Source organism: Vitis vinifera, chromosome 13 (assembly GCF_030704535.1).
Source record: "Vitis vinifera cultivar Pinot Noir 40024 chromosome 13, ASM3070453v1".
Classification (NCBI taxonomy): domain Eukaryota; kingdom Viridiplantae; phylum Streptophyta; class Magnoliopsida; order Vitales; family Vitaceae; genus Vitis; species Vitis vinifera.
In genome coordinates, this window is record NC_081817.1 from 2,670,788 (window position 1) to 2,927,167 (window position 256,380).

The 256,380-nt window shown below is 33.3% G+C and overlaps 25 protein-coding genes, 4 long non-coding RNA genes and 3 other non-coding genes across 42 annotated transcripts; 13 read left to right on the top strand and 19 right to left on the bottom strand.

Annotated features, from left to right (window-relative positions):
- Positions 1-534: 534 nt before the first annotated feature.
- Positions 535-16,096, bottom strand: LOC100253034 (uncharacterized). The gene is made up of 12 exons (XM_010660296.3): positions 15,730-16,096; positions 15,022-15,127; positions 13,148-14,152; positions 12,936-13,057; positions 12,397-12,549; positions 11,275-12,247; positions 9,927-10,451; positions 9,812-9,853; positions 9,519-9,697; positions 5,879-5,977; positions 5,653-5,778; positions 535-2,777 (listed from the first exon to the last, which is right to left on the bottom strand). The coding sequence occupies exons 1-12, from the start codon at positions 15,859-15,861 to the stop codon at positions 999-1,001; spliced, it is 5,241 nt and encodes a 1,746-aa protein (XP_010658598.1). The 5' UTR covers positions 15,862-16,096; the 3' UTR covers positions 535-998.
- On the top strand, positions 16,097-18,903 carry LOC100258168 (THO complex subunit 4B). The gene is made up of 3 exons (XM_002279188.5): positions 16,097-17,025; positions 18,490-18,558; positions 18,650-18,903. The coding sequence occupies exons 1-3, from the start codon at positions 16,894-16,896 to the stop codon at positions 18,767-18,769; spliced, it is 321 nt and encodes a 106-aa protein (XP_002279224.3). The 5' UTR covers positions 16,097-16,893; the 3' UTR covers positions 18,770-18,903.
- A 52-nt stretch (positions 18,904-18,955) lies between these two features.
- LOC132254849 (uncharacterized) lies at positions 18,956-20,343 on the top strand. The gene is made up of 2 exons (XR_009467284.1): positions 18,956-19,304; positions 19,882-20,343. It is a non-coding gene; the product is annotated as an uncharacterized LOC132254849 (long non-coding RNA).
- A 715-nt stretch (positions 20,344-21,058) lies between these two features.
- Positions 21,059-47,428, bottom strand: LOC100263302 (uncharacterized). Its single transcript, XM_002279165.5, has 18 exons — positions 46,979-47,428; positions 45,884-45,963; positions 43,397-43,447; positions 39,756-40,277; positions 39,368-39,625; positions 37,674-37,739; positions 36,707-36,886; positions 36,016-36,067; positions 35,649-35,933; positions 33,108-33,218; positions 32,586-32,777; positions 31,653-31,928; positions 28,989-29,606; positions 23,737-24,242; positions 23,560-23,620; positions 23,390-23,458; positions 21,929-22,616; positions 21,059-21,568 (listed from the first exon to the last, which is right to left on the bottom strand). Exons 1-17 carry the CDS (start codon positions 47,180-47,182, stop codon positions 22,530-22,532), a joined length of 3,618 nt encoding a protein of 1,205 aa, XP_002279201.2. The 5' UTR covers positions 47,183-47,428; the 3' UTR covers positions 21,059-21,568; positions 21,929-22,529.
- Positions 47,429-50,425: 2,997 nt separating this feature from the next.
- Positions 50,426-51,374, bottom strand: LOC100241037 (enoyl-CoA delta isomerase 1, peroxisomal). The gene has a single exon (XM_002279143.5). It carries the CDS (start codon positions 51,224-51,226, stop codon positions 50,504-50,506), a length of 723 nt encoding a protein of 240 aa, XP_002279179.1. The 5' UTR covers positions 51,227-51,374; the 3' UTR covers positions 50,426-50,503.
- Positions 51,375-56,149: 4,775 nt separating this feature from the next.
- LOC100246098 (enoyl-CoA delta isomerase 1, peroxisomal) lies at positions 56,150-57,125 on the bottom strand. Its single transcript, XM_002283901.4, has one exon. It carries the CDS (start codon positions 56,992-56,994, stop codon positions 56,269-56,271), a length of 726 nt encoding a protein of 241 aa, XP_002283937.1. The 5' UTR covers positions 56,995-57,125; the 3' UTR covers positions 56,150-56,268.
- A 1,623-nt stretch (positions 57,126-58,748) lies between these two features.
- LOC100251241 (zinc finger protein GIS2) lies at positions 58,749-62,107 on the bottom strand. 4 transcript variants are annotated; one of them, XM_010660293.3, is made up of 4 exons: positions 61,753-62,107; positions 60,572-60,687; positions 59,574-59,666; positions 58,749-59,379 (listed from the first exon to the last, which is right to left on the bottom strand). In XM_010660293.3, exons 2-4 carry the CDS (start codon positions 60,676-60,678, stop codon positions 58,863-58,865), a joined length of 717 nt encoding a protein of 238 aa, XP_010658595.1. In that variant the 5' UTR covers positions 60,679-60,687; positions 61,753-62,107; the 3' UTR covers positions 58,749-58,862. The 4 variants fall into 4 exon arrangements, with proteins under 4 accessions (XP_010658595.1, XP_010658596.1, XP_059597478.1 ...); XM_010660294.3 differs by having other exon boundaries at positions 60,572-60,793; XM_059741495.1 differs by lacking the exon at positions 59,574-59,666.
- Positions 62,108-62,219: 112 nt separating this feature from the next.
- LOC100256399 (ACT domain-containing protein ACR9) lies at positions 62,220-66,671 on the bottom strand. Its single transcript, XM_002283881.4, has 6 exons — positions 66,360-66,671; positions 65,369-65,584; positions 65,180-65,285; positions 63,229-63,559; positions 62,656-62,940; positions 62,220-62,572 (listed from the first exon to the last, which is right to left on the bottom strand). The coding sequence occupies exons 1-6, from the start codon at positions 66,511-66,513 to the stop codon at positions 62,426-62,428; spliced, it is 1,239 nt and encodes a 412-aa protein (XP_002283917.1). The 5' UTR covers positions 66,514-66,671; the 3' UTR covers positions 62,220-62,425.
- Positions 66,672-72,689: 6,018 nt separating this feature from the next.
- On the bottom strand, positions 72,690-80,532 carry LOC100244527 (uncharacterized). Its single transcript, XM_059741470.1, has 5 exons — positions 80,168-80,532; positions 80,064-80,111; positions 76,317-76,593; positions 75,826-76,048; positions 72,690-73,378 (listed from the first exon to the last, which is right to left on the bottom strand). The coding sequence occupies exons 1-5, from the start codon at positions 80,472-80,474 to the stop codon at positions 73,061-73,063; spliced, it is 1,173 nt and encodes a 390-aa protein (XP_059597453.1). The 5' UTR covers positions 80,475-80,532; the 3' UTR covers positions 72,690-73,060.
- On the bottom strand, positions 76,100-76,681 carry LOC100261486 (histone H4). The gene has a single exon (XM_019224644.2). It carries the CDS (start codon positions 76,613-76,615, stop codon positions 76,304-76,306), a length of 312 nt encoding a protein of 103 aa, XP_019080189.1. The 5' UTR covers positions 76,616-76,681; the 3' UTR covers positions 76,100-76,303.
- A 6,011-nt stretch (positions 80,533-86,543) lies between the features above and the next one.
- LOC100251286 (methionine--tRNA ligase, chloroplastic/mitochondrial) lies at positions 86,544-95,766 on the top strand. Its single transcript, XM_002279107.5, has 12 exons — positions 86,544-86,943; positions 87,663-87,806; positions 87,923-88,072; positions 88,672-88,839; positions 91,538-91,662; positions 92,374-92,467; positions 93,533-93,631; positions 94,014-94,194; positions 94,353-94,468; positions 94,836-94,991; positions 95,185-95,313; positions 95,422-95,766. The coding sequence occupies exons 1-12, from the start codon at positions 86,641-86,643 to the stop codon at positions 95,590-95,592; spliced, it is 1,836 nt and encodes a 611-aa protein (XP_002279143.2). The 5' UTR covers positions 86,544-86,640; the 3' UTR covers positions 95,593-95,766.
- Positions 95,767-96,164: 398 nt separating this feature from the next.
- On the bottom strand, positions 96,165-101,017 carry LOC100249678 (UDP-glucuronic acid decarboxylase 5). Of its 3 annotated transcripts, XM_019224414.2 has the most exons (14): positions 100,826-101,017; positions 100,676-100,729; positions 100,461-100,556; positions 99,828-99,914; positions 99,502-99,589; positions 98,584-98,675; positions 98,181-98,245; positions 98,005-98,093; positions 97,707-97,784; positions 97,427-97,520; positions 97,156-97,222; positions 96,973-97,036; positions 96,809-96,849; positions 96,165-96,611 (listed from the first exon to the last, which is right to left on the bottom strand). In XM_019224414.2, the coding sequence occupies exons 1-14, from the start codon at positions 101,000-101,002 to the stop codon at positions 96,429-96,431; spliced, it is 1,275 nt and encodes a 424-aa protein (XP_019079959.2). In that variant the 5' UTR covers positions 101,003-101,017; the 3' UTR covers positions 96,165-96,428. The 3 variants fall into 3 exon arrangements, with proteins under 3 accessions (XP_019079959.2, XP_010658590.2, XP_059598238.1); XM_010660288.3 differs by lacking the exon at positions 100,676-100,729; XM_059742255.1 differs by lacking the exon at positions 100,676-100,729 and having other exon boundaries at positions 100,461-100,566; positions 100,825-100,940.
- Positions 101,018-106,184: 5,167 nt separating this feature from the next.
- Positions 106,185-106,983, top strand: LOC100254799 (15.7 kDa heat shock protein, peroxisomal-like). Its single transcript, XM_002283824.4, has 2 exons — positions 106,185-106,518; positions 106,610-106,983. The coding sequence occupies exons 1-2, from the start codon at positions 106,380-106,382 to the stop codon at positions 106,897-106,899; spliced, it is 429 nt and encodes a 142-aa protein (XP_002283860.1). The 5' UTR covers positions 106,185-106,379; the 3' UTR covers positions 106,900-106,983.
- Positions 106,984-107,171: 188 nt separating this feature from the next.
- Positions 107,172-107,243, top strand: TRNAH-GUG (transfer RNA histidin (anticodon GUG)). Its single transcript has one exon. It is a non-coding gene; the product is annotated as a tRNA-His (tRNA).
- Positions 107,244-108,042: 799 nt separating this feature from the next.
- TRNAR-CCG (transfer RNA arginine (anticodon CCG)) lies at positions 108,043-108,115 on the top strand. Its single transcript has one exon. It is a non-coding gene; the product is annotated as a tRNA-Arg (tRNA).
- Positions 108,116-111,139: 3,024 nt separating this feature from the next.
- Positions 111,140-112,561, bottom strand: LOC100265096 (CASP-like protein 4C1). The gene is made up of 3 exons (XM_002283805.3): positions 112,026-112,561; positions 111,746-111,881; positions 111,140-111,661 (listed from the first exon to the last, which is right to left on the bottom strand). Exons 1-3 carry the CDS (start codon positions 112,253-112,255, stop codon positions 111,440-111,442), a joined length of 588 nt encoding a protein of 195 aa, XP_002283841.1. The 5' UTR covers positions 112,256-112,561; the 3' UTR covers positions 111,140-111,439.
- A 2,930-nt stretch (positions 112,562-115,491) lies between these two features.
- LOC100242812 (ubiquitin-conjugating enzyme E2 7) lies at positions 115,492-121,566 on the bottom strand. 2 transcript variants are annotated; one of them, XM_002283787.4, is made up of 6 exons: positions 121,430-121,566; positions 121,228-121,330; positions 119,975-120,072; positions 119,792-119,892; positions 117,562-117,639; positions 115,492-115,899 (listed from the first exon to the last, which is right to left on the bottom strand). In XM_002283787.4, exons 1-6 carry the CDS (start codon positions 121,476-121,478, stop codon positions 115,822-115,824), a joined length of 507 nt encoding a protein of 168 aa, XP_002283823.1. In that variant the 5' UTR covers positions 121,479-121,566; the 3' UTR covers positions 115,492-115,821. The 2 variants fall into 2 exon arrangements, with proteins under 2 accessions (XP_002283823.1, XP_059597645.1); XM_059741662.1 differs by lacking the exon at positions 115,492-115,899 and having other exon boundaries at positions 117,398-117,639; positions 121,430-121,559.
- An 8,790-nt stretch (positions 121,567-130,356) lies between these two features.
- Positions 130,357-130,428, bottom strand: TRNAP-AGG (transfer RNA proline (anticodon AGG)). Its single transcript has one exon. It is a non-coding gene; the product is annotated as a tRNA-Pro (tRNA).
- Positions 130,429-136,841: 6,413 nt separating this feature from the next.
- Positions 136,842-140,751, top strand: LOC100261526 (heat shock cognate 70 kDa protein). The gene is made up of 2 exons (XM_002279061.4): positions 136,842-137,384; positions 138,781-140,751. Exons 1-2 carry the CDS (start codon positions 137,171-137,173, stop codon positions 140,514-140,516), a joined length of 1,950 nt encoding a protein of 649 aa, XP_002279097.1. The 5' UTR covers positions 136,842-137,170; the 3' UTR covers positions 140,517-140,751.
- A 1,772-nt stretch (positions 140,752-142,523) lies between these two features.
- On the bottom strand, positions 142,524-145,531 carry LOC100247953 (uncharacterized). Of its 2 annotated transcripts, none has more exons than XM_002283737.5 (2): positions 145,266-145,531; positions 142,524-144,645 (listed from the first exon to the last, which is right to left on the bottom strand). In XM_002283737.5, exon 2 carries the CDS (start codon positions 144,359-144,361, stop codon positions 142,880-142,882), a length of 1,482 nt encoding a protein of 493 aa, XP_002283773.1. In that variant the 5' UTR covers positions 144,362-144,645; positions 145,266-145,531; the 3' UTR covers positions 142,524-142,879. The 2 variants fall into 2 exon arrangements, with proteins under 2 accessions (XP_002283773.1, XP_003633477.1); XM_003633429.4 differs by having other exon boundaries at positions 144,944-145,531.
- An 11,521-nt stretch (positions 145,532-157,052) lies between these two features.
- On the top strand, positions 157,053-157,918 carry LOC104881140 (RING-H2 finger protein ATL52-like). Its single transcript, XM_010660283.3, has one exon. It carries the CDS (start codon positions 157,354-157,356, stop codon positions 157,855-157,857), a length of 504 nt encoding a protein of 167 aa, XP_010658585.1. The 5' UTR covers positions 157,053-157,353; the 3' UTR covers positions 157,858-157,918.
- A 923-nt stretch (positions 157,919-158,841) lies between these two features.
- LOC104881167 (RING-H2 finger protein ATL52-like) lies at positions 158,842-159,294 on the top strand. Its single transcript, XM_010660371.1, has one exon. The coding sequence runs from the start codon at positions 158,842-158,844 to the stop codon at positions 159,292-159,294; it is 453 nt and encodes a 150-aa protein (XP_010658673.1).
- Positions 159,295-160,946: 1,652 nt separating this feature from the next.
- LOC132254953 (uncharacterized) lies at positions 160,947-164,069 on the top strand. Its single transcript, XR_009467426.1, has 2 exons — positions 160,947-161,325; positions 163,800-164,069. It is a non-coding gene; the product is annotated as an uncharacterized LOC132254953 (long non-coding RNA).
- A 1,539-nt stretch (positions 164,070-165,608) lies between these two features.
- Positions 165,609-166,483, bottom strand: LOC132254951 (uncharacterized). Its single transcript, XR_009467423.1, has 2 exons — positions 166,022-166,483; positions 165,609-165,935 (listed from the first exon to the last, which is right to left on the bottom strand). It is a non-coding gene; the product is annotated as an uncharacterized LOC132254951 (long non-coding RNA).
- A 1,679-nt stretch (positions 166,484-168,162) lies between these two features.
- On the top strand, positions 168,163-170,209 carry LOC100253074 (uncharacterized). The gene has a single exon (XM_002283742.5). The coding sequence runs from the start codon at positions 168,841-168,843 to the stop codon at positions 169,804-169,806; it is 966 nt and encodes a 321-aa protein (XP_002283778.1). The 5' UTR covers positions 168,163-168,840; the 3' UTR covers positions 169,807-170,209.
- Positions 170,210-175,595: 5,386 nt separating this feature from the next.
- On the bottom strand, positions 175,596-181,464 carry LOC100258210 (serine/arginine-rich SC35-like splicing factor SCL30). 2 transcript variants are annotated; one of them, XM_002283686.5, is made up of 8 exons: positions 181,340-181,464; positions 179,400-179,560; positions 179,213-179,290; positions 177,574-177,738; positions 177,445-177,485; positions 176,334-176,412; positions 176,061-176,246; positions 175,596-175,923 (listed from the first exon to the last, which is right to left on the bottom strand). In XM_002283686.5, exons 2-8 carry the CDS (start codon positions 179,552-179,554, stop codon positions 175,797-175,799), a joined length of 831 nt encoding a protein of 276 aa, XP_002283722.1. In that variant the 5' UTR covers positions 179,555-179,560; positions 181,340-181,464; the 3' UTR covers positions 175,596-175,796. The 2 variants fall into 2 exon arrangements, with proteins under 2 accessions (XP_002283722.1, XP_010658584.1); XM_010660282.3 differs by lacking the exon at positions 181,340-181,464 and adding an exon at positions 180,776-181,324.
- A 1,696-nt stretch (positions 181,465-183,160) lies between these two features.
- LOC100241081 (uncharacterized) lies at positions 183,161-188,075 on the bottom strand. The gene is made up of 10 exons (XM_002283689.5): positions 187,707-188,075; positions 187,369-187,444; positions 187,175-187,272; positions 186,244-186,345; positions 185,997-186,083; positions 185,533-185,649; positions 184,645-184,748; positions 184,201-184,340; positions 183,956-184,092; positions 183,161-183,844 (listed from the first exon to the last, which is right to left on the bottom strand). Exons 1-10 carry the CDS (start codon positions 187,890-187,892, stop codon positions 183,668-183,670), a joined length of 1,224 nt encoding a protein of 407 aa, XP_002283725.1. The 5' UTR covers positions 187,893-188,075; the 3' UTR covers positions 183,161-183,667.
- Positions 188,076-188,666: 591 nt separating this feature from the next.
- On the bottom strand, positions 188,667-192,021 carry LOC100246192 (receptor-like cytoplasmic kinase 176). Of its 2 annotated transcripts, XM_010660281.2 has the most exons (7): positions 191,453-191,987; positions 190,637-190,738; positions 190,410-190,540; positions 190,109-190,244; positions 189,844-189,986; positions 189,620-189,743; positions 188,667-189,538 (listed from the first exon to the last, which is right to left on the bottom strand). In XM_010660281.2, the coding sequence occupies exons 1-7, from the start codon at positions 191,502-191,504 to the stop codon at positions 189,108-189,110; spliced, it is 1,119 nt and encodes a 372-aa protein (XP_010658583.1). In that variant the 5' UTR covers positions 191,505-191,987; the 3' UTR covers positions 188,667-189,107. The 2 variants fall into 2 exon arrangements, with proteins under 2 accessions (XP_010658583.1, XP_002283701.1); XM_002283665.4 differs by having other exon boundaries at positions 190,410-190,738; positions 191,453-192,021.
- A 4,368-nt stretch (positions 192,022-196,389) lies between these two features.
- LOC100263345 (triosephosphate isomerase, cytosolic) lies at positions 196,390-201,337 on the bottom strand. Of its 2 annotated transcripts, XM_002283657.5 has the most exons (9): positions 200,939-201,337; positions 200,448-200,523; positions 200,223-200,346; positions 199,779-199,863; positions 199,501-199,633; positions 199,238-199,332; positions 198,463-198,541; positions 196,737-196,819; positions 196,390-196,636 (listed from the first exon to the last, which is right to left on the bottom strand). In XM_002283657.5, the coding sequence occupies exons 1-9, from the start codon at positions 200,975-200,977 to the stop codon at positions 196,586-196,588; spliced, it is 765 nt and encodes a 254-aa protein (XP_002283693.1). In that variant the 5' UTR covers positions 200,978-201,337; the 3' UTR covers positions 196,390-196,585. The 2 variants fall into 2 exon arrangements, with proteins under 2 accessions (XP_002283693.1, XP_059598222.1); XM_059742239.1 differs by having other exon boundaries at positions 196,390-196,819; positions 200,939-201,136.
- Positions 201,338-214,852: 13,515 nt separating this feature from the next.
- LOC100251328 (uncharacterized) lies at positions 214,853-218,021 on the top strand. Its single transcript, XM_002283651.4, has 3 exons — positions 214,853-215,492; positions 216,742-216,958; positions 217,067-218,021. The coding sequence occupies exons 1-3, from the start codon at positions 215,277-215,279 to the stop codon at positions 217,555-217,557; spliced, it is 924 nt and encodes a 307-aa protein (XP_002283687.1). The 5' UTR covers positions 214,853-215,276; the 3' UTR covers positions 217,558-218,021.
- A 1,513-nt stretch (positions 218,022-219,534) lies between these two features.
- LOC132254952 (uncharacterized) lies at positions 219,535-223,578 on the top strand. The gene is made up of 2 exons (XR_009467425.1): positions 219,535-219,738; positions 223,043-223,578. It is a non-coding gene; the product is annotated as an uncharacterized LOC132254952 (long non-coding RNA).
- On the bottom strand, positions 220,444-222,482 carry LOC100854071 (uncharacterized). Its single transcript, XM_003633428.4, has 2 exons — positions 222,366-222,482; positions 220,444-221,609 (listed from the first exon to the last, which is right to left on the bottom strand). Exon 2 carries the CDS (start codon positions 221,607-221,609, stop codon positions 220,626-220,628), a length of 984 nt encoding a protein of 327 aa, XP_003633476.1. The 5' UTR covers positions 222,366-222,482; the 3' UTR covers positions 220,444-220,625.
- Positions 223,579-256,380: the final 32,802 nt, after the last annotated feature.

Genomic DNA, 256,380 nt, shown 5'->3' on the forward strand with positions numbered 1-256,380 from the left:
GATTTAATCAGTAAAAAAAATGATAGATCAAAACCATATATTATGAGTCATAGTTTTATTATTTGTCCTATACACACAATTATAATTTTTTGAATTTTTTTATTTGGTAAATACACTACATAAATAGATTCTAAATTAAGTGAGAAATAATTGATAATTTTAATTTTTTTTAAATATTTTTATTTTTAAGACTAATTTGGAATTAAGAAAATTTATACAATTAATTACATATTAAATAAAAGTATTTCAAAATACTGTATTTATAATTAAATAATAAATGTGTGCCTATAATGAAAAACCTAATACATTTACATATTAAAAGATTAAATTTTAATCATTTTTAAAATTTATTTTAAATAAAATATTATTAACAATTATCATTTTTAAATTACTATTATTTAAAAATTAATTATGGTTTTCCTGAAATGTTAATGTCCATGTTTTTCTAACATATATTTTTCTAGGAAAGGATGGGCAATTTTTGAGAAGTGACCAGTAAACACCAATCAAGAAATACATATGCACAACGGAAGATTCAAGAACTAGAAAAATTGAACTCATCAAACTCTTTCCATCCGTATGGCACTAGTACAAAATCCTTACTAGTAATTACATTCTACCAAACGAATTGACAACAATGCTAAACCACTACATTTATTCAACACAAACAAGACGGAAAATGAATGACATTTACATGATGCCAAGTATCACGCCTGTGTACACTTTAAATTCCTCCGAGAAAGCTATTAACCTGTTAGATATACTCTGTATCCTGTGTATTTTTTGGGCTCCCTAGATTCATAACCCTCTGAATAGTGATTGCAACACCCATCACTTCACCAGTGAAGGATTCCTGATTTCATTTTAATTCGGCATATCAACTATTAATCAAAGGCCTTTCCCTTCTACTAATAAGCAGCACCAAACCCAAAATTGCCTTTAGTAGAAGGCTCTCTGATTCAACCAAACCTCTCACTCTTCCTACACTCAGAAAGATGTTAGTCAAGTTCAATACCCTTCTCTTTTGCTGCTGCTACAACTGAATCCATGTTTCCAGTAATCTTGGATAGCATGAGATATGATTTCCAAAGCCTAATGGAAAATGGATATAGTGAGAGAGCTCTCTTGTGAAAGTTCAAGGATAGCACCTGATTATCCATTAGATTGTCCAAAATACCTGCAGCTTCTACCCAAATAAACTCCGGTGCTACTGGGATTGCCTGAGAGATTGCATTAATCAAGAGTGAGCTCCCCCAGAATAATACACTAGCAGAAGCATCCCCAGAGCTGTGGCCTCTGCTTAACAGCTGCTTACACGCAGACATTGCCAACTGATAGTTGCAAGGTGAAATCTCCATAATGGCCTCAACAAAATCTACAAGATCCTTTAGCTTACTAGATTCCTGTGGTAAGAGAGATTGCCCATGCCATACTTCAAGAACCAAGTTCAGCAGAGAAAAATCAGATGACATAGGACTCAACATATTACTAATAAGCTGCTGGACTCTTGGCTTCTTGATGGTCTGAATGAATTTTCTTGATAATGGTTCAGAGACGGGGTAATTCTGGGAAACACTCAAATAGCCTTTCAGGATTTTCAACATACCATTGATAGATGCATCCTCCTTTAACTCTGACCCATCAGTAAGCATAAACATGGCATGCTCTCTTACACAATGCTTAAAGTACTCAGGAGCAGCAGTCTTCAATGACTTGTCAATTATCATGCGGGCTTCAGTAAGATCATTTTGGAATAATCTATAGAGGGAAAGATTTAGCAACCCAAACATTGCATCCATCTTGCTAGAACCTAAAACTGAAATGTCCAGATTTGATGCCAAAGCAGATTCCAAGGAGCAGCATGAATTATCGCCATCAGTGCCACTCAAACTATCATTTTGAGGACATTGAACTTTCCAAACAGAGTTATACCAACGAGACATGATTTCTTTTGCAACATCAAAGCTTCCATTCCGGAGGGCATATTCAGCATATTGACTCCAGATACATTGAATTCCAGGGGATTCTTTTGGCCAATTGCTTAAGGCGTCTTCAAACCCCCCAAAATTTAGACCCCCAAAATCATGCTTCTGTGTTTGTGCTGATATCAGAACTAGTTCTAAGCAGGATGGGTACAATTTTGTATATTTATCCAACAAGTTCCTACCACATTCTAAGCTCTCGACTGCCACTACACACCGAACATGGTTGAGAGCAAACAGCTGTGCTGATCTGAGAGTAGTTTCACTTTGAAGTGATTCATTATCGAAGTATGACTCAACAGAATTCACTGCTGTTCCCATCAGCTTTAGAGCCTGCTGCTTCTCATCAGCTCTCAAGCAAACAGAAGGCCATGATATTGCAAAGAATTCCTTCTCACATTCAAATCGCTGTACTATGTCATCAGGCAGTTTCCTGTAAATTACTAAGTACACACAGCAAACCCAGAAAATACATTTGTCAGTAATTGTTAAACATGTGAGGATATCAGAGAGCGACAAAGAATGAGGCTCATCAGAATTTGTTGCAGATGGAAGGAGTCCATAGATTCTCTGGATAGCCTTCCTAATGTTCCTGGACATGCACAAACAACCCATCATCTGCAAAAACAGGTCCAGGATGCATGCACTAGCATGCTTTGCATCCCTGTCAGAAGCAGATGCATGGCGGCAAAGTGCTGAGAGTGCAGTATCATATGCAACCAACCGTTCATCGAGCTGTGCCCGACTATTGATGAACATAAGCCAGAGTTCATAAGATCCTTCAGTGTGTTTGATCTGGAGAACAAGAAGAGAAAGTGTATCCGTACAGAAGCAATTCAGCTCTCCAGTGAAAACATGAAACAACATAAAAGAGATAAATGAACACTATGATTTCTATAAACATTAACAACACAAGAAAAAACATTAAATGAAAGACAACAGAAATTTCAATACAAAGAAAACTAAGTTATAGTTATTTCTTAAACACTACCAGATGGACAAACTTTAATGCACATGCACCCTACACCAACCCAGCTGGGAAGAAAAAGCTCATGAATACAATAAATTGCAGAAAGATCTATTTGAGAAACAATCTTTCTTATAAACCCTCCACACCAGCCTATCATTTCTCTCACCACAAATAACAGCAGTATGAATAAGCAACAAAACCAACTCAACAATATTTTTTTCAATCCTGAAAACTCCTCACAAATATTAGGCAACAGAGGCTCCTATTACTCTCCTCGTGCCACAAATCAGCCACCTAAGCCTTTTGTTTGCAATAATATTGAATTATAGTAGAAAACAATCTCCCGAAAGAGACTTCACACACCAAAAAACATGCCAAAACTTGATCCTAAAATCATTACCCTCTAAAAGACTAATTCGGGATTGGAAGTCATCCCAACCTGTTCTAATAGCTTTCTAAAGGTCCATTCCAAAAGCCTCCCTCCCTTCCCCAGAGCAAAAACGTCCTTCCTCCCTAAATTTACTGGATATAACCTTCCTCTACAAATTAGCACGCTCCACAACTACTTACCAAGCAGGGTTTCTTTGAGTATTATTGGGTTTCTGATACCCAACCCACCCAAGGCCCTATCGGAACAAAAGTTGATAAACCAGGGGGTCTTTTTATTTTTTTTAATAGGTATTAACCAAGGGGTCTATGATCTTTGCTTGTTTGAAGGGTCATGGGTTTTGCCTTGCACAAGAAAAAAAAGGTTAGTTAGCATGGCAGTTTCACTGGGAAGGCCAAGTAGATAGATGTCTCTATTGAGCTTATTCCGGTGTATGTTGAGAGAGCAATCAAAGCTGTTATCAAAAGATTATTTCCTCATATCTCTATTGGCTTGGTCGAGGGGGTCTCTTAATTGGAAAATTGTCCCTTTTTAGATTTTATCGACAGCTTGAGTAGGGCTGAACCCTGTGTTGTGCCTATTTGTTTTCATTCCTTTGTTTATTTTGCTTCAAGGTGCTACTTGTATACTCATTATGTACTTGAGTTGCACCTCCCTTTATTTGCTAGGTGCCTCTTAATAATCTTATTTGCCTACCAGAAAATATGTAGTTCTTTTTCTTGTGAACCTACAACCTTGAATTGGCTACAAAGGAGCTAAAGGACCACATTGAAATTAGATTCAAGTCTAGGCCTGTAAAGAAAACCAAGCTGCTTATGAGCAGCTAAAACTTGGAATTTTTCCCTTTTAGCATTGCTCAAAAATGCTGACATCAAATCACAAATAAAAGCTCTGGCATGTAGAGCAGCCTAAAGGCTCTTTCAAATAAAATTCTTCCATCACAATTCAAATTGGTTCTAGTACTATTTGAAAAATTACTCAAAGGAATGGTATTCAGTAATCTACTTTTCATCTCTTATCAAGCCAAGTGAAAGAGAGCAGTTATCCACTTCTGATTAAAGTGCAAGCTGAACAGGATCAAGCATCGGTTTAACCAATCAAACTTGAAGAAACCAGTAGTTAGGTAATTTGCAAAATCATGGTTCAACCTTGGTCTTTTAAATGCTGAAATCTATGTGGCAGGGGCTGACAGTATACTTTGCTAAGAAGCTTTGAAATAGATAGCAAGCACATTAAACTCATCTCTCAAAATTATCAATTACTGTAAACATTTATATTTTAAAGAATTAAAAAACACAGAAACAACAGTGCACAGTGATACCAGCAAATACCCTTTTCCTTCACCAATTTTTTAATATGCTTATATGTACAAACAAATCCCAAGTCCATTGCAAATTGAATTTTGAAAGAGCAACTTCATATTACTGATGAATAAAATCAACTAAATGAATACCCACAGAGCTAACAACCATGTCTAGGTAATTAGTGATAAATGGATTTAATCTTTAATTGGAATATAAAACAGCATAATATACGAATCTGAAATGAAATTCAAAATAAATAATACTAGATCTATATTGAACACAGACATGGCTTTGCTGTAACATTGCTAATGGTTATAAAGTCTAATAGTCAATCCACCAGAAGGTCTCTGCACAAATATTAGATAATGACAGAGTAGGATAAGAAGCCTATGCCTGAAGTAAAGACTGGTTTGCTTATGCATCCACATTGAGTTGAAGTGCCATGCCACTGTGGCCTTCTTTTTGCGGAATGGTAAGTTGCCAACCCCCCTTGATAATCTCTCACACCAAATCTCAGCCCACTCCAAGCATTACAAACAGTTCCCCATGCATTTTTGTACCCAAGTTACTTTAGCAGAAATATGCAAGCTTAAAAAGTCTGCAACTCCTACATTATCAATGTCTTTAATGCATAAAATTGGAGTAACTTTTGGTCTGGGGGCAATCAAAGGGAGAGAACAATACAAATTAAGAGAAAATAATAAAACTTCCATTTGGGAACTTTCCATGTTCCATTTATTAAAAGTCAACCATGATCAATCTCAGAGCAGAGCCATGGGCAACCAGGAAGTTCCAAAAGGTGAGGAGAACAGCAACTACCAATGACACCTTTGCATATAAGGGCGACTGACAGAACCAAATTGCAGCTAGGTTTCTCTAGAATTCTATTACATGTCATATAATACTGAAAGCAACACTTGTATAAGGGTGGTCTCTGCATGCGTGGAAACTCCCATAGTTTTCACAACACAACTCCATATAAGTTCAAGGCAAAAAATAACAACATACCGCATAAATGAACATGTCATCCTTTCCAATTGTCTTTTGACTGCTATAGTAAATAAGAAGATAAACAATCCAGAGGGCTACAGATGTTGGATCAGCCTCAAGAGCTCGTGACAGCACAGAGAGGGCCTGCAAATCTCAGAAACTTGAGATGAACAGAACAACAGGAGTTTCTAAACATAATTATACTGTTGAGAGTTAACATTTTAAGTACAATTCACAGAATTACCTTTTTCATGCCCTCTACTTTATTAACCTCCTGATTGAGAACAAGAAGAGCCATTTCCAGAGACTGGACATTATCAGCCAAACCTTGTTTAATTTGATTCTAGGTTATACACAATGAAGGAAGTTAGAATAGATAGAAGTGCAGTACAAACAATACAACGTGAAAACTATCCATCTGTAATATGATAATAGATCTTTAAGGACTAGAAGATATACAAACATAACCACATGGGCCTAGAGAAATATAACTACAAATCATTTTAGCCCTTGAGGCCTGGCTCAAGTAGTAAAGGGATGGGGAGGGTTTGTGGGAGGTTCTAGGTTCAAGTCCCAATGGAGACAAAAATTTACCTATTAAAATAAATTTGCAATAGCAAAAAGCATTCCCTCTTTATCAGAAGGGGAACAATCTATTTTCTTGATTAAGAGAATAAGGAACAGCAAAACAAAAGCACTTAAAGGGAAAGACGATGTAAATTTCCAAGAGCTGTCATTTCATAAAGACAATCATGATCATCAAGCAATCTTTTCACAAATTTTAAAGAAGAATTAAACAATAACAGGCGGAGAGTAAACAATACTTCAGTGACACTTGTATACTGTTGCATGCTCAAAAGAGAAGAAAAAAGATGTAACAAAATTTGGAAACTCCCTAGCATCAGAAACAGATCATACATTTAGAGCCACAATTGCAAATAATAAATAAATAAATAACAATAAAAGGTAAAATGTACAAAACGACCACAACTGGATATCCATATTTTATAGGAGATTTCAACATCCAAAGCAACTATTTTACTAACCCTAATTAGAAAACTATGACATGAATATACATATAACATATCAACAGCAAGGAAGGCAATTTCATCCAAGGCATGAGGATTATGACTAAACCTTTTTGATAGGTAAATAAGAGAATAGATTAAAGATTGCTAGCAAAAGGCACAGCCAAAGTACACACAGAGTACACAAAAAAGGCCTAAAGGCTAGCAAGAGAAGGAAGGGGAAAAGGAAATACAAACCACCCACACAACAAACAAACCCAAACCCCTAACAAAATAGCACAAAACCAAGACAATAAGCCCCCCGAAAGCCCATCTAAAGCCATAGATCAAAGTGAGAAAACTGGACCCCCATTGCTCCCCCCTTTTCCCTTGGCTGTGATAGCGGTGCCACTGTAATTCACCGAACATTCAAGCTTCCAGATTTCCCTCTCCAAATGAGAAGATGAAGATTTCCTACCACTCTTTGAAACCTTAACCCCATGACCTTTTCTTGCCTCAATTTTCTTCAACAAAGCAATGATTTCCTTCTCAAAACCCAACACTGACATTCCCTAAAAACTACTAAGCACAACAAATTTGCTAAGAATAATCGCAAAGCAAAACTCCTCCCCCTCCGACCGATTGCCTTCCTCCAAAGCCTTATTTACCTCCTCCCCCTCCATTTCCTCAGCCCTACTCACCACTTGCTTCCCCAAAGAACCCATCTCATCATTCCCCATGAGATCCAACAGCCTTCCATCCTGGAACAACGATCATAGCGACTGAAAACCCGAAGGAGACCCCAAGGGACGCCCCGTCCTTGTCAATCCAACTGCCCTACCGCCTAGAACTGAAAGCCCAATTGGAAAAGAAGAGAGCCCAAAGGAGTAATTACCTTGAAAGTCAGTCGCTTCATTTAAAAGGGCTTCATTTGCCCTCGAAATCCACTCCACCAGATCCTGAACCTCCATCTTTAAGAGAGGGTCATCGAAAAGCTCCAAAGAGAAAGCAGTAGCCCTAGGTTTCCTTTGCCTCCTTTCCCATGCACTTAAAACACAGGGAGTCCAAAGACGAGGGTCAGGGCACTAACGGACAAAACTAGCTTCCTTTAGATAAAAGGAGCTTTGGTCTGGCCCAAAGAGAGCCCATGGGCCACACCAGCAAAAGCTGGACTTCTGGTCCCCCTTTCCTCCAAAGGGCTGAAACTGAGACGCGACCCATTTGAAAGGCCCACAACCTCATTGAGGTTGTCCCACTAGGCCCAGTACCTACTGTGGTTTCCATCCTATCAGCCTTGGGAAGAGACACTACAAAGATGTCAGCTTTCATTCTTTCAACTGCAGAAACACTCCCTCTGCAGGGTTCCTCAAGTCTTCCAACGACATCTGGAAAGTTGCCTTTTCAGAGGACCTTCTTTCTACTCTCTCTATGGCACGTGACCCAACTTCACCTTCTTCTCCAGTCCCCCATCCATAACTCAGAGAAGGCCCCACCTCGCTCCACCAAGGAGGAACCTCCCATCACAACGGAATCGCAAAAATAGAGGTATCTACCACCACCTGCAACGAACTTGGAATCTTCTGCCCTTTAATCCTAACCAGAACTTTGGCCCACTGCAGATTCCTTCGCTTTGTCGTGTCTTCATCAACGGCCACAAAACTCCCACAAGCTTCTCTTAGTCTTTTAGGAAAGGCTTTCCCCCAAAGATGCAAGGGAAGACCCATGATTCTCACCCAAACTTCACTATCGTCCCTATCCTCCTTGAGACACCCAATCGAGGGGTTCCACCACTCCAAGAACAAACTTTTACCATTGAACCATTTCACACCCAAGTGAATAACCCTCTCAGATTCACCACCACCTTCAAACTCAAAAAGGATGAGAAGCCCTCCTAACAAAGCCAAATGGAGCTTCCCTGTACTTCCAGCAAGACTGTGCCCATTTTCTCAAGACACTACTAAGGTCTAGCCCCCCCCCCTCCTCCCCACCCAAATCTTCCTACAAGGCTTCTTTTAAGAAATTCCTTATTTTTGTCTAGCAACTCTTTTTCCACTTCAATCCATACGGTATTACAATGCTCAGCAAAACTACATGACCGCACCTCTGCTAACAAACCCTTTTTCCTTTTGTCGCCCTCACTAGGGACCAATACCTTCCTAGACGAAGCAAAAGGCTCCTCATCTCTCCGCAGGGCTGAGGAAACACTGAGATGAGACTTCTTAGCTTTCTGGACAAAATCTTCCATCCCCTTAGAAAACCTCTTCCTTCAGGAAACACCAAAGAAAACTTTTTTTCTTCCACAGACCACACAGAGCAAAACAAAAACCAGCCTGCTCTATTGCTGTGTAACTCTAACAAATAATGTCTACCCTCTTCCACCCAAACCTTTCTAAAGGGTTCCCCATCCTTAATAACGCAACAAGTCTCAACCCCTTCTCACAAATTTCCCCAAGCACCTTCCCTTTGACCTCCTCGATCAAAATCTCAAAGGTTTTTGAGTCAACACTGAACAAGCACTTACCACCAGGAGATTGGGTCTCAAGAGCAAAGTATTCTAATTAATTTTGTAAACATCTGCTGGAAGTTGCAAACAGGGCATAAAATATCAGAACTGATCCTCGTATCAAGGTTGTGACAATATGGAGATAAAGTCAACATCAGTTTAGAAAAATGGCAAAGAAAAAATAGCAATAAACCATGGATTTGGATAACAATTACATGATATGTATGTCAACACTTAGTAGATATTGGAGATATTGATGGAGATATCGGCATATCCAGGATAATTACGACCATGGTTGTAATGCACACAAAACATCATAGTCATAAAAGAGATCAGACCAATAAATGAACATAAAACAGAATCAGTAGACAAACCACTACGCCATTTCTAGGTTGGATATACAATGACTGCCTATTCCAACTTCCATGAACCTCCAGGCGGCCATCACTTCCATGATAGAGTGGCTGATCTACAGGAAAATCTTTTTGAAGCAAACTTGATACAGCTAAGATAGTACTGAAACACTTCTGTCCACATTGGGAAATACACCAAGCTGGAACAGATTCATATGAGTGCAAATCAGCATGAAGAATATCTAAGTAAACAAGATAAGTAGGTGCATCCAACACAATCCAACAAGCAAGAAACTAGGAAGGTTCTGTTGCACCTTCAAATTTTCCTTGATGTGATGACAATCCAAGATGCCAATCTGCACAAGAAGATTTAAAGAATGATATAAGCATGAAAAATGGATCTCTAAAATTTGTAGGGAATGTTCATACCAGCATTATCCGACTCATCATGCTGATTCATATTGTTGTTAGTATAGTCTTTCACATGTTGCCAAACACATTCTTCGTTGTTGCACTTTCCTCGAAGCTCATACATGCAAAGAGGCCAAAATGGGTCAACTGCAAGATTGCAGGTATAAGAGCCAGCTTCTCCAAAGCCATCTCTAACAGTATCCAATGTTGAACTTGCTGTCCAAACGCTAGGCAGGATTTTGTTGGATCTGACACTGACATCCTCTTCATTGTAAGCATTATCAATGCCATTCTGCTGATCCCTAGTATGTAATCCTAGAGAACTGATTAGGGATGTAACTTTCATGTGACCAAATGCACTTCTTAGAACAAAAGGGGGTGAAAAGGTAACAGAGGTTGTTGACTGGTGAACTTCTCTTTTAGAGAATTTATCCTTAGGATCATCAGTGGGCTGAAATTCATTGTTACCAGAAAACTTTTCATAGCACTGGCGGTCAATCTCAACAGGAATCTCAGAGATACTTGTTTCTGGCCTACCAGCACCTAAATAAATACATGAAGATGAAAAAAATATTATACATAAATTAAAAAAAAAAAATGTATATAATAAAACCACTTATTGAGTGATAGAAGATAGATTGAAACTGAATGGAAATATCAAAAAATGGATTATCACAGTTCAGGATATCAATACATAATTCTCACCTATGGCCACATGTTAAGCAAACAAGGAAATATAGTCATAACTTTTGAAGTCTATTAAACTTGGGGTAATATTATTGAGAAACAGAATCATTTTTACTTCAGAATATCAGATTAAGCACACAGCAAGGTAGCATGAGATTAGGTTGTCAATTATCGAAGCACCAGATCTCAAACCTTGCATTCAATCATGAGTGCATGAATGCAGGAACCAAATTCACTGTTTACAAAAGATCAAACCCATGTTTGCAAACCCTTGTCCTATTGTTCTTCAACTTGATCACATTAGATAATTAGTGAATGTCCTTAAGAAAAACTACAAAAGAGGGTTAAAAAAAGGTATTCCCCATAGAAGAGTACAAAGAACTGGTGATTGGCATAATGGACAGAAATGAAAATGAATGAAAAGGAAAAGGATAAAAGTAAAAATACACCCTAGGAGTCTGACAAACATGAATCATCAAATTTGTGTTCAAGATAACATAAATTTCAACTTTAATTTAATTTAACACATTGCATGCAGATCTCAAACAAAGAACCAAGAACAGAAACTTATAATCCAAAAGGACCAACAGTTGAGAAACCAAAATTAATTTAATCATCTTGAACGATCAATCAAGCTCTTACCAAAAGGCTGAACAAGATTTTCTTAAAAGTTAGTTACCTCCAAGATCCAACTGTTGGGTTTTCTCTGCATCGGAAAATGGTATGTTCCGCATCCTCATCTGAGTTTTGTCCCTTCCAACATTATCCTCAACCTCCCTATCAACTGCAGGTTCGATATCGTAATCATGTCCACTGTTCTTCGACAAAGTTCTCACTCCCAGCCGTGCAAATAGTTCAGACCTTAAAGTTGCTTCCAGGAGTAAAGAATCCTCAGGGCTATCAGTAGCAAATTTTGTGTTCAGCTCGTTTATTTCCTTTTCCCTTTCTTCTGAAACAGCCTCTTTTCTCCAAGACTCTGCATTGGGCTGAACAGACTCATGTTCAAATGGAAATGCGTCTTCATCTTCATCTGCAGAAATATTTGGATCATTGGATGGAGAGCACAATCTATTTGCAGCACTGCTACCCTTACGAGGCAATAACTCTGATGTACTAGCATCAGGTTCACTACATGGTTCAGACCCCAAATTTTGTCCATCAACATGCTGATAAGGCTTGGTGAATGGTACACCATCTACACTCTGGATGTTTGAATCATAACCTGGATTGTTAAAACCATCAAACTTAGTCTGAATCAGATTGCTCGACATGGGTATTTGAGCCAGGTCAAACTCAGACATGTTATTTGAGGAATTCAACCCGATTGCAGCATGTTCATGCTGCCTAGAGGTCCAAAATAAACTGGAATCCTCCATAGTTAAAGATCGAAACTGTGCTGAAAACATTTCCCTTTTGCGATAGAGATAAGTGCATCTAGCATTAGCCTCAATCAAGGCCCTTTGGGCTTTACGATAAGCTTTAAGGGCATTTCTTTCTTCAATTTCACACTTGCGCCTTTGCTCTTGAGCTTCCTCCAGCTCCTTGTCTTGCAATTCCTCAATTTCAACTAATGACTGTATGTCCATGTTATTATGTCCAGAAATGTTTATATCATTCAAACAATTCCAGAGATTTGCATTGTTAAGAGATGTCTAGCATAAAGGAAATAAAAAGAAATCAGTCATTATTGAAACAAAAAGACAGAACAATTCATTAAACGGTAAAAAAAAACCACAAATAAAACTTATAGATATACATTAGACGTCTCCAACTTGCTATCTGGAACCTGGAGCAAGCATACCTGACATATACTGTTAGACCTGGACTCCAGTTTCTTATTATTGGATATGGCCTCCCCATAACCATTGCTTCTCATTAAATTGTGTTGGCATGTCATTTTGTTTGGTGGATGATGTGCATCAACTCCACTAGGACAATTGAACCCAGCAACATTCTGCAAAGTTAGAAAATAGTACAATAAAATAACCCTTAAATTTTTTTTGAAACAATGAAGTTATTAAAATTCTGACATTTATGAGTTACACAAATTCATATTCGATTTCAGCATGGCAAGTTGCCATTTCTAAGGAACATGAAGCTTGATGCTCCAAACCAAAGAATCAGAACTCCCTCAAGTTTGTAGACAATCTTCACTGAAATTCAATCATAGAGTACTAATCAACATGCAAATGATTCTCACAAGTAGGCTGTGACAGAAAAAATGAGTTTATTATTGAAGCAGATAGGATAGGAAATCAAATAGGCCAAGCATACAGCTGTGGGAGATCAATGTCAGAAACATTAAGCAAGACTCATCAAGTTCTGGGACCATTAACTTACAGATCTCTTTGGGGAAGCATTGGAAGCCATATTTGCCAATGGTACAGTTTGGTTTAACACTACTAAACGATCCACCTGTCTAGCATTCCTGTCTGACTGGCTATCACCAATATTGTCAGCACCTGCAGAGCCATAATGAACCCTTTTTCTTAGGCACCTCAGAAGTGTGGTACAGGATGATATTTGGGAAAAAAAATAAACAAAATACCAACCATTTTTACGAAGATTTTCCAAAGAAACAGCTGGCCGCTTCTCATCTTGCTTTTTCCATTTAACAATGCTTGATTGTGTCCTGTTGGCAGGAACTTCTTTCTCACAATAGCTATGATCAATCTTGTCCCTATCCAGAAGGCCACTACTCTGTGATGCTGGCTCTTTTAATCCTAACAGGGATTTTGCAGCAGGTACATCGTGTCGGTCATCTAAATTTGAATTTATCTGTCTAGAATATGTTCCACTGACTTTTAAACGTTTACCATCAGGTTCTTTTGGTTCTAACTGTTGAATGTCAATAGAAGTAGATCTGCTTTTGCCAGTTGTACTATTGTTTAGGTTCATCGAGTTATTATCCTTACATGAACCTGAAACTGTTTCCTTATTTTGCTGTGAAACTATTTCCTTGTTCTGCTGGGCAGACTTAAGCTTCAGTTCACTCTCCCGAAGTGCTATCTGCTGTCGCAAGTCCTGAAGTTTACTATTATTCAGAAACACACCTTGTGTAACTTCACGGTCCCGCTTAGCTAAATTTTTGTTAAGGGCACTAAAATTTCCAACCCGAGATCCTTGCTCAATTAACAATGGTCCAGCATTCCTGGAATTGAATCCTTTGGCTTTTGTCGATTGGATGAATCTGCGACTTAAAGGAACTTTCTTAGGTACCATTTTAGTTTCAGTTCCAGTGGTCCGTTCTAACATTTCTGATTTTCTCACTGAGGAAGCAGGTGTTCTTTTATTGCCATCCACTCTGACTGTATCGCCTTTAGTTTCCAGAGTTGAAGCCTTCTCTTGTCCATACTCTTCAGAATCACTGCCACTGTCATTGTCTGAGAAGCTTATCACAAGGTTATTGTTGGACCCCGGAGGACCATACCATCCAGATGAACCAGATTTAAAAGGCACCCGATTTTTTTCAAAACCCTTATGATAGTTTGGTTGAATGGATGTTCTAGCTTGAATGTCAATAGATATTGCAGCATTATTCACAGAAACAGACTTCCCTGTGAAGTAAATATCAATCCATGAAAAAAAATGCTTCTACTGAGTACTGACAGGATAATAGTCATAAAATTAAATAGATGATGGACACCAAAACCAACACAAAAGAAATAACATAACACTTGGCAAAGCAATATGAAAATAACCTGGAAACAAGATTCTACATTAGGGTAAAATTAACTTGAATTATGATGGTCACAAGTGCAGCACTTCCAACTAAATGCCCATATCATGGAGCTAGAGAAGTGGGTGCATGGTGACAGGAGTGTCAGAGAAATCTAATTTAAAAACAATAAACCTCAAGAATCTGCAGAATGAGTACACAGGCTTCTGTATATTTTTATATACAAATGTATGAAGTACCCATAAGCAGATAGATATAGTGATTCCACTCTTTCCATGTCAATATGTTGCATGTATCTATGTAATAATTACAACATAAAAAATTTAATACGTCCAATTTCATCATCTGAAGATTGAGACAAAGACCAACTCCAGAAGCTTTAGAGGAAAGTCCAAAGAAGGTTTTTATCACAAGCTGCTCTTTTCTTTTTCACCATCTCTTCTTTCTTCGCTCCAATTTTTCCCTCTTTCAACTCAATTCACTGCAAATCACTAAATTATTCATGACAACAGCTGAGATACCAACCGGCCAATATATTTTATTTCCACCCATTACTAGTAATGCCCTATCCATCCAAAACCATCATCTCACAAAATATTATGAGAGAGAGCAAAGAAGGAACTGTGAAATGAACTTGGCGAAGTAACACTCCCCCAGAAAGGATCCGTACACCAAGGGACAGAAATAATAAAATTAAACAAATTAAAGAGTTCAAGTCTTCCCTGTGAAATGGCTAACGATACCTACCCGCCTTAGTGCCTTGGGTGTTTTTGTTCGAAGGAGCAACTAAGATGGGCTCCACTGGAGGGACTGTGGCACCAACAGATGGCGCCGGTGAGGAAGAGGGAAGTCCCTGCAGTATTGAGTAAAGTCATATAAGAACAAAATACATGTTTAGTAATAATATTTCTAAAATGCAGAAAGAAAAGATAGCCCAACAAAAATTCCAGGATTCTACTAAACTGGCTTAAGTAAAATTGCATAAAACGCAAATTCATCATACTGAATCAGAAATAATTGGCCATTACAAAGGAAACAAATGCAAAAACACACAAAATAAAGAAAATAACAGACTCTAATGCCACATAGTAGAAAACACACTAACAATCGAATGGACAGATTTGCCAATAAACCTTTTATTATCACATTAAATCACAATATCACTGAAATAATCGTTGCTAAGAGAATTCAAGAACAAAGAATAAAATAAAATCAAAATTCTGAACCTTGGGAACTTGAAAACCCAAAACACTCCACTCAAATATTCTCCTCAACTGATACGATTTTCTCTCATCAATTCCCTGCCCCTTTCCTCGTTTTCTCAGCAACCAAAAGGAGGGCAGAGGAGAGAAATCGACCGCATGTAAAATTCATCAAGAAAACACATCAAAAGTCAAAGAACAAAAAAAGAAAGAAGAAAAAAAAGGAGGGAACTAGGGTTTTGGGAGATGATACGTCGTCTTCTGACGAAGATAGCTCGCCTTCTTCTCTGTGTTTGGCGGATTTGTTGGAGAGGTCAGAGCTAGGGTTTGATGGTGCAGTAGCGGAGGCAGTGGGTTTGGGCCTCACCTCCAGGTTCGCCTCCATTTCCCTCTCTTCTTTCTTTCTTCCTTCCTTTTTTCTCTCCTCTAGAATTGGAATTTTGCGGGTAAGGCACAGTAGCTAAACGCAGAGGAAATTTTGGTCTCCGAAATCGAGAATCAAGAAAACGAATTTTGGGGCGGCCGTAATAGGAGCAATTACTGGAATGCCCTTGTCTTGATCCTGGTATCACGCACAGTGTCCTTTTTCTTGCGCCAGTCCACCCTTCAACGTTTGACAATCGCCACCGACCGTTGAATGCGTACATTTATATATATTGACGAAAATATATATTTTTGTTAATTAAAAAATTGGTTGGTTTTATAATAAAATAATAAATTCAACGATACTTGATTTTTGATACAAATAAATCCTATAATTCTGGGAGGACAGTGAAGCCAGGCTGGGGTGGTGGGTCAGACCGGCCATGCCACGCGTCCAATCCCTAGCCAGGTTTCACGAAACTCTGTGCCTCCAAAAGAAAATCCCCCACCAACGCCTGAATTCGAATGCGATTCTGCAAAACCCCTAACATCCCAACCTTTGTGTTTGATTGCCAGATTGCCAAAATGCCTGATCCGCTGGACATGTCTCTCGATGAAATCATCAGAAATAAGAAGAAATCCGCAGGAGTTAGCAGCAATGTCAGAGGCATAGGTTCCGGTCCCGGCCCCGGCCCAGCTCGCCGTTTCGGGAACCGCGAACTGCTCAGAACGACGCCGTATTCGGTTGCCCCGGTCAATTAGGGGGGGTTTTGTTGTTTTATTCTTTTGCATTTGATGAGACTACTTCCTGTTTGGTTTTGCTTCTGAAAAGCAGAAGCCTCGAATTAACTGACTTACTGTGTCGAGAGTCTTTACTGGGGGTCTTTGAATTTTTCGATTTATCTCATTTTCCTGCATTTCCTTTTTCTCAGAAGAAACGAAGGTGTCCTACGGCTTCTGTTTTCTGTTCTACTTGTTCTTTGCATTTTCTTTGTGTCCCTTTTTTGGTTGAGATAGACAACAAAAATGACAATGTGTTGTGTTACTGAGTGCAATGCAGGTTTTTCAAGTGCTGGAAGCAGCATGGAAGCAGGAAGTGTTTACAGGTGGAGTGTCTACAATGGAGACTGGTACCAAGCTGTATATTTCGAACTTAGAGTACGGTGTTTCTAATGATGACATTAAGGTATTTTTGTTGTTGTTGTTATTGATGTCCCTTAAATTTTGAATCGGTCCCAGTAGAAGTGTTCTTTATTGAGCGTGATTGTCTATTTATGAGTGAATATCTTTGGTAGATGAATGAACTATATGTGGGTCGGTTGGTTTATTTATGATTTGGCTGTTGGCTTCTTTGATATAGATTTTATGATTGACCATATGTGGTTTTTAATGCTTATTGTGTATTTCTTGGGTAGATTTGTAAGAAGGATGAATTCATTTACCTTTGTCTTATGATAAAATGGAGGAAGGAAAAGAAAAAGAAAAGGAAAAGGAAAACCAATGTAGTCTCAATTCCTTTTTGGGTTTTGTTGTTGTTCCTGAAAGTAAATTGAAAAACCAAACTCAACTATGCTAAATATTTGTATTTGGCTCGGTTTAATGGAGTCCTTCATTTTAACATTATAAATAATGAAAACTTAAGGAGTCAAAATTTTGATATTTTTCTTTTCCTACACTTAGCAATCAGATGAAGTGATATTGGGAAAACTTAAAGCAAGGGGAAAACTTAAAGCAAGACAGGTTTGTTAGACTAGTGGATGGAGCTAAACATGCCTAACAGCATCTGAGCGAGAGAATTCATGGGGGAGAATGGTGGTTTGACAATGGTCATGGTGGTTGGTGGATTGGATGCAATGTAGGAAAAGTGGATATGAGCTGCAATGGTGGAAGAGAAGTAGTGTCTCACAGAATGATGAAGTGGTGCGTCGTAGAGTGGTAATGTTGGTAAGATGGAAAAAGTGCATCCCATGGCAGTATTATTGCTGTTTGTTAATAATATCATTGAAAGGCTTAATAAAATGGAATAGGTCAAGTTTCAGGAGCAATGCTAGTTTTGCTGAAATACTTCTCTGAACAGATTATCCAACAAGACTCAAAACACAAATGCCCTTGAATTTTCAGATAGGCACATTACATGCCTCTAAATAACGCATTTCAAAAAATGATATATCATTTTCAAGTTGTTGATGCATTGCAACTTTGAGCTGGCTTCAGAGCTCTAGCACTGTACATAGTACAGATGCATGTTCACTTTCTTGTGGATTTAAATTTTCAGATAGGCACATCACATGCCTCTAAATAACGCATTTCAAAAAATAATTTATCATTTTCAAGTTGTTGATGCATTGCAGGAACCAAAACTGTGAGCTGGCTTCAGAGCTCTAGAACTGTACATAGTACAGATGCATGTTCACTTTCTTGTGGATTTAAATTCTTGTGATGATAATGACTTCAACATTGCTTGCCATCTCTTTATCAGTTTTCTAATGCAAACTTTATAATTTTGTTATGCCGTTTGGCTATTCTTTTGCAAGTCATATAACTTTTTCACTCAATATAAAGAGTTAAGATTGTATAATTACATCATTATCACCTATAAAAGATAATGACGTTAACAATGATTACACAACATTCACTCAGTTCTTTTCAGGAGCTCTTTTCCGAGGTTGGTGAACTGAAACAATACTCAATCCATTATGATAAGAGTGGAATATCAAAGGTATCTTGGGGGCTTTGGGTTAGCTTAGTCCTTTATTGTAGTAGCCTCTTTTTTTTCTCTGTAAGTGGCTTAGAAAGATTGTTTCTCATAGGGGACAGGCGAAGTTGTCTTTTTGCGTCAGACAGATGCTCTAGCAGCCATTAAGAGATACAACAATGTTCAGCTTGATGGTAAGCCACAGAAAATAGATCTTATAGGAGCAAATTTCTAGGCTCCTGCAGTTGTGCAGCCAACTACAAATGGCATAATGGGAAAACCAAAAGGCTTTTTCAGAAGGTATGCACTTTTCTGATCTTTACCACATTCATCTCTTGTTTCTTTGCATTATCTTTTTCTTTTTCTTTTTTTTTTTTTTTTTTTTTTTTTTTATAATCGAGGAACATGGCCAAACCCTTAGGACCCTCCATGGGGACCCAAACCTCAGGGTGCTGACTGCCTTACAACAACCAACGTCGAGTAAATTTAGGGTATCATCAATGGTACGATTCAAACCCAGGACCATGTCTGAGATCACACTTTCCAGTGTTCTCCCTGATCAACTAGGCTACCCTGGCAAGTTGTTTCTTTGCATTATCTTAAAATAACTCTTTGTATATTCTATTTAATCTGCAGTTAGATACTGCCCATAAATTGCTTAATATTTTGAGTCCTTATCCAGATGCCATGCTTTTTGATGCTTGAGGTCTTGCATTTGCAGATTAAGTTCCCTTCCACCAGGGAATAAAAGGCAAATTGAAAGGATGAATGTGAGTTTCTATGTGTGCTAATTTGAAGCCAGTGTCAAATGGTTCTTTTGGAAAACAACTATCTAAATTATTTTTATAACTACCAGGTTCATTGTGACAAGATAGATTTTGAAATCATGATGATATTATGCCCTTCCCTGTCTGTTGGTATTCTTAGAAATGTCATCTTTTTTCATGATGATATTATGGATCTGTCTCATCTCATTGTCTTAGAATGCTCTTTTCCCTGCTGCTATTATAATATAAAGACTCAGTTTCAATACACTCCTGAAGGTATTAATGTTGTGTCAGTGCCAACTATTCCATTAACAACCAACACTAGTAAGGTGGTTAGTGTAATAAATTGTTGTCTCCATTTGTAATCGAAGTAAAAAGGAAAGAATGTAGATGTTGAGGATAAATTTGTTAGCGCCTGTTTCACTGAGGATACCTCAACTTTCCAGTCTCTTGATTTTTTTTGCTCTCTGATATTGCCTCGTGAAGGAAAGCTTGCCTTGCTCATATCTGTCACTCGCTGCTTGAAATCTAGTTGAATTTTCTTCATCTTGACTAACATGTGATAATTGTCATTGGACAGTGTAGGAGACATGGGTGCTGCAAAGGGACGGGTTCTCGTTAGCAACAGTAAAGTAGGGTTGGAAGGTGGACGTGGGGGAGACCGGAGTGAGAAGATATCTGCTAAAGATTGCAAATAAATTGACGGCTTTCACAGTTTTTTGCACAATAGAAGATATCTGAGCATTGGGACAGCAGCCTCTAGGTTTTCCCTACCCTTTGCTTGCTTGGCCTGTTGTTTGCCAACCATACGTGCCTCTTTCTGTGAGCTGATCCTGTATTGATTGGTGCCAAGTCTTGGCTCTTCAACCTATGACAAATGGCCTTTCCTCTGTAAACACGTCATCCATTTAAAAAATAAGTCCTAAAAACGCTGTCAAGATTTGGTTATAACATGTGAAGCATCGATTTGGTCATAACGCTGGCATTGCATTTAGATCTATTGATTTTAAATCTCATCAGAGCCTGGTGATATTTCAATTTACTAGTTTGATCTATTGGTTATTTTTTTTTTAGTGAGAAGGGAGATGAATGAAAATAATAAATGAAAAGGATAGAGAAGGTATATGATGAAATTTCAAAACTATGGAGACTAGATGTATTTAATCGAAACCTCGTGTGAGGTAAACGAAATTAACCCAAAATATCATTGTTGCTTTCAGAGGATGCAAACACTCCCAACAATTGAGTGGGAAAACTAACCATTGATTGAATCGAACCACAATGTTGGAAGATGTATATTAGACATTATTTTTGCTTTCAACGATAATGACACTTTAAAAATTCAGGAAACAGAAAAACAAACATATTCATTTTTTTCCTCTTGAAAACCAAAAAGGAAGGGTTCACCAAACTGGGTAAAGCACCTAAAAAATCTCAGCTACTTTCCTCTTCTTATTCATGGTAAGCAGATTAAAGAAAAAACACGAGTACATTCATGCTCTGAATGGAAGTTAGCTCCCTCTTGGCCTTGGACTGTCGACTGTGTGACCATCCAAATCATAGGTACAGTATCAATTAAACATAATTTCAATTAAAATAAAACTTAAATGGAAATAGAATAGTGGTCCATGAATTCAGAAGCATAATTCCAGAAATGGATTGTCTGATTTGCTTCTAACAACCAACACAAAGGCTACTAATATGCAGTTCAAAAGGGGAAAAAGGAAAAATAGAATTAATAGTGCCCAAACCCAAAATAAGAACCAAAATTTTTCTATCATGAATTAAGCACTTAAAAAGTCGTACAGGAAGCAAACTTCTCAACAGCCATTTTACAACAACCGCAGGTGGGGGAGACAAAAATCACACATTTACAAGGTTAAAATAAATAATGAACAATGGATCAAAAAAACATACCAGGCACACTTTGGTGATGTCCCTAATAACAGACACCCTTTGCTGAAGCCCCTCAAAATGTAGTCAGAAGAGCCCTTGTGATCCAACCTACCCTTTAGCACCCTTTATGGCCTATCAACTAAATATACAGGATCTTGAGTCTTGTCTCATCATTATCAAGAAGACCAACCTCTACAAATTAACAAGCTTGAAATTTTATTATCCATTAATGCCTCTTTTAAAAAACGAGTACAATGTCATCCTCAGGAACTACTTAAAAACATGGCCACGAGGTATTTGATCCTGTACAAAGAAAGGATTCCCCCAGAGTTGCCCGAGTAGTCTTCTGATGAAATAGTGCACACCAATAACTGCTTCCACATGGAAAAAGAAAAACATTTTATTACAAACATATGTCAGCCAAATACCTCTTTCAAACATCTGAGAACAAAAATAATCCTTTCCTTCAATTTCAATTCTATTAAAAATTTTCTCCATAGATGAGTAAAGCTTCAAAAATAGATCACTCTACTCCAATTTGATAGCAGTTCAACTTATTCAAAAAACAAGAATTGGAGTACCTTAGAAATCATATCAGTAATTAGAGTTGATATCGTCCATTATAATTTGGAGAAAAAGAATGGAAGCACAAGCCAAAGATAGAGAAAATCAAAAAGACTGAGTAGCATAAAAAGTCCTAATTTGTTGAGATAGATAATAGATAATGGTACCTGAAGAATCTTCAATTCCCTGATCTGAAACATCCAGCAACTGCTTATAAGTTGAATAAATTAAAGAATCAAGCTACTTGGAAAAGTTACTAGACATCTCATCCCCTGGCTAAACTTCAATGAGAAGCCTCCAGTCCCAAACTTTCTGCTGAATATAGAACTTCATAAATTTCATTGTATGAAAGAATCTCTCATCAATCCATCATATTGATGTACAATTTGGAGATTGAGATATGGGAATTGGACAATAAATTGGTTCACCATTTTCTAAGAATCCCAGGGAAAAAATCCACAGGATTTATGGCTGCTGTTGAAGCATCTATGGTACTCAATTAGCCATCAGTCACCCAGTATCTTAGTTCATCTCATATGCTTAGCTTTGCAATATTCCAGCCAGATTGAAGTACTTCAGTAAATCAAATCCCAAATATTTTATGCATGCTTAAAAAGTAATGCATCCTTTAATTATGGGTGTTGCAAACTTCAACCAGCTAATGCCAGGTGCTGAAACATCATACGCACCAGGAGTGATGAAACACCAACTCACTTAGCATGCAGCTTCTCCAAGTCAAGCAAAGTATATTTCCAAAAAAACATCAGATTATAACCCAGTCCCAAGATCATTTGACAGCTGAATTATGCCACGCATCTGAAGGTATGGATTCTCTAACAGCTTTTCATTGTTGCTCTGCACAATAGCAACACAACATAGAAAATTTTAGTTACATGTGATTATGCCACGTACTAAAGGGCTAATGAATTATGACAAAAGTTAGGATCTTTAAAAAAAGAACTTAAAAAAATTAGAAGATTATTAACAAATGTGAATCACCATATAAAGGTTTTGCTGCTTGAAGATTTAATAACTCAAAAAATTACTGTGATCCAAACTTTGTTAAGAGGTAAAAAGAATATAAGATATATAGTCCACAAAATATCAGATGGTTATGAAGTGTACAGATTTGCAATGCAATCCATTGGCATTTGATAAAAGGTCTAAACTCAGGCATGAGGTTGGTGTAGCATAAACATGGAAAAGATCAGCAGTTGAGGAAATTAAGTCTGTTTAAAGCAGCACTTGACCCTGTAGCCCAGCGGAATGTGAGTACATTCCAGTTCTCATTCAACAAGACTACTGTTCCAGATAGAAGACGATGGTTTGTTGTGATGTTCCTTATGTTTGCAGCATAAATCATCTTACTCTTGATTTGCTCACTTGTCTATTATGATTGAATTTCTATAAAAAAATCATAATATACCACCATGTCCTAAAACTCTACTGTTCTTTGTAGAATACCAATCCAGCAACTGGTATCGTGGTCAGGTTTTGGCACCATAACCATACCTATGCAAAGTTGATACATGCATGCTTGTGAAAATTTATAGATAAAAAATTGCTCTAGGACAGTTCTATTCCATGGTAGCAGACACATTCAAGTAAAACACAGAATGTGGCTGAACCTGCTGAGCTCTAAAAATGAGATTCTGAAGCATTCGTTGATATTTCTCAGGTTCTTCTGTCATCATTCTCTGCAAAATGCCAAACTCCAGGTCAGTTTGCAAAAACTAACATCAAACTGGATAAACAGTTGCAACCTTGGTGCAGTGGGAAGAAAGAATAGTGTTCTTGCCTTCAAAAGAAAAGCTGACGAGTAATATGCTACCCTTGAATCAGCATCTTCTAAAAGTTCCCTGCAAAGGATCCAAATTATGTAATTCTTTGACATAGTGAGAGATACTTAAAGAAAGACAAATAAAACAAAAGGGAAGAGAACAGATTAACAGAGAACAAAAAAGTGAAGAATTACCTAAAAAACTCTTCTCCACCAACTTCTTGGAAAGCAGCAGGATCTGCAGTACATTTACCTATTAAGAGTAAAAGAAGGCTGGCCCGGATGTCTGATGTGGCGCCAGGTAGGTTTCCTCTTCCTTTGCTTCCAACAGCAACACCCAGAGCAATATCATCAGTAGCTGCACTAGCAAGTTGAATTAATGGCCAGTAAAATAATGGAGCAGGTACACGTGCTACTAATTGCATTGGAACTACAGCCTGTCCTCGCAAAAGCAATGCTCCTATAGATGCTGTCTCACAAATCCGAGAAGTACTACTATTGTAGCCAAATCTGCTATCAAATCCATCCATGAACTCATCCCAGCGGCAATTCACTTCTTGAGAGATACATTCACTAGTATCAACCTTTTTATTCTCCCCTGAGCTTCCAAAAATTAGACCATGGTGTTTATTATCTGAGATGGGAGTTGCTGTTGCAGGAAGAACTTTCAGGCACAATTGTGAAAAGAGAATGTCACACATCTGTTTACAAGCAGCAGAAGGACAAAAAAGAGTAAGAGTGGCATAAATTCTGAAAATGATTAACAGAAAATGCTACAAAAGAACCTCATTTCATCATGAACAATACATAAAAGGAAACAGAGAAGAAAAATTAAGTAAAATATTAGAGTCATCAACCACAAGAAAATCCTCCCATGCTGTACTGAGAATCAAGTTCTGCACAAAATTTTATCTTCTTAATCTTAACAGCATACCATAAAAGAAAAGGACCAGATGGACTTCATCTAATCAATGCACTTTTCCTAAGAGAAAAATGTGAAAATGTAGAGTGCATTAACTCTTTTTTTTTTTTTATGGATAAAGGAAGTGCATATTAAAAATAGAAACACCAAAAAAACCCCAAAGTACACATGGGGTATATAATAGACACCTAAAGCGCCTCCAAAAAATAAAGAGGGACAACAAAAAATAGCACCCTTCAATAAGACCTCAACCAATCCACAAAATCTACACCATAAAAAGGGCCATAAGCTATAAACAATTTGGACCACACCCAAAGATTACAAAGAATAGTAAGGTGGTGTTTGTTTTTTTGGCTAAATAGAAAATGCCAAAATATTTGGTTTTTTCTATTAAGCTAAAAGTAACCTTTTTTTTTTATAGGAAACGACAAAGATAACTATTGAACTTGTTATCAATAGATTCAGTTTAGTTATGTTGGTTGATATCAATAGGTTACTTTTGGTTGACTTTTTCTATTCATCCAAAAAACAAACACCACTTAAGTTTAATCCCTTGCACAAAAGGCTCTTTGTTATCGAACATCTTGTTGTTCCTTTCCTTCTAAATTGTCTAAAAGAGGCACAAAAGAGCAACCTGATACACCTTTTTCCTTTTTTACCCACGATAGTCGCACCAATTTAAGAGTGTCTCTCTTACTGAAGAGGGGAGCACCCAAGACACACAAAGATCCCTTGTCTTGTCACAATGAATAAGAATGTGATCGACCTATTCTTCCTATGTGCGACAGAGGAAACATCTATTAGCCATAGACCATCCTATTATCCGAATGTGATCCAAAGTTAAAACTTTGTTCCAAGTAGCCTCCCATGCAAAGAAGCCCACCTTGGGCGGCACCCAAGAATTCCAAATAACACTTGCCAGGAAAGTAACTTGACTTCCCAGCTCCAAGGCCTTGTAAAGGGCATGAACAAAAAAATTTCCATTCTTCACCCCTATCCACAACAACTTATCCTCTTCATCCCTACACAACCTCCACCCTTGCAACCTAAAGAGGAACCACTCCACCATATTCACCTCCCAATCATTGAGCCTCCTATAGAAGCGAGGTGTCCAACAACCCCCATCAGCTAAAGCGTTCCAAACATCCTCCACTCAAGCCTCCCTAAGAGTAGCTAAAGCAAATAAAGTGGGGAAAGAGATGTTTAACGGTTCATCTCTATACCACTTGTCCTTCCGAAATTTCACCCTCTTCCCATCACCCAGAAAAAGCAACTTTGCTACTCAAAATATCTCAATCCTTCCTAATAAATTTCTATAATCCTACCTCATACTCATCTCTCATTTAGCAGGATTGCCACTCCTTTTTCCCCACATTTTCCACTAATAACATTTTTCCAAAAGGCCCCCTTTCCTTTGCAAAACACCAACTCCATTTGCATAGCAAGGCTCTATTGAGGGACAAAAGATTTCTCACCCCCAAACCTCCATTTCTTTTGTCTAAGCAAACGACAGCCCACCTAACCAAATGAGGTTTCCACTCCTAGGTCCTTCCTCCTCAAAGAAAGTCCCTTTGAATTTGCTCCAGCCTCAACCTAACCATCCTCAAGATGCCTAAAAGGGACATAAAATAAATAGGCATGCTAGTAAGGGTGCTACGAATAAGAGTAAGTTCCCCTTTGGAAATGTATTGTCTTTTCCATAATGCTAATCTTTTACGAAACCTCTCCTCCACATAGTCCCAAATTGAGACAAACTTAAAAAACACCTAACAAAAGGTCCAAGTGGGAAGTAGGGAGTGCATCTACCTTGAACTTGAACTCTTGAGCCAGCCCTTCTACATTCCCCACACTCCCCACTGGAATTAGTTCACCCTCTTCTAAATTAACTTTCAACCCAGAAAATTAAAGTGTCATGAGAAGGCTCACAGAAAATTAAAGTGTCATAAGCAAACAACAAATGAGAGATTTCCATGCCCTCCCCACCTTGACCTCTCTTCCGCCAACCTGACAAGAAACCACCATCCTTAGCCCTCTTAAGCATGCAACTAAGGGCCTCCATGACTATTACAAATAAACAGGGAAAGAATCCCCTTGCCTCAAACCCCAAGAGTTTGAAAAAATCTTGATGGAAAACTATTAACAAAGACCTAAAAGTTCATAGTAGAAATACACCAATCAATCAACTTTTCTCCAAAACTCATTTTGTTGAGAACCAGAAGTAAGGAATTCCAATTGACATGATCATATGCATTCTTAATATCTAGCTTGTAAATTAACCCACAATCATTGCTTTTCAACAACGAATCATTAGCCTCATTAGCAATCAAAGCAGCAGCCAAATTTGTCTTCCCTCCACAAAAGCATTTTGGGAACAAGTCACCACCTTTCCCACAACCTTCTTTTATATGTTTGCTAGCACTTTAGCTAACAACTTATAAAGGCTACCCACCAAACTTATTGGCCTAAAGCCCTTACAATCTTCAACTCCCCCTTTTTTAGGCATTAGCACCAAGAAAAAAGCATTCAAACTCTTCGCAAATCTATCATGCTCATAAAAGTCCTTAAGGAAACCCATCACCTCATTCTTCACAAAATCCCAGCTGAATTACCAAAACACCAAGGAGAAACCATACGGGCCTAGAGCTTTAATGCCCTTGAGATTGAAAAGGGTTTTAAACACCTCTACCTCAAAGAACGGGACCTCCAACAAATCTGCATGATATTCTCCTAAAGCATCAAATGTCAGCCCCAAGCAACTAGGTCTCCAGTCCCCATTTTCAGCCAACAAAGATTGAAAAATGTGGACCATCCCTACTTTAATCTTACTCTCCATTGAGACCCAATTACCATTTGTTTTAATCCTGACCAAGGAGTTCCTTCTCCTATGAGCATTGGTCATTTTGTGGAAAAAGTCCGTGTTTTTATTACCTCCTTCAACCAAATCTCCCTTGATTTTTATCTCCAGGAAACTTCTTCCAACAAAACCCACTTCTTGAACTCTTCCCTAACCTACTTCCTAGCATTCTGGTCCTCCAAAGTCAAAGGCCCGATCCCTTCCTTAGAATCCCAAAACAATACCTCATTCAAAGCCATCTCCTTTTCGGAAGTAACATTGTCAAACGCCTCTTTATTCTAGCTCTTCAAAAAAGACTTTAGAGCTTTCAACTTTTCAGCCAAAATAAAGTTAAATGAACCTTTGAAGTGAATCCCCATCCACCTAGTTCTCAAAAAATCTTTAAAACCTTCCACCCTCACCCACATATTCTTGAGTCCCCATTCTTTTGTAACTTCTTATGAAAATCTAACACATCAATAACTCAATTTTCATCAAGCACAAGCGCAAAAACCATAATTGAACAAATACAAGATCGCCAAAGATGACATATGACAATTCTTAAAGACACAAGAACCAATAAAAAGTGAAGGGGACTCCTTGACCAGGTTACTTGGATGCCTTGTAACAATTTTAGAATAAGGAAGCAAGTGAGAATCAAAATTCATGTAGGTTAAGTGAGAGTTCATTGACCATCTTCTTCTCCATTGCTAAAAAACAAGGGAAGTGTGGAAGTTGTTATTTATCTTGTTTGGAGTGTATTGGGTGTTTCCTTCCTCGATTAGGGAAACCCACTTGGGGTGGAAAGGAAGGGTCTTTTGTAGGAAAGAAGCGTAGGACAGTTTGGAATGCAGGCCCTTTATGCTTGTTTTGGTCAGTTTGGAAGACAAGGAACAAAATTGCCTTTGAAGGCAGTGTGTTGTCCATACAAAAGCTGAAAGCGTTTTTTGTATATTTACTTTGGTCAGAGTCTAAATTGTTTATAAAAGATGGTCCTTTGACGCTAATTGATTTCATTGATTGGGTGGGTTCCCGTTGAGGGAAGGTTGGCTTTTGTACATATTGTTGGACAGTTTTTTTGTTTCAGTTGTATGGGGGTGAGTGTCTCTTTCTTAAGTCACTATTTTAGCGCCTTTTTGTAATACAATACTCTTACTTATCAAGGAAAAAAAAAAAATTATGTAGGGTTAACTTGCTGAAATGAAAATTTTCTGTTCTATTAGCTATTTTGGGTTCACAAAGCAAATGGATGACATATTAGTGTGTTTTTAAGATATCATAGGTTTACAGTTTGTGATGATCTGTAACAGGGAATGAGGTAACTGGACTCATTTAACAGACATACAAAAAAATCATGTGCTTCATTAGTTTGATTAAGGAGATATTAAGTTTTCTCATTTCCAGGAAATAGAGGTTAAACACCTGATTTTTACTGGTCCAAAAAGTTTCATTTGTCAGCACTTCATCACTGGGTAAATGGATCACTATGTCTGTCCTCCCTATAATAGACAGATAAAAGGCTAACAGTAAGCCAGAGAAATATCTTAGATGGTTCATCTTTGGGATTTTGTATCAAATGTATCCCTATGATTTGGAAACCATCCTCAAGGTCCGCTCAAATGGTATGGAGTTCCCCCCACCCAACAATATATATATATATATATATATATATTTATATATGTTTATATATACCTTTAAAATATTGATGCGATCTGTTTCTTTCTGAGCCACCAAGGACAATGCACTGCTCATAATATCTATCACCACATTTGCTTTCTCAAGACGGCTATCTTCATGTATTTGTCCAACTTCACTGCTGCTTGAGTGTTGTTCATTCTCATCTAACAAAAACTTGCATCGCATGAGAAGTCTCTCCAGAACAAATAGGAAGCCCCACCTGATGATGTTGTGTCTTGACTTCAGAAGCCCACACATAAGTGAGATGGATAAAGGGAGTTTTGAAGAAATCGAAGAATCATGAACACCAGCAAGAGCAATTTGCCGCTGCAGGTTTCTTATAGTTGACCATACACTGGCATTCCTTTCCTCACTAGTTTCTGCAATTAGCAAATCACCCAACCAAGTGTACCCATTGTGCCGGTAAGCAATTCTATCCGAATGAAGAAGAGAATGTAAAGTGGCCCATGAGAGCTTTGCTTTCATGCCAACACTGTGACCAAGAACTCCACTCTCAATGCCATCCAAAAACTGGTAAGATTTGGTTATCTGTATCATATGGGTGAACTCTTTGTCTAAATGAGTGAATGAACTTATAATTGAATCAAATTTCTCCGTAATCTTCTCCAAAAGCTGCCAAAGTAAATGAAGGTCAGAGAGCAGCAGCAGTGATATAAAATAATAATTGAGTTTCAAAAAATCATGATGCAGGTGTAGTTTATCGAACTTGTAGAATAAAAATCAGCAACCACACTACCAGCAGATAAAGAAAACAACATATGCAATTTAACATAACAAAGCCAAAGAATTTAGAGAGAAATCGCAGTTCTAAACTTCAATCTCTCATACACTAATAAGTGAATTATGTCTGTAAGACAGATATATGAGCCAAAAACAAAAGGAAAGGCAATAGTGAAATAGAAAGGCAGGACTGATGTAAGCTTTGAATTCTTTCTCACATATACTGACCAAGACCCAAATCCAATCTGATTTACACTAACCAGACTTCAATCCTATTATCAAATTTATTAGTTGAATTCAAATCTGAACAATGAAACCCAATAGTAAACAATTTGAATTTCCAACCAGGTAGATCAAATCCAGTGGACATCTCTATCAGATTGAATCTATCACAAATAAAAGATTTAGCCATACAAGTAAATCATATTTTAAAAAGGAAAATGCTAGTTATACCACCACTTTTTTACCAATTTTCTAAATGGTAGGTAATTATTGGATATATGCTAACTGCTTTTTATCACACATACAATTGACCACCTACCATATAAGCAAGTGGTAAAAAAGATGGTAAAAGTGGTGGTGCATGTAGCACCATCCTTCTAGAAACAATTATGATAGTAGAGCAATTTGATGTCCCTTGAAATGATAATGCTTACATATACATACATCTGTACATCTATGTCAGGCGTGGTTGTTGCTTAGTAGCATTATGTTGGTTGGGCTAGAGCTTGGGTCAAAATTGTGAACACAGCATTGAGCCCAAGCCCAGTCCTATAAACATAATATTATTAGAGATTAATAAACTTGATGATTATTAAACATAATTGAGAAAATATTACCAAATCTTAATTACAGAAAACAATAACATAGGTAATACTGGTTAAGCAGAACCACAGCACAAGGATTGAATTCTAAGACCCAAGCAAGGGCTGGAAACCAAATGCAGCTATAAGTTCACACCAGGACACAAGCCCTAAATTTAGGAGCAAACTTGCCCATGCCTGTGTTAAGCCCATTGCCATCCTAGTACATATTCATGATTATAACATACATATCCACCTTGAGTAAGAAAGAAAACCTTAAATCATAAAAGGTTTCATTCCTGTACATGGAAAAAAATTCAAATTTCAACCCTGTAACCAACTCAAAGTTGGACCAATTCTGTAGGATCAGTCAAAATAACAACCAAATTCAGACCATAATAGATGAAATGGATTTGATGAACTGCTGAAATTGACAGTGTTCATCTTTAACTACAGCCTGACAATAATAGGGTACTCTCTTACACATCTTTATCAGGTCTATCACTCTTCTGGAATGGCAAGGGAGACCATAGTAGTCTAAAAGCATGTTATCAATAAGTAGAACAAAAAATAACAATTGACTGTTAAATGATCATGCTAGACCTGGGAATGCACGGTTAACCAACTAATTCATGAAGAGGGTATTAAAGGCCATAACATGTTCATCAAAGATCTAGTGTGATAACCATAAACATACATACATGCAGAACTAGGATAAGAATCAAACTATCTAAGAAACAAAAAAGTGTCTTAGTAAAAGATAACATCATATTGTGGATATGGTTTCAACATTTAGTTTGTGCCATTGCAGGCTCAAAACTGAGCTTAATATTGCCAAGAAATGAGAATAAGAAAAAGGATGGTGTTGAACTTCATATAGGGAATCTAATTCCTATAGATTTATAAGCAATGTAGACCTTGGATCTCTCCAGCACAAATCTTCAGTGCATGGCCTTCCTAGTCAATATAAACAAACCAAGATGTATATATGCATGTGCATGGAGGGATGTTCAGGGAATTTCTAGTCCTAGGAACTCTCAAAGAGCAACTTTAATGAACATTATCTTCCTAGTAAATCACAAAACACATGCACGCACACACATGTGCACATATTCAGGCACATTTGTAGCATTACCACATTTAGCCGTTCGCTGTTTGGATATCTAGTCAAGGCAGTAGAAATCGATCTTTTCAGTATCTCCCCAATGCCTTCCACCCCAAGCTTAACAGAGATATAAAAGGCTTCAGGTGCATCCGCAAGAGTGAGTAGGGTGGCAAGGGGTTGAATCTCATCATCAGTATATTCAGAGACACTGGTAGCTATGCATGTTTCATTAATTTGATGCAAAACATAGTCAAAAAGCACCAGATATAGATTTCTTCTCTCTTCCCTTGAGTTGGCAAGCGAGTACTGCATTGAAAGAACTAAGAAGTTATCATGTAAAGGTCAAAATAGATTTAAATAAGTTTTAGTATAGAAATAAATCCGCTTCTGCTTATGACATAACAACTGGAAATGGGGAAATCACAGGAGCTTCTTCCAACAGGGCATAGAAGGAATAGTAAACTGCATTGTTCTTAAAATGAAGTACAAGAATGTTACAAATTTTTAGAGAATGTATTTTAACTCATTATAATAGTCAAATAAATTATGAATCACATGGAGCAAATATGGGTTAGGCCATTGTTTTGTTTAATTGTTGTCAACACAAAATGATAGATTATCACAGTTTTACATAAATCAATCATCTTTAACAATGTGTAATTTACATATTGATTTATAAGACAAATTGTTAGGAGTTAAGGACAATCCAGTTGCCTTCTCTCATCACAACAATATGCAATACAAAGATTAATATCATAGTCATCTAAATAATATTAACTCTAGAGTATTGTCATGATATCTTCCATGTCCCCAAAAATTTGAAATAGGTGTTGAATATCCCATATAAGTTGTCATATACATAATTAAATGATCTTTCTCATCATGAATAACAACAGTATTGTCAACCACTGCAGGATGCCAAGGACCATTTACCCGTATTTCTTAAATAAATAATTTTCATACCTCAAGGAAAATAAATTCAATTCCTCCAATAAGATCAACCTGGTCCACAAGAAACATTGGAGTACTTGAAACAGTTTTGTTAGGCTCATCAGGAACTTGATAAAACATGTTTGATAACATGCAAATAAGCTTAGAATGAACTACTTCTGCCCATGAATTCCTCCTGCTAACCTTCAAAAGCGCCTGAATAACCTGAAAATGGTTGTACATCCAAAATGAGACTCACAGAGGGAAGGACATAAAGCATGTACCAAGTATATGAGACCAAAAAACCAGTTTGACTAAGTTGAGACTTTATTAACTCAACACAAGGGGTGTAATCGTTTGTAGAATAAAAAAATATCACAAACACAATTGAGTTACAGTTTATGATTTGAGTCCATAAAATGGAGAGTAAAAATAAATACTGAGATCCGACCTCTTCTATTAGAGGACTCGCCCATTCAAGCAGTGAGTATGAAGAACTGTATCCATGACAAAATGATACATAGAATGTCCGGAAGGAAGGAAGGAAGCACTCACCCTTATGTCAAGACATTTTAATCGGTTCCTGCAGATTTTGCCTCTATCACAAACAAAATAAAGCAGACAGCTCAGAGCAGATGCCCAAACAGACTCCTCCTTCTCTTCTATCTGAAAAAAGGTATCAAAGGGATAGAATGAAAAAAGGAGCATGAAATATAAACAAGAACTGAAACAACATAACAGAAGTTTCCTTTCTTCTACCTGCAAAGAAATTTTAAGGCCATAAGGATAATATTATCAATGAACAAAAGCCATTGTGGAAAACCTAAAGCAATTTAATGTTTGGTGAGACAAAGAAGGACAAACCTAGAAATAAGATAGTTTTTCTTTATACCAGCAAAAAATCACCACCTCCCCTGCACAACTAACCTCCATACATCATGCTACCACTTCCATAAATCCATTGCTGAAAGTCCCACCAATGAATTGCCTTTACTAATATAGAAAACATCCACTCCATTTTTATTTATACAATCCATAATGCGGGATAACATATCCTGAATAAAAGCGCAGGATATGAAGTGGAAGTGATGTAGATAATCCTAAAAGGCCTGCCTACAATTGTATAATGTGGGCTTAAGGATTCAACAATTGAGGAAATAAGGAGAAGGATGTAATAAAATTCTGGTAGCAAGAAAAGGGATAAGAAATCTTAAGAGTCTCACTAAGCTATATATAGGATGATTGAAAGAAAGGGATAAGAAATCTTAAGAGTCTCACTAAGGCCTTCTAGGAGTCTCACCTAGGAGAAAGGAAAAAAATTAAATGGAGTCTCACCATTGAAGAATACAATACATGCAAATGAAACTAATATTATTTAATAACTTTATCTTGGACATCAATTAGCCTCATTTATAGGCTTCTCTAAGAAATCCAAATTCTACTAGTATTTTAATAACCTATTATAAGTTTAATTCTATTTCTCCTATTATGATTCTAATGATTGGCTACTACTAATTCAACTCTAACAATACTGATCCTATTTAATTCTGACTAATATTAAGCCACTTAAAAGTTTATTTATGCCTTTTCTTCCCTTTCTTGAATATACTTAAAGAGGCTTTCCCCTATTAGGAGGATACAAAGGAAATAGGAAATAGTTCTACCAAAGAAAAAAAAAAATTTTAAAATAAATAAATAAATTATATAAAAATATTTAAAAAAAAAAAAAAAAAAACTAGATCTTGCCAAAATGCAAAAAAGTCATCCAAACAAATTGTTTTAAATTGAGTTTTACCTTCAAGCAAATTTTTGAAACTTAACTTCAATACTATGATTTGAAGTGCCTAAATAAATCTAGTCTTCTCATTTTTAGAGAATTTGACAGAAAACATTGGGAGAAGTATTGATTTTAACATTAAAACTAATCATTTGTCATTGTCAATAATTTTGAATTTAATTCTTCTATCTCTCTTCTAAAATCTGACTCTCTAATGGCTTCATCAAATGATTTAACACTACCATCACCATCACTAGTAGTAATAGAATTCTCCAATGAATAATAACAATATCTCATTGCTTTATTAACTTCCCTATCATTGTTAGTATCTTCTACTTCATCCATCAATTGCAATGGTCTTTTTCCTTTGTCTGTCTATAAAAAGATAATATATGAGCTCAACCATTACGTGGACCAATGATTCCTTTCTTTTTTTTCTTTTCAATCTCTTTTTTTCCTCTCCATTTAAAGAGTTTATCGGTAGCCAACTAGGAGCTTACTTTATAAAAGATGAAAACCCTGGTCTTGCACCCAAGATAAAACTTACAAATCTATACCAAAACCCACAAAACCACAAGTTATTAAAAATAATTCAATATTTAGCGCTGAACTCTTATAAGACATAAAATAGCTCATAAATGTTGTAAAAACATATTTGAGGCTTAAGCCTCAATAGCCTTCAAGCACTAGCCTCAAGGTTGTAAACAAAGCTTTAAGTAACCTAGATTGAAGCTATAGCCTTAAGGCTAATTTGAATAACCTCACCTTAAGGCGAACCTCAAGGCATAAGCCACAATAACCTTTTAAAACATTGATATCAATAATGGATATGGACACTTGGATACAACATAATTTTCTATCAAATTGGATACAACATAACTTTTCTTTGATAAATGAAAAATAAAACCTTAATGACAGTAACAAAAACAGTACCATGATATAGTCAAGAAAATAGAAACTCCCTACAATGAATTGCCCCGCACTCAGTGCAGCAACTACTTGCTAAAGGTTATTTTATTTGCCAAATAAGTTACCAACACTGACAACCTATTCTATTGATTAAAACAATTGGTACAACCTGAAACAATAATTCCAACACAAAGAACATCTCATATAAATCTAATTCACCCCGATAAACATTCTCAGCTTCCGCAGGAAATGAGAAACTAGAGTCTCATGGCAAAGTTTCCAACTTAGTTGAGTTTAACACAATAGCCAGACCTAAATCAATCAATATGGAAAACAATACAATGTTCCTGACAGGAAGAAAAATAGGGAAGAAGGAAAGCAAAGAAGATGAGAAGTTAGACCAACTCCACCTGAACAAGAAGAAGGAGAATCTCATATAGAATGCTTAAAATCCAAGATTCAAATTTATCTATTGCAGAGGAAGCTCCCATCTTCTTTAGAGAATCTGTTCTTCTCTTCTCTTGTGTGACAAGTTGCGCTTCATTGTTGAAATATGATTCATGAGAATAATCTTCTTCAATTGTGGTGGCATCATCGGCTACCATTGGCTCCAATAAATGAGCATGAACCCCAAGATTTAAAATTAAATCAAAAGCACGAACCCTAGAAGCTAATGTGGGAGAACTGATCATCTCCTGCCAAATGATTTGGAAATAAAAATAAGAGACTTTCACCATGTTGTTATCATAAGAAATCAATATGTAATTGATGCAGCACCTCAAGCATGGATAGAGTGAGAGGAGCAGCAGTCCCAGAATCCAAAACATACCTACAAAACAAAATTTTGCAATGACCTTCCATACACAATCAGTTTAAGAAACAATATAACAGAAAATCAACTACATGAACCAACAGAAAATATTCATTTGGAAAATGGTCAGAAGGTCCAAATTCATTCAACCTTCAAAAACCAGGAAGCCATGGAAGAATATCAAGCGGTGTTTCTTTGCTTAATAAGCTTTACATTCAGTCCATTTATCATATAAATGACATCATACAATTTAAAATGAGTACAAAATGGAAAAGCTCATAGACGTCAATGTTGAGATATATCTGAAATATTGCAACAGTTCCATGGAATGTTTTGAATGATTTCTCAACCATCCCTGCAATCTATTTTAGATGGACACTTCAAAGAATTTGAAGTATCCATGAGGACATGAAATGGCAAGAGTTAGGACATCATAACACAAGAAGTTCTCTATATTCCACAATTGTGACAATGTCAAGAAATTAGTTTTGGAGATTCAACATGCCTCCCAGCCATTGCAAAAGTGCAAACTAATAGCATCAATGATATTGATCACATTCTTCAACATATAGACGAGACTGTAGAACAGGTTGTAAACGTATGCAATTCAAGCATGCGAATAAAGTAATATCAGCAAACAAATGCAATGAAACGTACATGTCAATAACAAGTTTAATTAGGACGCTCACAGCCACATCCATTGATGGCTTTCCTCTGTTGTTACTTAATCTAGATGACATCGTCATGAGGTTAGTATTTGGTGAAGCTGTGTCTGAGCAAACTGCAGCAATGACTTCACGCACCTCCACAGGATTCAATCGCAAAGGTTGTTGTTCACTGATCCATATTAAAAGATACTGTGAGAAAAGGGAAATAGGGGGACCTCAACCATGCAAATTGAAGATTTATTCTCAGTTACATAAGCACAGAAGCAATCTGTGGATCTCTTAGCGCCAGTTTGGATACATTTCTTGTAGGAAAAGTATAGATTTGACTTATGTCTTTAAAAATCACATTTAGAAATTTTAAAATTTGAGGTATCCAAAAAAAATTTTAAACAATTTTTAAACCGTAAATTTTTTTTATCAGAGAAACCATTAATTTTTCAATTTAAGCTTTTAAAGAGTTCTTATATCTTATATAATAGTTACTACTATTTTCTGATTTCAAAAATAAAGAAAGAAGTGTATCCAAAAGGACACTTAGTATGAATAATGCTGAAGTATTGTCAGGCTAACTAATCATAATCCTAATGCAGGATACTATAGTTCCAAACCAATAACCTCACACCTACGTCAAAAAAAAAGAGACTTAGAAGCTTGCTACCCAAAATCCTAAAAGCAGCTTGCAAAAATGATATCATTTTATTAGAAAAAAGAAGAAATACCCAATAAAAAAAACATAACATTGCAAAGGATAATGATGGTGAAATGTCTGGATCAGGTTCATATATAATAAGCTTAATAGCACCACTCAAGAAATACCATTGTGGTTCAGTCACATGGAGGTAGGTAGTTTAATTCTCACATCGAATATAACCGACAGACAAAAATATTTGAGAGAATTGCACATTTATACGTAAATTAAATATTGCGCTCACAATCAGATGTCTCTAATACCACACCTGTAGTGACGATATTGGAAGAGTTTCCGTGCAAGTGGGCGGAATGTACTCACAGGAGAATCCTCCCTGAAAGACAAGCAGTGCTACTAATCAATTTTACTCTCAAAGAACCAAGTAACTTAAAGAGTCAAATTTTAAAACCATGTTATTAAGAATAATGGAGAATATCCCATCTAAGGGGAATCAAATTTATTATAAATGCAACAAGTAGAAGGAAGGACCCAAGTTTAGCAGATCCTGATTTATCAAGAAATCTTCCTTTTAAGAAGTTGAGGACAAAATCTTTTAGATTTCCTGTATTTATAGAACATCTTTAAAATGTTTACATTTAGAAATAATTACCAAAAAAATCATATTGACAATAAAACCTTCAAGATACATAAATGCAATCAGAAACTCCAAACGCATGTCAAATCAAGGAGCAGGCAGAACACTACAAGGCTAAGCCTTAACAGTCAAGTAGCCATAGGTGTGAGCCTGTGAGGCTCCGATGAAGAATATAGCTCACATCACAAGACTTACCTTTTTCTGAAATATATATCTCCTAAACTAATCAAATATGCATCCTCTTATTACAACTTGGAGCATTTAATATGCTACTGATCCAACAAAGCTACTTCATTCCATGTTTCAAATCAACATCTTTTGAAACATTCAAAGATTTCTACATTTTCTCCCCATTTTTGCAGGAGATAATGTTGCATGGGTTCTTGTGCAGATGTTGGGCATGGTTGTGTCAAGGTGTTTGAACCTTTATACAGTATAATAAAGAGATAAAAGAAAGAAAAAAATCAATAAAAAATATCTTTGATAAGAAATCTTCTCTCTTCTTTCTTATTCCTAAATCTTTTAACAAAAGTTCGCTTTAACAAACTCTCTATTTTTCAATATAATTCTCTGCTACAAATGTTGAAAAAAAGAAAAAATCAATCAGAATCAAATAGCTAGATCTAAATAAAATTAGGAGTATCCAACAAGGATCCCATACCCATACCCATGCTTTGTTGTGACAACATAGGTATGTTGGTGGAAGTTGGGGGATCCAATATCATAGGTAGGAGACTCAAGGGGTGTGTTTTTTGAGGAAAAGAGATCGCCAACTAGACCATAAGCCTCCAAGTCCCGACCGCAGATTTTATCTCTATTTGCCTTTCTGGTCCAACAAATCCATTGTAAACTAACTAAATCCTCTTAGTACAAAGTTCTATTACAGCAATATAATCTTAAAATTCTTAGGATGCAGGTAGAGGCTCAAAAATATGGCCAGTCAGCACAACCTAGCTGACCTGGGAAATCTCTAATACAATCCAGTTGATCCCAGCATAACCTACACTACAAACTAAATAAATGTATAAATCAGGTTAAGTCACAAGAACAGATCCCAAAAGCAACCCGCTTCTGCCCCAAAATAAGATCACTAGAAAGAACAACATTAAAATAAGGAATTTCCAGTTGGAAAAATCCTCTGTTAGAAATAGACTCCAATCACTCCATTCAGACTCCAGCTCCAACTCACTATACTATGATTACAAAGGCTAAGGTCAAATCTAACATAACACAAGAAAGAAGAAATAATTACCTGTCTGAGTGGACCATGAACGCTCAACCAAAGGGAAAAATTATAAAACAAAATTGGAAAATAAATAAATAAAGCAACAACCCTATCAAATCAAATTTGAGTATGAGAAACATACCAAATTTGATAAGATCCTGGTTTAGAGCGTTTGGATGATGTTATCGCTTTCAAGTGGGGACGAGCGGACACAGAATTAGTGGCTGTTGTGACTGATGAGGGCTGCAACAGTTGATCAACATGAGGCATCTCAGCAGTTCTAAAATGGCTCCAAGGCTGGCCCTTCATTTTAGCTTCCATGTCACCTACAAGGAGAGCTGCTGCACCAACTTCAAGAAAGCTATGTGTACCCATGTCTTGGGGATTCACAACACGGTCACTGCATAAAAGAACACGTTGATTAGGTTTTAGAAGTAATACAGGAAACTAAAGGACTCAATCAAATTTCAAACAGCAAAGTCATAACCACCCAAAAAGAAGCCAAAAGATATATGCAAAAAACAAGTAACCTGTCAGATGAAACCATTGATGATTGTTGTTCCCCAGGCCACCGCCACTGCAGAACATCCAGTGCAATGTACTCAACATCTTCTCCTCCATCAACTTTTTCAACATTTGAAAAGTTTGAAACAGATAGAGTGGAAGCATCATTGTTCTCTGAAGATTCCCCACTATTAGTGGGGTTCAATTGGGAATTGAATGATCTACTCAATAAAGAAGATAACGATGGAAGTGACTGTCTTGATGCAGAGGCAGCTCCAGCAAAGGCTGCTGGTTGGAATGACCGTTTTGGAATATGTCGAGCCACAAGGGAGCGAATATAATTCAATGACTTTACAAGTGTTCCTGATGCAAAAGTAGATACAGGTAAAGAGGGAGAGATAGTTGTAGATGAAGTTGATGCCCCAGATTGTTGACTTAAAGATCGAGACCATGGCGACGATCTCCGATTTGGGCTAATATCACAATCAGCAATGGTGCTTATGCAAAATCGATCTATCTGCTGTAGTGTCTCCTCACTGGGCCTATATCTGCAGCAACCAAATCTACATGAGCACTCATAGATCAAAGAAACAATTTTTCTTCTTTTGACAGGTAAATAGAATAAATATATTGAAGGCGCTAACTGAAGGTGCACTAAAGTACACAGACGGTATACAAAGACTGCCACGAAAGCAACAGAAAGGGCAACTAAAAACAACAACCCCTTCAAGACAAACCCAACCAGTCTACATAATCTACCATGGTTAGGGAGCCTCGCCTCCATCTATGTATACCCTCACCTATAACAAAAGATCATATAGAGAGGAAAATTCTAGTGAATGATCAGACATTTCTTTGCAAAGAAAACAATCTAACAATGGGTTTAAAAAAAAAAATCCTATATGGGAAAGGAAAACCTAACACTCTAGTCACTAGAGCATACGTCCAGAGCAGAGGACACATCGAAGTTGGGACCCAGGAATTCTAGATAATGCCCTAAGGGAAGGGAATTGACCACCCCGACTCCAAGACAAGCAGAGGGATTTGACATAAAAAGACGTCATTCTTTGACTCCTTCCAAATCATCACGCCAATATCTTCCCTCTTCACTAACTTATCTTGCAATCTTGAGAAAAAGGGCTCAACAATACCCAGCTCTCAATGACCCACTATCTTTTCAAAACTTCACCCTCATACCATTACCCACTATAAAAGCAACTCTATCATTAAGGAAGTCCCACACCTTCATGATAGATGTCATTATTGAGCCAAAAGGGTGTCTATCGTGAAAAAATTATTGAAGGGTGTCTTTTGCTAAAAAATTCTTAAGCCAAAAGGAAATACAAAGAAGGATGAGGTATCCTCCCCGGGAAAACTTAATCCAAAGAAAGAAAAAGAATATAGAAACAATGACTATAATACGCCAAAAACAACTAAAAAAACCCAAACCCAAACTGTATTATCAAAGGGGGAAGAATCTCCCAATGCTGACTTCACAAAGGTCTTAATCTTTAAAGGCCTACAACGTGTTCTGTTTTGCATAAATTCCAATTTCCAACCTATAACATCACATATTAATTTATATGATAGTGCAAGTGGACAAGCTTCTTAATGTAGTTGTCCTCTTTTCAATACCATAGCATGTGAAACTCTTCTACAAACAAATATAAATAATATTACAAGGTTATACTACCCACAATTTCTTCTCACTTTCGACGCCAGCACTACAATAAAATTGTTAAAAATATTTTCTATCCAAATTGCTTTTTTTTTTTTTTTTTGATAGGTAAACAAGAATTATATTGAAAGAAAGAAAGTATACACGTCATATACAAAGAAAACAAAAGACAAAAAAAGGCACAAAGACATAAAAACCAACTACCGTGCCCTACCGAGAGACTACCCCATCCACAAAGTCAAATCCAAAGAGTTACACATTTCTATTTACTTTCACATGTGCTGAATTTCAATCTAAGTTCCATGGACTAGATACGTTTTATCCCAAGTACCCTATTGTTGCATAAAGAAAATGCCACAAGCCTATAATGAGTAAATCATATATGCAGGACCAGAAAGGCATTAGGGTGAAGATTTGGGAGGTTCCACATTCATGTCCTACCAAGGACCAAAAAATTATTAATTATTAAAATAAATAAATAAATCATAGACACAAAATCAGTGCATGACCAATAGCCTGGGAGCAAAAATAACATTGACCCTGACTGATGATTCACTATCAGTGCTCAAGGTGCATAAACGCTGAACTGAAAAAGCAGAATAATCTGTATCATCAAATGATTCTTTTATGCTTGCATATGGCCTTCACAATTTGATCAATGAAAAGAAGCAGGACAACAAAATCCAAAATAAAATTATTTCCTTAGGCAAATTAACAATGATCAAGTGGTGAGTTAATGGAAAAAAGAACCACTAAGTTATATCGTTTATATATTAAGTTTTGGGTATAATATGAAATTCATATGATTCTTTTTTTTTTTTTGATAAATAAGATAGTGCATTAAAGAATGCAAAAAGCGCACAAAAGTACACAGGTCATACAATGAGCACTGAAAAAAAGAAACAGAAAAGGAAGAACAGAAAAATACTCTCTCCCTCAATAAAGACTCAACCAATCTATGAAGTGCACCAAAGGCATATAGCCTCCACCTATGTACACCTTTACCTACATAGAGAAATTGTTAAGGAAGATGTTTTTTAGTCTTTGATCTAACAATTCCTCATTTTCAAAACATCTCCAATTTTTTTCCTTCCAAATCATCTAAAAAGTACATGAAGGAGCAGCCCTCCAAACCTTAACATGCCTTCTACCTACAAAGGAATTGTGCCACCTAAGTAGACTCTCCCTAATCAACTTAGAGATAACCCACTGAATATCGAAAATGGAAAACACCAACCACCATAAAACTCTCGCCTCATCACAATGTAGGAGAATATGATCAATGGACTCAAACTCCTCTGCACAACGCACGCCTATTAGCCAATGTCCACCCTCTTCTTTGAAACTAATCCAAAGTCAACACCTTACCCCAAGAAGCCTCCTAAGTAAAGAAACTCACCTTTCAAGGAATCCATGAGTTCCAAATAATCTCTAAAGGAAATAGGATGGCACAATCTGTCTCCAAAGAGATTAGAGACCTCTTAGAGAGAAAAACCCTTTGCCATCACCCTTCCAAAGTACTCTATCCTCCTCCTCCCTCTTCAGTGTTTGTCCTTGGAGTAAATAAAGGAACCACTCCATGTCAGCCAACTCCCAATCATTCAGATTCCTAACAAAAAGGAAATTCCAAATTCCTCCTTCCCCACTCTGCTCCCAAAAGTCAGCTATCCATGCCTCTTTCAAATTAGATAAGGCAAACAAGGACAGGAAAGTCTCACATAAGGGGGAAAGTCTCACATAAGGGCTCCTCATTGCACCACCTATCTTTCCGAAACTTCACCCTGATCCCACTACCCACTGTAAAAGAACCCTTTGTTTTAAAATAATAAAAAATCTCACTACTTCCCTGTTGCTTTCCAAACCCCAACCTCATAGGAATCTCACACCACACCTAACCTCCAAACCCCTTATCCCACTGAAAATCACATGATCTTTGTTTTTTATAAAGTAACAGAAAAATGAAACCAATTTTTTGCTAGAAAGACCAACCTTAGAAGGTACCGCTTCAAAAGTGCCACACACCTTGCAACTACCGCTGGGCTGATGCAAATAAAGTTGTATTAATGACAAAAGAAGAATTAATACTATAGCAAAAAGACATAACAATAGGCCAAAAAGCAATACATCAAAGCAATATTAAAAGACGACAACTCATAACATGCGAAAGAATGACATGTAAAAGAAACAATGAGTCATAAGATCTGTCATATTGCAAAATAAAATATGAACAACGAACTAGGGATTCATCAATAATAGTTCATAATTGAAAAATATTTATCAAAACAAAAAGATAATGGACCTAGCACTTGGCATGTCAACTTTCAAAATCAAGGGAGCATGAAAACATTAGATATATTCCTTTTTCATGCAGATTTTGATGTGAAGTGCAAATGGATGGATACAGAAAAAGGTTGATATCACCACCATCAAATCCGCCTTTCAATTGTCTCCAAGTTGGCTGCACAATCTTAATTTCCTTTTAAGTCAATGCCTATCCAAAATTAAAAATTAAAAAAAATCCTTTCAAGTCAACTAATAAGAAACATATCTTCCATTGATTTCTCAAACTATACATCTTTTCCCCTACTTTCCATTATATCATCCTTTTAAAGCCCTCCACTCACACTGAAGCACCCCTCACCACTCTTTGTTTTATTATAGATCTTGAATGCACAACAATAAACCATCTCAATCAATGCTCCTTTTTTCATGTGTTCTTTCTTATTCATAGACTAACTCTTACATGTTCTTTCTTTGTTTTTGACCCAAATTCTAGAACATAAAATCTTTTGATTGTTAAATATTCTGGACAGTAAACCAAGTCTTCACTCATTAAAAATTGTTTCCTTTTAAACATTGGTAAAAAATAATTTAGGAAGCATACATTCATTTAACTCACTGAGCTCTAATTTCTACATGATGCAAATTCCTCAATTTCTATAGATTTGCGTATTTAACAGAAATGACATAATGTTAGTTCCATTATGGTATTAATATATACTTTTTGGAGCTGACCAATATATCCTTATCATTTGCCTATAAAATATAAATATATATAAATGGTATGTCATACTTCTTAGTTAGGATTGAAACTTCATAATTGATTCTCCATGGGTTTCCTTAGCTAAAATCCAATATAGTTGAATTCTAAGTTCAACTTTTTTTTTTTTTTGATAGGTAAATACAGATTGTATTATAGTTGAATTCTAAGCTCAACTAATGCGAATATATTGATTTTTATGCCTAACATTTGAGAAAACAAATACTACATATACAATCATATCTTAAAACCAACAGTAAATCATCAAGGCATCCCTCACTACCTCTATTAACATTCTTCCTAACCTTCACTCAAGGCTAGTTCCAAAGACATGTTACTTATCTGCCTGTCATTCTACATAACAACACATGGCCAGTTTCTTTCTCAGACACATAATCGACCATCAATGTGATGAAATATTTACTGTTAGGTATCTCTTGGTCATAAATCTTTAACAATTATACTTTTCACTCATAAATGCCTAATATTACTATACAATGCATTTATTCTGTTTAATGCCTTAGTATCTTAATCTTTTTTATTCTAAAGAAACATCATCCATGGTATTCACCTAGCACTTCTTCCTATTCTTGCTAATTAAACCTTAAGTCACCAACAAATAACAAGACAGAGCTCTCACTTGTACAAACCTAGTAATGTCATACATAGCCCATGCAGAAGGGTAAGACTTAAAAAGCTCAGCATAATATGTGTTGAAAGTCGAAACTCACTTCTTCTTTTTCTTTTTCTTTTTTTCTTTTCTTTTATATATATTATGAGTGCCTATGCGAAGGGCCACTCTCCCTGATTGTTCTCAGGGTAAGAACAGTTGCAACATGCCTATATTTCTTCATATCATATGCATGCATGTATGAAATATGTACAAGACTCATGTTCTTGCTTAGAAAATGTTTATCTTTGCTTGATCAATTCCAAATTCCCTTCATTCAATGTCATTAGTATTCCACTCATAAGCAAAGTGATCACCTATCAAGTTCCACTTTCTCTGTGGTGTATTTTCTGTTGTCAGATTTATTTGAACCCAAAAAAGGGAAAAGAATAAATTTAGCATAAGAAGTAGGTGTATTTCTTATCGTAAATTTATTTTCATCTTTCTCTTTACATATTTCATATGGCTTAGGGACATATTTGTTGTTTTGATTCAGTTAAAAACGAGGTGCTTAGACAACAAGAGGCTCATGTTCAACATTTGGCATCATATAAGTAACTGCTTCAGATTTTTTGTCACCTGAAAGACCATCTTTTTTGTCTTGATTTGATTGAAAACAAGGCACTGAGATGATAAGACGCTCATCTCCGACATTTAGATTTAAGGGACTGTTCTATCATAAAAGAAAGTCTATATTGTCGTTACTAAAGCAGAGCAAAGCAACATGTTGACATTGGAATCAACAAGAAAAATACCCTAAACATACCTGCGCTCCCTTTCTGCAAGTGTATGTTCTAAAATCACAATATAAGCCTGGTCAGTTGTAGTAGTGTTTGCCAGATAATCCTGCCATTAAAAGTTCAAGTTGTAATATTACAACAATTGAAATGCATCTAGATAATGCTTGATGAAGGAGCCACACTTATATGTCAATATCAGAGTCAAATGGGTTTTGGGTTAGCAGGCAATAAGAGTTAGATAGAGTCATATAAGAACTGAATGATGCTTTACTTTGCATCAAATACACGTGGGAGTACAGAAACCTATCCTGCAACCTTAATCACTATATATCTGAATGGTAATTCAAATTGAGAACAACAACTAAATTTATTTGAACTCTGAATGTTCAGTGCATGTGGCACTTAAACACCCAGCCAAATTTTGAATGGCTTCAATTAAATGAACGAACTCATGATTCAAGGGTATGTCTTCATGTTTAATGAAATAACAAAATGACTTCTCGAGAAACACTTACAGTTATAATTCAAATAAAGAAAACTAAGCAATAAATCAAGTCCATTCTCAATTGCCGCAAATGGCAATACTTTTTTCTTGCATGAATAAGAAAAGCTGTCTCTACTTTCTGGAAACAAAAAAATGGTCAAATTAAATTGAAGACGAAAAGAGTGAAAGTAGACCTAAGTAAATAAACATATAAACCTTACAAATGAATAGGTCACTCGTCAAATACTCCCATGATTCAAACAACGGTAAGACAACAAAATATCAAAACAAAGCCACCAATTATTCACAGGAAATGGCCCACTTTCAGCACTAATACTCTGTTTGGTTGCAGGGAAAATGTAGGACGTAGAAGAAATCAAATTCTTCAAAATTTCAGATATTTCATTAATTCGCATCTGAAAAAACAAATACCCCCACTCAACCTGCCCCCAGGAGAACTATTTCCCTAGTTGAGTTAAATTTGAAATTTAAAACCGAACAAAAAGAAAATCCTTTTAGAAACTATAACATCAAAAAAAATTCAACGATTTCATTTTCCTTCTCTTCCCGTATTCCAAATCAAAACCAAACCCCAAATTCCCAACCCGCCACACCGAGATCTGAGAAATCAACAAACCCGAAGAGTCCGCGAGGCCTCGGACGCAGCCGCGGAGGGGGTCCCGTGGAGCGCGGCCGACGCCGCAACAGACAGACAATCGGCGACAGCACGCCTCAGCGGCTCTGGCGGCTTCCGCAGCGACGAAGATCGAAGTCTCGACACCGCCCCTAGCTGCAACCTCGCACTGCCGGGACTCCGCGAGGAGCTGAAGCTGGTCGACATCGTCCGAATCTATCAAAAACCTAGAATTCGAGGCAACCGAGACTCCCCTCTCTCTCCTTTCCTCCCTCTTCTCTCTTCTTTCTCTCCTTCGGCTTTTGCATTCACACAAGTCACAAGTCACAACCAACAGTTTAGGCTTCGATCGTTCAAAATGTAGAGAGAGATTATAGAGTGTATATGGTGTTTTGAGGTGTAGAAACTCTACAAATTCGGGAGTGCTGTGTGTCTATTAGCTGTTAGTCGAAAGCCTTCTATTTTTTGAGATTTAATTAGCTGGCATGCGCTAGAATTCGTAGTTTTTACTCTGAGATTTTCCCCTTTCGCCATCTGTCCTTTCTATTTTTACCATTTTCAAATATTTGGAAGGTAAATCGGATATTTAATTATCAAAGACAATATTATTTTTTTTAGACAAAATCTACTTAGTGTTTATTTTTCAAAATTATATGATTTTATAATTAAATTTTTTTAACTTAGGTTCCTAAACGTAAATTTTTTCTTTTATATATTGAAATAATTTAGGATATATTTTATAACTATTTTTTAAAACAGTTCGTTTTATATTTTGTAAATCAAAAGTATATTTAAAAATTTAAAATATTTTTTAATATATTTTCATATTTTTAAATATATTTTAAAATTAATTTTTATGTCTAATATTTTATTTGTGATAACTCTACATGTTTGTACAATTAATTTTTAAAACAATCCTAAAAAAATAAGTAAAAATAAAGAAAACGATTAAAATATATTTTTTTAAATCATTTTAAAAATATAAAACTGAAAACAATTTTTTATTATCAAATATATTTAGATTTATTATAAATAATAATAAAAATTAATTACCAAACAGACCTTTGTTCTTTTTGTCTTCCCGTTATCTCACATTGGCATGATTAAATATAATTTCTATTTTCCGTTAGTGAGGTTTGAAGTTTATAATGACACGCATGAGTCTTAAATTAAATTACGTTTGAAAGCAATTGTTTAAAATATTTTTATATTTTTATAATTGAAAAAAAACATGTTTAACAAATAAGACAAAAAAAAAATACAACTTTTTGTATACTTATTTCATTCACTCCTCTTACAATTTTGCTTGAATACGTCTTAGTTTTATTAATTTGAAATTTATTATTTTTTTCATTTGTTATTTTTATTATTTTTTTAATTCAAAATAATAGAGATATTTGATCAAATTTCAAGTAAAACAAAAAAGTATTTAACCAAAAAAAAAAACCTAGAAGAATCTAGTGAAATTAATCTAATTTTTTTGTAAAATCATTCTAAAAATTGAATAGTTTTTAAACCAATATTTAAATGTTTTTAAACATTTTTTTTAGATGATAAAAAATACAAAGATATATTGTAAAAAAAATAAAACTTATACATGAGTGTTTATTAATTTCATAAAATAAAAATCTACAAATTTATTTATTTTTCATATGAACAAAATTTTACTTTAAAAAATATAATTGAAAATTATTGGAAAATTTCAAAAGGGTTTCAAGCTTCCAATTCAAATTCCTTTTCTATTTCAAACAAACAAACACTTGATTGGAAATTAAAGCAAAACAAAAAGGAATCTTAGATTAACTTTCTCCTCATTTGACCAAAATACATTTTTCTCCAAAGAGTGGAGGAGAGAATATTGGGAATTTATTATAATTCCATTAATTAATGTGACATTTATTATAATTTACTAGGAATTTATTTTTTCTATTGTGTCCTCCACCCTCCCTTTTCATTCCAAATTAGACTTGTCTTTTCCTAAAAGTGTTCCTTTGATCTTCATGCTAACTATGGATTGAAAATTGATGACATTAAAAGCCAAAAAATCCAATCCATGGAATCCACTAATTTGTAAATAATCAAAGCAATTTGTCATTTCTAACCCTTGGCGCCAACAAAGTTACAGTTAAAAGGTAACCCCTTTTTATCTTGTTGGAATCAAAACAATGGAGGTTTGTCCAAATTTTCCATCTCACTTTTTAATGTTCCTCTCCAAATTTCAAAAGCAGCAGCGATTCCCACCACTTTTTTTTTTTTTTTTTTTTTAATTTAATTTATTTTTTATTTTTTATGTTTTTCAACTGTATTAGTTTTGAATGGTAATTTTTTTCCAATATTTTGAAAATATTGAAAAAAAAAAACCTCATTCATATTCGCGGTTTGCTTTTCCTCCTATGTTTGTTTTTTATTTATTTTGATTTAATTATAAATATAACTTCAAATTGAATAATAATTAATAGTGTTAAGTAGAGAAAATTCAATATGTTACCTTTTTTTATTAAAAATAAATAAATATTTTGATATTTTTTTATACAATAAAAATTTAATAATAAATCATGAAATAAAGTATAAAAACAAATAATTTAAAATAAAAATAAATTATTTTTAATTTAAAATTAAAAAATGCCTAAAGGGAAAGAACATAACATATTTTCTTATCATATATTAATTATTTTTAACTATTATGAAAATGTTGGAAATTGACCAAAATATTGAGGAGAATTCAATGATATCACATGGGTACGGGAGGGATTACTTTGGACCATGTGGTAGACAGGATATTGACAATTCATTTTAATAGGTTTTATTTAATTTTTATTATTATAGCTTGTATACGTGTCAATATCCCATTAGACAACATGTGAAGGTATAATACCATGGTTTGACCCAAATATTGATGTTTCCATTTTATAAAAAAATTTGACAAACATAAAAATTTAATTAAAATTCATAAAAATATTTAAAAAAAAAAAAAACAATAATGATGCATATTAAAGAACATGATATATTTACAAGCTTAAATTTTTAGAAAAATGGGCCCTTTTAACCGAAATCTCTTTGGAATTTGCATTTTTTAATTACAAAAAATATCCAGTTTTAAATAATTTGCATTTGAATTTCCTTTCTTTCCTTTCTTGAAAAAATAAAGCCAAAAATTCAGAACTAAATCAAACCAATCCTACAGCCAAAATTAGAATAAAAATCCTTTATACCATATATTACAATATATGTTTTTGGGGATTTTGAATTTGCCTTATTGATAATTAGAGTTTTCTTATGGCCAATAGAGTTTTTAAAAAATTGACGATTTTAACAAAAATCTCTTTGGAAATTGCATTTTTTAATTACAAAAAAAATATCAAGTTTTAAATAATTTGCATTTGAATTTCCTTTCTTGAAAAAATAAAGCCAAAAATTCAGAACTAAATCAAACCAATCCTACAGCCAAAATTAGAATAAAAATCCTTATTGATAATTAGAGTTTTCTTATGGCCAATAGAGTTTTTGACTTTTGTCCATTGTTATAGCCTAGAGCCGTGTGCGAGTGTGACTCACTTCTACGGATTCATCACATCCAACCTTATCAAACACATCGGCTAACATGCGCATCCGTATCTGAGCGTACACGTGTCCATCCCATTTCCTCCCAACCAACTCCTCTCCTAATCGGATGGCCGCCCTCACAGTCTCCTCCGTGCTATTGTGCGCGGAGTCGATAATACCCCAATTCAGCGCATCATGAGCCGTCAATTTAGCGGCTCGAAGCATGAGCTCGCGTTGAGACCTCGGCGCTCCGATCTTGCTTCGAATCAGCGCTACGAACCACCAATCGGGAATCTTGATCCCAATGTCGAGCTCGGGCATGTAGATAAAGCCGCGGTCATTCCTCATGAGGACGTAGTCGTGGCTAAGCGCGATAATCGCCGCGGCGGCTGAGCAGTGGCCAGAGATGGCGGCGATAGTCGGCATCGGAAGGGAAATCAGATCGGCGACGAGTGATCTAAGCTTTGAAGACATGAGCTTGGACCGATCGAGGAAGACGCCGGAAGCGGAGGCCCACGCGAGATCGTAGCCATTGGAGAAGAACTTGCCCTCGGCGGTCGTGATGAGAGCAAATGACATTGAACTCTCGGCTCTTACTCGGCTTAGAGCGGCTGAAATGGCATCGAGTAGGGTGGGATTTAGCCGGTGCTCGCCGGGGCCGGTGAGCGTGAGGATGAAGATGTTGCCGCGCTTCTCCAAACTGCACATCGCTCTCCCTCACTGATGCTCGAAGAGTAAAGCCATAGAGAGCCTCTTCTTCATTTCAAGGATGGAAATCCTACCTCGTAAAGTCCGATAAACTTAACTTATTTCAATCAATATCAAGATAAAAGTTAAAAGTTAAAAGAAATAAAATAACAAATATATTTTTAATAAATTATTTTTATAAATATTATATAAAAAAAATTATTAATATTTTCAATTGTTACTCAAAATGTTTTTTAAAAAGTAATTTTAAAATATTTGTATTTTTTCAAAAATAACATAATTTTTAAATAAACCATTAAAAAATAGAGGATGAAAATCCTAGTAAAGTCTGATAAACTTAACTTATTTGAATCAATATCAAGATAAAAGTTAAAAGTTAAAAGAAATAAAATAACAAATATATTTTTAATAAATCATTTTTATAAATATTATATAAAAAAAAAATTATTAATATTTTCAATTGTTACTCAAAATGTTTTTTAAAAAATAATTTTAAAATATTTGTATTTTTTCAAAAATAGCATATTTTTAAAATAAACCATTAAAAAATAGAGGATGGAAATCCTACCTTGTAAAGTCCGATAAACTTAACTTATTTGAATCAATATCAAGATAAAAGTTAAAAGTTAAAAGAAATAAAATAACAAATATATTTTTAATAAATTATTTTTATAAATATTATATAAAAAAAATTATTAATATTTTCAATTGTTACTCAAAATGTTTTTTAAAAAATAATTTTAAAATATTTGTATTTTTTCAAAAATAGCATATTTTTAAAATAAACCATTAAAAAATAGAGGATGGAAATCCTACCTTGTAAAGTCCGATAAACTTAACTTATTTGAATCAATATCAAGATAAAAGTTAAAAGTTAAAAGAAATAAAATAACAAATATATTTTTAATAAATTATTTTTATAAATATTATATATAAAAAATTATTAATATTTTCAATTGTTACTCAAAATGTTTTTTAAAAAATAATTTTAAAATATTTGTATTTTTTCAAAAATAGCATATTTTTAAAATAAACCATTAAAAACTATTTTTTATTAAAAGTTAGTTCAACGTTTTCTGAGAGTTTCGAAAATCATTTTTTGTGCTTTACTCTTTTAAAGAAGAGTCTCAAAACTATCAAAATAACCTTAGTGGGCTGCTCATTAGCTGAAATGGGCCGAGTTGAGGACAATGGCTTGATTTGGGCTTCAACATCCTGGACGTGGCTCTCATGTTAATTGTTCTTAAACCCAAATCACATAATATCTAACATGGGAGAGAGAGAGAGATGGGAGGAAGGGAGTCCTTACAGTTTGCATGTGGTGACCTCACTCGAGCATATTGCTCCATCGGGATTGATGACGACGTCGAACATCCAGATCATATTTCTTCTTTATAATGCACATTGTTGTTTACGGTTAATATATGCGTTGTTTGTTTTATTGTTCCATATGTTTTTTTAATCAATCTCCATTTTTTTTTTATGAAAAAATTTGGAAATCTTCCGTGGATATTTCAACCACTATCCATGTTGTCAACAATGATAGTATTCTTCAATGGTCATCAGTTCGAGTCCCCTCAGGGCCACTGAAGGTTTACCTGATCATTAACTTCAAGGTCCCATGAGATTAGTCGAGGTACACGTAAGTTGGTCTGGATATTCACAGTTATAAAATAAAAAATGATAGTGTTCTCCGCCAACTCCTCAGTTCTAACCAGGCTGTCCTCATGGTCTCGTCCGCGCTATCATGTGCCCAGTCGATGATCCCAAAGCCAGCGCATGTATTTTCAATTCCTTCATCTTCATGTGTCCTTTTTTATTTTTTACTTTTGCATGAAATTTTGAAGTTACAACAAGAAAGCATCCACCCAAATTTAAGCCATCTACACATGCATACACATTGAGTTTCCAGAACTAGAAAAGTACACTGCAATTTTTCAATGGTTGTAGAGAAATTAGTCTCTTCATGTCACCAATCTGAGGCAGGCATACACAATGTGAATACATGATAAAAGCATAAGTTTTATCTTTTAGCACTACAAGCACCCGAACATAAGTGATTCCTAGTAATAAGCAAGGCCCAAGAAGAAAGAAAGAAGGAAAATTGTATCTAAGAACAAGTGAGAAATGGAACAGACAAAAGAACATAATCATCACTAAGAGCACACTTTTCAAACAAGAACCGCAACGTGTAACTATAACAAAGATTTAATTAACTGGCATGCGCTAGAATTCGTAGTTTTTACTCTGAGATTTTCCCCTTTCGCCATCTGTCCTTTCTATTTTTACCATTTTCAAATATTTGGAAGGTAAATCGGATATTTAATTATCAAAGACAATATTTTTTTTTTTAAGACAAAATCTACTTATTGTTTATTTTTCAAATTTATATGATTTTAGAATTAAAGTTTTTAAAATTAGGTTCCTGAATATAAATTTAGGATTTGTTTGATAACTGGTTTTCAAATTTGTTCTTTTTATATTTTGTAAATCAAAAATCTATTTAAAAACTTAAAATATTTTTTAACATTATTCTAATATTTAAAATATATTTTAATTTTTTTTATATCTAATATTTTATTTGTAATCATTCTTTTTTATAATTATTTTTTAAAACAACCCTTAAAAAACAAATATAAACAAAAAACAAGTAAAAATAAAGAAAATAATTCAAAAATATATTTTTTAAACACTTTTGTTTTCTGTTATTAAAAATATAAAACAGAAAACAATTTTTTTGTTGTCAAATATATTTTTATTTATTATAAATAATAATAAAAATATTTTTAAAAAATAATTACCAAACATACTTTTGTTTTTTTTGTCTTTTCATTATCTCATATTGGCATAATTAAGTATAATTTCAATTGTCCCGTTAGTGATGCTTAAAGTTTATAATGCCACGAATGAGTCTAAAATTAAAGTATGTTTGAAAGTAATTGTTTAAAATATTTTTATATTTTTAGAATTGAAAAAAAAAACAAATTCAAAAAACATGTTTAACAGATAAAGACAAATATATATATACAATTTTTGTATACTTAATTTCATTCACTCCTCTTACAATTTTTCTTGGATGTTTTATTAATTTGAAATTTTGTTATTTTTTATTTGTTATTTTTTCTATTTTTTTTCATCTAATTCAAAATAATAGAGATATTTGATCAGATTTCAAGTAAAAAAAAAAAAAGTATTTAACCAAAAAAACTAGGCGGAATGGAGTGAAATTAATCTAATTTTTCGTAAAATCATTCTAAAAACTAACTAGTTTTTAAACCAATATTTAAATATTTTTAAACATTTTTTTATTAAGAGCGATGATAAAAAATACAAAGAAATATTGTAAAACTTGAGTGTTTATTAATTCAATAAATAAAAAATCTAAAAATTTATTTATTTTTCAAATGAACAAAATTTTAATTTTGAAAAATAATTGAAAATAATTAAAAAAAAACATTATTGGTAATTTTCAAAAGGGTTTCAAGCTTCCAATGCAAATTCCTTTTCTATTTTAAACAAACAAACACTTGATTGAAAATCAAAGCAAAACAAAAAGGAATCTTAGGTTAACTTTCTCCTCATTTGACCAACATACATTTTTCTCCAAAGAGTGGAGGAGAGAATATTGGGAATTTATTATAATTCCATTAATTAATGTGACATTTATTATAATTTACTTGGAATTTATTTTTTCTATTGTGTCCTCCATCGTCCCTTTTCATTCCAAATTAGACTTGTCTTTTCCTAAAAGTATTCCTTTGATCTTCATGCTAACTATACATTGAAAATTGATGACATTAAAAGCCAAAAAATCCAATCCATAGAATCCACTAATTTGTAAATAATCAAGCAATTTGTCATTTCTAACCCTTGGCGCCAACAAAGTTACAGTTAAAAGGTAACTCCTTTTTATCTTGTTGGAATCAAACAATGGAGGTTTGTCCAAATTTCCCATCTTACTTTTTAATGTTCCTCTCCAAATTTCAAAAGCAGCAGTGATTCCCACCACTTTTTATTTATTTATTTTATTTTATTTTATGATTTTCAATAATATTAGTTTTGAATGACATTTTTTTTTCCAATATTTTGAAAATATTGAAAACAAAAACCTCATCCGTACTCGAGGTTTGCTTTTCCTCCTATGTTTATTTTTATTTAATTTTAAATATAACTTAAAATTGAATAATAATTAACAGTGTTAAATAGAAAAAAATTGATATGTTATTTTTTTATTAAAAAAATTAAATATTTTGATATTTTTTATCCAATAAAAAATTTATAATAAATCATAAAATAAAATATAAAAATAAATAATTTAAAATAAAAATAAATTATTTTTAATAAAAAATAAACACCCTCTTAGCCTAAAGTTGGGAAAGAACATAACATATTTTCTTATTAAATATTAGTTCTTTTTAATTATTATGAAAAATGTTGGAAATTGACCAAAATATCCAGGAGAATTCTATGAAGGAGGGATTATTTTGGACCATGTGGTAGATAGGACAGTGACAATTCATTTTAATAGGTTTTATTTAATTTGTATCATTATAGCTTGTATACGTGTCAATATCCCATTAGACAACATGTGAAGGTATAATACCGAAAAGTTGCTTTTAGGTACCATGGTTTGACCCAAATATTGATGTTTCCATTTTATAAAATTTTTTTGACAAACATAAAAAATATATAAAAAAATAAAAAATAATAATACATGTTAAAGAGCATTATATATATAAATCAAAATCTTACGAGTTTAAATTTTTTAAAAAATTGACGATTTTAACAAAAATCTCTTTGGAAATTGCATTTTTTAATTACAAAAAAAATATCAAGTTTTAAATAATTTGCATTTGAATTTCCTTTCTTGAAAAAATAAAGCCAAAAATTCAGAACTAAATCAAACCAATCCTACAGCCAAAATTAGAATAAAAATCCTTTATACCATATAATCCAATATATGTTTTTGGGGATTTTGAATTTGCCTTATTGATAATTAGAGTTTTCTTAAGGCCAATAGAGTTTTTGTCCATGGTTATAGCCTATAGCCGTGTGCGAGTGTGACTCACTTCTCCTACGGATTCATCACATCCAATCTTATCAAACACATCAGCTAACATGCGCATCCGTATCTGAGCGTACACGTGTCCATCCCATTTCCTCCCAACCAACTCCTCTCCTAATCGGATGGCCGCCCTCACAGCCTCCTCCGTGCTATCGTGCGCCGAGTCGATAATACCCCAATTCAGAGCATCATGAGCCGTCAATTTAGCGGCTCGAAGCATGAGCTCGCGTTGAGACCTCGGCGCTCCGATCTTGCTTCGAATGAACGCTACGAACCAATCGGGAATCTTGAGCCCGATGTCGAGCTCGGACATGTAGATAAAGCCGCGGTCATTCCTCATGAGGACGTAGTCGTGGCTAAGCGCGAGAATCGCCGCGGCGGCTGAGCAGTGGCCAGAGATGGCGGCGATAGTCGGCATCGGAAGGGAAAGCAGATCGGCGACGAGTGATCTGAGCTTTGAAGACATGAGCTTGACCCGATCGAGGAAGACGCCGCCGGAAGCGGAGGCCCACGCGAGATCGTAGCCGTTGGAGAAGAACTTGCCCTCGGCGGTCGTGATGAGAGCAGATGACATTGAACTCTCGGCTCTTACTCGGCTTAGGGCGGCTGAAATGGCATCGAGTAGGGTGGGATTTAGCCGGTGCTCGCCGGGGCCGGTGAGCGTGAGGATGAAGATGTTGCCGCGCTTCTCCAAACTGCACATCGCTCTCCCTCACTGATGCTTGAAGAGTAAAGCAATAGAGAGCCTCTTCTTCATTTCAAGGATGGAAATCAAGTCCGATAAACTTAACTTATTTGAATCAATATGAAGATAAAAGTTAAAAGAAATAAAATAACAAATATATTTTTAATAAATTCTTTTTATAAATATTATAAAAAAAAATTATTAATATTTTCAATTGTTACTTAAAATATTTTTTAAAAAATAATTTAAAAATATTTTTATTTTTTCAAAAATAGCATATTTTTAAAACAAATCATTAAAAACTATTTTTTATTAAAAGTTAGTTCAACGTTTTCTGAGAGTTTCGAAAATCATTTTTTGTGCTTTACTCTTTTTAAGAAGAGTCTCAAAAGTCAAAACTATCAAAATAACCTTAGTGGGCTGCTCATTAGCTGAAATGGGCCGAGTTGAGGACAATGGCTTGATTTGGGCTTGAACATCTTGGACACAAGAAGTTATACGTGGCTCTCATGTTTTTATTTTATTTTAAAATCTAAATGGCATAACTAAATAACAATGTATATATATATATATATATATATATATTTTAATTGTTCTTAAACCCGAATCACATAATATCTAACACGGGAGAGAGAGAGAGAGAGAAAGATGGGAGGGAGGGAGTCCTTACAGTTTGCACGTTGTGACCTCACTCTAGCATATTGCTCCATAGGGATTGATGACGGCGTCGAACATCGAGATCACAATGGGGCTCTCAGTTCCTCGTTTTCTCAACTTAATGCCTCATTGCGCTAAAGCATAAATGGAAGTCATTATTCAAACTCACATTGTTTTTACTTTCAAAATCATATTTTTTCTTTATAATGCACATTGTTTTTTTACTGTTAATATATGAATTGTTGTTTGTTTTATTGTTTCCATATGTTTTTTATGAAAAAATTTGGAAATCTTCCGTGGTCGAAAAGTGGATATTTCGACCGCTATCATGTGCCCAGATGATCCCAAAGCCAGCGCATCCCGTGCCATCAATTTGGTAGCTTGAATCAAGAGCTCGAGCCGAGCCTTCGGCCGGATTGTGCACTGAATAGCTAGAAACTTGATTCAGTTGTCCAGCTCGCTCATGTAGACGAAGCCACAGTCCTTATCGTGAGGACATAGTTGTGGCTCAGTAGGAGGCGCAGCAGAGGCATGACCGGAGACTGCCGCGATGGTGGGCATAGAAAGCCAAATGAGATCAATGAGGACCGCTCTGAACTTCAACGCTCATTAGCCATTGGAGAAGAATTTTCCCTGGCGGCCATGATGAGAGCATTGGATGTGGAGCTCTCAGCACCGAGTCTGCCCTAGAGCCACTGAGATGCGTCTAGTAAGGTCAGGTTTAGCATGTGGGCACCAGCGCCAGCTTGTGAGGCTGAAGATGTTGTCGCACTTCTCCAAACTGCTCAAGACAACTTAATAATGGAGAGTGGAAGATTGATAACAATGGAAGTCAGCCATCCCCACACAGAATCCAGAGTTGATCAACTTTTGAATAAAATCGTGTAATATTAGAGTAATCAACACTAAGCTGAATCTCAGTCGAGGGAAAATTCACACCCCCCTAAGAGGCATCTGGGAGGCAGATTCAAAATATCCAGAACGCCCATATCCAAGCCCTGAGATAATGATTTGCCATAAAGTTTTCAAACTAAAATTCATACTGAAATAGGAAGGACACCCAGCAATGGCCTTGTCTCACTCTTTTCCATGCAACATACTACCAAGTAGCTCTATGAAAGAGGAATCAGACGCTTATACCTCTCATTTAAGATCGATCAATTCGCAATCTAAATGTATTACAACAAAACAAAATGTAGTTCCCATGAAAGATTCCTATAAGTGGCTGGTCAATACCTGCGCACAACATGGTCAAACATTCGGACTGAAGGACACTCAAATGACTGATGACCTCTCCCACCACAGTTGTTGCAGATGACAATGGATACACAGTCACGGCTGATATGGCCTGGCTGCCCACAGTTGTGGCATGTTATGTCACGGAAAGGGCCTCCTGTCTCTGGCACCAGCCTTGATTTTGGGCACTGGCGGGCTACATGACCTGATATATTGCAGATGTTGCAGACAGGCTCATTGAGGCAGTCTCGAGCGAGGTGGCCAGTTTTATGGCAGTTGTTGCAAGCCTTCTCATTGGTGCAGTCCGCAGCAATGTGGCCTGGCTTGTAGCAGTTGTTGCAGAGTCTCGCATCATGAGCGGGTAGACCTGGGCTTGAGCAATCCCGAGCCAGGTGACCCATTTTGCCACACATATGGCACACTGGATCATTAGGACATTGGCTCGCAAGATGTCCAGACTCTTTACAGTTCCAACACATGGTTGTTGAGTTACACTCAGCAGCTATGTGGCTACAAAGGAAAACATATTAAATCAGGTTTTTGCCAGAAATCAGTTTGGTGGGTGAATCAGGGGTTAAACTATCCTGAGGAACCACCATACATGATACATCAACCAAGTATTGACATATTTTAATTCTAGAAATTGTTCTCTCATAAAACATGTAATGTTCTAGAGAAACTAGAAGGGGAGGAATTCATCTTACCCAGGAAGGCCACAGTTGTTGCATACAGTCACATTTGGGCAATCTCTGGCAAAATGCCCTGGTCTCTTACATTTATTGCACAGATAATCTTGCCTGGAAATTAACAATATAATTGGTTGTGATAATTTAAACCAAAAGACAGCAGCAACTAAAAGATCTTGGTTTTAACAAAGGTAGAGTCCACACATCAAGGAGACCACTTTGAGAGGAATGCATTTAGAAAATCAACATACTGGAGATAGTAACCTCCAATGCTGCAGGCTTGGACTACCACAGACAATGTTAATGTGTTTACAAGTAGGTGTTCAATAGAATTCCAGAGGGGATTTCTTTCTCAATTTTATCTATTATAGCAGCTCTTCCAAATTGTTTAAGAAAATAATATATTTGTTAGAAAATAACCATACATTTAGGTAATTACTCCAAAGCAAGACTTGGGGATCACATGCCCTATCCAAGTTATTCTCATCTATGGTATTTTCAATTTCTTCATCTTCATGTATACTTTTTTATTTTTTACTTTTGCATGAAATTTTGAAGTTACAACAAGAAAGCATCCACCCAATTTTAAGCCATCTACACATGCATACACATTAAGTTCCTATATATGGTGTTTTCCAGAACTAGAAAAGGACACTGCAATTTTTCAATAGTTGTAGAGAAATTAGTCTCTTCATGTCACCAATCTGAGGCAGGCATACACAATGTGAATACGTGATAAAAGCATAAGTTTTATCTTTTAGCACTACAAGCACCCCGAACATAAGTGATTCCTAGTAATAAGCAAGGCCCAAGAAGAAAGAAGGAAAATTGTATCTAAGAACAAGTGAGAAATGGAACAGACAAAAGAACATAATCATCACTAAGAGCACACTTTTCAAACAAGAACCGTAACATGTAACTATAACATTTATGCAACATGGGCTATAAGTGTGTGTGTGTGTGTGTAGATAAAAGGAATAACAGTTAGATTTTGCTGAATTGATAAAGGAGCAAACCGGTGAACTCGATGATCCCTTGGGTAAGGTGCGTCTTGGTAAGAAGCACGGTCACTGCTACGAAGCCTCTTGGCTTGTGGTGGGCTTCTGCTTCTATCCAGAGTCATACTGGAAACCTGTAAGTAAACTTTCTCAAATATATGACAAAATGAAAGATAGAACACAACACTATCAGGCCCAGGAATTGCCAACTCCGACCCACCAAAAGTATCTGCTGCCTGCCTATATCACCACACAGCCCAAACCACAAACATAAATCTAAGTCAACATCCAACAACTCCAACCCAAATTACATTGAACACACTCTTAAATTCAAAAATAATAATAATACATGCACATAAAAGCATTATATTAAAAGGCAATGCCATGACAACAGAGGAAAAAGAGGAGAAGGGGCACAAGCAGGATGCGGGAAATGAAAAAAAAAAAAAAAAGATGAATCAATAATATTTTGTTCTCCACAACACAAGGAAATTAAAAAAAAAAAAAAAAACATAGATAACTGAGGAACCCAAAAGAAACTTATGTTCTTATATTTCATTTACTTCATTTAGCATTACAAACTGAACGATCACCTCAAACAAACCAAGTGGTTGTATTAGGCCCAATTGATTGAGCACTTTACTTCTCATATCTCAAACAACAAGAAATCCACAATTAACTCTTTTAATTTCCTTCTTTCTCCACTTTCTCAGCAACCAAACAGGTGATAAATGCAAGATGCCACAATGTCCAACCTCGTACAGAGGATTCATTAAGAACCTCAATCTCAACCTTGCTCCAATTTGATGATAATTCTCAATATTTCAAACCGTTTGAATTCAACGGCATTTACAAAACCAAACCCTATCCCTACAGTGAAAAAAAGTGCTCAAAAGAAAATAACACAACGCGTACCCAAATCAAGGTAATATATGAGCGAGTTAAACTGAACTCATGATATTCTGTTTGGATGTCAATGAAACGCATTACAAGAAAAAAGAAATATTACAAAAAGGCCTCCCCTAGAGCGGCTGCTATAGTATTCAGAATTTCCTTTTCCTTTTTCTTTTTGCCTTTTCTTCCCGTTTCAATTCCTACTGTTTCTCAACAACCAAACAGATCGTGAAAAGAAAACATATTTCCAAAACAAATCCAAAAATCTGTAAAAAAAAAAATAAAAGGGGGAAAAAGTAAAATACCTTTTTACGATTAAGCAAAACCTCAGGGTTCGATTCTCCCAGCTCCGGAAACCAGAGAGGACATCGAAGAAGCCCTAGGGTGGGGAAAGGGGAGAGAGAAAGAGAGACTTCAACTTCTCTTAACTTTAGCAGAAGCAGAAACCATTTGAAAAAACGACGTCGTATTTATAAACGTCGGTGTCACCCAATTCCCTCCCTCTTAATCAAGGAAAAGCTTTTCAAGCCAGGGTTTGATGCCTCCACGTCCAAATTTGTAAAAAGATTGAAATTCTAATTTTTATGTTGAAAGAAATTATTAAATAAGTGTAAGAATATCGTAATTTAATTAGAAATTAGAAAAATATTATATGACACGTCACCAATTAAGATTAAAATTGGCCAGATTAAATCATGATATTGCAAAGGAATCCAAAGGGTCATGTGTGAACTGCGATTGAAAATTCGAAATAATTTCAAGACAGAGGTGCTGACAATAAAAATGAGAGCATGGAAACTTTTTTATTGAGAGAACTTCCTTAATATTATTTAAGGATAGTAAGAAATTACAATTAAAGAAGCATCATGGAGGAGCTTTTCATGGCTCAGCCATCATGAGACGTTAATAATGGACAGAGCAGAGAGAGCAGAAAGACTTGCGCCACAACCCAGTAAGGCAGGAGGGTGGTGATGAAGGTCACCAGCCCATCAATGTCCGTTTAACCCTATCAACAATCTGACTTCTACTTCGACTACTTGTTAATGGAAACTCAACGCTTTCTTCCAAACGGAATCTGTACACTTCCCATTCCCGATTCGACGTTGAATGCCTAACAATTTCCCCCTACAAAGCAATAAAAAAGGGAAGAGAATTTAACATCTAGTACAATGAAAGTACCAAGAAAATCAGATTTTGAGGTTTCTTACCGAGAAAATGCATATCCCTAATGTTTTTAGAGTGCATGTAACATCATAGAAAACGCGGGGTCTTCCCTTCCCAGATAGCTCCACTGGATTGGCAACCAGGAGTTCGGCGTCTGGTCCCCTGTTGGTAATAGTAACTCGTAATGGGTGAAGCATCTCCTCCTTGAGACGAGAACACAAAGAAGCCTGATACTCTGGATCTATTATCTTTTTCCCATCTGTTTTCTGGATGAATAGATCCATATTGCGGTAGCCTTTCACACTTGGATTGAATCGACCATAGGCAATCTATATAATTTGGTTAACTAAGATCAATATAATTAACCATAAAGGAACAGTTATGGAAGGAAACTTGAGTGCAGTGATCCTCTTAAGATTTCCTAAGCTAAAATCATTAACCCAGTTAGCCATCAAATCTACATAGTTTTTGTTGCAAATCGAAAGAAAAGAAGGCAAACTGTCCAATGTGCATAGTCATTCAAACATTCAAGAAAGAAAGAATCTATAGCTTTAGTGGAACCAGATTAATCCATGCCCGACTAAAATTGAGTTACTAGAAACTCTATCAGCAAATACCTGAATATTGCAGTCTTTTGAAGTCCTCATAATGTCATAGAAGAGGCCTTTTTGATCAAGACATTGTATTTGAAGCAAGGTATGAGCTGGACTCAGAAAATTATCTACAGTAATAGTGCCGTTCTCAAGTTTAGTCATATTTGACTTATTGTCTAATAGCTCAGAGCCAAATAGTTCTTCTGCAATCTCCGGTGACAGTGAAGAGCAGCCCTGCTGACTTCTATATTCAGGCCCTGCCAACTGAATTTCACAGATGACATTAAATTCCCCCAAAACAGCAAGCAGACGAGCACATGTGTCGTCTTGCCTCTTCTTCGTGTGTAGTAACTCCCTGAAATGATACAATAGCAAATACTAGAATTAGCCACTACTCTTTGATATATGACCCAGTCATTAGCAATTTGCTTTCCTATCATTGTTATGTTCTGAAGACACAAACTTCTATCAATCAAACAAAGAGGATGTTGGGAAAAATAGACTGCAACAAAACAAAGTTTAATTCCTGAAAAGACATTTACTAAGTGAGAAGAAGTAAAAAATTGTACAAGGATAGAGAAGGAACATATGAATTGGATGATAAATCAGGGACATTGCTTGCCATATGGTCAAGAACATCAGTCGTCTGTCTCTAGACAAGAATCTCACAGATAAATCAATATGGGCAGTTTACTCATAACAGATTTGTTTTTGAATCTAATTATAAGGAGAATTGTACAGTCATGATTGTTCCTTGAAAGTACCAAGGAAAGAAAAAAAATATTAAGGAAAATGATTTTCTCGTGTTCAATTTTAATATGAAAAATAACAAAAAATTAAATATAATTAAAGTTAGTTACAAATTTATGCATTTTAAAATTTCTTAATCTTTATGATGAAGAGGAAAAATAAGTGAAATAAGTTTGAAGTAATATATAAAAATAATTTATTAACTTTAAATTTATTTTTTATTTTCCTTCACTAATTCTCTTTATTTTCTTTCCCTTGATTATTCCGAAACCAAATATAGCCTAGAAGTTTGTCTCTTTTGCTTGTAGATTTATGGTTCCATCAAGGGAGAGTCCCACCATGTAGTCACTACAAAATTGGCAGAGATGTATTATAGTTTTACTTCTATCATCTACATCACAGCTACAAAATCCAGGATTCCTACTGCAAAAGAGCAGAAGGGAGGGAAATGCAATTTTTGTTACCAAGTTTGTAAGAACGATAGTGATTCCTAACATTGCAAGGAACAGGACTAAGAATATCCATTCAGGAGAAGATTTAGTGCCAATATCAAAGTCTACATAACAGTGAAATCTAAGAAAATTCCAAAAATAAATTCAGAAAAAGCAATAACTATGTACAACATAGCCATGATCGTCGAAATGAAAGATTGAGCCCAAGAGAATTTCATAAAATGTCAGCTCCAATGGGAAAGAGAGAACATAAACTACAGGAACATCAAATGGAATGCAACCTAACATTGACCCAATACAGTTGACCAGCCAGCAGCCATACCGCCAATTCATGGTGATTCTTCAACAGCATACCAAGGTAAATCTTCACCCAGTGAACCTACCTAGGATTCCACTGAAATCCTAGAAGTTTAGGTTAACTCAGGAAAATAACTTTTTGAAACAAATTCAATATTTTTAGAACTTAAATAAATGGTCTCCCAGAAACGAGCCAACATGCAATACATGATATTTTGGGTGGTGGGCTGCTTCTGTAAGAGTTAGATATAGCTAGCTGCTAAATAAGTAAGTTTGGAAAAGTCAGAGGACTACTCATTTTTGCAAAGGAAAAGCTTTACAAAAAAAGTTAAGTCATAGAAATTGATGGATCAATTATGTGGTCCACTTTTCTTTGAAATCTAAGATAGAAATTGATGCCACCTCAATTTTCTATAAATTTGCATAAATTTTTTGTTCATATAACCTATCTTACGGATATTATAGCAAATACTAACATGCCATCCGTGATGAAGAAAAGGTCCAAGACTCTGCCATCAGGGGTTGTCATCACTTTTACTCTTTCAATTGTAAACTCGAGCTCAGAGAGGACTTTGGTGACATCTACAAAAATGCAACAACCATGTCAGGTGATTTTTACATAAATCATAAAGCCAAAAATAATAAGGAATGACATTTGTAATTACCATGTAACAACCCATTTCGGTCAAGGCAAAAAAGCTTTAGCATATAAACCGGAGAAGGGGATGAACCATACTGCTGATTGAAGCAGTATGAAAATAAAGGTGAAGGACATGCAGATAGAAGCCGGTTTTTTAAGCTTTCCCAATCAATTTTGAGCGAGCTAGGGCATGGAACAAAGGAAAACACAATGTAACACCATCTCCCATCAGTTGAGAAATCTGCATCCAAATATTTTGTAAAACTATTAGTGTGTATACACCAAAAAAATAAGTCAGCAAATGAAAAGTCGTAATTAAAGCAAATATGACCTTTTGAACTGGATTCAAATAAATTAAGGAACAAGAAGAAAAAACTACTTTACTAAAAGAATCAAAAGAATTTGGAACCATTCCAAAGAAGGAAAGAAAAACAAATCAACTGCCTTTTGACAGACTGTAAAACAACAGCAAATAAACAATGGTGGTGTTCTTAGGGGCAGTTTGTTGGTGGTCGACAAATCTGTTGCGATTCTTCTTCCCAACAACATTTTTAGTTTTTTTTTTTCTTCCAAGGTGAGCAAAGCACGTCGGATATGCCACTCAGAAACAAAAGGTGAGAAAATAAAATCTAAAATCAGAATTGAACAGAAAAAAGTCACATTTGAATATAACATCATAATCGAAAGAAGTGACTGCAAACCAAATCAGCCCTAAATCGAAGCCTGCTTTTTTCTCAGAAAAGATAAAATGTGAAAACAGCAAGATTAAAAACCAGTGCTCAAGTACTGTTTAGTTTGCATCTGAGAAAATGGCTAAATCAAAATTTCAGTTTTGAAAATCCAAAAAAAAGAAAAAACGATGAGAAAGGAAAAAAAAATCTAACAAAAAAGCAATCAAGAATGAAAAAAAGTAAAATTTGAAAGATTCAAATCAAACTTTTCAAGGAAAAAAACGATTTAAAATATTGCGAACCCAAAGAAAAAAAGAATTGAGTTCGAAATCGAACATGACTGACCTCCTCTAGCAATGCAGAGCCCGAATTCGAGTATTATTCTACAGAGATCGCATCCAAGCCCGGCTTTATCAGGACAGTTGATGGTGATGGAGCATGGTTCGCCGGGCTTGTTCCCTTTCTGGATCAAAACGGCGTCGTCGCAAAAAATCCCCATGACTTACGTCAAAGCGATCCCTACATAATAATGTTCGTCGCCGGTCAACACATCTCATCGCCGTCGTAACGGTTGTCGGGCGAGTTCGTAGGTTAACGTCTGCCGGATACACCCCCTCCCTCCCTAGTCCCTAGTCCCTCCCTTCTCTCCCTCCTCTTATTTCCAGCAAGTGGACAATGTGCGCCAAATGTAGGGAAATGGTAGCTGTCAACTTCGCGCTGGACCCCAGTCTGTTGATGTCCACGTCATGAAAGTGAATAAATAGCGTGGCCACGTCAGGCTTGACTAGGCACACGTAAAAAATAATTATAAAGTAATACTAAATAGGAAAAACAAAAATAAACTTAATTTTCCACGTATATGAGAAATGCGGGTTTTTGAATTAATTTATTTGATCGATTTATCTTAAGAAATATTTGATAAACAAATAAGGAAATAATCTTCTAATTAAAAAATAAATTCTTATTTTTCCTTGTGAGTGTTTAGCTAGGTTGGCAATTCCGGACAAAATTCCTAAGTGTTCCCTAACTCGGCTTTCCTATTCCTATTCGGACTACTTGACTTTGAAGACTAAGACTTTGCTAAGAGGCCAAGGTATGTAGTCGAGTTTGGAGTGATTGGGTGTGAATCAACCCGGTTTTTAATCTTTAAAATGTGTTAGAAAGTTGGGAAAAATGGTTTTTGGTGCAAGGCTTTTATTCCTCTGTTTCTGGATCGATCCAGGTGTAGGTGTGGATCTATCCAACTAATGTTTTTTTGATCAAATCTCAGTCATTAGATTAAGGGTTTCTTTTTACACTTTAAAACCCAATCTTCTCTCATTTTCTGAGTAGAGAGACTGCTGAAAACGTGGGGAAAGCAGCCACACTCCCAAGTGTTCTTCATTTCTCATTTTTGCTTTCCTAAGTTGGGGTTTTTGATTGCAAAGAAAATCAACTTCTCTTAATGTTTTCAAAACTTGTTTTCAATGGATTTTCTTGAGCAATAAATGGGTTGATTCATTCTTTCATTCACATCTAAATCTCTCATTCTATTTGGGTTGTGCAAAAACCCATTTTCTTCTTGTGTGGATTCAAGAAGAGGCCGAGATTGAGCTTGGTGCGGACTCCAAGTGTGCTCCAAAAGGAGAAGCTGAAAATGAAGGTACTAGTCAAGTATTCCGGGAAGGATTGGTTCGCTTGAGCTAGGTAAAACCTTGTACTCAGTTTTTTATTCTTCATAGTGGAGTTTTCAATCGGTGATAGGCCCGTGGTTTTTGATCTCTTCGGAGGTTTTCCACGTTAAAAATCTGGTGTTCATTGTCTCTTTCTCTCACTCTATATTTTGTTTTATTTTTAGGAGTGTTGAAGCATTTGCATGTGTTTTGCATTTATAAATTGTTGGGAGAGTGTTGATGCATACATTGTTGCTTGTGGATGTTTTATTAAGGTTAGGTAATCTTTGTTGGGAGAATTTTAAAATTGTTCTACAACACCTATTCACCCCCCTCTAGGTGTAGTTCATTATTGAGATTCACATTTTCATTCCTATTTTAAAATTTTATGCAAGATTTTTTTTAAATTAAATAAAAATATCCTTTATTTATATTTTTCCAAATTTTATTTTTTCCTCTCCTAAATTTTTGTTATGTTTGATTGGCTCAATATTATAAAAGAGGATCTTATTCCATGTTTGGTGGATGATTAGTAATGAAATAAAATAACTTATATCATTATTTCTCCTATTCTTTCAGTCAAATATAAGATATGATAAATGATGTGATATATAATCTATCCAATTATTGATATATCTATGTATAATAAGTTTATTTTTATTTTTTTATTAAATAAAATTTATGGTTCAAAAATAAAAATTGGAAAAATATTTATTAAATACATTATTTTATAATATTAATATATGATATATAAAATATTTTTATATATTGAATAACATAATATCAAAATTTTTATTATAAAATTTAAGTATTTTAATCATGAATATTGTTAAATATGATATAATTTTTATTTTAAATATTAAAAAATAATGTCTATTGAATATAATATACAATATATCATATATAAATGGAAATTATATTATAAGATATGTATTTCCTTATCGAATGAAATATGATTTTGGAGGATATATATATCCTATTTAATCTCAAACCAAATATAGTCTTAATCTTCACTCTTTACTTCCCTTATATGAATCTAATGAAATGCCCTCCACGTTAATAATAATGAACTTATTCAACAATTATGTATAAAAATAATATTTTAAAATTATTCAATAATTTATATTTTCTTGATTTTTTTTATATTAGAAAATGATGTGCAATTTCAGTATAAATCGATGAAAATTCATATTTATAAAAAAAAAATGTATTATCCTAAGAAATTATAGCATACATTTTCTAAAATACATGTAAAAGGGAAAAAAATATATAATAAAAGGAAAAAGCTTGTTTTCATATACCCATATAAACAAAAAAAACCCAAAATAGAAATTTAAATTTATAAAATACAAATCTCAAACAACTATTTAAAAATGATTACTATTTCATATTTTTTATTTATTAAAAGTATTATTTTTTACCATTAAATAATAGTTTAAGCAGTGAGTGTATAAAATTTGAAATATTTTAAAAAGGTTAATTATTTTTACATACACATTTGAGTGTATAAAATACATTCAAGAGGTATGTTTCAATAAATAAATAAAAAAACATGATGATATGTAATTATTTTTCTAATTTATGAATTACAAAGTATTTAAATAAAAAAAGAAGAATAGAAGACAAAAAGGAGAAATGGACGGAGGTTGATGAAAAGCAAATGGGTCCGAGTCCAACGGAAGAATTGCTTGAGTCAACGTCACTGGCTTGAAAGCACGGCCAGAAATGATTAAGGAGGAAAAAAATCAAGTACATAATTGTGTGGGACCTGTTTGGCAACATTATTTGCATGGTTAATTATTAGCTTTAAAGTAGTAAGAAAGCACTTGAGCCAGCCGTTACAACTCTATCTGAAGAGCATCGTTGTCTGGACACCAACAATAATCACGTCTTTTTCTCAATTAATTGCTCCGATCCTCGAATCACGACTGTTGTGTCTGGAAGCAAGGTGGGCCACCGTCTGAAGGCGAGACCTGTCGGCCAACTTGCAAGTATACAAACAACATAAAGCCACGTCAGATTGCAAGAGACGAGACTACCATCGTCCGTCTTCTTTTAATGGGTGTTTTTTGTTTTAAATGTTATTTATTATCGTTAAGATAACATTTTAAATGTTATTTCAATGAAATTATAAAAGCGTGGGTTAAAGAAAACGTTAATAAATCCAATGACACCAAAACATTTCCAATCAAGGCTGTTTTTATGCGTCATTTTGTATTAGGACTAAGGGTTTATATTAAGTATCTTGTTTGAATCTTAGGTGTTGTTTGGGAAATATTTTTGAAAACGATGCTAAAAAAACTAATTTATGAGATTTACGGTCGGGAACTTAAAATATATATTTTTATTGTTAGGAAACTGAATATTAATGTGTTTTTTTTATAAATAATTTTTATATGTAATACTTTATTTTTTATTATTTTTCATATTAATATAATTATTTAAATAAAATAAAATATAAGTGAAAATAATTAAAATATATATTTTTTAAATACTTTATTTTATATTTTTAAGGACAAAAAATTATTTTCATGTTAAAAAGTTATCAAACATGTTTTGTTTCTCTTTTTCTTTTTTGTCTAAAAAAAATGTTTTTGAAAATTGCTTTCAAATATATCTTTAATTTTCGAGTTTAAATAAGGTTTGCATGATAATCCTGATTTGATATATGTCTCATTCAATGTTCATACTCAAAACATATCCACAACACAATGAGGTAAGACTTATCTTTACATGAAATCAATCATTCAAACGGTTCATTTTGATTGGTCACATCTAATTTTCTTGATATAAGATTTCCTCAAGACTAAAAAGTATCATTATCCATAAAAATCATAATTAACATTTATTTTCTTTTTATCAAGTATACTTTAACTTAACTTAAATTAGCTTAAGTTGAGCTCAATGTTGAAGTGTCGATAACATGTTTGTATTTTTTATGGTTTGAATGCTTTGAATTATGAAGTTATTTGTTTTATATATTAAAAATATTTGAAAATTAGTAATAAAATGAATTTGAATAAGTTTAGTTTGTCCATACAAAAAGTAATTATTATGTTTATTTTTATTTTGTTATTTAGATAAAGAATCAAAAACTAATAAGTTGATAAAAATCTATTAAAACATAGTTTCTCCCAAAATTGGATTATAAGGAGATGGTACATTTAACTACTAAAAACTTAACCATTGTAATAGAAAGCCTTGCACTACAAGTGAATTGCTAATTAAGGTTAGTTGAATCATTGGAATTCCAATCATTTGGAAGGTAGTGGGGAACAAACTTATCTAAGTTTCAAGACTCCATCATAATTCTTTGAACCTCGTAGTGGCTGTCATTAGAGTGATTACTAGTACATCATTATAAGGGTAAAGTCTTCCAATCACCAAGGGTTTGCCAGATTTCTATAATAAGATTGATGGATCTTTAAACTTCTATACTCCTTATGATAATCCCCTTCAAGCTCAGGTGGGTACGAGAAATTTGAGACTTTACTTGACTTTTGGAAGACTTGAGCATGTGGTGCATTTAACCCTGAAAATATCACATCTGCGTCCTTAGCTACTAATCTATATTTTCTATTTCTATTTGCTAACTTGTTAAATCATGCCTGCTTGCCATGTTGTGATGTAGACTTGAGTAAAGTTTCATTCTTATCCACCATCCTAGTATTATTGGTAATGAGGCCTCCCAAGTTTTGCTCCAAACATTTATACTTGTTAGCTATTGACAATTACTACTCCATACTTGCCAAAATTAGAGTTAAGAGCAATCATACTTTAAAAGCTATGCATGCAATGGTATCATCATAAGTCTCTACTTGAACCAAAGTTGAACCAGATCTCTTTGTGTTGTAATATGTGACTCATATTAAGTGAAAGACATAGAAAAAAAAAGAAGAAAAAAATGGCAAATATCAAAAAAAAAAAAAAAAAACAGAGTGGAATGGAGCAGAGCGACGACATTTGATATTCAAAATTGTATGTTTATTGTTGGGGGTGTGAGGGCATTTTGAAATTTTATTACTTGATGATTAGTATAAATACTTTTTTAAATAACCCTAATTTGATACATAGTGAAAGTCTTCTTCCATATTTTCGTGGACGTAGGCAATCTGCCAAACTATATTAAATCTATGTGTTTTTTCTTTTTCCTTTTCTGTAATTTTTATCATAAATATTATACCTAAATCAACACTTTACATGTTCTACCAAACTCTCGCTATCAACCATCCTTTAATTGAAATGTGAATCCCTCACCAAACGTAAATAACACATATATTAGGAAACAAACATCATACATAACTTAAAAAATGAAAAAAAAAATTGCACTTAATTGATAAGTTATGAAATTACACAAATGCTGACCTCCACAAACTTGAAATTACACATAAGGGCATCATTCATGTGAACTAGATTTATCAACTAGTGAAAATGTATCCAGTGGTTAACAGAATTCTCTATCCCATCAAAGATTTGAAACTTCAAGAAAGCAAACCCAAAGGTCACCTCTCCTTCTAAAACATAAGCAAAAAATGACAGACGTTCTATTATAATCAATTTGGCATTTAAGAATATTGCCCAAAGACTTTGTTGAAGAGTTTTGTCTTCCGTATCTCCTTGTTCCCTATGTTGATGAAATCATAAACTCAATTAATGAAAGGCTCCCACAATTATATTATATAACATTTATCAAACAAGTCTTCAAACCCAAAATATTATTACAACAAGGGATGAATAAAAAATTAAAATATTTAGTTAAAAGAGATGAAATAATCCCAAAATAAAAAATCTAACATTTCATATGTTTTTTCTGAAAAAAAAAAAAAGAATGTTTTTGCCCAAATAATGTCAAAAATTGATGGAATATTTAATTTTAAAAATTAGGTTTTGAGAGCCCTTTTAACCAAATAAACCTAAAAAATTCAAACTCTTATTCAAAATTTTCTTAATTCATCTTTCGAGCTGCCAAAATATTTGACTCTACACACATTCCAATTTAAAGAGTTTGGTCAATTCGGCCAAATTGACATTCAATAAGAGATCATATACTTTCATTTTGTCAATAAAATGAAAACAAATATTTCACATTCATGCTAACAGTCGATTAATCGACATCGATTCAGATCCTCCCGTTCCATTGCCACACAAGGGCTCTGACAATTTAGCTGCAAGCCAGGGAAATCAAGATCATGCAAGTCAGATAGGAGGACGTAGCAAGTCTTTTCCTGTTAAAAGAACTGCAGTTCTTAGCCATTTGAAGACATCATCTACACATCACAAACCCTAAACAAAACTAAGAAGAAGAAAAAAAAAATTGACGAAATTCAGATGGTGAATTTCGACAAAAACGGCAATACTATGGCCAAAGACGGCGTAAATTCAATTACATGAATCTTAACCACCGAACCCGTACAGAGTCCTTCCCTGCCTCTTAAGGGCGTAAACAACATCCATGGCGGTCACCGTCTTCCGCCTGGCGTGCTCAGTGTACGTCACAGCATCGCGAATAACGTTCTCCAAGAAGATCTTCAAAACGCCTCTGGTCTCCTCGTAGATCAACCCGCTGATTCTCTTCACTCCACCTCTTCTCGCAAGACGCCGGATAGCCGGCTTAGTGATTCCCTGAATGTTATCACGGAGAACTTTCCGATGACGCTTCGCTCCTCCCTTACCGAGCCCCTTGCCTCCTTTTCCACGACCTGACATTGTACACTGCTAATAATTTGAGAGTCAGGGTTAGGGTTTTGATTTGGCGAGGAAGATGGTTTTTTTTTTGGGGTTTTGATTTGGAAATTTAAAGGGAATTTTGGGGTTTGAATTTAGGCGGGATTAATAACAGTCGTTCGATTTTGGATCTTATCTGACGGTTGAGAGCTTCGATCCGTGTCGCATGGATTGGACAATTTTAAGGCGTTGATAAGGTTTAGATCAACGGCTATAAAGCTGTTTAAGATCGGTGACGTAGCTTGCGTTTTTATGCCTCGCGGTTGCCGTGTCCCTTCTTAACATTCCTAAAATAATATTTTATAGATATTGGAAATTTTGTCTTACTTCACTTCAATTGTTATAAATGAAATCAAATTTTATTTCCACCTGAATTTTTTTTTATTCTATTATTTTTGCAATGCAGTAGGCAATTTGCATTTAAGCATAAAAATAGAAAGTTGCACTCTTGCCTCACGATTACTGCATTAGATTTATTGTGAAACACCCAATTTGTTTAATAAAATGACTAAGAGTTTGTTGAGAGCGGAGTGGTGAACAAAAACAACTTATTCTATTCCTGATCTTCAATTGCTTGTTTTAGAGCTTTTTTTTTTGAGGGAAACGCAAACATCACAGGGTTATTCCTTCTCAATCTGAAAAGCAACCGATTCATGAAAAACAAAAGTTTCTACTTCCTCCCTAATAGTCACTTCTCCTCCTCTTGTTCTTAGTTACATAAAAGCATCAAGATCAACCATTTTCTTGAAAAAAGGGAATGGAATAAGATCCCGACAAAAAAAAAAAAAAGATATGGGATGCATGTCTAGTTCTCATTGGAAAGGAATCGGCCCTAAACAAGCTTTTGTCTCCCACCTGACACAATTTGACATTTGGTGATACTTAATTGGCTCAAAATCTATAGTTATAAAAAGAATATCAAGAGAACAAGCACGTGGTAAAAAGTTAGCATCTAATCAGATAAATCAAAAGATAAGAGTTCAACCAAACATCTTTTCTTAAGGTAGGATGTAATTGTCGAGTGATGATTGTTTTATCTTTTAAAGAGGGAGTTTCATCACATCATGTAACTGAGTACAAATAGACCAATAAAAGACAAGTAGAAGCTAGTTAAAAACGAGTCAATATGGCTAAATAGCGCCAATGGGATATGTAAACGGGAATCGATCACATGGTGATGTATTGGTCAATTTTGAGCAAGGGCCTAAGGGAATATTTTTTAGTTAGGTAGAAATAAGTTGGTTAAACCAGTATTTTAACTCTTAAGTGCTTTCGTTCACTCTAACACTAAACGCTATACCTTAACCTTAAAGCAATGCTTTTGAAAGCAATATATTAAGTAGGATATAGACCTTACATATTTTGGTAAGCTATTTTGTAAAAAAGGAAAGTCTTAGGTGGTGTTTATTTTTTTGTTGAATAAAAAAAGTTAAAATATTTGATTTTTTTTATTTAACTAAAAGTAACGTATTGACATCATTTAATTAAAGTGAATTTGTTATCAATAAGTTTAGTTTAATCATATTGAATGATGTCAACAAGTTATTTTTAGATGAATAGAAAAAGTCAAATATTTTAACTTTTTTTATTCAATCAAAAAACAAATATTACCTTAATCTTTTAAGCTAATCAAAGTTTGAGTATTACTAGCATAGTTCCATTTCTCTCTCTTCAATATTTTCTGAAACTTATTTCTAAAAATCGTTTTCTATTCTTTAATTTAAAAGCGGTTTTTAAAAACAAGTATAAGAAAATATGTCTAATAAAAAACATATAAAAATAACTTTTATTTATTATCTAAAAATTGTCTTTTATTTCATTTCATTTTTAAAAATTGTTTTTAGACAACAATGATATTAAAAAAAATCAAATAGTTTTTTATTTTCAAAAATAAAAAACCATTTTTAAATCATATTACTAAACATACTCTAAAATGCATTGTGAAAACAACTTAAAGGAAGAGCAATTAATTCTTTTTTAGCTTGTTATTTTTATTGTACTTTTGAATTTCCTATCTGAAATTAATGCAAATTCCAAAAATTTTATAACATTGAATTTAGGATATTTAATTTCAAATTTATTTATAAATATAATTTTCTTTTCCAGATTTAAATATCTACTAACCAAATCATGTTCTTTGTATAAGTGACAAATTCCCTTTTTTTCTTTTTTACCAAACTAAACGCTTCATTGTAGTTATTAATATCACAATGAAAGCCATGATCTTCTTTCATTCTTACACCAACCCTAAATATTAATAAGAATTCCTCTCATATTCTAACCAGTGATCAAAAGAATAATATTTTGATTATTTACAAGAAAATTTTGAGGATATTATTCTCAAGAATAAATAATTTTTAAATAAAAAAATGGTAAAAATTTAGATTTACAAATAGATGATGATTACATCTTTTGATCAAATACTTTACTTTTACCCGTACATGGGCGAGAAGACAAACTGCGGATAAAACGACACCGTATACTAAATTCCTTCGCCTGCCTGCCTGCCGTTTCTCAGTGACCAAACAGAAAAAAAGAAATACCCCAATAAAGCGCAAACAAAATTTCTCCGTTTTTGAGAACCTTGAAACAAAGATGTTAACAGTCGATTCAACCGATATGGTTTCAGCTCCTCCTTCCCTGTCCTCACAGGGGGATCTAAAAATTTTAGCAGCAATTTAACAAATCAAAGTCATGTAAGCCATGAGATTGGAGAACATATCTATTTCCATTAAAACGAAAGCAAGTCTTTTCTCGTTCAAAGAACCGCGGTTCTTAACCATTTCAAGACATCATCTACACAGCAGGAACCTTAAAAGATCTAAGAAACAAATAGCGAAATTTCAGAGAATGGATTTCGCAATAAAGGCCAATACAGAGGCCAAAAGTGGCGTCAATCCTATTACACGAATCTCAACCACCAAACCCGTATAGAGTCCTTCCCTGCCTCTTGAGGGCGTAAACCACATCCATGGCGGTCACCGTCTTCCGCCTAGCGTGCTCAGTGTAAGTCACAGCATCACGGATGACGTTCTCCAAGAAGATCTTCAGAACGCCTCTGGTCTCCTCGTAGATCAACCCACTGATTCTCTTCACCCCACCTCTTCTAGCCAGACGCCGGATCGCCGGCTTCGTGATGCCCTGAATGTTATCACGGAGAACTTTCCGATGACGCTTTGCTCCTCCCTTGCCGAGCCCCTTGCCTCCTTTACCACGACCCGACATCGTTCACAGCTAGTACTCTTAGGGTAAGGATTTTGATTTGGTGAGGAAGATGAAGACTGAAGGATGGGGTTGTAAATTTAAAGGGAATTTTGGGGTTTGAATTTGGGCGGGATTAATGTCGGTCGTTCGATTTTGGATCTAATCTGACGGCTGAGGGGATCGATCCGTGTGGCGTGGCTTCGACAATTTTAAGACGTTGATAAGGTATAGATCGACGGCTTGGAAGTTTTTTAAGATCGGTGACGTTGCTTGGCTTTTTATCGCCTGTGCAGTCCTGGCGGGGTTCTGGACGGTGTAAATTTTTCACATATTTGTGTACTTGAATTCTCCGACAAATTTAATTACTTTTATTTAAAAAAATAATTATCAATTACAAAAATTAAATATATAATTTTATTGATAAAAGAGTCTTAGCAAGACAAAATTATTTTTGTTTATATTTTGTAGATGGTCCTCTTTTGACTTGGAAAAAAAATCTTTAAATATTAAAGAAAAATAAAACCTAATAAGCATACAAAATATAATATTTTATTTTAAATAATTTAAAATTTAAAATTTTGGATTCAGATTTTTTGTTTATTTTTTTAAAATATTGCAAGACAACCCTAAATTACCATTTATTTACATAAACGAAGAATGTCTCCTATGTTTAAAAATCTTATGAAGAGTTAGAAATTAGAGATAAGGCATTTGATGAGTTTGAATAAAAAAATTTAGTGTTTTTTTCAATAATGCAACAAGATTTTTTCGTTTAAGAAGGATAATAGAGAATTGTTTGTCTCACAATTCTTTTCTTGTTAAATTTTTTTATATTGGAATTGGGTTTGGATGTCAAAATAGACTCATCCAACCTAATAAATGACAGAAATAAGGAGAGTTTTAAGAATTTTTAAAATTACCTAAAATTTTCACTATCAAATTAACAAAAAAAAAATGTTACCTTTTATGTCTTTCTCTCTCTTGAAGAAGTGTCTCTCCAACAAAACACCAAAAAAGATAAATATGTTTATTTTTTTTCCCTTCTTTTCTTAGATATAAAAGAAACATACATTCTTTTTTTTAAATAGAAAAAAATATGAAAATTTTCATGTTTTTCTCCATAAAAACAAAGGTCAAGACTTTTATGTTGTGAGAAGAAAATAACGGTTCTCATATTCGTAATTTTATTTATAACTTAAGATAAAAAAAAATTAGTCAATAAAATAACCAATTGAGATTCTTTGGTATTTCAAAATATATCAACAACCTTATTTTTCATCACTGTGGCATTATAATATCAACTGTGACAGGAAGGTATGCTTCTGGGCAAGGGATTTGAGAGAAAGCTAGCTTCGTCTAACTTGGACACTCACCCTCGGAGAGACACCGCCTTTGCCTTACAAGTTGAGAATGGTAATGAGTCCGAGTGAAGATACAACCATTTCAAACGTGGTAAATATGAGTTAACAAATAAGTTATAATGTGTCCCACGTCCAATGGAAAGAAGTTCTTTACACTCATGGGTAGTTTTGTAATATTTTACATAAAACAGAAAAAGAAATTCCTTACACTTAGGTGCTTTTTAATTGATAGACATTTTTAAAGTCATAAAATCCCATTAGATTTAAAGTAAATAATATTTATTCAAGAAAGAGTGAGTTATTATAAGATAATATCCATTGATCATAATGTGAAATTTAATTTATCAAACTTATTAATTTTATGGGATATCATAAGGACATTGTATTTATACGAAGACTATTGAAATATCTTATATCAAACAAATAAAGAAATTTATAACATTATGTGTAGTAAACTCTTTATAATCATATCCAAATGAATGTAATCCACGTTTCCAACATCATAATATCCAACTAAGATATATACCATGGTTTTAAAAATCGGACTAATCGGTTAATTGGGCAAGAAATAGGTTGAACTGGAATCAAACCGATTGAACCGACGATTTGACCAGCAAACTAGACAAACTAGTCGGTTCCATCTAAACCGGACAATTCAATTACTATTATTATTATTTTTTTTTCATTTTTATAGTATTAAAAGGATGCCATTTTGGAGGATATAAAAACACCTTCAACCCTCCTTCTCCATCTGCATCGAAAGTGAAAAAGTTGTCACCCCCAATGCATTGCAACACCAACACCAGCTCTCACCGGAGGTCTCCCCAACCATTACACAACCTAACTCGGTGCAAAACCTATTGCAACCATCCCCCCTCTTCTTCACCCCGCTGCAACAATCCCCTCTCTTCTTCCCCCCACTACAAAGCCCCCTCTCAGCGCAGCAAACCCCCGACGCCCCAAACTCATTGCAACCATCCCCTTATTGCAAAGCCCCCTGGTGATCAAAGCGCCCCTCCGAAAAACCCATCTATGTGCATTGTGAGCCTTCATAATTTTAATGTATTTTATTATTATTATTATGATATTATGTTTAATATTCCATTTTTATAGATTTTTCCTTTTTTTTGTTTATTTATTAATCTTCATAACAACATTACAATTTTAAATAATTTTTTTATTTTAAAACAAGTTTTTTATTTAAAAATAAATATTAAAATTATTGTTTTAATTTAAATTTTTAATTTGAAACTAATTTTATGATTTTTAAACAAAATTTTAATTTTAAAATAATATATAAATTAGTATTTTAATTTTTATAATTATTTTAAATTTTAATAATTTATAAATTATATATTTATGATATCACCGATTTGACCATGACCAATGAACCATGAACCAATAACTTTTCCGATTCAATGATTAATCTAATTATAAAAACATTAAAATATACTATATGTCCCATATACAAATTCCTAGTCTATTAGTTTCAACTTTCAACACTCATGAGAGCAGTTGTAAAGACCAGTAGAACCATGGTTAGTTTATATTGCTTGTAAATATGTATATGTGAAACCTAATTCAACGAGGGTGGTTCTTATTCTTTTCTAATTTGATGAGGGGTGGAGAATAATGATTTGAATTTTATGGTCATTTTGGTCTCAATTCCAGGTTCCCAATTAATTAAATTGCTTACCAGTTGTTGGGGAAGAAATGGACACACCATTGAATTTTGATCCAAAGCCCGAGCCTAGGCTCTGTGCTTAGAGGACCAATCTCAGAGATCTAAATATGGGAAAAGAGAAACCAAACAGGGCCTAATCCCACTCAAAGCCTTAATTGTTAGGTTCCAATTAGGAGGAATAGCCCAAAATCATCTACTTGCCTAGATCTTAAACATCAATGTAGGACCATGATGATATGAAACGATAATCTCTTCTTCTTGATAAATCTACTCCAGATTTCCACGCCCTCAAGGTAACACTGTGGATCATATGCTAATTTTCTCTAAGGTTTCCGGGAAGATGGTAATATGAAACAATAGTTTTAGCAATTCTCATATAACAATCTCCATTGTTGCCATAAATAGCATACATGCAATCTATTACAGCCAGTAATAGCTACTGATTGAGACAAGAAATGGCAAAACTCAGAAGCTGGATTTCAACCAAAAACGAAAAAGAGAGGCCCAAAAAGAATGAAATTTATCAGCCACCGAAGCCGTAAAGAGTCCTTCCCTGCCTTTTGAGGGCGTAAACCACGTCCATGGCGGTCACGGTCTTCCTCCTGGCGTGCTCAGTGTACGTCACCGCATCGCGAATCACGTTCTCCAAAAATATCTTCAGAACGCCTCTGGTTTCTTCGTAGATCAGCCCACTGATTCTCTTCACACCTCCTCTCCTAGCCAATCTTCTTATCGCCGGCTTAGTGATACCCTGAATGTTGTCCCGGAGAACTTTCCGATGCCGCTTTGCTCCTCCCTTGCCCAGCCCTTTGCCTCCCTTTCCACGGCCTGACATCGTTCGCAGCTGTAAATTACTAGGATGAGGGTTAAAATCTTGATTTGGATTGGAAGGTACAGGGTGGAGTTGAAAATTTATAAGAAAATTTCGGGGTTCGAATTTGGGCGGGATTAATGGCGGTTGTTAGATTTGCATTTGATCTGACGGCTTAGAGGTTCGATCCATGTAGCGTTGTTTGGAAGATTCTAAGACGTTGATAAGGAGAAGATCGACGGCTCTTGTGTTGTTTAAGATCGGTGACGTTGCTTATGTCTCCGCTGCCACGTGCCTAGCAAAAGGAGGTGGATTTTCCATTTCTTAGCCGCGTAAGTTAGAACCTTTTTCAATACTCTCAATTTTGTTGGATTTATTTCAATGGTAAATTGGTAATTCACTTTTTGCACAACGACAATTCAAAATAATTATAATAAAACATCAATTTAATTAATGAATTGAATTTATATGTGATGAAATAAAATATAATCAATTGAATACAATATGCATAGCTTATATCATGTGACACAATTTGTCTTCTGACATTATGTCCAGTGTCCACGGTCTAATCACATTCAAGACATCACACTCATACTTGCACTCTAATAAGGCTCATTGTCATACATTACTCTTGCTGTAACATAATAGTTGTCAATATGGGACTATTGGAATCAAACATAGCCCAAAACTTAATAATTACAAAAAAATATAGCTTGATAATTTAAAACTAATGAACCAGATCTAATTAAAGCATCTTATGTAGTTTTTAAACAAAGCAAAATAATCAACACATAAGTTTGTAAATTTTAATGATAATAAAATTTTACTTACAATAATTGTTACTGATAACTTTGAACGAACAAATTGGGATATTTGATATAATGATACAAAATAAAAAAGTAAAAAAAAATATTTTTAGTCTTTTTTGTCTATGTCTTCTTTGTCAATTTGGATATTCTTGTATAGATATGAAGAGAAGGATTTCAAACCTTTTTCAAGTTGATATTTTGAATATTGAAAATCATTTATAAAAATGGTTACGTTATTTAAGGTCATGTGAAAAGAGTGTCGATAATTATTTATTTATATCTTATCAAATTCGTCTTTAGAGTTCTGGGGAAAAATTGTCAGTAATTATCTACTTATTAAATTTGTCTTTGACTTGAATTATTAAATTGAGTTTCAGTATCTTACTAACGAAGCAATTGTTATGAAGTATCCCAAATTCCTAATTAGTATGAATTCTTTTTTTGTAAATAATATTATATATAAAATATTTATAGGTTGATATATTATTGTAATATTAGACTTCCTTATAGAATGAGGAAGGTTGTTGGAAATATATCTGTAAATATTCTAGGTCATGAAATGAAGATGAACATGTAGAGACTATACGGGGTGGATAGAAATATGCGGACTATACGGGGTGGATAGAAATATGCGGAAGAACAAGAGGTACTCTGTGGAGCAAGAGGGCTCGTAGTAGGGTATGGATACAAGTAGTGGGGAAACATGTGATGTTTCGGGAACCCAATAGTTGTATTTGGTTATGTCCTCTGTAATATTTTCTATTATATAGTGGAATCATTCTCTCTCATCCGTGGACGTAGGCATGGTTGGCCACACATTAAAACCCCATGTACCGTATGTGTGATTGTTTTATCTTTGTATTATTGAACTAACATTGTTGACATTAAAGCTTTTGCTGGCATAACAATCGGTATAAGAGCTTGGGTTAAAGATTTATGGAAGAGTAAAAGATCACAAAGCACACAAGATGAAAACAAAAGGAATTTTCACTAAAGGTGGAGTTGATTGCTCTTTTCATGGTGATATGATACAAAAATGTTTGTGTGATGGAGAGATTGAAGATTAACTTCATGAATTTGGTCCAAGGTGGAGATTGTTAGGAAGTGCCCCAAATTCCTAATCAGTATGGATTCTTTTTTTGTAAATAATATTATATATAAAATATTTATAGGTTGATATATTATTGTAATATTAGACTTTCTTATAGAATAAGAAAGGTTGTTGGAAATATCTCTATAAATATTATAAGTTATGAGGGGAAAAAGTTATGAGATGGAGATGGACTTGTAGAGACTATACGGGGTGGATAGAGATGTGAGGAAGAACGGGAGGTACTCCATGGAGCGAGATGGCTCGTAGTAGGGTATGGATACAAGGAGTGGGAAAACATGTGATGTTTCGGGAACCCAATAGTTGTATTTGGTTATGTCCTCTATAATATTCTATATTGTATAGTGAAATCATTCTCTCTCATTCGTGGACGTAGGCATGGTTGGCCGAACTACATTAAAACCCCGTGTACCGTATGTGTGATTGTTTTATCTTTGTATTCTTTAACTAACATTGTTGGCATCAAAGCTTTCGCTGACAAAACAACAATTAGTATTATTATTGAGTCATGTCTTGTAAATAAATCTTCAACTTTGTTGATAACAATCATGTTGTTTAATCGTTTTTTTTTTAAAAAAAAAATTGTCTTGTATTATTGATGGTTGAACTATCTTATATGGACAGAGATGGTCAAGAGCATTAGGATGAACTAATACTCCCATTGGAAAAGTTAAAGGATTGGTGATCGACCTCTATATATATACACGAATAAATACATTTTAATCGATTTATGTATATTAAAATTTTATCAAATTATATATTACAACTATGAAAAGCATCATAATAATATCCTAAAAAAGTACTCATATTATATTTTTAATTTTAATTTTTTTCTAATATTTCTACCATTTTTTATTAATTTAGTTTCACTATTATATTTTTTTTAATGGATTTTCATCCAACATTTCCATAAAAATTGAATTGTTGATATTTTTCATATTTTATAATATGTTTATCATTACATTTAATAATTGTATGTGTTTACCTAAATATGCAATTTAGGGCCTATTAAATTTCCAATAAATTCCACTTAAGGCATGTTTTTATTGAAAATTCTACTTCAAAGTAACAAACACTCATACCAATTTTACCTTGTGAATGGAAACCTTAGAAATTATAGAAACGTAATAATTTAGTAATTTCCTTTTTAACCATTCATAATATTCCTAATTATTTTTTTAATGAGAAATTATAATTATTTAGGATGCATTATATTCTATTTAACTACTTTGGACTTGTAATGATATATATTATTTTTTTATTGAAAGAAATTTTCAGTTTTTATTTATCCACAACTATTTCACCTACAATTTTCGATGTACCTCAAAAACACCATTCTCGTTCTCCTCTTCCACATTTATCTTCGTTTTTTTTTCTATCTCAACTTTTTTCTTCTCGATCACAAACCCTAAGAGAAAACCATTGTCTAAACCTTGTTTGATAACAAAAAGGCATTCAAGGTATGTTCAAAGTCGATCATACTTTTTTTATACATTTTGTTTAAATACATATAACATAACACATAAATATCTTTTAGAGTTTGTTCTTTATATAAGTTTGACATAAAAATTGTTACAAAAAATAGTTAAAAAACAATTTTGAAAATATATAAATATAATGTAGAAGTGAAAATTTGTGAGGAAAGTGCAACAATAATTTTTCTTTTTTTAAAAAAAACTCATCATGTGGTATCTAGACTTGGAATGTCAAGCATTCCAAAAATGTTTGGACTTGGTATATCGAACATCAAGAAAGAAAGAGTTTGAACGTATAAGGGCGAACAATATTCAATTGTTCGAACTTAGTGTGTTAGACACTCGGGAGGATCTAATGCCACCATGGAAGTTTTCTTTCTCAACATGTCGTACCTCAAGGCTACATGTCAAGCCTCAATGACTAATACTCCCTTAAGTTCACTAACCAATCTAATTATTTGTTTTCTTAATTTTATTTCACAAGTCAACTTGCATGATTTTTATTTTAAGGTCACAAGAGTATTTTTATTTATTTTTTCAATGCTTTTTGTTATTTTAATTTGAAATTTTTTATTATATTTATATATATTGAGAGTACATCAATGCATATTCAATCTAGAGCATCGGTTAGGAGATGTGCTTGCTCTCTTCAACTTAGTATGTGAACTTTTCGCCTTATTTAATAGTGGAGAACATTTGAACTTAATATATAACATGTTAAAAAACATGATGCTAAAAAAAAAAAATTGTTATAAATACTTATACCTATTCATTGTTTCTACCTTTCCTTTGGCTCAAAATGTTTCTTACTTTATGTAATAATGTTTTTTGATATATGTCACTTACATAGAAGATGTGAGGAGGTTGCGAACACATTATATAATGCATTTATATACAAAAGTAATAGTAAATGTCTTATTTGTCGATATTACACCAATTATGTCAAGTAAAGACATCTAATATCTTTTCCTCTTGGAAATACAATCCATGATAGACACAATTGGAAGTGTTAGCAATATATCAATGGATGTGCAAATGTCAAGTCTCTAATACAATTATTTTGTTTATCCCACCAAAGTCATTCGACGTAGTTCAACTCCATTAATTTATGCATCTTTTGTTGCATTTGCGAGTGCCTATCATATTCATTTGCTTTGTGTTTATATTTTGCATTATATATTGTCTTCGTCATGCTATAATACAATGCATCCGTTTTGTTTCAAAATATTTAATATCTCTTTCGACTTATTGTTACCTTTTGACATTCCAATTAAAATACTTATTTTTTCTTGACTTAAATGATCGACAAAAGAATGTTCTTCAAAATATTGTGCTCCCGCCAATGTGATTATGTCTTTCATATTTAATAACCAATATTCAATCATCATCAATTGGTAGCTCCACACTCTTAAGAGTAAATGTACATCTATATTTCTTTGTCCTTTTCAATCCTTATTTCCGGTTATTTTTACTCTCATATTTGATATCGACCTTCATCGAACTTCTTTTTACCCCACTTCTTTCACAAGTAAAAGTAATTTCAGATTTTTATCCATAAAGTCCCCATGCGTCTCTTTTACCATTTATAATAATCATTCCATCAATTTTATCGATCTCTCATAAAGGTTTGATCAATCCTTCCCTATTATAATGGATGATATTGATTGTGAAGATAATTATATTGTCTATTATTATCAGAGCTTATAACATAGATGTATCATCCAATATAAAAATTTTAATAAAATTTATTTGATTTTTAATAAAAAAGTTGTTCGAATGTATAGTGTCAAAAATGCTTATAGGTGTTTAGCATTGTACCTTTGAACATTTTTGGAATATTTAGAATTATACTTTCAAACACAAATTAGGGTGTCCAAAAGTATAAATCTAAATGTCTACGAGAGCGTTTCAAATGTATAGTTCTGAACTTTTTAAGGATGTTTTAAAGCATAGTGTTGAACAATTATAAGAGATCCTACAACTTTGAATATCATTCATGACACCTTATTTCAACCCTAGAAATACGAAAAAAAAAATAAAAAATATTATAAAAGACATGCTTTCCACCATTGGAGGTGATTATTTGCTTATCTATTGGTGAAAAATAAAACCTTTTTGATAAAATTTGTTAGAATTGTAAAAAAATTTAGAAGAGAAAAAAATGAAGTAGAAGGAAATGAATGTGTATTTATGATTAAAGATGGTTTAGGGATTTCATTAAGGACATTTTTATCCTAACAATATTTATTGTTGTGATCGATTGCAAAGATCAATTCAGATGATGTAAGTGTAAGGTATGTTTGATAACTATTTTTGATGTCTGTATTCTATTTTTCAAAATAAAAAAATAAGAAAACACATTTTACTAGTCAAAAATTTGTTTTTTGTTTTCTATTATTAAAAATAGAAAATATGATCATTTTAGAGAATGTATTTTAATTATTTTTATTTATCTTTTGAAAAATAATCATATAAAATCATCAAAAGTAAAATATTAAATATAAAAAATCATTTTTAAAATATATTTAAAAATATAAAAAATAAGTTAGAAACATTTTAGGTTTGTAAATAGGACGTTTGTTCAACAAAAGATTATAAAATGGTTTTTGGAAATTGTTTTCACAAACTGTTTTTCTGTTTTCAAAAACAGTGACAAAGAGGACCATAATTTCCCATGAATTAATTATGATTACAGGAATGCCCTTCGGAATTTCCAAAAAGACAGACCCTCAAATATCTCATCCCCAACGAAGGAGCCAGAGGGTAGAGTTGCGTCTGCTCTGAGCAGTGAAGAAATGGCTGCGGTGAGGGTGCACAGCTCCATTCAGAGCAGCCTCTGCATCTTATCACACCCTTTGTACTCAACAAGTCGTCATCTCAAAACGCGTCTTCATTTTCCTCGACCCCTTTTCTCATCTCCATCCTTTTCTTCTGGAAGAGCCTTGTTTTGCAGTTGCAGAGCTGATAATTTTAAGGGCAGTGAACGAGAAGTTTCAGATTCTTTCGTCCTCACGACTCCGCTTTATTACGTAAATGCCCCTCCCCACATGGGAAGTGCCTACACCACTATTGCTGCTGACGCCATTGCTCGATTTCAGGTACCCTGTTGTTTGATTTCTTTTGATTGTATTCGGCTTCGTGGAAGGGATGATTGTTATTTTGTTAACATTTGTTTGGTTGGTGAGAAAGCGGAGAAAAAATTGGGATGTTTATTGTTTTATCTTGCTTGGGTTTCTTGTATCCTCCTTGAGAAAGAAAGGGAAAACCTGAATTGGGCATAGTTGGATTGAGGCCATTAACTTGTGGGTTTTCAAATGATGAGAAGTTTAAAGCTGATAGTTTTAGTTTGCCTTATTTTCCCACGTTTTCTTAGCAGCCCAATGGTTTCGAATTATATTTGAATTCAGCGTGGTAGTTTTTGGTTGCATAGAGTTGGGAAAGATGGATTTGGAATTCAATTCTTATGCCACAGGCCCCAAATCCAGAAAAAAATAAAAAATAAAATCAACTGCCAAAGGTGAGATTTTTGAACCGTTGAGCACAACAGGCTTGGAATTCCACCCCAAAATCCCACTATGCAGAAGCAAACCAAATGCAGCGTAGTAGTTGAATTCATTCCAGTTTCAGATTTTTGTAATCGGGATTGTTACCAACAATTATTTGCTGCTAACATGAAAGAAAAATTTTCATCTAGACCTTAGGAATAGAAGGGAATAATCAGTATGTACATTTGGTTTTTATAGCTATAGTTGAGCAATTTTACTGGCCTGCTCTATGATGAAGGAGGCTAATTCTTATTGATGATTTCTTCTGGCAGAGGCTATCAGGAAAGAAAGTTATATTCATAACTGGCACAGATGAGCATGGGGAGAAGATTGCCACTGCCGCCGCCGCCTGTGGTTCCAGCCCAAGTGAACACTGTGATGTCATTTCACAAGCTTACAAGACGCTTTGGCAAGATGTATTTTTCCTTGCTATGGGAATTCACTAAGCTTACAATAACTGATGCTATCAATGACCTAATTGCTTGACTCATGTTCTATGTGGTGATTTCATTCTTTTACTTGCTGATTCCAGTTAGATATAGCCTACGACAAGTTTATTCGGACAACTAATCCTAAGCATGAAGCAATTGTAAAGGAGTTCTACTCAAGGGTTCTTGCCAATGGTGATATTTATCGGGCTGATTATGAAGGACTTTATTGCATCAATTGTGAAGAGTATAAGGTGGTACCTTGCATTTGGAGTAGCAATTCTGGATGTAGTAATAATCTCTTGTTTTGATGAGCATTCCTTTTATGAAGCCTAAAGTTAGTTGTATGGATAACTGATGGTGTCCAAGCTCATGTCTTCAAGGACATACTTCTTCTTTGAGGATGGCCATAGAATTTTAGACTGTCAAGATCAATTGGTTTGACTTTTCTTTAGCAGTGTCATTCAAATGTAGTGTGGCATGCCCATGTCTGGGTTTATTATGTTGATTTTTGCCATCCTCTTCGTGGTCTGTTAAGTTCAGGGTCCTCTTGATGAAACTTAGGTTTAACATACTGCATATAGTTGTGCATATATAATAATAATAAAATGGTAATTTTTCTTTTGCTGGTTCTGTTTTTCTAAGACTGAAATTCACCTGCACACTCATTAGAATTTGAAGAGATACTCATTGAGTGGTTTGTTTTTGTCTATGCATTTTATACCCCCTTCCCGTTTTTCCTTTTCAGTTTTAAATAGTGTATGCATGCATGGTTTGCTTCTCCCCCCTCCCCCCCCCCCCCCTTTTTCAAATGAAGTACTTGTCTAATATTGTTAATTCGAAAAAACTGCAGGATGAGAAGGAATTGCTGGAAAATAACTGTTGCCCTATGCACTTAAAGCCATGTGTTTTGAGGAAAGAAGATAACTACTTCTTTGCCCTGTCAAAGTATCAAAAATTGTTGGAAGAAACTTTAACACAAAATCCAGATTTTGTGCAGCCTTCTTTCCGTTTAAATGAGGTGAGACAATGATGATTTTTTTCTTCTTTTAATGGTATTCTGGCCTTTCTGTTTCATTTTTGAGTACCTTAATTCCTATAGCTTTCAATGAACTTTATCCCAGAAATTTATATAATGAATGTATTCATTATCACTGGTGCTTAATTATGATTTAAAAAGACAAATCCTTATTTTAGAATCTGACAAGCTGACTTTTCTAATTGCCACATTAGGCGTATGTTGTAGTAATCTATAACTTGAATATTTACAACTAGAGAAGAACATGAAATCATATGCGTGTTTTCTTAAATATATACACTTCAATGAGTTTCTACTTGCTGAACTCTTGAGGTCCTTTTTCAATAGCACAACTTGGTATCTTCCCTCCCTCCAAAGGAAGGGGAATAATTGATCTTAGTCATGGTGGTCTTGTATGAATTGGCATTGGTTGATACTCCGTGACACGCAAAAATAATGTATGAAAAATTGGAGATAATCATGAGAGGAAAAGAAATGGTTAAACATACATATTGGAACAACAAAATCAATAAAAAGATATTTTGCTTTTATCAAAAAGAAAGAGAAAGAAGAAGAGAAAATCATTTTGAAACTTTCTTTTCTTCAAAGGCAACAATTATTATGATTTTTTCTTTTTTGGTTACTCCTGATTTTAGGAATTACCATTATCTTAATTTAGTTTTACAAATGATTTAGGATACTATAACAAGATTATCTATTTGATCGGCGCATATAGGTTATGTATTGGCTGAGACATGTTAGTTTTTTATGATACATATTTTCACTTGTGAATTTGTTATATCATTCCTGAAATAAATAACATATTATCTGAATGTTTGTATACACTACATCTCATATATAGTGCCAAAATTTATTTTTTAATATATATATTATCCACATAAACCTCACAAAATTTCAGAATTACAAATCCTCCTAGGCTCATATATAACACTCCCTTGAAGCTAAGTGCTTCTTTGGCAACATTTTTAAAAATAGTTATCAAAAAAATAGTTTTTTTAGAGCAATTCTCAATATTAGTTTTTAATTGTTTTTAGGAACAAACTTTTATTTGGAAACTTAAATATGAAAAATAGTTTTCTCGATTTATTCTTCATGAATGATTGTGAACTTATGTACAATGCAAAAACTTTTGAATTATTCTTCATGATTTTAATGGTTGGTCAGAACACGATGTAAAAAACAACTGAAAATATCCTAAATTTCTTGAAAAAAAACCTGTTTTCAGAACAAATTTAAAAAAAAAAAGTTTTTTTCTATAAGTTTGTTAAATGTATTTTCTGGGTTAGAAAATGGTATTTTCTTCTACATAGTAGAAAATTGTTTTCAAGAATAGTTTTCAAACAAACCCTAAACTTCAACCCTCCAAAATAGAGATAGAAAGTGATGACTTTCACTTGCAATGTTTTACACTACAATATTGTTTTTCACGCTTCTATAGAGACTTTTAAAGTTCTCTACTTTTAGGCTAAAAAGAGAGTATGTAGCATGAGATTTGTAGGGATCCCTCTCACTAGAAAAATCAAGAGACATGCTTATTCATAATAGATGTGTTCATTTTAGAATTCATATTCATGAACTGATACATTAACAACTCTATTAACTTTCTTTTCAAGATTATTGAATCCTAATAGGATATAGTAACTTCGTTCTCAAGTTACATGAGAGGATATTTTTCCCTTTAGGTTTCATGAATCTTATAAAAGAAATCACAGATCATTTGAAAATGAGGAACACAAGGATCAAGCACTCAAATGATTTTTTCTTTGTACTCTTTTGATGTGGTAGAGATACATAAGTGGGATGTATAACTCAAAGGCAAATTTTGTAAATCGGTTGGGTACTTGCAAAGGGAGGGAATGGTTTTTGTTGCTCCCTTCTTTCTTTTGCTGTTTAGCTCCTTTTTAGTTGTTATACACCTTGTAAACTTTGGTGTGCTTCTTTGCTAGACATTGATAATAATATTTTTGCTTATGTATCAAAAAAAAAGTTTCATGAATCCTACAATATGATACATTAAGTAGGATTGAAACCATGAAAACTTTTTTCAAATTAATTTATTCCTATAATAGGATTTATGAATTAGCATTAAGAGTCAGTAATAGGATAGTTAAATTCCTATTCTCAAGATTTAAATCATAGTAGTTGAACTATTCAATTATAGGCATGATTTCGATAAAATGTAACCTATGGACAAAACGTGTTACTTTAACATGATATCAATAATCATACCTATAATTTGCATGTAATAGCACAACTGATTTTATTAGTAAAATATATGACTTATTGGCTTTGTAAGACGCGCATTTCTATCACTAGTGTATAACATTGAGGTGGATACATTTTGATGTTGGCTTATATCAATAATGGCTCCCAGTCTCAAGCTGTGTGACACCCTAGATGCTGCTTTTTTTTTTGTTGGAAATTAGAAATAGTTGGGCCCTTTCATGCTCCCATTTGGTGACCCTTGATTCCATATCTTCTTACAACCTGAAATTTAGAAATTTAACATTGCACTATTGTTTGATTTTACTTGAAGTGTGTATCTTTTATAACGGTGTATTTTTGTAAAAAATGAATGTTCTTGAAATTTAAAAGACATTCTTTAATGTATTAATGTAAGGTTCACACTACCGATGCTGCTTTCTTTCAATATATCGCTTCTGATATAGAACTTCTCTAGGTGCAAAGTTGGATCAAAAGTGGTCTGAGGGATTTTTCTATTTCCCGAGCATCTGTGGATTGGGGCATTCCTGTTCCTAATGACAACAAGCAGACCATATACGTCTGGTTTGATGCTTTACTGGGGTAAAGTTTTTCCTTTAGTTCGGAATTATTTTATGTTGCAAGTTTGTGAGCATTATCAATTAACATAAACTTGGTGCTTCATTTCCTTGCTTTCCTTGCTGCTAATGTGCAATTGACTCACAACTGCTTCCATGATATACATGTTTGGCTGTTTTTTCTTGTTGAACGTTGGTTTCTCCTTTGGTCAGTACACCTTTGTTCTCTTTTTATTTGATCTGTTTGTCCTCAAGTTTGTTGGATTTTTTTCCTTGTACTTCATCAGTTTATTATGTTGCTTATCAGTATTGCCATCTTTCTGGTTTGCTTTTTAACATTAAATGAGTTTATGTTGTGTCTCTCGCACTGAAGACTATGTCCTCAATAGCTAATCTATCCTCAATTGTCAAAATTTGTATTGATTTGAACGTTTGTAGCTTCTGGACTCTAATTATTTAATTCAGCCTAGTTTATCTGTGAAGCTCATTGTTTCTAATAGACTGGAAGAACTATGTATTCAATTTCCTCTTCCAATTTACATATTTGGAATCTGGGTCTATATTGAAAAAAGCCATCCAAGCTAAGTTGATATAGTCTAGTTCCTGGTGGATCACCACATTTTAACAGCTATTTGTAACAATACTAATAAAGATTGCTGCTTTTGTTTCCCCATTAAAATCATTATGCTGAGTTTTCATTTGAACTTCTATTAACTGTGTGTTATATCTTATTTAGTTATATTTCAGCACTATCAGAAGACAACGAACAACCTGATTTACAAAGTGCAGTTTCTTCAGGTTGGCCTGCCTCGCTACACTTAATTGGCAAGGTATCACTACTTGCTCTCGTCTGGGATATTTTTCCACTTATGGCTACTCAATTGGCCTGATTCATTCAATATAACCAATATTACAATTGGTGTCCAACATTAGCTTATTTTCCACTTCTTTTAACTTCTTGTGCTTATTGCACTTCCAAGTTTCACCCATCTGGGTTATGGTTTTGTTTGTCATATGCCACATATCCTATTTTGACTCCTATTTTGAAACCAAGACATGAGAAGTAGTTTCTAGAAATGGAAAAGAATTTTCAAAAAATCAATTGTCGTTAAGAGTCTTTCAAATTGCCAAAATTTTCTTTCATACCCACAATTAGATATTGTGGGGGACCCTAATAGTGCCTTTCACTGGAAAAAGGAAAGGGTTAGAATGAGGTGATACCGATTTATCGCAGCTATCTTTTTTCTCTGAGCCTTTGTTTGGCAAGCTGCTGTAAGTTTTCAATGAAATATGTAATACTGCCCTAGAAAAATTCATGATTTCTTCTAGGGAAGAAGACAAAAGTTCAAACAATCGATAAGATTAGAAAATTCTTAGATTATGAACCCTCAAAACATTCTGTGGTGGCCACCTGAGAACAATCATGTAGTCCTTATATTTTTGTTCAAAGAATCCTTTGCAAGCTGCTTCATTTCCAAAGAATTTGATAGAACCTAATCCTTTTGTTATTTCAGCCTTCTTAAATATTGATGATAAGGGAGTCGAGTTGGATGGATTGATAACTGTTTAAAGTTTTCACTTATGCAATGAAATGGTTCTATAAGCACACTGTGTATGCACCATATGCATTCAAAAATAGACACAGACTGAATCCAAAATGTTAATGCATCTTTACAAATCTATCATCTTAACTTTCTCTTCCTCCTAGTATCTAAAGTTTAGTGTTCCTTTTCCTTATTCTGTGATCATTAGAAGACTTGTAATGTGTTGTTATTCTTATTTCTAAACTTCTCATTCTGTTGTCAAAATTCTTTTGGAAGTTTCCTTTATACTGTGCCACTGTCATTTGAATATCAGTACCATGATGCTTCTCTTATATTTTTGTTGTTTTGCAGGATATTTTACGTTTTCATGCAGTTTACTGGCCGGCTATGTTATTGTCAGCCGGATTAAGCCTTCCTAAGATGGTTTTTGGCCATGGATTCTTGACAAAAGTATTCGACTCAATATGGTTATCTTTGTATTGTTTATTTATTTATTTTTATAGAACATGAGCATTATAATATTAAATATGCTCTTCTTTTAACCTAAATATATTAACCTGCTTTGTGCACTGAGCCTTCCAGAGAGCATTGATCTTTAAAAAACATATTGTAAGGTTACATTATATGATATTAGTCAGCGTCCATCTTAAGTTCCCAAGGGTTTTTTTCTCCTGATATTAGAAAAATGTTTTGTTCTGGAAAATGCAAATTTTGGTTTTTTTTCCAACTTAAAACAATTATAGACATGATAGTGAGTTATCAGCTGTTAATATTTTATCTCATATACCTATTTTATTTCATGCAGCAATGCTTTTTATTTTTAAAATTTTAGGATGGAATGAAGATGGGAAAATCATTGGGGAATACACTTGAACCAAATGATTTGGTTCAAAGATTTGGCTCGGATGCAGTAAGATACTTTTTCCTTAGGGAGGTGGAATTTGGCAATGATGGGGACTACTCGGAGGACCGCTTCATCAATATTGTCAATGCACATCTTGCCAACACAATTGGTATTTCTACTTTGTTTTTTTTTTTTTTTCTATCTTCTCTAACGCCTACTTCCCCCTTTTTCCATTAAGGATTTGGTTGCTTTGCTTTTTCATTCATGATTGGACTCTGAAGGTAGGGTGGCAATACATAAGATGACCTTTGTACCTACTCTATGCAGGAAATCTTCTTAACCGTACCCTTGGGCTTCTTAAAAAGAATTGCCAATCAACTTTGGCAGTCGATTCAACTCTTGCAGCTGAAGGCAATGCATTTAAGGACACTGTAGATAAGTTGGTAAGATTTGCAAGATTGGCTGTAACCTTTTACCATCGTGTGCAGGCATGTAAGCCATGAGAATAGCAAAGATGATTTGATAGTGGAAGTGAATTTATTCTGGAAGCCCCTTTTGATAGAGATGTTAACTATGCTTAATTTGCGGAAAACTGGTGGGGAACCCACCAGATAATCAAGCCACTGTAATTTCACTATGTACTGAGTCTAAAAACTTCCACCTAGCTCTATACATGCAAGTGGTGGGTCAATTCCACAGGGTGTGACAATGTGTTATGTTTCTCATTGCTGTTATACTATTATGTTATATGTTTCTAAATATAATTATTACTCATTTTTGCATATAACTGGATAACCTTGATTCTGTCAGGTTGAAAAGGCTAAGTTTCAGTATGAGAACCTCTCATTATCATCAGCTTGTGAGGCTGTGCTAGAGATTGGTAATGCTGGGAACTTGTACATTGACGAGCGTGCACCATGGTCTCTTTTTAAGCAAGGTGCTGCTGCTTCTGAAGCTGCTGCAAAGGTATCTTTCTTTCCCCTATTTTTTTTTAAGAGAAAAAATTGTGAAGATCACAAGCTTGATTTTCCCCACCTGAAATGAAACTGTAACTAATCGCAGATAAAAATTTCCTGGACTTTGAACTTGCTCAAACCCGAATTGGCCTAGCATGATATTCCAAGTTTTTCACTATTTTGATGGTTTTGTTTTGGGCTAGGATCTTGTGATTATATTGGAAGCAATGAGGATTATAGCAATTGCTTTATCACCAGTCACTCCAAGGTTATCTTTGAGAATATACGAACAGCTTGGGTACACAAAGGAGCAGTTCAATGCTACAACCTGGGTATCTCTCTCTCTCTCTCTCTCTCTTACATATATGAATATATAAACTGATTAACTAATAATCTCCAGCAGTTTGTTAATTAACATTATTTGGGCTTTTGCATTGTAGAGTGAAACAGAATGGGGTGGACTGAAGAGCGGCCAAGTGATGGCTCAGCCAAAGCCTGTTTTTGCTAGGATCGAGATCGAAGCAGAGGTTGGAGATGGAGGTGAAGCAGCAAAGAAAGTTGTGAAGAAGAAGGAAAAAATACCCCACACTCAGGGAGTGGCACAAGCCTAAACATCAATTTATTTGATAAAATTGCTTTCCATTAATTTTTCTTGTACCAAATTCTCGCTTAATTTACATTTGGATAATCTTCCCACAATAAACTTTTTTGTCATCTCAATCTTCAGCAGATTGGATTGACAGATGTTTTTAACTACCCTTTTGTAATAAATATGCATTAGCCTAGACGTAGTATATAATGAAAGTTATGTCAAGAAAAAAGGTTCAAGATTCCACCTTTGCTCAATCACCATAACTAGGCCTCATGACGACGGCTCAACCGCTACCACAACCACGAGGGTGGGCACCACCACCGCCACTCAACCATGACTGAAGCACACACGATACCTCCAACCTCATGATTCGATCACACAAGGCACCATAATCGTCACCACAACCTCAATTGCGACCCTGATCCCTCTCTATTATGGTGCGGTGGTGGTGGTGGTAATCGAGCCTTCGCTTGTCTAGCTTCAAGACTCAAACCATAAGGAAACAGTTGAGTGGTAAACTAATCATGAGGCATCAGATTAAAGGTGCACCAAAGATTTTGATAATCATGCTTCAAAGCCGCAAACAAATCGTTTCTTGAATATATGTAGTTATATTTATATATAATTAGATATACTTAATAACACTCTTGACTGCGGACTGCCTAACTTGAGAAAATATTCCTCTGTTTATATGATAACTTCATAACAAATGAAAAGCCCACTGGTCCCATTTATTCTATATGACAAATATATAGGAAAATGGAGGAAAACATGGAGGGAAGATCAGGAAGCGCTCTGATGTAACTGGGAAAACAGATACGCCTGCAGCCAGCTACATTTTCACTATAATAGATTTCAATTTTTTGCCACTCCAAGCCTCAGCCTGAAATCCTCCTCCATGAGAGGAAGGCCTTCACGCAACTTGACGTTCGGTTCCCATCCCAGCAACTCCTTTGCCTTTGTGATGTCTGGCTTCCTCTGGCGAGGATCGTCTGGTGTGTTTTCCACCATGCTGATCTCAACCTTAGGGTTGATAAGCTGCATGTTCAATTAATCTCCAAGTATTAGAGCTGCCACATCCAAATCTTTCATATTCTCATGATTTTTAATATAATTTTTGCTTTTATATCTCATGGTAATGTTTGGAAATTGCAGAGAAGATGGATTTAATTTGGGCCAAAGGAACCAGATATTGCTAATTAAAAAAGAAAAAAAGAGGCAAATATAGTACTCACCTCCTTCACTGTCTCAGCAAGTTCGAGCATTGTAAATTCACCTATAGTTAAGAAATTTAAGAACCAGGGTCAGGAATAGCAATAAAGTATTTTCCATATGCCTCGAAATTGGGTCTAAGCACCATAGTCCCTATTGTTATGTGATAAAGGATTCGTATAATAACCTGGATTCCCGATGTTGATGGGGCCTGTGTTGTCTCCTTCCATGAGTCGAACAAGTCCATCAACCTTTAAAATTTGGAAAGTAAAAATAAAAATAGTGTATAAGGAATATTTCTAACACCAAGATGAGTAGTTGAGAAAATTGTATGGAACTCTCCAATGCAAATAAATGAACTCTTGCATACCATGTCAGACACGTAACAAAAACTCCGAGTTTGTGTTCCAGGAGCTTGAACAGTCAAGGATTCACCACTGCATGGATGGCCAAGCATAAGGAAATTGTTGCAACCAAATTAAAAAAAGAATCAACTCATCTCACTCCATTCAAGGACGTGCTTCTTTTGGTAGGCTTGCTTTACTTATTTTATTGGCAGTGAGGGTAGAGAAGCAGCTAAAATAATGGGTAAAGCATGTAGAAAATAATAAAATGCTAGTTTTCAAAATAATAAAGATTACCGAATTGCTTGAGCAATGAAATTGCTGACAACACGCCCGTCATCAATATTCATTCGGGGTCCATAAGTATTGAATATCCTGGCAATCCGTATCTCTGTTATAGGATCACCATTTCAAAATAAAGTGAGAGTGCATTGGAAAGTAGAGTTTCAGATAGAGAGAGGGAGGGGAAGGGAGTGAACAATTTTACACATCCCATCAGTGACTGAGTGAATGTGTGTAGGTGTGGGGGTGTCTGTGTGTTGGGTGTATGGATCAGAGAGAGGGAGCCCAATTTTACCTATTCCATGCTGCCTGTGATAATCAAACATCAGAGTTTCAGCCACTCGCTTTCCCTCATCATAGCAACTCCTGACTCCTGTAATATATATAACGGAAGGCATATAGAATCATAGTTAGAGAAAAGGTCTTTTTTCCTACATAAAATTAACAGAGCCGCCAAAAATGTCAGTCTGCTAAGATATCCATGCATAACAAGTTTTAACAAAAACCCATGAATACATTTTCACATGAAAAATAACTCTGCTCTGCTTGCCATAATAATCTCAAGTTACACAAGAATATGACAGCAAATATACCTATCGGATTGACATTGCCCCAGTAGCTCTCTTCCTGTGGATGCACAAGAGGATCACCATACACCTCTGAAGTTGATGTGAGCAAAATCCTGTAGCCATTATTACATGCTATAAGTAAGACCAGAATTATGTTTATAAACAAAATGCAACAAAGAGACGGGCAAGTAGTTTCCAACCTGGCTCCAACTCTCTTGGCAAGCCCCAACATGTTCAAGGTGCCAATCACATTTGTCTTTATTGTCTGTTAAGTATTGCATGATTTACAAGGAAAACCATCATTAATGTCCAAAGCATACTCAGGGAAAAACATATAATTGATTACTCATTAAGAAATTAGAAGAGATAAAATGGGCATGAAAGCTATATTTCTCTAACGGAGGATTAAGGGCCTCTAGCTACTGTCATCTCAGCTTTCACAGTTAACAAAAACAGGAATATATCAATTCTTTTACTCCATGTTTGGTTCTTGAAAATTTTGGGGGAAAGAAAATAGTAAGCAAAATAGAAAATATTTAAAGTTAATAAATTACTTTTAAATGCTTCTTTAAGTTTAATGGTAAGGAGATAAAATATACACACCTTCACAGGATTGTATTTGTAGAAAATTGGTGATGCAGGACAAGCAAGATGGTATATTTGATCAACCTCAATCAACAATGGCTCAGTAACATCTGGATGAATAGAAATAACAAGAGATAATATGTGAAAAACAAATAAAAAAATTGATAAAAAGCAAAAAATAAAAAGGGATAAGATGATAGAAAGCATGATTTACAGAGAACGAAATAACACTTTGGACAATCAGATAAGTATTTTAATAACACAACGAATCCAGAAGCAAATAACTCCATAGTTGCTTATATGTTATATCATGCAACCTGCAGTAAATGTCAGTTTGTTTTCATACCATTTTCCCAACAAATTTAAGACCAGGTGAACATTGGGATCATCACCAATATGGGATGAGTATTGTCCACATTTCGATTTGTCATCCATGGGTCCAACCATTTTCAAGGTTTTTATTTAGAATATTTCTAGCCATCCATCACTTTCCCTGTTTCCTTTTTCCCCTCTCTTTCTTTCTTTTTTCTTTTTTTCTTTTTTCCTTTTGATAGGTAATTTTTGTCCCTATTGGGACTTGAACCTGGAACCTCCCACAAAATTTTTCCCTGTTTCCTCTACCACTTTTTCCCCTTCTCTTTTGAAGAAAAGCATCCCTTCAGATCATTTGAAAATGAGTTTCCGATTAAAAATAAGCATCAACATATCATGCTGCAGAGACAAAAATTGTCTACTAAGTTCAAGGAGATCTGCAAAAGACAAAACTTAGACATTTGCAAATTCCATTGTTTGCAGCATCGCTACAGTGATGAAAAGAAAAGCACCACAATAAATGTGACATGAACCCATCCAGCAAATAAAGAACTTGACAAGGAAAGGCGTTTAACAGTCCTGATTGTGTCCACCTTGTAATGACAAAGCAAATGAGAATAATACCATGACGAATAAGCTCAAATCTTGGATGACCAATCCATTTCCTCAGGTTATCTTTAGATCCAGTGAAGTAGTTATCAGCAACAATCACCTAAGCAAAAAGAAAGCATGTCAAATATAAGCACCCAAGGATACATTGTAACATGACAGACAGACGCATTGGTCAAAATTTTCTTTTTGGTGGTATAATCATACACAGATATTTATACTATAAAATTCTGTATGTCTTAATTTTTTTGGAGCCAAAGAAAATCAACTACCAATTGCAGCATCTGTGATATCACTACTTTCGTGCACCAAAGAATGACACAGTAGAAAATTAGGCATACCTCATTCTTCTCATTCTGCATCAATTTGTCTACAAGGTGAGAGCCAATGAATCCAGCCCCTCCCGTAACCAAAATTCTCATATTGGACTGTCATCCACAAAAAAACCATTTCAGACTATAAAATTCTAACAATGACTATTTCAGGAAGGGAAAAAAACACCTTGTTCTTCAAATAAACAAATTCAGATCTACCAAACAATGTGAAAAGTCAGATCTTCACTCGCGGCTAGATATTAACAGCAATGCATGACTTAAAAGACAGAAATTATACCAAAGATCTGACATTCAACTTCCCCATCTCAAAGATCTCCTAAGCCAGAATTCAATAAGAATTTATAATGGCAGCAACCAAGTCATCCCACCCAAAGTTTCTTATTTCCCATTTTGACTAATAGTGGGGATCGAATTTTTTCAACCAAGTCATTCAGTTGAAAAATCCCGCGTAGTGTATAACGATTAATCACGACAAATCAAGACTTCATCTATCCAAACCAAAGCAAAATCGATTCAATTTCTTGAGAGAAAAAACTTCTCATAATTAAATAATTCTCTTGCATGTCATAGCAAATAACCAGGAAAGTAACAACCACTGCAAAAGACAGAATCTTTAACACAAAGGTCCGCACAATTCACCTGGAAAAACTTAGAATTTCGCAGAGGAGACGGCGTCGGTGGCGGCTTCGTTACTGAATTGTGATCCCCATTGGAAACTTCCTTCGCCATTGAACTCTATTTCAATCCGAACAAAACAAATCAAAACCCTAAATTCACAATCAAATCAAATCAAACCAAACACTCACACAAACGCCCAATTTTATTATTATCATTTTTTTAGAAAAGAAACACACTTTTTCAAAGATCAACCACAAATCAAGCTCAGATCGCCTTGCTACTCCAAAGACCTCCCAAAAAATTATCAAAAAACAACACTTAATACAAAAGTTTCAACTCCAAACTTCAATCTTTATATGAAAATTCCGCCACCAAATTGTACCAACCGGAGAGAGAAGACGAGAAATGAACGAAGAAAATAGCAATGATGAAGCTTGCAGAGCACGAAAAGTGGCCGAGAGACAGAGAAAGAGAGAGAAGTACCACCCTCTTCCGTAACGATTATCACGCGTAGCGCCTTCAGATCTAAGGCTTGGAACTGAGCCTTTTATACTACTTCCCATCAACTTCCCCACGTAACCATTACGTTTGAATTTTTTATCTTATCCTTTTAAACAAATTTAGTACTTTTTTATTCATGTATTGTTATAACTTGTTTCTCTTTAATAAATTTAATTGATTAAAAATTTTAAATATGCTGACTGTACCATTCACCGAAACAACGTTCGTGTCTGTGTCGGGTTGGAGTCAGAAGGAGACTCCCAATGAGAGGGTGCCGCGCCACTTAGATTAGGTGTGAGGCAGAGCACAACACGTTGGATACAGCTCAGATTCTACGGATGGGATTCGCCGGAGTTATCTGCTGAGTCAGATACATGTAATACAGCGTACTTTTATTGATGTGGATAAAACTATATTTGTTAAAATTAGCTATCCTTATTAATATCCTAAAAATAATTCATGACTAATTCAAATACAATTAAATTAAAAATTAATTACTACGAATAAAAATCAATTTTATTAAAAATTAGATTTTATTTTTTTAATAATAATTTTTTTTATTTCTATTCTCATTTTAAAAAACAATTCGAAAAATAGAATTAATTTCTTAATTCCAAAAATTCCTTTTAAGGATTCATATTTTTAGTCAAAATTTATTCCTATATTCTTGCCTAACTTCATAGGAATATTCTATAAAAATATTAATTTTTTTTTTAAATTTGACACTTTTTATATTTTTTTCAACAATGGTAGTAACATTTTTTTGAAATTTTATTTTAATTCGAAAATATCAAAGAGTTAGAAATTGGCTAGAAAAATTGAGACACATGTCAATACTTTTTTCAAGATTTATGACCTCAATTTTCAAAAAAAAATATTGCAAAAAAGGGGTGATGGATGAAATGGAATTGATTTTGGTTTTTTTATTTGAAAAATATTTTCAAAGCTATAGTAGTTTTAGCCACGTATGAAAAGAATTCTCATATAATAAAGAAAAACCACATAAAAAAAATTGTAAACAAAAATCATCCCTTAAAGACATGATTTGTAAAAAGTTTGAGAAATTTTTTTAGTCTGATTAATTTTTTTACGTAACACAAAAATTGTCTCTTTAAGGGACAATTTCTAAACTATATAAGGGAAGATGTGTATTCAAGATAAGATTTCTTTAAAAATAAAATTGAAATCATGATCATTTTAGGGTGATTATGGTAGGTTTGTTTAATTAATTTTCTAACAAAGATTAACATATTTTGTATAAAAAAATTTCTATAGAAAATATGACACATCAATTATTTTCTCAAAAAAAAATTATATAATTTTAAATTATATATTTATAATAAAATTTTAAATATTATTAAGAAAAATTATGATTTATGACTAGTTATACTATTATAGTAGAAAATGAGTTTAAGATCCACATGTTTAATATAATTGATGTTAAGGACATGAAATATGAAAGACAAAAGCAAATTTGGAGAAAATCAAGAAAATGAAAGACAAAAGTAAATTTGGAGAAAATTAAGAAAGTGAATGTGTTTATGGACATTATCCTTATAATTTTTTAACTTTTATATATTTTTTTTCCCTTTTTCTTTACTTTCCCTTTTTTATATCTAAGTGTCACATTTATATCACCTTTTTATTTTTATTTTCTAAAAAACATTTTAATATATATATATTTTTGTTAAAAAAAAATTGAAAAAAGAAAGCACAATACTTTCAACGACCCAACTAGAACATTGGTTTTTTTTTTTTTTTTTAGGATAACAACTTTCATATTAGTTCATTAAGAATAATTAGAAGCTTTTTGAAGATGACACATAGGATAAAAATAAAATAGTTTTCCCTTCTCATTTTGGTTGACACAAATTTAATATTATAGATCCTAACTTAGAGGGTGTGTTTGTTTTATTTATTTATTTATAATTTTTTGCTGAAAGTAATTTATTTTCAAACTTTAAATTATTTATTTTTCTATTTTTTTATGATTAATTATAATTTTTTTAATGAATAAAAAAATCAAAATATTTAATTTTTTTTTTTAAAAAAATAATATGTAAGTTTTTCGATACTTTTAATACTTAAGAGAAATAAAATATTATAAAAATAAACAACTTAATATACAATACTATTAAATATTATTTATTTAAAAAAAAACAAACAAACAAACACTGCCTTATTAAAACTCTAACTCTAACTATCAAAACAATACCTTAAATCAACCTTGATCCCCAAAAGTGTTTGATATCAAGTTATTATATTAAAATTGACACCTTCGAGAAAATGGTATGAAAGATCATCTAGTGATAAATACTCAGAATGAATATTCTTTTTGAACAATAATAAGAGAATCATTCTCCTCAAGTATACTGTATACATAATGCCACATTTATTAAGAAATAGAGTAAAAAATCTCATTAGGAGATGTCATATCATTGGACGGTTATTCCTCCTCCTATGGTTATGCCCGTTTTTGTAGAACAAAATCATCAACCCTCTTCTACCGCTCTAAATATTTCCAGGGGGCAGATTCTTGAGAACGCTCACCCCTTCACTAGAAACGACTTATGCTACCCCACGCCAAGTAGCGGCGGGGCATCCATCGACACGGCGAGGAAGCTTAGCATAACGACTATCCCACACTTGGCTAGGTCCATTCCATGGAGTCTTGATGATCTTTGCCTGAATAACCTTCCCTTGTGCTACAGTCAATATCAGTCAATACCACCGGGTTGGGAAGAATTTTTCACTCATAAACATACATGCTACTGAGACCTTTGACAATATTTTTTTATTTAAAAAAAGTGTTTTTCGCCTTAAAAACAATTAAAACCATTTTTAAGGTAAAAAAAAAAAAAGACATTTCATAATATTTTTGAAAATTTTAAAAAACACTTAAAAGTGTTTTTTAGAGAAATAATTGAGAAGTGTTTATTTAAAAAAACACTTCAAAATTTTTTAGTTTTTTTAACAATATACTATGATAGGGATCCCTTAGCATTATATGGTACAGTGGCATGCTAAAATTTGACACTTTTATTTTAACATTTTGTGTCGGAAATGCTCCTGTTGAAACTTTAAGTACGAGAGTTTCTCTTACGAGGAATTAGTATTTAACAATATTTATATTTTAATTTAAATTTTATTAAACATTGAAACAGTTGCTTTATTTATTGGGAGCTCCATTCTCAACTATTTGCCTAAATTTTAAGATGGAAACATTCAACACATGACATGATATAAGCTTTTTGTAGGAGGATTAAGGAATAAAATTGATGGGTTAAACTATTAGGGAGAATTATGTTTTGGGGGTAGATGAGCCCCCAAATTAATAAAAGGTCCGTGTAACTTTTCAAATTGAGCCTAAGACCCAATGAAATTATAGAAATTGAGTTGAAGGATATCATCCTTCAGTATTTCCAAAAATGCCCTTTGTTGATTTTGAGAAAAAAAAAAAATATTTTTGAAAAATATTTTTATTTAATTTAATATTTTTGATTTAATTTAATATTTTAAAAAAATACTTTTATGTAATTTAATATTTTTTAAAGTACTTTTATTTAATTTGATATTTTTTAAAATAAAATTATTTAATTTAATATTTTTTTTAAAAAATTTATTTAATTTAATATTTAAAAAAAAATTAATTTAATATTTTTTTAAATACTTTAATTTAATTTAATATTTTTGAAAACTACTTTTATTTAATTTAGTATTTTTGAAAAAAAAATTATTGAAAAAATTTATTTAACTTAATTTTATAAAATATTTTATATGTGTTCTTAAAGGGTATATTTGTTCATTACTATTTCATATTATTCAACTCAATTTGAAGAGTTATATAGACCTGTTGTTAATTTGGGAGCCCATCTACCCCTAAAAGATAATTCTCCCAAACTATTAATCATCAAGAAAATTGATTACTGATAATACTAACTCAAGTTGCTTGTAAATATAGTAGGGTTGTGAAATTCTTATTCCATTGTAAATGGGGTGGTGCTTATTTTGGTACTATGCCTAAAAATGAGTGAGTGTCCCTATTTCATGGCCATATATTTTTTTCCGTTAAGGAATGAGAAATCTTTCTCTTGTTACATGAATCTAATTTTCATTTCATTCAAAAAACATAATTTTTTTTTCAACAATGTCTTTGTCATTTGATTCAATAGCCTTGCCTTAGATAAGAACAAATTTGATGAATATTGATAACTCTTGAATGGAGTATTAGAACAAAAAAATCCATTAGATAATGAAGTATTTGTTCTAAGCCATCTTTGAGGATGAATCAACAATTCAAAGTGTTTTTCTTGTGTATTCTATAAACTCGTATTTATATATAAATGTAGGAGGATTTGTGTGGGAAGTAAAAAGCCCCTTTGACATCTCTTCATTTGCAAAGAATTCTTAATGTGAAAACATAGAGACAAAAGACTGATAATCGAATAGGAAAAATGATGGATAGTATTTATAATTGAAATGTTTTTAGTGAAAATGTCTTATTTGAAAGTGTTTTTAAGAGAATTACCAATAAGTGTTTTTTTTATAAAACACTACAAGTAATTTTTCAATACTACAAGTGAGTTTCCATTTTTTAAAAATGTTTTCTAAATTTTAGTTTGTTAGATAATGATTTTGGGAAGTATTTTTAGTATAAAAAGTGTTATTGAAAAAAAAAATTAGGTGTTGATAAAATTTAAGAAACACTTTTAAAATTATGAAAAATTATTTATAGCGTTTCATAGAAAAAACATTGCATATGTGATTCTTCTAAAAACACTTCTACAGAAAACACTTCTACTAAAAAATATTTCGAGCAAAAATACTATTAAGGGCACTCTTAATCATTTGACTTAGAGTGCACTCAAGGATATTTTTACTTGAAGTGTTTTTAATTAAAGTATTTTTTTTTCTTTCTAAAAGTGTTTTTTTAAAAAAAATCACATATTAAAGTGTTTCTTCAAAAAACATCACAAGTGATTTTTCTAATACTATATGATTTTACAAATTTTAAAAAGCGTTTCCTAGATTTTTTCAATTATTTAATTTTTTTTCAAAAACACTCTCTAAATTAAAAGCACGTTAAAACATTTGAAAATAATTTATAAAATCAGTTTTCTAATTTGGAAACTTGAAGTGTTGTTAATCTGTTATTTATTTTTAAAATATTTTTTTTAAAAATAAAAAATAAAAAACATATATTTTTATTGTTTTTTCCCCCAAAACATACTACAATATTTTATCAGTCAAGTTTTGAAGTCCTCACCGCAAATTGGATAAAAAGATAAAAGAGGCCCCCGGAACCTTCTGGACCGTCTGCGAACTCTCCTGTAAGACATTTATAACCAAACGGCCCTCCTTTACGGTTTACGCCCTCTCACAGCTCCAAACACTCCGAAAACCCAGCCTCCAAATTCCTCATCCTTCATAAGTATTCCAATGTCTGAAAGCATCCGTGGCTTTCCTTTCAGGCGCATCTTCTGGGGCGCTCCAGTCTTCAGAGACTTGTCCGGATCAACGGCTCCCATGGACTGGCTAGAATCCCCAGCTGCCCACATCTTCAAATTCGATGTACCAGGTAGGAGTTTGACCTGATTTTCCTTTTCAGGAATCCCTAATTTTACCATTTCCATTTTCTTTCTGACGAGCTGATGTGGAACTGAGAGCAGGTTTGAGCAAAGACGACATAAAGGTGGAGATAGAAGATGGAAACGTGTTGCGTGTATACAGGGTGGCAGGTGGGAGAGAGGAGTCCGTGGTGAAAGACACTGTTTGGCATATAGCAGAAAGAGGGGGCGGGAGAGGAGAATTTTCTCGGGAATTCGAATTACCGGAAAATGTGAAGGTTGATCAGATAAAGGCTCAGGTGGAAAATGGTGTTCTCACCATCGTTGTTCCAAAAGATACGAGCCCCAAGGCCTCCAAAGTGAAGACCATCAACATCTCTAGCAAACTCTAAGCTTTGTATCGATGCTATTAGTTTGCGAATAAGTGGTCTTGTTACTTTTTGACTATATTCAAATAAAATTTACTATTGGGGAAATATGGTCGAAATTTTGATGATAATTTTGATTTCATATATTTGTACTAATAAAAGACCATAAGTAAGGTAGGGGGCTTGCTGTTTAGTTCCAGTAATCGAGCTAGACTCTTTGTCGACGCAAGGTGAACGACCTATTAGAAAAGGTTTCTAATTGGTTCTATATAATTTTGTAAAAACTTAACTAACATGTGGCTGTAGTTTAGTGGTAAGAATTCCACGTTGTGGCCGTGGAGACCTGGGCTCGAATCCCAGCAGCCACACATGTTTAATTTTTACCTTTTTGTTTTGGAAACCCAGCTCTATGGGTTGGGCCATATACTTGTTCATGGGCTGGGTATTGGGCCAATCTGTTACATATTTTGAAACCAATCTCGCTCGACTTGCACTTGACCGAAGCAACTACTATTTCCAGTCATTAATTTGCTGCATCCGCGTTTCTCTTTCAAGGCAAACCCATAAGTTATATGGGTTGAGTCATCTACTTGTTCATGGGCCAGGTATTGGGCCAAGCTCTTTCATATTTTCAAACCAATCTCGCTCCATTTGTACTTGACCTGAGCAACTGCTATTTCCATTCATTAATTTGCTTCATCCACGTTTCTCTTTCAAGGCAAAGTTCGCAAACCCATACCAATGCGAGTGGACGAAGAAAAACCTCTAGTGGACATAGTCGTCACACTAGGTTAAAAAGCCCAAAGCCCTCTGTCACCGAGAAATTTTAGAAGCGCTGCTACGAAGAAAGACGTTGAAATCGTGGTTGACCTGCTTCTCCTTTGTCGTGTCGCATCTGATCTAAGAAGAAGGTACGTGATCTCTCTTCCTCATGGTTTTCTTTTTTCTCGTAGAGATTGTTCTTTTCGTTATAAAAGCAGATCCGATATGTTCCCATATGATCCATGGTTGTGAAGCCTTATTTCTGTTGAATCCTGTGTTTTTTCTTTTTCTTAATGTATAAGCTTAAAAAAGAAACCCTAGTTTTTTGTCCTCTGTCCTCTCTTAGAGATCGAGGGCGAGAATTTGAATTTCTTCTGGTTGACTATTAGGAATTAGAATGCATGTGATCGCATAGCGGAGTGGATATCGCGTTAGACTCCGAATCTAAAGGTCGTGGGTTCGAATCCCACTGCGATCGTCTTATTTTTCCACCTCAACTACATAATTTCAGTAGAATTTTTAGTTTTTTTTGTGTGTTGGTGCGCTAAATGCTTAATTTTAATAGCTCTATACTTCTATTAGAACTTTTGGATCTTAATTTATATTTCCAAATAGTTTGTGGAATTTACAGATTTTTTTGCATACCGTGCGCTAAATTTTGAACTGAAATAATTGAAGCTAGTTCAAAATACGCTTTATCGCAGAAGTGAAATTCGTGTTTGTGTTTCTTTGTACAAGATGGGCCAAAAGAGAGTAGAGTTAGATTGATCAATTATGTATGGCTCATTGAAAGATGTTGAAGGCAAAGTCGAAATTTTCTTTCAGTCAGGTGTTTAAAGTGTTGTTGGTTGCAGATATAGATAGTTTTTTTTTATAGGATGGGACTCAGGAGGAGTTCATGTTAGAAGTAGTATGCCATTCTTAGATAGAATCTTTGAATGTAATTGGTAAGAAGATGAAATGTGTCCCCTTCTTAGGTGACTTGTGCCGACAATTAAGGTATTGTCAATGTGTTATGATGAAAGGATATATCATGTAGTTTGAAAAATTCAATGAAGTGAAGAAATTTAAATGACAGAAACTGAAATAATGGTCGTGTTTCTATTTATACACTGATTAGCACATATCTGATTACAGTGTCAGCTAACTAGTGGTGTCTTGTATTGGTTCTGTGTAGAGATGTTTACACAGATGGCCTTAGCTAATTAAGTGGTGGACTCTTTGGCTAAAAAAAGGAGCAAAGAATTTCATACCTTTTGTTGGGGATTATTTGCCTTTTTGAACAGTAATTAGTGTTTGTTCAAGGTGTTGCTTCATTTTTTTGCAACCTTTTTTGGTTGTCGAGTTTGTAAGGCTCCCTGTTAAGGAGTTCCGTCTCGTGTCTTCATCAGAGTTGTATATTGTGTAAGGACATCTTGTCCTTCATCTTTTTAGTTAATAGAAAAGATCTAGTATGCTTTTTTATCCAATTATTAAAAAAAAAAAAGCACATCTCATAAATCTTGGTGGAATAACAGACTAAATATGTACACTGTTGCTAGTTTAGGCAAGTTTCCCAGTGTGAATAGCCATTTTGAATCATCTTTTGTACATTTTGGGCAGTGGGTATGATCGCTATGCATTTTGTAAGATAATTTTCACAATCATGAGAATTAATTCTAGTTACGTCAATAGGCTCATAACATTGTGAATGATCTGGATGGATCGTTCTAGTGTTCCATAAAAATCACATACTCCAGCCAAAGGGGAATGAAATGGACTTCATATCTGGCAGAGTTGCATTAAGCTTATTATATGGATGTGGGATTTCTTATCTGCTTTGAGCTCTCAATATTGTTGAGGTTTTGATACAAGACACCACAGATAACCCTGAGGGGTAGCTTAGTTGGTCCGGTCTTGGGTTTGCTCCTCAATGGTCACCAATTCAAGTCCCCTCAGGGCCATTGGAGGTTTACCCGGTTGTTAACTTCAGGGTCCCGTAGGATTAATCGAGATGCGCGTAAGCTGGTCCGGACATCCACGGTTATAAAAAAAAAAAAAAAAAAAAAATACAAGACACCACAGATTGAAAATACTGTTTTGTATTGACCCGGGTACAGATACATCTACATCTGTTTGGAATTTGTGTTTTGCTTTCTGCAAAGACCCTTGTTAAAAATTGAGTCAATGTGATTGCTTTTTTACTGTGGTATAATTTAGAGGGAACATATTTGTGGTTTTGCAGATGATTGATGATCAAGACCTGGGGTTTTTTGCCAATTTTCTTGGCATTTTTATATTTGTACTGGTGATTGCTTACCATTACGTGATCGCAGACCCAAAATATGAAGGCAACTGAAAACCACATGCTGTATGCCCGCACTCTCAGGATTAAATGAAACTCATAGATATCAGTTTTGTTAGCATAATCATTGTGGAAACTTAATGTAGTTAAATATTTGGTTTTGGATTTCATTTTTCCACTCAATCTGGCTTTGGTTTTTGCTAATTTTCTATACCCAAGCTTTTCAAAGGTGGTGTTTGGAGTCAGATTCAAGGAAGAAATGGGTTCTATAGCCACTTGCCTAAAGGTTATATTATGGGCAAACCCTTTTCAAGGGATGCTGCCTACTTTTATGAGCCATTGCTATGATTTTAATAAAACTAATTGGTGAAATTCTTGCCTGCCACACTGCCAGTTTGGGAGTGATTCTCCAGCTTGTAAAGCACTTTCAGCTCTGGTTTTGTTGTTAGCACTTGTATCAAAAAATCATGGTTAGTATTTTATTAAAACCAGTGGTTGGATATGAACTAAACATTTTTTTTTTTTTGACAGTGTTTGTAATAAACAGAAGAAAAAAAAAGGTATAATTTTTGGAAAAAAAAAACAACTATTAATCACTTTCAGAGATTTTTCAAAAATTCAAATTAATTTTTAGAAGTTTGTCATCTTTGATCATTCCTTAGTAGACTTGAAATCATGTATATTGCTATTGGAAAACATGACTCTGAAAGTGTGTTTAGAAGTGTTTTTTAAAAGCATTTTTGACAGAATCATTTATCAAATATAAATATTATAAATGATTTTTTTTTTCAACATTTTAAAATTACTTCTTAAATTTTACCCAACAATTTTTCTCCAAAAGTGTTTTCACCATAAGTGGGACTAGTATCATGGCTTTCAAGCCCAACTAACTTCAGCCCACAAGCTACACCTGTGGGCTTCGAGGCCCACTGGACATGATCGACGGCGAAGATCACCCGAACGGGTGATTGATTCTGTGTCGACAAATATGGTTTCTGGGCCCATCGTGATGGCTTTCACTGCCTGGTTCTTGGGCCATGGCCTACAAGATTCTCTCAGGTGATAGGGAGGGAGAAACCCAGTGGGGTATAAGATGTCATTTTGCATCAGAGGGGGAGCAAATCTGCTTTTGGACGTATATTTATCAAGAGATGAGGATGGAACATTTGGTGAGAGATCAGATCATCATACAATCAACTTAGGGCCCCACAATAGATATCAAAATCAAATCATCAATAGCTGCTTAGATGGCTTCATTAATATTAATTTAATCGTAATTAGTGAGCAATACACATGATTAGGAATAATAAAAAGAATACACACAGAGCGAGCTCCCTCTCATCTCATATCATATGCACAGAACATTCAAACCTAAGTCACTGTCTCACTGTCACACTGACACCCAACGCCAAATGATGCAAATTCCAAACACAGGGGTACAAAGAGGTACATAGCAAAAGAAATACACCCTCCCGCATCCAAATATTCCTCCATTCTTCCTCTCCCTCTCCTCAATTTCTAAATATGAAAACGAGAGCCGTTGATTATAAAACAGACGACTCGGAAGCCCGATAGCAGGGACGAAAACCCTAAGAACAGAAACCCACCGTATCCCAAGGCGATGGCGATGTCCGACTGCACGCAGAACGCGTTATCATCCGTACACGTCTCCGTCCGCTTCAGTGTCCTGGCCAGCGCCGTCCCCGCTGCATCCGCCGACAGCAACAGGTACGCGAACACCTACAGGATCACACCCCTCACATTTGCTTCAAAAATTCTAGAGAGTGAGTGAGAGCAGGAAAGAGAGAGAGAGAGAGTTGGCACCTGATCATGGCTGAAATCGAACCAGACCTGTAGGATTTCTGGAAACACTGTGGCTCCTTTTGAAATCTCCCAAACAGAGGCGCCCATTTCGAACAATGAGTACAGGGCGACTATGGCATTTGCAACAACAACGAATCTGTAAAGATTTTGGATTTATTTTTCTAATTCAAAATTCAATCTATGCAAAGCATAAGCCCTAAGGCTCCGGTTGGTCGGCGAGAAAATTATAATATTTCGTCCTGAGCATCCAAACAGAGAATAGAATTAGGGAAAAACGTACCTGAAAGCGTCAAAATCGTACCAATGGGGAGAATTGGAGCCGCGGGAGTTGGTGAGCATGAAAACGAAGGCAGCGAGGGAGAAGCAGAAGGAAGCGAGTCGGAAAACGAGGATCACGGTGTTGAAACGGCGGAGCTTCTGAGCGGAGACGGTGGAGTGGAAGTGGTGAGGAGGGATTCGAGGATGGGGAGATGGAGTTTCGCCGTTGCGGAGGGACTGTGGGGATCGCATGGTTGTAGAGAGAGGAAGAGGGCGTGGTGAGAATGAGAAGTCATGAGAGAATAATCTGGAAGAAAAAAGGGGTGGGAAAACACTTTATCAGGTGGAAAAAATGCTTGATTTTTAAGGGTTTGCGTTTGGTTTCAGGATTAAAGTCACGGGGAATGGCGAGAGTTCCATGAGTTTGAGAGAGAGAAAGAAGAAGGAAATGAGAAAGAAAGTGAGAAAAGGAATTGAGAGGGCGAAAGAGAAAAAGAGCAGAGACAGCAGCCAGACAGCAAGCAGGAAGAGTGTGGTAAGTTAAGGTGCCTTTCTCTTTCCCTTTTCTCTCTCTTTCTTTTTTTCTTTTTTTGTCTTTTTTCTTTTTTTCCTTTTTTTAAACAAAAAGTTATGAGCCTGTTCGTCCTTCCTTCCGTCCCTCCATCCGTCCTGCATGCGCCCCGCCCCTCTTCTTTGATTCGTATTCTTTATTTGCTAAAATCCATGTTTATGCATTTTATTTCTTAGAAAAATTAAGTCTCCAATACACTTTTTTTTCTAAATAATTTTTTTTTATATACAACTATAAATAAATATCTTATTTTTTAAAATTTAAGATGATATATTTCTAAAAGAAGTATTCCATAATACTTAATACTTAATTAATTTTAAGGAATACTTTTATTTATTAAATACTTATATAAAAATATTACTTTGAATGTTAAAAGGGACTTTGATTAGACGTAGACAACACCGAGCTAGTCAGAAAAGAGATTTGAGATTAAGAATAATTTAATTATTTTGTATTAATAATTTAAATTATCATATTAAATTATTTTAATGATTTTAATTAAGTTATTGAGCCATTAAATTAATTTATTATTAAAAAAATAATTAATAAAATTTAATACTTATTATTTAATTAATTAAATTAATTTTAATTTAAATTATTTTTCAAGTAAAATTAACTTAAAATTAAGAACATACAAATTTTCACATTTATCCTTATCAATTAATATTTTAAATTTCATTAATTTTAAACAATAAATTTATTTGATCAATATCATATTTAAAGTATTATAAATGCATCGAATAATTATAAAAATATTTCTTATAAAAAGTATATAAATATGAAGTTTGTAAAATATATTCTCATTAAATAGAGATGGGAAATTTAACTTAATACTTAAATTTATTTTTGATTTTGATTTTTTATATTTAGTTATTTTATCAAATATATTTAATTTATTTAATAATTTAACTTAATTTATTAAATTATATTCAAATCATTAAATTGATTTATAAATCATTCTATTTTTTTTTAGGTATTATTTGACTTTTGAATAAATCTAAATAAAATTTAATGTCATCAACTATTGTTTGTTTTTATCAATATCGATAAATCTTTTTATTTTTATACATTAAAATATAAAATTAATTATTCTATATATTTATTTTAATTTAAAAATTAATTATTTTTTTTAAAAATAATTAGACATATTTTCACATATCTTAAAATTTGAGTTATATAATTTGTTTTTAAGATAGAAGTTATACAAAATTTTCAAAAAAAAAATTGATTTTGTTTTATCTAAAATATTTCATTATTAACAAATTTAAAGATTGAAAAAAAAATTTTCATTTAAATAAAAGTAAAAATTATCTTTAAAAAAGTAATAAATTTAAAAACAAATATATTTAAAAATAATTGAAATTTTAAAACAAATTACTTTAACACTAATATGTATGTATATTTGTTTGTTAGGGGCTATTTCTACACCTAAAGTGTTGCCCAGTTAAAATAATTCAGGAAACATGAAACAATTTATAAGATAACAAAAATATCAAATAGCTCTCATTAAAACATTTAAGAGCATTTTTAGAAGAAGCAGTTCAAAATAAATAAATAAATATATATATATATATATATATATATATAAAGGAAAAAAAAAAGTAATTTTTACTTGTTTGATAAGCTGTTTTCATAAGTAGTTTTAAAAAATAATTTTTTTTAATGATTTATAGATTTAGGAATTTGGAATATTTTTAACTTATTTTTAAAATTAATTTTACGTGTAATGTTTTATTTTTAAAATGAAAAAAAAACATTTTACCAAATGTGTTTTTTTTTTTTTGAACAGTTAGGTTTGTTGTTTTTGGATATGTATTGGTTTGGATTTAGAGTTTTCAAAGATGGTAGGTGGGCTTAGGTGGATAGAGTCACCCGCATTTATTGGCGCCTGGGAAAGAGAAACGCTTTCACATTGTAGAATGATACTAAGTGTCAGTGGTGGGCTCAGATTCGGTTCCCTCAACAGGAGCATCCTCCTCCACCATTGGTCAGTCCCCCCACCCTTCTCCTCCTCTTTTTACTACATCTTTCAAAGCTGAAAGCTCCCCTCATCCCACTTTCATGCTTCATTCATATTAATTTTTAGACTCTCTGATTATTTATACAATTTGTTGTAAATTGTAATTCATTACTCCAATCAAATCAATCAATAAAGCTAATCACCGACCATTAAATCCAATAGGAAAATAACCAAATACATAAACCATGATTAGGGTTTTAACATCAATTAAATCAATCTGATCATGGAATTAGGCGTGGAGCACTTGTGAACCAACATTATCAGTTTGGGAAAAAGACAAGTAATGGTGGGTGGGGGATATATGCCAAAGAGGAGGGAGGAGGGTCCATGGTTTCAAGAAAAATGTGAATGATATAAATACCAAAACCTCTAGTAGCCAATTATTATATGTATTAGTGATTTCAATGGCCATGTATCATGTATGATGAGCATGAATAGTATGTTCTCATTATGTACGGCTGAAAGTTTCTACCGTTTGACGTGATCCTCCACCCTTGATTAAATGATTGAAATCTGAATATGGGAAAGTTTTTTAGGGTTTCTGAGAACGTGATCCTTCTCTTTCTTTCTTTCTTTCTTTTGGGTTTCTGAGAACCATCTCGAAAACCTTCCCGCGTTTTTACGCACTACCTGTCTGCTGGCCCACTTTAAATATCAGACTAATCGTCCTTACTCCTTCCCCCCTTAATTCAAATTGAGTTGACTGCTGTTTGATTAGTCACTGGAACAGCCCAAATGACTCGTGATGCTAACAAGAATTCGTGTATAACCTTTGTCTCCAGCTGGATGTAGCATTTGATCTAAATCCCGGCCGTATATCATTCATAACATGATAATTATTCCACAGAAACTTCCTACCAAACAGGATCTGAAAGCTAGTGCAAATCAAGAACAAGATGAAAGGAATATTAATCATTTTAATCTTTTGACTAAAACGTCCACAGGGGAGACTTCACACCCAGAAGAAAGGAGAGAAAAAAGGAAGAAGAAAGAGAAGAGAAAATTTAGACACAAAGCCAAAACATGATTTGATATCTGAATATCTGGAAGTTATGGTAATTAATTACTAATAAGAAACACAAAAAGGGAAGCTGATGGATTTGGAATAAGAACTTCAATGGAGATTCTTTATGAAGCAGTATATGGTCTGGCAGAGGGGCTTGTCCCTGTCCCTCTCTGGAGAAAAGGATGAGCAGGTCCGAACTGGTGTAAGGGATGGTGGCCATGTCATAGCATTTCTTGTGACCGTCTCACACACCGACCGACTTTCTTCTTAAATTCATCCCTTTTGTCTCTCCATTCTTTCTGCAATTACACATTCAGGTATATGTCAAGATCTGTCACAGCAAGGCAATTGGCACAAACTCGAGTAAAACATAATTGGACGATTCGGATATGTAAATTATTCAAGAAAGCACACCAACATGGTGGGTTCAATGCTTAGCAAGCCTTGCTATTGTTCAGAGTATTCAAATGTCCTATGCATTCGAAACTGGGGTATGGACAAAGAAACACACAAATATATGCTAACACTAAAGTCACTCAAAAACTTCCTCAAATTCAAATATATGCGATGAATGAACAATAAATTGTCCACGCTGGTTAGCTGGTTGACAGGCTGGTTACGGCGCAAAATGATTGAGACAGGCCACATCTGGTCTAGATACATGTTCTAGGATTTAAACACTATAAAATAAAAACAAAAATAAACATATGCATGAGGTTTTTTTGATGGAGAAAGGATTCTTGATGATCAAGAAATGCATTATTTCCTCATCGTGATGGGCTACCTTGAAAATAATTTCAAATCATAATCATACTCTTAATTGGAAATCCATGTGCTAAGGACCCAGTGCACCCTGTCCCTCACACTACTTTCCACCTCCAAAATAGGGTGACAAAAGGGAAAAAGAAAACAAAAATCAATAAAATAAGCATAACTTTTTCTTCATTAGGACAAGAAAACAGAAGTCTATGAAAACTTTGCATTCTAGTCCTCTCAATCCCCATACTTGTGAACAGATATTGAATGCCTAGCTAGCACTCATGTAACAAGATTCCTACCAATGGTTGAATTTGAACACGATACTTTTATCAAGCGAACCACCAAAAAGAAGCATTTAAAGATCATCCTTGGTATTCATCTAGATAATCCTATTGATACGTTTTTGTCACCGTCTGAAGCCTTGTTAATAACAAACATTGAAAATTTTTTCAGGCAATGTAATTGAAAAGGCGAAGTGCAGCAAGCAAGCAACCAATTAGTTTTACAAGGCTATGAATTACTCAAAACCACTCTCAACATAGAAATGTTCTCCTTGAAACAATTTTGAGAAACTTCGCATTAATGGTGGTTGTGTAAGATTTTTACAGTTTTTAGTGTTTCAGATGATATGGAAACAGACCCATCTCATCATGTCTCTAATGCAGGTCTTGAAATGTATCATGCCATCAAGAGGACAAAGATCTGCTTAATGCATCAATCCAACTGCTAATGGTTCTTAAACACAATAATGAAGTTGATGATGTACTTAGACAACTCAATATCAATATCTACTAAAAGTGGATGCTACCAGATTGTTTATGGCAGCTAGTCCATTTCATGAGCACTAACTGCTCCTTCAGTGACTTAAAACCAAATTATATCATCAAGAAAGGGAGAATGGAAAACCAGAACTTACAAGGGGTAAACTAAGATGACTAGTTCCTTTAACTATCACCTAGAATGAAGTAATTGCACCTCTTAATTTTAAGAACTGAGTTTTTAAGACATCAAGTCATCTCATTTTCTGCTCTACTGAAGAGGATTTGAAGATATGAAATTTTTACCTTTGTTTCTGATTAAAAATCAATCTCACATGATAAAGGCCTCAGAAAACAAAACAAAAAACAAATGCACAAATACCATTCCACATTAGTGATTACATATATGTGGTAAAAATAGAAAAACATTAACACTACACTTACAGCAGCTTCAACATTTGCGGGAGATTCGTCATTAGGACTTGACAGCATTGATATTATACTTAAGACTATGCTTTCAACCTGAAAATTAGAACCATAGTTAGTTTCATAAATAGACATAAAATTACGAGAAAGAGAGGAGGAAAAACCACAAATAATCACACAACTTAATTGAGCAAAGCACAAATATATGTTTAAGATCAAGATTGGAATATGCAAAATAAAACAAAAAAGCAGTTTCTAGGGATACTGAGAAAAAGAAAATAAATGGAGAACCTTTTGAAATGAAGTCAATGCAGTGAATCTATTTAAAGAATAGAAGAAAAATGTATGCTGCACATGTTATAGCAATATGAAAACATTTCTTTCAATTTATATGTAGTATTCTTTTTAAAGCCAATGAATGGTACTCATCACGTTAAGCAAAAAAAAAGATTATTTAAAACTGAGTAGCTTGCCTTCGTTTCTAGAATATTCTGCATAACTATAAAAGCTCAAGTAAGGGATCAATTGTATAGGAGACACATAGCTGAGATCATTTTAAAATTTTCAAACAATTTTGCAGAGTGCATACTTTATGGTCCACTACACAAATTTCATTCCCCAGGTTTAAATTCTGAACTTTATAGAGTGCACATTTCATTTTTTTTTTCCTTTTTGATAATACTAGTCTCGCTTACAAGGAGCATGGACAACAGCAGATACACACACCTGTCCACCTAAAACTGTGTATTAGGTAAGCCTGGGATTTGAACCTGAGGCCTCTAGTTATAGAGTAAGGCCATCTACCAGTTTAGCTGCCGTCAATGGGGGCTGATGCTATTCCCGTTTCACAAATCTTTTTCCAAATATGAGCCTACAACTGGATTATTTTTTTTTCAAAATCCTTTCCTCCCAAACTCTTCCTTCAGCTATGTTCTTCTGTCTTCTTTGAGATTAAAATATTTTGGAATACTTATGGACTCAAAAAGATAAATAATCCTAGCACGGATTACTATTAGTTCATTTTACAAGACTCACTCTTGCCATCCAAAGTGAGGTCCCCTCCTGGCCAACGCTTTGGAAGGGCGACTCCCCCCTAAAGGCATAAAGGACTTGCAGGTTGGGAGCACTTAGAAACCCTTGAAGCTTAATCTTAAAGTTTGGTGTAGACCTCAAGCAATCCGGTTTACTGAGGCATAAGCACATAGCTCTGCTTAAGAAAAACATGCTCATTATTCCTATACCAATAGATTAAAACTTCAATATCATATATTTAATTAAGGTACAAAAAGGTTTGATTTCTGCTCTGGAAACTTTCAGCCTTCACTACTGAATTGGTGACCCTTGCCCACTTCAGCATAGGACAGGACAAAAGAAAAAAAATGAAAAATAAAAAGAACATAAGGCAGTGAGTATCTCAGATCACCATCACAAGTTCTCTTATCATTCCTTCCATTATATACCTTTTTTCCATTTGCACATAAAAACTAGTTCATGTTTTTGTCAAGAGGCTGTTTGTGATCTTCACCTTTTACATGTCACTAATTAATTTCCCACTTTTATGTTCTAATTCCTATTAACTTCTATTAAAAATTTACTTCCGAATTAATCTTTTATTAGTGCACTGCAAGAGAAGCAAAAAGACTCCTCTCTACATAGCATGGATGTTCTTCTTTCTTTGATTTCTTTCCTTAAATTCTCACCTTTCTATATATTTTCTTTGGGTTATATCAAAATGATTCATAAAATCCTTAAGTAAGTATCTTGAGCTTCATGATTACAACATCAAATTGATTGTGATTTCTTAACTTTTAATTTTTCATGTTTTAGTTTCCCTGACAGATTGTGATCAGATGATCAAACCATGTAGTTTAGGTTTCAATAGATGGGAATGAATTGAAGGATACCAACATTGAAAAAAGTTTACATACACACTCCCAACATATAAAAGTAAAAAGATGAAGCTGCACACCTACAAAGGAATATTAGGTAGGGATCTCTCATATTCTTGTCCTACACAGACAATCAATATTTCATCCACACTATTACATCAATCAGGTCTACAGAAAAATCATGTAGAAATATCTAGACATCTAGAATAGGTTAGGAAATAAATATTAGTGCAGAATATGTTCACAATAATTTGGATGCAATATGGCATGTATCATGTATGCCTCAAAAAGGAACAATGTAAGGAGATATCTAAGCTGAAGGAGGCAAAAAAGGATTGATTCACGTGTTTAGATAATACCGTATGGACTGGGGACCAGCGTTCTGTTGCCAGCTCGTAGCCATTTGGGTCATCACCAGGGGGGTGAAGGATTGAAATGCAAACTTTCCCATCAGGGTAAACTGTAGTTTGACAGCAACTTTAAGCACTTTTCCCTTACACAAAAGCATAAAATATGCTCTAATAAAGAACACTATAACTAACCATTTGGATGCCATATCTCAGAGGTGAACCTCACGGTTGGAGGGCTGTTTGGGTAGTCGGGTGGAAAAGTCATGACAGCATTAAAGAAACCCCCATCACTGCAATGATATAATTGTAAACAATGAGCATGATTGGAATTCATTAGCATATATATAGTACAAAGATGTGCTTAATTTTTATCCAAAAAGAGCATGACAGCAGAGGAGCCAATTTCTATGACAGCATAGTGCAACATATAGCCACATATATTCTTATTGATTTTTGGGTACATGTCCAAATTGCATAACTTTTGCTTATCAAAAAAAAAAAAAAAATCCAAATTGCATAACTTTTGGAAGAAGTTGTCCATGGTCACCAAACAACAAAATACTACATTAAAAATCCCTTAATTGCCTCTGCTAAAGTGGATTAGAAGAAGAGTTACAAAAAAAAGAAAAAAAAGAAAGGAAAAACTAAAAGTCATTTTCTTTTGGGGGTTAAGTGCAAAATTTCTATAAATTTATATAGAGTTGAAGAGCTTGATATATGCTAAATTAATATGGACGGTTGGGGCAACATTATACTTATCCAAAGCACATAGAATGCTGTGTTAATAATAAGCCCCCAATAGGTCTATGTAAACATCAAAGGTTATATCAACTTAAAACAGAATACCATTAAACCATACCGGTCAAAAGGCAATCCTATGAAGGCTATCTACAAGTTAGGTATCCTCATTAATTAGAAAAAACCCTAAACCCCAAAACTTCAACACTAACAAATCAACAACCATAACCAGACTAATTAATCATCTATTTATAAAATCGCAGCTGATGAAAAACCAAAACCATGACATTCCTAAATTTTTAGCCCCTATATCTGAAATTTAACAAACCATGAAAGGATAAACCAAATAACATTTTGCAGCAATTCTATCTTTAAAGCACCCTCACAAAATCAAATCACTAAATTCAGAAACCCAAACTTCTCTCGAACAAAACTATACACGCCAAGGCTCAAACAATAAACAACACCAAAACCCTCAACTCCCACAATTAAATCAACACAAACCTAACCTCAAAATCAAAATTCAAACCATCAAGACCTTTCAAGTCTCATCAAACACAAGAAAGAGCCTAATCTCCATCAACCGCACCAAATTCCAAACCAAAGACACCAAATTCAAATAATCAAGACCATCGAAAGCCCCATAAAAAAAAAAAAAAAAGATTCAAACTTTAAGCCCCACAAGGATAAACAAAGAATCTACTCACTATAACGTATCAGGAGGCCCAATTATCGTGACGCTCCACTCGAATATATTACTCTCATCAACCAAACCAGCCGAAAATCCATCGACCGGGTGTTTGCAGAGATCTGCAAACAAAAACAAAACATCAATAGATTAATCGATTTTCTCATAGAATTCGAAGAAAAAAAAATGAAACCCTAAAAATTGTGGCAGCGAGAAGTGACCCTTGAGCTGCTTTTGTAAGAGGAGGCTGGCTTGCGATGCAGAAGCCATATGGAAAAACTAGAGAGAAGGTGGAGAATCTAGACAGACAAAGATGGAGCTTTCAATCGCACTCTTGCATACTGATATTTATAGAGACTCTCTAAGGAGCAGGTGTCAGCCACGCTGGATTTTTCGGTTTTTCTTTCTTTTCCTATTTGTCGACACGTAGGAGTCGTTGGTTTTTTTTGTAATTTGCTTCTATCTAATATTATCTTATTAACTTCAACATATTATTATTTTATAAATTTTAATAAATATTATTATTTTAGATAAAATTAATTGAAAAAAAGGAAAATAATAAAACCACTTAAGAATTTTAAGTTTTAAGTATTTTTGATAATATATATTTTAAACAACTTAAAATTAAAAATCACTTATTTCATTTAGCAATAAACGCTTAATTAATCACTTATGACAAAATGCAATAAGTGATTATAAATTTTTATAATGCTTTTATTTTTATACTTTTTATAAAATTATAATTTTTATTATAAAATTCCACTTCTTTTAAATTTGAACAAGAATCAAAATTTTAAAAATATTTATTTTAATTGATTTGTGATATTTACTTTATAAGAATTTCTATTCCCGTATTATTTATTTATATATTTTTTATTGCTATGTGTATATCATAATAATTAATTTTATTTATTTTAATTCCTTAATACGATAAAATTAAACATTCAAACAAATTCTATTAAATTGAATTGATTATAAGAACTACTTTTTCATTATAAGAATTACGTAGTAGTCTTTTAAGCAAAGGAATACTATTGTTATTGCTTATATAACACTATACGACTAGCTTCAAAGAACAATATTTAATGATGTATTTTTCAATGAATTTGATAATGATAATTTCATATGTGGAATTACCAACAACAATAATAAAGATTCGACATCTAAGAATTTAGAGGATTTATGATACAATTTGGTCATATTTACATGCTTAATTTATGTAAGTAAATTGCTCATGAATTATTTAGTGTACTATATATTTTTTGTTTTTTATTTTTAAAATAAAAAATAGTAATAATTTTTATATAAAGATACAAGAATTTTTAAATATTTACATTGAAAATATAATGATTTTAAAAACTGTTTAAAAAATTAAGGTATTAAAAATATTTCAGTTTCTCAAATTTTAAAATTTCTAAAAATGACTTTTAAATATATAAAGTAAATATATATATAAGATGTAGTAATTTTATATTTTAGTTTCTAATTTTAAAAACAAAAAAACAAGAAATATATCATAACCAAAACCAAATAGTTAGAGTTTAATCCCAAAATTTTTTAATCAATTATTTAGAAAATTTTCCAATTATCTATTTGTTTAGTTATTTTAGGGAAACTATGCACATGATATTTTATGTGGAAGGACCATTTTTATTAATTAATATATTAGTTATATAGAATTTGGAAAAAAAATATATTTAAAATTTGTTTTATAATCAATATAAGGTTAATTTTGTAAAATAAATCATTTTTTTTGTCTTTAGTAGTTTCCATTATCAAACAATTAAATTAAATTTAGTACTAAAACTAAAATGATATCAAATGCTTTTTACTTTGATTAATTTAGTACCTATAATATGTAGTTCTTAATTTTAAGCACTATAATTTTTGAGTATTTAATTTTTAAGTATAAATTTAAATTTTAAGAAAAAAAAAACAAATAAGAATAAAAAGAAAAAGTGTATGATAAACTTCATTAACCCAAAAAACCTTATTTATAGGCTAAGAGATAAAAAATACAAGAGTTGTTTTACCAATAATCCAAACATTTGTAACCGAGTTGTTATCCACAAATTGTCATAAAAAATTTATGAGACTCATCACAGTATAAGATTGTTTCATTAAAATCTTACCATGCAAAACTATATGAGAAAAAATTTAGTGTAGGAAAAATAGTATAATATTCTTTTAATGCTCTTAGAATGCTTCAACTATTTCCTTAAAAATCTTGTTAGTAAAATCCAATGGAACAAAACTTGAGCGAAAAAAAAAATTTAGTGTAGTAACATTCTTATTAGTTGCTCTCTTTATGTAAACATGATTATGCTTTCTTGAATTTTTTAGTTTGAAATTTCTTGAATCTTTGTATCTTTGTATTCCAATATTGTTTATAAGCTTATAGAATGTTTTAGTAGGTAAGGCTTTTAAAAATAAGTTTACTCAATTATCACTTGATTTTATTTGTCAAACATCAATTTCAATATTTTTATGTATAAGAAGTTTTTGGTGAAATGTATTTGGTTCGATCATCTTTAATATATCATTCCTTAATTTGTGTATTACATGCAATATTATTTTCATATGATATTATTGACTTGTCTTTGGAAGAGAACAAGTTACATGACTCGTGACTATATTGAGTCATGGATCTTAATTATACATGTTCACGTCATGGTCCATGAATTACAAGTATTTCTAAATGATTTAAGGAAGTGACCAGGGTTGCTTACTCAACTGATTTCCATGATATAAAAGATGATACTTTCAGGGAAATGTAGAGGATGATTTTACTTATAAGTATTCTAAAGGAAACATCATTCCTAAATGAGTGAAGTAATCAATGCCTTTTGACACATAATGTCACATTCACCAAGAGGTAGAGTAGGAGAGACCCTCTTAACGCAGACATCTATGTTTTATGGGTATATGAGTAATCGGGGATGTATTTGAAATAGACATTTGTACCCAAAGTGATGTAGCACTAAGGCATAGTAGCTATGTAAGGAGAACATTGATTTGTCTATGCATTGGAGATATAAAAAACAAGATGTATTACTTGTCATGTTAGTGGATAATGTTTTTAAGCATGCATTACTATGTATCAAAACACATGATACTTACATATCATACATTAGATTATGTTATGATTAGTCTACATAGACCATACAACATAGGACATCAACATTTAACCCCATACACAAGCCGGATTCACAATAGTGGAGCAATGCCCCTTCCTATAAGAATGTCCTAAACAAGTTAACAGTCAGTCATGTCCTAAAGGCCTATAAGTTCTACCAATCCCCTTAATACAAATAGTGTGTGATTGATTGTGCCTATCCCTAGTTTGGATGCCCTTCTCCTAGTGTGATTAAGATGCATCATTGCAGAATCAAATAACTTTCTTTCTCTTGGATGGGCTTAAGGCTCTTAACCCTTTGTTTACGACCTCCTAACAACATAGCACTGATATGATCTCCCACTTGTTCACAAAGTCCAATCCTTCCACTTGTTCTTAATTTGATTCTCACATTACTTTTATAGTTGGTTTTGAGACCCATGATTAGACAACCCCGTAGCCCTTAGTCAACTATAAAAAGGAATAGGTGGTAGCTTAGAAAATTCATAAATTTTAATTTTTTTGCTTGAGAACATGTGTATCAAGTTTGATAGGTTTTTTTTTTTCTTGAACATCATAAGTGGTAAGATTGATCGTTCTTGCAGTCCAACAAATGAACCATCAAATTCTTGGTACACATTTGTGCGACTCCTATGAAATTGGATGACCTTCTAAATAATTTAATAAAATTTTTATTTGTTATGTTTTATTGATTCACTTTAAATAAAAACATATGTTTTATATTTTTATGCATATATATATATATCCACCTAAAATACTTAAAAATAATAATAATAATACTTTTTATTTGTATCTACTAATAAAATCAACCAATTAATACAAAGCACATTCAATAATTATATTATATTATTTTTCAGAAGATGTATATTTATTTACCATTGAGCTCCTAAAAGGTAACAAAATTTTTACCTTTGTTTTCAAGTGAAGGAATGTAGCTTAATACAGGCATTAGACAATTTGTTGTTCATTGAGAGAAATGATTTCCTTAAGCTGAGATTGTTAGCCGATTCCCTTACCAAAACAACCTTCTCCTAGTATATTTCCTTCCTTCCTTCCTTCCTTCCTACCTAACTCTGTCATACCTGGCAACAAATAGAGAGGCAATTTCATAACCAGTTTTTAAGATAGAACTGGATACTTTAATGGAAGATCTAACTAGGTTAAGGCAAATGCAAGGAGAGTGGGCCAAACACTTAATACCTGGTTTAAGAAAATGAGGCATACGTGCATGGTGAATTGATTTTAGAAGGGGAATCTATGAAATTTGCCTAGAATGGGCTAAATATTGAACTACAGAAAAAATTCAAAAGAATGGAGTTGCATGACTTATTTGATCTTGCTACAAGGGTGGTCTTTATTAGGTTATCCCTAAGGAAAAAAGTTAAAAGAAAAGTTCATCTAGTGGCATCTACTATAAAGATCCTAATCTCAAGATTTCTGTAGTAGAGGAAGACCAAGGGAAACTCAGCTGGAGGTAGATGTTGTGGTAATTCAAGAATGCCACTTATACCAGGGGGGACTTTAGCAAACCAATGGCAAACATATAGAAGAGGATATTTCAAGTTAGTCATAATTATATCTTTGATGTGACTAAAGCTAATCGGATCTGTGACCATTAGTTAGCTAATAAGATTGTGAAATTACTTGAAGGACACATGATTCCTTTGCTTGAAGAAATCAAGGGAAGAGATTAGTGCAAATGGCATGATTCGACACATTCTACTAATCATTGAGTAGTGTTTTGGGATGAAATAGAAGATAATATCGACAAGGGGTATTTCAAGTTTGTTGAGAAAGAGAAAGAGGTCACGATGATGACCGATACTAATCATTTTCCATCTACTGTAATAGTTAATTATTAGGATAAAACCTTTAAAAATATGATATGATGTAACAATAAATGAATGTTATTAATGTTTATATTATGATTTTGAGTTTCCATTCACCATCTTATTTATGTATTATGTTTGTTAAGCATTCAAACTTATATCACTATATTGTTCATAACTTAGGTGCATTAAGAGTTAAATGGAAGATTTAAGTCATAGATTTTTTACAAATTAATGGGTTGTTCACATTTAGTTCATAAACTTAAATAACCCATTTGAGGTTGTAGTGTACCAATTCTTAATTGGAGCGATGACTTATTTTAGTTATCAGGATGAACTTCCTATAATGAGTGCACTAGTATGTATGGTTACACATTAGACAAAACTTATGGTGAGTCATGATATTGGTTATTGGGTAGTTATGACTTCATCACACTATTATCTTGTATAAGATTTTAACCTTGAAAGAATATTAAGTTAGTGCTAAGATTTTCGATGGCTTTGACCTAAGTGAAACCCTAAGGTATTCATATATTCTCTATGAATTAGGTTATTCTTGATTAAGGTAAGTGACAATAGGTATCTCAAAATATGTACCGGATATCTCATGAATTTGAGATAGTGTGTCCCTTTGGTTAATCTTAATGATATATGATAATGAAATATGTGTTACAATAATTATTTAAGTGAAATTTGACATATATTCTTATAGAGTTAGAACATGTCAGTTGATTACATAATAGAAAGATCTAAGACTTAAGAAATATATAAATAATTTTAAAAGCTTGATAACACCTATTATGAACACTAATTTATAGGAAGCTTGCATATAATTGTTAATTAGTCATAGACTCGAGTTTTATATTTACGACATGTATCTATGTCAAACAACCAAATCAAAACCTTGCAAGTATCCTATAATCCAAATCATGTTTAGAATACAGGAATAAAGAATAGAAATGAAATGAAAAATCAATTTCATTCTCATTCATTAATATGTTTGAATTAAATTGGAATACAAATAAAAAATATAACAGTATGAAAACCAAATCCCACTTTCACTAGGATTTTGATTTCTCTTGTTTTATATGATATTATGGTTTATCACCATTTCTATCTTATTTCTATTCCTATTTCTATATACCAAACACATGTAAAAGTATTTATTTATCATATCTTAATTAAATATTAGCAAATGAAGAAGTTTTTAATGTGATATTATATTTCTTTTTTTTTCTTTTTTTTTATAAACACATTTTTTTTTACATAAAAGAATTTTTTGAATTCATATTTCAAAAACTAATACCTCAAAACTGTTTCTAAAAATAATTTTCTATTTGTACATGAGAGAATAATTTTCAACTTAAAAAGATACATTTTACAGATTTTTAATTAAATTTTTTTTAAAAAAATTGTTTTGAAAATAAGTTTTTCTATTAAAAAAATTGAGTTGTTTTATAATTAAAAGTATGAACAATACTTTGAAAAATTGTATAGTATTTTTACAATTTATATAGAAGAGAATAAGCAAAAAATACTATAATTTGCACATTTGAGTTCAAAAATAAAAGTTTACAATTAAGAGAATTGATTCTTAAAATGTCATTTAGCATAGCCTAAGAGAATACTTATTTGTATAGTTAGATGTCACACATTTATTATTCAAAATAAATCAAATCATTTTTTCATTATCAATCTATTTATTCTCTAGTTGATACTCTCTTGGTATATAAATATTTTTTAAAAAGACCCTTTTACCCATTAATATCTATCTAAATTGTGTTTTTAGTTCATAAAGGATCATTCATCTGATAATAGATTTCTAGTGATTTGATTAATAATATGGTTTCAATTACCAAGTTAGCCGACACCTTTTATTCTCTCTCTCTCTCTCTCCTTTGTCATTCTGTTATCATAATGTTTACAATCAGAATTAATGTTAGAATAAGTATTCAGAAGTAAAAGGGAAATGTGCGTTGGTTGTGAAGCATGAAATTCCATGAGGATTGATCATCGCATTGAATTTTAACAGACAGTACATGTGATGTGGTGTAATACCTCAGATAGAGAGACCCCACCTTGGCAGACTAAATTATTATGCCTCAATCTTCATCATCAACTGATTTTCATCTTTCAACAACAGCAAGATGAAAATCACAGAAAGTTTTCAACCCACATTTCGTCCACAAGCACTGACATCAAGAAAAGATCTTATAGCCCATTTGTAAATATTTTTGAAAAACAGAAAAGAAAATAATTTTTAAACTTGGAAAGATTTTTATAGACTTTTGATAAAAAATATTTTTTTTTTAAAATTTGTTTTACTATAAATTATTTTTTATAATAAATTTTAAGTGTTTTTAATTGTTTTTATAAAATGTTTTCAGTAATAATTTGAAAAATAAAGAGTATTTTAAAAAAGAAAAATATTCTCAAACATACCCTTAATTTTATTTTTATGTGACCTTCAAAATTTTTTTTTCTTTATATCAGTAGATGTCCGGACTAGTTTATATGCACCTCGACTAATCTCACAGGGCCTCAACGGGTAAGCCTTGAAGGGATTTGAACTGGTGACAATTAGGGAGTAAACCCAAAGTCGGATCAACTGAACTACCCCTCGAGATTGAAACCTTCTAATTCTTTCAATTGCATGGTGTATGAATTACCATTCATTTCAAACGCATACAAAAAGTTTCCATGTCCATATTCTAAACTGTGGCTGTGCCTTGCCCCAGGCTTAAATTGCATTAAAGATTCTCAGGAGATGGCTTTGCTAAGGTGATGTAGATCCTCCTCTAGAGCCTATTTCTAAAGCCAAAGTCACTTTATTCCTCTAGGAAGAAAGTTGTGTTGGTTTGCCCAATTCACATGGGGTTACATGTAGAATATTTGCAAGATCTTGTTCGCAATGTGGAAATAAGTTTATTTCATCTCTTTTGCATAAGTTGGACTTGACTAGCTAGTTGTGACCAATCAATTCCATATTATTTTTTTTCCCTAAAGTGGGAACAAATTTTTAGTATAAAAATTAAAAGCTTTGCATCTGAAGACTGAACCTCACTTTCAAAGTATGGGTAGTCCAATATCCTAGTTTTTTAAACTTTTGATTTTTGTAATGCTCCAATGCTACTTTTACGAATTCTAGATAGAAATTATGAGCATATTTATAACTATTTTTAAAATTTAAAAAACTATTTTCAAATATAAAAACATGTTGATAAATTTTTTTTCTTATAGAAAACAACTTTTTTAGAACTTGTTTTGAAAATTTTCATTTGTACAAATGCAAAGAATGATTGAAATAAAACATCGTAGATAAAAGTTATTTTGTAAAAAATATTTAAAAATATAAAAAATAGGTTAAAAGCATTACAAATTTTTAAACGGACTTTTATTTTAAAAACGTTACAAACATGGCCTCTACTTTCTCAAGTTTTGTATTCCATTTATCTTATTTCAACCGACATATCATGGGTTAGATTTTGACCAGGAAAAAGAAGAAAAAAATGAGCCAGACACTAAAGGAGATAGTAATCGGGATAACTTACAGAGTCAACAGTTCATAGCTTTGTTGCATTGCCCTTGTCATATGATGGCTGACCCCCTGACCCCCGCCGAAAGTGTGGAAGACTGGAACAAAGATGCAGAATGCAGTATGTCAAACACTGGAGCCACAGGCCCCATCCCTAACCCACCACTTAGTTGTGTGGGCTTAGTCAGCATTTAAGTCCCTTGTAAAAGGTGTAGACATGCTGTTTATCAAAGAATTCTTCTTTAGAGGTGCAATGTCAATGGCTAAGAGCACAAGAGCAAGGCATTTGAACAAAGAAAAAGCAGTAGTGGTGTAACATCATGCTAATGAGATTCACAGACCTGGATTCATGTTGCTATGGTGGCAACCATAGCACCATGGTTAGTGTCAACAAACAGTCCTTTACTGTTACATTTGAGATATTTGGACATTTCAGTGTGAGACAACATATCTGCAAAGAACGTATGCAACCAATATGGACACAATTGCAAATGACTCTGGTAACCTATATTGATAGGGAATTTCAGTGTGAGACAACATATCTGCAAAGAATGTAAGTGACCAGAATGGACATATTTAGTTGAAAATGACTCTGTGACCTTATAAAATAGAGGTCAACATATGGACCAAAAAAAATACATAAATCTTGGGGCATTCCGAGAATTGAACTCGGGACCTCTCGCACCCTAAGCGAGAATCATACCACTAGACCAAATGCCCTTTGGCTTTTGGAAGTTTAGATTAATTCTACACGTACAGCATCTGAAATATGTCTGCTTTATAAAACCTAACACAGCCTATTAAAAGAGGAAAAGGAACCTCAGTCATGTTGTAATGGCTCTGCTTACAATTAATAAAAAATGTGCACAGTAATGCATTAGTTATACAATGCATAATGCTGCAGGCAGGTTACATAGAATAATAAACCACATCTTTTAACACAGAAATGTGAAAAATATAATTCAATTAATAATCTGAAAATCACTTGGCAAATGGCATTAAGTAGAACCAGAATTCGGAAAGCCAAAAGAGACAGCCCTTCTAGTAAAAACAGTCCCTCAGGAAGCAATGTCAACTTCACAATGGACAATGTCAACTTTTGGACAATTTCAAAGGGAATGCCACAATCCAAACGAGTGGACATGAACAAATGCATATAATATATACAAGCATTATTAAAGAAACCCAAAAGGTTTTCAAGCAGAGGTAAAGCAATCACCTTCATCCACTCAATTTGGATGGAATCAATGGTGAAATATCCTGGATACCAATCAAGTCCTTGCACACAGCTACAAATTTGAGGGTGGTGCACATCACAATACATATAAAAATCTGTTTTATACAACAAAAAGTAAAGGAAAATATACACAAATATCCCTTAAAATTCCTCAATCCAAAAATTTCATAAAATAATTCTGTTTTTTTTTTTTTCCCTAGTAAGAACTCATAGAATATAGTATTCTATTTAAGAAATCCATATCCCTAATTTCATTCAAGTAGGATTTGCTTTCCTATGGTAAGAAAGCATACAGCTAAGCTAACAACAAAGAAGAAGAAGAGTGAATAGTAGGAAAAATGAAAACAACACACACACACACACAAAATTTTGTGGACTGCAATCTAGAAAACATGTCACACGGCATGCTAGTGTATATGCAGTATGAATACTTTTCTAGCACATGAACAAATTCTTCTAAGGAAAAATGATTTATGACTATAAATTTGAGGTTTTTGAGGGGAAAAAAAAGGTATTTGGATTCTCCGTAGCTTTAGATGAACAAGTAAGTAATCTGCAAGTTTTTCAAATTAAGAAACTTCTGAAGGAGCTTTCAAATATTTCTTTCCAAAAATTTAGAAAATTGAGGTTTTTGATGTGAACAATTCAATTCAAATGGTTGCCATGAATTACTTTGGGGACTTCTAGATTGCTACTTGTACAGATCCAAGCTTGTTATATGCAGCTAAGTAGACTTATCTTAAAAGTAGTACAATAAACAGGGTTTACTTATAGCTTTTTTGCCTGTAGAAGGTAAGGAACATGTTTTTTGGATGGCCCGTCCAGCATATAGTTTCAGATGGGCCACATCTCAGGCAAATGGCAGGCCAGCGGCAGCCCATAAGGTCAGACCATTTCATCCTGTTTTATTTTAGTACTGGAATTTTCTACATCATCCACTATTGTTATCCTTTTCTAATTTTCTATTAACGAGGAAAAGGCGATACACTAATCAAAATTTTCCCCAAATATATATCATACTTATTCAAGAGTAATGATTGGACCAAGCTCAAGCACAAGTTTAACAATGCATAAGGATTAGATTGGACAGCAAAGCCAATGCTAATAGGAAGGATCTTTAGTTTTAAAATAGAATCCAGACACAATCCATCAACTGACAGCAACAACCTAAGCAACACAAGATTATGAAAAGAAAAGGATATATTGGAAAAACCTAATCCAGCCAGTCACATTTTCACTTGTTCAGTCACAGTAGAGTGATAAGTTCAGAAACATTGAAACATAAACTTCTGATTAACCAATCTGAAATCTAATATGATAGGTAACTAGGTCATACCTTGAAATTTAATATGCATACCAGTAATTTTTCAGCAATCCAAATACTAGAACAAGTAGTAGAGCTAATGTTTTAAGACAAGTTCAAGCATCTACTGAATAATTGAAACAGTCATGGGTATTTGAAATGGCTGTTTCCAGTTCCATTCCTGGACAAGGAAGATGAAAAGTTAGGGAAATTTCAACCACAAGCATAATAGGAATCCGAAGCAGCCAGCCATCTTTGAATTGAAAGCTCTAAATGACAATGTCATCAATTGCCTAATAAACCAACAAAAAAATCCAGACAGAAGATCTATATTAACAGTACAAATTCTATTATTATAAGTTGTCTCATTGTAGGTCAATGAGGCATGCACCATCATTACCATGACAAGGGTCTTCTCCTTTATAAGCAGTGCCCCACTTTTGGCAACTGTTTCTCATAGAAAACACTATAAAACTCTTGCTGATATTGTAGTCCTCGAAAGAGCTGCTGAAGCTTTTTGACAGTGGGAGATACATGGGATGCAAATTGATAGTTAATTGAAAACACTGTAAATGATAGAGCATAAAGCGATTGCTCTAATAGTTTCATATCGATCATTTGACATATCCTGACAAAAAATTACCACGGTTTGACATCAAGCGAGTCACTGCACAACAACCACTATATGTGGAAAGTACACCTCTCACTCCAGTACTGCAATCAGTTCAGTATTATTCAGAAACTTAAACCAGGTGCAAGACAATGATTTGGGTATCCCTTAAAATGGATAACATGGGGATACCTGAGTGGAAAGACCATGTTATTCCCTTTAAACACCATTCTTTCTCATTCAAAAGGGAAGAGTTCCGGTTTTTGTGTTCTTAATCAAGTGACAGTGCTCTGTTAACCACAAGCAGATGTATCCAAAATTTGAACCTAAACCCCAATTTCAGGAAAATGGGACACAACCAGAGCAACTTGCCTAAATCATCTCACATAGGCAGTGCTAATGTCATAACTGTTTTGGTTGGATTTACCGTTTCTCCCAATGGTTCCAATAGCAATACTGTGCCACCCAATACAGTGCCCAACACACTATAGATAGTATTCTTGAAGCGGCAAAGCGTCCTTATTTAATATAAGTCCTTAAAACTTTGAATTTTTCCATCAGAGAATAAATTTTAAGGTAGAAATAAAAGTGTAAAATAGATGGAAGTTATTGCTGCATTCCTTATCCTAGCTGTTTTTAATTCTCATGAAGTAAAGGAAAAATGGTTTAAATTGATTAAGAGAAACTACAACAGTTCCACACAGCAACAAATCAGATAACGAATATGCAAAGAATGCTAATACATGCCAAATTGGACGATTGTAAGATTGGCAGATCCCAAGATTTCATTCTCAAAACAGCTGTCACGAGAAGCACAAATTGGGCACTGGAAAGACAATGAACGCAGGAACTGATAGCTTCATGATATGGTCACCATGATAGTAAAAGAGAAGTCAACCCACAAATGACAAGAAAAAGGCATTTCTGGCCTTATCATTTGGAATATTCAGAGCATAGGATTCCCAAACACCTTTAGGAGGTCGACCATATTTTCAAACTAAGCTATGATTAATTGCACACATGAACGAGTTATAAATGTTTCCTCCCACTAGAAAAACACCCCACAGATCAATTCTTGATTTGCTCCAACCATGCACAAGATCATGCCTAAGATGAAAAAGAAACAGATTCTAGCACATCTTATCTTGGCATTCCTCTTAACAGCTTCCCAATGCTATTACACCACTGCCATCATGCTTCGAGCTATGGAACCAGGCAAGCAACTGGCTTTCTAACCCGGATACCCATATTATTTTTGCTATATTAGTGTCACAGGAAGAGATGGCAATAGCCAACAAGTAAATTCATATGTTTTTTCTGATGTTTGTTATAGTTGCTTCCAATACTGGACCTGCACAACAAAGAACAGGCTCAGCCACCAGATATATGTTTGCCACATGGGTGAGTGTCATAACCATTCCTTCTATTTATTAGTAAACTTCTGCTAATTAGCCATTCAGTTATTTCATTTTCTTTTAGTTCACTTCTTACAATGAAAATGCCTTATATGTGAACTATTGCTGTATATATGAAAAGAAGAAATTTGGACAGCAGATCAGAGGAAATATCCACAAAGTTCCATCAGGACCCAATCCCATTGGAAATCGGCACCCACCATCCTACCCATGAAATGATAGAGGGCTTGCGCTATGTTTAGTAAGTAGAATTGATAATGCCCATGTTCTCTTTCTTCTGTAATTGAAGATGGTAGACCATAGAATATTGCATATTTTAAGGTCATGATTTCCAGTATATTGTACTTGCATTTGCAGAAGGATGATTTTTGTTCTTAGATTAACATAAAAAATGATCTTGAGATCAGAGATGCATGAATGCTATTCAGTCCATCTTGTAACACCAACAGGAAGAAACAACAGGAAAAGTCTCTGATTTTTGTAAGAAACAACAGCAGCTAAGAAAAACAATGATAGTACAACACATGTTCACATGCAAGAAACTTGTTTTAAGTTTGACTTCTTGTAAATATTTTAAAAGATTACGCCATAAACAAAAAACCTAGGGTAACAAGGAGGAACTCCAGCTTGATTTAATTATAAATCCCCAAAAATAAAATTGTATATGCAACACCCCATCACCTTAAATTATGTCAAAATAAATGTGGCACTGGTCAAAAGACATTTTCATGATTCTAAAACTCTTTTCTAGTATATTAGTAGGAAAACATTGTGGTGTAATGCCTCTAGTAGAAGAACCATTCATGGTTCGATACGTGAACAAACCCTACAATTTAACAAGGTGTTGGAAAGATCATAGTTCTTGAAACAGGAAAACTTGCAGATATCACCAAACCATTCTTGCTTCTTAAGAAGGCATGTTGAAGACTTTTTCAAAATTTAATTACAAGTTACATGTCAATAGAATAAGTATATAAGATACTTTTCTTAACTATTATCAAGTAATTCCTCAGCTTGCACAAAACAGAGCATAAACCCGGCCTGCATTTTGTGTTTTGATTCTATTTGGAATCCCATTTCAATCAAAATCCAAAAGCTTTGCCTTTAGTGCATACTTTTGTGTGTGTTATTCAGGGCATGCAAAATTTGAGTTCAATTCCAAACCCATCAGTGAATAAAGTAACCAAACAGTAGAACTAAAATCAGGGTCCCCTACTCCAACTTGAAGTCAATCCTTCATCAATTTCTTGAGTAACTTCAAGCATTGAACAAAAGGTAAATCATTACCCAGATCCGGTAAGTGAAAACTAATAGAAATCATTATGATAAGACTCATTCCAATAAAAAATCGTACAAGGAAAAGGTTAAAGTAATCTCCCAAGCAATTGATGTTTCATCTGCAAATTACTATACACAGTTTCTCTACTTAAGACATGAACAGTGAACTATGCTACCAATCCATAATTGCAAATGGAAAATCAGATCCTCCCAAAAAAGTTAACAAACAACAGCATATAAATATTTCCTTCTTAAGCTTCAGTTTCAAATTCATGAACTGTGAGAAAAAGATAAGGAAAAAGAAAAGAAAAATCGGAGGAAAAGGAAGGAGAGTGATCAAGAGTGGAAAAAGTTTTCTACACTCCATTCCCAATTTTATTTCCCATTTTAATAAAGACAAGAGTTTAATTTCTTGCTACTTTTTCATCCCGGCCAAACAATAAAACCTATATTCCTTCAGAATTCTTTTCCTTTTCCTCCAAGTTTCCATATCCATATTGACAGCAAATCGGAAATATGAATTTCGGGCAATCAGTATAGACAATTATCGAGAATAAGAAGTTGCCTTCAGAACAAATTCACGGATTCACCGGCGTCTGAGAGCTGTTCACAGTTATTGAAGAATCCGTAACGATGTACGGACGGATCATTCGAACGAGGCTGGAGAGCGGGAAATTCATTTCCATTTTCCCGGAAAACTTTTCTCGTGGAAAAGCATTTCTGCTGAAAATTTTCTATCCATAAAATTGAAAATCGGTGTGATGCCTCACCTCGGATCGGGAGAAGAAAATAACGCAGCCCATGAATGTATAGCTCCTCTTACGTGTTTTAAAGCCACGAGAAGGGACGGCATTCACATGGGTGTGGCCGTGTGGGTTGTTACAACCGGATCCTAATGACTATTCCTTTTATTAATTTAAGTTGTTAAATTAATCAATGGCTAGAGTTTAAAGATCGTACGGCCAATCTCCTCATTGCTTTAAAATTTGTCCGAGAATCTTTGTGTGGTGACTAAAATGAAGATTGGCCCACCTATAGACATGTTACAATTATATCATGTGACCCACCTAAAATTAAATTATATGCATATTAAAATTATATCATATGGTGTCAGGATTCATGGAGTCGTTACGATTAATATACTTTAAATCCATGTATTAGAAATTTGAAAGCCACCTTAGAAGATGAAATGATGAAGTAAAAGGAAATTTGTATTTGGGCCTTGTCATTGAATGAAAGAGCCCAACCATGCGCTTAGGTAAGTTTAAAAAGCTTGAAAATATTTACAATACAAAATGTAATTTCGACGGTGGAGATTTACTTACCGGAGGCCAATGTCTAGCGGACGACAGGTTCTGAAAATTCTGAAACCTTCCAAAATCAAGAGCAAGGGGTCTCCCTCCATTGTATTGGAATGTCTCGCCAACCGTCCATGCATTGAAATCCAGTGGCTGAAAATCCACTATACGAACCTTCTCGAACCTCCTTCGGAACCTATATGTAATGAGAGACGCTCCTGCCTCTGCTCTTCACTGTAGCTCCAAAGCATAGCATTGCCATTTTCAGAGTCTTAAGTTTTCTCTACTGTGCTTCTTCTCTCGTTTCAGTGAGAGTGAACAATGGCCGGAAATGGAGGGGCTCCGGTGATCGGAATCGATCTCGGCACGACGTTCTCGTGCGTCGGAGTGTGGCAGTACGATCATGTTGAAATCATTGCGAATGACCAGGGCAACAGAACGACGCCATCTTACGTTGCTTTCACTAATACGGAGCGGTTGATAGGAGATGCTGCAAAGAACCAGGTCGCTATGAACCCTGTCAACACTGTGTTTGGTAAGCTATCTGAGCCTTGCTGGTCTCTTTTAGCTAAACAAACTCTTTGTTTGGATGAAGAGAAAATGATATATGTTTTGTGAAGAATTTTACAGCTATTCTATTTTTATATGTTTTGCATTGTGTAGCTCCAAATCCACTTGCATCCTTAGGGTTTGCAGAAGTATAAACTTGTGGTTGATGCAGCCATGTGGCCACAAAGTCCTTTGTAGTCTTCAATAACACAAATTCTAGCATATCTGCTTGATAGAGATGGTTTTTATCAACATTAGAAAACCTATTTATTTTTTTATCTGCACGGTGTCTATATCTATATATATATATATATATATATATATATTTCTTTTGTTTTCAATTCCTCATTATTAAAAATTTTCTTCCCCTTCCAAAAACAAATGACTTAAATTAAATACATTTCCACGGAAATGAGAGCACGAACCTTTCTTTGATGAGAAATATAGGAATTCTGAGAAGCACGACTGAGTTTGGTTCGAAATGTGATAAAATTTAAATGAGTTTTTATGTTCCTATATTGCTTTATAAATGCTGTTAGAATGAGGTGAGTTGTTTTCGTTTTTGAATCAGAAACTGGAACCAATGCCAAATCCTGCTCATGTTTTTTTAGATCAGTTGGAGTTTAGGCCCTGTTTGGAAAGAGGTGTTTTCGTACTCCTGAGTTCACAAACAGAATTTTATTTATAAAAATAATTGAGAATTGTTTTAAAATTAAAAAGTGTTCTTAAAATTGGATTTTGATGACCATTTGTAAAAAACAATCCAAGACAGGGCCTAACCACTCTCTTCCAGTTTTCACTCAAGTCTAAGCCTGACCTACCTCTTTCTCACTTTAATTGGTGCTTGTAATTCAAAATAATTCAATCAGACTTCCCAATTCTGTCAGTGTTGTCATATGTTGGTTTTATGTTAGTCAGCTGCATTTGAGGACATTTTTGCATGATGATATGAAACACAAATCTTTGAGGACAACTGTTAATTCCCTAATCATTTAAGTACAATTCAAAATCAGAAGTATTGAAACACAAGCTCTTGTATTAAGAGGTATATTTCTTTCTCATTTTTATGCACTCTTGATACTTTACAAATATAATAGATTTTTTTTATGTTGTTATGCAATGTGAAATGAACAGACACACACACATACTGATCTCATTACAACACTGCATACTGGCAATCTTTGAAAAGATCAAACTTTCTCACGGACATTTGTTTGTGAATTTTTGCTCTCCTATGTTTATTTTGTTCAATTGTGACCACGGGGATTGTCGTGTATTCCGATCTCCTAGGAAACATTTCTCCATGTTGAGCGAACACTTTATTGCATGTTATGTAGCTTATTCTGTTGCTTTGAGGTTTGGGGTTTCCATGTTCATCACAGATGCAAAGCGTCTGATTGGTCGGAGGTTCAGTGATGCCTCAATTCAGGATGATATAAAACTCTGGCCGTTCAAGGTCATTGGTGGTATTGGTGACAAACCCACAATTGTGGTCACTTACAAAGAAGAAGAGAAAAAGTTTACCGCTCAAGAGATTTCATCTATGGTCCTCTCAAAGATGCGTGAGATTGCTGAAGTCTACCTTGGTTCAACAGTGGATAAGGCAGTTGTCACTGTCCCTGCTTACTTCAGTGACTCTCAGCGCCAGGCAACAAAGGATGCTGGGGCTATTGCTGGTCTTGATGTCGTGCGCATCATCAATGAACCCACTGCTGCTGCCATTGCCTATGGCCTTGACAAGAAGGGAGGGGGTGGTGGCGAGAAGAATGTCCTTATCTTTGATCTTGGAGGTGGCACTTTTGATGTCTCCCTTCTCACAATAGAGGAAGGTCTATTTGAAGTGAGGGCCACTGCTGGAGACACCCATCTTGGAGGAGACGATTTTGACAACCGTATGGTGAACTATTTTGTACAGGAATTCAAGAGGAAGCACAAGATGGACATTAGTGGAAACCCCAGAGCACTTGAGAGGTTGAGAACTGCTTGTGAAAGAGCAAAGAGGACTCTCTCATCCACAGCTCAGACGAGCATTGAGATTGACTCCTTATATGAAGGTGTTGATTTCTACACAACCATCACTCGTGCTAGATTTGAAGATCTCAACATGAACCTCTTTAGAAAGTGCATGGAGCCTGTGGATAAGTGTTTGAGGGATTCTAAGATAGGCAAAAGCAGTGTCCAAGATGTTGTCCTCGTTGGTGGTTCTACTAGAATTCCAAAGGTGCAGCAAATGTTGCAAGACTTCTTTAATGGAAAGGAGCTTTGCAAGAGCATTAACCCAGATGAAGCTGTTGCTTATGGCGCTGCTGTGCAGGGTGCCATCTTAAGTGGAGAAGGTAATAAAAAGGTACAGGATCTGCTGCTCTTGGATGTTACTCCTCTGTCCCTTGGGTTGGAGACTGCTGGAGGTGTGATGACTGTACTGATTCCGAGGAACACCACTATTCCAACCAAGAAGGAGCAGGACTTTTCTACCTACTCAGACAACCAAACTAGTGTCTTGATCCAGGTCTATGAGGGTGAGAGAACAAGAAGTAGGGACAACAACTTGTTGGGCAAGTTTGAGCTTTCTGGCTTTGCTGCAGCCCCAAGGGGTGTACCTAAGATCACCGTTTGCTTTGATATTGATTCTAATGGTATCTTGAATGTCTCTGCGGAGGAGCAGACCACAGGGCAGAAGAACAAAATCACTATCACCAATGACAAAGGGAGATTGTCTAAGGAGGACATTGAGAAGATGATGCAGGAGGCTGAAAAGTACAAATCTGAGGATGAGATGCTCAAGAAGAAGGTGGAAGCAAAGAACGCCTTAGAGAATTATGCCTACAACGTAAGGAGCACTGTGAAGGATAAGAAGAATGAAGACAAGATCGCCCCTCTAGAAAAGAAAAAGATAGAGGATGCCGTGGAGGAGGTTATTCAGTGGTTGGATTCCAGCCAGTTTGCTGGGGCAGATGAGTTTGAGGACAAACTGAAGAAGTTTGAGGCCATCAGCAAACCAATCATTGGCAATATATATGAGGATACTGTACATCAGGTGGCTGATGGAGTTCTTGCTGCTGGTGGTCCTCCACCTGCTGCAAGTGCTGCCGTCCCAGTGGTTGAGGAAGTTGATTAAGTCAGGCTAGCATTCTTTTTGGGAACTTTTAACCTGATTCATCCTTTTGTTGATGGATTGATGCATGTCTAGTCTGGTGGATTCTATATACGCAAATACTTCTTGTTTGAAACACTGTTGAGTTCAGTAGATTATTTACGCAGTTTACAATACCATATGATTCAATGTTTTGCGCTGAAACTATAGCACACCAAGCTTTACAGATTGCTGCTACGAATGCCAATTGTGCCTAATATTCTTGAATCGTCCATGACATGCACTTGATTGTTTGCATGGTTTTTGTTTTGAGGTTTGGTCATGTTTCATATATTGGAATACAGTTGTTACCTGGTATTCGATGATTGAAAGCACAAAGTAGGTTGTAGTTCTTGTCCCAACACATAGTTGAAATTCCAGAGTGGAGTTGGGTCTGAGTCTGAGAACTGCATTCCATGTTTTGGTTAGTAAAGCAGCATGTTGGAGAAGGGCAGTATTGCATGCCATGTGAAAATATGGCACGATTGGACCAGGAGACTGAAAGTGGGCACCAAGTTACCAACTCTATCAGCACAGAATTTTTTGTAACAAAATCTATTTGAAATAATAAATCATTGACGGAAAAGAAAAACCCTGGTCAGTGAACCCAAAACGTCACGAAAGTACATGTTCTTTGATAGGTGAGGTCATTGTAAAGAATCCAGGAATAGGACATAACAGAAAATGACAGTAGCGGAAAGAAGCATTGAAAACCAACGGAGGCAGGCTGTCAAGTACTTGAGTCAAGAATGTCAGCTTGGTGTTTAAACAGACTTAACAATAAAGGATAAGCCCAAACGATATACCAGTACAGCAATCCTGGGCTCAGTCACTCCACCATTAAAAAATAAAAGTTGAGGCGGCCCCATTAAGGTAAAAGAATTTGTTAGGTTCAGATCCATCAAGCATGGTGAGGTGTGGGGATTAGGTGTTGTAGCTTTAAATGATAAAAGCTTGAATTGGTCAAAAGAGATGTGATTGAAACTTTGAAAGCATGGCAATCCTCCAACTTCATATCAGCATCAGGAAGGGGGAAAAGAGGTTGGTGAAAATTAGGGTCGTCTGCCATTCAGTACAATCTGGAATTCCCATAACTGAGGTTTAAAATTCACCATTCTCCACTGTTAGCTTTCTCTGCTATTGCTGCAGTAAACTGTTTCATCCCCAACACCCACCTTGACAAGCACTTTCATTGCCCTCCTCATCCCTCTCTACGCGTCTCTTTTCTCTCAATAGAATGATGCTTAATTCTGTACACAGGGTCCTAACTCCATCATAGAATGATGAGCCGCTTATCGGCTATAGGAGGATCTCACAGCTCTGATTTGAGTGATTTAAAAGAGTCCAATACAGCCCACAAAACTAAACCCACCCTACTAAAATGGTTTGCTCATCCAAATAAAGGATGTTCCCAAGTGGCTACATTGATGATTAGTAACAACCCTAAGAGAATGAAAATGGACAGAATAATTTTCATACCAGGCTCTGTTCATTGTTGTGTTAACTGCAAACATAAACCAAAACACAATCATCCATATTCCTCGTAGCTTACAACAGCATCCAATTTCCACTCCCACTCCAGAATTATAAACCCTACTCCAAAATGAAACCCACAAATGTAACAAATTAACAGGTTCAGCTTGTCTATTGCTATACTTGATGGCATGAATGCATTTTGCTTTCCAGGGACACATGACAGGGCAGGGATGTAGAGCACCAAGGCAGTGATGTGGAATACTATGATCAAATATGAAATATAATTCATCTAGCTAAACAAGTCTAGCAACAGATGCCCAACAAATAAATTTTGAATTCCCAAATGACATTTATCCACAATTATACTGGTATTATCATTAGCAGTCAATCCGTATCATTACTGCTGCACGATTTATTAAAGGAAATCAAACAACAGATATCTCCTAAGCCCAGAGAACCAAAGAATGATACTAATAATCAAATATCAAAACAGAAGAACGGTTCAAACATAGACAATGATAGTAAATCTAGACCTAACTTCATAATTTAGAAACTATTCAAGGAAACCAGATGCATTGGAACAAGCACCAAGGTAATCAGCACATACAGAAGTTAGAAAGGATACATAGGTTGGTAGGTCTATGGTGATCTACATACTTTTGATCACTTCTCGAGTGATCAAATATGATCTACTAGTCTATGAAAGGGGGGAAAATTGCATCACAAAGGGAAAAGTATAGAAGTAAAATAAGAAGAAAAAAAAACACAAATATAATCAGTAAACTGCAGATTTCATTTATGGAATAAGGTCAGTAAATAATGAAGCACCAACCACTGTAACCACCCTTACACCTTTCAGACTAATGCCTCTTTCATGTCAACATATGCTCTTTCACTCCAAGGAGAGGACGAAGGCATACCCGGACCTCATGCTCTTCTGGTCCTACTCGTTGTTTGGGCACGACAATCTCAAGCATAGTTCCTGTTTCATCACGATATGCTTCTAGTTTGGCGTCCTCTGGAATGCGGGTTGGAAGGGGGATTTCCCTAATGAAGTCCCCAGGAGGGCAGTGCTCTGGTGTTGGGTCTGTTAGCTTGAATGTCCTATTATGTCTCTTAATGAATGGCATGCAAACTGTACTTACACAAGATATCTTTACGATCCCATGTGAAGGAGTGTTCCTCCAAGTAACTTTCACCCTCTCAAGATCTGCGAAAGGCAAACTGATGATAATCAAGAACCCTTCATCATCCTCATATATAGTTTTTGCAGCTGTAACTGGCCCATATACATTCCTCATAACCCCACTAAACTCCTTTGACCAGTGTGGTTCAATTGGGTGGATTTCCATAGCATTATTAGGTAAACAGCAATCATCATCATTTCCATGTGGGAAGAAATCCTTCCTCCTTTTATTACAGACTGGTGAAAGGTCCAACACATCACCATTGACATGGTTTGATGGCTGTGTTGACAAATTCAAACTAGTACCATTAAGCAATTTTCTTGGGTGTGGATTTGTATGATTCTTCAACAGAGGAGGGGCACGCTCAAGCTCAAACTCTGTGTTTGGAAGGTTCCTCCACGAACTAAAATCACTTGCTTCTAGAGGGATCGAGAAGCTTATATCTCGGCCTGTAAGCTCCTTCCACCTCTTCCGGTCTTCCTCATCAAGACCCATGAGATTGGGTGAGCGGACAACTTCAATCCCATGAATACACTGGGGGTTAGAGAGACCCCGGTAGTGCTTCCTCTGCATCCTGTGAGATCGTACAAAGCCTTTGTCCACACTAAAGGGAAATGGGCGCTCCCCCAGGCGAGAGTGCCCATTCATATAACTCCTCAGCTGCATTTTACCCAGTGCATTTTCAGGCCTTTCCTTGAAAACCCACATATACATGTTCTCCATATCATGCTGAACCAAGAAAACTTCATGCTCCAAGTCCGATTTATCATAACCAGAAATCCCATTACAGTCCCTGGTGATCTTAGACTTTGATTTCTCATTAAAGACAGGCTTGAAGTAGAAACTGAAGAAAAACCAGGCACCCCAAATACTATCGAGCCGTTTGGAGCATTTCCTTCCAACTTTTGGCAGATTGGTGATTGCCTCAGTCTCATAAACTTGAGGGCCAAGACCGACATCCAAGATGTCACAAGAATCATTCCATAATTGAGGAGGTGGGCTAGGCTCAGCCGACAATGGAAGATTAATATCTGGTGGCCCTGAAAGGATGACCTGCCTATTCATCTCTCTCTCCAAGTCATCATGAGCAAAGGCACCTGAATCCATGGATAACAGTGTGCATGGGTGATTCTCCATGGACAGGGTTGTGAGCAGAGCTTCTCCCATTTTTTCTTCTAATTTTTTGGAGTTTTTCCTTTCCTCGTCTCTGTAGAGTGGAAGTTCAAATTCCACCAACACCGACAAAGGCACCTCACTCACCTTTCATGATACAAAACCCGAAAATTGCAGATTCATCTATCAATCAGCAAAGCAAAACAAGTACCAGAGAAACACCTTCATAGATTAAACCCGCAGACATCCAACCACGAAGAGGAAGAAATTGCAATGACCCATCAATCAATTGAAAGAATACCCAAAACTGAAACTAACATCCATATGGCAACACCGTCCTGAAAGCACCAAGGGGATCACGTCAACATGGTGAAAAAAAATTAAACTTCCCTAATCAAACTGAACCACACACAAACACAGATATACCAAGTCCTGGAAAATCCTAAAGCCCTCTTTTTGGTTGCTGAGACCACTGAGGAAAAGGACTGAAAACAAAATTTTTGAATTTATCCGGAGTAAACAGCCAAGCTGAGTGCAATTCATAACAAAAATAAAAATTTCCTTGTAACCCAAACAATGAAATAACCCAAACGTAAACAAAACCCAAGATTCAAAACCTTCCTTTCCTTTTCCTACCTCATCAACCAAACGATGGATAAGCCAAAGCCACCCACAAAGTCCACAAACCCTAGAATCCCCAAAAAAATTGTCCAAACAGAGGAAAGAAGCACAGATTCAAACGATCAAATTTACCACCATCCGCTTGGTTGCCGAGGAGTTATAGAAAAGAAAAGAAGCCCCAAAAATCCCAGAAAACCCAAGAAGATTCCCTCCTTTTTCCCAAGATTTCTCAGCAACCAAACAGCACAAAATAAGCCTAAAAAGCAAAACAAAAAAAAGAGTGCCCAAAAAAAAAAAAAAGCGATAAAAACAATTAAAAGAGATACTAGAAGATTACCCGTTAGGGCTTTGAATCAAGATGAACAGAGAAGCGATCCCCATTTCTAGAGAGAGAAAGAGACTGAACGGCTCTGTTTAAAGACACGGTGCAAAGCGGACGGAGTTTCTAGGAACCGACCTACACCAGTTAACACCGTCGCTCCTAGTCCTCACGGCGTTAAGTAACGGTTACGGCTGCTAAGAGGGAAAGAGAGAGAGGTCAAGAGAGGCGTCTACCACATCATGTGGAGAGCCATGTTTTTCTTACCACATCAAAGTGGAGTGTGGACCTCAATCATATATATAAAAAAATTATTTAAAAAAAAAAAAAAAGTTTTGGCCATTGCCCTAAAAAAATAGACGTTGGGAGTACATTTTCTCTTTTGCTGAGATTTTTCGAATTGGGACAATTGATTAAGGTTCTTAGGAGTTCAGAAAAATCTTTTTTCGACACCAACGATGTTAGTTTGTACTCTATTTAGGCATGACTTAAATTATTTATGTGTTTTACTCTTTAATTAAGGATAATAGGGGATAGAAATAGACAGTGAAACTATATTGAATTTGATGATTAAATTAATTTTTTTATTAAAAATTAATAAAAAAGAAATGATTAATAACAGTCATCTCACTTGTTAAACTAATCCAATGAACAAAAAACAATATCGGTGTTTATAAGATATCAATAAAAGATGAAATAGATAAGAAAAGTTAAGACTGCAAGTTTCGATTAATAGGTTGCATTGATAAATAAACAGTAATGTAAGTTTTAGTTAACATATTATATCGATAAATAAATGATAAAGTTCGTGCTAAAAAATAATGGATAAAAGAGAAAATAATATAAGAAAAGAAAAGTTTATTTGACAGTGACATGTAACATAAAACCGTCAATATTTATTTATATTACTTTTTTGTATAGTATTTTATTATTAATTTTTTATAGAATAATTAATGTTACGTGTTTTAGATGAAAGATTCATGTAAAAACATTTGTATATGTAGAATCGAACTTTAATAACATAATGTTTATAAGCAAAAGACTCAAATGTTACTTATCTGTCAATGAGTTAGAATGAAGGAAAATAATAAAAAAGAAAAAAAAAATTAGTTCAACAAGAGAATATATCAGAGCAACGATTAAGAATTTTTCATTTTTGTTATCTAATTGATGTGAAATATTTTTATTAGTTCATGACCAAAAAATTAACGTTAGATGTTTCACATGAAAGATTTACTTGAAACATTAACATATGAAGATTTAAACTTTAGTGAATTTATGTAAGATTTTGCTTGAGAAATATGGATTATAAATCACAAATAATTTTGAGAGTAGATGTATTATTTAATTTCTTAATTTGTAATTATACATATTTTTTATTTTAAATCATTAAAAACTTGTAAATCCTATTGCAAATTAACTTAAATCACAAAAATAATAATGTGTTCAAATTGAGTTTTTAAATGAATCTTTATCTTATAAGCAAAATATAAATTAAGAGTCTGTTTGGAAAATATTTTTGAAAATAGTTTTCTGTTATCTAGAACTAAAAAAACATAAAAAAAATACATTTGACAATTAAAAACAATTTTCTATTTTTTGTTCTTAAGAACAAAAAAAATATTGTTTTCAGAAAACATTTTTTAAATATTTTCTATTATTTTTACTTGTTTTTTGAGAACTGTTTTAAGAAATAATTTTACAAGCATGTAGAATAATTAAAATAACACACTAGATATAAAAATTGTTTTTAAAACGTATTTAAAAATACTCGAAATTTTCAAATAAACTTTTATTCTATAAAAATATGACAGTTTTTAAAAATTGTTCTAAAAAACTATTTTTTAGAATTATTTTTTAAAATAATTACCAAACAAATCCTAATATGTTATTTTTCATAATGGTGATGTTTATTTTTATTGATGTTAGGTATTGTTTCTACATACTAAAAACATCTTAAAATTAGTAATGAGATGATTCTCCTTAAAAAAAAGGATAATTATATTTTAAAGATATTTAAAAAGTAATAATTTAATAATAAAATAATAATTTAACATATTTCCAAATACTTTACAATAATAAAAATTTTAAAAATTATTAATTTAACATTTTTTTCTATCCAAATAATAATAATAATAATAATTATTTTCTATACAAAGTTCTCAATTTAAAAGAAAAAAATGTCCTAATATATATATAATATAATATAATATAATATAATATAATATAATGTCCTAAATATTAAAAAAACAAAAGTGAAAAAAAAACCCATGATAAGATTTTGTAATGGGGTAGCCTTGATAGCCTCTCTGTCTCTTTCCTCCATTATGGAGATAGGGTTCATGTTGCAGTTGCATATTCTCAATTATCTTACTAAAGTTTTGCTTATATATGCACATTGCCTCTCATGCATCATTCTTCATCTAGTGACCAATAAATGCAAAGCCTATTAGGAAATGCACAATTCAAACAAGCAGATAATTGTCTGCAAGAAAAACCAAACTATTAAGGGCCACCAAAAGCACAAACCCATTGGAAGTTGGAACCATTCAATACATAAATGACATATAAATTGGACTTTAAGGGTTTTAATTTAATATGCCCACTAGTACCTCATCACATGCCCATTTCTCTCTATTTTTTTAACCAAACATGCCCCATTTGCCCCTTTGATTATTAGAGCTCAGGTGTTTTATGTCTGACTGGGCTGCCTCCCTTTCTATTAGTGGTTTATTTTATTTTATTTTTTTTTATAAAAAAAATATTTTAGATCATATGGGGTTTTCTAATTTTTAAATTTTTTTCTTTTAGTGGGGTTGGAATATGTAATATTAATGAGAAGGGTGTCATCAAATAGGAGCCAAATGCTAGGATTTTAGCTATGAAATGTGCAAGTATTCTTCATATTGAGAACAATGATTGGGTTATCAATGGCCTATTTTTAGCTTAGAAAGTGGGTATAAGATTGAGATATTTGGTTTTATTATTTTGCTTTATATGGGTCATGAATTCATGGAATGTGAAGTATGCATTGACCCAAATGGGATGAGGTCATGGTTTAACTTTAGTTGATTCTCCTTAGCCTTAACTCACTAAAAAAAATAGTTAAATTGAGGTAGAATAATGTAAACAACCACCATGTTGTTTTGATAGGATAAGGTATTTATAGTTAAAACAATTTTTCTATTCTTTTGATAGGATAAGGTAACCACCATGTTGTTTAGGAAAAAGAAACTAATGTCCTCCTATGTAACTACACAAATATACTTCTAAATAAATATCAATCATGGAGTATGCCAATAAAATTATAACCTAATTTGATTATAATATCAATTAACTATTGGACTTTTTCTACAAAAACATGCTTATAAAGTAAAAAGCTTAAATTAGATTTAGATGTCTTGTATTAAAGTAATAATACCACCTGCCTCAAAGTCCCATGATGTGAAGTAAGAGAGAGAGAGATATGCTTATGAAGTAAAAAAAATTAAATTAGGTTTAGATATCTTGTATTAAAGTAATAATACTACCTACCTCAAAGTCCCATGATGTGAAGTAAGAAAGAGAGAGAGAGAGAGAATGAGATTTTTGGGATAAAATAAATTTATATTAGCAACTTTTCTACATATGAAATTATTTTTTAAATATGGGCATTTTCCTATGCTTTTAATAAAATATTTCTTATTTTGTACCTACACGACATGAATGGAAATTATAATAATCCTATGGTATGATAATGGCATCAAATCAAATTAAAGTGAGCTAGTTTCTTTGTAATGATAATGTAAAGATTAGTGATGAGATGTCAATATTACTTCTCTAAGATTGGATTTGAATAAAAAATTGGATTGTGTTTAGATTGATTGGATTTGGGATTGGAATTGAATAAAAAGTTGGATTGTGTTAAGATTGATTGGATTTGTTGAAATAGTAATTTACATTTCTTATTGGGTTTGGAGAGTTCTCATTTGCCCACCTCTTCTTTTATGATTAGGAAAAAAAATACTAAAAGAAAGAAAAATGTGGCCACTCTACATCCCCTTTGTCCCATTCTCTTTTGATCAAGGATTGAAGTAGGTGTACCAATCATTTAAGCTCATGCTTGATTTAATATCTGCACATGGAAATTATTTTTATTTTTTAAAATAATTTTTTCATGGCTTTTAAATTAAAAATCAACTCTCATCCTTGCCATATTTATTTTTCCTTACAAATCAATAAAATTGCTATACCCTTACCCTTCTTATAAACATTCAAAATCATAAAAATATTTTTCTTTCTTAATTAAAACATTAAATTACAATTATATTTTTTAAAATAGTAAAACCAAAAGTATATGTTTACAACATCTAAATGAATCATGTTTTAAAGGAAATGGCTTTACAAGCTATTATTATGCCACTAAAATTTTTGGTCCTCATATTAATGTAATAATATAAAAATAAATTCATACAAAGAATGTAAATTTTATACTAGTCCAATTTTGGTAAACAAGAAAAAAAGAGGGGAAAAGGAGAGGATTGGGTGGTCAAGTTCAATAATTGAACGCTCATGTAAACATTGCTCACTCTTTGCTCAATAAACCCTCATGGTTTTAAAATATGTATATATAACTAAGAGAAACCTATAAATAGTGTCATTTATTTTTTCTAGCCAATGTGGGATATCATACTTCTTTGAGCTTTAGAATGCATATATCTAGGATTCTAGACATAATGAAAGTGATTAAAAAATAAAACCTTTGGTGTCATATGGCATGTTAGAAACCATACCTGAGGTTTAAATATTCTCAAACCCAAATTCTTTTCTATAGAAGATGTCTCAAAACCTTGCGATCTTCAACCTGAAGACTCCTTCGATTCATGAAACTTATGCAAGGCGGCTACACACTTCTTAAGAGAGAGAGAGAGATGAAAGGCTAGGTTTTTGGAAGACCAACTCTTTAAGACCATATTTGATTAGCTAAATATAACATGAGATAAGAAAATTGATAACATATCCTTATCTTGATTGGTAATAAGATAAGATAAGTTATCTCGTCATTTATCTTATCTTATATTCAACTAATTATGAAATATAGTATCTATCATTTTTTTTTATATCCCTTCTATATGAGATATGTCAATCTTATTTTAAGATATAAAATATACATATCCTACTTATGATATATTTATTTATTTATATTATTTATATCACTTGTTTTACAAAATAAAAAATTTTGATTAAAAATTGAATTTGTAGTTAAGAAAGAAGAACTAAAAAAATATTTATAAAATATATTTTAAAATAATACTAATATATATATATATATATATATTTGAATAATATAATAAAAATTATATATTTATAAATTTTTAAATATGTTAATCATGAATTTTAATTGTTAAACATAAGAGACATTTTATATTTTTTTTAATAGTAAATATTTAAATGCAATATAATTTTTATTTAAAATAAATATTACACATTTTTATTTATTTTACAAACTAAAATATTAATATAACATATTTAATTGCATGTACTATCATAAGATTTTATATTCATAAAATATAATATCTAAGGATATCATATCCCGGAAGTAATATCCTAAGATATCATTATTGCATCATATCCTATCATGCTAATCAAACATAGCTTAAGATCAAATGTAACTTAAGATTATATTTAGTTGATCAAATATAACATGAGATAAAGATAAGAAAGATGATAATATATCTTCTCCCATGTTTGGTTAATCGGATATAATATGAGATATGATAAGAAATATGATAATATGTCTTATCTCATTTTTAGTTAGTAATAGAATATGACAAATCATCCTATTATTTATTTATATATTATGTTCAATTAAACATGCTAAACTACATGAGATACCATATATATATATATATCCTATGTATAATAAATTTATTTAATTTTTATTAATTATTATTTTTATATTACTTATTTTGAAAATTAAAAAATTTTGATTAAAAAAAGAAGAATTTAATTTTTTTTAAAAAAATATATTATACAATAATACTTATATATGTATTATTTAAATATATAAATTATTTTTATAAGTTGAATAACATGATATAATTTTTTTTTTATAAATTTTAAATATTTTAATCATGAATATTGTTAATAAAAAATTATTTACTAAATTTTAAATTATTGAACAATTTCTAAATAATACTAAACCATAAGAAAATTTTCAAATTTTTTTTTATAGCAAATATTAGAATGCAATATAATTGTTATTTTAAACAAATATTGAACATCGAAAAATGATACATATTTCATTTCATTTTTTTTTTCTTTCTTCAAGGCTCAAACATTTACTCTGTTCCTTGGTTGTAATAGCAACCTTAGAGAAGGTCTTTACTCTATTCTTACTTCACGTGAGAAATAACGGCTTTCTACTATTAGTAATTCACTATTCATTAAACTAAATATAAACATGATATAGCATATTTCATTGAACATGGTATCCTAGAATATCATGTACATTGGATATAATATCCAAAAATATTATATCACATTGGAAATGATATCCTATCATATGAGTTATGATATATTAGTATATATATATATTATATCTTATTATGCTAACCAAGTGTAATCTAAAAGATTAAAAAAATTGGAGTCTAACCTTAAAACTCATGAAGTTTATATAGACTCTCTCATAGGCTCGAGTGACTTTGGCTTAACTTGGGCTTGATCATTTAAAGTAGCTTATTGAATCCTAATTAATTAATTAGTCTAGCTAATTAAACTACAATTAATTAATTAATCCAATCTAAACAAAACTCTTAACAATTAATTATTAAATCTTGTGTAACTTTGCGTTTTCACCAAAATGCCTTTATATACATAAATGATTAATTCTTCATAAAGCCTCAAAATAAATAATTATAAGTTTTTGTGCAATCTTGCGCTTTTACCAAAATGTTCTTATGCACAAATACAATTAAATCTTCAATTTTCCTTAAACCTTTGTGCCAACAAATATCGTGAGCTCGAGCAAGACTGTAGGGACCCATAAGAAAATATTGGCTCCCTCAGGATTCAATTTTGAAGTTGACTCAACAATCCACTAAAGAAAATTAATTGCACTTCAGTATCTTATGTTATTACATCAAGATAAAAATTAATTAACTCTAATTTAATCAATTCCTAAGATCCATGACTTATTATCCATTGAATATAGACTTCTCATGAACTGGTATTTGTAATTTAACTAGGTAAATGCTATAAACATTTCAATATTACTTCTACAATCCTTAATTCTCAAATCCTTTTATTATATAATCAAATGACATACTCTAACTTATGAAAAACCTTTGCCAAATTCTATTAAGGGAATTACTACAACGCCACAAAGTTCATAATCACATGTTCTTAGGATCAATCAAGGGGGCACACTGTTTTAATCTTATAAGATATCATAGTGCATGTCTATCTTAAGAATACTTATTGTTACATACCTTAATCAATAGTACTAACCCAATTCGTAGAGAATATATGACCGACTTAGGGTCTCATTCATAGGTCAAAGCCACTAAAAGATCTCAACAATAACTCAATATTCTCTCAAAGTTGAGTGTCCTTATGACATAATAACTTGGTGAATCATGACTTCTTGATAGCTAATGTCATGATACACCATAAATCTTGTCCAATATGTAACCATATACGCTAGTGCATTGGTAACTTATCTTGATGATCAAGACAAGTCATCCCTCCAATTAGGAGGTAATGCACTACAACCTCAGCAAATAGATTGCCTAAGTCCATGAACTAACTATGGACAATTTATCAACTTGTAAGAAACTCAACGGATCTTCAGTGCAACTCCTAATTAATAATGAAACTTTCGTGATACTATATTTTAAAGATATTTCAACGAAATTATCATAATATTGCGATATTTTTGGAGCAATCAACGTGGTCAACACAAGGAAAATTGAAAATTTAAGGGAAAAAAGGGCATTTAGACTCAAATCTAAGTATCCTATGTGCAAGTAATTAAGAAGATCCTACCAACATGGCTATTTTACTCTTTGGTAAATATGTCAATATATATAAATGAAATATATAATATTTTTGCTCCTAGACTTATGAAAATACTAAAATAAAATATTAATAAGTAAAATAATTTTAATTATTTTATTTTCTTATTCCATTTAAAAATTATTCAAATTATAAGAAGCATCATAATTTCCTTTATATTTTGAATATTAATAGATCGTAATGTTGATATTAAATATATTTTAAATTTTATGTACACTATTATTGAATATTACAAATTATATTAAATCTATATCAATTTTTTCAATAAAATAATTTCATTACGTGTATTATTTATTCTTATGTAATTTTATTTTATTTTTAGTTTTTACTATAATTTTATGAGTTTTGATCAATTTTGATATTTTTTTTCTCCAAATTCCCACCAATGTTTCTTGATATTTTTGTGTTTTTAAGTTTTGCAATAAAAATAACTTTAATATGTATATTATTACCTTTTTTTTAATCATGTTTTAGAGTTTTTTTTTTTTTTAAACATTTTCAAAAGTTTTGATCAATTTTCTCTCACAGATATTTTGTATCAAAATATCCATCAAGCTTTCCTAATATATCCCAATATATCTATAAAATTAAATTACCTATATATATATATATAGGTAATTTAATTTTATAGATATATTGGGATATATTAGGAAAACCGATATTTTCCTCTTTACTCCTAATGCATCTACGTCATGTACAAGTATGTGATGCCTTTTTAAGGTCATAGATAGTCTTACAAAGCTCACACACATGAGATAGATAATTTGGATCAACAAAGCCTAGTGGTTGAGCCATGTACATGTCTTCCATAATATGGCCTTGGAGAAACACGTGGTTGACATTCAATTGATGTAGAAACCAACCATGACTAATAATAATAATGTGAACTAGACACAAAGTGGTAGGCTTGGCCATTGGAATCTTTTTATCATGGTAGTTGACTTCTGATTGTTGATGAAATCTTTTTACAACTAAGCGAGCTCTATACCTATCAATAGAACCATCAAAATGTCACTTAGTTCGAAAAATCTATTTGCACCCAACAAGATTGTGTGTGAGTACAAATGTAACTAACTCCCATGTTCCATTCTAAACAAAGGCATCATGCTCCTCAAACATGGCCCTATGCCATTTTGGATCATTGAGGGCTTAGGTCATAATGGTTGGTTCTAGGTTTATGGTAAGGGGAACTTGAGTTGAGAGATTTAGTTTTAAATGGGTTTATGTGTATTATCTTTGACTTGGATGGTCATGTGGTGGTATTAGAGGGAGGGGATAGTGGGTTGAGATTTTTGGGTTATGATAAGTTGGTAGAAAGGTCAAGTAAGGGGATGACAAAGACGTCGGGTGTGGGGGAAACATTGTGGGGAACGTAGTGAAAGTTGTAGAGTAGGTGGTGAGGTCACTAGGATTGGTTGATAATGTGGCGAGTAGAGTGGGCGTGGTAGGTTGGATTGTAGCCATGAGAAGGGAAGTGATCATAGCGTAGTGTGTTGGATCATTGCGTATGAATAATAGAAGGGGTGATAATAGGGGTAGGTGAGAGTAGGAAGCAAAGAACTTTGAAGAGAATAGAAGGGAACCAATGACTTGACAAACTTTACATGATGAGAGACAAATTTTAGAGGTAAAATGATCTAGACACACATAAGTACTTTGAGCGAGAGAGTAGCCTAAGAAAACATACAGATTTAAGCAAAAGTCTACTTTGTGAATGCAATAGGGCCAAAGCCAAGATAACATATGCAACCAAAGACTTGAAGTTTGGAATAGTTTTGAGAGGTGCCAAAGAGTTGTGTATAGGGAGATGAAAGAATTAATGTATGAGTGGATATACAATTATAAGATAGACAATGGTAGCAAATGCATGAGACCATTATTGAAGCGAAAGTGAAGCATGAGAAAGTAATGAGAGCCCTATTTCGACAATGTCTCGATGACGAAGCTCAAAACACTCATTATGCTCTGATATGTGAAGTGGGGAAGTGTGGTGGGAGATACCATAGAGACCCAAAAAGAAGGCAAGTCCTTGATATTCATTGTCATTATCATAATATAGGATAATTATTTTGAAATCAAAATGTTTTTCCACTATGGCCTTAAATCGAACAAAGATATTATAAACTATGCAATTATGTAAGTGTGACCAAAGTTTCACAAGCTTGCATAGCCTGGACAAGTTCTTTGTATTTATCACCAAGACCATCAAGGATTTTCATGGTGAGATCTTTTTCATCCATAGTGCTCCAAGGATAGCAAGTTCATTAGCACAAGCTTTAATATATTGAAAAATTCAATAACACTTTGAGAAGAACACAGTAGAGTTTTTGAGATGAATTTTCACTTGTTTAATGCAACCATGAGATGGTGTAACATATGTGTCGCTGAGAAGGGTTCATGCCTCATGAAAGGTGGTAGCCCTAACAATAAACAACATAATAGTCGAAGAAAGAGAGTCGATGATATCATTGATAATAAATTGATCTTAATGAATCCAAAAAGAGAAGGTTAGGTTTTTTAAGGTAACACCATTAACAATAATGGTAACAGGTGGGGAGTGCTTGGTGTCGTTAATATAGCCAAGTAGATCATAGCCAATGACAAGAAATTGAAATTGTAGTTTTCACTTAAAATACTTTGTTGACGTGAGTTTAAGTGGCAACATTAATGGTGATAATAGCAGGGTAAGGTGTGTTGATGTTTTGAATGATAACGACATTGGTTTTAATGTTAGCCATGGATGTGGAGGCTAGGGTTTGTTAGGTGAAGAGAGATTGGTAGACAGAAACAAAGGTGATTGATAGGAAAAATAGTGATTGGTAAGAATGATTTTAAAAGAAGTAGATTGAGTAGTTGAGGATTTAGAGGCCTAAAAGCTTAGTCCTTCGATACTATATAGTATAACAAGAAGATTGAGAAAATATAAACATACATTTCTCATTGATGAGTGATGAATATTTATATATAAATAACATTTTAAATGATAAACCTCGATTAACTAAAATTAAAAGAATAAATCTATCTTCTACTTTAATTCAAACTAATATTAATAATAAGTTAAACTAATAATAAATGAATACTAATCTTTAAATTAATTAGGATAAAAATTAACTTTCCCTAACATCATATGCACAAGGAAGTTGACATGTACACAATTTGTTTTGCATTGGATTGGCCAAGTTGTTCTACATGATGATGACACAAGTATAATTAAAAGGAGGAAGCATGCTATAAAATTTAATATTTAGTTGAGGCTTAATATTTAAAGTGATTTTAAGTTAAATTATGCTTAATTAAATTATATTAAATAATTAAATTGATTATCAAATTCAGTTTTAACTTTAAGTTATAATAAGTCATTTTATCAAACATATTTAATATTTTTAATAGCTTAAATTAAATTATTAAATCATACTAAGTCAATAAATTGATTTATCAAGCACATCCTTAATTTAGACAAAATGTGTTATACTTACAAATTTTTATTTTTATTTTTAAAATTTAAAAGTAAATATAAAATTATTTTTGATGACTCTATTAATTTCTAACAAAAAGTCGTAATAAAATGATCAATTAAATATTAATTTGAACATAATTTAGGTTTGATATTGCTCAAGAAAAGTTGAAGGGCCAAAGACTTTTTATAATTTACCCTTTAATATTTATAAAATTTAAAAACATAATTGAAAAGAATATTTATTTTTTATAGGAAAAATAAAAATGCACTCAATCTAAGTTTGTATTTTGAGTTGTGTTGATAAAGCTACAACAAAAATGGCCTTGCACCAACAGATATATAGAAGATACATAGCAATTCATTCAAGAAATGTCCAAAATTTTGATATGTATAAGACTAGCTAGAGTCTTCAATGCTCAAACCTAGCCAATAATACACAAGGCCCTGGCCATTTTCTCTAACACCATCCGCTTGTCTGCAGCTATAACCCAACTGCACATAAGACGACGCCCAATCTCGCAGTCATCGCCACCGCTATACCCTCCGATCACCCTCTTTTCTACTTCAACCATCCTCAATAAGTCTTGAACATACATGGCGGAAGACAACCCCAACAACCCCATCCTCTCCAAATTCGCAGTTATTCTCGCCGGCGTCGCATCCGCCGCTGTGGTGGTCACAGTCTACCACTGCGTCGTCGTTTCCTGCCGCAACAGGGGACGCCAGAGAAGCGATCGAGAGCGGCTGCAGCAACTCATGTACCAACGAGCAGATCAGACGCCGAGCAGCGTCGACAACTCCGCGGCTCTTCTCATGATCCCGGCGCATAAGTACCATAAGGGGATGGAGCTAGCGGGGAATGATGATGGGGTTTGTGCGGTGTGTTTGTCTGAGTTTGAAGAGGGAGAGGAGCTGCGTACTTTGCCTGAGTGCATGCACTCCTTTCATGTAGCTTGCATCGATATGTGGCTCTATTCTCACACCAACTGCCCCTTGTGCCGTTCCAACGCCACACCCTCGCCGCTGTTACAGCATGGTTTACCGGAGTCAAGTTCCGGTGGGTTAACGGATGTTGTTGTCCAATCTCGAAGGCTATGATGTATATATATATGGGTGAATTGGTGCCCCACAATTCTAATCCTCTTTATTTTATTTTTTTTTTGGACTTCTCAATTTCCATGGTTTATGATTGATATGTGATCACATGTTTGTTAAAATTCATGGGTTTGAAGTATAGGGGAGAAAAATTGTAATGGCTTAATTGAATTTCCCCTTTATACATAAGATTTGCCATGATATTTAGAGCAAAATGTTAGGAAAAAGAATGATAATGAATTTCTAATTCATCATTAATTATTAGAAATTATAATACGTACATAGAAATTAAAAATTTTATTTTTACGAAAATCAAAACCCTCTTTTATCAAGATTTTGAATTTTTTTTTTTACTTGTTATATTCACCTCCATTCATATCATGCATCAAACACATCCTTACAAAAGTTTGATCTCAAGAATTCAATTGCATTATATTACATATAGAGAAAAGATGATAAAAGAAAAAGATACTATGCTATTAACTTTGTTATGTATCATTAATCCACAAATAAAAAATTAAGTATTATTTAAAATTAATTATTGCATTACTATTTAAATTAAATTTAAATGTTAATTAAAAAATCATATAAATTAAATAGAATTATGTTCAAGTTGGGTACTCAAAATCATATGATCTTAGTATGTTAATTAATTACATCTAGATGTGAACAAATCAAATGAGCCGAAAACCCTAATAAAAGGAGCCATGAATATATACTTGAATAAATTAGGTAGTCATTTTTGTAAGAAATCAGAACTAATGGGACCCCAAAAGGCAGTGATGATCAGGCCTTTAAGGTCTAAGCATGATAAGATCAAACATAGTTGTCTCCAACTACATATAAATATATTAATTACTTCACATGAGACAATGGAAATGATTCTTGCAATCATCGCCATGACTGGTTAATACATCACATTAATCAATTATCATCACCCTCTTCCCTACAATTCAACCATTCCCAATTTCTCTGCAGCTATATATCATGGCGGAGGATCTCCCTGACTTGTTCTTTCTTCTAGCCGGAGCTGCATCCGCAGCTCTCGTCTTCACAATCTATCATGTCTCCGCTTGGTGCAACAGGTCCATAACTTCCACTGCAGCTCCTACTGGGCCACAGCAGCTGGACCGGCCATTGACATATGAAGATGGGGCGACACCGGCCGGATGCGTTGAGATCACGACGGTGCGTAAGTATGAGAAGGATATGGAGTTGGTGGGAGATGATAGAATGTGTGTAGTGTGCTTGTCTGAGTTTGAAGAGGGTGAGGAGCTACGTACTTTGCCTCATTGCATGCACTCTTTTCATGTTCCATGCATCGATATGTGGCTCAATTCTCACATGAATTGCCCCTTGTGCCGCTTGCCTTCATCGCTTATGTTTTTAGAGACGCAGCAGGATTTGCGAATTTCGTCTACTAACAATATTGCTGCATAATCTTCTTCTGTATGATGTATGGTGCATGGCAACAATGGAGTATTTCTGGTTCAACCAAAGTTGGGTTTCCGTTATTAGAATTGTTTTATTAATATTTTGAGTAAATAGTTTTTTAAAGATTTGAAAACTTTAAGTTTGATTCTTATTAGACTCTAAGAAGACCATTTGAAATTCTTCAGAAGGAGAAAACCAAAGAGCTTTTGATTATTTTTCATGGATATTAGCTCTAGTCAATTACATGAGATCTAATAGGAAAAATGACATTTTAGATCTCCAAGTTTTAGAGGAAAATTCTTTGAACCTTAACCATATGATTTGAGTACAAGGTGGAAACAATTGAAGAATCAAAATATCTCAACACATGTCTTTAATTGGATGAATTGATTGGTTCCTTGCAAGCTCATGATCAATAATGCTTGGATAAAAGATCCCATATTGTAAAGTTAATTAAATCTTAAAAAAGAACAAGAAGATAGAGCTCTAAGATAATTTTAAATCAAGTAAGAAAGGTTAGAACTCGCATAATGAAAGTGTGGGAATTTAATATTAGGCTAAAAAGGAGAAAGTGATAATACTTTAACTTGGTGAAATAACAAATCTTAAATTCAATATCATAATTGAAAAAAAATTGATAATTATAAGTTTGAATGTAGAGTTAAAAAACCGAATGGAATAAAATTTCAGACTAATGTTATAAAGATAAAGGTGAAAATTCAAAGACCTTATTATTGGCATACAATTTTACCAAAAAAGAAAATAAAAGTACATGGTTTTTTTATGTTGGTAATCATATGTATGGTAGGAAAGATAAGATGAAATTTTTAATTCAAAGATAAAGTTTGGGAATTATACAATAATGTTAGTTAAGGGTAAAGACAAGAGTTCCATCAAATTAAAGGATAGGTCATAAAATTTTGTCTCTATTATATCATATGTTCCAAATCTTCATCAAAATCTATCAAGTGTGAAGCAACTTTAAAAAATAGGGTACAAAATCTATATATATATATATATATATATATATATATATATATATATATATATATATATATATATATATATATTAGTGATGATAAGAAAAGGTTAATAGTAAAGATAAAAATGACATAAAATCGTTTATTTTTGTTAAACAATATTTATAGGAATTTATATTTCGTTAATTAATGATAAGAATTGGTTATGACACTTATGCTTTGGGTATTTAAATTTTAGATGTCTAAAATTAATTGATACTAAGAAGATAGTTTTTGGGTTGCCTTTTATTAATTAATTCTCTAAATGAACTTTGAAAAAACTTTTTCCTACAGAAAAATCATGGGGAACAAGAAAGTCTCTCAAGTTGATTTATTAAGATCTATGTTCAATGGAAGTCCCCAAATGGGATCTTGAGTTTTTTTATTACCTTTATTGATGATTTTAAGGAAGACTTGCATTTATTTTTCAAAGCAAATTAATTGACTCCAAGGTACATTCTATAATAAAATAAAATTATAAAGAAAAAATAGTATAATTATGGATATGATGAGAAGTACCCTAAAAACAATAGTATGGAAAAATTTTAGGTGGCCTGTTAAAATTGTTCATGAAAAGACCACCTAAGAACCAAGTAGCCATAGGAAGCCTCACATTAATCACCTAAGGGTGCACTACTACAAAAATAATATATGATGTCACTATTTATGGTGTCGCATTTAAAATAATGACACCATTGAACTTAAAATTTATAAAGGTGACACATCATATAAAAAATCTTCAATTAGGATAGTTAGATGATGCTAATTTCATATTTACGGTGTCATTTTTTGGAAGTGACACCATATGAAATAAAAAGTTTTAAATTTTATAACTCAATGGGCCCTTTTTAAAAATAGTGAGTAGGAACAATTTATGAAAAGTCCATTGTTTCCATATATACATTAACTAATATAAAAGATCTTATTGCTTAACCCTAACCATCGTTTTCTTCTCCTTCTTCTCACACCCATGGTCAGCACACCCATAATTGATATTCTTTGCTTCGTAAAATCTCGGGTAAGTCAAAATCTCTTATCTACCATCTTCATTTTTTTTTTATTAATGCAAAAAACTTTGTTAGTATAATTGTTTTATATCTCTTGATTTAGTATATCTATGGTGTGGGTTTTGTAAATGGTGTTTTTTATCGAGTTCCAGGGAAGTAAAAACTAGGTTTAACATTCTAACATATTTTTTGTTTCATTGCTAATAAGCCCCAAAACAAATGAAAACAAGAAAAATGAATTATTTTTAAAAATTTTGTCTAATTGAGAATGAGAGATACACTAGTTTGTAGTAATTTTTCGCATGAAATAGTATTTTATTGAAGACTTGACTATATTTGATACTTTTTTCCACCGTGTCAGGAGCTTTTTGGTGAAGTCTAACAATAGAGATTGACATATACTACAAGATGATACTCAATTAATCCAAAAGCACTTAAGTTATTTAGGGTTTTCTTCGGTTAACCTAAGAAAACATTCCCACTTTCTTTGTATTGAGTCACCTAAATAGAATAGAATATTGGATATCAGAGTCGTAAAGGGTATTATAAATATGACTTTTTTTTTTTAGAGTCACCTACATGGAATGAATTATTGGTAGGTGAACAAAATATTGGGGTGATTGTAATAGTTGAATTAGTAAATGAAAGATAAGTGTATGTTGCTTTGTTTATTCTATAAAAACAATAATTTTAGTAGTTGAAATTTACATGCTTTGTTGTTTTATAAAAACAATAATTTTAGTATTTGAAATTTTAAAATGTGAATGAAATGTCTCAAAATATGTTTTGAAAAATAGGATAGTAATAAATGGAAAATAACTCATTTCCTAAAATTATTTTGATAAATTAAAATAATATGTGGTTAAAATATATTTTTGTGAAAGTATTTAAAAATGAATCAAAATATTAATAATTGTTATTTTGTTTGAAAATAATTTAGGAATATAAAATAATATCGGGGATAATTTTTTAGTTTAAATTGGGTTATAAATGGTTAATTTTTTTAGGACTGTCCTTTTTGAAAATAATCCAATGATAATTTTTTTAAATAAGAATGTTGAAAATAATTTTAAAAATAAAATTTTGTTGGCAATGATTTTTCTAAAAGTATTTTAGGCATAAATGGAAATTTCTTGTATGAAAATAAGAGAATTTATATATATATAATAGACATAAAAATAGACTTCTTTGATATTTAATAAACAAGTGAATTTTTCTCTAAAAAGGGAATAAAATAAGAATTTCTCTATATAATAAAATAATTTATATATGAGATATTTTTCAATAAGAAAGTTTTGAAAATAAATTTGGGATAAAATATTTTTTAGTAAGTTTTGTTTAGATAATTCAAGAATAAAGTGGTTTATTAACTTTTCTTAAAAAATAACATTCTTCTTTCTTTTTTGAATTGATCAATTTTTTTAGAAATAAAATTGTTAGATTCTATTTTTTGTAAATGTTTAAGAAATTCTTTAAAAATGAAATGACCTTTCTACCACATTCCTTGTAATAAATAATTGTTTTTTTTATACATATTGTAAAGTAAAAAAAAAAGTCTTTGTTTAGTTAACCTAAGAAGACATTCCTACTTTTCTTTGTGTTGAGAGTCACCTAAATGGAATAAAATATTCAATATCATAGGAGAGTAAAAAGTATTGTAGAAATGATTTTGTTGAGAGAGTTATCTAAATGGAATGAGATATTGGTAGGTGAATAAAATATTATGGTGATTGTAATGGTTGACTTAGTGAGTGGAGGAGAAGTGTATGCTTCTTTGTTTATTCTATAAAAATAATAATTTTAGTAGTTGAAAACGTGTATGAAATGACTGAAAATATTTTTTGAAAAATAAGAAAATAATAAATGGATAATAGCTCATTTCCTAAAAATCTTTTGATAAATTAAAATAACTTGTAGTTAAAATATATTCTTATGAAAGTATTTAAAAATGAACCAATATATTAATAATTGTTATTTTGTTTAAAAATAATTTAATAGTAAAAAAATAATACTGAGTTCAAATATGACTACTTTGTTATGAGATTCATTAAAGAAATAATTGTTGATTTTACAGTTATTGCATCAAAGGTTTTACTCGTTTAATGAATTGTACATAATTTCATACTTTCAATTATTGTGATATTAATGTTATTCTCATTTGATTTCAGTTTGATGACAAATAAAACATATTCTCAAGTAGAATTTGATGAAATTAGAGAAAAATAGATTACTTTTGTGTTATAACTAATCATGAATCACATTGATGTATCGTGATCATTCATGGTAAGTCCCTTAGTTGTTATATGATTGAATTTTCCATTGATATTGTATAACATTACTTATTCTTTACGAACTATTTTTATACCAAAATGAGAAAAAGGAAAAAGAAAAAGAAAACATTAGTACTTAGATTTGTTTATTGTTTATAACATCACATTTTTATTTTCAATAAGAACTCTAAAACTCATTAAACTATGAAATGCAGGTATACACTCTTGGGAGGACAATATGAAGAATAAAAAGAAAGGAGAAAGAGGCAACAAGATTTAGGTTTTTAGATATGATTCTTATGTCATACATTATAGGACATAAATGTTACTTTATTTGGAATTGAGAATTTTGGGTTTTTGGATGCAACTCTTGTGTCATTTTATGGTTAGCCGGTTTTATGCATATGAAATGCAAGTATACATGAATGTTGGGAAGCTTAACATTTCTAAATCATGTTTTAATGTGTATTCACTTTTCTTTTTTAGTTTTGGTGGGTTTGATGTGTTTGATGTACTATCATTTTGTGAACATTTGATATACAAATATTATTGGATGATGTAATATGTTACAAATTAATTCATAAGCATTATGAAAATATAAGTTAAATGTAATATGATTATTATATTTATGGACAATTTACATAGGTTAGTCTTATTTATTAATAAGCATTACAAAAATCTACAAACTAATCAACAAAAAACAACCATATCTTCCATAATCATTTACAATGATGTGACACCATAAATTAAAGGTGATACATTTAACATGACACCATAACTCAAAGACGATGCATTTAATATGACACCTTATATATCTCATACAACTCTATATCAAATTAAGCATCACTAAAAATATATGGTGTCTCTTCTGAATGTGTCACCATTTATCTGCTTTGGTGTCGCTTCCAAATATGTCACCAATTGATACCCTCTATGGTGTCAGTGGATAAGGTGACGCTATGTTGTAGTGACACCCTATGTTTATAGTGACTTATTATAAATGTCACCATATATCTTTTTCCTTGTAGTGGTGTTTGGTTACATAACATATCTTCATGTTTGAATTTATTATGAAGGAAACTTCATGATCAAGATGAGAAATGTAGTGACAAATGGGTATAAATTATACAATCCACAAAGTAACAATGTTATTATTAATCATGATATGATTTTTAATAAACAAATAATACGGGATTGATCTTGTAATTAAAAAAGAATATTACTAAATGTTTGAATTAATCTTGAAGAGCAAAGTGAAGACTAAATGTGCAACCTAGTACTAGTGCACCAGCTATAATCCTATGTTCAGAAGAATCATCAACTACGATCCAATTATGTCTATAGTGTCAGTGTGTTTTATCTGGACGCTTTCAACATCATATAGCTGGAGATGACAATAATATAACAACCGAAGAATTGATGAATTTTGTTTTATTTACAAATTGCAATTCATTGACTTATAAAGAAGTTGCTTGTGATGATTATTGTATTAAAGTTATTGATGAAGAAAATCATAAAATTGAAAATAATAATACATGGGGGAGCTTACTAATCTTCCTAATTTTAAGGCTATTGATATTAAATGGGTATACAAAACTAGGTATTGATTACTTTCAAGTGTGTGCACCTCTTAGTAGAATTGACATTGTATGCATGATTAGTAAGATCTCTCAAAGGAATTGAAAAGGTTCTTGTTTAGAGCCCAGCTAGGTACACTACGATGGCGTCAAGTGATGCATACAAAATATGATATGACGAATTCCTTTCACATTGGTCCTTTGGTTTACATCCTTCCTTGCACTGTTAGGAATACTGGCATGGCCCCCCCTTCATCTCCTCGGCCCTTAAGTATTACTTAATGAGGACCAAACAAATACATGAAATGCCACTTTGATTCGATGATCTTAATGTTTGATTTTAATCAACTCATATTGTTAAAAAAACCCAATGCCAATTAAATTATTGAAGCTTATCCTCCCCTATTCTATGGTGAGATTCCAATGCTTAGCAGAAGACAAACAATATACTTCAATACCATTCTTCATTTTTAATAGTCACACACATTTTATATGTTCCATGTCCTCAAATTCCCATATCAAACTGTAGTCTATACCCATCACCGCAAGATTAATGGATGGCACCACCACCCACATCTTCGGCCTCTCTCCGCTCCCTGTGGCGGTCATCGGCATCGTTCTAGCCATCGCCGTGCTATTAACGTACCACTGTATTGTGGCACATTGGTGCAGCCCAAGGGAGAGTAGCAGTAGTACAAGTCAGAGATGGATGGTGAGTCCCGGGAGTGTCAACAGCTCAGATGATTCAATCACAAACCTCATTCCTTCTTTCCACTACACCAAAGATATTGGCTTGGTAAATGCTACTTGTGTTGTATGCTTGTGTGAGTTCAAGGATGGTGAGGCGATTCGGATTTTACCCAAGTGTTTGCACTCATTTCATGTGCCTTGTATCGATATGTGGCTCTGTTCCCACTCCAATTGCCCGCTTTGTCGGACCACCGTGATATCGTCTGGACATGTATTGGGTCACCGGCCGGAGTATCATACAGTGAGGCTGCCGGATTCCAGTCGACCATGGCAAGCAATGTGATATGGTAGGTATCATGGTAGGCGATGAAGCATTTGTTAACTAATTGGGTCGTTGTCTTGGGCCCAATAAAATAGTATGTTTAAGGAGGTCTCTTTCAATATGGATGATCAACACTGGCCCATGATTTGGGTAGCCCATTTCCAGCCACTCTCTTTTGGCTTTGGGTCAAAAATGTAGAAAATATTTAGAATATGGGCAGGGTTGATATGTATATTATTCTTTTTCCTTCGAGGTTCCTATGGGAAGAATAGGTTGGCGGAATAGATTGATGGGAATGGATCTTTCATTGAAAGAATTGTTTCTACAATGGGCCTGAAAAGTTTTCCTTGGCCTGAAGCCCATTGGTTTGCTTAGAATTTCCATTGTGGGGGTCATATTTGACATTGATATATTTGGATCACTCAGAAAAAAGGTGACAAAAGGACGAATAAAATATCACCATTGGACAGATAATGTCTCAGGCCCAACCCACACATGGGTCCCAACCCATAAAAGCAAAAAGAAAGCTCCGTGTTTCCACCCATTCAGTGAATTAAATCAAAGCGGCCTTGCCTTTTGTCTGAGAGCATTATGTTATGGGGTGACAGGATAGAAGGTGGGCCATGGGCCCAACAAACACTTCCAAACGGGCCCATTGCTTTCAACAGACCCAAAGATGATTCTTCTTTCTTCCTTTCCCACTTCAATTTACTCTTTGAAAAGTTATCAACTTGCCCATCTAGTGAAAGCACCAAAGGGTTCCACACTTGGGTGGGTCAAACCTGTTTGATCACAACCATACAGAATACTTCGCATGACCCCTGGTGTACCATCATGCATGACTTGACTTGTATCCATCCATGATCAGCTTTAGGGTTTTCACCTTTTTTGGGCAATGACTCTTCTCAATGGAGTCTTAAAGGGACACAACGCTGAATTGCATTATTTGCCACTAAAAACCATCATCCATACATCATTCTCACGCTTGGTGGGCCCAAAAAGCCCATCTTGTAAATCAAAAGGCCCATATAGTCCACCTATGGACTACCATAACAGTCGAATAATATATTTCTGAAAACGTCCTGCTGCCCAAGTTGCTTGGACCATTAAGTGTCCTAAGTGCATATATACCAGCTTTGATAGGTAGGAATCCTTTTTCTCAATTATTTTTGTGGGTGTGTTTGGCTGTATGGTATTGCGGAGTAAGAGATTGGGAAATCATGGAAGGGGGGTTGCATTTGTTAAGGCAATCACACACACGAACAGTAATAAAGAAAATAAACAAAAATCTTAACGTTTTTCAACCATCAATATGATAAGAATTCACTAATCAAAAAGAAGATTGAAATATTGCAATAATAAAAACTCTTTTTACTCTTTTAATTGCGGGTATATGTAATTTTTGTCTTTCATTCGAAATCTTGAATTATAAGAGATATTAAATATAATAGAAGTAAACTTATCATTCAATAAATAAATAAATAAAATTATTCAAGGGACGTTAGTATCCCTTAACCTAGCAAGCAGTTCGACCCCCACAAATTTAATGGGAAGTTTGATCTGGATATCCTCTAAGCACATAACAAGACTAATTCTGATTTCACAATCCGTATTTCCAATGCTATTGTTTGGTTTTGAAAATAAATACATTCATTGTGATCTATGATTTTCTAGTGATAGCTAGTAAAACATTCTTCTAGCACTGATTAAAGGGTTTGTGTAAAGGTTTATATCTCTATCCAATTATTATAAACCCTTCGCTTGGTGACAAAAAATGTTAATTTTATATTGGAATATTTTGTCTTCCAACATAAAGTTGAGAGAAAAAGTAGTAGACCTTGTATAATAATAATTTTCATTGACCAATATTTTATTAATCTAATTAATGATTTGTGAGTAGAACCTTGTTCCCTAGGGCATTTCTGTATATTGACCCAAAAAAGTAATACTTGTTGACACATCTCTTTCCTCTTGCTTTGCAACCCCATGTGAGCATCCCTCGAGTTATGTGACCTCCCCAACCTGCCAACCACTAGTCTAGTGTGTTGCCCACTCTTTGCCTCTTCCCTTGTGGTTTTCTGGGCTCATGGTTTTAAGGTTTTTTTTTTTTTTTTTTGGGTGGTGGGGGGATTCATTTCATCTGAAAAAAGTGGTTTAAAGCTAACCCATTTTCAGACAAAACTTGTTATTTCTGGATTCCTAATGTTTCTTTTTGAAAAATGAGAGATCATCCTTACATAAATTAAAGGGTGGTTTTTTGTTTTGGGGTTTGGAGTAAAAAGCTAGCTGGATATGTATCTAACTAGCTTTATAATCATGTTTCATGTCATGATTAGAAAATGTGATTTTCAGGGAAAAAGTGAGCTTCTTTTGTTTGTTTTTCAAGATGGGTTTTGTGATTTACTCATATAGTTGGTGTATGTTCAATCAAAGCTCTTCTTAAGGAAGAGTATGAGAAGCTGACAAGGGTTTATGATCTGGGCTCTTGGGTGATTTGTGTAGGACCCTTCAGATATTACTTAGAACTATTTTCCTTCACTTATTACTTTTTATTCGCTTTTGTTTTTTCTTCCAGTGGAAGGGTTTTAAAGTATAGAAAATAGAGTATAGTTGAGGGGAATTAAGTTGAGAATTTCAAGTTCCTTTAGATGTGATTTGAAAACAAAGATGAGATCTTTGAGTAGTGTAGGACTTGGTCTGAGCATAGTTTTTGGGTGCCTTCTGTTAGCTCTAGTTGCTGAACTTTACTACTTGCTCTGGTGGAAGAAGAGGCTCACCAGCACAGAGATGGAGGATGATTACAGCAGCCCAGCAAGGGAGCTCCTGTACATGTACTGTTGGAAGAAGCCATCTTCTTTGAGCTCCAGAGCTCTCAATCCCCAAGAACTATGCTCTTCAGACAGAGTAACTGACACCCATGTGCTTGAACCACAGCAGGCTCATCATCAGCTTCATTTGCATGGAAAAGAGGACTATTTGCTCAAGCCCTTTGGAGAAGAAACCATGGAGACTGAACTCATGAGGCTGCATGATCTCTCTGGCCCTCCAAGATTTCTCTTCACCATCAAGGAAGAAACAAAGGAGGATTTAGAATCTGAAGATGGGAAGTCTAGAGGTGATAAGAGTGCAAAGGGGTCAAGAAGTAGGAGCCTGAGTGATCTTCTTCTAACAGTGGAGACTCCATTTTTGACACCTCTTGCTTCTCCACCATTTTTCACTCCTCCTCTTACTCCTATGGACTCCTCTTATAACCACCAAGGAGTCAACCCGCTCTTTGAATCAGCGGCAGATGCTGATCAGTTTAGCAAAATAAGTTCATCACCACCTCCCAAGTTCAAGTTCTTGAAGGATGCTGAGGAGAAACTCCACAGAAAAGTAATGGAAGAAGCCAAAAAGGAGCAGTTGCAGTTTGAAGTGTCTGCAGATTTTGCAGTTAATCCTCCTTCCTCTTCAAAGCTTCACAAGGATGAAGAAGATGGATCGTTTATCACCATTGTTGTTGCTAAGAACAAAGAGAAAGACCTCACTCATCATTCAAGCTCTTCACAGATACTTCCTCTGGTTTCTTCCCCTTCAACATTCGACCCACCAGCTAGCAAGAAACCCATCTTGCACTACAGCTTCACAAATTAAATATTTCCTTAGTTTCATTTTATGACTGAATTTACTGATTTTTTTTTTTCTAGAGATTTTGGGTTTTCTCTTACTACATTTAGGGTGTTTGGGTATCAATTAGTAGTTAATCTGCAGAAACCCTTTTGCAAAGCATCTTGAAATTTCCGGAGGAGAGACAACATTCTCTGCAACATGATGCTGGGAGGTGGCCTGATGGTGCAAGTGGAAGACTTGTGGGGTTATTTGTTTTATTCAATCTCCATGTCTCTCCTGAGTTGTCTGATACCTGTAATCATTCATGTGGGTGATACTAGTACAGAGGGTGTTGTCTAAAGAGCCACTGTAAATTCTTTTAAGGCCAATTCCCCTCCATGCTTCTGAGAGATACACATAAAATAATACTGTTGCACTGTATCCACAACACTTTCCTGTATTCTTTTATAGCATCCATACCCCACATACCTTGATGAAACATGGAAACATGTCCTTCTGATCCTTTCCATCACTGTAGATTGGTGGTCTGATCATGATGCCCCTAGCAGAAGGGTTAGTGTGGTGGGCCAAAGGCAAAGGAGCTACCCCATTCAACAAAGTGACAAGGTTGAAAAAAGACAGGTGGGATTGTGACCTGTGAGGAGATTCCCTTCAGCTTTTTTCCTAAACAACATGGAATGGAATTGCCCGTGAAATCTCTCCAGCGAATAGACTGAAAGGTTCCCACCTTGTTGAATCATTACAGCCACTACTACTGCCTTTTCCAAGTTCTTTAAATATTAGACATATTTGGATGATTCATGGGTTGGGCCATGTCTATCTTTCAACGTTCGAAATACGTTGTTCCTGGTACATCCATCAGATTATCTTTCTGGATATTGATTTGAGAAACTAAAAAACTCCACAAACAAAACATACAGCTCACATTCCAATGGCATCAATATCTGTCATTCAGAACTTCAACAAAGGCTGTTTTCAGGCTAGTTTCTTCCTACTCATCTGTAAATGGAGAAAACCTAGTAGAGTAGGTAAGGATCTGGGAGTTGCCCACTCTACTGGCACAGGAACCAAGATAACGAGCTGAATCAGAAGCCTGAGAGTCATTTCATTAGCTAAGATAGAAATCCAAGGTATCCATCAAGTGATTGTGAAGATGCCATTCATATCAAGAGCTAGCATATACATGGGACATTTGCAAGAAGAGGGGGAGTTGAGTCGTTTAACATTTTAAGGCATCATACTTTCACTTTCCATTGGAGGTGAATCTCTTAAACAATTCTGTACATTCTAAATTTTCATTTCTTTTCTTTGGTCTTCTTCTGAGGAACCAAACAAAGCATAAAGTAATGGAATTAATAATCCAGAGAATCCATAAAGTAAAAGGCATTTCTGTTAGCAAGTTTCTCAAATTCTTAATTAGTCTACATTTTTTTTTTTTGTATTGTATGAAGTATTTTCTAGATTGATAAATGATTGTAACATCGGTTTCGTTATAAAATAAGAAAAGTTACTAAGAATATTCATAAGAGGAAAGGGTTATGAGACGAAGATTAGCTTATAAAGATTATCAAGCTTATACTCTTTCCAATATAATGAAATGATTTCTCCCGTATATGTGGTCAGACATTAAAACCCCTTATATTTCTAAAAAATTATTTTATTTTTGTGTTCTTGAACTAATATTGTTTGCATTAAATTCTCGTCCCAACCATCACCAAAAAAAGGTAGTGATATACTTCTAAGAGCAACACAATACTTAGTATTACCTATTCCAAAATGGTGTGGGTTGACCGAAAAGAAAAGGGTGTTTCAGAAACATGTTCCTGTATGGATTGAAAAAAGAAATGGGAGTATGATCAACAGAACCACCCACAAACTGCCAGTCTCCACTGGAAGTGGTGATGATTAAGGTAGAGACTAGAGTGGACAGCAGTGGACCCAAGAAGAAAGAAAAGGGTAATTCATTCATGCCAATATCTGACCAAACACCCCTTCAGTACCTTCTCTAACTGATTTGGAAAATCCATGGATTTCTCTGCAAACCATTATGATTTTCTTATATCAAGCTTTGAGCATATTCCCTCAGGATTTATTAGCTGAGTATTATAGATTTGTGCAACTTACAATGCATGGACTGATCATCCATGTGCTCCATTTTTTTATACAGAATCTTGGAGGCTTTTTGTTAATTATCATTAAAAATAGTTGCATAATTTTTAAAATAGTAGTAAAAAATTTTATAAAAACAATTTTTTCAAAGTTTGTTTTAAAAATAATTTTTTTTCTAACAAATTTAAGGTATTTTTAATTTTTGAGTATTGAAATAAATTTTGTACCTAAAAATAATTTAAAGTTGTTGTAAGAAAATGTTGTCAAGCATACCATTAGCCTTTTCACTCGGTCATTTTGTTATTTTCTTTATTTTTATTTTTATTTTTTATTTTTAAATTTGATTATAATTTTAATTATTAAATATTAACATCAAGATATCAAAAAGATGGTTTGACTTGGCTGAGATGATGACTTCATATTGGGCTTGGGCTTCATATGAGTCCATTATCTCTCTAATGAACTTATGAGGATGAGGAACAACCCTAATTTTTTAGAACTAACAAAATTTCATCATGAAATTTTTTGAAATAATTTAATTTTATGGTTGGGTGAATTTTGACATAATTTTATGAAGAATATTAGGAATGTAAAAAATAAATTATATGAGTACCATATTATAAATAATAAAAGGGATAGGTGGTTACATTAAATATCTCATTGTAATCTAGCATTATTTATGAAATATTATGCAAATTTTAGAGGTTGTTTGGTTGTTGAAAAAATAAATGAAAAGAAAAATTAGAACATTATTTGCCTAAATTTGGATTTAAGCATCAATCAAACATGGAAAGGATAAGTTATTTTTGGAGTCATTGATGAGGAAGAAGAACCTTCTCTTTTAATTTAATTTTTACATAATTTTATGATTAAAAAATTGTAAAGATTTAGGATAAATAGAGGTAAAAATGTAAAATGAAGATATAAACTTAAAAATAAGTCAATTATTTTTACTTATTACTTAAAGTTGACTTTAAGTATTATTATTAAGCTATTTTACCAAACATACTTAATGACTTAAATTAAGTTATTAAGTCACATTAAATTGTTAAGTTGGTTTACCAAACATCCACCGAGACCATTTCCTATTTTTATTGGATTTACATTTCTTGATCATTTAATCATATAATTCATAACATTTCCAACCTAACTTCTAGTATTTATAGGCCAAGAATTTATAAATGAAGATTGTTTAAGCTCTCTATGTTGTCATTAAATTTCATTCCAAAATAGCCTACTATTGCCTACCGGTAACCTTGTGTTTAAGTTAAGGATAAAATTATTCATGATATTTATGATATTTCTATCAAAATATATGTAATTTAATAGATAAATTTAATGTTTTATGACATTCGATCATCATCATTTGACTTGGTGATAACCTAGCATTTAGGAGAAAATGCAAATTTGAGGCTCATCCCCGATATAACCTAGCCTTTGGGAGAAGATCCGAATTCAAGACTCATCCCCAATTATTAGTATTTGATTATTTTTTATTTATGGAATTTGATTGAAAACATTCTTATCCATTATGCATTTGATTTTGCCTATCTCCTTTACTATTTCCATTTGGTGTATCTCCTTTATTCTTTCTCTTAATATAAATTTGATTTTGTGTATTTCTTCAGTTTTGTGTATCTTGTTGATTATTTTCCTTCATATCTCAAATTTATAAGTATAGATATCAAAAGAGGGGTATGATGAATATTTTACTCTCCTTCCCAAATGACATATAAAATTTTAAATATAACATAAAAATAAATACAAATAATCCCTTAATCATGATAAGAAAAAGAATCAAAATACTTATGTCCAATAAGACTTCATTTCGCAGTACTCATATCAATACACTTCTTATATTATTTAATATTATAATATCACACTTATACTATTTTATTAAAAAATAATTTAATATGTATATTATTGATTATTTTGTCATTTTTCAAAATTTAATCAAAAAACATCAATGTCAATATTTTTCAAGATATTTTCTTAGAATCAAACCAATAATATTTCTATTGATATTGATATTTTCATTGTTGCATCAAGACAATCTTGGTCTTACCCACATTTAATCCATTTTTAGGAATGACGTGTCATAACACAATTCTAGAAGTCACAATCAAGGCATCGAGTGATAATCTTGCCAATCGAGAACAATATTTTTCTTTCTACACTCAAGATATCTTCCTTAGGTTTGAAAAACCCTTCAAACCTCTCAAAAGTACATTTAAATGTGCCCAAGGGACAAGTAAAATGAACCTTCACTCTCTTATCTCAACATAGACACCCAATTATCCATGCAAGATTTGATACAGAGGCAATAGGAGAAAATGATCCCCTCTTATTCACTAACTTTAATTTTTTATAATCAATATATACTCTCCCTTTGGTAGTTAAAGAGTGAGAATTGATTCACCTTTTTTAATTTTTCATGGATGTTATATCCCAACTTTTTAAACACAACTTGGATTAAACTAACAAAGTATTTGAAATGATGGACTTGTTTGAATGAACCCATGTAATAATTTACTCTCAATCGTGTAAATATTGTCTACTTTGGATCTCAAAGGGGAATTTGTTTGTTTGGTCCATGACAAGAATATTATGTTTACATGAAGGGATGATTATGTTATGTCACATTGAATAGGGAAAAAAATCTATGATACTAACTATATATGTATAAATTTTTTTTAATCATGTAGACGCATTTTAAAACCATAAAATTATATTGGGCTTTAAGTAAATAATATATATATATATATATGATTGAAAGCCCATTATAAATTATATAAAAGTCAATCATCAGGTATAACATGAGAGTTATCAATTAGTTGTCAGATCCTATTTCTTAGAACATTCCATGAATTGGTTACTGGTTGAAAGTATTCTTTTGGTAAGAAAAATAAAATATACATATATATATATATATATAAGAGAGAGAGAGAGTTAAGACAAGGAATAATAAATGTGATATAATAATTTTATTAAAAAAAAAAAGTGAGTTATATAAGATTATTTTTATAAATAAGGAGTTCCCCTTTATAATATAGGTGAGCCACTTTTTAACCCAAAACCAACAGCTACATCTTCACCCAAATGAAGAATTTTGTAAGGTCTCTTTAGAATTCTTTTGCATTTATAGGCTTCCCAGGCCAAGACTGTTTTCCATAAAGTCACAGCACTAAAGAAGGTTAGAGGGTAGGATTGCATTTGAAATATTCTCGAGAACATTATCCACCTCTAGAAGGCTGTCACATATCTTTCTTATCTACAAGTAATATTCTATGAAATATTTGTTGGAAAAGAGATATATATTTCAAGTTTTTTTTTTTTTTTGACATTTTTATCTCTATAATTGAAAAAAAAAAGATGTTAGATAATAAAAAAAAAACTGAAAAATGCTATTTTCATTTTTTTTAAAACTAAATGAAGTAAATAACCCATATTGATAATTAAATGTTTTTTCTCCAAATATTTTTAATAAAAATATTTTATTTAAAAATATTATTAAAAGAATCACCAAGTGTTCCTCCTCAAAAAAAACATTATAAGTAATTTTTCTAATGCTACAAATGATTTTCAATTTTTTTTTCTTTAAAAACAACTTTTAGACTAATAGAGTTCTTAGAAAACAATGCGAATGGCACTCTTAACTATAATCTGCATCATGGTCGAGCTCTGAATACGCCCAAACATAAAGGTTGATACAAATCATTAGACCCACATTCAATTCCCAGTTTAAAATATTCTGCATTCGAAAAACAAGGCCTAAAGCATATATCGTTTAGAAGTTGAAGGTAGAACATTTGTGGTTAAAGAGTATCGAAAATTTCTGACTTCTAGCACATAATACACAAGCTATAAAGGTTCCAAAGGCAAGTACAGCTCTGCTTGCATTTTTGTTATCTGCTGTGCCTGGGTGACACATCAGCAGATCTAGATCTAGACCCAGACAGTGATCTTGAAACTCGTCGGGGAGGAGGCGACCTCCGACGATCTCGTGCTTCATCAGGCTCATACGCAGATTTCCTGCAGTTGCAAAAAGGAATTACAAAAGATAACAAAAGTTGGCTTGAACATTACTGGAGATGAAATCCTCCACACCCCCAAGCGGATTGGGCAGGGGGAGGGAGAAACTTACAGAACTTATGAAATAGACAACTTACTCGAGATATCCATTGCCTGTATGATGATTTTGGTCAGCAGCATCATCATAACCTGGAGAGTATGAGCGGCGAATGTGGTCACCATCTCGCTCTGGTGGATGATCTCTTGGTGACCTAGGGTGTTCAACACGTCTTCTTGGGGAAACAGAATAGTCACCACGACGTCTGGGAACAGGAGAATAGGATCTGAAAATATAAAAATTATTCATATTAGTAACTTGCTTTAGTGGAATCCGTGGAGCCAATGGCAGTTTGTAATCTATGACTGCGTACCTTGAGCGGTATCTTCTGGATCCTGAAAGGAGACGAGGGGGGGAACGTGATCGGGACACTGATCGAGACCGAGAACCCCCTGAAACACAATTGACAGCAGTTTTACTTCAAAGATACAAATAAACCTCGGAATAATCAAGAGCTTCCCAAAATTAAATAAGTTAATTTTAATTAGGTTAATCTAGACAAATACTGTTTAAAGGAACCACTATTTTAGACTGTCTAGGTTAAATCACTTGTTCAACTTCCAAACAAAGAATTGAAGAAATTGTACTAATTGCCCATATAACTTGCTCGGGCATTCTCACCTCTAATTATTAACTCAAGACGCCTATGATATAATATCTGAAAGCGCATTAGTTACATTCTCACATGTCTCGACTCTAAACTCTCTCGCTTTTACCAGCCAAACATCCAAGAGCTCCCAAAAACAGCCACTCTTTGGTCGATTCCATCTAACTGTGATAACTAAGGTAAAAGTGTAACCGTTGGCTAAGTTTTTAATAGACATGGTGTTGAAGGTGTTCAAGCCACATAATGGCAGTTATATGAGATTCCACTGCTTCAATCACAAACTTGCCCAAATCTCATTGCAATTCATGAAGTTAAGAAGCACAATCAATAAATTTGCTAACTTAAAGAAAGATTTTATTTTTTTATTTTTCTTTAAGACTACTTTATATATGTGATTACCATGAAAGAAAGATAAGCAAGAGAGGCAATCACATTATAAACTAGTCATCAAAGATAGAAAAGGCTTAAAGAGGATCCACCTCCATGCAGATAAGATCAAGAATAAAAGATTTCTAATCCATTATCAGGTGGCCCACAAGTAAAGAAAAGCAAAATAGAATGCCAGATTTACAGTCATACAAGAGCAATCATGCTATCATTTTTACAGAAGCATTCCATGCACTATGAATATACTTGGTTCACAAGAGGCCAGAAAAACACTTGATTCTCAATTCCAAGCAGAAGAAATGCAATGGATAGTGCCTACCAAAAATGCCAGATTTTCTAGTAATTCAAAGGAGAATCTTAGAAGGAAAAAAATATAAAAGCAAAAATATATATTAAAAAGTAAGAAGGAAGTTGACAGAAACATCTTTACCATAATAAGATGATCTCCGTCCTCCATAACTTGATGGTCCTCTGCAGTATGATGGAGTGCATTAGAAGAATGTCCATAGCACCCCACAGACACAAACACAAACAGATGGGGGACTACAAATATTATTACCTGACCCTGGCCCGGGTACGCATCTCCTCAGGCCGTTTCCTTGTCTCCGCGGCAACAACAACACTTATCTCCCTTCCAGCAAAAATCTGTCCATTCATATGATACTGAGCCTCAGAAGCTTCATAAGGGTCCACAAATTGCACAAAGGCAAAGCCCCGAGGCTCCCTGCAAGTGAGACATGCTCATGTTTCATTAAGATATACCAAGTATTGGAATGAGCATCCATTGGATGTATGAGGATACCAACTTTATAGAAGGTTCAAAAACAAAATCATCATACCAAGTTATTGCCACAATGTCATCACTTAGTATACCTTTCTTATACAAATCTAAATATCAGCTTCAGAGCACTTCCACGTAAGTGGACATCAGGTTTTCATAAAAGCAGCTTGGTTCCAAGCTTAGTGGCTGACCTTTTCTTCTATTACTCAAGTATGAAAGGCAACTTCAAAAGATGAAAGTGACTTGAAAATTCTTCAATATATGAAGCACTTGAAATCAACGTTGGCCCAAACTTAAAATCTTCTCATGTAGCCTTCAATTGTTCGACAATCAATCTTCTTCTTCATCAAACTTCTATAGATTGTGTAATTTTATAGTTTCTCTTCATAGAGGAACATTCTTCATTTGAACATTACTCTTAACACCCTTGGGAGACCAACATGTTAGGCAATGATAAACAGTAGGTCTTCATCAAATGTGGGGCTTGGGCTTGTTTTAACTTCAAACCAACATACCCCCTGACAAACGAGTTAAAACCGTAACTCACTATGGAAAATAAAAGTAAAACCTTGTTACATAGTTCAGAATATAACTCAACAGACATAACTTTTCCATACCCTATTCATATTCCAACGACCAAGGAACTAGCATGAGAAATCTATGATAATGAAAAATCAGAACTTTTGATGTCAAATTTCAGAATTTGGTTTATGAACTATAATCTCATACTTATATAAGATATGAAAAAAATTTAAACCCCAAAAACTTAATGTGAAAAAAAAAATTTATTGGGAACAGCAAGATGATAACATGAAATTTTCATGTTGAGGTAACTATTTATAGGAATTCATAAACCCATCAAAAGCAGTTTGGTGAAACAAGATGCATGCGAGTCTGAGGCTTAATTAGTTTAAAAGCTAGGTCCAGCTCATTCACCAATCAAACGAAAAGCTTAAGCTTGTGAGATTGAAGATTGATTTCAATGCATGCCAACATTGAAGATTGCAGGCCTCACTCAACTAGATTGGTGAGCAGTTTCAATATGGTTTGTGCATTTGTCATATTGTAACTCTCTGAGCAAGTGAATCAATGCAAATAGTTTATAAAGGCTAATATAAAAGCATTGGAATGTGCAGTAATCACTAAACATTATGGATGAACGTGAGAATCAATGTCAGATTAGTTCATAAAGGAGTTTGACTTGCTGGTAAACAAGCCTGGTCTAAGCATAATCTCCAAACCAAACCAGTCAATCCTGAACTTGAACCAAGTTCAGACAAGCAGAGTTGGACAAGTATTAAGCGCAAGAACAAATTAACATCAACCCAGTTTATAGCCCAAAATTTGGCTAAACTCGATGTGCATCCCTAAATCAATTTTAAGATGAAGAACAGTACTTATGAAGAGAAAGGCATACCCTGTGTAATAATCCTTTGGAAGATATACATCCCTCACTAGTCCAAATCTTTCAAATGGAACACGAAGATCCTCTGGTCTGTAACAGCAATAAAGATTGGAGCAAAAGATCCTCTCACATTAAAAAAGAGCTAAAATTATAAAAGCAAACAAGATACAAAAACCAAGTGCTGGTATCAGAAAATTGCCTGCAATTCAGAGGAATATTCCGGACCAAAAGGCTTCCATGATTCTGTTCCTTGCGTCTCCCATACCCACCATATCCCCTTCTGGGAGGGCTTCTTTCTCGTCCCCCATATCCTCTCCTTGGAGCACTGTAGTATGGTGGACTGTACCTCCTCATAATGGACTGCAGAAAACAATAAATCTAAATAAGTTACACCACAGTTCAAAACAGGAAATAGAATTTAACAATGTACTAAAATAATAAAATAAAGTATCAGAAGAATGACAAATAACACAGTTTTATCCTTGCATGGGAAAAAAACTAATTGAAGTAATTTAAGTAAATACTTCGCTCAGCATCATTAAGGAGCTGGGAAATCCAGTGAAAAGCCAATTGCAAAGTTTTATCACTAAATGCCAAAGATTAAGAATCCATTTGGGAATATGCTCCAAAAACAGTTCTATAATGTTTTATAGAACAAAAATGTATTTGAGAACTTGGAATGTTCTCAACCAATTTTCATTATTTCCAAAAATTTCTTGAAAATAACTTTTATTTGTAGTATTTTATTTTCAACCATTCTCTGTATTTGTATAATTATTTTTTGGGTTAATTTCACTCACCTCCCTCAAGATTTGGCTAAATATATTGTCACCCTCATCAGATTGAATTTTCATCAAATGCCTCCTTTATTTTGAGTCAAGAGGGCAAGTGAATGAAAATAACAAATAAAAAAGATAAGAAAAGTATTTGATGAAATTTCAAACCAATGGAGGTTAGGTATATTTAGCCAAAATCTCAGGAGAAGTTAATGAAATTAATCCGTATTTTTTAAAAGAGCCCCTATAAAACTGGTGAAAGCAATTAAAATACGCTATCAAAAAACACCAATGTTTTCAAAACAGTTTTAAAAACCTGTTTTCCGTCAAAAAATCACCAAACATGTTTTAGAGATAGGAAAACAGTTCCCAAACAGGTTCTAAACTACAAGAAAGCTTTAAAAGCATATGAATCACTTTGCAACTGCTACATCCACAAGCCTCTTTAAAGTTGCATTATAAAACTAATTATCAATAGATAAACTACCAAACACAGCTATTAACCTAAAGCAAATGACATCTGAAAGTAGACAAGGAATAGCAGTGATTTTTTTTGATAGACCACAAGGAATAGCAGTGATGATATCCAACATATCACAGAACACATCAAAGCCCTAACTGTCGTCCATAAGGAACGCCAGAATCATGAAATCAGGTAACATGCTTCGTCACTTGTAACCAAAATTATGTAAATAATTTTTTTTTTTTATGGGCAAACAAGAGAATATATTAAATAGTTGGTCATATTTCATTGACAGAACCATTCTCATAAGCTTCTAAACAAAGAAAATTTGTTGACCTTGAAATTTTTTTGAAAGATCTGCAAAATCTTGCCCTTTGGAAATCCAATCCTGTGGAATCCAAAATTTTTGCCTTCACTTCAAATTGTTTTCCAATAATAGCTGCCTACAGAATTTAAGGATAACTTCAAATCGATCGCTACATGAACTACCCAAACTGCGAATTTGTGATTTGGAAACAGCGACTTAGATTCTAAAGCACCAATTTCATTGGAAAACCCGTCTAAGTTCACACACAGCAACACATGGAGAACAACCCTAACGCTATGTTTGGTTGGTAAGAAAAATAATTTAAAAAAAAAAAAAAAGGAAAGGAAACAATAACAACAACAATTAGAAAGTTCCAATCATCAATCGGAAACAAAACCAGAAAATACGTGAATAAATCTTTAACTTTCCCTTATTCTGTTTTCTACCGTTCTCTCAGAAACCAAACAGATGCAAATTAAAATTCGAAGAACAACATTAGGGTTTCCGAATCCCCTTGATAATTCAATAGAAGAAAAAGAAAGGAGGAAATAAGAAAATCCATGGCTTAAAGAGTAATGAGAATAACATTTTACCTACGGAGTCGACAACTTCAAGGAAGAATCGCCCGACAATCACTCTCAGATCTAAGGAATCGAACTGGAGTCGAGGTAATTTATAGGCCAGCTCAAACCAACCCTAGAAGGCCCGGGCCGACCGGACCAGTTTTAGGAAAGTGAGCTTTTATTGTTGAACCAGCCCAACCTTTTTTTGGGCTGGACTTGAGTAACCGAGCCTTGACCCGAATAGAATTTCACTATAACTGATGTGACTTACAACTTACAACTTATATGTTTTTCCACCAAAATATCTACTAAAAAATTGCACTCACTTTCATCCTAAGAAAGCAAAGGAGAGATTTTTAATATTAGAAGTTATCAAACTATGGTGATAATATATGTTGGTAGTTCAAGTTCGTGTTTGTATCATATCAAAGTCTAAACATTCTACTGTATAAGTTAGTTTAAACCCGACATGAATAATAATCATGTCAAAAACATAAATATAAATAATGCGTCATTATTATAAATATAATATGTTATGTAACTTATTTAATGAACAAGTCATTTTATTTAATGTTCAATTGAGTTAGGTATTTCATAAGTTTATATGATTAACTTTTTAACCAAATATGTTTACAACTCAATTACTTATTTGTTTAAAAACAAATTAAATATGTATTAAATATTTTGAAGTTATAATTGGATTATCATGAGGATTATTAAATGGGTTAATTCGAATCAAATTCATGTTATGCATATTAACCTAAAAATACGTATTTATTAAATTGGTCATGCAAGTCAACATGGATTTTAATTAAACCCAATTATACTTGATACAAACCTACAAAAAGGGTGTTAGGCTCGAGTCATATTGACAAATCACGTCAAACTTTGTTACTACTAATTAAAACAAAGAAAATAAAAATAAAAATGTTGGATAATTAGGCTTTAATGTTGATGAAGGTGTTTAACCATATTTTGACAATATTTTTTAACTCTCGAAAAAGTGAGAAAGAAACTGAAAAATAAGAGAGGAGAAACAAACATGGTAACAAGGGAGAACAAGTAACATGTAAGATCCCTTCCCAATAATAGACATTATCCGCTCTTAATCTAATGGTTTCTCAAGGCTTTCAAACTATTTGATATGAGATATGACATTCACTACTCTTGCAAATACAATGAATATGAGATTGGATAGGATTGTGGACTCACTTGGACTTTGTGTCCCATAAAATTATTGTGTCACTCAAATAGACAAACATCCCTTATGATGTCAAATAGAGTCACACATAAGTATCAGAGATGGACTTTGATACAATTTAAAGAATTTTATCTTATATTTAATGTGAGATATCATAATCTACATGACATTCTCATATTTTTAGGTTATGAAACAGACAAACACTCTCAGTAGGGTCAAGCAAAGTCTTGTACCAAGTCAGAATTGACATTGATATAAAATACATATTGCATAACTTTAAAACGTTTTTTATACTATATATTATACATATAATATTAAAAACTTTTTTCCAGGATGTCACATAAAATCTACTTCACACTTACTATTAATAAGATAACACCTTGTGATATTTTGAAATGCATATTAGAAAAGTAACATCAAAGATTATGATTTTCTAAGTATTTTCAAATTTGTCAAAATAAATTTAATTTTAATCATTGATTTTCTATTTTTTTATTTTTCCAAATTAAATCAAAAACTCAAAAACATATCAACCAAAATATCAAAATACAATGTTTTCCAAAACTCAAAAAATATACGGTTTGAGTTAAGTTGTAGCCTGCCACTGGTTTACTACTACCTATTTTTTACTCAGTGCAGAAGACATCATCTCTAGTAACAACCATAAATTCACAATTTCTGTAAAATGGGAAATTTCACCAAATGATGTATTCACTCACAATTTGTGAATGAAAATGTTCAATGCTCCTGGCCCCATTTCAAAAGGATAAACAACTACCAAGTATTACTTCTGAGGAAGGATGCAAGCTATAATGGATAAAGATATGACACCCTACAGTCTACACCTCTGCTACAATGTATAATCGTAAGAGAAGAAAGAGTCTTGCTCATCGTCCATCATTGCTCTGCATGGCAAAATGCAGTTTCTGTTTTCCCTTTCTCCTCAACATCTAAGCCTCCTGTGTCCTGACTTCTGCAACCCAAAACATTTGAAGTTTGAGCAGTCATCCCAAACTTAGCAGAGCTGAAGATGCCAACTGGTTTTTTAGATGAGATCCAGGTTTATCAAGTTTCTCTCAGATGATGGAAAGAGAGGATGAATATATGCACTACTCTGCAGGCTTGCTAAAGGTCAAAAGATCCAGAACTTTGTGACATCAACAAGCAATTGGGACATCTAACTGAGATTGGAGGTTGTTGGAGTCAGATTGCAAAGGGATCTTCTGGAACTCATTTCTTAGCTGCCCACAAGCTGCACTTGCATCAAGGCCCCGTGTCTGACGCACACTGACAGTTACTTTACGTGACTCCAGGGCACCAGCAAATGCTTGCACCTGCCAAAATAAAATCTCTCAGAACAAGATTCATTCAACTAACAAGAAAAATTTTTTGTTGGAGAACAATAACCAAAAGAATAAAAAAAATCCATAGATTGTAGTTCATACTGCCTTGTTATATGGACGCTGAAATTCAGAGCCTTCAATTGGATTGAAAGGTATCAGGTTCACATGATAACCCGGTCCCCATTCATGGAGTAGTTCTGCAAGCTCTATTGCATGCTCCACAGCATCATTTACACCAGCTAACAAAGATGTTATTTGCATTAGTTTTTTTTTTGTTTTTGTAACTTCAAAAATGAATGCCCATAGTGCACCACAGAGACAAATTTCTCCAAATGAAACTTCAGTACCTAAAAGTGTGTACTCAAAAGATACCCGACGGCTAGTTTCCAGGAAGTAGTCCCTGCAATCCTTCATAATTGCATCCAGAGGGTAGGACTTTGCACTTGGTACAATTGTTTCCCTTAGTTTCTGGTTTGGAGCATGTAAGCTGATACACAAGATAATAAAGGGCAAACTAAATGCAAAGCCTTACAGATAGCAGACAATCGGAAGAATGATATCGGATGGTTTAGTATACAATGGAAAAGATGTGAGAATAGGGACAAGTACTTGCTCCGCTGTTTAATGCTCATAGCAAAGATAATAAATGGGATAGTCACTCACTCTCATATTGTTTACTACCGCATTTAGAAGAACCATTAGATAATTACACAAACACAATCAACATCATTTTGGTGGTCCACATGAACATTCAGCCTAGCATTCTTCATTTCTGATACAAAATTACGCACCTGATAGCCAATGTGGATTGAAGTTTGTAAGAAGCCAACTTCTTAATTGTGTTGGGAACCCCTACGGAGGAAATTGTGATCATTCTTTGCCCAATTTGCACATCCTTAAAACAGAGGAAGAAGAAAAAGCCCATCAAGTATGAGTGTGAAATCATAGACCCACATACTGCCAATTGTCATGAGACCTCAACACTAAATAAGATACAATCAGTATCATGGGATAGTTTGATACTCCTTCAAAAGGAAGAAATTGTATGTAAAAGGAAGACTATAATCTGTATACAATAACAAAAATCGATGTTCTGGTGCATTTGGAGGAATGCAATGACAGCTCTAACCAGTCTATGAAAGAGTTCTTTCTAAACACACTGACATCTTTGATGGCTTCAGTCAGGGCTAAGGTTGGTGGCACTTTGTTTTTTCTTTCCTGTTCTCCTTTTTTCATTCTTTAGTGCTCTCTGTGTACTTCATGTCTATTTGGGCTGAATACCCTTTTATTAGGTGCTCACTAATCTGTTTCCTTTGCCTATCAGAAAAATAGGAAAAAAAAAACTGGAATATCTAGCTTTCCCTGTATAACAAATGACCTGGCAATAAATCTCTCCAAATCTGACCTGATTCATTCACTTAATCATGCTCAGTTCTCTAACATTAAGGAATTGGATAAGACCTTAAAATAAAAAATAAAAATAAAAAGGTATGTGGATGCAGTAACTTATGATTGTTAGAAGCAATACCTAACCTTTTTACAAAAATGAGTCAATTTATTATTATTTTTCTCTTTTATCAGAAAAATCGGTTGACTTGTTATGAACTTTAGCTAAATGAAAAAATTAGAACCAGCATATAGATGATTAACAATTGTGCATGAAAGAGTTAATAAGTGACCTTATTCAAGCAACGGTGAGCTTCAATAACTGATTTCAGGTTCAACATTGGTTCGCCCATTCCCATAAACACCACATTTGTCACCCTTTGCTTAAAGATCTCCTCTATTGCCAAGACCTGTGCACATAGTAAAATAGAAAACACAATGTACTAAGTTGAATAAAGAAACACAGAGCTTTAGTGAAACTGATGCTGTCAAATCTTAAACATAGAAGTTCAGGGTTGGAAATGATGTGAAATGGAATAATCACAGTTCAGATTCTCAGCCACATTGTATTTTGAAAACAGAAACAGAACACCTGAATCCTAGGGTTGAAGGCCTTGGGTTTACAAACAAAGGTGGTAAACCAAACTAAATCCAGACGCACTGTATTTTTTTCAAAATGGTGAAAAAAAGCAGTATATTAAAACAACCCATTTAATAGGACCCAGAAAATTAGACAATGAAAAGATGTCAAACAAACCTGCTCAACAATTTCATGCCTCTGAAGGTTCCTTGAGTAACCTCCCTTGCCAGTGGCACAAAATGAACAGCGCAATGGACAGCCAACCTGGATATTTAAAGTAGGCCGGGAGAAAATTATTATAATTATTCAAAAATAACATCAACAAAGGAATATTTCATTAAGGTGGACAAAAATGATTTCTTCATTGGTATAAGAAAACCCAAACCAGGGAACTATCTGGTTGATTTTCTGGTTAGAAAAGCACCTGTGATGAGACACATGCAGTAAGGCGAAATGAGCCTTTGTCATGTTCAACTGGTATTCCAACAGTTTCAACCAATCTGTTGTCTGCCAGTTTTATCAATAGCTGCAGCATTGAGCAGAAAATGATTAGAGAGTACAGACTGCGTTGGAAAGCTTTTATTCTAGTTCTTTCTTTTTATTTTTAATCATCCTTCTGGCAAAAATCTGCCAAACATTTTTTAAAAGTAATCTTAGGGTTGCACTTGAAATGGTGAGGAAGCACAAGAAGAGTTCAACCAAATATGAGTTGGATGCCTATTTGTCTAACCCTGAAAATTTCCTAGGTACTCAACCACCCTAAATCTCATGCCTAGGTGAAAACTTTCAGCTTTTGTCATCCACCAACCAACAGAAGTCAATATACTCCACCAAAAAGCTAAACTTTCACATCCACAAGATGAATGAAATTTAATTCAGTATTAGACCAACTTCATTTTGTTTCTTCCAAACATGAGCTAAGATTTCCAGGCACACGGAAGAATTTAAACACACCATCAGGAAAGGAAATCCTTCCATTTTCTTTTCAGATCTTTAAAATGAGTATAATCTGTTTTTTATAGCTTTTAATGAAGTTTTTCCAAGAATGCATTTAGATTCTTAGATTTTTTGCAACTGACCTCTGTTCTATATCTCACAATCAATTAAGCATTACAGATGGCTAAATTTGTGTCAGAGTGTACCACTAAAATAAGATTGAATCAGTTCCATCCAATGTAGTGCAAATAGTCCTCAATTCTCAAAGTCAATTCAAAGGCACAACAATATGCATGACATCATCCAAAGTGATCAACCCAACACATTATCCATCATAAAATCACATTACATAACCACCAATTACCAACCATTGAATCTAATCAAACCTAAAAATACCTAATTAGCAATAACCTTTGTACCTTAACAGTGCCATCAGCTGCAGTAACAGACTGGTAAATGGATGATCGCCCCACCCTCCATCCGCCTTCCTGAAGATCGTTCCTAAAGGCCTGAGGCACTATTCATAAAAAATTGTTATACAAAAAATCAACCATAAGGAAAAAAAAGGGGGAGTCAAATTATCCATATAAGAAAAGGATTAGAGGACACTCACATTGACTGAAATGTTGAATTTCTTTGACCTTTCTCTTGTAGATAAGATGATGGAGCTGCTTCCCCCTATAGCTTTGCTGAACACAATAGCAAAATTACAAATTGAACACCCAAAAAATGCATTACCAATATGCTATTCATGCCATGTTTGGTGGCTGAGAAAGTATAGGAAACGCAAAATTCAGAAACCTGATACAGCTTAATTGAGATGAGTGATTTCCATTTCCGTGAAAACCAAACTGGCTAATAGGAAAGATTCAAAATTTTATTTTATTTTCTTTCCTTTTCCTCTCTCAGGAACCAAACAGGAAACTAGGGTTTTCGTTTGTTAAGAGTTACCTGGCCGAGATCGAGAGAGAGCTGTTGGAGCTCTTGCTCGGACATGCCAAGTAGCACGTGGGAATCCACATGCGCCACGCGTGTGGGCGAGAGGGTTGTTGACATGGTGCGTGAGGACAAGGCTAAGGAGCGAGAGCGTATCGCACGTGTGAGAGGCGCAGAGCACAAGTGCTGGAGTAGCGCCATTGATAGCCTTTCAAGAACACTGAAAACCTCACCTGTACAGAGGCCTTAAACCTCAGCCTCCAGTGAATTGACGACAATGCCCCGAAAGATTTTTGGTCCCGAAAAAACATCATTTCTCTCTCATTTCTTTGTCCATTTCCCTATTTTTATTACCTCCATATTTAATTAAGTTCAAACCCTAAAAGCAAAGATGGATGGATTAAAGATTAGAGTCTTAAATATTTTATGTTTAGAAACATAAATATTTTTTTTATTATCCCAAAATGATCTACTATTTGCAATTTAAAAATTGATATAAATATGTAAAAACAAAATTTAAAAGGTCATTATTAATGCAGCAATTTAATGCACTCAACCGGAATTTAACTCGAACAACCCCTCCAACCCAAGTCTAATATAACAAATTCAAATCGAACCTAAACTTTTAAAAATGAAGTAGTTTAGGCTCAAGTTAAATTGGTGATTAAATATTTATTAATTCAGATTGTGTTTAGGTTAATACAAACTCAATCCAATTCATCCATTTGGTGCATTTTTTGTTTTTGGTTTTTAAAAACAAAAAAAAAATAGTAATAATCTAAGAACTAAGAAGTCCTCTACACAAAGGTATAAATTTATTTTATGTTATTAAGGATTATTTTTAAAAAATTTAAAATTTGAGGTAATAATTTTTTTTAATACCTTAATTTTTTTTTTAAATAGTTTTTAGAAATTATAATTCTTTTTCATTTTGAGAGTCGTCTGAAAATGGAAAGAACAAAGCAGACTGATGAATTCAAAGAAGAAAAAAATTCATACATTTAATATAGCACAAGCTCATAATTTGAACACAACTTATTACAACAAAGGAGGCTGATATGAGCAATGCAGGAACACCCCACCAAAGCTTTCTATAGCTATATTAAAACAACAAGACTCCCTCTTCTGCAAGCTCTCACAAACTGTTACAAAGATGCTGAGGAGACCCAATTCTCACCTCCTCATCCGCCTCATTCTCTAGGCATATTCTGGATGTGTTAAAGAAACAGAAAATTTTGAATACCTTCTTCAAAAGTAGGGACTGTACAATAAGTTCACCAAGCATTGCTGCAGTATACTTGTCCCAAGTTCCTGAGACAATCTTCTTCACCATATGCTGCAGCAGCATATGTGATCTTTTCTTCTTCTTTTGAGATAGCGAAAACGAGACTGGATGTGAGAAATCCTTTTTCTCTCTTAAGTTTGATGTGCTGGGGACCGAGTGGGTCTTGGATAGGCAGTTCTGTTGTGTTTGGGGCCATTGCTTGAGCTGTTATGGAAATTAGGACGGGGACGGTTTTGAGAGGCTGTCGTGTTGTTGGAGTCAGCCTGAAGCTGCTCCAGTGCTGTTACCACCTGATCCATATTTGGCCGGTGCTTGGGTTCTGTTGATAAGCATTGGATTGCAACGCGAGCTGCTCCATGTGCTCCATTCAAAGAGAACTGGCCCTGAATCCGGCTGTCCAAAACATGGAAAATCTTGCGCTTGCTGGCCAGGTATGGCCTTGCCCACTCAACTAAGTTGTGTTCTCCGGACGGGCGGTTCTTGTCCACTGCTCGCCTGCCTGACAACATCTCAAGGAGGACGACCCCAAAACTATATACATCGCTTCTGGTAGTCAGATGACCTTCATGAAAATGGTGACAAAGTAAGTAATTCTGATTGCAAGAAACAGGATAGGCATTTCAAATTGTGGACTGAAAATCACCTGTGGCCAAATATTCAGGGGCTGCATACCCATAGGTACCCATCACCCGTGTGGAAACATGGCTTTTATCGCCTGTTGGCCCATCTTTGGCTAGCCCAAAATCAGAGAGCTTTGCATTGTAGTTCTGTCATTTCACATTGATGAAAAGGATGTGAGGGACGAGTACAAAAAAGTTTGGCAGAAATCATGAATCAAAATTCAACAATGGAAAGTGTCTCACTCACCGAATCAAGTAGGATATTAGAAGTTTTGAAGTCTCGATATATCACTTGTACACTATTACTATGAAGAAACGCAAGACCCTTGGCAGCTCCAAGGGCAACCTTCATCCGGAGGGACCAAGAAAGCGGTTGGAAGTAAGAACCCCCTGTTCCAAAATCGACACCAATTTCTCTCAATCATAAATTTGGGTACTGAAAGCACTTTTCACTGGAAGCAAGAGTAACAAAAGAGTTGAAGTAGATATAGGCAAGGATATTAAGGACTCACTCCTGAATAGATGGTGCTCCAAGCTGCCTTTGGGCATGAACTCATAGACCAGAAGCCGATGATCATCCTCTAAGCAGTAACCGATCAATTTCACAAGGTTAGGATGATACAGCTGCCCCAGATAATTAATTTCTGCCTATAATTCAAGAGGCACGGAGTCATGAATCCTCCAATCCAAAAAGACTAATAGCATAACTAATAAATTCACTGGGATAGATTAATGTGAAAATTCAATATAAATTTTGGACAAGCATCTTTGAAAATTGCAGATAAGCCAAAGAAGGGCAGATGTGATACTCACCAACCATTCCTTATGGCCTTGGAAACCTTCTTGGTTAAGCTTCTTCACAGCAATGACCATGCCCGTCCCGGGCTTGGCAGCTGTAAATGCCTTCTCATCAATCCATCCCTTAAAGACACAGCCAAAACCACCTTCACCCAACACACTGTCAGGGCGGAAGTTCCTGGTGGCAGTTCTAAGTTCGCTGAAGAAAAAGCTTTTCAAATTGGAGGACTGCAAGATCTCACCATCAGTTCTAGGCGTCGTAGGCACCGAGGCAGATGAGACCTTGCTACTACTTGAACCACTTAAATATTTTCCATCATTGCTGCCGCATCTCGATTTAATCCCTGCAAACATTACAACCCCATGAACATCCATGAATTCATCTACCAAAATCCGCACAAAAATGGAACTTCTAGCTACTACAAACTACTCAAATTGCCAAAATAAAACTATAAAAATGATGGTAATGCATGGGTTTTAGAAAACGGGAACAATGATGAAAAATATTGTGCAAATTTAGAATACAAGTCACTCTTTATACAAAACAGAAAGCAAATCATTGGCTGCATCTGGGAGGGTAGAATTGGGTTTGAATGGAAATCCCAATTCTGTGGGATTCCAAACTGTTGTCTTCACAGTGGGATTGGATATGGGGTCTACATATAATTCGAATCCTACTCGTATATCCCTGTATGGAAAGCCCAATATGATTCAATCATAGTTTCCGTCAAAACAAACACTACCAATTGGGACAAAATCTAAGTTTCCATCAAGACAAACACTGCCAACTGGAACAAAATCCAATGTTTTTTTTCTGGAAAATAGATCACAATCTAACTTCCCCAAATCAATTATTTCAAGAAATGAAATCCATTTAAATGAGCAAGAAATCCAATCTCAACAACAAAACCCAGAACCCCCATGAACAAGTAATAACCCATCAACCAAAAACCCAAACAATCCCATCGAAAAAAACTCGGAAGAGTCCAGAATTCAGAAACAAAGAGCTCAAATCATGCAACGAAAGCAAAGGAAAGAGACAAAGATCTCAGTTATACCAATGTAGAGAAGATTCTCAGCCTTAATTTGAGAGCTCAAACAACCCCCCATCGAAGCACACGTCCCACTCTCTCCTCCTCCCCTCCTCCAAATAGATCAAAAATCCCAGAAATCCAGATACAGAGGACTTGAAAAAAGAAAAATGGATAAACAAGGCCACAACCCAAATCCGTGAAAACAGAGCAGACCCCAAGTGTGAAAGCGAGACTTTTCTCTGGAAAGTTAGCTGTCACCCAAGAAAACAACCTCCCCAAATTGAATACTTTTGACTATTAAACCTCACAAAAAAAAAACAAATAAAGAACAACTAGAATTCATCCAACATCAGGCTTTTTAGAATACAGATTTTGGTTAGCATCATGTTGGGGGTTCACGGGTACTGTGTCCTATTATGGACCTTCGCGAAGGACAAGGGGTTGACTATTCCTTCTTATTCTCCATTTTCTTTTTCTCTTCTTTTTTTTTCTGCAAGTTGTGAGAGACGGAGAGAGGGTTGGGGAACTGGGCATTAATGGCGGCTTCTGGGTTCTGTATGGAGCTTATCCATTTTTATTTTTTTCACATGCAATCCACAAGAAGACAGGCGGCAATCGTGGCAGGCGATTTGTGGCCGTTTGATTCGCATCCGAAACCCAATTGGTCAAAGTTTTGATTATTTTAACGTCTCAATGAGTCATAATCATATGCTAATATGCTATAAAGAAAAATCACTTTATTAGTCTTTTATGCCGGCCGCATGGGCACATTTTGGAGGAGGAAAACTCGTGCTGGAAATGAATTGAAGCAAAATAAAAAGGTTTAAACCTGATAACACTTTTCTCTATCTTTCTCTAAAATTATTTTTTTTTATTGTTTTAATTTATAAAATTTTAAATGGTATTAACAATAAATATAATTACTAAATATTTATAATTTATTTTTATAAAAATTAATATTTTACATATGCTAAAAACATTAAAAAAAGAAAAAAAAATCAATTAAAATCAATTTTTATTTAATATCATATATAATGGGAAAGGAGCCAGATAAAATTAAACCTAAACATGTCTTAAATTCATCCTATTTTTAAAAAATTTCCTAAACCCCTGTATATATTTTCCAAACATATTTTATTAAGGGCAAGATAGAACGACGGTACGAAGAATTCTTCTCATTGTCATTCCTAATTTTGTATATTAAATCTTATGTTTTCAATTTTTTTTAATAGACGTTTTAAATAATTATGTTTTATTTTTAAATATTTTAATATAAAAATATATTTTATTTGAATATAAAAAATGATTTTTTTTTAACCTTCATTGAAAATGAATGGCATGTTCACACTAATTTGTATCGACAATTTAGACAAATTCAAATCCACTTAAACTTTCAATTGTTAAAAAAAAAAAAAAAAAAAAAAGACTTCACCATATTTAAGATATATTTTAATTAAAAAGCCTACTTATTAAACAACACAACCCCATCATCAAATAAAATTTAGTAAAAACTACTTGATGATTCTATGAATTATTAAAACGTTGACAATGCACACACCTTTGAAAATAATGGGCTGATCATCAAATGACTTTTACTCGAAAATTTGACTAAGTAAAAAAATCAGTACAAGTGGATGATGATGTTGATTATATGATCCGTTGTGAGTAAGGCCATAGACTTTTGCAGGAGCAAAACTTATAAAGAATGTTTTCACAAATAAAAAAATTAAAAAAAAAAAAAGAAAAAAAAAAAAAGAGGAAATAATTTTATTTTACTACTTGGGGGGACCTTTATCTTCAAAATTAATGTGTATGGTGTCACACAGAAAGAGAAAATCTAGAAAAGATTGGCTGCGCCCCAACCGAGACCCATGTGACATCGTATTATTCATCACGTTTTTACAAGTAGATGTCCCTTTCAAAGATATTCACCCTCAGCTTTACCTTAAAAGGATAAAAGAATTATGCTTAATTAAAAAAAAAAATATTTTCAAAAAAAATAATAAGGGCATGTTTGGATAAGAAAACACATTTTACAATTAGAAACTTTTTCAATTTTATATTATTAGAAATAGAAAACATCGTGTTTTTAGATAACAATTTTTAATTATTTTTTATTGTTTTAACTTATTTTTAAAAAATTATTTTAAAATATAATTATGTAAACATATAGAATGATTAAAAATAAAAAACTTTTAAATATATTTAAAAATAATGAAAGTGGTTAAAAATATTTTAGACTTTTGTTTTATAAAATATCAAAAAGCAATTTTAAAAAACTATTTTTCAAAACTATTTTTTAAAATAGTTACCATGACCTAAATATGTTAAATTTTTTTATATCATCGTTTATTTTAATCTTTACAATTAATTTATGTGAATAAAAAATGATTAATTTACAAAATGATATAATTCCCAAGACTTAATATATTTGTTGCTTTCTATTTTTGAAAATAAAAAAAATTATATAAATTATGTATGAAATTGAAGAACTCTTAATATTTATAAAAATATAATAGTTTTTAAAAAATTAATCAAATTTTAAAATCCCAAACTTTAAAAATAAAATTTAGGGATATAAGTTATATCTTTTATATATTTATAAAAATAAAAATAAAAATCCAAATAAAACCTAAGATATGCATTGAGTTAAATTAAATATTAAAATTTATCATACTCATATTTTTTTATCATATATTAAAATTTATCATCCTTATCATGCTAATATATTTTTTTATTTTTAAATCACCCATGATACAATTCTTAAAGATAACAAGTCTAAGGTGGCCAAACTTTGCCAACCTTCAACCATAAAAACAATAATTAAAAAATAAAAACCCCATCCAAAAATAACCAACTAGTATTAAAAAAAAAAAAAAAAACATTAATAGCTCAAAGTCTTCACCACCTCTTTCTTGCATTTTACTTCACCCTAATCTATACACAAGTTGTTAATTAAAAACATCTTGTAAAATCTAAGTTCAAGTAGTTTTTCATGTTTGATTTATCATTAAATATATATATATATAAATCAACTGTGTTTTAAATTATTAAAAAATTATATAAAAAAATCCTATTAATTACGGTTTTCTCTCGACCTCAAGAAAAACATAGAAAAAAACAAAAAAAAGGCTTAAATGGGGCAATCCCTCGTAGATCCATTTGAGGAATACGGGGACTAGTTGAGGTAATAGGTCATCCAAATTTAAATTAAGTATATAAAATTAATTCGTTCTTTAAGAAAAAAAAATCTCTCTAATCACTTTTCTTAATTTTTTTTTCCCCAAAATTTTCAAGAGAATCAAACATTGTATTGGGATTTTAGGTTCTCCGTATGAAAAGGTTCAATGCATGAACCATATAAAAACAGACAGTGTCATGATATTTTCAACTATAAAATAAATAAATAAATAAAATATCGGTTTGACTTTGCGCAGGAAGGGGCCAGGGGAACATACGTGGATTTTTTTTCTTTTTTTTTTTGTGGTGACTGTGAATATTAACGTTAGAGTGACGTAGGCATCTCGGTTTGGTATTCATTGACTTCTGTGCTCGTTTTGTATTTGGCAATGGCCTTTAGCAGCCTGGCTTTTCAAAATTTCCGTGCTACTGTGGATTCTGTTCTCATCCGTGGGGTCATACACTCACCGAAAGAAACACCACTAATAATTCTTTACATGGAGCCCTCTGATGTGATAATATTTGTCTTTCTATGTCTTTTTATTATTATTTTTATTTTATTTTATTTTATTTTTTATTTTTACAAACATTTCTTAAGTCACTACCCCGATCAGAATCACTAACCAATTAAGCATCTGCTTTAAGCAATTTGTGTCATCTTTTCCTTTTCATTCGGTGTTTTAGGATACATGTTTAAGTTTTTCTTTTCCCAATAAGACTGTCAATAGATTTGCAACTTTGCATATTTATACAAGTTTTCAATAATAATAAAATAATTGATTAATTGATTGAAAGAGATGAAAACATTTCAAATTTGTAAAATTAACCTTTTTCTATTTTTAAACTTGAAAAATAACTTATTTTTAGTATAAATATCTTTCAATATTTTCATTATTTACATATTTATTTTTTTTTTAAATGATTTTTTTTTTAAATGAAAGGTTTTTTTTTTTGGTATAAAATGGGTATAATAATAATAATAATAATAATAATAGTAATAGGATAAGTTATTAATTTTTATCTTTTATTTAACTCATCTCCAATAATTGTTCTCTTTATTCTATAATTTTCAAAGTTAAATTTTGATAAACAATAAAGATAGATAAAGATGACTATTTTTTTTTTTTTTTTTGTAATTTTGAGCAAAAATAATATATTTGAAAAAAATCCACTAATAAACCAAGAATTATTTTGGAAATGGATTATTTTTATGATTTTTTTTTAAAAATAAATTATTATTATTTTCTCAAAACTCCCTTTTTTTTTTTTTAATAGATTTCATTTTTAAATTCCTTATCATCGCAAAGAGTCCATTTTTAAATTCCTGTCATGTTTTCATTGCAGAGTCCTTATAGCAGCCTCCACCGTACAATCATTAACTGATTCCATTGTCAACATGTTTGGCAGGACGTGTGGCAGCAATTCGCTTTGCAATAAAATCCCAAATGCGCATTGAAAGAAGTGGCTTCTAATTACATCACAAATTGTCCAGAGTCCACACATATGACGATACACATACGTGGAATTAATCTAATTGGGTGTAGGAAGAGGTAGAACCATATCCTTGGAAAAGATGGAAAAGCATGTGCTACCTCTTTATTGGAGATTCATTCCTTCCTCGTTCTCCTGGTTGAGGAGAGTGAACCCCCTTAAGCTGTGACAGATTACCATAATGTAAACCCAAAGGAAAATCCTTCTTTCCTCTACTTACTCTAGTATTAACCACTTCCTCCAAAAAATGAACAAGACATGACACCACAAATTTAGACAAGTCAAGCTACTGAACTCAAGGGCGTGTTTGTTAGATTATTAAACAATTCACACAACATATCCAGTTCTGAGCCACTGGTCAAGAAACAAAACGCATAACTTATTCCCTCAAAAAGAGTATTTTTCAAATATTTATCAAAAGGACTCTTTAGCTTTTGAACCCACAGCTTCAAAGTCTCACTCAGCTACTCATTCGTCGTACCAAGCTTAGCAATTTTTCTTCACCTCGGCGGACTTGATAATGTCAATAAACTCAGGCTGTAGAGGGGAGAGGGAGCATCAAATATCTCATCAGCCCAACCAACAACCATGAGGAAAATGCGAAGGGCAAAGGCAAAAACAAAAAGAATATCACTACCTTTAGAGAAGCTCCACCAACCAAAAAGCCGTCAACATCAGGTTTGGCTGCCAATTCCTTGCAGTTTGCACCACTGACGGAACCTGCAACAGGAATAAAATTAAGGACATGGAAATATGAAAAGCCAGGTGGGAAGCGCCTCAACAGCTTTAAAGGCTACCCTATTTATTCGGTACCAGCCCCAATATTCTGGTAAATCAAGAAAGTAAGGCCTTGTTTGATGGTTGGTTTAGAAAACAGTTTTCTATTCTTTAAAAAAAAAAACAAAAAACAAGTTTAACAATCGAAAAACAAAAAACAATTTTCACGGTTTTCTAGGACAGAAAACAAATGTTTTCAAAAAACATCTTTTAATTGTTTTCAATAGTTTTAACTTGTTTACTAATGACCGTTTTAAAAAATAATTACATAAATATGGAGAAGTGTTAGAAATAAAACACTACATATAAATTTATTTTTAACACGTATTTAAAAATATAGAAAACAATTTAAAAACATTTCAAGTTTTCAAACGAACATTTGTTTTTCAGAATTTCAGAAAACCGTATTAAAAAACCATTCTCAAAAATTGTTTTTGAAAACAATTACCAAACTTTACCTAAGAAACTACAAACACAAGAGACATTCTAGCCGCCAGCACAAAAAGATGCACATGGTCAATATCTTTGATATGCCTATAGAAGATAAATCATCCATATAGAGCCAGTCTTTTATTTGTGGCGATGTTGACCAGAGCCACAGATTGAAGTAAACATTTTTTTCTGGACCACTGCCATTGATGTGCAGTACGATTCTGACATATTGGAAAAATTGTGTCATCAACTCCCTCCATTAGCAGAGACTCGGAATCTATTGGCCATATACTCCAAAATATTGCCAAACTTAATGTTGGTGATCTATGGCTTTAAGAGATATGCCTAGTGTAATCAAACTCTCTAAACCTCATGGTCCAGGAGAAGGCAATAAAGTTGACATTACAGATTTCAAATCTGCTTTGAAGGAGGTAAAAGTCACGAACCATTCCAAGATTATTGTCAAGGCTGATAACTCAAGTGATATTCAGTATAAGGGGCCTGCAATTGGGCCAAGCTGGTCTGAACTTTAGCCAAGTCTAAGGTTTAAGCAAGTTAGCCATTCACTATTTTGGCTGAATTGAGCTTGGTCTCACATTTTCCAGCCAATTGAAAAGCACTTGAACCTGAGACATTGGTTTTCCACGCATCAACCACCACCTCTCAGAGATCTTTTCTGGTCGGATAACCCAAATGCGTATTAAGCATCTCATGCAACAATTTAACTTGACTGAGCTTAGCAAGGCTCCAACATGCAACTCTAAGTAGGAAAAACATTGTGTCTTTGGAAAGCTTCCATCCCCAAAAAGAAGTGTTTTATATCTGTATAAAAACATGTAAATATATGTTTGAACTTTGGAGTTCTCAATAGTAGCTCTTCTTGGACTCTGGCGATAAACAGACAAATTTAGTTTAGAGTTGCTTAGACATGATGCAATTTCCACGAGTTGTAAGCCACATTTGGAAGTTTGGAATGTTATTCTCCATGGCTTATTTGCATCTCTATATTTAGGTGATATGTCTTTCTAAAGATTTGATTATTTATAAAGATTCATAATTCAACATATAAGTAACCTATCTTCCAAACAGAGATAATAACTGAATGGGACTAAGGAAGAATCAGGGTACACTATAAAAAAGATGAACCAAGGTACCTCCATAGATAATTCGGATTGTTGCAGCAACCTCAGGACTGGCGTTTGCTTGAAACCAGTTCCTCAATTCAGAATGTACCTGTCATAGAAACAAAATAGTTGGCATGAGAAGGTGGAAAATCTGAGGCCACTTCATGAAAGAAAATTTCTTTCACATTATCATTTGATACTGGTTGACACCATAAATGTGGGTCATGGATGACAGTTTAGAAGTTGTTCAAAAAATGAGCATGTGGCACCAACATTTACAGGCTAACAAACAAGAAACTTTAAATCAGAAGTTGATTGGGCCAAATGCTCAGATCTTACATTCTGCAACGGTTCATTTTCAAAATACTACTATGCTTGATTTAGAAAATATAACATTTGAATTCTGTGATTTAACTGTAAATATATGAGATGATTAAGTGAAAATTGTAATCATTTTTAGCATTTCTTTGAGTATTGTTGATCTTTTCTCTGATAATTTTATTTGGGAGCACAAACCCTTCCAATGTTGAAATCATCCATAGTTCTGAGAACAGTTAATTCCATGTCTGGACAAGACCCAATTACTCCATTAAATTCTCTCTACTGAAACCTTTCAATCATGCCTAGATTATTTGCATTCAGTCTATCAGCAATTACTCCATTAATGATGCAGGCCAATTTTTGGGACAGGCAGTGACATCATTAAAATTCTCCTACCAAATGTTAGTGAAACAAAGCAACAAATATGTGTCCAATTGATAGAAATGAACATGAACTCAATCAACAAGATGAAGGTGTCACGTACTTCTTGAGCCTGAGCTGGAGTAGCAACCTTCCCAGTTCCAATAGCCCACACAGGCTCATAGGCTAAGACAACATTAGCCCAATTTGATACCTTATCTGGAATAGAAATAAATTTGAAACAGTCAAAAGAGGAACTTAATGCAATCCTTGAAGCATGTTAACTAATTTAGCATTTCAGAGCATTAAATACAATAGACAGAGAACTTGTAGCACCAATTGAAAAACTGTAAAACTGCATGCGGATAATGGTAGTGGAATGGATACCTGCAATTGCTTTTGTTTGTGCAGCAACAACTTCCATAGTTGATCCAGATTCTCGCTGCTCAAGAGTCTCTCCAACACAAGCTATCACCTTAAGGCCTTTAGAAAGTGCATAGGCAACTTTCTCTCCCACAAACTGATGAAACGTACAGAGAAACAATGTTAATATACAACAGATACCAAATTGATGAGAAAATGATAAGCACTTATGGAAAAAGCTAGTGGGAAATCAATTGCCATCACCAAAAATAAGTCAGTTATGTCCATGTAACAGTGGTTACCTCATTTGATTCATTCAACAGAAGTCTTCTTTCAGAATGACCAATAATGACCCATGGTATGCCCAAATTGACAAGCATCTCAGCACTGCACATGAAAGTGACATTGACTTCAAACTTTTGCAAAGGAATTTCTAGTCACACAACATTTTCTCAATGATCAATGCACCATGAAAGACATTATGCAAACACGAGTTCAGAAGAAGAGAGATAAGGACCACTAGACTCAGTTCATTTGAGTGAGTTGCAGAACACAACCAAGCACTTCCTAGCATTTTTGTTGTTTCAACAATCGCCTAATGTTGTAATTTGGAAACAATCTAAATTCATTTGTCGACCCTATTTTCTTACTCCGAAGAATCCTACCAGACTGCGTTCTAGAAGACCAACACACCCAGAATACAAGAACTTCAACGTAGAATCTATTCAGAGCATATCAGAACATACCTAATCTCACCGGTGAAAGCACCTCCCTTCTTGACCCAACAATTTTGTGCCGCAACATGAAAATCAGGCCTCAAGGTGCTTTTCACCAATGGAAGAAACACAAATGGAGGGCTCACGACAACCTCTGTAAAAGGAAAACAAGTTATAGCAATCCAAAGACTCGCAATGGCCACCATAGCTTTCCACAAATGAATTGCAATAAAGTGTCCACCAAGATTCACTCACCAACAACATCCCCTGACGGCACTTCGCCTGCATTAAGAGTAGACACTATCTTCTTGACCTCTTCCCCGGTTCCATTCTGCATATAGATTCAAATCAACATTTAATCCACCAATCTACATATACAGGTACTTTTACTCACTAACAAATAATCACAAAAATAAACCACAAACATGAGATTAAGCTCCCGAAATCGAAAAATACTTCAACATTCAATCGAAAATCCACTCTCAGAAAGTGGATGAAAATAACAGATAACTCTAAACCAAAATCCATGATTGGTCAATTTCAGATTCATTTGAGAAAGAAACGATCTAACTCGAAATCTCAGATTCAAACCATATGATAAAACATAAGTACAAAGAAAGTCAATGGTAAACAGATCCAGCGATTGGAATCGGAAAACGATCCAAACAGGGAAAAAGAAAAAAAAAAAGAAAAAGAAAAAGAAAAATAAAAATAAAGATAGGGAAAGAGTACGATCGGAGACATACGCATTTCCAGTTGCCGCCGACGAAGAATTTTCTGCCCATCTCTGACGATAATCACGAAGCCAAACAACGAAGCAGAAAAAAAAGTCTTAACAGCTGCTTCACTACGCTGATATCTATGGATTTTGTGGGAGTCTCTTGAAAATAATAAAATTTATGGACAACATTGGCTCCTATAGTATTTTCCTTGGTTGCAACTTGCAATTACTGTTATACCCTCAGCTTTACCCCAAGGCATATGCTCATGACTCATGAGTCACGGGGATGGAGATATGTGGCCCATCTGGAAGATTCCGTGGGATGTACCGAGGGGTAAATTGGTAAATTGATAATGAAGCACACGGTTTTAGCGCCGATGGTCCGCAGAAACCTCGGCTTCATAAAAATGGGTGGTGATGATTTAGATCAGGGGGCGTAGCAAGTCATGTGAGGTATTAAATTACCATAATGTACAAGTGTTTTCCTCTAATACCACCAACTAACCAGGGGTTCCTTCGCTTTGGATCAATTTGGAGGCCCACGAATGGGGTGAAGCCCAAATAATTCAAACCTGGCCCACGGGCTTGATCAGATAAATATGGGCCCTTTTTCCAAAGGAAGGAGTTTCAACCACAAGGGATTTTGGTCGTTCAAGTTGAAATCATCGTCCCTTTAATGGGTTGTTCTTTGGTACCCACTCTTCATTTTGGGGTACCTACCCACATTTGACCCCAATAAAAAGATGACATATATAAAGTATATATCATTAAAAAATTTATAAAATCTTATCAAACAGGTAAAAATGACTTGTTGGTGATAAATAATCGCATGCATTTCATATATATCTAAATATTACAACTTTTTTTATAATTTATTATTAAATAACAAATATAATTTGTTATTTAATGCATTACCTAACTCTATCTAAAAAAAGAAAATCCTACCAATTACTCTTATACTCTCATTATTCATATATATATAAAAAATGATAGTAATTTAATATGAAAATTAAATAATTTCAACTACCAAATTACAAAATATGTAAGATGTATTTTGATGAATCAAATTTCAAGATCAAGTTTAAAACTTTTTAAGAGAAAAAATTTAAAATTTGTGTTATATGAAGAAGATAAAGGATTTCAAGTGATTACAAGTGTCAAAGGTAATATTTGATATTTTTTTATCCAAATATAATTGTTGTAGGAAGAAATGTGATGTTAAATAACGATTTTAGAATTTTTTATGAGTTTATTATAAAATTTTGTTATCAAATTGTTATTAATATTTTTATATAATTTTTCTTTTTTTGTTCGTAGATTAAATTTGAAGATGAAGCTTTATATGTCTTGAAGGATGTCAAGTGATTACAAGTGTTAAAAGGTAACATTTGATTTTTTTTTTTCCATTTACATATAACTATTGTAGGTAGAAATGTCATATTAAATGACATTTAAATATGTAATGATTTATAACATCTAGATTTTTAAATTTTTTTCTGAGTTATTATTAATCAAATTGAGAGCATTTAGTCATTTGTTATGAAATTGTCATCAATATTTTGTAAGAGAGGGTACGAATTTTATAAGAGAGAGTACAAACTTTCTAAGATAGGGTACGAATTTTCTAAGATAGGGTATGAACTTTCTAAGAGAGGGTATGGACTTTCTAAGAGAGAGTACGAACTTTCTAAGAGATGGTACAAACTTTCTAAGAGATGGTACGAACATTCTAAGACATGGTACGAACTTTCTAATAGATGATACGAACTTTCTAAGACGGTATATGAACTTTCTAAGACGGGGTACGAATTTTCTAAGATATGGTACGAACTTTCTAAGAGATGGTACGAACTTTCTAATAGAGAGTACGAACTTTGTAATACATAATACGAACTTTGTAAGAGATAGTACTAATTTTCTAAGAGTGAGCACGAACTTTCTAAGACATGGTACAAACTTTCTAAGAGAGGGTACGAACTATTTAAGAGATGGTACGAACTTTCTAAGAGAGGGTACGAACTTTCTAAGAGATGGTACGAACTTTCTAAGAGATGGTACGAACTTTCTAAGATAGGGTACGAACTTTCTAAGATGAGGTACGAACTTTCTAAGAGATGGTACGAACTTTCTAAGAGATGGTATAAACTTTCTAAAAGATTGTACGAACTTTCTAAGAGATTGTACGAACTTTCTAAGACAGGGTACGAACTTTCTAAGACGGGGTACAAACTTTCTAAGAAATGGTATAAACTTTCTAAGAGAGAGTACTAACTTTCTAAGAGAGAGTACTAACTTTCTAAGACAGTGTACTAACTTTCTAAGAGAGAGTACTAACTTTCTAAGAGAGAGTACTAACTTTCTAAGACAGTGTATTAACTTTCTAAGAGATGGTACGAACTTTCTAAGAGAGGGTACGAACTTTCTAAGAGAAGTTACGGACTTTCTAAGAGAGGGTATGAACTTTCTAAGAGAGGTTACGAACTTTCTAAGAGATGGTACGAACTTTCTAAGAGATGGTACGAACTTTCTAAGACATGGTACGAACTTTTTAAGAGATGGTACGAACTTTCTAAGACGGGGTACAAACTTTCTAAGAGAAGGTATGAACTTTCTAAGAGAGGGTACAAACTTTCTAAGAGATTGTACTAACTTTCTAAGAGAGGGTACGAACTTTCTAAGAGAATGTACGAACTTTCTAAGAGAGTGTTCGAACTTTCTAAGAGAGTGTTCGAACTTTCTAAGAGAGTGTACGAACTTTCTAAGAGAGGGTACGAACTTTGTAAGACATTTCTAAGCTTAATTAGTATCAATAAATAATATTATTGTATTTTCATGTGGAAAAAAAATTGAAAAGTTTGAAAATTTGTAAAATTTTTTAAGGTAAAGAGAATGTGACGAAGGGTGCTAAGAATGTGAGGATTCCTCACATTCTTTGTACCATTCATCACATTATTCGTACCTTCTACAATTACTTAGTGTTTTAATTTTTAAATTTTCTTAAAAATAATTTTCATCATTTCTAAGCTTGATTAGTATCAATAAACAATATTATTTGTATTTTTAAGTGGAAAAAAATTGAAAAAATCGAAAAATTGTTAAATTCAAGGGTACGGAGAATGTGAGGATTTCTCATAATCTTCATACATTTTCTCACATTTTTCACATTCTCTCTAATTTTTTAGTGTTTTAATTTTCTAATTTTTTTAGGATAATTTACATTATTTCCTATTTAAAATTTTTTTAATTCTTTTTTTTTTTTTAACAATTCTATTAATAATAACTCAAGATAATATTATTAAACCATGTTATTGTTATTTTAAGTTAAAAAGTAAATCTGAAATTTTAAAAATATAAATAATTTGGGGTACACAAAATATGAGAACGGTACGAAAAATGTGATAAATACATGTTTGGTACTTTCATCACATTTTTCATATTGATTTTTAGTTTAAAAATTTTTGAAATTACAAATTTATTTTCGAAAATACTATCATTAGTAACTTAAAAGAGTATTAGTAATTTATTTTATTGTAATTTAACTTTAAAAACCTTAAATTCAAAAAATATAAAATTTGGAGAGTACGGAAAAAAATTAGGACGGTCTAATTACCTAAGCTTTACATATGATTATCAAAATGTTGAATTTTAATGAAAATACTCATTTCATATTAAAATATTACCATATTCATTTTTATGTTGAATTTAAATGTTTAATAATTTTTTAAAAATAAAATAATATAATTATGATATATGATGATTTTTTTTAATGAATATGTTTTCAAATTTTATATCATTTTTATTTTTATTTTTTTCCAATTCTACTTTTATCTAATATTTATTTTATTTAAACCCAAAATTGTTGAGAATGGAGGAAGAAAGAAGGCCACAACCAGTTTTTCCCTTAACCGGTTAAGTGGAATTTTTATTTCAAATTTAAAATGGATGGTCAAGATGTAATCTTTACATCTTGGCCATCCAATGACTTAGAAAACTTTTTCGATAGGTACTGAAGAGGTACCCTAGAATTTTCCCCCTTTAATTGGTAGATATGCACTCAAATTCAGAGCTCTGATTGGTTAACTAGACGAAACGTAAAACTGGAATTACAGAGAATCCGTGATTGATTCTTGGCTAATTGATTAAAAGAGTAGCTGAAAAAAGAATCACCCCTCTATTTTTGAAAACATAAAATGTAACATTTTTTGAAAATATCAAAATCATATTATATGTATAATTTTTTATGCATAAAAAATATTTTTCTAAATATGAGTATTATCTTATTCATTTTAATCAAATATTTTCATAGGAAGTAGCTATTAACAATGACTTTAGTCGTTTTATTAAAGGGCTATTTGGATAAAAAAGGTTTCAACGACGCTCGTATTTGTGCAAATAACTTGTCCTTTCAAAACTTGAAAGATAATCCATCTTGGACAAAAATGTTCCTTTTATTTTTGTTTCTCTCCATCTCACAATTTTCCTTTTATTTTCATCGCACTTTTTGTTCTCTTAATTCCTTTTTCTTCTTCTTCTTCTTCTTCTTCTTCTTCTTCTCTTTGTTCCCTTGTAGCCAAAATAGATATTTGGGTGTGGTTGTATATCAAGATTCTAACTTTGCTGGTTGCCTGGCTTCTAGAAAGTCGACATTTGGATATATCTTCTTATTAGCTAAATGGTTCATTTTCATGGAGAAGTGCAAAGCAAACATCGGTTGCTGCTTTGATCATAAAAGCAAAATTTATATCATGTTTTGAAGCAACGTCACAAGCTATTTGATTGATAAGTTTTATTTTAGGGCTTTAGGCTATTAAATTAATATCTAAGTCATTGAGGATTTACTACTATAACTCTATTGCAATGTTTTTGGCAAAAATTAATAAGAGTGAAAATCATACTAAACACATCGACATAAAGTATTTAGCTATTAGGGAACATGTTAAGTCAAATAAGATAGCTATTGAGCATATTAGTAGTAGATTGATTATTGTGGATTTTTTGACGAATGAATTACCGCCTAAAGCTTATAATTAGGAACATGTTGAGCATGTGGGACTCGATTCTATTTTGTAGATTTCATGTAATTGAGATACCCTTTGTATTTTATTATATTTTTTGTCGATATGAAAACTCCAATTATTTCAATTTTGTCTTCTCATTTTTTGGTTGTATAAATAAAGTTTCGAAAATGACAACACGCACATTATGTATGAATGTTAAGTAGATCATGAATGAGAATTTGGAAACTCATTAATAAAGAAATGACTCACATATTGTTCTTATTTAAAAGAAAAGGTTACATTGTAATACATGGAATTTAAAATTCGTTCTTAGAGAACTTATCACTATGATTCATGTGATTTAAACTCTTTTGATTTAATATAAGGATATAGGAAAATTTTTATTAAGTATTAAGTAATTTATGAGCCAAATGGAAAAATGTTGAGATAGTTTTTATTTTTTGAATAAAATAAAATAAATATTTAAAGTTTTATCATCCATTTAAAATTAAAACCCACTAAAATATTATTACATGGGGATATGTGTCTTGATGTTGTAACTACCTATTTATAATATTTACTTATCTTCTTTGATGGAAAGAAGATATAAGAAAAATACTACATTAAGTAAGAAAGATAAAGGTCTTTAGTCTACAAGAAGACATATGAGTTTTCATCGATGTATAGGTAAAGGTGTTCAATGGGTTGAGCCGCCCATTTTGACCTGTGGCTTGGTGCACCAAAAGGTTGGTTTGGGTCGACACAACCCAAATACTTTAGTGAGTTGGGCCGGCATAGCCCAAAGGAGTGGGTCGTGCTAGGCCTAAGGAAACAACCCGTCATATTGGTCCACTTAGCCCTTTTAAATATCACTTTTTACCTTTTACTTTTTCTTCTTCTTATTTTTTCATGTAATTTGTTGAAATATTGAATAAAAAAATTATTTTTTTATATTTCATTTCTTTTTATATTCCATTATTTTAAATTTATTGTTATTTTGATTAAGAAAACAAATTCAAATATAATTTTTTTTTTATTTTTAAAAACAAAAAACTAATATTTCTATAAATTTTACAATTACGAACTTGACAAATATAAATATAAAAAATAAAAAGTATAATTATTAGAGGTATATAAAAAATAAAAAATATAATTATTAAAGCTGTTTAAAGTAACAAAAAGAAATTTTATTTAATAATGAAAAAAACTTAAGAAAAAATGATTTAAAAAATTAAATTAAAATTTTTAACAAAGTGTGTGGCCCATGGGCCACAACCTGTTTGCAGGCCCGCCGACATGACACGATCCTTGGTACGGCATGGAACAACATGATTGATCCACGAGCTAATGGACGATGTCGGACCACCTATTTGGTTTGCATGGGTCGGCTCGATCCGACCTGATTTTTAAGTGGGTCATGCCAACCCGACATCCGGTAAACATCGTGTTATGCTAAGCACACCTCTATGTATGGATATAAGATATTGAAATGACTAGCCAATGAATCCTTAATTTTTCTTGTATTCTTTATTGTGCTCATAAAGATTGTGAATCTAATTACTATGATTGGAGTTATGGTATTAGACTTGTGCTTTTATCATTTGCAATTTTGTGGAATAGCTATCACTTATACCTCATAATATTGTCTTTCCTCTACTTTCACTCACTCAAAATTTTGGTCAACTCAATAAAATTTTATATAATATGAAAATTAGAGTAGACTAATACATACGTGGAATAAAACATCTCTTACAAAATTCATCCTGAATTCTAGTCCACAACCCTCAAGCGGGAGCTTATTGCCCCTCCCAACCTTCTTCGCAATAAAAGAAATGTTCAATATGATTAAGCTCCACAAAACTCAACATGAAACATGTTGATTTATTGAGTCAACACCATCTCCAAGTTTTGTTATACGCTACGTGGCCTCTCCTTTGTGAGGCAAGATCCTCTCTTTCTTTTTCTTGGAACTAAAGAAAACGCTTCCCATTGATTTTAGAAATTAAGACAAAGTCGGAGCTCTGAAACCCTTTAGCAAACACGCCCGGCATGTGAGCTTTTATTAATCCAGTCGGCAGACGATGGTCAGAGCTTTTAAAACTTTTTAGCACACATGCTCACCATGTGAGTGTTTATTATTATCCACTCTGCAGTTACCAGTTTTCAACTTAAAAAAGAAAAAAAAAAAGAAGGGAAAAACCCTTCTTTGATTTCTCATCCTCTTGAGTCTTGACAAAACTGCCATCCAATAATTTTAAGCCACCTTGTTCCGGAATCTCTTCAAGAGGATCATGAAAGAGCCAGTGAGGATGTTAACACTTAACAGTTTCCTACTTATATACAGACGAGCATTAAGGGTTGTCGCATCATCATCATCGTCACGAGGCGTACGTGGTCCCAAGCAGCTTCCCTGTTTCTAAGTGCCAAATGGTCGGCCTAGGCACCACGAATCCGCAAAACCCATCTTGTTTATAGGGATAGAGGTACTGGATATTCCTTAAGGGCCCAGGTGGAAAGCAACAGAGCGCCGACCCAACGTGCCTCATGTTCTTCCCTCATCTGTAGTCTCCTAAATTATAAGATTGTTAAAGTAGCTTGTGGATCACATGCAGTGGGTCCTCTATTGCAAGTTAGAACAAAACCTTGGATGGCCACCAAACAATATCTAATTGTTAGGTAGGCAATAATATTGCTTACCCTAAAAAAAATAAAAAATAAAATTGGCTATTGCATCTTGGAATGAATATGCAAAAATGACAACTTATGATAATTTGGTGAGATTATTAAATTAATGATTCTAACAAGCGTTATGAAAGTTTTCTCATGCTTTATTTTATTACGAAAAATATAAAAGAAAATCAAATATAATTAAAATTAATTAATTTTTTTATATTTTAAAATTATTTAATTTATATATAATAGAGAAAAATAAATCAAATAAATTTTAAAAAATATATAAAATAATTTATTAATTTTAAATCTATTTTTTCTTTTTTATACTTTTCTTCATTATTTTCTTTCCCTCAATTTTTTCTGTTTCCGTAACCAAACATGGCAAAAGTGTTTTGTAATGCAAAGAAAATTAAGTAAACTTTCAGACCCACTAAAATTTATTTAGCATTTAGTTGTCTGGCAGCCCCACTTGCTTTCTATGAAAATGGTGTGTCTTTGGGTTAATTCTAAGCCATTTTTTTCATTGTTTAGTAGATGTAACCATAAGGAACTCAAAATAATTTAAGACAATGAATTTTCAAGTCAAGAGAGAACATCTTTATACTATATAAATATTCACATGCTTGTCTAAGTTGTCTATCCTTCCTTGTGTCATTTTTCTTGCTTGACATGTTTGATTCATAAATGTTACATGTTCTAGGAATTAGAAGCATATATTTAAATAATTAAATCACTAAATTTTCTAAAATCTTAAAAGGATTATTAAATTTTAATGGTATTTGGTAAAATTTGATATTTTTCATTTTATAACTTAAGTTGACTTTAATCATAAATTCTACTTACTATTATACTTGTTTACATTTAGAGGAAGCTTGCAATAAATAATAAAAAAAAAAACCTAGTTTTGTTTTCTTAGAGTCAAAAACTTTTCATGGAACTTTGAGTATATCTATATTATATTTGGTTCTAAGAAAATATTAAAAAAATAATAAAAATATTAAGAAAAATAATTTTATTATGTTTGACTTTGCTTTGAATATTAGATTATTAGTAATGATGAAAATATTAGTAATTATATATATATATATATATATATATATATATAATATTAGAGATATATCGACGGATATTTTGACACAAAATATCGGTAGACCCAAATTTGATTAGAACTTGTAAAATTATAAAAAAAAACTTTTAAAAATAAAATTAGAAGTATAATAGATATTTTAAAGTTGTTTTGTTCAAAAAGTTGATATATATATAATATAATTTATCATATTTCATAATAATATTGTATATGTCGATAAAAAATATAAATTTCATAAGTGTACATTTATTATTAAATTATAATTTATTTTAATTCAATTGTATTAAATGATATAAAATAAATGATGATATATGTATATTTTTAATATTTAATTAATATATTAATAATATTAACAACACTATGAAGAAAATTATCATGATAATTTTTATATTTTTGGTAATCAATTAAATTAAATGAATTTTTTTTAATTAATTATAAAATAATTATAATTAATTTGTTTATTAAAATATTATTTTAATATTATGTTTATATGATAAGTTGTAGTTTATATATATACTTTGTGCGATACAAATTATATGTGGCAAGCTTGGCCTAGTGGTTCGCACGTGCAGTTCGAGTCCCATCAGTGGCAAAAAAACCAACATAGTTTTTAACTTTGACTACCTGATCGTGTCAGCCCAAAATATTAGCGAAAATTGATAAAATATCCATAAATTCCAAAAAATTGGTAAAATTATCGAAATATCAATAACTTGATATATCACAATATTTTAATCCTGACTATTAGGCTTTATTTGAAAAGTATTTTTGTAAATAATTTAAAAAAATAATATTTAATAAGAAAATTTTAACATTCTTTTATAATATTTTATAGAACAAAAGTCAATTTAAAAAATTAAAATATTTTAAAACTATTTTATATGTTTTTAAAATAAATTATATATGTGATGTCTTATTTTATTTTTTATATTTATATAACTATTTTTTTTAAAATAACTGTCACAAAACAAGTAAAGACAATTGAATACACAATTACAAAAATTTTCGAAAGACGTCAAAACAAAATTAAATTATTTTCTATTTTTATATTATAAAACTTTTTTTTTTTTGGGAGAAAGTGAATTATCCAACCTCTCAGGGCTTATTTAGTAATTATTTTTAAAAATAATTATGAAAAATAGTTTTTGAAAATAATTTTAAAAATTATTATTTGACTTTACAATTGGAAATGTTAAATGTTTTTAACCTATTTTTAATATTTTTAAAATAATTTTTATATATAATATTTTATTTTTAATCATTTTATATGTTTATATAATTATTTTTTTAAACAATTATTAGAAAATAAGTGAAAATAATAAAATATTTTCTTAAAATATCTATTTTATGTTTTTTAAGAATAAAAAATATGAAACAGTTTTTTTATTTTAAAAAATTAGTTTACCAAACAGGCCTTAGATTCCGTTTTTTATGAGTTAATTTTTGCATTATTGGATTCCCCCTTTTTTAATTTAGGTAAGAGAGAAGTCAGTGGATTCACATTGTAAGGTCAAACTTGAGACCCACGCTCAAAGGCACCGACCTTGAAGAAGTGATGTTTCGTAATCAAAGTATGTTCGGAATACTACCATTAGCATTGTTGGCTTGTAGCATGTGATTTTCCCAAATGGGAAGGGCCCCATCCTGGTTCCTGGAAACCAGAAGCTTGGTCTAGACTCTAGAGCCAACCGACCAACTCTAGGGTGTTTCTTGGTTCAGAATTTTAAAATTGGGTTTCTTTTAAGTCAATGATTGAAAGATCCGAATTGGGGTTTATCCCAACTTGGCATTTCCATAAACAACTTGGCTATTAATGATTATGACATGTTTGGCTTCAGGTCTGGTCAATATTAAGCTGGATTGGTTTAGTTTCTGCCAATTGCCAAAGTCTCCATGACAATTTAAATGACAGGTGAGGGAGACTTCTACTCAATCTAACAATTTTAAAAGATAAGACCTCTATATTTGGTTACCAAAATTTTGAGAATATATATGAAAAATATTAGAAAATTTTAAAATATTTTTTATTTTGATTTTTTGTGGAAAATTTAAGGGAAAAAAAATTAAATTATCGAAACTATTTTTTTTTTATATATATTCTTAAGGTTACGTTTGGTTCTTGTAAAATATTAAAGAAAAGAAAAAAAATAATTAAAAATAATTAAAATTTTACATATTTTTAAATTATTTAATTTTGATATCAGAAAATAAAAAGAAATAAAATAAGTTTGAAGTAACATGTAAAAATAATTTATTGATTTTTTTTTCATTTTTTCTTTCTATTTTTTTTCCCTCATATTTTTTTGGGAACCAAATATAACCTAAAGAAAATAACAAAAAAAATATTTTATCAATTTATGGTCTTTTCTTAATATGTTTTTTTCTTTTTCTTTTTGTTAATGATATCCGAATATAAAATATTATTTTTATTAATATTTTCTAATAACTAATCATACCATTTGTGTTTATATTTTTCTCTACTTGAGTAGTTTAGTTTATTTCTTGAACTCAATTGATGACAAAATGATTTTATATTGGAATAAGGTTGACAAAAACTATATTTAATTTATAGAAAATAAGGAGAAAAAAATATATTTGGTTGTTATAAAAAAATATGAAGAATTTTTTTAAAAAAAATATTGAAATATTTTTCTCCTTATTTTCCTTAAGGTTATATTTAGTTTCCGGAAGGTACTACCCAAAGAAAAAAATATTAAAAAAAATGACTTTTTTATATTTAGTTGTCATACGAAAAATATCAAAGAAAATTATATATTATCAAAACTAGTAAAAAACTTAAAACTTATATATTTTTAAATTATTTAATATTTATATTGATGTGATTAAAATAAGTAAATGAATTTAAAATAACAAATAAAAAAGTTATTAATTTTAAATTTAATTTTTTATTTTTCTTCACTTTTTATTTCCTTATACTTTTCCTCTCTATTTTTCCTCAAATTTTGCAACCAAATATAGCCAATAAAAGTATACAAGTCTAGTTATAATATTAGTATATATATTTTACCAAAAGCTATTTAATTTTAATTCATTCATAATTGTAAAATTATTTTTTATTTTATTGAAATTTAAATTTCACATAAATATAAATTAAATGTACAATTTTTTTAATAATTAAGAATTTATTGTAAAAATATGTTATTTTATAAAATAAATTTAGACTATGTTTAGTTCCAAAATATTTGAAAGAAAATGCAAAGAAAAAATTAAAATAAAAAATAAAAAAAATAAAAAAATAGATTTAAAATCAAGAAATTATTTTTTAACACCACTTCAAACTCATTTCACTCATTTTTTATTTTTAATGTAAAAATTAAATAATTTAAAAATACATAATTTTCTAACCAATTTTGACTTTCTTTAATATTTTCTATAATAAAATAAAAAATAAAAAGAATAATTTTTCTTACCATTTTTTTTCTTTTTTTAGTAATTTCTAAAAACCAAACATAATTTTAAAGAATTCTTAATTATTTTTTATAAAGTATTTTGATTAATACTAAAAAATAGTAAGACTATGTTTGGTTTCCGAAAAATTTGAGAAAAAATGTAAGAGAAAATAAATACAAAGAAAAAGTGAAAGAAAATAAAAAATAAAATAAGAATCGATAAATTATTTTTATTTACTACTTCAAACTCATTTTACTTAATTTAATTTATTGATATAAAAATTAAATAATTTTAAAATACATAAAATTTTAATTAATTTTAATTATATTTTATTTTCTTTTATATTTTTCATAAAACAATCAAATATAAAAAAAATAATTTTTCTTTGTATTTTTTTTTTATTTTCCTAATATTTTTTCAAAACTAAACATAACATAAAAATACTAAGAACAATTTATAGAAAATCAACCTAAAAATATATATATTTTTTCTTTGTACAAGTAAACCAACCCTAGTATTAGGTCTAATTTGACGCGCCCCCGCCCCCTCCCCCCACCGACTCACCAACATTGTGTGAGACTGAGTTCGTTCAAACCAACTTGCCCCTGTCCCACCCAAATAATTGAGCTCTTTCTGGCCCCTGAAATTTTTAAAAAGCCGGCAATGATGCAAGAGTTGGCTTGGGCATAAAAAAGGGTGTGATTAATTGGAGGAGTGGCGATTGTCGTGAATCTCGTGACCCCTTTTAAGCTTAAAGGCGGTGGTCCCAAACCCATCTTGCTAGACCTTGTGGTCTGTGGTCCCCATTATAACACGCGGCAGAAAGGCGCGTCTGCGCGTCTCACCCACCTATTGCTTACATGATTGAAGTCAATTATTTATAACTGACTATTGAATAAATAAAATAAATTTATTTTATATATGATAAAAAGTTAACATGTGCGAAATCCGAAGCCTTTTACTTTACTTCACGAATTCAAAATCAAGTTGTGTTTTATCTCTATATTATTAAATTATTTATAAATTAATAATATAAATATTAGGAGTAATAATGGTATATGCTTCTAAATCACAAGGAGGGAAACGAGAGTCAGCCGTCAATGGGTGGGCAGCCACCCGAGTTGCTGACGTCATGTGGCGTCCATGACCGTTAAATTTTCACTCTGTTTTTGGCTCCGAAGGTTGCCCCCCTCCTTCCATTACTTTAAATAAAAAGCAAAGCTACTTGGCTCGCAAGCCACACCTTTTATAACCCTCGTTAAATTCCCATTATACCCCTGTATATTTAATACATGAAAATAAACATATTATTAATCAATAATATCATGTAAAATAAAAATTGATTTTTATTGAAATAATTTTTATATTAATACAATTAGCGAATTAAATAAATATAAAAATATTTGGGAATAATTATATAAATCAATGTAATTTTGGAAATATTTGATTCAAAGCATTGCATTTTAGGCACGAATTTCAATCATCAGAAATAATTGTACCAGTAGATATGTTTATGTTATTTTTGTAATTATGTAGAGATAATTATTATGAAAATAATATCAAATATAATTTTCTATCATTAATGCAACATAAAAATAATTCTCAAACAAAATATTTCAAAAATTGGTAAGGAACCTTCAACCTAATTTCTTCCAAAAAAAAATAAAATTATTAACGCCGCTGTAATATTTTAATAATAATAATAATCGAATAGGTAAGTTTTGTACTCGGAACACAAATTGGTAGGACGAATTTGCGATCATATCAGGTCCACGTTCAAACATCCTTATCCATCACTGATTTTCTAGAACAAGCGGACTGACTTAGTAATTTAAATGAATCGGGAGGGTATTGTCGCCATTCGGAGCATCTTCTTCTTTATATGAACTCCCTGTCCCGTAGCTTATGGCTTCCATCCTTTGGGTTTGCAGAGGGCATTTTCTTCCTTCTCTTACCCCTTTGGATCACCAAAATTACCATTCAACCCACCGATGGCAACGTAATTCAATTTCGATCAAAAATTGAAAATTGCTTGTGAATTCGATCGTCTCACGAAGGGGAATGCTTTGTCTTTGAGGCTCTAGGGTTCCTGGGTTTCTGGGATTGAATTTTTGTTTTTGTTGAAATTGGGGGAGGACGGGTGAGGAAACCTGGGGAATTGGGAGCTTGAAAGCGACGTCCTTGAGGGTGGGGATATGGATTGTAGGGTGTGCGTGGCGGCCGGCGATTTTCTGGTCCGTCTCAGCGGAGGGGTCGGCCAGATCGGCGGGTTCAGCCATGAGAGCGAGCATGACTTGGCAATGATGGTCAGCGATTTTTTGGAGAACGGTAGTGTTGGGGCCGAGTCATGCTGCAGCAGCGATAGCGATTCGGGTTTCTCTGATCTCGCTTTCCTCCCTGAGAAAATTTCGGTATGTTTCTCTCTTTCTAGAATTTTTTTTGTCCTTCCTTTGATCACCGGGAAAACAGAGGAAAGGGAGAGGAAATGAAAAGAGGAAATTTTTTGTGTTGTTGGATGCCATATAATAGGAAAGATAAGATTAAAAAATCTAATATCTTCCCAAACACGGTTTCTGAGAAGGAAAAAGAAAGAGAAATGAAAATTCGAGGCTTACCATACTATGTTGTTTCTGTTTGAAGAAATGAAAAACATCCCCAGATAAGCCCAACAATCAAATTGGCCTCAGTTGCTGATAGATTTTTGTTTCTTAATCTCCAATTCATGAAAAATATGGAAGATTTAGATATGATGATTATACTAATTATTGTTTCTTCCTTTTTGGGTTTCCATTGGGTTACTGGGGAAGGCGAGGAGAAGAAAAAAAGCCAAGTGTATAAATCCAGTGACCGTATATGATCTTGGTTTCTAACAAAAAGAAAGACTTACATTAATTCGGCCAGCTAGCTGAATCGGCTTCTTTAATCGGGCCTTCCTTTCTTTCTTCTTATTACTTTTTTTTTTTTTTTTGCTCTTTTATATACTCTACCTTTGCCCATTTTGTCAAGTTTCAGTCCCAACTATGTTATTCCCTTTGCTGCTAGTTTCTTGTGTGAAAATGTGGCACAGAACCTGTTCAACAATTTAAGGGGTTCATGTCATAGGGGTACCAATGTTCTAGGTGATCTGATTCCAACCAACCTATTACCAAGTTCCGGTGGTAGAACCAAAAGCCTAGAAGGCTAGAACTCATTTTGTAACTTGAGAATCCAGTAATAGCCCCAAGAAAACCATGGGTCAAATCCGGTATCCTCTATAGTATCATTTTGACGGGTTGGTTGGTATCCAAAATAGTATCATTTTGACGGGTTGGTTGAAGCTGACCTGAGATCATGTAAAACATGCCACTGAAGTTGGATGGACTTGTATTGCATTACACGAGCGGGTCATATGGGGATTGTGATGGCTTTTATATGCAGTCATCATCGGCGAGATTGCTTACCAGGGCCCCCCATAAAAAAATAATTGCTTGCCCTGTAAATCTTTGGTTGTCTTTCTCTAAAGCCTAAGGCTCCCAAAATCAAATGTCCTGGGTCTGTTATTCACTATTAATGTTTATGTAGATCCAATTCTAATTTATTTTTATTTTTTATTTGGAATAATTTTTTGGTTGTTGGTCAGTAGCAAATGCTTACATGTTCTGGTTACCTGTTATTCCACAGTTTTATAAGCATTCAATGGATCGGTATGAGAGTGACTTGCTGTCAATGGTTCACTCTTTTATGTTATCCATCAATGAGACGGACCTTCACTTTGTCAATTCAGGCCCATGTAACACCAGCTGCATCAGGTTTTGTCTGGTGAAGCGGCTGAGACTTTCAGGTTACGATGCTGCTGTGTGTTCATCCCGGTGGCAAGGTTGTGGCAAGGTCCCTGGAGGTAATGTCATTGAATTCTAAACTATAATTTCAATACCTTATCTTACCAAAAAGGAAAGTGGGCTCCTTGGCAATTTCTGATTTCCTTTTTGTATCACTTATCATACAGGGGATCATGAATATATTGATGTGGTGAATTACAAGGACAATGGGAGTACTGAGCGATTGATAATTGATATTGACTTTCGTAGCCATTTTGAAATAGCTAGAGCTGTTGAATCGTATGATAGAATATTGAGTTCTCTTCCGGTCATCTATGTGGGCTCCTTGACCAAGTTAAAGCAGTTTCTTCAAGTTATGGTTGAAGCTGCTAGATCTTCTCTCAAGCAGAACTCAATGCCTCTTCCCCCATGGAGATCCCTCGACTATTTAGAAGCAAAATGGCAATCTTCCTATCAGAGACAGTTCAATCCAGACGGTGAGAGTATTAAAAACGGCATTTCTTCTGACCATAAGCAGTGCAGTGAACATCTGAAGAGGCTGCAACATGCCCTCCAATTAGAAGTTGAAGCAGAGCGATTACTGAAACCAATAAACAGTGATAATAACTGGAGGCTGAAGCCTGGCAGGCGAAGGCACTCTTCATTAAGGATTCTTTGAGATTACAGGGTCTGGCCTGGGATTTGGGAGTTCATTTTTTGGTGAGAGATCAATTGTATTGCGGCCTTCTGTTACAGAATTTTTTTCCCTGATAATAAATAATCGTGAACCAGAAAAAAGGGCTGGTTTCTGTAGCTTATATATATAGCAATGACAATATACTACGGGCTTCTTTCCATTTTTTGTTCACCGGCACCCAGCGAGGAGATGAGGGTCTTGGAGCTGCTTCTGGTCCTCTCCACCATGGCAGTGGAACCTGTTGGTACTTGCTTGACTCTATGATGCATCGAATAGGTTGTTTTTGTGGTTTTGATGGTATAAGATTGAATGTATTGCGTGCCCCTCATTTGTGGGGATAAGGAATTTTTGTTCGTTGTTTTTACTTTCAATATTCTTTACCCCGTTAAATCTTGGATGATATTAAAAATTTGCTCTTCAATAATGTAGTTCTTTTTTCTGATGCATTTGGGTCCTCTCTTTTTCATTGTATTTCATTCTCATCTATGAAGATATCCAAGTTAAGGGAATCTTGGGTTGACACTTCCCACATTTTTGTGCATATTTAAGAATGTAAATTTGGTATCTAACCTAAAAGCTTGACTAAAAAATTTTGGGTCAAGGACTCAAACCCCAGCTTGGCTCAACTAGCATCTAAACTTTGGCACAATTCTTTTAGGACCTGATGTAACTTATTTATTTTAAGCTCCAGTCCAATCTATGGGTCGATCAAAGCTTAACCCAAGCATTTGGAGTTTGAAAAAATGGTAACTTCTTTTAACTGGTATTGGGTAGGGATGACAATGGAATGAGTTTAGAATAATCGTACTCATCTCAACCTCATTATAATGTAAATCTACTCTCCTTTGTGTCCCAGTGAAAAAATATAAACAAAGATGATTTAAGAATTTTCTATACCTACCTCATTCCGTTTATTTTATAAATAATAAATAATATAATTTTTCGTAACATATTTTTTAAGGAGTAACTTTATGTGTTAAAAAAATGAAAAAGTAAAAAAATTTAATTAAATTATTTTAAAATTTAATTATATATATAACCAATGCAAGATAAGATAGGACAAGACAATACCCCAATACGTTCCCGACCCACTTGTTTTCATCTAAGACCCGTCCCTTTAAGGGTAGGATGAGATGAGTGCTCGAAAAATCCCACCCTTTTTGTCATTCCACTTCGGATTTGGATGTAGACCTTCCTTGGATAAGCCTATAAACGTATTCAAGTTGGATTTGAAAATTTAACACCTAGCCTCAAGCCTCCCTAAGTCCTAGAATTTGATGAGTTAATCATACCAGTAGAGTGCTACATACTATATCAGTAGAGCGTTACATGTTATGCTTGTAGTTAAAAAAATTATTATACATGTCTACATTTTTCAATCATAAAGAACACAAAAAAATATTGTCAATTTAATAATATTTTAAATGGTAAAGCTATAAATAAAGGTAAGATAAAATATATATGTATTTTTAAAAATATTAATTTAATTATTTTCTAGTTATAAATGTGTATATGTGTTGATAAAAAAAGAAAAAAATATATGTGCTTGTATAAATAGAAAAGATTTGACACATACGTCTAGGTCATATTAATATAAATAAGACCTAACTCAATACTACACTCTTTGATTTCAGAAGATTTTCCCATTTATGAATTTTGTATAGAAGGTAAAATAACCAAGAGATCATTTACGGATAAAATATAGAGTCAAAGAATGTTTGGAGTTGGTGCATACAGACGTGTTTATACACGAGAAGAATATGAATATTTCATCACATTTAATTATTAGTGATTACTTTAGGTTTTAATGTTTACCTCACACATAAAGAATCCTAAAAATTCAGTTATTTATAAAAATTGTGAAACCTGATTAAATTCAGCATGAATCAAAAATCTCAAAAGCAAGAGTTTAGTAAAATTTCATAAGAGATTTATCACATTTATTAAAAATGAGTCCACTTACAGCCCAATAGCTCAAACATTGGGCCGGGCCAGGTCAGGTTTAGCCCATCATAACCTGACTGAGTTCAGGTAGCCTCAGTCTCCGTTTCGACTGTACACAAATGCATGTCGTCCCTTCTCCAAACCTGCGTTTAGTCGTACCCCGATCAGTCAATGATCCCTTCTCCAAGCGCTGCGTTTGGGTCGATCTCCGAGTTCAAGGTACCGATCCGATTTCTATTCCCAATTTAATCAATTGACTTCTAGGTTGGATACAATCCTGAGAAAATGAATGAAAATTTTGAATAGTAAATTTTTCATCATCTAGGGCTCGAGAATACAGAACATTGCTCTTTACCTAAAACTCATACGACGATATGAGTTTTTATTTTTATTTTTATTTTTTGGTTTGTTTTGGATTTTTGGCTTCAAAAAAAGTGAGAGAGATGACACAGTAATCAAAATGTGGTTTTCTTGTATTGTACTTCATTTTCTTGGTAATCAAACAAAGGGTCAGATCTCACTCTAAGTGCTTTATAAGTTGAGAATGCTATTTCTGGAAGTTTTGAATTCTAGATTCTCTTTTTGAACGGCCGTGGAGTTGCTAGTTTGGATTACAGCTGAGGCGGAAAATTTTGTTCCATTTATGGTTTTTGCAATTTGGGAATGTTTTCTTATATAAAAGTAGATTTAGTTTACATATAGAGAAAATATGATTTAGTCTAGATACAGAGAAAATAGGAGAAAAGCAATTAAAATTTTGAATTGTAAAATTTTCACTAACAATGATAGGCTGTTTCCATAGAAATGAAAATGTTGCTTTCTTTTTATTGTTCTGTCTTCTTGGAAATCAAAAGGAGGGTTAGGGTTTCTCTTTGAATGCTTTTAAGCTATCTATGGTATAATTGAAAATTAAGAAAATGGAAATAGAAAATCAAGGAATTCTATTTTTTTTTTTTTGTGACTTTGTGTCCCTTACAAAAAGAGTACATCCATCGTAAAACCAGATGTAACCTTCACATCTAATACATACAAAGAAATAGAATGAAACAATATGAACAAAGGAAAAACAAAAATACAATGAAACAATAAGAACAAAGGAAAAACAATCATTTTAACAATTTCAACAGCAATCCCAAAGGCAGAGGAGGTAGACCAAAGATGAGAGGAATGAAAATATTGAGAATTTCTACTGCCACCTCCGCGATGTAGCCGATGGCCTTCACACGAGGGCGATTTTTTGTATCTTGGCTTGGCTGCATCTCTCGGCTTCTTGTCCCAGTCCCACGACCTTGTTTCTGATTACCAGACTCAAGGCGTGGTTTTTTATCTGGGTTTTGAGTTCTTGCTGGCAAGGCTTCGCTCTTCTTCCCCGTCTCATGACCTCGCTTCTGATTACCGTGGTTAGGATGCTGTACCGTATCTATTTTTTGAGGAGTCCTCTTCAAGGCTTGGCTACTCATCCTAGACTCGTGTCTTCGTTTCTTATTACATTGGTCATCATCTTTCTTCCCCATCTTGAGAGCCATATGCTTCATACATGACCAATGATAACAGTATTTTCCACAGCGGGAAGTGTAGTACCAACCGCTGAATCCATCTGAATTTTCCTTATTTCCACATATTAGGCACTTTGAGGGGCTCTCCGCCTTAAGATCAACTACAATTTCCCCGTCTCTGGTATCAGCATACTTCTTGATTGGAAGCTTGGCACAACATGGGTGTAAGTAATGTGGTTTCTTACACATTTTGCACTTGTAGAACCACCCCTTCACATCATCCCCACATGCGTCACAAACTCCCTTACCTTCTAGGGCTTCTTTATGAAATATGAAGTCGCAGCTGGATTTAGTACTGCTGAGATTGAACATGATGGAGGATTTCTCACAGGAGAATGAATCATAGCATTCTTTATGAATATGGCAGTTGCAATGGTTATCCTCATGCTTGTAACATGGTCTCACGTCTCTCTCTTTACATCCCTTGCAAGAATACAGGGTTTTAGCAGGATTCTTCATAAGCCGGAGTGGGTGGCCACCCATTTCAATCTCCTCTGGATAGGAAGGCATGAATGGATTATAGCTCTCCTGCATCTGCATCCGTATGTATTTTTAGCATAACATGCTTGTGTTTGCTAGATAGAATCACTTTTAAAACAATGATCAATAATTCTATGCTTTGCCATTCATAGGCATAGATATAGATCACCAAACTGAAACCCAAAAACCAGAAACATTTTATGTTTTCGATCTTAGCATTACTATTTTTGTTGTTTTCAGTGAGGCTTTTGAGCTTTGGAGTTTGTTTCTACTTCAATGATTCCTCTTGATTATTTGTGGATGATTGTTGTCCTACACCTGCATACATGTGTCCTGAGTCTAGCATATGTGTGTTTGCTGAATGGTTTCCTAATTAATAACAATTACCAACAAAATAGGTTTCATGGTATGTATATATAGTTTTGGATCTTAATGCAATTAGCAAATACTAGTTATCTAAAACTTTTTGGGTCATACCTTTATCGGTGTTTTATATTTGCTTCTGCCTATATCACATATGAGCTAGAAATTTTGCCTATTCATTTTTAGATCAGCAGGCGGGTGACAATTAGTAGGAGATGGAGAGAAAGGACAAAAAATTGATGAAGATCACCAAGACAGGAAAAACAGAAAGAGTGCACAATTTGATAATGAAATAGATCAAAAACATATGAAAATTGAAAGTTTAAATACAGGAGATAAAAATGGAAAAGAGTAAACCCCAAAGTTAAAGCCATAAACTAAGGAGAGATGTTATACTATCCAATAAAATAAAGATCAAATTTTTTTTTTTTTTTTGATGAATCTCACCTGGTTGTTGGAAATTCTGGCACCACCTAGTTGAAGAAGAAGAAGAAGAAATCTGACAGAAGAGAAACAGAAGTAGTGGAATATGCTTGAGATGGAACATTACTGCGAGGAAGAATTCCTTTATATAGGGGAGGTTTTTCTTGCTTTCCAAGCTTGAATCGTTGCGGGCCCAAGCAAGGTGCCCAAACCGTGTTGGGGAAATTGTTAAGAAAATGACCCAAACCGTGTGTTTCCATACCCTTCTGAATATACCTAATGGTTTCAATCTATCCAGGACTAGTTGTTACAATAAAAATACTGGTCCTGTGTTTTTCCCCCCTAAACGAACCTGGCCTCTTAGACTGAAACTTGACTACCAAGGAAGAGATTGCATATTTTATATAATTTGGAGATTGAATGGTCAACTCTTGGTCAATCTAAACTTAATTATGAAGAGAAGAATATTAGGAGAGTGAAATCTTAAGATAGACAAGTTTGGAAAAATATTCCTATTACATTTAAGAATTTATAAATTCTTCTCTTATTTGACTATGCACTGAAAAATTGAAGGAAAGAAAATTAAATTGTTGAGAAATATACTTTTCCTACACTTTCTTCTTATTTATCAAACTTGATAAATACTGTAAAACTTTCTAGAATGTCTCAACTTTAATTTCTTATAAGCTTATCGTTAACAGTGGAATTCAGATCTGAGCTGGACTTCTACCTATGATTCTTCTGAGAAGTATCTTTTCCCTCAACTTTGGCGGTCACATCTTAAGATCAAAGTTTGTTAAAAAGCTCCAAACCTTTATAAAAGGCGTGTTCCAATGTCAGTCTTATATATTTATTTATTCTTGCTTTTCACGTATGAGATTCCAAGTTCCAACTACAAGTCGGAGTTGTTGGGGTAACCGGATGGGTTATTGAATCGGTCAAAATAATTTAGTGACTCATGGGTTAATGGTTAGTCGGTGATTGAACTAATATTTGATGTCGGTATAATATATTAAGTATATAATGTTTATATTATTAAAATAAAAATTATTTAGAAAAACTTAAAATTATGTATAAATAATTTAATATTAAGTATGATTATTACAAACAATTAGGATAATAAAATAACAACTTCACATGGCAACCCAACTTCTCGTTTTGGAACAGGGTGCCCAGCCACCACGGCTTGAGGCCATTTTTTAGGGGTAGTAAAAAAAAGAAAAAAAAAAAAAAAAAAGCTAAGTGGGGTAGGGAGGCAAGCAAAATTTGAAAAATTATGTTTTTAATAATGTTTTTGGAATTAGATTAATCATTGAACCGAAAAAATTAGCGATTTAATTTACTACTTAGACGGGACGGTCGAAATATTATAAATATATAATTTATATATTATTAATATTAAAAATAAAAATAATGTAATTTATATATTACTTAAAAATTAAAATTTTATTTAAAAAATCAGAAAGCTAGTTTCAAATTAGAAATTTAAATTTAAATTAAAATTTTAATTTAAAATTAGAATTTTAATTTAAAATTAAAAATCTTAAAATTTATTTTTAAATCGAAAACCTATTTTAAAAATAAAAATTAATTTAAATTATATTTAAATTAAAATTGATAAGTTTTAAAAATAACAAATTAAAATAAAATAAATAATAATGAAACAAGGTAAATAAAAAAAAAAATTTGGAAAGGAAGGAGGAAGAGGCACCATTGGAAGAGAAAATGGAAGGGGGGTGCCACGATGGCGGTGGCGTAGGGCAGCAGAAAGGGGGGCGACGCAGATACTGTTGGTGCTTTGCTTGGGGGAGGTGGGGGTTTCGTCGGCGGTAGGCACAGGCGTGGGTGGCAGCTGGAGCTGGGGCGGCCGGGAGTGGAATTGGGGTGGACGTGGTTTTGATGTTATAAAAAAAATAAAATTGGTTAAACAGTACAATTTGGAGAGAACTGACTAGTTTGTTCGATTTACTGGTCTGGCCTTCGGTTCACCCAATTTGATTTTGATTCAATCATCTTCAGGTTCAATTTATCAGATCAGAACTATGATCGCTGATGGTGGGATCAGTCCAGTTTTTAAAACCATAAATTTTAAATTTTAGATACAAATTTGGAATTCTAGTTTTTTAATTTACATAATATGCGATACCAACATACCCACTTCTTCAACCTCATCCCACTTATCCCTCTAGAATTCTAATCCCTTTCTTTTTTTTTTTCTTCATTCATTTCCTTTCCCTTTCCTTTTCCTTTTATCTTCTTCCTCAAGTTTTTTTTTTAAAACATTGAAAAGCACATAAAAAATAAAAAAACCAAAAAATAAAATAAATATATAAAAATAAAAAACAATTGGGATGGCATTGGTCAATCACCGACCATGACATCGGCACGTAATGACGCGACAGTTGGCGATCTTTGATGCATGGCTGGGTTGACTGACCCTTCGTTTTGCCGCCCCCCGTCCCACCTTGATATACGTAGGTGCTTGAGGCGGAAGAAAAGGATGATTTAATAATTTTGTATGTGAATTATATTTAAAAAAAAAAGGAAAAACGCGTGGGTACAAAGATAAATGAGATTATAAAAGGTTTCTAAAACGATTATTATTATTTAATATAAACATCATAATTATATTTTAAAAATAAAATCAATATTACACTGAAAAATATTTAATAATGAACCATAATATTTTAAAAATTCACATCAATTTTTATTTACTTTAAAATAAATATTAAATTATAAATAAATAGATAGATCATTATTGTTTCAATAAATAATGTACTGATAAATTTCATAAATAATAAAAAATATAATTTATTTATGATTTTTTTTAAAAGAAAATAGAATTTTTCTAAAAATTATAAAAAATAAATATTAATATTTTGACAAATGAGAAATATTTAATCATATTATATTTAAAATAATTATAAAAACAAACACAATTCATTTATAAAATATGAAAAATAAATAACTTTTTGTACTACATATATAAAGGATTTTTGGAAGAAAGAAATTGAAGAATTATTTCATTCTAATTCTCATTGATGTGGTTGACATATATACAGATTGCATGAGCACGAAAATAGGAAACTGATTACAAAGAAATAGGAAACAAAACAAATTGAGTAACTATACAAATAAATGGTATAACTACAGATATTCAAACGTGGAAATCCCTTGATTTTCTCCCTTGACTTTCTCAACTTGATTGTATATTCTTATCATGTCCCCGCAAGATGGACGGTCGTGGAGCAAGTCCAATCTTGGCCTTGAGTGAGTCAAATTGAGGACGAGCAAGAGGTTTGGTAAGAGCATCGGCGAGTTGATCAGAAGTAGAGATGTGGGACACTCGTAACAAACCATTTTGAACTTGTTCTCGGATAAAGTGATAGTCGAGGGCAACATGTTTCATACGCGAGTGAAAGACCGGATTGGAACAAAGATTTGTTGCACCAACATTATCACAATAAATAACTGGTTGTTGGGGAAGAGTGACACCGAGTTCGGTGAGGAGAGAGCAAATCCAACGAATTTCCGCAGCAGTAGAGGCCACCGATCGGTATTCAGCCTCAGTGGAAGAGCGAGCCACAGTTCGCTGTTTCTTAGAGCTCCAAGAAATAGGATTGTGACCCAAATAGATTATGTATGCACTGGTGGAGGTGAAATCATCTTTGTTACCTGCCCAATCAGAGTCAGAAAAGGCATGAAGTGCTAGTGGGGAGGTTCGACGAAGTGTGATGTCATGGTCTAAGGTGCCACAGAGATACCGCAACAGACGCTTGACTGCATTCCAGTGGTCACTTGTCAGTTGATGCATAAACTGAGAGAGTTTGTTCACCGTATAGGCAATGTCCGGCCGAGTGAGGGAGAGATATTGGAGGCTATCAACCACTGTTCGATACTCGGTCGGGTCAGATAGTGGGGTTCCTGATTGTAAAGTGAGAATTGGACTAGTTGCTAGTGGTGTAGGAGCAGGCTTGGCTTCAGTCATGTGAGTTCTGTTAAGTAGATCGGCAATGTATTTGCGTTGACTGAGAAAAAGACCATTGGTGTGGGAGGTAACTTCCATTCCAAGGAAGTATGTCAGGGGGCCAAGGTCCTTAAGAGAGAAACGCTGAGAAAGTTGTTGAATGAAAGTCTGCGTTGCTTCAACATTATTCCCAGTGATAATGATATCGTCGACATAGACTAAAAGATAAAGAATGGTGCCATGGTTATTGAAGATGAACAAGGAGGTATCGGCAATGGAATTGATGAAGCCAAATTGGAGAAGAAATTGGCGCAACTCATGATACCGGGCACGTGGGGCTTGTTTGAGGCCATAGATAGCCTTGCGTAGCTTGCAGACATGATGAGGGTGATCGCGATCAATGAAACCCGGTGGTTGAGACATAAACACATCCTCAGTGAGAGTGCCCTGAAGAAAGACATTGTTGACATCAAGTTGTCTTAATGACCAACCTTGGTTGACCGCAAGGCTGAGAACAAGGCGGACAGTGGTAGGTTTGATGACGGGACTGAAGGTTTCAGAGTGGTCAACGCCAGGGCGTTGGTGGAAGCCTTTAGCAACCAATCGAGCTTTGTACCTGTCTATGGAGCCATTAGGTAAATATTTAGTGCGAAAGATCCACTTACAACCAACCAAATTTTGAGTGGGATGAGATGGCACTAGGTCCCATGTCCCATTACGTAGTAAAGCATCAAACTCTGCAGACATAGCTTGTCGCCACTTAGGGTCCTTGAGGGCTTGGGTAACAGTGGTGGGTGCAAGGGTAGGTTGTTGGAGTTGGGCTGTGAGGTTAAGCTTTTGAATTGGTTTATGGATGTTGTGTTTGGAGCGAGTGACTATGACATGAGGTGAGGGTGAGAGGTCGGGTGGTTGATTAGGGTCATTTTGAGTAGACGGGAGGGGTGGGTTATTGGCACAGTCGCACTTGGTTTCTGGTACGGGCGCACTGGAATGGCTATCGGGCTCTGGTGTAGGTGTGGCACAGGTGGTATTATTTTGGCTTGGGTCTTGGGATTGGCTTGGTGCGGTAGGAGTGAGCAGACTTGATAGGGGAGCAGAGCCGACATTCACGGATGGTGTGGCCACGACTAGTAAAGTCATAGAGCACCATTCAGAGATGGTGGATGAAGTGGCGCGAGGAAGAGAAGTATGAGAAGTGACAAAGGGAAAGATTGACTCAACAAAGCGGACATGACGAGAAGTGTATAGACGAGTGGTGGATGTGTCAAGACATAGATAGGCACTTTGAGTGGAAGAGTACCCGACAAAGACGCAAGGGGAGGAACGAGACTTGAGTTTGTGGGATGTGTATGGGCGAAGCCAAGGATAGTAGAGACATCCAAAGCTTCGAAGTTTGGAGTAGTTAGGGAATGTGCCAAAGAGTTTGAAATATGGTGAGAGGTGGTTTAGAGTTGGTGTAGGAAGACGATTGATGAGGTAGACGGCAGTAGAAAAGGCAAAAGGCCAATATGATAGAGGCATGGATGCATGGGTAAGTAGAGAAAGACCCGTTTCGACAATGTGACGATGACGACGTTCAGAGTACCCATTGTGTTCAGGAGTGTGAGGTGGAGAAGTAAGGTGTGAGACCCCGTTGATTGTTAAGAATGAGGAGAGAGCTTGATATTCCCCCCCATTGTCAGAGTAGAAAGTTATAATTGGACGGTTAAAGAATTTTTCGACTAGGGCCTTAAAGCGCACAAAGACATCATGCGTGTCGGATTTGCGTTTGAGGGGATAAAGCCAGATATATTTTTAAAATGGTCGACAAAGATGACATAGTACTTAAAGTTATCAGTAGAGTAGACTGGTGATGTCCATATATCAGTAAATATAACTTCAAGAGGGGAAGAGGTAGAGAGAGTAGAAGTAGAAAATGGTAATTTATGACTTTTATTGCATTGACACGAATTACAATTAAAATTGAAATTGGACGGACGAGAGACATCTAAATGAAACGAAGACATAATATTTTTGAAGATTGACAAAGAAAGATGACCGAGCCTATGATGTCACTCGGACAAAGTGGTCTTGACACTAGAAAACGCAATTAGAGGACGTGACTGGGTAGTGGAGAGTGGCCATTCATACACACCATCCTTAGTTCGACCCTGCAAAAGGATTGCCCCCGTGTGAAGATCCTTCACATGAAAAGAAGAGGGTAAGAACTCAATGGAAGTATTGTTAGACTTGCAAAATTGAGAAATAGAAATAAGATTACGTTTCATGGTGGGAACACATAAAACATTAGATAGAGTAAAGGAGTGAGAGGGAGTGGTAAGAGAGGTGGAACCAGTGTGAGATATGGGGAGACCAGAGCCATCGCCGATCATAATTTCATCTGTGCCATCAAAAGGACTGTGGAGAGCAAGATTGTGTAGGTCAGTGGTGACATGATGTGAGGCTCCACTATCAAGTAGCCATGTGGTGTTGGGGGGAATGGTGGTTGCAACATTTGCTTGAGCTTGCCAGGGAGCTGGTGGTCAAGATTGTGATGAATTGCCGGGACGAGGAGGTGGTTGCACTTGCGGAAACTATTGTCGGAAAAGAGGACAGCGGGAGACTACATGACCTTGAGTACTGCACCATTGGCAACGACCAAGGAATGGACGAGCAGGAAGACGGTTGTCGCGGGTGTTGGTGGGAGAATTTCTTATGATACCTTGAGTGGGTGTGGATGTGGACCCAGGGAGCCGAGGAGTGTGATTGGTGATAGACCATGGAGTGGAGCGAACATTAGTGGCATGAGCAGATGCCGGTAGGGGTGAGGGGCTTATCTTATTGCGGAGAGACAATTCTTTGTTGATGAGTTTTTCATGGAGTTCATCAAAAGAGATGGTGGAATCACGACCGTTGACAACATCAATGATGAACTGATAATTTTCATCAAGGCCTTCAAGTACTTTTTCAATCAGATCTTCTTGGTCAAGAGGCTTACCAAGAGTAGCAAGTTCATCGGCCCGGGTTTTAATGGACTGCATGTAGTCTGCAATGGACTGAGAACCTTTGGTGATGTTTTTAAGATGGTCTTTGAGTTGCTTGATATGGCCACGAGATGGGCGAGCATAGATGTTGGCCAATATTTGCCAGGCTTCATAAGAGGTCTTTGATTGGGTGATGAGAGGAATTAGAGTAGGTGAGAGAGTGCCGACAAGGGCTCCAAATAATAGTTTGTCTTGACGTAGCCATGTTTGATATGCAGGGTTAGTAAAGACAACATTATTGGTGGTGATGGTGGTTGGAGGAGCAGGGTGGGATCCATCAATGAATTTTTGTAGATCATAGCCGATGAGAATGACTTCTATTTGGGTTTTCCAAGAAAGATAGTTGGTGGGTGTGAGTTTAATGGAGTTATGGATAGTAATCATGGTTAGTGGTTTTGTGGGTTCCTGGGCATTAGGAATGATGATTTGAGAATTCTCAGTGGCCATTGGAATGAGGAGGATGAAAGGCTTGCTGAAGATTGAAGAACGTGGCTGGGAAAAAAAATAAATTAAAGAGCAAACCTTTGCTCTGATACCATAAAGGATTTTTGGAAGAGAGAAATTGAAGAATTATTTCATTCTAATTCTCATTGATGTGGTTGACATATATACAGATTGCATGAACACGAAAATAGGAAACTGATTACAAAGAAATAGGAAACAAAACAAATTGAGTAACTATACAAATAAATGGTATAACTACATATATTCAAACGTGGAAATCCCTTGATTTTCTCCCTTGACTTTCTCAACTTGATTGTATATCCTTATCAATATATGTAGGTAACTCTTCAATTATTATTAAGCTAAATTTTCATAATAATTGATATAATTTTCAACTTCCAAATTATTTTTAAAAATTGTTAGAATTGTTAATGAATTGAGGTTCGATTGTGTAGTTAAAAATCAGAAGAAATATTATTATTCATAAAAGAGATATCAATATAAGACTAATTTTGGTCCGATAACTTTAGTATTAATTTATCCAATTTTTGAGTTCTAAATTATTTTTTAAAACTTATTATACTAGTGTACGAATCTAATGTATCAAGTATGGTTGAGAAAATTCGATAAAGTTAGTAAACTCATTGAATGAGTTATAAATTTTTGTTAATAATAGTACATACTTAATAAAGGTTGATGCATATAAATTTTAATTGATTTTTTTAAAGCTTACTTAAAATTTTTCCTTAAGACAAACGAGCTTTGAATCAAAAGAGACTATGCGTTGGATCTTTGAACAAGTCTATTGATTTTCAAAAATAATTTAGACAGTAAAATTAAGTCTATTAATACAAAAACTTTTGTGTGTTAAAATATAAGCAACACTCCAGATATTGATTATATCGATATTGATCTTTATGTTGTTTTGAAAAATCAAGCATGTTGAAATGAAACTTCTAATCACTTCCTTTTTATTTCTTTTTCTTTAAGATCACTTTTGATATATTTTTATGGGTTGTTTTGAAATAATATCAAGCACATATGATAGACAGGAGATACGTCTCTACACGGTTTAATATTGCAGCATTTGTACCTAGTGATGGTTCATTGCTTAGAACTTCATTAAAACAAGAGGTTGTGATTGCTGTACTTAATTGGGAGTGGTTTTTCCCTTGATAATTGTTCTTGTCCTGGTAAAGGCATCTAGAATTAGGAGGGGAAGTCTGAGCTTTCCCACTGTTTCTTCTGGAAAATTTCTTGGTCGTCTTGCCCTGGATTATGGTTTGTAGAGGTTCCATAGCTTCACACATTAAATGAAGAGGCAGCCAGTTTGGACTAAGGAAGGCTGCAGATGGACACTGGCCCAATCACAGATTGTTCACAACAAATTATGGAGGCCCAGCTCACATCCAAAATTGTTGCCCAAGCAAGAACGGGCAGAAAACTAGGCCTCTCGCTTTAACTAATACCTGGGGATGGGATTTCGAAATTTTAATCAATCCCCAAAAGAATAGAAAACATTCAACTGGCTTATCATATTGAAGATATGTAAGGATATGTAACCTTCAAATTCTACTCTTCAATATGAAACAATCAAGAAAGAAGATTAAGAGCATTTTCATCCAGATGTTTGTTTGGTTATATCACAGCCAGAAATAGAAATCAAGAATTACAAAGTATAGATTTTCAACCTAATATTTCAAGATCCTTTTATCATCTCTCAAGATAATATTAATATTGAAAATGATTCATCAAGATTATCTTCACCTCAATCTCAAATTCTCGATAACCCCAAAAGTAAGAAAATTATTTACTATAATAAAAGACTTGTTATGGCATTAGGTTATTTAGATTAAGTTGGCAATCTTATTCTATGCATCTTGGATTAAGACTTTACATATTTTCCTTATATTGCATATGTAGACTTAAGTTTCCTAGGGAATCAACTGGAATAATACTAGTACTATCTGATTATTTGAAGTATAATCACTTCTTTAGAAACTCAAGTCTTCCAACGGATTATTATAAGTAAAATCACTTCTTTAGAAACGTAAGTCTTCCAACTTGGAATAATATAAGTCTCTTTACCGCACGTGAGCTTAGGAAAAGCCTAAATATGTGACATTGTCTCCTTTCTTTTCATGAAAAGACCTTCAATTATGCAAATACATTTGGGACTACCTATAGGTGTTCTTAATTGGAGTATTTTTAACATAAGCATAATTTAATCAAATTCAATGCTTCAAAGTTGTAAGTTGAACCTCATTGTGAAATCCTTAAATATTGTTGATTTAGGGAGACTACCTAGGGTCTAGGTCATGGATTTGAGGGGGAGTCAAATTTCTTAAGAGTCCTTTGTCCATTATATTCTATGCTAAATATGTGACATTGTCTCCTTTCTTTTCATGAAAAGACCTTCAATTATGCAAATACATTTGGGACTACCTATAGGTGTTCTTAATTGGAGTATTTTTAACATAAGCATAATTTAATCAAATTCAATGCTTCAAAGTTGTAAGTTGAACCTCATTGTGAAATCCTTAAATATTGTTGATTTAGGGAGACTACCTAGGGTCTAGGTCATGGATTTGAGGGGGAGTCAAATTTCTTAAGAGTCCTTTGTCCATTATATTCTATGCTAAATATGTGACATTGTCTCCTTTCTTTTCATGAAAAGACCTTCAATTATGCAAATACATTTGGGACTACCTATAGGTGTTCTTAATTGGAGTATTTTTAACATAAGCATAATTTAATCAAATTCAATGCTTCAAAGTTGTAAGTTGAACCTCATTGTGAAATCCTTAAATATTGTTGATTTAGGGAGACTACCTAGGGTCTAGGTCATGGATTTGAGGGGGAGTCAAATTTCTTAAGAGTCCTTTGTCCATTATATTCTATGCTTATGGTTTGATAAATATTGTTGATTACTTGACATATTATTATTCTTCTAAATATCTTGAGTCCCTTTCAATTATGTAATTCTTTGAAATGTGTTTCTTCTGACTAGTATCCCTAAGAATATTTTAATCACTTATAATTTGGGAATAAAGTAAATAAGGGGTTTGATATGATAAGTACATAAAATCCTCTATTGTTTTTAATTGAAAGGAAATTTTCTTAAGTTTGTATTTTTGTGGAAAATTTCATATTAAGGGAATTCATTAACATCATGCCATGCATGAAAGGTAATTTTCTATGTTATGGAATATGCCTCCACTATTAAAAGGTTTTGAGTGACTATACATTTATTTTTGTTTTTTTTTTCCTTAAATTTTATTGCACACTACTTTTCACTAGTATTCCTGGTTAAATGTGTGCAGATCACAGCTTCCATACCTCAGGAATTTTCAAAATTTTTAGGTGTGTACATATCACAGGTTCCATACTTCATTCAAGACAAGTTATTGATATTGAAAATTAGTTTTTAGGTGTGTACAGATCAAGACAGGTTGTGGATGTTGAAAATTTTAAAACACGTTGTGGATGTTGAAAATTAATATTTTGGATGTTTGGTTGAGACTTGAGTAACATTGAATGATATGTAACTATTGTTTGAGAGTATTAGGAAGGTTTACGTAATCATCACTTTATCACAAAATTGTTACAGGGAATTGTTAGTACATTAAGTTAATAATTTTATTCTATTTAGGACTGCACATACTTTCATATTATTTTACAATGTTTATAATGGATCATACTTTTATATCATTTTTTTCAATATTCATAAAGACTCAACTTGGTGTAAAATTAACCCGAGATAATACAGGAAAACATTTTTCAGTTATTGTGAGTATAATAAAGTAATTATAATGTATAGTGGACTAATAGTTAAATTTGGCGAGAGAATTAAATTTTACAAATATAATCTTTCCAAATATTTTTGAGTTTAAAATGGAAATTGTGTCTAAAATTTTCTTAAGTTTCCTAATTTTTTTTTTGTAGTAAAATAAGATTTCTAAATTGTGTCTAAGTACACTAGGATTTCTTATTTATAAATATGTCTTTTGTGAGAATTTTTTCCTGCCTTGTGTGCCTAAACTTTATGTTATTATCTTTTGTGCTTAGCTCAATGTTCCCAAAAAGAAAAATCCTTTGTTCATCACTTTAAGGCTCGAGTTAGAGTCTACCAAGGAATAAGGAGGTAGTGCATCACAGACATGAAAGTAGGTTGTGTAAGTCTTAAGAAAGTAATTATAATTAGGTAAATCCATGTATTTATTCATTCATGATTAGTGAATTTTAGCTCTACCCTAACCCCATTATTTTTACATTCGTAAATCTTTGGAAGGCTTTGTAAGTAGTTTTCCATGTAAATTCTTGTGTACTTATGGTTAGTGCATCCCATTATTATTTTTTTTCCTATTTACCAATTCCTAGCATATTTTTATTTAGTGCAATAGTTAGCACTGATGATAGAACTATATATTGATCACATTGTTGTATGGTAGTAGCATAACCATATGGGCATCTCTGAGTGAGGTTCTTCTTGAGTGGGACGAGGTTGGCATCAAAGTTCTTGGTATTTGAGAAGGTAATTAATATTCCAACTTGTGGCGTAAGCTTTAGTCCCTTCTACCTTCACCCGCTTCATGATCAAAAGAAAACAAGGAAAAGCAATACTACCATATAACTATGGGAGATTGGAGATATGGTTTTATATGAAAGTGACTTTTGAAACTACATATGTTACTAAACAATTATTTTATCATTTTCAGTCTTTATCCATGCTTTTACTTTTATGATTTCTTCTACTACACAAAATTTTGTACAAAAATTTTAGAATTTTTGAAGTAAAACCCAAAGGTGACTATTTGAAGTACATGTCTAAGGTTTCATATAACCAACTAATATGGCATTTTTTTTTCCATTTTTTTTCTTGCTTGCTAGCAGGCTTAATCATTTTCTTCATCAAACTTATGTTCCCTTCATGAAATACCATGTGGCTTTGCAACTAAATGTGTAGGTGTATTGAGAAGAGATGCAGACACCTATCAGCAGGACATGATTGATGCAATTGTCGATACTTTCAAAACACATCAAAGCTCAAACTTCCCACATACCAGGACAAGGATTTGGCAACTCCATGAAGTAATTGTATGGACAACCATTGTACTACATCAACTAATATGATGCATAAATAGCAGGATTATTCTAGGGTTGGCAGCTGTGTCATGAGCCAATGCATAACATCATTGATTGCACCCTAGTGATCAATTAAAGATTTTTTCAATTGTGGTTTTCCTTTTTACAATAGCATATATAGAGAATATGTATATACATTTCTGGTTTTCTTTTCCATTATGGCAGGGAATATGTATACATAAAAGGCTATGTATTGAGAAAGTGTTACAAGGAATAGAATATTCAGTTTTTGTTCTATCATTAATTAATTTCTTCTGCTATCACAGTACCAGAGCTAGAAAGCTTAATTATCATTATCATTATCATTTAGAACTACCTCCAGTCATGAAGCTGGTTAGCCACTCATTTATCTCTTATTTCTAACGAATAGTGGCTAATCTTCTCCAAGCCAAGGCAGAGGAGTAATGTGGTTGGAATCTCTAGTTCAAGTGATCATTTTTGTGTTGACTCTTTGTGATATTAATGCATATGTTTCCAAACTTATTTTCAATCTTGTTTTTGGTTTTTCCACCTTTACTTTGTTGTGATATTTAATACAACAAATTCTTAGTCAATATTTAATTTTGAGTTTTTGAACTATAGTTACTGATAATAGAGCTATAGCAAATCTTATGCTTATGTTGTGAACTGTAAATGTTTGAGAGAAATCTAGGATATTTGTCGGCTGCAAGACTTTCATATATCCTATTCTTAGATGTAAACTGTCCATCTATATTTAATTATATGTGGACTGCAAGAATGGGCATACCCAAGTAAACTACAACAACTTATATTTTTGACATGTTTTATGTCATTGGAATCTTCACACCAATCTAAGGGATAAATTCCCCTATGGGTAACTTTTTTACTACTTGGAAGTTTGTGCTTTTAGTTTAATTCTTTGGTTTAATAAGTAGCATGCTTGGATTCTTGCCTTCTTATTTATTTTTCTCATATTATTTAATATAAAAAGAAAACAAAAAGAAAACAATTGTTGAGCTATTTATTGGACTTTTTATTTTATTTACCTTTTCTTCTTGCATTATCCTTTATTTTTATTTTATTTTTTTCCTATTATATGCATCCATTATAGGAGTAATTTGATATTAATTGAAGTAATTTAACTACATCTCAACATTCATCTTTTTTCCATAATTTCCATAATTTGCCTTGTTTCATTTTTCTTTACCTTTGCTTTCACTGGATATGAACATCGCTAAACTAGATACGAGCATAGCCCTTCAAGGGAATGTACAAAACCTTACAACCATTGTGACATTTGAAAGGGAAAATTGAGCCTAGAACAATAGCCTTGTGTCCATGGATTGTGAAAGTTTTTAAAAAAAATGAAACTCTGAACTTTGAAAATCCTCAAACTTTGAATCAATGCACATGTTGTCTAGGTTTTCAAAAATTGATTTTCAAACTAAAAAAGAATTTCCCTAAACTTGAATCTCAATATGGAAGATAGTTTTACATTCTAACTCAATATCAAGACTCTCATTAAGAAAAATAAGCAATAGAAGAGAACAAGAATGATGTAAAACCAAGTTTAATGTTACCTCAATTGTTTGTTTGTTTGTTTTTTTTTTTTTCTAAACTTTGATGAGAACCTCTATCTCCTATATTTTTCCAATTTTTATTAGCCTTAATAGTCTTACCAATAGTATGTTCAATGCCTTGGTCTGCTAAGGAATTTAGATTTCCCTTGACCACTCAATATGGTTTTCCAGTTAGATTAGGGTTTAACCATCTCATTTGAAAACAACATAGAATGCTTGAAGCTTCTTGGATTGAGATTTAACGATCTTACAATCTTATTTGAAAACCAATTGTTATTAATGAGGGAAGACCGCATCTTTTATGCCATTTAATAACACACCTTGTGTGCATGTTCTAAGAGACATCATTACCTTGTGAGTATATTCTAAGAGTTATTATTTAGATGACCTATCCCAAAGGATTAAAAATGACATTGTGACCCCCTAATAATCTTTCCCTCAACATGATATTCTTGTGACTTGAACTTGCATTCTTTGGCTCTGATACCAATTCTTGGATTGATCTTTAACCATCTCCATCTAAAGTAATTGGTGTCTAATAAGGTATGCCAAACTTTTTACAACATTTGATATTACATCCTATGGGTTCAATCAAAGAGCCATCATTACTCCGCGAGCCTGTAAGAGGCATCATTTATGTAACCTATCTTCTCAAACTCAATATTAGCATTAATCTTGTACCCTAGTAACGTTGGAAAAACCCAGATATCTCTATTCCTAACTCTAGATTGTTAGGGTGCATGCAAAATTATCTTAGGGGCTCTATAGATCTAATAAGTAGAAACATAATAAATATTAAAACTTAGATATAGAGAAAAATGGTGCTTGTGACCTGGATCTTGTATACTAACAATCTTCCACCTAATAGTCTCTTTCCCAAATCCTTGCACTTACGGAGGTGGTATCTTTTTTAGAGGGGTGGACGCTAGGGTTTCACTCTTTGAGTCTAAAAAATCAAAAGATATTCAAAGCTTTAATCCTTAAGGGGTTTATATAAGCTTCTTAGTGAGCTTAAATGACTTAAGCCATGTTGAGCTTAGGTCACTTAATCCATCTCACCTGGGTTTTAATTAATTAATTAGCCAAGATTCTAATTAATTAATTAGCCTAATCCATACCATCCATAAGTTCCTATGTAACCTCAAGTATTTACTAAAATACCCTTATGCACACGTATGGATATGAAACCCAAAAATCCCTCAATAATCATGCCACCAAGAAATGCGAGCTTGAGCATGATAATTGAGACCCATAAGAAAATACTAGTCCCCTCAGAATCCAATTATGAAGTTGACTTAATATCCTATTATAAAAAGTTAATTGCACTCTAGTATCCTATGATATTATAACGAGATATGTATTAACCTTGGGTCTCTGACTTAACTATTATCTATTATATATATACAACCTTCCATGAGCTGACATCTGTAATTTAATGAGGTTAATATTATAAACTTTTTAAGATTACTTCTATAATCTTTGAGATAATTAAGTCATGAATACCTAATAACTAATGTCATGACTCATCATTGGTCCTATTAAATGTATACCATATACACTAATGCACTCACCATGGGAAACCCATTCTAATGATTGAGATAAGTCATCCATCAAATTAAAAGGTGATGCATTACAACCTCAAATGGATTGTTTAAGTTCATGAATCAATTGTAAACAACTCATTTACTTGTAAGAAATCCATTATTTGGATCTTCCGTGAAACTCACAATGCACCTAAGTCATGTATAATACAAGAGATGTTAGACCTAAATGTTTATAAAGTAGAATGAATGAATAGAATAGATAAATTGGGAAACCAAAACCATATGATAAGTAACAACTATGTTTATTGTTACATTATATCATGCTTTTAAGAACTCTATTCTAACAAATAAAACTTTTAAGAGAAACTACAATTTTTGAGAAGAACGAGGGAGGATATAGAGATTCTCCAAAAGTATGCTAGTTCTCTTTCTCTATTTTCCTATGAAGAGGATAAAAGAAAATCAAATTAGCCCATGTCACATAAGATTATTTCCTAATTCTAAATTGACTTCCCATAATTTATATGAGACTTGCAATATCTTCTCGTTGGATTTAGAAAATCTGAAGTGCATTAACTTAGGACTTAAGTATAATACTTTTTACTTATTTTCAATGAGAAATAACTTGTGAAAAAGTCTTCAAACAAGTTTCAAATTGATAACTCTCATTTTTTCACATCTATGTAATAAACCACTAAAAATTTAATGTATGCACAAATAAAAGGAACCCACCTTTGATAATCTCTCTCACTTCTATTTCATACCTAAATAACCCTAGACCTTTGTAAATGGATATGTAATAATAAAATGCACAAAAAAAGACCCACACGTACGTCAAAATAACAACATTGGAGCTTGAGTTCATAATAAAAGGAACCCACCTTTGATAATCTCTCTCACTTCTATTTCATACCTAAATACTCTTAGACCTCTATAAATGGATATGTGATAATAAAATGCACAAAAGGAGACCCACACATCAAAATAACAACATTGGAGCTTGAGTTCATAGTTAATGCAAATCTCATTCAAATATGGGTGGATGTAATTGAACAAAATGGTCAATTCATTTGAGATGGATTTCACCCTATCAAAGGTAGATTTGGGCTTTGCAAGTCTATTTCCTCCCATTCTTATTCTTTTCACTTCCAAATGTTTCCAATTTGCAATTTCATGCATTTTTATTGCCTAATATACTTTTTAAACCATGTATAAATCATGCACCAAATCATAGGAAGCCACTATTGGGGACCTCATGGTCATCTAACATTCGTCTCCATTTTGAACTAAGTCAATATAACAACATTGGAGCTTGAGCTTATAATGCAAATCTCACTCAAATATGGGTGGATGTAACTAAACAAAATGCTCAATTCATTGAGATGGATTTTACCCTATCAAAGGTAGATCATTTGGCATTTGCAAGTCTATCTCCTCCTGTTCTTCTTATATTTACTTCCAAATGTTTCCGATTTGCAATATCATGCATTTTTATTACCTAATATACTTCTCAAACCATGTATAAATCATGCACCAAATCATAGGAAGCCATTATTGGAGACTTCATGGTCATCATACATTTGGCTACTTATTGAACTAATGTAAATATAACAACATTGGAGCTTGAGCTCATAATGCAAATCTCACTAAAATATGGGTGGATGTAAACAAAATGCTCAATTCATTAGAGATGGATTTTACCCTATTAAAGGTAGATCATTTGGCCTTTGCAAGTCTATATCCTTCTGTTCTTACTCTATTTGCTCCCAAATGTTTCTGATTTGCAATATCATGCATTTTTATTACCTAATATACTTCTTAAACCATGTATAAATCATGCACCAAATCATAGGAAGCCATTATTGGGACCTCATGGCCATCTTACATTTGGCTCCTTATTGAACTCCAACATTCCAACCAAACCCTATGGCCTAGTTGGATAGCTACACATAAGTCAATCCCTTTATGATCATGATTAGTACAACAAAGTAAAAGATTGTCAAATCATCCATGCCTATCTCAAATTTATGACCCAACAATGTCTAATCACTAACAAAAGACCTGAAAAGCCTTTTTATAAAAGGCTTCCTTTTATACATCCACGTGTATATAAATATAATAATAGAAAAAGATTTCACAAATTTTTTTCTTAGATATAGAATTGAGCTCAAATTTCTTGTGATATATAATACCAAAAAAAATCATTTTCCTATATGGATTCTTTATTTGAATAAATAAACCCAAAAACTCATATATTATAGCTTAATTTCTAACATACTAGCCAAGTTTACACCCTATGAGTGTCATTTGGTACTGAAGCTATGTAGTTGGCAATCTTTGTCTAGGACACAAAGTATCAATACCAAAATTGTGAGCTAAACCACCTCTATGACTAAGGTTATATCACAAATATAGTAACGATGCATTGCTATCGACCAAATGAATTGCCTATATACATTTGCAATTATAAACTAAGTTCTAATTTGAAAGGAATCAACGATCATGAACCCTTATGCTGCATATTCTGCACTGCGCTGTGCACCTTGATGTTTGCAATCCAAACTCTGGACACATCAATGCATTGTTCATGGATTGAAATAGATATATATTAACCCTATGTGTTAAGTGATTCATAATAATCCAATTATTAGTAAGATAAAATAAGTTTCGAGTGGCTTTCAAGACATATACAATCCCAATAATAGCCCTTCAAGCCAATACAAAAGAGGGAAAATATATTGTGACCAAACTAACTATGGACCTGAGTCCCTTATGGAAGGATCCTAGAAAGTGTCATGAGGGAGAAACAATAGATCGTTCTATTATGGTACAAAACTTTGGTAAATCCCCAACCCATAGAGGACTTGTGGATTCCCCAGTGGGTTTGCTACTTACACCTCTAGGAAAGCCACCCATAATTAAAGATTAACCATCTCTTCCCATGAGTGGACTAACCTTGGGGCTAGGTGTGGAAGTTCTATGAGTATGCCCTATTGATTAAGGAACTTGCAAAACTCGAGTTGGACAAGATTGAGATATGCCTCATGTATATATACCAGGGACAAAAATGAAATGATGGATACGTTCATGAAAGTTGCTTCAGCGGTCATGGAATAAAACATAGGTTGGCATGGAAAATCTAGAGCATTGGGTCACCGGACTAGCTCAATTCAGTGTAGAGGGTAAATATTGAAATCAAGTGAGGTTGGTAACATGGTAGATATAGACATAGTAGATAGAGTTTAGGCAATGCCGATTTTTTTGCACTTTGCACAACCTTCCTGATACCTAGAATTTTAATTTTGATGATGAAATCAATAAAGCTTGAACATTTAAGTGCAACTAAAAGTTCATAGTAGGTCGAGATCATCTTAAGTGGATTGTTGGCACTGGAATTTCCAATAAATCTATTACACTGAGTATTTAAGTAAAATACTTACAATAACATAACTTCACCTTTTAACAAATCTAAGCAACCAAGTACTGAGAAAAATACTTAAAATATTATTTCAGGATAATAATGTTTTTGTTGCTGAACAGTCAAGGAAAAAAACCGTAAAAATGATTTCATCAACCATCCTTCTAGTTAAAATATATGCTCCAAATATGAAGTATATATAATCCACCAATGGCATTAACTTCTTCCCATATTCTTTTACTACCTAAAAACAAATATATATAAGCTCAAGTTATATGTCAACATCACTCAAACAGTCTGATCTGCAGTGGCACTTCACCATCCTTATTTCCTTAAGCAGGATATGCATGATATCCAGATTGGTTTTAGTTTGTGGTCTAGAAGAATAGAGTTAGAACAATGGTTTATTATAAATTGGTGAACCAGATGGATACTAGGCTTATATCATATGTTCATGATAGTGTTTATCCACCAACCCTGCCTACTTTTGGATGTTCCTCCAACCGTTATTCTTGTGACTTTTAGAAGATCATTTTCAGAAACTTCAATTAATCAGATGATTTTTGGGCCTTCTAATATGTAAGTTTTCCTTGCCTGAAACTTTTGAACCCTCACTGATTTGATCTAGTCTCAAAATCAGATTCAATTTGGAAGAAAATGAGAGGCATATGGTGAGTGAGGGATGCATCAGCACTGGATTCATTGGCAGCCACCTATAATTTTGATTGTATAATAAGGACCTTCTTGCAGTAATTAGGTCTTGATGTATAATATGGACCTTCTTGCAGTAAGGTCTTTGAGTATTAAGGTCTCTTCTCTGGGTATGGAAAGGTTCTTCTGGTTACAGGAGTCTGTTGCAATGACTTTCTTTCAATGCCCTATGGTAGTAAGGAGTAAGGAGGCATACACTTTTAAAAGCCAATATATCAAGATGGTAATGAGCACAGATAGTTTCAGTAAGTTAGTTGCTCTTGGAAGGATCTATTGTTATTAAGATGGCTTAGAAAACTTGGTACTAGCTAAAGATGCTAAATCAAGCATTTTCCTAGTTAGAAAGTAACAGTTGCCATTAAATTCTTTGGATAGGGAACTAAACAGGTACTACTTCAACATGGTCTCACTCTACTACTACAAATCCAAGGACTACTCGAACCTTCAGCAGTTATCAGACAATTGCCTTAGTGGCAGATTCAAAACCACAGCAAACAGTTTTGTTGCCAATGTTTTTATTGGCAAAGACAGCCGAGAAGCTGGCAACAAGAAGACCTTTATGTCTGTGCATTAATTTGTATCACCATAAAAATGAGTACACACATCCATCCTGCCTTTAGGGTCAAGTGATCACCCATCCATTAAAAATCACACTCTTAAGCAGTTTGATTCTACTAGGGTTTGCATTCATTACAGTTTCATTCAGTTAACTTTCAATAAAATCATGCTGCCACTGTCAACCTGCCAGAAATCCTAATTGCAAGAAAATGGTACTTGCAGATATTGCCTAGTTTGGAAGATGCTGGAGGCTTGCTTCATATGTGGTTTCATTAGCTGTCCCTGCTTCACAACACACACCCAATTTGAGGCTCCTAATCTTGATGTGGATACTTATGTCTATGCAACTCTGGATCGATTCAGCTTTGTGTTTGGAACTTGCATAGCCAAACCGAAAAGTATAGCAATACAGGTGAACTGATATCGCATTTTGCATAATCTATCTGATTAGCCTTTTCATATGTAAACATATATAGATAGTGAAAGCCTATTTAAGTAAATATTAGCAAGCCACAAATATGTACAATGATACACATGCCTAAGTGTATTACATTAAAGCCAGAATTATGTATTCACAAGGTTCAATTCAGCCTACTCTAGATACTGCAGACAGAGGGGGAAAAACCGCCATAGCAATAGAGCAAGGGAAATAACAACACGATCTCTTCCAAGATCAGGTTCCTTGCAGCAGCAGATTGAGTTATCCCTGAAAATTAATAGTATGGTATCATATATCATCAGAACTTCACGAACTTTGAGGCAAAGTTTTAAGAGATTTCTGTACCCTAACTAAAGTGTTGTGAACTCAGTTCTTCATTCATTCAATCTGAATCTCAAAGGTGTACATAGAAACTTACAACACTTGCCAAAATGAAGGGATTTATTTACCTTCTCAAGGATCAAGAACTACGATCCCAGCTTCTTCCCAGGCCAGAAGAACCTCGTTCTTGGTCCTATAAAGATGGCCAGATGGGTCATAGTAGTACTGCAGAACAATATTGTCAGTGGCTCTAGTGTCAGTATCAACCTATAGACTAGATAAATATATGCTAGGAGCTGATGAAATAAGAAGATGATATGGACTTCTATTCATTGGAGGGAATTTGAGGCAAGCTAGTAGTTGAGAAATTAATCTTGCCTAGAAAGTTGTAGATGTATGCAATATAAACTGTAAGAATGAATTAAAACCAAACATACTCAACATAAAGAAAATTTTATGAGGAATTTCGTCTGCTATGTTTTCCTTTTATTCTGAATGATAAATTTTTCAATAGCTTAAGTAAATATTTTTGTAACATGGCTTTTGCATTATGTCATGTCTCATGATGCATTATCATATATTTCCACTCATATCTCTTGTCAAAGAAATCTAGAATTTCAGAAACACATTTATGCTATCATAAAACTGGACATTAAAATCAAGTTCTCAATATTGCATACGAAGTCGATCATCTGCTAAGACGAGAGATGTGAAAATGAATCTTGATATACTGCTACTAATTTCCATTGAACTGTGTTCTCATTCCATTTTCTCTAAAATTGTGAAATACTTCATGTCTCTATCACGGATAGAATTACAACAAATGTAAGCCATAAATCACAGAATTGCAGACAAGAAAGAACTGTTTTAACAGATTGGTTGTTATCAGCCCTAGGGTATAAGTAGAGGTCAGTTTACACATTGACATCAATATTAGCACAAAAGGAATATTAATTAGTTAATAAGATAAGATAGTTCTCATTCTAAATTACCAGGTGCAAACAACCATGCCGTGCTGGTAGAACTTGGAACATATCATGCACCCAACTTCCTATAGTGAAGTGTTTTGGGTTAGAGGGGGCTGGGATAGAGGAAACAAGAACTTTCTACTGATGAAATGACAATTATATCTCTCAAGAGTTAAGGAATTGTTTGGATTCACACAAACAGTTATTCTATGCATTTTATGTCAAAGGTTTTATCTTATTATATACTTTATCTGGAGATTTTGGACGAGATATCAATAGGGCAAAGAAAACAATCAACCACCACACTTCATCTGGTAATTAACATCTATGTGTATACTGTAATTTCAAAAAGAAAAACAAAAATGACAAATCTATGATAGTAAAGAATGAGTGCAGACTATATATTATACTTCAGATATCCATTTAAGCATCACAAAATCAGCAGATCAATTTCAGAACTGAGAAACGAAGGAATCAATCATGAATTTCAAATATAACAATAAATTATCTCAATTTATCTTCCATCTTTCTCCACATCAACCCTTTTGGCCAGCTTCGGATACTAAATCCATATGATTATTCATTTTAAGCCATTCCACTTCCGGATATGCACTCATAAACACACATCAGTTGCTTTCTGGCCACATCTCCAAGCTCCAACCCCACCATTAGAGACCCCCAAAAATCTATTAAATATTTAGAAACCCACCTATCCCAGCCTCTCAAATTTGATCTACACACAGATCTGTTAATAACAGTGACAAAATTCCTGAATCACTTCACTTCCACCAACTAACTCTCATCCAAAAGCCTAGTGCAGCCCCCAAAGCTACCATTTTTTTCACACGTCAAAGAGGATGAAAAGGACTTACCCTATAGACCCTCCCGCTTGGCATAGTCCTTTGTTCAGCTATCCATCCTGGCAGTAGCCATTCATATCCAATCGATGTGTTATCATGGAGGGAATAGGTAATGGCTGGATTAAGGGTTCGATGCCTCTGCTGAACCCTTAAAACAGTTGACATAGTTGAGGGTGACATGGCGACTGAGTGTACCAAGAAGTTGTTTGGTTGTCCATGTGGGTGATATCTGTTTTGGTTTCTGGAGTTTTGCCTGTCCGCCATAGCTGAGTCTAAGGGTGAAGGGGTGAGAAGTGGGGAGAAGGGGAGAGAGGTGCCGTTTTCTCAGGTGAGGAGTAACGACAAATGTGCATAGTGAGTGCGGGTTTATATAGAAAGAGGGTTTATGTACTCCGTCCTTATCCACCTTTCCTAAATTTGATCCAAGCACTGAACCTCAAAATGATTGGGAAGTACTTAGCACATTGCCTGGAAGCTGGCCCCGCGCTGTCTTTCATTTTTAAATCTTAACTCTAATTTTGAATTTTCTTAAAATCCTGCTATATTTTATTATAAGACCACACATGGATTACGAAAGAAAATAATAATAATATATTACAATAAAGTGTCCCATTTATAATTCATCAATGCACAGAATATGCACTCACTCGAACATGTCGATTTGTACTTGTCATATATAGGTTTATGGCCATTATTTTACGCACATTATATCACTTCACATCAACATGTTTGAGTTGTACTTATCATATATGGGTTATCCTCATTAATAGTTTTTTCACCTGCCTTGACACCTTTGACAACTACATTTTATTAATAGTCAATTTAAAAAATATAATTAAATTCCAAAGATCAAACCATTTATTATGTTCATTTATTTCTGCAATTTTCCTACCGTTATCTTGAGTGAAAAAAAAAGGTTGTAGGCTAAAAACTATTATGATTTAAATGAAGACTCATTCAAAAAATTAATTAATAAGGCAATGCTACTCAAATTTACTAAGCAAATAGTAAATAAGCAAATAGCAAAATTACTATCTAAAATTATATGATTTGCCTAATTTTTAAAACAAAACAATTGTTTGGATATATATTTACTGAGTGTCACTAAAATTTATCTCATATTGTCTAGTTCAAAGTACTTATAGTCAAATAATTCCAAGTATTCTTTTGATCTTTAATTTATTAAGGGAGTATTAGGAATAATTATAATAATAGTTGTTTTAATGTGTAATACTTTGTCAATAGCATTTTTATTACAATAGTTTTTATGTAGAATTAAATTTAAAGAGTGTTTTCATATAGTTTTGGTTTTTATTTTAGAAGAAAAAATTATTTAAAATGTTTGTGCAAAATTTGAATGACAGATGGTTTGATTGGTAAAAGGGAAAGAAAAGAAAAAGAATAAAAAACATAAAGGTTTAATACCTTACAAATCCTTTAAAACTATATATGGGATTAAGTTCAAACACATGCACCTAATGAAAGCAGCTATCACTTTTCTTGCACATGCCTTACTTCCACTAAAATTTTTGTGGAAAAGGCTATGGAACTGATATGGTATCATATAGAATTTGTGATTCAGGTTATTTAAGTCTATGATGAAATATGGAGAGTTAAATGAGGATAAGGGCACATGACACTATAAACGCACAAGATTTGAGATACAAAAAGGTTAAATCATGGTGCAAAGAAATGAAATTATTATACAAAATAATGAGAGGAAAACATAAAATAATGATTGAAATATAAAGTAATGAGATTATTTCTAAGGTACAAAACAATGGAACCTCAGGAACACATGGCATGCATCTTTTGAATCTTTTGAATAAAACTCAAGTTTGGTATGGTGTTTGTAAAATGGGCTCTCTCTATCCATCTAAAACTATTAATCTTCATAGGAAAAATTGCTTAACAAAAATCTGATTATATATCCTCATTTAGAGCCCTTGATGTGAATGTTTCCCATACTTTAGACCATATATACAACAAACACACACTCCAATTCCAATTATTCCTTTGTATTTTCTTAGGATATGAAGATAATTATGAAGCATACAAATGACTCCATCCCAGAAGAAAATTTATGTGGCTCTTTCCATGGTTTTCATGAAAGGAATTCTCAATTTTAGTAGAGGTTAATTTGAACTAAATAAATTAATCTTGTCGTTATGCTTTCTTCAGTTTTTGCAGGTAGTGGAAGCTCTTGAATTGTTAGTAATGGTGGATATGTCATCACCAACAAATAAGGGCACACATCTTATTCTTAAGCACCTTCCGTGTTTGCTTTATCTTGGCACTGTCATCATCTTTGTTATTTTCTTCCAAACCGTTAATTTTTTAGACATGAAATCTTGGTTCTTGAAGCTTTGTTGGATGCAGTCGATTCTAAGGATGATGGTTCAATATTCTTCCTAATTAATATGGCTTGATTCTCTTTTTCAACTTTCGTTGTGTTTGCTTCGGAGGGTTTAAGTTCAATTATTATAGAATTTTAAGGTTTTATAATAAATGATTTCTTTGCTGTGATACTGAAATTGCATTCATCAATTGATATTAATGTGATATCATTGTTAGCTTTTTTATTTTTTCCGTTTTTAGGGTTGTGATATTTTGATTGAAATATTGACTTACACATGAATGTGAGACTATTTTTCTACTTTCCATGCTCCCTTTCTTCCATTCTCTAAATTTCTTGTTGAGGTTGATAGTGTACTTCCATATGAATATATTTTCCCACCCTTTTTTAGTCAAATAAATAAATTCCAAATTAGGTTTTTATGTAGGAACTTACCTATGTCTCTTGGTTCATGGTGTCATTAGTCTGAAGGTTAAATAATGGCCATGCATAACTAGGGCATGCACTACAAAAACTGATTGACTATAATGGTTGAATAAATATATTTATGATCTCCGGTTGTTTTGGGTGTTTGTAGATTTTCAAAAGAGTGTAAATGGTCTCCATGGTCATTGTTCTTTGTTTCTGAACTGTTCAATGGTCGGTATGCGACCCCTGGATGATAACAAAATAAGATTTAGATTTAATGTTTAATTTTAAGTGTGATAAACAAGAAACTTTCATCAAGAAGAAGTTACTTAAAGCTACACAATTCAATTCTATGGAACTAAAGAGAAAATAAAAAGAAGGTTCTTTTCAAGATTTAATTTTAGGACCTTAAAATTATAAGGTTGAGGTGTACCGAGTTAAGAATATATGAAAATGGTATAAGACACCATATACTTCAATTTTTTAATTAAAATCTTAATTGTCTTTCAAAATTTGGATGAAGTAATACTTTTCAAATGAAATCCAAATTTAATAAGTGCAATTCATTCTTAAGAAGTGTTGCCACATCTGATTCCTAAAATTTCTTTAGCTTTAGCTTAAAAACTTGCAAAAATAAAAAATTGGAAATTTTAGGAGGAATTGGTCGACTGTTGAGGATAATTTGAGATGAGAATCTAATAATAATTAGACATATTATGGGTATGGGAAAACTATAATGATTATGGTATTGACATTTGACAACCAAAATTAAAAATGACATTGCTATTCCCAAGCCTAGTCATGAGCGGGATGATGAGCATGACAGGAGGAAGGCTAGGTTAAATGCTAGAGCAATTTATTATCTTTATTATGCCATTGATAGGAATGAGTATGATAGGGTGTGTCAATGTAAATAAACCAAGGAAATATGAAGATGACTTGAAATCACACTTGAATGAACAAGTGAAATAAAATAATCTAAAATAAATATTTTTGTGCCTATATAGTTATAAATTATTTAACATGAAGGATGATGAAACTACAATTGAGATGTTTATTGAATTCACCAATATCATCAATGGTCTCCATGTATTGAGAAAATTTTATATCAAATTGGAGAAGGTGACAGAGTTATTGGGAGGCCAAAGTCACAATCATACAAGATGCTAAGGATTTTAGAAGGCTTTTCTTGAGGAACTAATTAGGTCATTATGACTCATAAGATTATGATGAAAAATCATCAAGAAGTTGAATACAAGAAGACAAAAAACATCCCTCAAAGCCTCAACAATTGATGATAAAGAAGATGAGTAAAGTGAAGGAGATAAAGACGTAAATCTTATAATAGTAAAGTTCATAAAATTTATTAAATTTGAAAAGAACAAAGGAACAAGATTTCAACTAAAGAAATAATCACCATGGAGATAACAATAAGGACATCATTTGCTACAAAGGCAAAAAACTATATATCATATCAAGCATGATTGTCCTTTCTTAAAAAGAAAAATAAAGCTATAATAAAAGGAAATTGTGTTCACATTGAATGATAGTAAAGAATCATAATCCAAGAAGAAAATAAAGATGAAGCTACCAATATATACTTCCTGGAAATTGAAGAGAATGAGGTAAATTCTAACTCAAACTATGATGAGTTACAAAAAAGGCATGTTGACAAGATCTTGAAAAGACCACCTAGTTGAGATGGCTCAAAAAGTTCCTAAAAGTAAGTGGTAGGCTGGTCAATAGATTTGTTATAAAGATGATTTAAAATTGCACTATCGTTTTTCTTATTGACAAGATGGTAAATTGAAAATTTTCTCAATTAGAAACCAAACACTTTCTATAAAGTTCTTTTGATATACGAGGAAGCATGTGAAAGAAATGTTGAAGCTTAAGAACAATTTTACTTCGTCTTAGACACCAAAAGCATTGTTAGAGCCTGATACAAAATCTTGATGACATGAATTCTCTAATATGTGGAGACGATGGTCAAGGTTCACCCTAGATAGAGGGAGTGAAAATAGCTTAATATTGGACATTAATTATCTTGTCATGTGAAGTTGTTTGCATGGAATAAATTAATGCTTCTTTTTTGGGTCTACACTTCTCCAATTACCCTTAAAAGCATATCTATGCTGCATGCAAAAAAAATAAAATAAAATAAAATAAAACCCAATAAAAACCAAACTTGTTAGAGCAAACAATTGCTTAGATTCATTTTGCATCACTTCCTTCCAAGGACTTCTAACAAAAGTAGTTCCCATTAGCACAAACCTCTTGATCGACTACTAATTCCTATGAAAGAAAAACCTTGCCCTTAGAGCTATAGAGTACTAGATCATAATAATACTGCATAAGTGTCAAAACCTTTCATCACCATCTACTAAATTAGATATATAACATGAGCTAACTAGAAGCACATAGAATGAGAAGACAATATCAACTTTCATGGAGTGTAGTTAATTTCGAGTTGGCGAGCGGTTTAGCTTTAGTCATTAATCTTGCTTAGGAAAGTTACATACCAAATTTTATGTATTTCCTTTTATTCTCAATAATAAATTTTCCATTATAATATGAATGTTGTAACATGCTTTTTAGCATTTTGTTAATAGATCATGTTATCCATGGAGTCAGATTAATTTCATAAAAAATAAATTAGTGGTGAAAATTTTGTACTATGAAAAAAGGGTTATATAAAAGTAAATATTTTTTATATCCAGTCAATCATGTTTATTGAAGTGTTTCTATTTTTAGTCAATGGTGCTTATATAAGTACGCTTATAAAAACCAAATCCAATGAAATAGGAAAATGCTTCTGGCTTGCACTATAGACGTAGTTGCAAAAATGCAAAGCTAGCTAGTAATCCTCAAAAACGACACGATTGATAAGGGAAACTATTTCAATGATTTTGTCATTATAGACCCAAAGAGAGGTAACTAAGGCCAATATACTTGTTGACATCAACACTAATTAGTCATGGTGAAGAACACTCTCAAAAATCATGTTTAGTTGTTAATATGTTAGTGGCTCAAAAGAGTTGGATTGCTTGGAGGCTTTAAAATTTTCTTCATGCAGCCTTAAGTTGAGCTTGCAATTAAAGTGCTTCTTTATCATTTGAGTGCACATTAATCAATCCATCAATTTAAGAATCATTGATACTACAGAAGCTACCATACTTCTAATATTTCAATTCGTCTCCTTTGTGCTCTTACCTTTTCCTTTACGGCCACAACTTAAAACACTTGATTGTTGGGTGAATGATACGGTAAAGTCTTGTGTCCTCTTAGCTTTCCATGTTCATACACTACCAAGATCCATCTTTAAGGGCAAAGATCATATCATTTTCTCTTAGAATTTTCTTATCCATGCCTGCATCCTCCTCTATTTCCTCTTCCTCATCATTGACATTGCCAACATTTGCACCAGTGGCATGATCTTTTCCATATTTTTCATCCAATGTATGGCAGTATGAAAATGGTTTGCTATATAATCCATCTGCATCCTTATGCATCTACACGGTCATCATGAGATAAAACAGATGAAAGAATAAAAAAAAGAAAGTCTATAAAACGTAAAACATTAATAATTAAGAAATATCCTTATAAGATTACCCTGACCCATTCTTCCAAAAAAAAGTTTTATCAAACGTCAACATCATTCAATCTTCATGTCAACCGAAACTTTTTAAGCTAATATCTCAAATAAAGCATAGCATTTTTAGGTTTCAATTTTGGATTCCATCATAACCTCTATTTGGGCTTGACATCCATTTTTAAATCGTATTATTATGTCACCAAGAGCTTTGGTATAGTTTTTATAATAATTTAAAGTGTGTTGGACAATGATTTTAGAATATGTTTTTAACTTTTCTAATATTTGAACGATAAAATTTTTTTAAGTATTGAAAATGTTAGAAATACTTCATAAAATTACTGTCAAACGCAATCTTAATTAAGCTAGCATCCTCCATGAATATTTAAAAGTGTTTGTTCCTACATCTTCCTCTTTGTATAAATTTGGATTTCAAGACATCCAATATACATGGTAAAAAGAAATTTCAGCATAAAAGTCATAAAACCAATAATTATAGGGATAGTTCTAAACATCAGCTACAAGATGTTTTCCAAAAGAAACATAAATCCACATAGTAAACAAAAATCCACATAATAATTAAACATAAACCAATAATAGACAATGGAAAGCTATCTTAGATATAATACCTACTTGCTTGTCATATATTAAACATTGGGATAACAAGGTTTTGTCTCCATGCGTTCCACTCATAACATGACTCCACTACATTAATGAATTTAATACATCAACTAAGTTCTTATCCACTAGGCAAGTGTCTAATTCATACTCCACTAGACATTGTGTTTTGTTAGTATCAAATGATGGACTTTTAAGAATTTCCCAACAAATCTTCAACAAGCCAAAACATTTGTCAATGACAATATTCCTAGCACTCGAATGTTTCATATTGAAAAACTCTTCCAATGTATTGAGGACCATCTCTCTAATCATTTAAATGGTAACATTGTCCTTTAATATATATATATATATATATATATATATATCTAACATCGTCCAAATAATAAAATCCTAATGTTAACAAGAAATGAACATATAATTTTGGTTAATAGAATAGTTTTTTTATTTATCTATAAAAGGTAAAAATTGATTATATTATAGTTGTTATGTAGTTTATCATTACCATGCAAAAATTTTAACCTATTTATTCTAGTCACTACATCTCTATGCCCTCAATCATTATGCGTTGAGCCCTCCCCTCCTATCTCCATAAAACATAAATGAAATGCTTGTTTTGATAGAAGACACCTAACACATTGGTACTGATTTCATTTTTTACATGTTCGGTGTTTTTGTTTAGCTCCTTGAGGCACATGTATATTGTTATATGTTCTATGTTCTAGCTATAACACCTAAGAAATTTTGTATAATCTAGATAAAGTACACTAGTAAATAAGTTTAATTGTATATCCATTCACAAAATAATCATATCCATTAAATTTTACATATCTTGAACTACTTCCATCTTGATTCAATTGAGTTTTCATGTATCAATTCAAGTGTTTTCCAAAAACCTTTTTATCAAATGATTGTTTTCAAACACTCAAGGAAATATTTACTCATAGTTTACCAAACCTCTTAAAATTGTAGCTTATAACACGATTCTAACATAATGTGATAGAATATGTATGAAGCCTTTTGGTAGTGACAACATCATCTATTCTTAGTTGTGTCATACTTGTTATATTACTCTCCTAAACCAAACTGTATAGGTACTCAAATTGTTGAAACTTGCACAATGTATTATAAACTTCTAGCATATATGTTTTGCTAAGGATGCATGCATATGCAAAGCATGCAACACTTATAGCACATATTGTTTGAAGGATAACAAGGTATTCAATACAATAAGTATTTTCTTCTTTTCCACTATACTTAAGCAAGCCCTTTTAAAAGCTTGTTATAATATAATATAAGTAAATAACTAGAGGAAACCATGAGTATATGCAAAGCTATGCAAGGATGATAATGCAGGCACATTTTGAGGAAACCTATTCCTCTAAAACAGAGAATGGAATTCTCTTTGTAAATCCCAAAAATGGGTTTCTCTTCATCAACTACACTTGTGATCAAGGAAAAATAATTTCACAATCTCTTTTAATAGGTAATGTTTCAACCAATTCCTTAAAATATGAGACAATAAAAATTTTCTTTTATTTGGTTGTCCATGAAAAAGTTAAGGGAAAAAAGAATTAAATCACTATGAAATTCACTTTTCCCAATCTTCTCTTATTTTTATTGAAGGAAAATCAGAAGTAAATTTTTTAGTATATTTTCTCTTTTTATACAGTATTTTTTTCCTTCCCATTTTTCATGATCTTCAATATAAGAAAGTCATTTTCTTTACCAAATTTTCTCATTTCTTAGTACTTTCTAGGAACCAAACATAACTTCTTCTTTTTTTTTTTTTTCAAAAAAAAAAAAAAAAACTTGATTTGAACACTATTGAGAAATGAAAACATATATCCAACCTTAAAATAAAGTTGATGAGTTCACAAATTATGAAATTTTTTAATCCATTTCATAGGTACGTGCATCAATCTCCATCCATCAACTAAAGCATTTTATCCCCAATTTTAACTATGGAGATAACCCTTTATAGTAAAACATGTCACTTCTTCATCTCAAACACATTCTTTCAATTTACAAACCACTTCATTCGAAGAACAAGTGGTAGAGGTGATTGGCTACTCCTTTTAATACCAACTTGATTATGATCTGTTTATTAGAGACGAACCAATGAGTCCCTAAACGTTTCATTTGCATGGCCAAAGGTCTTTTGCGATGATTTTAAGTGTCCACCAAAATCATCACCACATATGTATATGGCCCTACACTTTGATGGGCGGAATTTGTTCTTTTGTCCCAAAATGTTTTCTGAGATGAAAAAAAACAAAAAAAGTGTCGACTTATACTCTTCAGCAACACACACGTTTGTAGGGGAAAGTGTAAAATTTCGTTGTCCAACAATTTTGCAAATACTCAAGTCATGTGAGGAAGCTTTGTACTTACAGAGAGAGATGAAGAAATTAGACAAAAACACAAATAACACATAACAATTAGCATGTGTGCAATCACTGGAGGCTTACACTCTTGGTGGTCTAGGTCATGCTTCCAAATTGGATGAACTGAAGCACTAGAGTGGCATGCAACTACATGAAGTTTATAGAACGTTAGAAGTTGAACATTTTGAAAATGAACTTTGTAATAAATAACCATCCCTTCTATGCACATTCTCACATGGGCATCTTTAGAGATACCCTCATAAAAACTCATTGCCTTGTTAAGGACTTGGCAAATAGAGACCAAGAGATCCTGCCTATAATGTTTTCACTCTTAGTGTAGTAATGGAGGTTATACATTTTTTTGCAGTAAAAAATATACAATGGAAAAGATTTAGGATCCCATCACATAATTAAATGAGTTATACCATGAATATGCCCCCCATCAATAGGGTTTCAATTTGGACGAGTTAGAAGCGTATCCTATGCCAAATCTGTGAATCAATTTATCTAACCTTTACCAAATTGAATTCAAGGTCAGGTCATGAATTCCTAACCCAAGGCAAGCCTACAAACAACACAAATTAATTCCTATATATTCTGATGAGCTTTGATGGATTATCATATAGAAAACCTAGCTAAGAGTCTCCTAAAAAATAAGATAATTATTTCAAAGCTATAAAATACAAACTATATTATGGCATAAGAAGTCAAAATCCAAATATATCGCAAAGCCATAAAATATATCATTGTTACTAATTTAACATAAATTACAACCCCATATTCAACTCTCAATCTTATTCGAAGATAATTTAATAACTGCCTTAGGTGGCAGGCGCAAAACAGCAGCATACAATTTTGTTGTCAAGTTTTTTGTGGCAAAGGCAGGTGCTGGAAACAAGAGGACCCTTAAGGCTCTTTGCATTAATTTGTATCACCATAAATGAGTATATGCATCAATCCTTCTCTTAGGTTTAAGTGATCAGAGATGTTGCCACCCATCCATTAAAATCATACTTCAATGCCGTTTGCTACTACTAGGGTTTGTATTCATCATAGTTTCATTCTGGTAACCTCCCATAAAATCATACTGCAATTGTCAACCTTGAAAGAAATCAAATCCGACCTTCTTAATTACATCTCTGACATGATCTCTTCCCATCCAATTGCTATTGTTTTTAAAGGCTATAGGGCCATAACCCAGTCAATCAGTTCAAGTTACAAGAAATGATACTTGAAGGTTGCCTCAAGCTTGGGAAATACTAGGGGCTAACTATTCATATAAAGTTTCATATAACCGGTATCTCATTTTGCATAATCTGTCTGAATAGCTTCAAACATACATAAACATAGGGGGCAAAAACCAGATTACAAGTACATATTACCAAGCCTCAAATGTGTACAATGATATATATGTGTTGTGTGTGTGTGTTCAGCCTACTTTAGATACTGCAAACAAAGGAAAGAAAACAAATGATAGAGCAAGGAAATCAACAACACAAACACTTCGAAGATCAGCTTCCATGCTGCAGCAGATCGAATCATCCTGAAAATAGTAAGTAGCATTTATCAGGATCAGAACTTCATGAACTTTGAGACAGTGATTAGAGATTTCTGTAACCTAACTAGAATGTTGTGAAGTTAGTACTTCAATAGTTCAATCTGAAGTTTCTCAAAGGTGTACACAGAAACTTGTGATTTGTGAGATTGAAGAGATTTATTTTTCCCTTCTCAAAGATCAA

Excerpts from the sequence above, each read along its gene's own strand:
- LOC100251286 (XM_002279107.5), top strand. The coding sequence starts at position 86,641 with ATGGCTGCGGTGAGGGTGCACAGCTCCATTCAGAGCAGCCTCTGCATC. Across the intron at positions 94,992-95,184 it reads CTTCTGAAGCTGCTGCAAAG|GATCTTGTGATTATATTGGA; the intron begins GTATCTTTCTTT and ends GTTTTGGGCTAG. Across the intron at positions 95,314-95,421 it reads AGTTCAATGCTACAACCTGG|AGTGAAACAGAATGGGGTGG; the intron begins GTATCTCTCTCT and ends TTTGCATTGTAG.
- LOC100854071 (XM_003633428.4), bottom strand. The coding sequence starts at position 221,609 with ATGCAGGAGAGCTATAATCCATTCATGCCTTCCTATCCAGAGGAGATT.
- LOC100263302 (XM_002279165.5), bottom strand. The coding sequence starts at position 47,182 with ATGTCGACCAGCTTCAGCTCCTCGCGGAGTCCCGGCAGTGCGAGGTTG. Across the intron at positions 37,740-39,367 it reads CCAGGATCTTATCAAATTTG|GGAGGATTCTCCTGTGAGTA; the intron begins GTATGTTTCTCA and ends CTTGTCTTTCAG. Across the intron at positions 36,887-37,673 it reads TTCCAATATCGTCACTACAG|TGAACAACAACCTTTGCGAT; the intron begins GTGTGGTATTAG and ends AATATGGATCAG.
- LOC100241081 (XM_002283689.5), bottom strand. The coding sequence starts at position 187,892 with ATGGCGCTACTCCAGCACTTGTGCTCTGCGCCTCTCACACGTGCGATA. Across the intron at positions 187,445-187,706 it reads TCTCTCTCGATCTCGGCCAG|CAAAGCTATAGGGGGAAGCA; the intron begins GTAACTCTTAAC and ends TATTGTGTTCAG. Across the intron at positions 184,341-184,644 it reads CAATCCACATTGGCTATCAG|CTTACATGCTCCAAACCAGA; the intron begins GTGCGTAATTTT and ends CTTGTGTATCAG.
- LOC100261486 (XM_019224644.2), bottom strand. The coding sequence starts at position 76,615 with ATGTCGGGTCGTGGTAAAGGAGGCAAGGGGCTCGGCAAGGGAGGAGCA.
- LOC100253074 (XM_002283742.5), top strand. The coding sequence starts at position 168,841 with ATGAGATCTTTGAGTAGTGTAGGACTTGGTCTGAGCATAGTTTTTGGG.
- LOC100246192 (XM_002283665.4), bottom strand. The coding sequence starts at position 191,504 with ATGGGGGGTTGTTTGAGCTCTCAAATTAAGGCTGAGAATCTTCTCTAC. Across the intron at positions 190,245-190,409 it reads AAGGCCATAAGGAATGGTTG|GCAGAAATTAATTATCTGGG; the intron begins GTGAGTATCACA and ends CTTGAATTATAG. Across the intron at positions 189,987-190,108 it reads GGAGCACCATCTATTCAGGA|GGGGTTCTTACTTCCAACCG; the intron begins GTGAGTCCTTAA and ends ATTTTGGAACAG.
- LOC100241037 (XM_002279143.5), bottom strand. The coding sequence starts at position 51,226 with ATGTGCAGTTTGGAGAAGCGCGGCAACATCTTCATCCTCACGCTCACC.
- LOC100261526 (XM_002279061.4), top strand. The coding sequence starts at position 137,171 with ATGGCCGGAAATGGAGGGGCTCCGGTGATCGGAATCGATCTCGGCACG. Across the intron at positions 137,385-138,780 it reads CCCTGTCAACACTGTGTTTG|ATGCAAAGCGTCTGATTGGT; the intron begins GTAAGCTATCTG and ends TGTTCATCACAG.
- LOC100247953 (XM_002283737.5), bottom strand. The coding sequence starts at position 144,361 with ATGGGAGAAGCTCTGCTCACAACCCTGTCCATGGAGAATCACCCATGC.
- LOC100258168 (XM_002279188.5), top strand. The coding sequence starts at position 16,894 with ATGCAGGTTTTTCAAGTGCTGGAAGCAGCATGGAAGCAGGAAGTGTTT. Across the intron at positions 17,026-18,489 it reads TTTCTAATGATGACATTAAG|GAGCTCTTTTCCGAGGTTGG; the intron begins GTATTTTTGTTG and ends AGTTCTTTTCAG. Across the intron at positions 18,559-18,649 it reads ATAAGAGTGGAATATCAAAG|GGGACAGGCGAAGTTGTCTT; the intron begins GTATCTTGGGGG and ends TGTTTCTCATAG.
- LOC100251328 (XM_002283651.4), top strand. The coding sequence starts at position 215,277 with ATGGATTGTAGGGTGTGCGTGGCGGCCGGCGATTTTCTGGTCCGTCTC. Across the intron at positions 215,493-216,741 it reads TCCTCCCTGAGAAAATTTCG|TTTTATAAGCATTCAATGGA; the intron begins GTATGTTTCTCT and ends GTTATTCCACAG. Across the intron at positions 216,959-217,066 it reads TTGTGGCAAGGTCCCTGGAG|GGGATCATGAATATATTGAT; the intron begins GTAATGTCATTG and ends CTTATCATACAG.
- LOC100254799 (XM_002283824.4), top strand. The coding sequence starts at position 106,380 with ATGTCTGAAAGCATCCGTGGCTTTCCTTTCAGGCGCATCTTCTGGGGC. Across the intron at positions 106,519-106,609 it reads CTTCAAATTCGATGTACCAG|GTTTGAGCAAAGACGACATA; the intron begins GTAGGAGTTTGA and ends AACTGAGAGCAG.
- LOC100242812 (XM_059741662.1), bottom strand. The coding sequence starts at position 121,478 with ATGGCTTCTGCATCGCAAGCCAGCCTCCTCTTACAAAAGCAGCTCAAG. Across the intron at positions 120,073-121,227 it reads GGGCCTCCTGATACGTTATA|TGATGGGGGTTTCTTTAATG; the intron begins GTGAGTAGATTC and ends ATATCATTGCAG. Across the intron at positions 117,640-119,791 it reads GCTGGTCCCCAGTCCATACG|GTTGAAAGCATAGTCTTAAG; the intron begins GTATTATCTAAA and ends TCTAATTTTCAG.
- LOC100244527 (XM_059741470.1), bottom strand. The coding sequence starts at position 80,474 with ATGTCAGGCCGTGGAAAGGGAGGCAAAGGGCTGGGCAAGGGAGGAGCA. Across the intron at positions 80,112-80,167 it reads GACTCTTTACGGCTTCGGTG|CTTCTGAGTTTTGCCATTTC; the intron begins GCTGATAAATTT and ends GTTGAAATCCAG. Across the intron at positions 76,594-80,063 it reads ATCAGTAGCTATTACTGGCT|GCAAGGGGCTCGGCAAGGGA; the intron begins GTAATAGATTGC and ends GTGGTAAAGGAG.
- LOC100256399 (XM_002283881.4), bottom strand. The coding sequence starts at position 66,513 with ATGGGGATTTTTTGCGACGACGCCGTTTTGATCCAGAAAGGGAACAAG. Across the intron at positions 65,286-65,368 it reads CCGAAATGGGTTGTTACATG|ATGTCACCAAAGTCCTCTCT; the intron begins GTAATTACAAAT and ends GCATTTTTGTAG. Across the intron at positions 63,560-65,179 it reads TTCTTCATCACGGATGGCAT|GGAGTTACTACACACGAAGA; the intron begins GTTAGTATTTGC and ends GTATCATTTCAG.
- LOC104881140 (XM_010660283.3), top strand. The coding sequence starts at position 157,354 with ATGGCGGAAGACAACCCCAACAACCCCATCCTCTCCAAATTCGCAGTT.
- LOC100251241 (XM_010660293.3), bottom strand. The coding sequence starts at position 60,678 with ATGACTCTGGATAGAAGCAGAAGCCCACCACAAGCCAAGAGGCTTCGT. Across the intron at positions 59,667-60,571 it reads AGGGATCATCGAGTTCACCG|GCAAGATTATCTGTGCAATA; the intron begins GTTTGCTCCTTT and ends GTTAATTTCCAG. Across the intron at positions 59,380-59,573 it reads AACAACTGTGGCCTTCCTGG|CCACATAGCTGCTGAGTGTA; the intron begins GTAAGATGAATT and ends TTTCCTTTGTAG.
- LOC100246098 (XM_002283901.4), bottom strand. The coding sequence starts at position 56,994 with ATGTGCAGTTTGGAGAAGCGCGGCAACATCTTCATCCTCACGCTCACC.
- LOC100265096 (XM_002283805.3), bottom strand. The coding sequence starts at position 112,255 with ATGCGATCCCCACAGTCCCTCCGCAACGGCGAAACTCCATCTCCCCAT. Across the intron at positions 111,882-112,025 it reads TACGATTTTGACGCTTTCAG|ATTCGTTGTTGTTGCAAATG; the intron begins GTACGTTTTTCC and ends AAATCTTTACAG. Across the intron at positions 111,662-111,745 it reads TCGATTTCAGCCATGATCAG|GTGTTCGCGTACCTGTTGCT; the intron begins GTGCCAACTCTC and ends GTGATCCTGTAG.
- LOC100258210 (XM_002283686.5), bottom strand. The coding sequence starts at position 179,554 with ATGAGGAGGTACAGTCCACCATACTACAGTGCTCCAAGGAGAGGATAT. Across the intron at positions 177,486-177,573 it reads CGTACCCGGGCCAGGGTCAG|AGGACCATCAAGTTATGGAG; the intron begins GTAATAATATTT and ends ATCATACTGCAG. Across the intron at positions 176,247-176,333 it reads TCCAGAAGATACCGCTCAAG|ATCCTATTCTCCTGTTCCCA; the intron begins GTACGCAGTCAT and ends TTATATTTTCAG.
- LOC100253034 (XM_010660296.3), bottom strand. The coding sequence starts at position 15,861 with ATGGAGGCGAACCTGGAGGTGAGGCCCAAACCCACTGCCTCCGCTACT. Across the intron at positions 13,058-13,147 it reads GGAAAATCTTCGTAAAAATG|GTGCTGACAATATTGGTGAT; the intron begins GTTGGTATTTTG and ends ATGGCTCTGCAG. Across the intron at positions 5,978-9,518 it reads AACCTAGAAATGGCGTAGTG|AATCAAATTAAACAAGGTTT; the intron begins GTTTGTCTACTG and ends TGTATAACCTAG.
- LOC100263345 (XM_059742239.1), bottom strand. The coding sequence starts at position 200,977 with ATGGGCAGAAAATTCTTCGTCGGCGGCAACTGGAAATGC. Across the intron at positions 200,524-200,938 it reads TCGGCGGCAACTGGAAATGC|AATGGAACCGGGGAAGAGGT; the intron begins GTATGTCTCCGA and ends ATCTATATGCAG. Across the intron at positions 199,333-199,500 it reads ACAAACAAAAGCAATTGCAG|ATAAGGTATCAAATTGGGCT; the intron begins GTATCCATTCCA and ends TTTCTATTCCAG.
- LOC100249678 (XM_019224414.2), bottom strand. The coding sequence starts at position 101,002 with ATGGGAAGTAGTATAAAAGGCTCAGTTCCAAGCCTTAGATCTGAAGGC. Across the intron at positions 97,037-97,155 it reads TTTGTTACGTGTCTGACATG|GTTGATGGACTTGTTCGACT; the intron begins GTATGCAAGAGT and ends CAAATTTTAAAG. Across the intron at positions 96,612-96,808 it reads TTGCTGAGACAGTGAAGGAG|CTTATCAACCCTAAGGTTGA; the intron begins GTGAGTACTATA and ends TTGAACATGCAG.
- LOC104881167 (XM_010660371.1), top strand. The coding sequence starts at position 158,842 with ATGGCGGAGGATCTCCCTGACTTGTTCTTTCTTCTAGCCGGAGCTGCA.